Genomic DNA, 288,358 nt, shown 5'->3' with positions numbered 1-288,358 from the left:
AGGCTCATGTTTTCCACATGGGTCCTTCATTCTGTTATACGGACAAACAAACCAACACTTAATAAATAGAAATGCTGTAGTTTATCTCCACACAATAGCAAAGATTTTCTTACACAATTCTGTGACTTCTCTTCAGTTCATAGAAAAACAGTCCCTTTTCTACAGAGTGGAAAAATACCTTCTCTTCATCAAAGAGACAGCCCAAAGTCTGAAAATTAGAGGAATGTGCTCTCTGTGCCCTTTCATCCCTCCTACAAATGGGTAAACAGTGAGAAAAAAGAATGTTAACATTCTAGCTAGAAATATGTACTATTGGTCACATATGGGTTTTTTTTTTTTTCATCTTTTCTGATTGTTACCGACTACATCGATTTCATTTAAGTTGTGCTTTTATTCTTCTTTGGAATGGCAGTTCCGGGAATCATTAAATAGAATATTAACAAATGATGATGTCAGAGTTCTAGAAATAGAAATATCCATCTATTGTAATACTAGTCCAACCTAAAGGGAGGGAAGAAACAGAATAGTAAGAACAGGTAAGCGAGAAAAAATGAACTATAGTACAATAGCTCTGTATTTTTTAAATGCTACTAAAAAACACCTTAACAGTCCTAAGGGCAGCAAGTATGGGATTTTCTAAGTACATTTATTAAGTTTATAGAGGGTGTAGCCCCTGCACTTACCTTTTCAGACTCTGTTCCCGGACATCTCCAGTTGTACAGGTAATACTGCAAATTGCCATCTCCTATGCCAAATTTGAGTTTTTCCAAGAAGGTCTTATTTTCCATCAAATCTAGTGCATTGAATACATCAAATCCTTTCTGCCAATGTAAAAAGGATTTCAAATTTTACATATCAAAGGACTAGAGTGTTTTCTATATTATGTACATCAGTGTAACATTTTATTTCTCCACTAGCAGCTCGAATATACATTTATTTTTTTTTAAGATATTATTTATTTATTTGACAGAAAGAGAGAGCAGAGGGAGAGGGGGAAGCAGACTCCCTGCTGAGCAAAGAGCCTGACGTGGGGCAGACCCCAGGCCCCTGAGACTGTGATCTGAGCCGAAGGCAGAGGCTTAAGCCACTGAGCCTCCAGGGGCCCCTCGAATATACATTTAAAACAAGGTATAATATCTACACTCTATGTGTAGGTTAAGAACTCAGTTCAAACCTGTCTGAGGATATTTTTAGAAGGAACATTTGCCCAGATGGCTCTATCTCCAGAGCTGTTAGGGGCCTTTCAAAGTTCTGACTGAGTCTTTAAAGACTTTAAATGTGTCCTTGTCTGGGGCTGATGCTGGGAAATAAATGTAGTAAAATTTTAGTAGTAAAAATTGTATTTCCTGAAAACGTTAGGTAAAAATACTATCCAAATTTGGTAGAGATTTCTATTTCTCAGGGGTTTTACCTTAAATAATTTATTAATGGCCATTTTTGTGGGGAAGTAGTTGAAAAAGAGCAATAGGATCAAATAATCATAGGATAATGTTGATTTAGAGATGCAAGAGTACTATGTTAGAAAAATATTTTCAGTTTATCAAAGATGACACTTTTGACGTGTTATTCCCAATTTCTCATAAATAGTATTTTCTCATGTCCAGTAATTACACTGAAATAACTGTTAGCTAATTTCAACTTCTTTTTGGGAAAAAAAAAAAATGTTTATTTGTAGCAAGAATTTTAAAATTACCCTAACTACCACACTAAAGAAATAGAAAAATATTGCAAATATAGTACAGCACATTTTGAATTTAATTCCTTTCATTTCAAATTTCTTTTTAATACTGAACTCCTTAATTTTAAAAATAAAATTCCTCTAATTTTAAAATTCAGAGACTATTTAGTTGAATTCAAAAAAGGTTCCTGCTGCTGATTATGCACCACAACACTAACATGTATGTCCCTTCTATCAAGGTACCATGTATTTTCCCTATATTCCTTGTATTACGGGGTTTTATGCATTCTTCCATAAGGGTTAAGAGTTTCTAATTTGCACAAAATATCTTTTTGGCTAAGCTGCAACAGAACCAATGATGCAAACAGCCTCTGAAGTTTTAAAAGAAACTCTTATCAAAACTCTTCCTTTGTCAGATGGTCAACAGTAACACATACCTCAAATGAATTGTACCGGTGCAAAAGGAACTCTAGTAAGAGGTTTTATTTATTTTATTATTATTTTTTTAAGTTTATTTGAGAGAGAGAGAGAGAGAGAGAGAGCGAGCACAAGGGGGGGAACAGAGGGGGAAGGAGAAGCAGACTTCCCACTGCACAGGGAGCCCAATGCAGGGCTCAATCCCAAGATCTTGAGATCACGACCTGAACTGAAGACAGATGCCCAAGCAACAGAGCCACCCAGGCGCCCCTCTTGTAAGAGGTTTTATATACTCTGAGACACATATTTGGAGAAACACACAAGACACAAAGAGAGGGAGCCGCTTACCAATTTGGCTATAATGAGTGCGTCGCTCATGAGGTCCAGCAGGGGCGTCTCCGTGTGAATGTTGTAGAAGGAGTAGGCGGCCTTGAGGCTCTTGTGCGCAGGGTGGTGTGTGACTGTGGAGGGGAGTGTGTAGAAGCTCAGGAAGTCAGTTAGTTTACCACTGGAGTTCTGAAGGACAAAGGTGACGTCAGGTAAATACCTCCCCGAACACAATGCATCCACGCATTTAAGCTCACTTGCTGATTTTTGACACGTACCTTAACTTTGTTAGAACAAAAAGCAAAAACTCCCACTACGTCTCTCTCAGCAATTCTGTTTGAGGGCCCTGAGGGTGGGCCAGGTAGAGCCCGAGAAGAGCAGGGAGTTGTACCTTTCTCAGCCCAGTGCTAGCTGGCTGTTTGCAGAACGTTCCTAAAAGCACAATGGTCTGAAAGGAAAGTTTCCCCAAGCTTGACTCGTGAGTCTCCCTAGACCTAGGGAAGAGGGATGAAAGTGCATTCATTGTTTTTGCAGAAATAAAAGCTCCAGGAATCAGAAGGCTGCCTTTGCCAACTCAAAGATACTGTATTATACTAACATCTTCTTGGCACAAAGCAAGAATTGTGTCAGCATAAAGTGAAGTTGGATAGTCTGGAGGCTGTTTGGGGAAACTTGTGAAAGGCATCAGTACCGCAGCCAAACACGCACCTGTGAATCTGAAGCTACCAAAAATCAAAAGGGACGCAAATGATGGTCTTGGTTTCATCATCACTGGGATACCTTTCAATACAAGAAATGAGCCAGCACTGTTGGCGCCGCTTTAATGAGCTGCAGTGGCCTAGGCGGTTGGCACACAGCTCAAACTGTGCCTGAGTTACATAGCTGGAAAGCCTACACCACATGTATGGTCTTGCTGGTATTTCAGCAGGAAAGAAAATGCCATATGGGTGCATTATCTGGTTTTTGAATGCTTCTGATTTACGAAGCCCTTTTGCGAACACTAACCAATTAAAGACATTTTGCTGAAGTGATTCTCTATGGCTCTACATTAGCAGCTCAGTATTCGTGATGAATTACAGACCTAAACTTTCAGCTTCAGTAAGGATTTTCAACTCAAAAAATCGAAACTGAAAAACAAAACTCACTGGATGGGCTCAGAGGTAGAGTAGAGATGACAGAGGACAGAAATCATTGCCCTTGGAAGAATTCAGTAGAATTTACCCAGTCTGAACAAAAGAGAGAAAATAGACTGAAAAAAAAAAAAATGAATTAAGTTTCAGGGACCTGTGGGACAGTTAACAAAAGATGGGGCATTTCTATCACTGTTGTCCCAGAAGAGAAAGAGAAACGTGGGACAGCAGACGAAATAATGGGTGAAAGCTTCCCAGATTTGGCAAAACACACACAACAGAATCAAGAAGCTGAGTGAACCTTGACAGGAAAAACCCAAAGAAATCCACTCCAGGATGCATCCTAATTAAATTTCTGAGAACTACAGACAAAAGCCTTAAAAGTAGTCACAGAGAAAAGGCATTACCTACAGGAGAATACCAATTCAAATGACAGCAGATTTCTCATCTGAAACCACAGAGGCCAGAAGGCAGTGGAACACTTTTTTTTTTTTTTTTTAATTAGGCTGCATGCCCAGTGTGGAGCCCAGTGTGGGGCTTGAACTCAGGATCCAAACCCCAGGTGAGATCAAGAGCCAGACACTTAAACTGACTGAGGCACCCAGGCGACCCAGTGGCACATTTAAAAAAAACTTGTTTATTTATTTATTCATTTGAGAGAGAGAACACACGAGTGCACAGGAGTCAGAGGAGGAACAGAGGAGGAGGGAGAGAATCTCAAGCACACTGAGTATGGAGCCCCATGGGGGGGGGGCTCAATCTCACAACTCTGAGATCATGACCTGAATGGAACCTTAACCAACTGTGCCCCCCAGGCACCCCTCATGGGCACAACATTTTGAAGGGCTGAAAGAAAAGAACTATCAGCCATGTATTCTGCATCTGGTGAAATTATCCTTCAGGAATGAAGGAGAAATAAGGACACTCTCAGACAAATGAAAACTAAAAAACTTTGTTGCTAGCAGACATGCCTTTAAGACTGGCCAAAGGACATTCTCCAAACAGAAATGCAGTAGTAACAGAAGGAATCTCAGAGCATCGGGAGAAAGAACAACAGAGCAGAAATCTTGGTACGTGCTGTAAACTATGCTTCTCCTCGTGAGTTTTCTAAATCTACTTGGTGATTGAAACACAAGTTGTAACACCATCTGATACTCAAGATAGTATTTAAAAAGTCAAGAAGAGAAAGGGATCTGATGGAAGCAGATCACTTGATGTGGTAAAATGTTGATACCAGTCGACTGTGATAAGTCACACATTCCTATATGTAGGAATACTCAGAGCAACCATCATACAAACTACACAAACGCATTCAAAGGCACCATAACTGCATAAATATTCAAGTAACCTCCAGGAAGGCAAGGAGAGAGGAGCAAGAGGAATAAAAACCAGGGAAAACAAATAAGAAACAGGTAACAAGATGGCAGACTTAAGCTCTAGCCTATCAGTAATGATCAAATATCAATGGCCTAAATACACCAATCAAAGGAAAGACTGGAAGAGTTGATAAAGAAACACGGTTCAACTACATGCTGTTTATAAGAAGCTTTCAGTTCAATGACGTAGATAAGTTAAAGTAAAATGGCTGTAAGAGACATACCATGCACTACTTTCATCTTAAAGTAGCAGGAATGACCAAGTGCCTGCTGGTTAAGCATCTCCGACTCTTGGTTTTGGCTCAGGTTGTGATCTCAGGGTTGTGAGATCAAGCCCTGTGCTCGGCCCTGCACTCAGGGCTGAGTCTGCTTAAGTTCCTCTCTCCCTCTCCTCACTGTGCATGTTCTCTCTTTTTCACAAAAAAATAAATCTTTAAAACAGCAGGAGTGACTATATTTGTATCCAATAAAGTAGAGTCCACGGCAAAGAAAATTATTAGAGACAAAGAGGGGTATTACATGCTGGTAAGGTGGATCCCCTGAGAAGACATAAGGGTCCTAAGTGTATTAAGTACCAAACAGCACCCTCAAAATACAACAAAAAAACCTGATAGAGGTTGAAGGAGAAACAGGTAATAGTTGGGACTTTCATACCCTCTCATCAACTGACAGAGCTGCTAGAAAGAAAATCACCAAGGAGGTAGAAAATCTGAATAACAAAATAGGATCCAAATGACATACATGGAACACTCCACCTAAAAAGAGCAGAATATACATTGCACACGCATTCACCATTTGTGCCTAAAATAACCCTCAACACCTTAAAAGAGCTGAAATCATAGAGAGTGTCTTCTCCAATCATAATGGAATGAAACTAGAAATCAACAGGAAATCTCTGAGAAGTCAAAGTTGACCAACAGAATTCTAAATAATCCAAGGCTCAAAGAGGAAGTTTCAAAAGAAATTTTAAAAAATACAGGGGCAGCTGGGTGGCTTAGTCAGGTAAGTGTCTGCCTTCAGCTCAGGTCATGATCTCGGGGTCCTGGGATCGAGCCCCACATCTGTCTCCCTGCTCAGCAGGGAGTCTGCTTCTCCCTCTCCCTCTGCCTATCCCCCCTGCCCGTGTGCACTCTCTCTCTCTCAAATAAAATCTTTAAAAATGCATACATACATACATACATAGAACCAAATGAAAATGAAAATATGACATACCAAAGCATGTAGGATGAAGCCAGAGCAGTACTGGGAGGAACATTTAGAGAACTACGTGCTTAAACTGTAACAGGGAAGGGTCTCAATAATCTAAATCTTTCCCTCAAGGGACAAGAAAACGAAGATCAAAAGAAGCCCAAAGCAAGCAGAAGGAAGGAAATAATAAACATAAGATCAGAAATCAGTAACACTGAAAAGACAGAAAATCAATAAAACAAAAGCTTTGTTCTTTGGGGGAAAAATTCAATTAAAATTGATTTGATACAACACTAGCAAGACCAATAAACATAAAAAGAGAAAAGAAACAAATTGTCAATGTCAGGAATGAAATAAGCATTATGACTATACATCCTTTGGCCAGTAAAAGGACAAGAGAATAATTAAGCAACTTTACTCTTATAAATTTGACAATCTAGAAGAAATGGAGCAATACCTCAAAAACCACAGCCTATTAAAATGTAATCAAGATAAAACAGATCATTTGAACAGTCCTGTACCATTAAAGAACTGGAACTTTAACAAAAAAGAATTCTCTAAGGTCAGATGGTGTCAAGTGGAGAATTCTAGCAAACATTTAAGAAGTATTATCACCAATTCTATAGAATCTCTTCTAGAAAAAAGGGGAGGGAACATTTCCCAATTCACTTCTGAGGCTGGTATTATCTTGATACCAAAACCAGACGAAAGCAGTATTAAAAAAGAAGAAACTGCGGACCAGTATCTCTGATGAACTCAACCAACACTCAACAGAATACCAGCAATCCAAATCCAACAATGTATATATAAAAAATTATACACCACAACCAAGTGGGTTTTTTCTAGGAATGCCAAGAGTAGTCAAACATTTGAAAATCAACCAATGTAATATACTGTATCAACAGACCAAAGAAGAAAAATCACATGATTGTTATCAACTGAAGCAGAAAAAGCAATGAACAAATCCAACACCCATTCATGTTAAGAACTCACCAAGTTAGGAATAGGGGAAATTGGGGCGCCTGGGTGGCTCAGTGGGTTGAGTTTCTGCCTTCAGCTCAGGTCATGATCTCATGATCTCAGGGTCCTGGAATCGAGCCCTGCACTGGGCTCTCTGCTCAGTGGGGAGCCTGTTTCCCTGCCTCTCTCTCTCTGCCTACTTGTGATCTCTCTGTCAAATAAATAAATAAAAATCTTAAAAAAAAAAAAAGGAATAAGGGAAATTATGTCAAATTGGTAAGAAGCATCTACAAAAATCTTCCAGCTAATATCATACCTCATGGTAGAAGACTGAATGCTTTTCCACTAATATCAATTAACAAGGATGTCGACCTTTACCACTCTTATTCAACGAAGTATGGGAAGATCTAGCTCCTGCAATAAGGCAAGAAGAAGAAATAAAAGGCATGCTGATGGGAAGGAAAGAAATAAAACTGTCGCTATTTGCAGATGACATGACTGCCTATGTAGAAATCCCAAGAAATCTACACTTGAACTCCTGGACCTAACGAGTGATTTCAGCAAGGATGCAGGATACAAGATCAACACAGAAAAAGCAACTGCACTTCTATCCACTGACGGTGAACGTGCAGAAACCAAAATTAAAGACATAATACTATTTATAATTCCTCTAATGAAAATCAAGTATGTAAGGTATACACTTAAGAAAACATCTGTAAGATCTGGATGCTGAAAGTTATTAAATGCTGATAAAATTCAAAAGATCTAAATAGAGACATATCGTGTTCATGGACTGGAAAGCTCGTGAATTCTCCCCAAATTAAGCTATAGATTTAATGTCATTCTTATCAGAATCCCAGCAAGGTACTTTGTAGACAAAAACAAGCTTATTCTAAAATTTACATGGAAAGGTGAAAGAAAGAGATTAAAATAATCTTGACAAAAACAATGAAGGGGGAGGAATCACTCTACCTATCAAGACTTATATAGAACTATAGTAATAAAGACAGTGTGGTGTTGGTGGGGGACACCAGAGATCAATGGAACAGAAGAGAGAACCCAGAAGTAGAGCCCAATACAAATATTAGTATTCCACTAATGGAATTCCACATATTTCCACTAATACGGAAAAACCTTTAGAAACCAAGATTACACTTAAAAAGAAAAAGAGGCAAAGTATATGACCAGCATGCAAATGGCTAACAGATTTATGAGATGTTCAAATTCACTAGTTATAAGAACAGATGAATGAAAAACAAGGTATCAGTTGATACCCATCAGACTGGCCTACATTTAAAGTCTAGTAATAACCAAATGTGAGTGAGGATCTGTGGAAACGGGACCTCTCGATGCTACTAAGAGATACGTGGGTGAGCTGTAGGACCATGGAGCTAGACCTCTGAGTATGTACCCGAGGGCAGCAGTTCTCAAAATGCGGTCTGTGGGGCACCTGGGTGGCTTAGTGGGTTAAAGCCTCTGCCTTCGGCTCAGGTCATGATCCCAGGGTTCTGGGATCGAGTCCCGCATCGGGCTCTCTGCTCAGCGGGGAGCTTGCTTCCCCCTCTCTCTCTGCCTGACTCTCTGCCTACTTGTAATTTCTCTCTGTGTCAGATGGATAAATAAACTCTTTAAAAAAAAAAATTAGAAAAAATTTAAAAAAAAAGGACTGCCCTTTTAGTCGGCCACAGAAGTGCTTTGTGTGTGCTCCCTCCTGGGCCACCACCCAGGCTGGGAAAAGAAGGAGTTGTTAAGGGTGGACAGTTAATACAGTTAATAGTTCTTACTCAAGGACAAGCTTAAGTGAAAACTTTTCTTTTTTTTGTAACTTGAGGGTGTGGTGGTGACGAGTAACAAGCCCCCTAGCATGGTTTGGTGCTGCTCCATGTTCCGTGCTGAGGCCTGGATGGCGGTGCCGCCATCGCTCCTGCCTTCTTGGTGCCCATGTCCACACAGTGAGCAAGGCAGATGATTTCGTGGCGCTGTTAGGAAAATCATTTTGATTCCTCAGACTCCTGGAAGGGTCTTGGATACCCTCCAGGGGTTCACAGACCTCGTTTTTGTTTTGTTTTGTTTTGTTTTTAAAGGTTTTATTTATTTATTTGACAGACAGAGATCACAAGTAGGCAGAGAGGCAAGCAAATATTGACCTGGGCAAAAGGCAGAGGCTTAACCCACTAAGCCATCCAGGTAGGGCAGTCCTTTTATTTGTCTAGGAAAAGCTCTCATTTTCCAGGAGCTTATTGTCTCAAAGAGAAGCCCAGAGGCCACGGAGCTGTGAGCTGAATTACCACTTTTTTCATGGAACACCACTTTAAAGGAGGACTAGCAAATTATGGTCATTGCGACTTGGGGATTTGGCCCATCTTCAAAAATCAATGATGCGATCCTGTCATGTCAAGGAGAATACTGGTGGGATTTGTTGCCAATGATAAAATCTGGGCATTCAGGGTGCAACTTTAAGTCTGGAAAAACCTATATCCTCTAACGTAAATTATATTATATGCTTTTCTGGTGACAATGGTGGGGATATCAATGAATGAGACTTGATATTATATAACAAACTGTTAAAATTTGGAACATCTTTTTAACTCAGTGAACTCGTATTTTCCAAATGATCAGTATATGATGTTACAAATTCATACACTGGTAAAGGAATGATCAAAGGAGAAGACAGACCAAAGGATTTTAATCAGAGTATGGAAAGTTCATTAATATGCTTTCAGGTAGAGAATTTTCAAAACGATTTGAATAGGCTACTAAAATATTCATTCTTTTCTGTATCTTCAATACTTCATGTGAAGGATTTTTTTTTTCCCACATACCTCAGCCAAAATAATTTATCACAATAGATAGAATGCAGAAGTAGATACGTGAGCCCAGCTGTCTTCTAGTAAATCAGACATTAACAAGATTTGCAAAAATATAAAACATACCACTCTTAATTCCATTGCTTTGGAAAACAGTTATTCTTCATAAAAAATATGTTATTTAGGTAACATGTTTCTTATTGTTATTAAATAATATATATATTTTCAACTATTTATTCCTTTTTAAAACTAAGATATAACTGACATATAACATTATATTACTTTCAACTGTACAAGATAATGATTCAATATTTGTATATATCACAAAATGATGACCACAGTAAGTTTAGTTAAAATCCATTTAGTTAAAATCACCACATGTAGTTAACAATTTATTTTCTCGTGATAAGAATTTTTAAGGTCTGCTCTATTAGCAACTTTCAAATATGCGACACAGTCTTAACTGTAGTCACCATGCTATACATTACATGCCCATGACTTACTTATTTTATAACTGGAAACTTGTACCTTTTGACCCTTTTCAACCATTTCACCCACTCCTCACCTCTGGCAACCACCAATCTGTTTTCTGCATCTCTGAGTTTTGGATTTTTTTGGATTGTACATACACGTGAGATCATACAGTAACTGGCTTTCTCTATCTGATTTATAAAATAATAATATTAAAAATTTTTTGTTTCGGTTTCAATGTAGTAAGTATCTGTAAATATGATCCACAAAAATAAAAGCTCTTTGGGGTTCTCAATAATTCTTCAGAGACTGAAAGAGTCCTGAGATCAAAAACTCTGAGAACTGCTGTCCTGGAGAAACTAACCACAGGGGCATAAAGATTTATGCCTAAACTTTTGCACGACAAAGGAAACAGTCCACAAATCTCCTGACAGAATGGGAGAGGATATGGGTAAATGTCTTATCAGATAAAGGGCCAGTATCCAAATTCTATAAAGAACTTCTCAAACTCAACACCCAAAGAACAAATAATCCAGTCAGGAAATAGGCAGAAGACACGAACAGCCATTTCTCTAAAGACATAAAAATGGCCAACAGACACAGGAAAGTGCTCCACATCACTCGGTACCAGGAAATACAAATCAGAACTATAATGAGAGCACCTCCCACCAGTCAGAATCCCTAAAATTAATAGGTCAGGAAATGACAGTTGTTGGTGAGGATGCAGAGAAAGGGAAACCCTCTTACACTCTTGGTGGGAATGTAAGATGGTGCAGCCACTCTGGAAAAAGTATGGAGGTTCCTCAAAAAGTTGAAAATAGAGCTACCTTATGACCCAGGAATTGCACTACTGGGTATTCACCCCAAAGATACAGATGTAGTGATCCAAAGAGGCACGTGCACCTCAGTGTTTATAGCAGCAATGTCCATAATAGCCAAACTATGGTAAGAGCCCAGATGTCCATCAGTAGATGAATGGATAAAAAAGATGTGACACATACACACACAATGGAATATTATACAGCCATCAAGAAAACACAAAATCTTGCCATTTGCAACAACATGGATAGAACTAGAGGGTATTATGCTAAGCGAAATAAGTCAATCAGAAAAAGACAATTATCATATGATCTTACTCATATGTGGAATCTAAGAAACAAAACAGGACCGCAGTGGGGAGAGAGGAAAAAATGAAATGGGACGAAACCAGAGAAGGAGAGAAACCATAAGAGACTCTTAATCACAGGAAACAAACTGAGGGTTGCTAGGAGGGAGTGGGGTGGGGCAATGGGGTAACTAACTGGGTGATGGGCATTAAGGAGGGCACGTGATGTAATGAGCACTGGGTATTATATGCAACTGATGAATCAATGACTTCTATCTCTGAAACTAGTAATACACTATACGTTAATTAACTGAATTTAAATTAAAAAAAAAAAGATTGTGCTTAAAGGTGTGCACGCTAGCATTGTTCTAGAAATAAGAGCTTAAAAACAAAGACTGCTCAGCTGTTCTCCAGAAACGCCCTTTGAATTCACCCTGTTTCTACCATTTCTGCCCTATCTTGGCTGCCATCCTACATCTGGGCCAATGCCCGACAGTGTTGAAAAGACACTTCCGGTCAGTGCTCACACCTGAATGGTAAATGGACTGCTGTCGGGACCTCTACGTGGACTCCACACTCTTTCTCTCCTCCAGGTACATACCAGCTTAAATCTCAACTTCTGAACCCAATCCCACTTCAACTGAAAGAGCCTCTATGCGAAACATCATTTGAACAACAAAGTTCAAGCTTTTTTTTTTTTTTTCCTTCTGGGAAAAGGGTTAAAAAGCACTAGGTTAAATTCATCCAATCAAGAATCAGAAAATCTAGACTATTACTTTTCCTTCCTTCCCTTGAATAATGGTTAAGTGGCTGAGTTATGCCATCTCAACCGAAAACAGTTCAGTTCAAACCAGTTTTGCAAAACCCAAGGGTATTAAACTTTGGAAAGTATCTGCCTCAGAAAAGGCCATTCAAATCAACTTTTTCAAACTGAATAAAGCAATTACTCAAACAGGTACTGAGAGAAACATATCCTGATTTCCCATTAATCACTAGCAAAAATGTGCTCTTATCCAGGAACGGAAACTGTAAGAAGAAATTCTGGTTCTATCAGGAGGAACAGAAATCTGGTTTGGAAGCAGTGTGTCATGGAGAAAGAGGAGAGAGGGGGGCACTCTTTGGTCCTTCCAGAAAACAGACTCAGCTATGTGGTGTTTGCACACTTGTCTGTATTGTCTTATCACCTTATGTTTACCTCCACTACAAACGTGTCAATAATGTGCTCCTGCGGGAGGAACCAGTGAGCCACTTCCTCTTCATCCATCACCGGGGCGAGATGAAACTGCTTCAGGTAAGTGTTGGTCAAGTCTCGCACGGCCCGGATATCTCTGGGTTCCATCGGTCTCAGGCCTGAAGTCTTGGTAGCCTTGTTGCAGTGAAAACAAAACAAAGCCGGCAGCTGAACTATAAGGAGAACGAAGGCCACGTGCATCAGCACCAGCTGGGAGCTTGTCAGAACTGCACAATCCTGGCTCCCCCTCAGACCTGCCAAGTCCGAATCTGCAGTTCGCCCAGATTCCCTGGTGATCTGTCTACACATGGAAGCACCGAGTCAGGAGACGCATTAGACAACATGTTGTACCTTCTATCCGTGGGCCGGGTCTGGGGTTAGTGCTGCCCCATCAAAGCCAAGGGGACCCCAATCCAAGGGCCAAAGCCTAGCATGTTAACAACCAACCCACGGGTGCATGTGTTCTGGAAGCATGTGTCTTAAAACTGTCCTGACAGGCAGAGAATGCAGGTGAAGACAGCTCAGAAACTTATTTAATCAATGGACTGTAAAGAGGCTGTAAGCTATTTTGTTCCTGTGAGTAACAAAAATGAAGTAAAAGTAAATCATACTGGTCAGAAGGGGAAGGGCAACCATTTTAACAGCCAAGCGGCCAAGTACCCGCCCTGACTTCCCAGGTTATCTTTTGATTAAAAAAGGTGATTAGAACAGACATTCGAATTCATCATTCCGGAGCATCACGATTTCTATAGTGTTCTACTAGGAACAGAATTAACCTCATGGTTAGGCCAGGTCCCCATTTGGATTTGTTCCACTGTGTCCTCAGAAGCTCCAGACATCACTTAGCTCCCTAGAACTGCCCAGACACCAGGACACTTGAGCTGAGAAGTGAGAAAACCCACCACAAGTGCTTGTTTGTACAAAATACTAAAACCTCAGGGCGCCTGGGCAGCTCAGTCCGTGAAGCGTCTGCTTTCGGCTCAGGTCACGATCCCTGAGTCCTGGGATTGAGCCCCACATCAGGCTGGCTCAGCAAGGATTGATCTCTCTCTCTCAGAGAAATAAATAAAATCTTTTAAAAAAATACTAAGAACTCAGCAATCCCATTTCATCTTTCCAGTTAGCTTGTTTTTTTCCTAGAAACAGTGGATGCATTTTAAGTGGTAAGCAACCTGTATATAAATACTTCTACTCTACCTTTTCTAAGTTATTTTTAAATACTTTAAAATTAAATACAGCCTTTAAAAATAGATGATGACAGCTTCCGCACATCCCCAGACGCATAAGCATAGCAGAAGCCCAAGGTGGTATACAGGTTTCATCCTGTGTGCTGGCTCTGATCCACCTTAGTGGCTGTGCTGAGGTCTCTTGGGGTCCGTGACAAGGAATGCTGACCGATCACTGACCGGGGGACTGGGAGGGGTGCTGAGAGGTCTGTTCTTTGTATTTACAGACCCAAATGTCCTTACAATGCGTCATTCTGTTATGGCTCATGTAATCTCTAAAGATGTAATAATGCAGCCAAAATATCGTTTACTAAGTCCACATCGAGAGAAGGAAAGCCCTTAACATTTAATAGAGAACTTGTACTTTTAGCCTTTCTGTGGATCACAAAGCCAAAGCAAGAGAAATCTCCATGCCCCGGCTTCCATACAAGCCCTAACAAGCAAGAATGGTAATAACAGCCAAATGAATGAATGAATGAATGAATGAATGAGTGAGTTCCTATGTTTCGAACCACATTTACACAGTAAGGTACGGCGAAGACTGCATGCATGGAAAAAAGTCACTGTCAGCTCCGCAAAGATGACAAATCTTGGGCCTGGCACTTACGTGTGAGCCAGGCAAAAATTCTTTTTTTTTCGTTTCCCCGGGCCAATTTTAGTGTTTGTTAGCACTTCTATACTGGAGATTCATGGCAAGATGGAACCTATGTGATTTCCAAATACTGGAAAATGTAATAAACATACATTTCTAAATACTAATAGAAAAAAACAAACTACATATACAGAAATGATGTATTTAGAAAGTCATTTACAAAGATGATTTTCTGCTACAAGGATGACCTCAATAAAGTCTTAAGTAGCCCTGTTCAATAGTAAACTGCTTTTTCTTCTGTTACTGGTTCAGGAACAATGATATCAAGCAATTAGAGTCTTTAGTGAAAGCAACAGGACAGCGTGTCTGTGAGGCGGACATTCAGGAAGGAAGAACAAGCTCGCTGACATCTTTCTAGACCAAAACACACCTCTTCAGCAATATTCTCCTGAGTATTTATTCCGCAAAATCACTAAAATCAACATCTTTTGCCCAGCAGACACCCTTAAATATTTTTGTCTGAGACCCCTTTACTTTTTTAAGATTTTATTTATTTATTTGAGAGAGAGACAGAGAGCATTGAGAAGGGGTAGGGTCAGAGGGAGAAGCAGAGGGAGAAGGGGTAGGGTCAGAGGGAGAAGCAGAGGGAGAAGGGGTAGGGTCAGAGGGAGAAGCAGCTCCCTGCCAAGCAGGGAGCCTGAGGCGGGACTCATCCTGGGACTCCAGGATCATGACCTGAGCCAAAGGCAGTCGCTTAACCAACTGAGCCGCCCAGGCAGCCCCCCACCCGCCCCTTTACCCTCTTCAACACGGAGTAGGCCCAGCGAGTTCTGCATGTGTGGGTTATATCCACCTGCCCCTATCATGCTAGAAATTAAAACTGAGAAAACTTTAAACCAAAAAAGCGCACAAGCACACATTCCGTAATACCTCTGGTAGATGCCACAGTACATTTGTAGGGTAATTAAGTGAAAAATGCATTTTCTGTCTCACTGTTATTATAAAAATAGTGTTGATGTCACAGATCCCCACCCCCTGGATTGGGCTAAACTCATGGACGGCTCAGGGGTCCCAGGACCAACTCTGAGAACTGCTGTGTCAGGTCTCCAAAGGTCAGAATGACGGGTAGTTGGAAGTGGGAGACAGAAAACTCCATGAAACATTATGTTTGGGCGAACAGGGAGAGAGAAAGTATATGCACTGGGCAATTTATAAGCCCTTGAAGTGCTTTTTTACAGAAGCTTTTTTTTTTAAAAGGAGAACATCAGACTATATCAGCTATAGAGAAAAAAAAAAAAGCCAAAATCCCAGAAAACAGGAGAAGAATATTTACTTTTGCCAACTCACAATGGCCATGTCTCTCAGGACCTAAATGTGCTTCTTTTTAATATCGTGAAGTCACACACTCTCCAAAAAAAAAAATCTACAGAAGCATGAAATACATTTGAAAATATAAAATAAACCCTTCATTTACAGCTGTGGTCTTCAGAAAGAGGTGGGGAGAATGTTAAGCCTAAATTAAAAAAAAAAAAATGTTGGGGTGCCTGGGTGGCTCAGTGGGTTAAGCCTCTGCCTTCGGCTCAGGTCATTGTCTCAGGGGTCCTGGGATCGAGCCCCTCATTGGGCTCTCTGCTCAGCAGGGAGCCTGTTTCCTCCTCTCTCTGCCTGCTTCTCTGCCTACTTGTGATCTCTGTCTGTTAAATAAATAAATAAAATCTTTAAAAAAAAAATGCTAAGTTTTGGCATAACCCAAAAAAGAAAGGTGGTTTCCAGAGAATTCCAAAAAAACAAAAAGACATTTCAGGTGACTGGGAAAGCCTCGTATTTCACACGCAAACTCTATTATCTCAGGCAGACTCACTTTCCCAGGGTCCAACTAGCAGGCGTGACTTGTTGGGACTCTCTGTACATTGAAATATGTGTTAAATCTGCTTATCAGTGCATACGGGAAAAAAGGCTCAGAGGTCTATTAAAAAACAGAAGCCGCGTTGTTCTCTGTCAAACTATGTGGTGTAAATTGTCTCAGAGCCAAGATTCCAGAGCAGAGATGTAAGCAGTGATTATGGGGATTTGATTTAAAAAGCAGCAGCAGGACGCTAATCACTAAAAAAGCATCTACTGCAACTCACTGTAGGAAGAACTCCATGTGTCTTAGCATGTCTTTACTAGCATGTCCTTCTTGCCACACCACAGAAGGACACCAGGCAATTAATGTGACTCTGGCTGTTTGCCTGCTTTAAATTCCTTCAACTTTAAGACCACTGACCAAAAAAAAAAAAAAAAAAAAAAAAAAAAAAAATTCCAACTTTGTTTGAAAATGCTCAGAAGTGGGGCGCCTGGGTGGCTCAATTGGTTAAGGATCTGCTTTCGGCTCAGGTCATGATCCCAGGGTTCTGGGATCGAGTCCCATATCAGGCTCCCTGCTAAGTGGGAGAGTGGGAACCTGCTTATAATAAATAAATAATTTATTTATTATAAATAAATAAATAAATAAATAAATAAATAAAATCTTTGGAAGGAAGGAAGGAAATGCTCAGAAGTGGGGCACCTGGGGGGCTCACTCAGTTAAGTGTCTACCTTCAGCTCTGGTCATGATCCCAGGGTCCTAGGATAGAGCCCCATGTAGGACTCTCTGCTCAGCCTGGAGTCTGCTTCTCCATCTGCCTTTGCCCTCCCCTCCCTGTTCATACTCTCTCTCTCTCAAATAAATAAATAAAATCTCAAAAAAAAAAAAAAAGAAAGAAAGAAAATGCTCAACAGCAAACGAAAAACAAACCGATGCTCACAAGGTAAGGAAAGGCATTACTCTTGGGAAGACCTTAGCATTGCAGATAGCAGAGGCTGGCGGCGTGGGCGCTGGGTGGTTCTCTCCTAACTAGAAGATGACTGATTCTGTGCAGACCAATTTCACAGGTCTCTTCCGTGAAATGGGGAGAATGCCTTGCCCTCCTAGGACTGTCCTGAATAATAGCTGAGACTACGGATGTCCACTGTCTAGCACAACGGTGGCCATAATGATGTTAACTCTTTATATTCCTAAGTCCACAAACAAGACCTAAAGCAGGCACTAGTGGTAAGCAGAAAGAGTAACGGTGGATCAGAAGATGAGACTGATCCAGAGAGCAAAAGCTGTATGCAAGAAGGCTCTTCTTCCTTACTCTGAAGGATACAAAAATGTTCTTAAATCACACAACTGGGCCCCTGTGTGGGGAAGCTGTTGTCCAGTTTTGTTTTGTTTTTCTTTTAACGATCTTATTTTTAAGTAATCTCTACACCCATCACGGGGCTTGAACTCACAGCCCTGAGATCAAAAGTTTCAAGCTCTACTGATTGAGCCGGCCAGGCGCCCCTGCACTGTCCAGCTTCTAACTCAAAGGGCACACTCCCAGGTGGCTCAGTGGGAGCCTTCCGATTTCCTAATATCTGTACTCTTAACTCTTCTACCCTCTTTTCTGCATTATTTCACTCTTCATTTTTCTCTCCTTCCCCAGGACTTAAATGCAGGGAAGGAGACTGAAACATGCCAATGAGCACTATTTTGGACCCTGACAATCATGCTTTCTCGTGTTCACCTCCGCATGGCGAGACACCTGGTGGGACCAGGCCACGCTGCCCCTGGAGGTGTGCGAGAGGTGATGGCAGGAGCAAAGGGATCTAACAGGTGAAACCTGATGTCTGGGGCATGCATCCCAAGTCCCCCACTTATTAGTGACAGGCCTGTGCCTAAGTGTGAAACTGCATAAGCCCCAATCTCTTCATCTGCAAAATGCAGACAGGACACTCCAGCTTCGAAAGGCTCTTGTAGTAAGAATAACGTGAATACATACACACACATGAGAGTACTTTGTAAACTTCACTGTACTGGGTCGGGGCTGGGGGTGTGTGGGGGGGACTCCCAATGCCAGATCCGTGATTTATTACCAACTTGTTAATGCTGTTACCTGGTTGATTGATTTTTGTGTAAAAACATAAAGGATGAGGAACAAAAGTCAAGAAAACTCTCAGCAGCTCAGTCTGATCACCCCGAATAAACCAATGACGAGTATTAAAACTCCTCCTTTATCTCATTTTAGGCAGCCTACATGGAAGTGGGAGCTTTCCTTACACACAAGCTGGACGGCTTCAGGCTCAAGAAACTGAACCGGGGAGACCATAGGAGAACAGTGTTAGCCCCTAGTGAAAAAAGTCGGCACACCTGAAGTTTTTAATTTCCACTCCTGGATGGCAAAGTCTTTATAACTGCTGGCAAGGAGGCTGCTGAGAACAGAAAGGCCTGCAGGGGGCGTGTTTCACTGTAGCTGTGTCCTGTGCCTCTATATGACTCTCTCCCCCTTGGGTCACTCTGGTCAGAATAATCCTGGCCAGTCAGTATGCAATGTCACGTTGCTAGTGTGACTGTTCTGAATGTCTTCTATGTCCACATCTCCACACGCCTACCTTCCCTTCTGTCACTCCAGCATGAGGGGCTGGCTCCCCCTCCCCAGGTCCTGTGGACCCGCCTCTGTCATGTTGCCTGGATTTTTTATTTTCCTTTCTTCTGGTCTAGGTTTCCCCTCCCTCCTTGGCCTCAGAGGCAGTGGGTTCATTAGTCTGAGCCCCACCGTCTGCCAGGACAGTAAGACTGAAGGGAAGAAGAGGCCTTCTGCCAGGTTACAAAGCTCCAGAATGATGATCCTGATATCTCCCACATCTGGTTTCCTCACCTCCCCTTTTCTCCTCATGGAAATTCTGCCTAAGGTCAGAATCAGTTGTTTCCTGTCCGTCGTTAGAAAAAAAATACATCAGTTCACGTAGCTATTCACATGAACTCGGTAAACACACTACTGGCCGAAAGACAAAAAGAAGAGGAGTCCACTACACGGAGAAAGGCCACTGCAGGGAAGGAATCCCCGTGTTCGAGATGAACATGGTGACATTCCACGGGAATCCCTCAAATCAAGTTAAAGTAGTCACGAAACTACCTTCTAACCAACCCAAGAGAAGAACAGTTCTGGCAAAATCAAAACTTCGAACGGAAGATCCCATCTGTGGCAGACAAATTCTAAGATGGCCCCCCGGTGATGCCCCCTCCTGGTGCTTATACCCTTGTACTCCTCCTGAGTGTGGGTGGAAGCCAGGACTTGCTTCTAACCAGTGACATATAGAGCAACAGTGACTGGATGTCACTTGCAAGCACTGATTACATGAGGTTCTAACTTCTACCTTGCTAGCTGACTATCTCTGTAGACTCACTTCCTCACTGGGTCTGATGAAGCAAGCCGCCATGTTGTCACAGCTGCTACCCTATGGGGACTCTGATTTGGCGAAGAACTGACAGAGGCCTCAGGCCAACAGCCAGCAAGGAAAGCTCTCAGTCCAAATGCCAGCAAAAATTCAGGCCTGCTAACACCCCTGTGAGTTGGAGGTGAACCCACCCCCAGTCAAGTGTTCAGATGAGACCCAGCCCCAGGGGATACCTTGATGGCAACTTCATAAGAGACCCTGGGGCAGAGGCCCCAGGAAAGCTGGGCTTTGATTCCTGACCCACAGAACCTAGGAGATAATAAATGTGTGTTTTAAACTGCTAAATTTGTGGTAATCTATCACAACAGTGACAGATAACTAACATACCATCCAAGCCTTAAATGAAGGCAACACTGGTAAGCACATGTAACTTTTCCTCTATTAAGAGATAACTTAGCATGTTGGGAACTCGCTAGCTTAAGAAGATTTTTTTTTTTTTTGAGGGGGCACCTGGGTGGCTCATTTGGTTAAGCATTTACCTTCGACTTCGGTCACAATCTCAAGGGCCTGGGATGGAGTCCCAGGTCAGGCTCCCTGCTCAGTGGGGAGTCTGCTTTGCACTCTCTCTGTTCTCCCCTCCACTCATGCTTTCTCTCCCAATCTCTCTAATAAATAAATAAAATCTTAAAAAATATATATGTATATATATTTTATATATAATATGGTTATTTATAAAACATTTTTATTATATGTATTTTATTTTATTTATTTGTTAACATTTTATTTATTTTATTATTTTATTTATATTTATAGAATTTTATTTTATTTATATTATTTTATTATTTATTTATTGTTTTATTTTACATTATTTTATTTTATTTATATTATTTATAGAATATATATTTTATATATGTGTGTATATTTTAAAATTTTATTTGTTTATTCAAGAGAGGGTGTGGTGGGGGGCAGAGGGAGAATCTTTCAAGCAGACTCCCCAATGAGCACAAAGCAAACTCAGGGCTTGATTCCACCACCCTGAGATCACAACCTGAGCCGAAACCAAGAGTCAGACGCTTAACTAACTGAGCCATCCCAGGTGCCTCTAAAAAGACGATAATTTAGTGAGACATTATTTCCTTTCCTTGGTCTCTCCACTAAACCTTATTCCTTAGTTCCTTTTTGGTAAAACAGCATCAGAAGCCTCAAGTTTTCTTACTTCTTATGTAATAAATGTTATATATTCGAAATTTCAAAACTTACATGTCTTGAGTTCAATCCCATCCAACCACAAACTGAAGACTTAAAAAGCCTTAAAAAAAAAAAAAAGACAAAACAAAAAACTGGTGTTTTCAGCACGCCTCTTTTTCCTAGCCCAGAGTTCCAAAAAGCTACACATTCACATTCTCAAACACATGAGCTAGTTTTTTAAGACTCTTGCAAATAACTCTTTTTACAATAAAAGCTTCAGTTAAGGTCACAGCTTCCAAAAATTGCAGAACATTCTTACTTACATCTGGAAGTCTGTAGAGCTTCATTGTTCTCTGTAAAGTCATATTTCTACTCAAGTGAGAAAACTTCACTTCTACCAGTTTTCTGGGGTTTAGTGATCGATGCCAGTATCTGGAATACAATAAGGGTTTCAAAATCTGATTGGTTTCTAACCCTACCAGTTGCTTACTCTTTGTCTCAGCTCAGCTGTTGCAGAAGCATTTAACAAACACTCAAACACTCATGATGTCCCCAGCACAGCGCTGGATGCCGGCCCTCCTCTTGTATAATTATTTTATCAGCTGTTTTTTAAAATCTAAAATACGTCCCTGCTTTCCTAGTTATGTTCCTTTGTAGTCTGTGACCTTTCATCTCTTTCAGTAAAGAGCAATCATAAAATTGCAAAATAAAGTTTAAAAAAAATGCCTAGTCTGCAAGTATTTAATGACCAGTGCTGATTCTACAGAAAGCAGACCAAAAAGTTTAAAAACATGAAAACATCCTCCCTAAATTAGAAGCTGTCACTTTTATATAATCCACACCAAGGCAAACAACTTTTTAAGAAACGACCTTGAATTTCTTTAGCGATTCCAGTTTAGGTACTAGATGATTTGTATTAAAACAAACCTGCGAGAAGTCTTATATGTTCAGGTTATTTATGAATAATTTAATGGGAGATAGTCGTTACAGTTTTACCTTTTGTACTATGTTTAGCAAAAGTTTCATCTTATCTGAGTCAAAAATAGTCGAGAGATAAAGCCTCAAGGCTTTACCGACAGGTTAGTCCAGAGACTAATCTGATAAAACATTTTCTCCCTGGATTAACCTTTGAAAGTTTGATAAGAACAGATGAAGTCATAAAAACAGAGTTTAAGCCTTTTCTTATTCTCAGCAAACAAGTTTGTTTGGGCTTCTCAGCTGGTGTTTATCAAGCATTCACAACAGTTCCCTGACACATCCAGGGCACAGCTTGGTATAAACCTGAGTGCTTGGAAGGAAAGAAAATGCTAGCAGGCTGGATGTTTCAAGATCACAATGCCCCGGGTTTCCCCAAGGGAGAGGCAGCGCTGGTCTTTCCAACGGAAGGTACAAGGAAATACAGGACCAGCATCATTAGCCAGAAAATGTTAAAAAGTAGAGATCCTCCCCCCCTTTTATAATCACGAAGTTATATGGCAAACTGGAAAGAACACTGGTCATAGTGTTTCTTGGGTCTGGTTTCCCCTGTGCTACCCAACCAACTACATAATACCAGGTAAGACCCAATCCACAAATTACATGTGAGAATAAAAACTGGTAGCAACACAGCAGGGGGGCAAGGCTCGAGTTGCTGTTTACCTGCAGGTGGCCACCGGCTTAGGAAGAACCACTCCAGCTGTATAGACGGCCTGAAAAATCCCTTCCAGGTTCACTCTTCTGGTTATTTCTCGAATTAACACTGGGGCTACCCGTTTTGATCTCAATTTCTTATGAACACAAAGAAAGTTGATTTCTACCATCTTCTTCACACTAAGAGAAAGATGTCAAAAACTTGAGGGGATGTACGACAAAAACATTTTTTAAAAAATAAGACAACACCCATGACATTTAAAATAAGAAACTGAAAGATCCCCCCTCAACACAATATTTAAGAAAAATAGCCCATCATTTAGGCAATTCACAAGTTCAGATAAATACACTAGTCCCCAGATCCCTTGCTGAAATGATTATAACTCTAGGCCATGGAGACCCAAACCCCCTTGTCCTCAATAAATTTAAGACTTTTTGTTTTTAAGTTTTCACTTTGGAAAATAGGTAAGATGTGCCTCAAAGTTTCTACATCTGTTTTTTGGTTTTTGTTTTCTGTAATGTACACAATTAGGACACTAACTGGGTCACCCAGCTGCACAATCTGGTAAGATGTTGCTTTGGAGGATAACGCAATTCCTAGGATCCGGAGAGGTGCCCTGATCAGAAGAGAGCTGGTGTTTTTCCGAGCTCCAGTAAACCTTGCAGAGTTCAAAGCCCATTCCCTGCTCTGGTTCTAGATATGCAGGCATTCCATGTGGCACAGAGACTCCTTGACATCAAATGCTTTTTAGCAGCAAAGAAACTAACCCCATACACTGAAAGGTAAACAGCCCTACTATGCATTAGATCTCTGACTTTCTGGGCCAGAGACCCAGAGCAAAAATGCAACATTAGTTATCCTATGGATAAAAAGATTTCTTATAAAATCTCTCTCCTGGGGCGCGTGGGTGGCTCAGTGGGGTTAGCCTCTCTGCCTTTGGCTCAGGTCATGATCTCAGGGTCCTGGAATGGAGCCCTGCATCGGGCTCTCTGCTCAGCAGGGAGCCTGCTTCCCCCCCTCCTCTCTCTGCCTACTTGTGATCTCTCTCTCTCTCTGTCAAATAAATAAACAAAATCTTTAAAAAAAAAAAAAAAAAAAAACCTATTGTAACGGCAATTCGTGGAAAAGAAACCGACACGGACAAGCTTTAATAGGTACCTGTCATAAATCCGAATGTTTGCTGGAATGGCACTTATGAACCCTACTAGTTTTTTGTTCGAAGACACTCGGACCCCACAGTGCCACTGCAGAAGCCAGCCCGGGGGACGCAGGGCCCTGAAGTCAAAGCAGACGAGGAAAACTGGCACCGGTTAGTGTCCAGGAAACCAGGGAGAGACCGAGGCACGCCGCCCCGACTGCCCGCGCCCGGGGCGCCCCCTGGCGGCCGGCCTGACTCACCACAGCAGGAACTCGGGCGAGTAGTCAAACCGGAACACGCTCTCCTCATCTTCCACGTAATTCTCATTTAACAGTGTGTACAGCTCCTTGAGCTACAAGAGCAAGTGAGTGACCTGTCTATGGTGCTCGCAACCCCCGCCCCCCGAAGCAATGTGTGCGAGGGCAGCTGCTGCGCTCAAGAGCGTCACTCACCACGTCGGCGTTACCCAAGTCCAGCGTGTCCCACATAAAACCCTGCGGCAGGGAGTAGGGCTCCTGACGCACGTTGTCTTTGTCTGCTTCAATCGCCCCGTGAGAGGTTATGACTTCATCTGGGGAGTCGCAGAGGAGAAAAGAGACAGACAAAAAGAGAATATTCAATGACGAAGTATTCTGATGGTCCACATGGTCCGTCCCAGAAAACGAAATCATTTCTAGGGGACTTGGGTTTCATTTCATCAACGAAAATATGCTATTATTTCAGCTACTTCCTGAGTGAGACAGGGTAGCTAGGTAGTGGGGAAGGCTATCTCACCAATTAAACAAAAGGAGCAATCGTTTCTCATGCAATGACGAGGTGTGTATTATGACATGACTATGACTTCTCAGCCTCAACCCCCAGATGACAGATCTGCCGCAGTGGACAGCTTAGGTCCAATGACAGCCTGGAAACGCTCTCTTCCTACTCTGCATTTCAAAACCCTGGGGTGGGTTGGGGGTAGGGCTACAGTGACCTCTGACCCTTCCCAGCAACACCTACAACTAATTTTGGGACTGCTGACAGTGCAGCTGAAGTCATCCACATCTCCAGTGACCTCCACAAAGGTGCCCTTTTCCTCCCCCACAGCTTCCCACTGTGACTGGCATAGAACCCAGGCCCTTGTCTGTGGCTGATCCCACCTGGCCGCCCACCTGGCCTTGCTCTCCAGCTTCATCCATGCTGATCCCCCCAAGGCCAGCTCCAGCTTGTGGCGTCTGGGGTTTCCCTCTGCTCTCACAGCCCTTCCCCTGCTCTCCGTGCTTGAGTGTTTGCAGATATAAGCTTACACATCACTTTCACACAGCATCTTTCCCTGATTAAACCTTTTCCCTACCTGGAGGCTGCCCTGCCCTCCCTCCATCCCCACCTGGCCGCCATTTTTATCCTACTTTCCCATCACGGTTTCCCCGGCATGTTCCCCAGTGCCTGGCACTGAACAACAGACACTCAACACTGATCTGCTAACCAGTACTCAGCCATAAAAATGAAGGCGATCTTGCCATTCAATGTTGACCCTGAAGACATTATGTGAAGTGAATTAGGTCAGAGAGAGAAAGACAAATACTGTATGATTTCACTTATACATAGAATCTAAAAAAAAAAACCCCAAAATTCTGAATTCCTAGACACAGAGAACAGTCTAGTGGTTGGCAAAGGTGGGGGTGGGGGAGGGTGTGAAATGGGTGAAGGGGCTCAAAGGACACAAACTTCTAGTTATAAAGCAAGTAAGTCCTGAGGACATAATACAAGCATGGTGGTCACATTTAATAATACCATATTGCATATCTGAAAAGTTGCTAAGACAGTAGATCTTAAAAGTCCTTATTACAAGAAACAGAATCTATAAGTCGGTGTGGTGAGGGATGGTAACTAGACCTGCGTGGAGGGGTCATCTCACAATGTCTATAAACATGTTTGACACCTAAAACTAATGAAGTGCTCTATGTCACTGATACCTCAAAGAAGAAATACATAAACAACCAGGAAAAAAAACAAAACAAAAAGAAACAGTTATCTGCTAAATAAATGACCCTCAGGTACAGGTTTTGGCCTCACCTTTTTACAGGTGGAAGCCACAGGGGCTCTACCAGCTCCAAGGGGTCTTGCTTCTGATTCTTTCTAGCCCCTGACTTTGTCGGTCAATACTGCTGCACCAGCTCACCCCCCGTATAATACCTTAGGCTTCGTCAAGTCAGCCAGAGTGGCCAGATTCTCAGCTGCTCCCAGAGTCCCTTCAGGATGTCTGTCTAGAGCTTGGCTCCCCACCGGACACTGGGGACAACCTCAGGCCGTCTTGCCCCCCCCACCCCTCCCCCGCTAACCTTGCTGGTGCCTTAACTCAGGTGCAAATGGGCATCCAAGGAAGTGGGGGGAAACCTGCAGGGATTTAGGGGACAGGCCAAAATGTGGTGCACCCCAGCTATCTTCCCAAAGATGTATTCTGATGTTAGGAGGCAGCCTGCCTGTCCCCGGGGCCAGGAACTTGCCAAGGAGCATTCGGCTAAACCCAATATATCCAGATCAATAGACCCATATCCCTTTCGCTAATGGTCACTCAATTCAATGGCATTTAAAATCCTATAAATTCTTTCTAGAGAGCCTTCCTCCAGGACCAAACACATGTATTTCTAGAGCCTGAAGGAAAAGACAAGGGAGGAGAATCGCTCTCCTCGATCTTTCACACTCCCGAGCCCGTGCATTTTCCAGATGCGTGGAGCAGACATGGCTGGGAGAAGAGTGGGAACTTCAGAAAGGTTGCAAATCAGTATTTGAGGGCACAGACAAGGATTGTCCCTGGATTTATATGCGATAAAATGGATTACTTGTACATAACTGGACTATTAAGAGATCTGGATGACAATCATTTCTCTTTCACGGATTCTGGAACCTGAACACTCAAGAAAGAAGAACAGAGAAATAATTATAATCTATTTTCAAAGGAGGACAATAGAAAACAGCAGGTTTAGCTTTTAATGCCGTCATAAACATTTTTAGTGCATTTATATCGCCTTTTCTATTGTGAAAAGGGGAAAAGCTAAATGATGTTTATAGAAACTTAGGAGGCACAAGTCTGAGTAGAACATGAGGGCCCAGGCTCCGTGCCGAGGCGAGAGGCCAGCTGCCAAGATCCCCCACGCGCCTGCGGTGCCCCCAGAGTGCCCACGATGGCCCCGCAGCCCTTACTGCACTGTAGTGGTCTTGCCTGCTAGGATTTCACACCGGCGCTCAGGGAGCAGGATCCTAGCGTCAAGCAGCACGAAATTTTCCATTTCCATTTCTGTGTGTCTAGGAATTCAGAATTTTTTTTTCTTTTCTTTTTTTTTTTAGATTCTACATATAAGTGAAATCATACAGTATTTGTCTTTCTCTCTCTGACCTAATTCACTTCACATAATGCCTTCAGGGTCACCAATGAATGGCAAGATCTCCTTCTCTTTTATGGCTGAGTACTAGTTAGCAGATCAGTGTTGAGTGTCTGTTGTTCAGTGCCAGGCACTGGGGAACATGCCGGGGAAACCGTGATGGGAAAGTAGGATAAAAATGGCGGCCAGGTGGGAGAAGGGGTAGGGTCAGAGGGAGAAGCAGAGGGAGAAGGGGTAGGGTCAGAGGGAGAAGCAGAGGGAGAAGGGGTAGGGTCAGAGGGAGAAGCAGCTCCCTGCCAAGCAGGGAGCCTGAGGCGGGACTCATCCTGGGACTCCAGGATCATGACCTGAGCCAAAGGCAGTCGCTTAACCAACTGAGCCGCCCAGGCAGCCCCCCACCCGCCCCTTTACCCTCTTCAACACGGAGTAGGCCCAGCGAGTTCTGCATGTGTGGGTTATATCCACCTGCCCCTATCATGCTAGAAATTAAAACTGAGAAAACTTTAAACCAAAAAAGCGCACAAGCACACATTCCGTAATACCTCTGGTAGATGCCACAGTACATTTGTAGGGTAATTAAGTGAAAAATGCATTTTCTGTCTCACTGTTATTATAAAAATAGTGTTGATGTCACAGATCCCCACCCCCTGGATTGGGCTAAACTCATGGACGGCTCAGGGGTCCCAGGACCAACTCTGAGAACTGCTGTGTCAGGTCTCCAAAGGTCAGAATGACGGGTAGTTGGAAGTGGGAGACAGAAAACTCCATGAAACATTATGTTTGGGCGAACAGGGAGAGAGAAAGTATATGCACTGGGCAATTTATAAGCCCTTGAAGTGCTTTTTTACAGAAGCTTTTTTTTTAAAAGGAGAACATCAGACTATATCAGCTATAGAGAAAAAAAAAAAAGCCAAAATCCCAGAAAACAGGAGAAGAATATTTACTTTTGCCAACTCACAATGGCCATGTCTCTCAGGACCTAAATGTGCTTCTTTTTAATATCGTGAAGTCACACACTCTCCAAAAAAAAAAATCTACAGAAGCATGAAATACATTTGAAAATATAAAATAAACCCTTCATTTACAGCTGTGGTCTTCAGAAAGAGGTGGGGAGAATGTTAAGCCTAAATTAAAAAAAAAAAAATGTTGGGGTGCCTGGGTGGCTCAGTGGGTTAAGCCTCTGCCTTCGGCTCAGGTCATTGTCTCAGGGGTCCTGGGATCGAGCCCCTCATTGGGCTCTCTGCTCAGCAGGGAGCCTGTTTCCTCCTCTCTCTGCCTGCTTCTCTGCCTACTTGTGATCTCTGTCTGTTAAATAAATAAATAAAATCTTTAAAAAAAAAATGCTAAGTTTTGGCATAACCCAAAAAAGAAAGGTGGTTTCCAGAGAATTCCAAAAAAACAAAAAGACATTTCAGGTGACTGGGAAAGCCTCGTATTTCACACGCAAACTCTATTATCTCAGGCAGACTCACTTTCCCAGGGTCCAACTAGCAGGCGTGACTTGTTGGGACTCTCTGTACATTGAAATATGTGTTAAATCTGCTTATCAGTGCATACGGGAAAAAAGGCTCAGAGGTCTATTAAAAAACAGAAGCCGCGTTGTTCTCTGTCAAACTATGTGGTGTAAATTGTCTCAGAGCCAAGATTCCAGAGCAGAGATGTAAGCAGTGATTATGGGGATTTGATTTAAAAAGCAGCAGCAGGACGCTAATCACTAAAAAAGCATCTACTGCAACTCACTGTAGGAAGAACTCCATGTGTCTTAGCATGTCTTTACTAGCATGTCCTTCTTGCCACACCACAGAAGGACACCAGGCAATTAATGTGACTCTGGCTGTTTGCCTGCTTTAAATTCCTTCAACTTTAAGACCACTGACCAAAAAAAAAAAAAAAAAAAAAAAAAAAAAATTCCAACTTTGTTTGAAAATGCTCAGAAGTGGGGCGCCTGGGTGGCTCAATTGGTTAAGGATCTGCTTTCGGCTCAGGTCATGATCCCAGGGTTCTGGGATCGAGTCCCATATCAGGCTCCCTGCTAAGTGGGAGAGTGGGAACCTGCTTATAATAAATAAATAATTTATTTATTATAAATAAATAAATAAATAAATAAATAAATAAAATCTTTGGAAGGAAGGAAGGAAATGCTCAGAAGTGGGGCACCTGGGGGGCTCACTCAGTTAAGTGTCTACCTTCAGCTCTGGTCATGATCCCAGGGTCCTAGGATAGAGCCCCATGTAGGACTCTCTGCTCAGCCTGGAGTCTGCTTCTCCATCTGCCTTTGCCCTCCCCTCCCTGTTCATACTCTCTCTCTCTCAAATAAATAAATAAAATCTCAAAAAAAAAAAAAAAGAAAGAAAGAAAATGCTCAACAGCAAACGAAAAACAAACCGATGCTCACAAGGTAAGGAAAGGCATTACTCTTGGGAAGACCTTAGCATTGCAGATAGCAGAGGCTGGCGGCGTGGGCGCTGGGTGGTTCTCTCCTAACTAGAAGATGACTGATTCTGTGCAGACCAATTTCACAGGTCTCTTCCGTGAAATGGGGAGAATGCCTTGCCCTCCTAGGACTGTCCTGAATAATAGCTGAGACTACGGATGTCCACTGTCTAGCACAACGGTGGCCATAATGATGTTAACTCTTTATATTCCTAAGTCCACAAACAAGACCTAAAGCAGGCACTAGTGGTAAGCAGAAAGAGTAACGGTGGATCAGAAGATGAGACTGATCCAGAGAGCAAAAGCTGTATGCAAGAAGGCTCTTCTTCCTTACTCTGAAGGATACAAAAATGTTCTTAAATCACACAACTGGGCCCCTGTGTGGGGAAGCTGTTGTCCAGTTTTGTTTTGTTTTTCTTTTAACGATCTTATTTTTAAGTAATCTCTACACCCATCACGGGGCTTGAACTCACAGCCCTGAGATCAAAAGTTTCAAGCTCTACTGATTGAGCCGGCCAGGCGCCCCTGCACTGTCCAGCTTCTAACTCAAAGGGCACACTCCCAGGTGGCTCAGTGGGAGCCTTCCGATTTCCTAATATCTGTACTCTTAACTCTTCTACCCTCTTTTCTGCATTATTTCACTCTTCATTTTTCTCTCCTTCCCCAGGACTTAAATGCAGGGAAGGAGACTGAAACATGCCAATGAGCACTATTTTGGACCCTGACAATCATGCTTTCTCGTGTTCACCTCCGCATGGCGAGACACCTGGTGGGACCAGGCCACGCTGCCCCTGGAGGTGTGCGAGAGGTGATGGCAGGAGCAAAGGGATCTAACAGGTGAAACCTGATGTCTGGGGCATGCATCCCAAGTCCCCCACTTATTAGTGACAGGCCTGTGCCTAAGTGTGAAACTGCATAAGCCCCAATCTCTTCATCTGCAAAATGCAGACAGGACACTCCAGCTTCGAAAGGCTCTTGTAGTAAGAATAACGTGAATACATACACACACATGAGAGTACTTTGTAAACTTCACTGTACTGGGTCGGGGCTGGGGGTGTGTGGGGGGGACTCCCAATGCCAGATCCGTGATTTATTACCAACTTGTTAATGCTGTTACCTGGTTGATTGATTTTTGTGTAAAAACATAAAGGATGAGGAACAAAAGTCAAGAAAACTCTCAGCAGCTCAGTCTGATCACCCCGAATAAACCAATGACGAGTATTAAAACTCCTCCTTTATCTCATTTTAGGCAGCCTACATGGAAGTGGGAGCTTTCCTTACACACAAGCTGGACGGCTTCAGGCTCAAGAAACTGAACCGGGGAGACCATAGGAGAACAGTGTTAGCCCCTAGTGAAAAAAGTCGGCACACCTGAAGTTTTTAATTTCCACTCCTGGATGGCAAAGTCTTTATAACTGCTGGCAAGGAGGCTGCTGAGAACAGAAAGGCCTGCAGGGGGCGTGTTTCACTGTAGCTGTGTCCTGTGCCTCTATATGACTCTCTCCCCCTTGGGTCACTCTGGTCAGAATAATCCTGGCCAGTCAGTATGCAATGTCACGTTGCTAGTGTGACTGTTCTGAATGTCTTCTATGTCCACATCTCCACACGCCTACCTTCCCTTCTGTCACTCCAGCATGAGGGGCTGGCTCCCCCTCCCCAGGTCCTGTGGACCCGCCTCTGTCATGTTGCCTGGATTTTTTATTTTCCTTTCTTCTGGTCTAGGTTTCCCCTCCCTCCTTGGCCTCAGAGGCAGTGGGTTCATTAGTCTGAGCCCCACCGTCTGCCAGGACAGTAAGACTGAAGGGAAGAAGAGGCCTTCTGCCAGGTTACAAAGCTCCAGAATGATGATCCTGATATCTCCCACATCTGGTTTCCTCACCTCCCCTTTTCTCCTCATGGAAATTCTGCCTAAGGTCAGAATCAGTTGTTTCCTGTCCGTCGTTAGAAAAAAAATACATCAGTTCACGTAGCTATTCACATGAACTCGGTAAACACACTACTGGCCGAAAGACAAAAAGAAGAGGAGTCCACTACACGGAGAAAGGCCACTGCAGGGAAGGAATCCCCGTGTTCGAGATGAACATGGTGACATTCCACGGGAATCCCTCAAATCAAGTTAAAGTAGTCACGAAACTACCTTCTAACCAGCCCAAGAGAAGAACAGTTCTGGCAAAATCAAAACTTCGAACGGAAGATCCCATCTGTGGCAGACAAATTCTAAGATGGCCCCCCGGTGATGCCCCCTCCTGGTGCTTATACCCTTGTACTCCTCCTGAGTGTGGGTGGAAGCCAGGACTTGCTTCTAACCAGTGACATATAGAGCAACAGTGACTGGATGTCACTTGCAAGCACTGATTACGTGAGGTTCTAACTTCTACCTTGCTAGCTGACTATCTCTGTAGACTCACTTCCTCACTGGGTCTGATGAAGCAAGCCGCCATGTTGTCACAGCTGCTACCCTATGGGGACTCTGATTTGGCGAAGAACTGACAGAGGCCTCAGGCCAACAGCCAGCAAGGAATTAAAGCTCTCAGTCCAAATGCCAGCAAAAATTCAGGCCTGCTAACACCCCTGTGAGTTGGAGGTGAACCCACCCCCAGTCAAGTGTTCAGATGAGACCCAGCCCCAGGGGATACCTTGATGGCAACTTCATAAGAGACCCTGGGGCAGAGGCCCCAGGAAAGCTGGGCTTTGATTCCTGACCCACAGAACCTAGGAGATAATAAATGTGTGTTTTAAACTGCTAAATTTGTGGTAATCTATCACAACAGTGACAGATAACTAACATACCATCCAAGCCTTAAATGAAGGCAACACTGGTAAGCACATGTAACTTTTCCTCTATTAAGAGATAACTTAGCATGTTGGGAACTCGCTAGCTTAAGAAGATTTTTTTTTTTTTTTTTGAGGGGGCACCTGGGTGGCTCATTTGGTTAAGCATTTACCTTCGACTTCGGTCACAATCTCAAGGGCCTGGGATGGAGTCCCAGGTCAGGCTCCCTGCTCAGTGGGGAGTCTGCTTTGCACTCTCTCTGTTCTCCCCTCCACTCATGCTTTCTCTCCCAATCTCTCTAATAAATAAATAAAATCTTAAAAAATATATATGTATATATATTTTATATATAATATGGTTATTTATAAAACATTTTTATTATATGTATTTTATTTTATTTATTTGTTAACATTTTATTTATTTTATTATTTTATTTATATTTATAGAATTTTATTTTATTTATATTATTTTATTATTTATTTATTGTTTTATTTTACATTATTTTATTTTATTTATATTATTTATAGAATATATATTTTATATATGTGTGTATATTTTAAAATTTTATTTGTTTATTCAAGAGAGGGTGTGGTGGGGGGCAGAGGGAGAATCTTTCAAGCAGACTCCCCAATGAGCACAAAGCAAACTCAGGGCTTGATTCCACCACCCTGAGATCACAACCTGAGCCGAAACCAAGAGTCAGACGCTTAACTAAACTAACTGAGCCATCCCAGGTGCCTCTAAAAAGACGATAATTTAGTGAGACATTATTTCCTTTCCTTGGTCTCTCCACTAAACCTTATTCCTTAGTTCCTTTTTGGTAAAACAGCATCAGAAGCCTCAAGTTTTCTTACTTCTTATGTAATAAATGTTATATATTCGAAATTTCAAAACTTACATGTCTTGAGTTCAATCCCATCCAACCACAAACTGAAGACTTAAAAAGCCTTAAAAAAAAAAAAAAGACAAAACAAAAAACTGGTGTTTTCAGCACGCCTCTTTTTCCTAGCCCAGAGTTCCAAAAAGCTACACATTCACATTCTCAAACACATGAGCTAGTTTTTTAAGACTCTTGCAAATAACTCTTTTTACAATAAAAGCTTCAGTTAAGGTCACAGCTTCCAAAAATTGCAGAACATTCTTACTTACATCTGGAAGTCTGTAGAGCTTCATTGTTCTCTGTAAAGTCATATTTCTACTCAAGTGAGAAAACTTCACTTCTACCAGTTTTCTGGGGTTTAGTGATCGATGCCAGTATCTGGAATACAATAAGGGTTTCAAAATCTGATTGGTTTCTAACCCTACCAGTTGCTTACTCTTTGTCTCAGCTCAGCTGTTGCAGAAGCATTTAACAAACACTCAAACACTCATGATGTCCCCAGCACAGCGCTGGATGCCGGCCCTCCTCTTGTATAATTATTTTATCAGCTGTTTTTTAAAATCTAAAATACGTCCCTGCTTTCCTAGTTATGTTCCTTTGTAGTCTGTGACCTTTCATCTCTTTCAGTAAAGAGCAATCATAAAATTGCAAAATAAAGTTTAAAAAAAATGCCTAGTCTGCAAGTATTTAATGACCAGTGCTGATTCTACAGAAAGCAGACCAAAAAGTTTAAAAACATGAAAACATCCTCCCTAAATTAGAAGCTGTCACTTTTATATAATCCACACCAAGGCAAACAACTTTTTAAGAAACGACCTTGAATTTCTTTAGCGATTCCAGTTTAGGTACTAGATGATTTGTATTAAAACAAACCTGCGAGAAGTCTTATATGTTCAGGTTATTTATGAATAATTTAATGGGAGATAGTCGTTACAGTTTTACCTTTTGTACTATGTTTAGCAAAAGTTTCATCTTATCTGAGTCAAAAATAGTCGAGAGATAAAGCCTCAAGGCTTTACCGACAGGTTAGTCCAGAGACTAATCTGATAAAACATTTTCTCCCTGGATTAACCTTTGAAAGTTTGATAAGAACAGATGAAGTCATAAAAACAGAGTTTAAGCCTTTTCTTATTCTCAGCAAACAAGTTTGTTTGGGCTTCTCAGCTGGTGTTTATCAAGCATTCACAACAGTTCCCTGACACATCCAGGGCACAGCTTGGTATAAACCTGAGTGCTTGGAAGGAAAGAAAATGCTAGCAGGCTGGATGTTTCAAGATCACAATGCCCCGGGTTTCCCCAAGGGAGAGGCAGCGCTGGTCTTTCCAACGGAAGGTACAAGGAAATACAGGACCAGCATCATTAGCCAGAAAATGTTAAAAAGTAGAGATCCTCCCCCCCTTTTATAATCACGAAGTTATATGGCAAACTGGAAAGAACACTGGTCATAGTGTTTCTTGGGTCTGGTTTCCCCTGTGCTACCCAACCAACTACATAATACCAGGTAAGACCCAATCCACAAATTACATGTGAGAATAAAAACTGGTAGCAACACAGCAGGGGGGCAAGGCTCGAGTTGCTGTTTACCTGCAGGTGGCCACCGGCTTAGGAAGAACCACTCCAGCTGTATAGACGGCCTGAAAAATCCCTTCCAGGTTCACTCTTCTGGTTATTTCTCGAATTAACACTGGGGCTACCCGTTTTGATCTCAATTTCTTATGAACACAAAGAAAGTTGATTTCTACCATCTTCTTCACACTAAGAGAAAGATGTCAAAAACTTGAGGGGATGTACGACAAAAACATTTTTTAAAAAATAAGACAACACCCATGACATTTAAAATAAGAAACTGAAAGATCCCCCCTCAACACAATATTTAAGAAAAATAGCCCATCATTTAGGCAATTCACAAGTTCAGATAAATACACTAGTCCCCAGATCCCTTGCTGAAATGATTATAACTCTAGGCCATGGAGACCCAAACCCCCTTGTCCTCAATAAATTTAAGACTTTTTGTTTTTAAGTTTTCACTTTGGAAAATAGGTAAGATGTGCCTCAAAGTTTCTACATCTGTTTTTTGGTTTTTGTTTTCTGTAATGTACACAATTAGGACACTAACTGGGTCACCCAGCTGCACAATCTGGTAAGATGTTGCTTTGGAGGATAACGCAATTCCTAGGATCCGGAGAGGTGCCCTGATCAGAAGAGAGCTGGTGTTTTTCCGAGCTCCAGTAAACCTTGCAGAGTTCAAAGCCCATTCCCTGCTCTGGTTCTAGATATGCAGGCATTCCATGTGGCACAGAGACTCCTTGACATCAAATGCTTTTTAGCAGCAAAGAAACTAACCCCATACACTGAAAGGTAAACAGCCCTACTATGCATTAGATCTCTGACTTTCTGGGCCAGAGACCCAGAGCAAAAATGCAACATTAGTTATCCTATGGATAAAAAGATTTCTTATAAAATCTCTCTCCTGGGGCGCGTGGGTGGCTCAGTGGGGTTAGCCTCTCTGCCTTTGGCTCAGGTCATGATCTCAGGGTCCTGGAATGGAGCCCTGCATCGGGCTCTCTGCTCAGCAGGGAGCCTGCTTCCCCCCCTCCTCTCTCTGCCTACTTGTGATCTCTCTCTCTCTCTGTCAAATAAATAAACAAAATCTTTAAAAAAAAAAAAAAAAAAACCTATTGTAACGGCAATTCGTGGAAAAGAAACCGACACGGACAAGCTTTAATAGGTACCTGTCATAAATCCGAATGTTTGCTGGAATGGCACTTATGAACCCTACTAGTTTTTTGTTCGAAGACACTCGGACCCCACAGTGCCACTGCAGAAGCCAGCCCGGGGGACGCAGGGCCCTGAAGTCAAAGCAGACGAGGAAAACTGGCGCCGGTTAGTGTCCAGGAAACCAGGGAGAGACCGAGGCACGCCGCCCCGACTGCCCGCGCCCGGGGCGCCCCCTGGCGGCCGGCCTGACTCACCACAGCAGGAACTCGGGCGAGTAGTCAAACCGGAACACGCTCTCCTCATCTTCCACGTAATTCTCATTTAACAGTGTGTACAGCTCCTTGAGCTACAAGAGCAAGTGAGTGACCTGTCTATGGTGCTCGCAACCCCCGCCCCCCGAAGCAATGTGTGCGAGGGCAGCTGCTGCGCTCAAGAGCGTCACTCACCACGTCGGCGTTACCCAAGTCCAGCGTGTCCCACATAAAACCCTGCGGCAGGGAGTAGGGCTCCTGACGCACGTTGTCTTTGTCTGCTTCAATCGCCCCGTGAGAGGTTATGACTTCATCTGGGGAGTCGCAGAGGAGAAAAGAGACAGACAAAAAGAGAATATTCAATGACGAAGTATTCTGATGGTCCACATGGTCCGTCCCAGAAAACGAAATCATTTCTAGGGGACTTGGGTTTCATTTCATCAACGAAAATATGCTATTATTTCAGCTACTTCCTGAGTGAGACAGGGTAGCTAGGTAGTGGGGAAGGCTATCTCACCAATTAAACAAAAGGAGCAATCGTTTCTCATGCAATGACGAGGTGTGTATTATGACATGACTATGACTTCTCAGCCTCAACCCCCAGATGACAGATCTGCCGCAGTGGACAGCTTAGGTCCAATGACAGCCTGGAAACGCTCTCTTCCTACTCTGCATTTCAAAACCCTGGGGTGGGTTGGGGGTAGGGCTACAGTGACCTCTGACCCTTCCCAGCAACACCTACAACTAATTTTGGGACTGCTGACAGTGCAGCTGAAGTCATCCACATCTCCAGTGACCTCCACAAAGGTGCCCTTTTCCTCCCCCACAGCTTCCCACTGTGACTGGCATAGAACCCAGGCCCTTGTCTGTGGCTGATCCCACCTGGCCGCCCACCTGGCCTTGCTCTCCAGCTTCATCCATGCTGATCCCCCCAAGGCCAGCTCCAGCTTGTGGCGTCTGGGGTTTCCCTCTGCTCTCACAGCCCTTCCCCTGCTCTCCGTGCTTGAGTGTTTGCAGATATAAGCTTACACATCACTTTCACACAGCATCTTTCCCTGATTAAACCTTTTCCCTACCTGGAGGCTGCCCTGCCCTCCCTCCATCCCCACCTGGCCGCCATTTTTATCCTACTTTCCCATCACGGTTTCCCCGGCATGTTCCCCAGTGCCTGGCACTGAACAACAGACACTCAACACTGATCTGCTAACCAGTACTCAGCCATAAAAATGAAGGCGATCTTGCCATTCAATGTTGACCCTGAAGACATTATGTGAAGTGAATTAGGTCAGAGAGAGAAAGACAAATACTGTATGATTTCACTTATACATAGAATCTAAAAAAAAAACCCCAAAATTCTGAATTCCTAGACACAGAGAACAGTCTAGTGGTTGGCAAAGGTGGGGGTGGGGGAGGGTGTGAAATGGGTGAAGGGGCTCAAAGGACACAAACTTCTAGTTATAAAGCAAGTAAGTCCTGAGGACATAATACAAGCATGGTGGTCACATTTAATAATACCATATTGCATATCTGAAAAGTTGCTAAGACAGTAGATCTTAAAAGTCCTTATTACAAGAAACAGAATCTATAAGTCGGTGTGGTGAGGGATGGTAACTAGACCTGCGTGGAGGGGTCATCTCACAATGTCTATAAACATGTTTGACACCTAAAACTAATGAAGTGCTCTATGTCACTGATACCTCAAAGAAGAAATACATAAACAACCAGGAAAAAAAACAAAACAAAAAGAAACAGTTATCTGCTAAATAAATGACCCTCAGGTACAGGTTTTGGCCTCACCTTTTTACAGGTGGAAGCCACAGGGGCTCTACCAGCTCCAAGGGGTCTTGCTTCTGATTCTTTCTAGCCCCTGACTTTGTCGGTCAATACTGCTGCACCAGCTCACCCCCCGTATAATACCTTAGGCTTCGTCAAGTCAGCCAGAGTGGCCAGATTCTCAGCTGCTCCCAGAGTCCCTTCAGGATGTCTGTCTAGAGCTTGGCTCCCCACCGGACACTGGGGACAACCTCAGGCCGTCTTGCCCCCCCCACCCCTCCCCCGCTAACCTTGCTGGTGCCTTAACTCAGGTGCAAATGGGCATCCAAGGAAGTGGGGGGAAACCTGCAGGGATTTAGGGGACAGGCCAAAATGTGGTGCACCCCAGCTATCTTCCCAAAGATGTATTCTGATGTTAGGAGGCAGCCTGCCTGTCCCCGGGGCCAGGAACTTGCCAAGGAGCATTCGGCTAAACCCAATATATCCAGATCAATAGACCCATATCCCTTTCGCTAATGGTCACTCAATTCAATGGCATTTAAAATCCTATAAATTCTTTCTAGAGAGCCTTCCTCCAGGACCAAACACATGTATTTCTAGAGCCTGAAGGAAAAGACAAGGGAGGAGAATCGCTCTCCTCGATCTTTCACACTCCCGAGCCCGTGCATTTTCCAGATGCGTGGAGCAGACATGGCTGGGAGAAGAGTGGGAACTTCAGAAAGGTTGCAAATCAGTATTTGAGGGCACAGACAAGGATTGTCCCTGGATTTATATGCGATAAAATGGATTACTTGTACATAACTGGACTATTAAGAGATCTGGATGACAATCATTTCTCTTTCACGGATTCTGGAACCTGAACACTCAAGAAAGAAGAACAGAGAAATAATTATAATCTATTTTCAAAGGAGGACAATAGAAAACAGCAGGTTTAGCTTTTAATGCCGTCATAAACATTTTTAGTGCATTTATATCGCCTTTTCTATTGTGAAAAGGGGAAAAGCTAAATGATGTTTATAGAAACTTAGGAGGCACAAGTCTGAGTAGAACATGAGGGCCCAGGCTCCGTGCCGAGGCGAGAGGCCAGCTGCCAAGATCCCCCACGCGCCTGCGGTGCCCCCAGAGTGCCCACGATGGCCCCGCAGCCCTTACTGCACTGTAGTGGTCTTGCCTGCTAGGATTTCACACCGGCGCTCAGGGAGCAGGATCCTAGCGTCAAGCAGCACGAAATTTTCCATTTCCATTTCTGTGTGTCTAGGAATTCAGAATTTTTTTTTCTTTTCTTTTTTTTTTTAGATTCTACATATAAGTGAAATCATACAGTATTTGTCTTTCTCTCTCTGACCTAATTCACTTCACATAATGCCTTCAGGGTCACCAATGAATGGCAAGATCTCCTTCTCTTTTATGGCTGAGTACTAGTTAGCAGATCAGTGTTGAGTGTCTGTTGTTCAGTGCCAGGCACTGGGGAACATGCCGGGGAAACCGTGATGGGAAAGTAGGATAAAAATGGCGGCCAGGTGGGGATGGAGGGAGGGCAGGGCAGCCTCCAGGTAGGGAAAAGGTTTAATCAGGGAAAGATGCTGTGTGAAAGTGATGTGTAAGCTTGTATTTGCAAACACTCAAGCACATTTTCCATTTCAAGGCCAATATCCTATGTCTTTTAGAATAAGTGAGATGTGAGACTGCTAAAAATTTATGTATAGGAAAAACAATTCCATGAAGCTCAGGACCAAAAAAGGTACTGAGACTCCGTCTTTTATGCGTATTTTTAATAGACTAAGGTTTCAAGTGGGAGAAGTTGATTTTTTTTACAGAAAGAGGAATTAGATTCTAAAACTGTGTCTACTGAAAGCCAGTGTCACTACCCAATATTTCTATTTTAAGAAGAAAAACAGGACTTTTGTGTATATTGCTAATCTGTGGTAAAACACAAATTATGGAAGTCAATGTGGAAGTCAAGTTTCTTTTGTGGGTTTTTTGTTTGTTTGTTTGTTGTTAATCCAGCTGTTTTGGGGGGTGGGGGGAGAAGAAAGGCGGAAAAGCTTACTTAGTTTGGGCACCGGCTGTGTGTCCCAAAACTGGTATCTGTGTTTGGCAGCTTCATCGATGCTCCTGGCAGGGCCTTGGCATGCAGACAACAGCTCCATGGCTCTCTGGATATCCTGCAACTTCTGCATCGGGATGGTGGGATTCTAGAACAGCAAAGACACACAGACACAAAAATGAGGAAGCCGCCACCCGCTCCCAAACCTGGGCCAAACACACGTGCCATCTGCCCTGGAGACCACAACACCAAAAACCAACCCCCTTCCTCTAAGTCTGGTTGGGGACCGGGCTCAAGGAGGCTAACGTATTAAAATAGAAGCAAACACATTACGTTAAGGGTAACAATAACACAGGAGTTTTCACGGGGCTTTGGTAGTTTTGGGAAATCTGAAGTAAAGCCAACCACCCACCCCGGTTCAGGGTCTCCCCCATCTGCAGAGGGTCCTCACTCGCACTCATCTGGGTGGAGGAGCAGAAAGGAGGGACATGCACACAAGCCTTATGACCACAGCAGCCCGTCAGGCACACCCTCGGGTTCACAGCTGGGGTTGAGGCCCTCAGCAGCAATGTGGGGCCAAAGGAAATCACTGCTAGAATGGAAACGAGGCAGGCAAGGGAAATTTCAGTTCATTTAAAAAAAAAAAAAAAAAGGAAGGAAGGAAGGAAAAGAAAGAAATGAAAAGGGAAGGGAGGAGGGAGGGGAGGGAAGGGAGAAGGGAAGGGATAGGAAGATTAGGAAATGGAAGGGAAGGGAATAGAGAGGAAGAAGGAAGGGAAGGAAAGAGGGAAGGGAAGGGAAGAGGAAAGGAAAGGTGGAAGGGAAGGGAAAACGAAATGGAAGGGAAGAGAGAAAGGAAGAAAGGTAAACTGAGTGCTGAGCTGTGAAGTTAATCAAGAATGGAAATTTCTAAGTGTGCCTTCCACCAGGACCACACCCTGCCTTCTCGCAGCTCCCATGCTCCTCCAGAGACAAACCTCCCGACGAGAACAGTTTCTTCTGTGAGTTTAGATCTTTGGCAACCTCAGCCTCTTTTCCCCACGCCAAGTGTTGGAAACTAACCTTTTTTCAGGAAAACATATTCTCAGTCTGGAAAACTGACAATACCTTTCAAATCTCAAGTTCCTTCCTCGAAGCCAATATTTCTCTTATCTCTGAAGATTCCCCAGCTCTTTTTTTGGAAAGTCCCTAAGATAATGTAATCCCACATGGAAAGTGAGCCTACACTTTCCACTTAGGGCTGAACGGGAAAATCAACTTTTTTCAGTGTGTCAAATTATTAGTTTTAGAATTTGGATGTCACACAAAGAATGCCCTTCACTGCCATTCAGAGGTGGTTAACAAGAATTTCAGAGCCCTTTGCTATTCCTGTGTGCCAACACACCTGGGGCACCAAAGAAAGCTACCACGGATCCTTGCTGGTTTATTAATAGTAGCTCTGGACTTCTGGTCAACCTCGAATCTGCCATCTGTGGTCTGGAGCCAATCCTCTAACTTGAGAAGCTTTACCTATACCACACACTACAAATCAGGGTTTACTTAATATACACCTCCCTGTGTTTGCTTTATCATTGGGTTTGCTTGGGATTCTTGCTTGGGTCTCTTCTGAACCTCCAACATACAGTAACCGATTTCCAGCAAAATGAAATTTACATCCATCTGAACCCCTAACGAGGCAATCTATTAGAAGACCTACAGCTTAAACAGGAACTCTGAGCACAGCACATTTCAACTAAGAATGCTTGAGCATGTACCCATTTATCTTTAAAAAGGCAAATATGAACCCACAAAGCCTACACTAAATTTGTCATGGGGATTTTTCTTTCCTAATTCTGGAGTTAAATTCTTGATCACAAATATAACAAACTCTAGCTAGTTTGCAGCAAACATGAATCAGCATCTTTGTTCCAAAGGAGCCAATAATATCCCAACTCTGTGAAGACAGACCTCAGAGTGGTTTCAACCCTAATTAGCCTCGTCGGGTTGACTAGCAGTCTTTCCATAAAACGACCATTCATGACATATTTATATCTGAATGCTCACTATTTTAAGTGCTTTCTTAAAGTGGATACAAGTAAGCACAATTTTCAAATCCATGGTGACTAAGCAGCCAGGAAAATTCGGCTACGATACATTCTTAACCCTATTCGCTCACTTCCCACCACCTTAGCTTCCCACTACCATCTCTAAGTCAGGCGCATCTCTTTTCCTCCACGGAATATTATACTCCAACTGTACTCTGTACCCTTTCCTTTCTAAAATGTAATATCTTGGAAAAATGTCCAAGTCCTCCACCGCTAAGGAGCCTATCATCTTATTCTGGTTCTTGGGTGCAGACTGGAATATTTTCTACACACAATCCAAAGTACTTGATAGTGTTATTTAGAGCTAGCGTTTTGTGTAAGGGAAAGAAACTCCGGTTTCAAAAAATGCAATGGAGAAGGGCCCACATTAACACAATCCTGATTTATTCTCAATTGTAAAAGAAAACAACGTCTCCACCAGACAATGCTAGCCGCTCCTCCTGCCTTGGCTAGCTCTAGCTTCTTATAAGCGACCAGAAGTAATGGAAGGGCTCAAAGTGGCTGGGGGTACAGCGAGGGGAGCAAGCTGATGGTGATGGCAGAAGCAATACGGAAGGTCAGAACCGCATATATGCGATACCGCATTTACCCAAGGAAGCGACATCGAGAAATGGGAAAAATGTCTTGCGAGTTGATGGCATACCTTATACGAGTGACCTTGGGGAGGAGGGCCAGTGGATAAGAGTATTTATTACCTGAGAGACGAGCTGAAAAGCGAGGGGACAACACCCCATTTTCTTCTCACCCCACAAGGCAGTCAGGGAAAACTGGGCAAAGTAAGTATCCTCTCAGTGACTCCTGGTCCTTACGTGTGAAACAATTAACAACAAAAACTGCCTGCAAGACCCACTTGGCACGAGACAGTGTCAACTGTGTGCAAGAAAGAAAGAATTCCAACCCTGCACAAGTTGCATAACATTAGGTAACAGCTGCCATATCGACAATGCTTTAAGGTCATTTAACAGAAAGGCCCTAACTGTAACCTCCTCACAGCCCCGTGAGCTGGGGCCAGAAGGCATGACTCCCACCCGGTAGCGGCAGAAACTGGCTCATGGAGGGTGGCACCCACACAGCTCGTGAGCTACAGGGCCGAGACCGAGACCATGTTTCCCAGTGCGCCCCCGAGCCCCTCGGCCACACCACGACCCCCAGGACGATGGACGGGGCGCTGCAAACATCAGGATCATCCGTGTGCTTCACCACACTTCTAACACCAACCCCGTGCCCTGTGAGCTTCCTGCACGGAGAGGGCCCTGTGCACCCACAAGGCCTGTATTCCCAGCCAGGGTGACCAGGGTCGGCCCCAAGGTGGGGGCAGCTGCCATCCGCCCCACCAGAGCCTCGCAAGACCGGCCGGCCGCCTGCCCTGCCGGCTGGGTCTCAGGTGGGTGTTTCTCCGGCGGGAACTGTCAGGAGCTCCGCCCCACCCTCAGCAACGCGATGTAAGCATGGCCGCTCGAGCCTGCTGGTCGGATTCAAGGTCGTAAGACTTACCTGTGGCTGCTCCCGTGGGAATCTGCTGCCAGATCGTGGGGTGCTATTCAGGTAATTAGACAGATACCCAGAAAAATTAAAATGTGAATATCTTCTGAACTGAAAGTAACGAAATATTAAGCTTAACTTCAAAACAACAACACACACCTAAGCAGCTCACGCTGACACTGACTTCTATCACTATAGTCTAGGTTCTAATTTGCTCTGAGAAAAAGGAAAAATGCTGGTTGTATCCCCATACACACAAAAACACAGTCTGTACCTCTTATTTAGGTACCAACATCAGCAGCAGGAAGGCTGTAAAGCCCTCCGGGGACGAGCGCCACCCAGCACAAGGTCACGGCAAAACCCCAGGTACGCCTCCGGCTTGCACATGCAGGAGGAACCACAGAGGCTAAAATAAAACTGGGGTCTCACTTTGGAAGGCTGCTGGATTTTAATCTCCTGGGAATCAGAGGCCGAGTCTGACTTGGTGCCTCCGGAGTTCGGTTTCTCCTTCTTTCTCTTCTGTTTCTTCTTTTTCTTTTTGGCACCCAAATCTCCTCCAGGACTTCTGTTAGGAAAATCACAGAGGATAAAACAAGAACAAAAAAATCATTATAGAAAATTAATCATTGAGAAGAACACAAATTATACCCGGGAGGGAGAAAAAAGAAAACTAGGTTAGGAAGCCTCACATTGTGATTTATAAGGAACATATGTATCTGATCATTCAGGCGACCTAATACATGGCTCTTGTACATATTTCCTAAGTGAAAAGAGCTTAAAAATGTCTGTTATGTTAATAAGGTGACTTGTGGAAAGTGCCCAAGGGTGGGGGTTGGTGACCAGTGGTGCTAGCCCTGTGATCAGAGGGTTGTAACGTCCATTCCCAGCCCCCAACTGCCAGGGAGAAGAGGATGGCAACAGGATGGCCGGTGATTTAATCAGTCGTGCCTGTGCAATGAAGTCTCTACAAAAACCCTGGAAAACAGCGTTTCCCTTGTACAAACTCAGGGAAAGTGGGGCATGGAAGCTCGGTGCCCTTTTCCCACACCTGGCCCTATGCATCTCTTCCACTTGGCCATTCCCTAGTCCTATCCTTTTATGATAAACCAGTCATCTAGTAAAGAAAATGTTCCTATTACTTCCGTGAGCTGTTCCAGCAAATCAATCAAATCTGAGCAAGGGACCATGGGACCCTCTGATATAAAGCTGGTGGGTCACGAGGACAGGGGACAGCTTGGGTTTGCTTGCAACTGGCCTCTGAAGTGGGGGATGGTATGTAATGGGAGCAGTCCTGAGGGACCGAACCTTTGCCCCGGGCAGACTGAATCAGAACGTATCAGAACAGTGTTAAATGAAAATTCTGCCAGTGTCTTGTGAGAAGCCTGCCATCTACATGCACATGATGGGGTTAGATCCAGAAACTCAAGATGGGATGTAAAGTGGATAATGAAATTTAGACAGATGAGAAGTTAACAGGACAAAGAACTCAGAAGAATTATTAGTCTACGTGCAGTCACACTGCAGGTTCTCAGTAGCATTCGAGTAGGAAAACTATAGCTAGAATCCATATTTTATGATGAAAGTCAAGTAGCTTTCCAGCTGAACCACGGCTCTGCTAACCAACTTTTTAGGTAGCCTTTTAAGGGAGAGATACGTGTTGTAAAAAAAATTCCATTACAAACTTCTCTTGGGCACAACAAATCACAAAGCTCAACACAACAGAACCGAGGAAACCGCTTCTTTGCAGAAGGGGAAATTTTCCTTGGTAAATCATTTAACAAGAAGAATTAACAATTAAAAAACCCTATGTGGAAAAAAATGTTCACTGGTAAAACATTTGTCTGGAACTCTTTTGTCATCTTATGGCTGTCACCCCCTGAAAGAACAGAAGAGACCCCAGGAGATGTGCAATTTCCAGTTACTTGGGTCTACACTACCACAGTATTCCCAGAAGGGAAGTTGAAATTCAGAGACTGTTACTGCATTATTGCCTGGATGTAAGGAAAAGTGATGGAAACAAACCATTCCACTCTACTGCCCTCAATAAACTGTATCTGCTGTTGGCTACTTTCACTCTTGCCTAATTATCAAATATCTATGCATCACGCAAGACACAAATGTCACCGATATCTATGTATTAACAGCCCTGTAACACTGTCCCCCAGAGGCAACCCATGGTTTTTCTCGTACATATTCTTCCAAATTTCTCCTTCTTCTCTAAGCGCCCCTTCATTTTCACTGTGAATAAGTTTTAAATAAAAATTGAATTTTTTTTAAAGACTTTATTTATTTATTTGAGAGAGAGACAGTGAGAGAGAGCATGAGTGAAGAGAAGGTCATAGAGAGAAGCAGACTCCCCATGGAGCTGGGAGCCCGATGCGGGACTCGATCCCGGGACTCCAGGATAATGACCTGAGCCGAAGGCAGTCGGACGTCCAACCAACTGAGCCACCCAGGCGTCCTTAAAAATTGAATCTTAAACATACCATTTGCCAACTTGCTTTTTACCTCCTTCCACTTAACAATGTGTCTTAGATTCCTTCCCATGTCAGGATATAGTGAGCGACTTCATTTCTTTTTAGCAGCTAGAGAGCATTCCGTTGTGTAAACACATCATATTTAACCATCCCTACATTAAAAAATGCTGCTGTAGGGGCGCCTGGGTGGCTCAATGGGTTAAGCCTCTGCTTTCGGCTGGGGTCATGATCTCAGGGTCCTGGGATCGGGCCCCACATCGGGCTCTCTGCTCAGCAGGGAGCCTGCTTCCTCCTCCCTCTCTCTGCCTGCCTCTCTGACTACTTATGATCTCTGTCTGTCAAATAAATAAATAAAATCTTAAAAAAAAAAAATGCTGCTGTAGGGGCGCCTGGGTGGCTCTGCCAATTAAGCATCTGCCTTTGGCTTAGGTGACCATCTGGGGTCCTGGGATCAAGCCCCAGGGCAGCTCCCTGCTCAGCAGGGAGTCTGTTTCTCTCACCCACCCCACCCCCTGCTTGTACTCTTTCTCTCAAATAAATAAATAAAATCTTTTTTTTTTTAATGCTGTAAAAAAAAAAAAATTCTGGCATTTACATCTTTATGTATTCGTGCCAGTAATGTCCAAAGGTGGAAATACTAGGTCATGCACGTTTTTACTTTCAGTAGATAATTAAGATTGCTTTACTAAATACTGTACCAATACCCAGTCCACCAACCTGGTTCCACACATACGGAGCTTAGAAATCACCACTCCATCTTAACAGACTGAAAACCCAACAACTCCTCTTGGATTCATGGGAAAGGCAAGGACACAGGACTAAGACTGGCCCCAAGACCTGCCAGACACGTACGAACACAGGTCATTGCAGCTTCCTCCAGCAAAGCCTCAGGAATGCAAACCACCACAGCAGCTGTACTCAGGTAAGAAAACAGGAGGTGTGACTGCCCAGTGCTGGGGCCTGTGTGTGAACCAGGGGGACCCAGTCCCAGGGGTCTCCCAGACTTTTGTGAGTTTTCCCAGAACAAACAGCAGACAAAAGTCCCCTCGTGCTTCCGGCAGTGGGAGGGGAAGAGGGACCCTTCTGAAATGAGCCAGAGCACTCTGTTCTCAACAAGGCCTGCCCTAGAAGAAACTGGTCGACCAGAGCCTAACTGACATGGGGAAATACCCAAACCCAGTCCGCACAAGAGGGGAGGAGGAAACAGAGGAAACATGAGCAGGTTCAGAGCCCAGAGGCCCAGGCTCAGTAACGGCTGGGAGGGGCCGCAGTGCAGGACCGCAGAACCCCCACGCCCTCACCTCTCACCACCACACCACTGAAGCACCAGCAGCAGCTCCTCTTATCCGGTACCTCATGTCTGGTTATGTGGAAAAAATTATAAGGCGTACTGAGAGGCCAAAAACAAAGCTGGAAAAAAGACCAAGCACCAGAATCAGACAGGGCAGGGATGCTACAACTGTCAGAACAGGAATTCAAAACCGACAGATTAATATCCCAAGGCTTCAAAGGAACAAAACAGACAGCATGAAAGGGCAGACAATGTTAACAGAGAGATAGAAAACCTAAGAAAGAGCCAGAAAGAAATGAAAGAAATAAAAGACACTTTAAGAGAAATGCAGAGGTCCTTTGATGGGCTTATTAGCCGACTGGACACAGCTGAGGAAAGAATCTCTGAGCTTGAAGATACAGCAACGGAAACCACCAAAAGTGGGACATCTAGATGCTCAGTCAGTTATGCGTCTGTCTCTTGATTTCTGGTTCAGGTCATGATCTCAGCATTGTGGGATCAAACCCCACACGGGGCTCCCCCCACCCCACCCCTTGCACGCAAGCACACATTCTCTCAAAAATGAACAAAAACAAAACGCAACAACAACAAAAGAAATCTCCAAAAGTGAAAAGCTAAGAGAACAGTGATGAAACAGAACAGACTATCCAAAGGCCATGGGACAACTACACAAGGTATAGCACATGCGTGATGGGAATACCAGAAGGCATAGGAGGAACATAAAAAATATCTGAAATCATGACTGAGAATTTCCCCCAGTGAATGTCAGACACCACACCACAGATCCAGGAAGCTCAGAGAACACCAAGCAGGATGCACGCCAAGAAACACTATGCCTCAGCACAGGCATATCCTTTTCAAACTACAGAGTATCAAAGATTTAAAAAAAAAAAAAATCCTGAAAGAAGCCAGAGGCAAAATATGCTTTTCCTATAAAGGAACAAAGAACAGTAAGTCAATGGGAATGTCAATTTCCCAACTTCTCTGCCAATACTGAAATATCAACATTTTTTTCATCTTGGACAGTCTTTTTCTATTTTTTTCTTTCTTTTTTTTTTTTTTTTAAGATTTTATCTACTTGAGAGAGAGAACACGCACACAAGCAGGGAGAAGGGGCAGAAGCAAACTCCCTGCTGAGCAGGGAGCCCGATAATGCAGGGCTTGACCCCAGCACCCTGAGATCATGACCTGAGATGAAGGCAGACGCTTAACCACTGAGCCACCCAACTGCCCCTCCATCTCTGACAGACTTATAGGTAGAAAACCCTTACTGCAGATTTAATTTTTCTTTATTTAATCAGGAGCAAGGCTATACATATCTTTCCATATGTTCAATGACCATTTATATTTTTTCCATGAATTGCTCATTCATATCCTTTTTCTGTTACCCATCTCTTAAAAAAATTGACCTGTCGGTGGCCTTTATAAAAGCATGGATAGAACCTACCAGTTGTTAAGTATTTTTACTTTGGCTATTTTCATTTCATTTAATCCTTGCAATGGCTCTGTGAGATACTACTTTATGTCTATAGTACATTGCCTAGGCTGTTGTCTGTTACTCAGATTGCAAATACTTTATCTGGTTTATTTTTTATGGTATCTTTTCCTACACAGCCATTTACAATTTTGGTGGAGTCTAACATTTAAGAAATTTTCCCTTGTGGCTTTTGGACTTTTAAATCTTGCTTAGAAAGACCTTCCCTATTGCAAAACCACATCAACATCTTTTTATGTTTTTCCTCTACTAACTTTGTGACTTTTGGAGAATAATATTTAGCTTTCTGACTCCTTCGGAATGAAAGGTATACAGTGTGAAGTGCCCATGCCTCTACTTTTCAGAAACACAGTAAATAGAAGCAGTACCATCACTTGTTAATACTGGGGTCACACTGGAGCACCCAAAGACTGATAAGCAAATTTTGTAAGAGAGGCAGATCTGCCTGATTACTGGACACAATCACATAATGAGGTTCTCTTGTTGCTGGACACTGTTCCAGGCGCAAGCAGTATCAAAACACATCTGAAAATTCTTGGATACTTCTCTCAACAAGAGGTGAGGTCCATTCCCCTCCGCATGAATCTGGGCTGGCTTGTCCCCTGCTCTTTGTGCAGCAGAACTGACCTCATGGGATTCTGGAGGCTTGGTCACAAAAGGCCATGCCTTTTCCACCTGGCTCCCTCAGGATGCTCATTCTGGAGCCAGGAGCCACGGAAGAGGCCCGAGGGCCTGGAGACTGCCGGGCCAGCACCTAACATCCCCAGCAGGACCAGCTAGGGCCGAGGGAGGGAGCTCGGCTAGACCACCAGCCCCGTGGAGCCTGCAGCTACCCAAGAGGCCCGAAGGGAGAACCTGCCTTTCCAACTTCCTACCCACAAAATCTGCAAGTGTAACAAAGTGGCCGCTCTTTTATTTAGGTCACCAGCTCTGGCATGACCTATTACAGAGCAACAGACGGCGGATCAGAAATTGGGGGCCTGATAATGGAGGGCCACTCTAAGAAAACCCAAAAACACAAGGCAACTGCTCCAAGGCCAGGTGACAAGGCCGGGAGGAGACTCAAACAGACAGAGTTTCATGGTATGATTATTTCAGTGAGTGCGTTTATAAAGCTGTTGCCAGCAATAATGTGGAAACCAGAAAATGTACCTAATGAGCTGATGATGATCTAACTGAAAAGATCGCTGGGGAGAGGGCTGAAGCTGCTGGCTTCGTCTATAATGAGACAAGAGAGAGATCAACTCCAGAATAAGCTAGTTTCTGAGTAGAAATAAGAGAATAGATACACTCAGCCAGTAATTTGCAGGTTAAAGAATAAGTGTTTCTCATCCCAGAGTCTCCAGAAGGCAAAGATTTGCCTATGAAGAAATGGCCTCAGGTGGTGATCTCATGGGCGATGGGACTGAGCCCGCCTCGGGGTTCTAGCTCAGGGGGCGTCTGCTTGAGATTCGCTCTCCCTCTCCCCCTGTCCCACCCCCGCCTCACTCTCTTTCTCTCAAATAGTGAATAAATAAATCTTAAAAAGAAAAAAGAAATGGCCTAAGAACAGAAAGTCACAGCAAGGGTGGAGCGGTAAGCCCTTTGTTAGGATGTTAGGAAGATGGAAGGTGGGGCCTCTGGACCCTTCCAAACAGACAAAGGCCTCAGGTTCTGAAGGTGGGCCTCATCTATCCTCTGGAAACAGCAGAGCTTCTAAGAACCTTTGTCCCACAGCACCTTCACCAGGAGCCTGACAGAAAAGATTATCTGACAGAAGAGAGTTCAGGGTAACTTTTGTCGAACAGAGTGGATTATAAATGGACACGGAGGAAAGCCTGTGACATTTCTAAAAGCATCACACCAGCTTGAAAGGCAGCAGAACAAAGTGAACAGAGGCCTTTGGACCTGCAGCCTTTTATAGGGAGGAAACAGACAAAGAAGGTTACTCACTAGGGCACAAAGTTATCTTTTGGAAGGATGACTGGAACACCAGAACCAAGAGCCCCAAGGACAGAGTCCAGAGCCACAGATGATAGCTCCCAAGAAGAAGGACTGAGCACGAATCCAGGAGCTGACAACACGTTCCTGGTTGGATTTCAGAACTGCTATGGACCACTGACTGTGTTTTGCGCTCTACTTCCTCCCTCTAGGGCTCTCCTACATCTGTCCACCATTCCACAAGGGTGTGTGGAAAGCAGACAAGGTACATTTTCGGTTCATGGTGTTCAGCAGACCCCAAGAGCCCTCAGCCACACCTTGACTTTATTTACGTGAGATCCCAGACTTCAAGCCTGAACCTAATATCTAAGCCAAAACACAACAAGCCAGGGACTGAGTGAACTGAGGAAGACGATTATAGTTTTTGTGACTCTTGCTTGAAACATTGCTGGTTCTCCAGTGTTTGCTCTTCCAGATTTAAGGAATCAGTTTCTCCTAGGATATCTATGACTTACATAAACATGGTAAAATATTCCTTTGTGAACAAACTGAAGCATTTATTTTTTTCTTCCTTCCCAAACCCTCTAGAATTCAGAAACTCTCAGTGAGTTTTCTTTCTTTGGTGGCAATTATAATTACTTGCATAAGTTCAATAACAATGTGGTCTTAACAGGACACCACTGGAAACACAAGTTATGTTACCAAGGTTTTGACTGGAATGTCATTACTAGAGACACACATGGACTCAGATGAGACCAGAGAGCTTTAAAGAACTATTAAAGTTGACTTCATGGTGCCAATAGAGCCCCTTGGAAATGCTGGCCTGATACTTAGCTTATAGTTATAGCTTATAGTTTCCATCAACCTTACGAGAGTGAGTAAAGACTGTCACTTCCTGGCAGGTGCAGGAAACTTCAGGATATTCTGGGGACCTGAAGAGGAATTCACCCAAATCTACAGGCACTGCAGGCAAATCTGACAGCAAGTATTTGGCTTGGTTTCTGGCCTTAAGAGGCTATTAAGTTCAATCTGAAATACCTCATAAAAAGTTCCAGCAAAGCAGATTTATAAGAACTTAAAATGTCAATCAGTATTCTTGCTGTGCTTATGCAAATAATCAGGCCAAGTCTGTTAAAACCAGACTTATTTTATAAACAAATTAGTCTCTGTTTGGCTACTTCTGATGGAAATTAAGATGATTTTATTTTATTTTAAAGATTTTACTTATTTATTTGACAGAAACACAGCGAGAGAGGGAACACAAGCAGGGGGAGTAGGAGAGGGAGAAGAAGGCTCCCCGCTGAGCAGGGAGTCTGATGTGGGGCTTGATCCCAGGACCTTGGGATCATGACCTGAGCCAAAGGCAGAGGCTTAACGACTGAGCCATCCAGGTGCCCCAAGGGTGATTTTAGAGAGAAAAATTATATTTCAATAACACACCTTTGGAGAGGTTAAAGTCTACGTCTGATTGTCTTTAAATGTTTGTTTGCCTAAGCTAGACAACTTGAGGTAAACTTCAGAGAAATTGCCACAAGAGCTCGTGTATAGACATTCTTCTTACCTATTTCTCTGTGGGGATAACAGGACTCCATGCGCATGTGATTATTTTAATAGCTGGACAACAGGATGGACTCCGCAGCTGTGTAACTCAACTATCACCTTGACTGATTCTATGTGGGGGATGGCAAAACCGTTCCTCAAAAGCTGGAGCAGACCCTTGGGGCACCTGGGTGGCTCAGTGGGTTAAAGGTTAAAGTGGGTTAAAGCCTTTGGCTCGGGTCATGATCCCAGGGCCCTGGGATTGAGCCCCGCATCGGGCTCTCTGCTCAGCAGGGAGCCTGCTTCTCCCTCTCTCTCTGCCTGCCTCTCTGCCTACTTGTGATCTCTGTCAAATGACTAAATAAAATCTTTAAAAAAAAAAAAAAGGCCAGAGCAGACCCTACTCTATGGGTTAGCTATAGACTTGTGGAGAGAGGGACGGCCCAACGTTCCTCATGACTAAAATCGATGATGCAGTTGGGGATGCCCATATCTCCCAAGAGGAGCACCTCCCACCTGCCGGTGATTCCTTGTAAGTAGGACATTGTTAAAGCCAGATATCAGGCAAGGTGGTTTCCTGATAGTTTTATCCCTTAATCATATTTGTCCCAGGAGCTGCCTCTATCAATGTAGAATTATAAGAAGAGGATTTTACCTAAGCATACAGCGGCCATCTTTAATTAAACCTGGAACCCACTCACCCTCCTAAATGACGAAACCACATAAATTTGAGAAATAGTCCTTCAAAACTGGATGGCCCTTGATATTTTGAGAGCAACCCAAAGATGAACCTATGCTTTCATTAAAACAGATTGCTGTGTCTGTATTTCAAATTACTCAAAAAATGTAACTGAAGCCACAGAAGATTTAAACAAACACATCACTGCAATAAATGCTCTAGCTCTAGATGCTTTTAGCAGGATCTAAATTTGAGTCCTTCCAAATAGAAATATGCCCTGCTAAGCATTGCTATTACTTCTTGTTCTTTTAGGTTGCTGTTTGACTTTCTGTATTCGTCAAACAGAAGCCTGTGTTATTCACACATGCCTGCAGATGCCTTTGCTGTCTATTTCAGGAGGAACTAGAGAAATGAAGTTCTCCTACCCTGTCAAAGTCTTCCATTCCAAAAACCCTCCATCATCCCTGGTCAGCAGGAAGGAGCTACATAAGAAATGGCTGCAGGGGCACCTGGGTGGCTCAGTGGGTTAAAGCCTCTGCCTTCAGCTCAGGTCATGATCCCAGGGTCCTGGGATCGAGCCCCGCATCAGGCTCTCTGCTCAGCAGGGAGCCTGCTTCCTCCTCTCTCTCCGCCTACTTGTGATCTCTGTCAAATGCATAAATAAAATCTTTAAAAAAAAAAAAAATGGCTGCGGTCCCTTCTCCTTCCACAGAAATGGAATGGTGTTTTGACAGTGGGGATTTGTAAGCGGACTCCAATTACCTTCCTTTTTACCTCAGTCTTTACTTTCTAACTAATTAAGTTCTTCTTTCCAACTTACCTCTTAACCCAGGCAAAAGACCTTCCACGCAAAGCATCCCATGACAGGACCCAAAACTACTTCCTCAAGCAATAGGGAACCCCCAGACACCAGCAAGACCCGCAAGGCAATGATCAACCGGACCTTTACTGCCCCTCTCCTGTACCCACCAACCTCTGTCCACATTTTGCTTATATAAACCTGGGAGTATTTTCAGAACTTTGGAAACAGTCTTTTGAGACACTAGTCTGCTGACTTTCTGGTGCTGGCCTCACAGAAATAATTTCTCTTCCTGCTTCACCACCATTCATCTCTCTATCTTTGGATGTTGTCAGCGATGAGCGCCTGACCCTGGTCTGGTTGAGACCCCCGAAACCTGGTGCTTTTGCACCCCTGTGCCCTGGTCATAGCTCCCTTCCCCTGGATGTATGCACTTACAGTTTTGTGACTCACTTACAACCAGTCATTCACAACAAGTGTGTCAGCATGTGACTTCCATGTCTAGTGAGGAAAGCAAGCAGCTCCCACGCACTACTTGTGAAACGTTTTCTCCAGACGACCTTGAGACCTGCCCTGCTGGTGAGGCCGCAGGTAGGCGCACTGAGTGAGAAGCTGGGCTGCCACTAGTGGCCAACCACCTGAGTGAGCCACCTGGGGGGTTGGGTCTAGTGGAGCCCTGGGCTTACTGCAGTCCTGGCTGAGATCTGCAAGCGACCACCTGAGAGACCCCCAGAGAGAAGCTCCTCCAACTGGGCCGTTCCCAAATTCCTAATTCACAGGATCTGTGAGCCTAAATAAAACAGGTGCTGTTTTTTTACAGAGCAACAGTTACTGGAACATAAAGATTTAACAACAAACAAAGCAAAGTCTTGTTTTATGACGCATATATTTCTAATGAAATAGACAATACACAGATGGCAGGCCCATTTGTGGGTCTTAGAGACAGGGTCTCTAAGCGTGTAGCCTAGTGGCTTGCACAAAGAAAGCCAGTCAATAAGTAGTAGGTACTGTTATTATATAGTGAAGCATGTTGTTTCCCCCGCCAGGACACCCTTCCCTCCTTCACTGCCTGGCAAACTGCTTGTCACTCAAGAGTCAGGCCAAGAATCACTTTCTTGGAGAAAGCTTCTGGTTCCTCCCCCAATCTGAATCAGGGGCCGTTAAATCAAAGACTGCCCGGCCATCTGAGGTTCGTTCTCTTCAGCACACTCTAACCTGGTGTTCTTACCTGCTTTTCCCACTACAGTGTAAGGCCCTTAGGAACAGAATGACTCCCATTTCTCTGTAAAATGTACAAAATAATAGAAAAATATGAATCAGTCTCTGATCATCAGGAAGACCAAGCCATGATTAGAAGTTTGGAATTTTCGAGAGAGGGGAGGGGGGCTGGAAATGGAGTCAATGATGGCTCATGCCTACTCATAAAGGCTTCACTAAAATCCCAAATGTCCAGGGTTCAGAGAGCTTCCAGGTTGATGAGTATGTGGGGGTGCTGGGAGGGTGGCGCATGGGGTGGGGGGACAAGGAAGCTCTGTGCCTCCTCCCACATACCTTGCTCTATGCATCTCTTCCACCTGAATGTGTATCTGTATCCTTTATCCCATTTTTTTTTTTTTAGATTTTATTTATTTATTTGAAAGACGGAGATCACAGAGAAGCAGGCAGAGCGAGAGGAGGAAGCAGGCTCCCTGCTGAGCAGAGAGCCCGATTCGGGGCTCCATCCCAGGACCCTGGGATCATGACCTGAGCCGAAGGCAGAGGCTTTAACCCACTGAGCCACCCAGGTGCCCCCCTTTATCCCATTTTTAAATAATAAACTGGTAAACACCTATTTTCCTGAGTTTGGGGAATTCAAATTAATCAAAGCCGAGGAGGCAGTCATGGTAACCTCCCAATATACAGGCACTCGGATAGAAGCAGGGGTGATGACGGGTGCTCAGGACTGGCATTTGCAACAGGGGCAGGGCAGTCACGTGGGACTACCCCAGGAAGGCAGTCTGGGAAGTGAGTTATCGCGTAGGGCACCCAGCTGGTGTGGCAGAACTGCCTGGTATGGAAGCCCCCAGTCCCGGAATCCAAGTGCTGTGACAGGGCAGCAGCGTGAAGGTGAAGGAGAAACACAGTGGGAAAGCTTGATTTTTCCTACTCAAATGCGTAGTAAACGTTATTCATGCTCACTAGTATTTCGGAATCTCCTCTCCTGTGGGTGCTGGAAAGTATGAGGCATAAACATCCCCTGCCCCCTTGGAAGTGAGGCGTGGGCAGGCAGTTTGCTTAGCCAGTGGGAGATGAGGACACGTAACAGGTGTCGCTCCCAGGTGGAAACTTGAGAGCCATTACACCTTCCTCTTTGCTGACTATCCTCCCAGTCAACCCCTGCAGCCCTGAGGCAAGATGATGGCCATCAGGAGAGGATGGAGCCTCCCACCTAGCTGGGGCCCCGCATACCTCGAAGGAGTGGAGGCCCTTGTCTGCACCCACACAGTGTGTGTGGGAGACAGATCCTTGGTAACTTACACAACAGAACTGAGAGGCTTTTTGTTTGTGTTAAGCTCAGGATTACTTGAAGTCTACCTGATACAAAGCATTAGCCTCTCACCCAACCCCAAGGTCATAAAGGGACTCCTCTTTCTGTCGGTTAGTATGTACTAAAATCAGAAACTTCTCAATTCTAAAATGGACAAATCATGCCTCTGTAAAGTCAAAATATGTAAGGTAACTTCCATAGTGAGAAAAACTGTCGAAGAACAGTCCTTCAGACAGAGACTCATAGTTCCCTAGTCCTGGTCCTAAAACAGAAAGTAGTGTACATTTTTGGAGACACATGGAGACCCTGCCAAATGGTACCCCAGTGGTCTAAAAACAGTATGTGTTCCCACCCCAAAATGAGTGGTTTATTTTCATCAGATTTGAGCAGAATCAAACTGGACTATTGTGATATTTACATTTAAAATCGTCTGTGGCTAAAGACAACCATAAATATGCAACTAGCAACTGGGCTTAAACAAACACGAGAGCCACACAGCAGAGCTGGAAATACGCCATGGGCAAGTATGGTTTCATGAATTCTCTGATTTGGGAGGGCAAGTGTTTCAGGCTTTCCTCCCTCAACACTCCCATGGCTGGCACATTGTGAAACAGTGAGCTTGCTGAACTGTGGTGGCGTGATTTATGCCTGTGTGGTGTCAGTGTTGGGGGGGGGGCGGACAAAAGCTATTCACATTTGCACCCCCAAGGTCTGTAGTGCTTTAATGCCTGACACTAGCAAATTTTTATTTCAAATGCTTGTTGAATGAATGAGTGAATAATTCTCTTGAGATCTCTGGCTCTTGAGATGACTCCAGTCACCTATTGCCAGGTGGCAGAACACTTCTGAAAGCTACAATTCTCCCTATGTGCAGGGTAAACTTACTATGGCCTAGTATCACGTTTTTACTGTGCATCTACTATGTGCTCAATAGTGTGCTGGGAGCAGGGGTGAGTTGGGGGAGGGAAGTGGTGGTAACTAAAGTCATCAGGGACATGCCCTAGGCTTCATAACCCAGGAAAATACCCCTGTCCTGCCTCATTCTTTTACTGCCGCTGGTTATGTCTTTTCTAGAAACCACTGTGAGCCCAGGACCTTACAGCTCTTCCATCCAATACACCTAGTTTAAAATATCTCCAGGGGCACCTGGGTGGCTCAGTGGGTTAAAGCCTCTGCCTTCGGCTCAGGTCATGATCCCAGGGTCCTGGGATCAAGCCCCACATCGGACTCTCTGCTCAGCAGGGAGCCTGCTTCCTCCTTTCTCTCTGCCTGCCTCTCTGCCTACTTGTGGTCTCTGTCTGTCAAATAAATAAATAAAATCTTTACAAAAAAATAATAAATAAATAAAATAAAATATCTCCAAATTTCCAAGAAGCTTTCATCCAGAGGGATACAAACTGGTAATTTATGACTGGCATGGATGCCTACCCAAATGGATAGAAAGGAAGAATCAGGACCAACAAATAATCCAGATATTTTGGTTCTGTGTCTATCAATCACTTTTTTTCTAAAAAAGATAAACAAACTCATGGAAACTGAAGTTGATACAGAGACAAAAAGTAAATAAAAACACCAGATTATTTCACCAAAATTTCCTTAAATATGCCTACATCACGGATTCCATAACTTCTCAGACACTTACACAATGAAGTTTTCTGTTAATTTGTATTTGGGGGTCTGGTATTACACACCACAACTTCCTCCACTTCCCAATACCATCTTGTTAAAATTATACTATCTTATTTTGTTATGATGGAGAAACGGGAATCATTTTTGTTAACTCTAGTGCTCAAGGGTTTTTTTGTTGTTGTTGTTTTTCCCCCTTTGCTCTCATGGGCACTAAATTAGCCATCCCCTCCTCCAAACTCCCAGACATACCTGATAGTATTTCCACATTGAAAAGAAGCAGAAATCCCCCACCCCTAAATGAGGACGAACTACATTTCCATCTCCCAGAAGCCTCCAGTGTACCACTTGGTACATGAGATAATGGTAAATGAGAACACATGGTAAATGAGAACTGACAGGCGGACTTCACACTTGTGGGGATAAGAGTTATCACAAAAGGTAATAAAAGTGTTGGCAAGCATGTAGAGAAATCAGACCCCTCATACACTGCCAGCAGAAACACAAAATAGTGTAGGTGCTTTGGAAAACAGTTGGGCAGCTCCTCAAAATGCTAACCATTAAAGCTACCATGCCACTCAGCAATTCCACTCCGAGGTATATACCCAGGAGAAGCAAATACATAGATCCTATCTAGAAGCCTGCACACAGAGGTTCCCAGATGCCTCATTTTATAACAGCCAAAAAAGCAGAAGCCACCCAAACGCCCACCAACGGATACGCAAATAAAGAAGATGTGTCATATCCGTACCATGGTGTAGGACTCAGCAACAAAAGATGGGAGTCCTGACCCATGCTACAACATGGATGAACCCTGAAACCATCAGGCGAAATAAAAGAACCCAATCACTAAAGACCATATACTATAGGATTCCCTTTACACAAAATGTCCAGAGCAGGGAAATCTACGGAGACAGAAAATAGACTAGTGTTTGTCAGGTGCTGGGAGAATGAAGAGTACTGGGGGGTGACAGCTAAGGGACCCAGGGTTTCCTTTGGGGGTGATGAAATGTCCTAAAATTGATTGTGGGGATGTTTGTACAACTCTGTGAAAATACTACATGCCACAGAATCACACACGTTAAATGGGTGAATTGTAGGGTGTGTGAACTATAGGTCAAAAAAGCTGTTAGAACACTGGCAAGTCCAACTCCTGTCCCTGGAGGTGGTAGGATGATGTCAAGGCCTTTGCAGACCAAGAGCTGGTGACAGTGGCCTGCCTCCTGCAGATCAGGAGGAGTGTATGACACACAGAGATGTCACAGCCCCCGGGTAGTACAGTTGCTGCTGGGCCTCAGGATAATAAAGAAAAATCCCTGCTCTTGAAGACTCTTCTTGAAAATCCAATGAAGAATAACTGATTCAGACCCTTGGGACTCAAAAGTAAGTCCTGAACCACAGGTTAGCCATGGAACTCACGCAGCCCTCTTATAAAAATCTCTTGGTTCTTTAAGAACAGAAGTTGCACTTCCTACTTCCCCCCAGAATTCATACGAAAGATTCACAGCAGAAAGCCACTCAGTTTTCCTACCCCAGGAAGGACAGGTAATTCTGTCTGTGCCCACCTAGAATCTCTGGTGTATTCAAACCCCATTTATCTTAGAAGGTTAACCAATAAACTCCTTCTCAGCCATGGAAATGGCAAATATTTAATAGACATATTCCAAGATTCTATAGACAGGACTATACCCAAGCAAACATTCTGCAGATGCTCCAGGATAAACAAGTGGGGTAGAGATTGCTAGCTGACTACAAAATCCATCTTCCCTTTCTTTCTGGGCTCACAACCAGACTATGTTTTCCAACTTACTCACCATCAAATATGGCCATGTGACTAAGGTCTAGCCAGTGGATGGGAGTGGGAGTGAGGTCTGCCACTTCCTGCCAGCCCACAGACTCTCTTGAGTGTTCTCCCCACTCCTTCCCACGTGCTGACAGGATGCAGACGTAGGATGAGACAACAGAGAATGGGAGAGCCACATGATGGGAGAAGACTAGGCTCTGATAGAATGAAGGAAAAGTCTTCTTGCCACCCATCTGAACACCTTCACGTGGCTGTTATATGTGACATAAGAAGGAAATTTTCATTCCATTGAGCAAATTGCACATTAGAGCCTACCTGATATAGCAGTTTACCCTATCATAACTAATACATTAATATTAAGGACATCAAAATAATTCAATTTAGGGTATGTGAATCCCCAAAAAAACAATTTTAGATTTTACAGGATTCCACCAGAGATTACTTAGTTCCTCCCCACAAAAACTCTTAATGGTTTGATGTTTTAATTATTTTATAAATTTTTCCCCTTGATTTACTATTTCTGCATAGAAAATGATGGGATTATAGATAAGCTTTGTTATATTTTCACACATTTTCTAAAGTGTCTATAATAATTACAATGCCTAAAATGGTTAAGAACAAAGACTCCAGGGGCGCCTGGGTGGCTCAGTGGGTTAAGCCTCTGCCTTCCGCCCAAGTCAAGATCTCAGGGTCCTGGGATCGAGCCCCACATTGGGCTCTTTGCTCAGTGGGGAGCCTACTTCCCCCCACCCTCTCTGCCTGCCTCTCTGCCTATTTGTGATCTCGGTCAAATAAATAAATAAAATCTTAAAAAAAAAAAAAAAAAAAAAGAACAGAGACTCCAGAAGAAGGTTCAAGACAGCGGCATAAAAAGATACTGAGCTCACCTCCTCCCACAGACACAACACATCTACATCTATATACAGAAAGGGACCTAGAAACTGGATGAACAGAGCACCACAACAGGAATGCCACCAGGGTATATAGAAGAGGTAGAGATATGGTCTCACTGAGGGAAAAAAACCCCACCATACCCCAGCCATGGAATTCCAATCAGGAAGGGCCCTAGCTATAAGAAAATTTTCCCTAAGGAGCAAGAGATTTGAGCTCCAAACCAGGCAAGCCAACACTTAGATTCTGTGTAGGAGAGATGTGCCCCTAAAATACCTGACTTTGAAAACCAATGGGGAGTACATTCAAGAAAACTACAGAGTTGTAGGGAAAGGAAAGTCCCTCCTAAAGGGCTTGCACACAGACTCCCTAGACCTGGAAATGAGTGCAAAGCTCCAGATAGAAAAGTACATAGATTATAGGTAAAGGAGACCCATTTATTAATCTGGAGTGCCTCCCAGATAGGCAGGAGGCAGCTGGGCCTCTCTCCAAGGACTGAGACACTGGTGTCAGCAATTTCTGCACTTATTTGGCCGTGCTGATCCTGGCACTAGCAGGTGCCATTTTGGAATTGTTCCTCTAGACTGCTAAAGCCAGGAGGCATGTTCTGCTAAGAGTCCGGCACGGCCCTGTTCCTCCTTGAACCCCACAGCAGACAGGCTGATAACCCTGCCCACTAGCGCATCCACAGCAGTCTGGGCAGGGCCTCACAGCCCACCAGGCTGGGGACCAGCCTTGTCCAGCAGCAAGCCCCTGCCAGTGGAATCCCAGCCACAATATAGGGGTGATGCCCAGTGGACTTGAGAGAACACTGGGTGAACACAGTGAGAACTTCAGCAAAGAGACATAAAACAAAATAAAATAAAAAAAAAACAACAGTCAGAGCAGAAGACTACAGTTAACTGAAACGAAAAATACACTAGAGGGAATCAATAGCAGGTGAGAGGTTGCAGAACAGATCTGCAAACTGGAAGACAGGGTAGTGGAAATCACCCAAACTGAAAAGCAAGAAGAAAAAAGAATTTTGAAAAAGGAAGATAGTTTAAGGGACCTCTAGGACAACATCAGGCATACTAACATTTATATTACAGAGGTCCCAGAAGAGGGCGGAGGAAAGCAACAAAATACTTATATGAAAAATAACAGCTGAAAACTTCCCTAACCTGCAAACGGAAACAGACATTGAGGTCCAGGAAGCACAGAGCATTCCAAAAAAAGATAATCCCAAGGAGATCCACAATAAGACACATTATATTTAACATGTCAAAAATTAAAAAGAGAATCTTAAAAGCAACAGACACAAATTGACTAGTCACATGGAGTCCCATAAGACTGTTAACTCATTTTTTGACAAGCTTTGCAGGCCAGAGGGAGTGGCACAATATATTCAAAGTGCTGAAAGGAAAAAACTTAACAACCAAGAATACTCTACTCAGCAAGATTATCATTCAGAATTAAAGGGAAGATAAAGGATTTCCAGAGAAGGAAAAGCTAAAGGGGTTCATCACCGCAGCTTTGTAAGAAATATTAAAGGGGGGCACCTGGGTGGCTCAGTGGGTTAAAGCCTCTGCCTTCAGCTCAGGTCATGATCTCAGGGTCCTGGGATGGAGCACTGTGTCAGGCTCTCTGCTCAGCAGGGAGCCTACTTCCCTTCCTCTCTCTCTGCCTGCCTCTCTGCCTACTTGTGATCTCTGTCCATCAAATGAATAAACAAAATCTTAAAAAAAAAATTAAAGGGACTTCTTAAAGGAAAAAAGAAAAAGCCAAAACTAGAAATAGAAAAATATATGAAAGAAAAAAAATCTCACTGGTAAAGACATGCATATAGTGGTATACAGAACCCGGAAGGTAGTGGATCAATCACTTAAAAGGCTAGTCTGAAGATTAAAAGACAAAAGCAGTAAAATTAATTATATCTACAATGATTAGTTAAGAAATTCACAAAATTAAAAGATGCAAAATATGTTATCAAAAAGATAAAATAAGGGAGTTAAAATGTAGAATGCATCTAAACTTAAACACCAACTTAAAATAGACTGCTATACACATAGTTTGTTATATATGAACCTCACAGTAACCACAAACCAAAACCTATCTAATAAAAATGCGAAAAATAAAGAAAGGAATCCAACCACAAAAGAAAGATCACAAAGAAGAGAGCAAGAAAAGAAACAAACAAGAACTACAAAAACAACCAGAAAACAGTAAACAAAACAGCAATAGATACATACATACATACAAAACAGCAAGTAATTGATAATTACTTGAGATGTAAATGGACTAAATGCTACAGGAAAAAAGACACAGGGTGACAGAAGAGGTAAAAAAAAAAAAAAAAAAAAAAATAGACCCATCTGCATGCTCCCTACAAGAGACTCACTTACAGACTGAAAGTGAAGGGATGGGAAAAGATAGTCCATGCAAACAAAAATGAAAATAAAGCTGGACTAGCAACACTGATGTCAGACAAAATATACTTTAAATCAAAGTCTGCCACACAAGACAAAGAAGGCCATTACATAATGATAAAAGGATCAATCCAACAAAAAGATGTAATACTTGTAAATACCTATGCACCCAATATTGGAACACCTAAATACACAAAGCAAGTATTAACAGGCATAAAGGGAGAAACTGTCAGTAATACAATAATAGTAGGGAACTTTAACACCCCACTAAAATCACCCAGACAGAAAACTAAAAAGGACAGTGGCCTTAAACCACACGTTAGACCAGATGGACTTAATGGATATATACAGAACATTCCATCCAAAAACAGAATACACATTCTTCCAGGGGTGTAAAACCTCCAGCTTTGTTTTTGCTCAAGACTGCTTTGACTATCTGGAGTCTTTTGTGGTTCATACAAATTTTAGGACTATTTGTTCTAGTTCTGTGAAAAATACCACTGGAGGGTAAAAATGCCATTGGTATTTTGATAGGGATTGTGTTGAATCTGTAGATTGGGCAATATGGACATTTTAACAATATTAATTCTTCCAATCCATGAGCATGGTATATCTTTTTATTTATTTGTGTCCTCTTCCATCTTCTTCATTAATGTCTTACAGTTTTCAGAGTATAGATCTTTCACCTTCTTGGCTAAACTTACTCCTAGGTATCTTATTCTTTCTCTATGGAATATTACTCAGACATAAAAAAGAATGAAATTCGTGCCATTTGTGACAACATAGATAGACCTGGAGGGTATATGTTAAGTGAAATTAGTCAGACAAAGACAAGTACTGTATGCTTTATATGTGGAGCCTAAAAAACAAAACAAATGGGGTGCCTGGATGGCTCAGTGGGTTAAAGCCTTCGGCTCAGGTCATGATCCTGGGGTCCTGAGATTGAGCCCCGTGTCGGGCTCTCTGCTCAGCGGGGAGACTGCTTCTTCCTCTATCTGCCAGCTTCTCTGCCTACTTGTCATCTCTGTCAAATAAATTAATAAAATCTTTAAACAACAACAACAACAAAAACCAAACAAACAAAATACAGAGAATAAGCTCATGGTTACAGGGTGGGGGGATGGACAATCTTCCAGTTATAAATAAGGCACAATGATATAACGTACAGCACAGAGAACACAGCCAATTATATCATAACAACTTTGTATGGTAACAAATGGCAACTAGATTTATTGTGGTGACCATTTTTTGTTGTTGTTTTTTTAAGATATTTTATTTATTTATTTGTGAGAGACTAAGCAAGAGAGCATGAGCAAAAGCAGGGGCAATGGCAGAGAGAGGGAGAAGCAGCCACCCTCCTGAACAAGAAGCCCAATACAAGACTCAATCCCCGGACCCTGGGATCAAGACCTGAGAAGGCGGCAGATGCTTAACTGACTGAGTTACCCAGGCGTCCCACAGTGACCATTTTGTAATATATTTAAATACTGAATCATTATGTTGTATGTGAACTAATCTTCAATTTTAAAAAAAGGAATAAATAGGGCAACCTCAAAAGTACAATTACAAATAAAAAGCAGTAACTTGACTACATCAAAGTTAAATATTTTGTGGCAAACTAATTATAAATATTTTAAACTACAGAATGAGGCAAGATATTCATAAAACACATGATAAAATACTATTAATAGTCAGAATACACAAAAAACTCTTTCCTCTTTTGCACTGTATCTCCAATACAGGATAGGGAGATAACATTACACCCTGGCCAGGAATGCAGGCCTTAGCCAGGGTCTGGTTTTGACTTCTGGCTCCACTACTTCCTAGCTGTGGGACTTGGAATGTATTATTTTAACCTGTCTGTGCTTCAGTTTCCACAGCTGTAAAAGGATAGAGTTTTCAGTAGAAACTATTAGAAAAATTGCAAGGACAAAACCAGTTACTACACGTAAGAACTTAGTACAGTAGCTGGCACATAGAAATCATTCAATCCATGTTAGCTCTTAATGTGATTGCCCTGCCTCGCCTTTTCTCTTAACCTACTGGTAGCTAAAATTGTGTTATGTATTTATTTCTCTTCCTCTCGTCAGTGCCTCAGGTCCATAAAACAGCATTTCCCTTTGTATTCTTAGCATTTAAAACAGTGTCTGCTATACCAAAGGTCCTCAATAAATATCTGCTGGGTGAATGTGAAATCAATGAAACAAATCAATACGAAAAAGACAAAAGACTGACAGAAGAATGGGCGGCGAATGAGTGCCGCTCAAAAGCGTAATTTCTAACAGCTAAGAGAGTCTTAACAAGATGCTCTACCTCATGGCTGTACGGGATCTGAAAAGAAAACCGCCTCGGATTTTACTCTTTATCGGCTGATTTGTCAAACATCTGTAAGTCTGATGAAATCAGAAGAGTGGAAGGGAAAGAAACTCCCATATGCCTGACCGGGCGCTCGGGAGAACAATCTGGAAGGAGCCACCATCACCGCCCGCGTGGCAGCAAGGTGGCGCCCTGAACGCACTAGGTGCTGTGCCAACCAAGCACTTCACACAGGTCAGCCTTGGAAGGCAGGTGCTATAGGGACTGTTGTTCTCATTTTATCAAAGAGAAAACGGAAATACAGAGCGGGTCTGGCCCTGGCTGGGAGCTACCGGGTAAGGAGTGGCCGAGCCACGACTCGGCCGTGGCTACACAAGATGGCCTCTTGTCAGCGCCTCTCCACAGACCAGACGTCTTTTGAGATATATGTTGGCAATATTTGGCTCCTCTTGGGTCATCTGCCTATTCATGATCTCCGGACATGTTTCATCAGCCTAATTGTTTTTGAACGAGTGTGTTATGGTGGGGATGCCACATCCCTTTACTAGATGGAACGGCACTACAAGGGACAAACTCTGTGCCGAGGTTTTGATACAGTTTATGAACAACAGGAAAGGGGATGCAAAGATGCTTCACAGTGTCCTGCGGACAGGAGACAATTCACACTGGCAGCTACGGGAAGTCGGCCATGGCAGAGGCAGGTGCTCTGGGGGCGTGGGCCGCAGGCATCTCTCCTGGTGGGGGATCCGGGCACCCAGCGCTCATAAGGTGATCACGTGGCCGCCCAGTTCAATCACGGATTTGACCTACACTTCAGGTTCGCGAGGCAGTCTATTGTCAGTAGCTCAGTCAGTGCAATTCCAGCAATGACTTCTTCACCCGTTTTCTCCCCAAATGGAACCTACAGTCCAGAGCGGGAATCCACCCTTCCAGATGTCATCATCTAGCTCTGGGATGGCGCAACCTAAAGTAAAATTTCAGCCACCTCACCAGTTGGGTGGCTTCATCCTTTCCCAGCACATTCCTCACCTTAGGGTCTTAACGCAGGAAATCCAAGTCAGGGGTTCTCCAGATGATCTCTGACCAAGCATAAGTCATGGACAAGCCGTTAAAAAGCTCAGAGTTCAAAGATGCTCCCAAGTTTATGACCAGTGAAGGTCAGAGATCATTATAAAGGTCAGCCAAGGAGGCTAGCAGCTGCAGCGACTGAGATCATAATGCTAGGCTGAGGTCATGGTGGGACCAGCCAACAATTTCTGTATTTACACTGGTGTTAGCAGCAGAGGGTGGCTAGCTCTGGGCAGTAGCTTCTGCAAGCCCTAGATTCAACCCAGGCCTAGCTGGTCTAGAAGAACCTGGATGACTCCCTTTGCTAGGTTCTGATCAACCAATCCCCCTTTTTAAGATACTTGGTTGCTTGCAAGTTCTCAGTAGTTTCAACTCTTACCATAAAGTCAATGTGGGAAACTGTGTCCTACCTCTTCAGCCTTCTCTTTCCACAATCATTTCAGTATTATCAAACAATTTCAGAGTCTACTTCCCATTAAACCCAATTCTGATAGGAGTTAATGTTAATTACAATAAAATTTTATCAATATGCTTTGGCTAGAAACTAGCTTAGCATGAATTACAGTTTGTGAAATTAAGACTTGTCTTTGCAGATAGTCCACGATCAGAATAAAGGAGGAAATATTTAAAATGTAAATGAAAATTTTAAATGCATCCTTAAGTTCATTATATATAATTAAAAGACAAAGTACAAGTTGTTCAGATATTCAACGAACAAGTTTCTTAAAGGCTTACTTCTTTGCCTGGTAGGCAAAACTGTTTCTGAAGATGAAATGATGAATACAACAAGTAGAAAAAAAAATTTTTTAAAGGCTTGAGGGAGTTGGCAGAGTATACCCTTCAAGAGAGTCCAAATTAGAGAAAAATCGCCTATTTCCTATAGTTTTCTCTCACCCATGCCCACAATGTTTTTCTGACTGAAATACACTAGCTCCTACTTACACAACTTTTCTCATTTCTGGGCATTTGAGAGGCAAATAGTAGTTAACAAGTCAAAAATAAATCTTTTGTCTGGCTGAGATTCACTTCAATAATGGATTCTTATTGTTAGCGTCCACAAAGAATCAACATGCTTTTCAAATGATATTCCTATTTCTAAATTTCCTTACATAATCAAAGTTTCGTTCTCTACTTCCCCTTTTCTATATCCCAATGCTGATCATGCACCAAGTCAAATCTCCCATTACAGGAACATTCCATAAGTACGTGAAATCCTTTTGGTTACAGAGTGTGGCAAAATATTATGTTCTTCTCTTCAGAAAAATCCCAGGAAGAAGTGAGGGGCAACATCTGTATGGTGTGGGGGAAACACCACCATTATAGGAGTGATGAGGCTGCCACAGCAAAAGGTCATCAGTCATTACCTGGAATACCAAAAGTGAACTTGGGAGTTCTCAAACACAGAAGGATATGACCTCAAACACAGAAGGATAGAGGGTAGCTAAACAGTCCACTTTGGGATGGTAGAGGAAAGAAATAAGGAAATTTTAAAAAAACACAGAGACACCCCAGAGCTCAGAGAAATTAAACTGAGGGTGAGTGATGGAAGTTTCTTGATCCCTGGTTTAATACTAATTTCAATACACTGCACAGCCTCCCTAAAACTTACTAGCATAAAAAGATTCTAAAATATTTGTTATGAAATATTTTAGAGAAGTGATATACATGCAAGGATATTAATTTCAGCACTGTTTACTAGCACAGAATAGGGGACAGGTTATTAAAGAAAAAATGGTACAGCCAGTCAATGAAATAACATACAGTTTTTTTAAAAAATGAGGTTGGTCTGGGGGCATCTGGGTGGCTCAGTCACTTAAGCATCCGCCTTTGGCTCAGGTCATGATCCCAGGGCCCTAGGAAGGAGCACCGCATCGGGCTCCCAGCTCAGCAGGGAGTCTGCCTCCCCTCTGCCTGCCTCTGGTGCTCTTTCACTTTCTCTCTCAAATAAATAAATAAATAAAATCTTTAAAAAAAACAAAATGAGTTTGGTCTACGTGGCCTGATATACATACTGATTTCAGTACCAGCACAAGCACACGCAAGCGTGGCACTCATACGTGTGCACACCATGTCTTTCACTGCTGGAAGGACAGGCCACCACCTGGCAACAGAGGCTGCTCCTGAAGAGGGGTACTCCATGCCGGGAGAGTAAGTGTCACCTCTCACTGGATACCCCTTTGTGCCTTCTGAATTTTGTAACTGTATGCTCATTCTACCGACTCAAAATATTTTTTAATCTAAAAAACTAAGGTGGATACAGAGCCAAAGCTAAGATACAGAGGTTCTATTAGTTAGCATACAGGTCAGGCTGCCCCGGGGGTGGGGGTGTTAAGTCCCAAATAACAGAGCATCCGACATAGGAGCTCACTTTGCTCTCCTGAAACTCTGCTTGCCCCAAAGGTAAGTTCTAGAAGACGGGCCAGGCTCTGTACTTTGTTCACTGCCATCCCCAGGATGTCTGCTGGGTTCAGCCGGTCCAAGGCAATTTTTGTATCACATGCATATCCTGGCCAATGGAAGGGGGTAGGGAAACACAAGGTGGCAGGAAAGGACGGCGTTGTTTTGGATGATGGGGCCCACCGGCAGCCCCGGCACGAGAGCCCAACAGCAGACGGCATAGATGATGAGTCTCCACAGAGCCTTGGGATGGTCTCAGGGAGGGCTAGGATATTCATGGCACATCAAATGACAGGAATTTCCAGGACAACGGAAAGAGTATATTTGCTTTTTGTAAATACATATGAATAGGAAAATGTATATATGTACACATGAATTATATATATGAAATACATGTATATATGAATACACCAAGGCATTGCTTGATGATACATTCTGACATTCTACATTAAAAATGATGTGCTGGGGCACCTGGGTGGCTCAGTCGTCAAGCGTCTGCCTTCGGCTCAGGTCATGATCCCAGGGTCCTGGGATCAAGCCCCACATCGGGCTCCCTGCTCGGCAGGAAGCTGGCTTCTCCCTGTGCCACTCTCCTTGCTTGTGTTCCCTCTCCCACTCTATCTCTCTCTGTCAAATAAGTAAATAAAATCTTTAAAAAAAAAAAATAATAATGTGCTTTTGCAAAAAAATTTAAAAAAAAACTTCATTTGGAAAAACAAAAAAGAACTCTACTTTCATTGGTTCTTTCTTCAGTTTCTATAAAATGTTAATAAACACCCAAAGAATAGTAATGAACAAGTATCCCTACATTTCCCCCCCCCCAAAAAAAAACCCAAATGAAGAGACTATGGAAAATTATCATATTAACGGAATCACCATCTTTCTCAGGAACGTACTACATGAACTTGAACACTGAATGAACTCAGCCGTGAGAAGAAAGGAGCCCATATTTCCCTGGTGTGTGCGTGTGTGTGCGTGTGCGTGCTGAAGCCAGTAACAGAAAGGCAATGTGCTAACAAAAGAGAAACTGTAAAGTTCAAATCCCAACTTGGTTTGGGACCTCCCCCCACCAGGTGATCTCTGCAGTGGATTTTCTCCTGCCTCTTGGGGAGCTTGATGGGCCCTGACTTAGAGGAATTCAAAACACCCACAAAAGCACAACCCACTCCAGAGGCTGGGCTGTGGAGCTGAGGAACCAGAAGGCTCACGTGGATTCTCCTCCAGCAGCGCTATCCTCCTGAAATGCTCAACAGTGGATTCCTGAGCCCATTTTGCTTCCAAATGGCCAAAAGGCCATGAAGACTTGACTGACCGCAGTCCTGGGAGGTGGAGGGCACCAGGGGAAGGAGGCCGCACTGGGGCCGCTGTAGAACTTGGTCTAGATCGGGGACTAGACTGCCAATAAATAGGCATGGAAGAAAAAAGATTTTCTGCAAAATAGTGATGCTATCATTAAAATTAGTCCTTGAACAGACCTGAAGAAAAATTCAAGAGTTCTCTCTGTAATCAAGTTGCAGTATTTTTTTTAAACAAGGAAATGTATTCATTTCTTTTTAAATCCACTGATTTCCTGCACTCATTACAGTGGTGAATTCTGACTCTAGAGGTACTCAAGTTGGTCATCTCTGACTTAAAAGGAGAGGAGCTTGAAACACTATCAGACAAATCACTTTTTCCTGATTCATGGTTCCTGCAGTTTAGTGCAGGGCTGAGTGTTTACAGTCAGGTGGCAAGAGGCCCACGACCCTAAGTAAGTGTGAATCTGAGATGAGGCCTGGACAAGTTTGTAAAGCTTGGAAAAGCACGCATCTCCTCATCTGTGGTTGCAAAGGTTCAACAAGGAAAACGTACTAAGTAGGAAGAGCCTACCGAAAGTTCAGAAAATTAGCAATTACTTTACCACGCTGGAGTCTATACAGCATAGAAACGAAGTGCGAATCTATAGTCCAAGTCCTTTCAGTTAGAATTAGGGGGAAAAAAACATCCTTCACATAGCCCTCCTGAACATAGGGGTAAATTTTTTAAATCAGAAATTATGTCAGTGGAGATTCAGAGCCACTGGGACCACTGAACAAATCTTTGTTAAGCCACCACCATGTCCCATGCACCAGATATGGCAAAGACAGAGCCCGTGAGCACGGTCTCCGCGCTCAGTCTGCCTGGAAGCAGACAGGGAGACACATGTCCGTGTCCTGCAGATGTGTTTTGAGGTGCCGGCCTTGTCTACTAGCTCCTTCCCTGAAGAAGACCACAGCTCTCCCTGTGGCAATGAGGGTGATAGGGCCTTTCACAGGGCTCATCACCTTGGATGGAAGCCTTTCTGAAAAAAATGACACTGGAGCCTCTCACCTTGGAGGAGGGGTGGAGATGGGAAGATGCAGAGAACACCCTGGGAGAGAGAAAGAACTCCCAAGTAAATGTGGGAAGCTGTGGCCTATGGAGGGGCACGGACACTAACTAAATCCCTTTGCTGAGCAGTGATGTCTGACATTGACTTGGAAGTTGTCTTCTGCCCTTACGCGATAATCCAGCCTCTCCCCTCATTATTCACAAAACCCTCAGTTGGTGGTGTGCACAGCAGCCTGATATTAGTGGCTTTGGGGGGGCAGGGGATAACAAACAAACTGATCCAGTGTCAAAGGTCTGAGGAGAAAGAGTTAAGGAGTCAAAAGCCAAAAGCATTCCGAGCTGGTGATGGGGAAGCTGGAGGTAACAGAGGCAGCGGGGGACCGTGAAAGCCGGAAGCCTCGGTCCCCAAGAAATCTCCATCCCTCTGTCTCAGCTTGAGTACTCTGGTTAGGTATTAAAGAAAAGTATGATTGTAGAATGTAAAAGGATATGGAAACCCTCAGGCTATAGGAAGACCGGGAGAAAGTCCTAGAAACTTCTAGATTAAAAACAAGTCAAAACAAAAAAAGACTGAGGTTTCCTATATAACAAAGAGAAGCAGATTGGCAGAGAGACAGCATCTGTGCCACTAAATGCTAGATGATAACAAAGCATTTGTGAAGTTTGGAGAAAAATGATTATTATAGAATTACCCACATGCCCAGACTATGGTTTATGCACAAGGACAAAAGAAAGGCATCTTCTGATACACAAGAATTCAGAAAACATATCATCTGCATATGTTAATTTAAAATATTATGTGAGAAAGTCCTCAAAAAAGAAGGTATGGTTTACAAGGAATAGTGATAAGCAACAAAAACAGGGGAGTCTAATTAGTTTTCAACAATATGGTTATGAATATAATGTAACAGTTAAGAAGAAAGTATTAATGGGATACAAGGGCAAAAATAAAAGAAGCCACATGGAATTAAAATTTCAGACTATTCCAACAAAACCCAGGCCACGTAAAGGAAGAAGTTAAAACATCCTACACGTTTTGTTTTGTTCAATGGTAGAATATTTTGAATAATGGTTAATTTTTAACATTGACAGAAATACAGATAAAAACATGCTTGCTCAAAATTTAAAGATCATTCCCGGAGGGGGAGGGTGTAAAACTTCTAAACCGCTAGAGGGAAGAAATGAAAAATATTCCGCAAAGACAAGAGAACAATAAAGAAGTATTTTGAGAACCACAAAAGCTTCTAAAAGTCAAAAGCAGGATATGATCTGAGCTGTCCAATCTGATACACACTAACCAGAAAGCACTGGTTACATTTAAATTAATTATAATTAAATAAAATTTAAAATTCAGTTCCTTAGTGACCCTAACCACCTTTCATGTAGCTAGTGACCTCTGTCTACTGCAGAAAGTTCTAGCACAACACTAATAGTGAAAAATACAGGATAACAAATGAGTCCATGTGAAGTTTGATCTTATTAACGCTAAATATGCACTTTTTTATATATATTAAAATGTTAGTTGATTAAACTGTCAGTAGTGGTTTCTCTAGCAAATAACATGACCAAGGGCCTTCCACTGCTTACACACTTTATTGTCTGAATTTTTAATAAATTATATTTTACTCTTAAAACGAGTAAAAGTCAGAAATAGATCTTCAAATATGGTAACAAAAAAACTAATCAGCTAACCTTTTTCTTGAACTTGGTTACAGAATTTGGTTCCGATCCCTGAGTTAACTGAGCAACTGACTCTGACTCATACATATTTACTGTGGACACTTGTGTTAATAAACAATTTCAACACAACAAAGAGTGTGTCCTATACCTAGAAATTTTCCAGAGTTTAGCTACATCTCTGGAAAAAAGTCTGTCTGGGGCCCAAGGGTAGTATCACATTTCATATGCAAGTCTCAGCAGACATTTGATGATTTCAAACTGTATTTCTTGAACTGAGGGGGTTCCTTGGCCATAAGCTGTTAACATACCTTTCCATTTTGATTTACAGAGTTGATAACAGATCAAATTTCAGAAAGTACAGCTCTGAATAATCCTTGGGAAAAATTCCCACCGCCAGTCTCAACGATACATAGAAAAAGTCAGAAAGAACAATACGCTACATGGAGAATAACCTCAATTTTCCCCCCGTACTGGGTGCGGGAGAAGAGAGATGTTCTTTGTTGTAGGAATTCCAAAATTTTAATCCTTACCAAATACCAGATCTTTAATTTTTCTAAGGAAAGAAATGCTTAAAAATGTCTCAGAATAACCCTCAAATACTAAAACTATTTCATATCTACCCCAGGGGATAATTTGGTCATTTATCTGCCAACAACAGCATATTCATACATGCTTATTTTACTCCCTAAGTAAATATTCTTGGTAGCTGCCTCCTATTCCATCACAGTGAATATTGAGGAAAAAGCTCTTAGTGGGAAGGAGATGAAAAACATCAATCTGTCTAGGAAAATTTTTTTTTTTTTTTTTGGTAAAGCCAGAAAAGAGATGATTTGGTTTTGTGCCAACCTGAACACTAATTTTATTTGGAGCCAATCGCGTGACCCTGCTTCTAACACTGGACAGTAAGTATGCTCCATGTGGGGTGGTCGGCTGAATTCGAGGTAATTACCACTACCCACTGTTATTTTACAAACGAAGAAATGAGTTATAAAACAGGGGCTAGAATGAGAAGATAGTGAGCTGTGAAGATCCTTCAACAGTATGCCCCATTCTCAATGGTTACCCAAATCCCTTCCTAAGAAAGAAACAGAAGCCACCCGTGTATCAAACTGAGATAAGTATTAAAGATCCTTGAGTATTTATCTAACCTTGAACCCACTTGGGAAAGCTCCAGGGGAAGACACCCTATAGGTAACCACAGCCACCCCCACCAGGACAGAAATCTTCAGCAATCTGGACTATTTCAAATAATTCACACAGAAAGCCGGATTGAAGTTCATTTTTATCTACGTAGAAAGTCTTGCTAAAAATAATAGTTGAAAAGTGATTACCTTAGAACTCTAAATTTGCTTAAAAGTTTTCAAGTTCCCTCTAAGACCTCTACAAGGACCTGGTTACTTCCCCTAATTGTAAGTCACGCGTTAAAGGGAGTTATTTAAACAATCCTTCAAGGTAATGGTCTATTACTCTTCTCATTAAGCATAAAACATATGTCATTCACGGACTTGAAGCATTATCCACAAAAATGAATTAGTCCATAAGAAAAATTCTATGAAAATGAAAAAAAGCATATTATGTAATAATGTTTACATTTTGGTGCAAAATAATCTAATCTGGTATCTTCCTTTTATCTGAGGTTTTAGTTGCAACTTAGCATGTCTAAAATGAGTAGTAAATACATGACAGTTGACCCTTGAACAGGTGTTAGGGATTCTGACAGAACAGGGAATCCGAAATCTTTGTGTAACTTTTGACTTCCCCAAAGCTTAACTACTAACAGCATAGTGTTGACCAGAAGCCTTACCAATAACATAAACAGTTAATTAACACATACTGTGCATGTTACACATATTATATACTGTATTCTTATAATAAAGTAAGCTAGAGAAAGGAAAATGTTATTAAGAAAATCATAAGGAAAACACATTTATAGAACTGTGCTGCATTATCTGTGGAGAAAATAATCCCATATAATTGGACCCATGCAGTTCAAGCCAGTGTTGTTCAAGGGTCATCTGCATACTCAGTTGTGGGGGTAAATTAATTCCTTCAGGCCACAAGGGTACTATTTGGTAAATTACTGCTTTGTGCCCTTACCTATACCAAGTGGCCTCAAAGCAGTAATTCATCATTAAAATGTAAAGTGTTTACCTATGCATTCCTCCAAAGGCTCTTTATTCATCACTTAATTTAAACCAGTTAGAGAATGAAAAGGCCGAGGTCAGAAAAAAGGAGACTTTCAAATTTTAACATCTACAAACTGGAGACACGGGAGAAAAAAATCCGGGTTTCTACTGAGCCACATCATCATCAGTGCAGAAGCCAAAATAGAACACAATTATCCACAAACTTGGCACATACCATCTAAATTCAAATCCAAAAAAGCAGTCCAACAAGTGCAGCAACTCAAATTTTTACTGATCTCCTCCTATCTAACACACTACAAAGAAATCCATTCTAGTACTCTCTCCCCACTAGAAGTTTTTATATTATTTGCTCTTGGTTAAAACCCTCAGTCTAACGGTCATCTCTAAATGGTGAGTAACCATGCTAACATACAATATGTGAATGTGTAACACTGAAAACCTCTGTGGAAGACAAGAGATGCCTCTTGGTCTTCTGGAACTTCAAGCAGCCTATGCATGCCAAGGCTTCCTGGGCCAGGCCCCAGATCAATGGAAACACGGGTAAGTATTTCTCTGTAACATGAATATTCTGGATTGTGTAAGCAAGGAGGTACAAACCCAGCCTACAAAAGAATGAATAATAAACATAAATTACAGTGGAGAAGACAGAAGTCCAGAGTCTCGCCAGAAAGATAATGGGCAGTTATTTGGAAAGTTATTTGAGTTATCCATCACATTTCACCTGGGCCCATTCTAGCACTAATGCGACTGTCTCGAAAGCATATTTATATGTAGCTAGCTATCGCGGGCAAATTTCTCTCCCTGCATAGACAGAATTCAGGCTTAGATTTCTGTCGAATTTCGTTTCCTCTTTAAAAAAAAAAAAATCTAGACTTGAATTGTAACATTCGGTACTTACAGCTGCCACTGAAGTATTATTCACTGCAAAAATATAAAAAGCAACTTGCCAATGGGAGAAACATTTAGTCAGCTTTTCCTTTTCTTGATCTCTTTTAATATTTTATAACACATGAAAGCTCAGTAAAAGTTCCTTTCTTAAACAAATCTTCAAGCAGACGTTAAATAGAATGCAAATGCTTTACACTTTAAATCATCAATCATTTAAAGAATCCTCTCCATGAACTGAATAAATAAGCCATCTGTGACTAAGGGCTCCCTATCATGTTTTCAAGCTGACCCACTTCTTCACCAGTCACCATGGTTTGCAAAAATCTCACATCTAAGGGGCAGCAGCAATAAGTGCTCCGTGCCAGCGCATAGTTTGAATCCAACCGGGTAAAAGGGTAATGCAAACACCACCTTTAAGGACACCAGTCTTATTTAAAATGACCACCCCCCACCCCACTCTAAAAACAGAACTTCTATACCCTTAACCGGAAGCAATCTTTTCTCCAAAGGGAAAGCAAATCAAGTCTGCCCAGGGAGAAAAGGGAGCCAGTGAAAAGGGATAAGAAGAAACCTGATCAGGTGCTAAAACGCTTGGTGCACCTGGCTTTGGAGATCAAACACCCGCTTTGCAAGCAAGATCTGTTCAGATCCCCTAAGCCTGAGCCCAAATCAGCGGACCCGTCCTGCTTCAGAGAGCTCTGCAGGCACGCGGGGCAGTGACAAATCCGCGCGTCCCCAGGAGCGGCGGGCCCCGGGACCCCCGGCGACCCCAGCCCGGCTCCGCGCGGGGAGGGCCGGGGGCCGCCGCGGGCAAGCACAACTTTCCGCAGTTCCCCGCCAACAGCGCGCAAAAGACCCCGCGCCAATCTAAAACCACTCCCCCCATCAGCTCCTCTTTTTTCTGGAGGTGGTGGCGGCTGGGGGAGGGGTGGGAAGGTCTGGAAGGACTTAAGGAGAGGATGACAAGGAGCGGAGGAGGACGACTTCCCATAAACGGGGCCGCCACAAAGGGACAGGAACCGCGCCTCCCCATGGGTCCCTCCGAGTCGAAAGCCGGCCAGGACGGCGCGTCGCACCCGCGGGCGGAGGCGGGGACGAACAGGGGCCGGCCGGCTGCGCGGCAGGTGACATCGGCGTCGCCGGTCCCCCCACCGGGGCCCCGCGCCCCGCCGCCCACCCGGGGCCTCGCCTCCGCTGCGCCGCGCGGGAGCCGCGGGAGCCAGACCTCAGCAGGTCTGGGGGCCGCCCGCCCCTTCAGAGCTGCCCCGGCCCCGCCCGCGCCCCCGGACCCGGCGTCCGAGCGCAACCCGAGCGGCGCGCTGTCCCCGCGCCCCGAGCCTCCCGCGCCCCGAGCCTCCCGCGCCCCGCGCGCCTACCCTTTGGCGTGCTCAGTCTCCTCCTCATTGTCCCCGTCTATCCCGCACGTGTCCTGGTCGTCCAGCTCCAGGCTCTGCTGGCTGGCCGCAGACTCGCTGTCCTCCGCCATCGCGGCGGCGCGGGCTGGGGAGGCGGCGCTCGGGACCGCGGGCGTGGAGGACCCGCGCGGCGGCGGCGCGAGCAGCTCCCCCTAGTGCCGCCCGCCGTCTCCTCGGAGCCAGCAGCCCCGGCGCCGCGCCCGCCCGCCCCGCCCGGCCCGGCCTGGGCCCGCCCACCGCGGCTGGGGCGGGGGGGCGGGGAGGGGTGGGCGCGACTCGCCGCGCCTGAGGGTGGGGGGAAGGGAAGGGAGGGCGAGAGGCGGTGCGGGGTGGTCGCGAGTCGAGGGGCGGGCGCTGGCGCGGAGCCCTGCCACCCGAGCCTGCACCGTGCGTCGGCCCGGTGTTGGTCTCTGAATGAGGCCACAGACAATCTCCAAACCTTGGAGTCTTCATTTTGAAACACAGGGCCGGCGATTTTTACACCTCTACAGGTTAGGAAGCACTTTTAACCATTGCAGGGATCTTTTACTCGAGTAGGCGTGCCAAGGCCCATGATTTCTTAGAAGCCTCCCACACATTCACATACTCTCTAAAAATTCCATTGCTTGTGTTTATCTTTCCAACGCACTGTAAAACCAAAGTCAAAGTCAAAACAGAGTGCTTTCCACCTCCCCACCTCCCCACCTCCCCACCTCCCCACCTCCCCATTCCAACCAGACTGGCACCCGAAAACTCTTAAACAGAGAAAAAAATCTGAGCTGTCCTGTTTCCCGTGGACACAACAGATAGGCAGCTCCGAGCAGAACAATCATCTTAGGTGAATTGGGGTAATGTCCATGACGCTGGGGGATCGGACAGTGTCAGGTAGGACACTTTGGCTTCGCTCCGTGAAAGTCATAACCTACACCTTCAAGCCAAAGTAGATGGTCTTCTGGCTGAAACCCTCTGTGTCGACCCGTGAATGCAGGAGGGACAGGTCTCTCTGCTACACGGATTGCCAGATAAAAAGGCCTGTCAAGTTCAGCCTCTTCTTTGCTGTTGCGTTCTGTACACAGCAAACCCCTTCCTTTGCTTTCCTGTAACGGTTGGTGTTCAAAAGTCCTGCTGGACCACGGGAAGGTTTACAAAGTCTGCGGAAAGATAGTTACCAGAAACTGCTTAAGGAGCAAAACTGGATTTTAAAAAGCCACCTGAAATTTTTGGTGTGGGTTCGTTTTCTGCAGAAAGTATTAGGAGCATTTTGTGCCTCCCCTCCGCCCCCACCCCAACACCAAGGGGAGACTATGCCCTTAAAATGCAATGAGGTGGAGTATATAAAGACAAAAATTGCAAAGCGATTTCAAAGCCCATCAGCCTTTTATGGCTGACGGTGTCGAGCCTGCTAAGGTTCAGTAAGAAGTGCAAAATGGGGCCGAAACATGAAGGAAATACAATACTATCTTTCACAATTGCAACTATTTCGGAGGTAGAAAGTCCCTTGTGGCCTCTGGCTTCAAACTTTAGAATAAAGGCAAATATAGATCAGAGAGTTTCCTGCAGCTCTTGTCTATGAACATGAATACTCAGATAACTGTAACCTAGTTGGGTAACCAGCAGGATCATGGCCAGGAGCAAGTCTATCTGCTCAGTCACTCACCGATCAGAAGGGTTCTTGAAAAGATTTTAAAAATACAAAGCAAAGGAAACGTATTTGTTTGAATTTGCAAGAAGCTTTGACTAAAAACCCCGCAAAAAAAGAAAAAAAAAAAAGAAAAGACAAATAATCCTGGAGAAATAAAATGAGGGCATCAAAAATCAGTTAACACTGGAAAACAATGACAAACAGGGAACATCTGTTCCCCAGAATGGAAAGAAGTTGGCGCAGACGTCTGTTCAGTACAAGATTGAGGTTTTATATAATACAGTTCGTCATTGTTAATCAGTTGAAGGAGGGCAAGGTTTGCGGATGACCCTGGAGATTCCCAAATCCTATTGTCATGTACGGAAATTGACTATTTCTAACAATGTTTGCTTCTTTCCCTGATCTAATCCCAGAGTTTGGGGAATTGGAACCAAGCAGCATCTTCTAGAATCTCAGATCCAAGATTGATGTGGGAAAAGAGAGTACTGTCAAGTAGCCCCTACTGTGTTAAAGAGGCCCTAGAAAATTTTCTATCCTGCTAACTCATCTCCTATTATAGGTGTAAGACCATAATCGTATAATTGGTCTTATTTTATTTAAACTATTATAACTTTTTGGTTTTTAAAAATTGTGGTAAAATACACATAATAAATAGATCATCTTAGCCATGGCTAAGTGTATAGTTCCGTCATGTTAAGTATAATCATATCATTGTGCAACCAATCTCCAGAGCTCTTTCATCCTGCAAAACTGAAATGATATGCATTAAACAACTCCCCATTTCTGGGGCGCCAGGATGGCTCGGTGGGTGAAGCGTCCAACTCTTGATTTCAGGTCAAGTCATGCTCTCGGGGTCCTGAGATGGAACCTGAGAATCAAGCTCTGCGCTCAGTGGGGGATCTGCTTGAGATTCTCTCCCTCTCTCTCTGTTCCTCTCCTTCTGTTCACGCAAGTGCCTGGGCGCTTATGCACATAACCTCTCTCTGTCTCAAATGAATAAATCTTAAAAAAAGGAAAACAGAAAACTCCCCCACTACCCCCTCAGACAGCTAGTATTCTGCTTTCTGTCCCCATGAATTTGGCTACTCCAGATACCTCATACAAGTGGAATCATGCACTATTTGTCTTTTGGGGCATGGCTTCACTTAGCATAATGTCTTCAGGGTTCATCTGTGTTGTAGCATGGGTCAGAATTTCCTTTTTAAGGCTGAATAATATCCCGTTATAGGGATATAAACATTTTGTTTATCCATTTATCCTTCTATAGACACTTGGGTGGGTTCCACTTCTTCCTGTTGTGAAAAATGCTGCTATGAATGTGGATGAAAAATATCATTTTGAATCCATGCTTTCAGTTCTTTTGGATGTATACCCAAATGTAGAATTACTGAGTCATATGGTAATTCCATTTTTAATTTTTTTTTTAGGAACTGTCATAGTGTAATCCATTGCAACTGTGCCATTTTACATTCCTACCAACAGTGCACAAGGTTGGGATTTCTCTTCATCCTCACCAACACTTGCTATTTTCTGGGTTTTGATGCAAGCCATCTGATGGGTGTGAGGTGCTGTAACTTGATATAGCCAGAGATTTATATATAATCCTTGCTTCTGCCTATAAAGCACATTTTTTAAGACCAAAACAATAACAAAAAAATTTTAAAGTCACATCTAATACAAGGAAGGATAGACCACATGTAGCAATTGTTGTCCATTAGGTAACATGAGGTGATAACCATAGACGGTCCTTAATTACAGTGAAAAAATTCTTACATAAGTCAATTGTTGGAAGAATATTACACATTAGCTGTAAAGTAATACTTGTAGTACTTAACCTCAAGATCAATTTGAATATTGTCTCTTATTTTCATCTCTAAATACTATAATATGAAGAAAACGTCCAAGAAGATCACGTTATTTATAGTCAAAATCTAAGGGCAACTGGGTGGTTCAGTTGGTTAAGGATCCAACTCTTGATTTCAGCTCAGGTCATGGTCTCAGGGTTGGGCAATCAAGCTCTGATTTGGGTTCTGTACTTAGTATGGAGTCTGCTTAAGATTCTCTCTCTCTCCCTGTCACTTTGCCCCCCCCCCTTTCTTTCTCTAAAATTAAAACAATTAATTTTTATACTCAAAATCTAAAGGTTCATTTTGGAAGGGTAATACATGGAGGACCCAACCTACAGTTTTCCATTTCTTCAGAGGATAGTAAATTATTGATACAGCTGAAAAGAGATTTAATGAATGGGAAGATAGACCTGAGGAATAACACAGAAAGCTGTTCAGAGAAATAAAAAGATGAAAAATTTAAAGACGTTAAGAAACGTAGGTGATAGAATGAAAAAGGTTTAGGGTTCATCTGACAAAAGTTCCAGAAGGAAAGAATGAGTGTCAGAGGGAGAAAATGAGGAACACTATATTTGAGAAGGTAATGTAAGTGTATTTTCCATGATTAAAGAAAAACATGAACCATTGGATTTATGTATACCCAGTTACTGGCAAGATTTTTTTTTTTTTAATGTAGGCACATTGTGTTAGATTGGTTAAGAAAATGGACCTAAGAGGCGCCTGGGTGGCACAGCTGGTTAAGTGTCTGACTCTTGGTTTGGGATCAGGTCATGATCTCTGGGTCATGGAATGGAGCCCTGCCTTGGATTCCGTGCTTGGCAGGGAGGCTGCTTGGGTTTCTCTCTCCCTCTCCCCTGCCCCTCCCCCTGTGCATGCCCTCTCTCTCAAATAAATAAATAAATCTTCAAAAAAAAAAAAAAAGAAAAAGAAAAGAAAAGAAAAGAAAAGAAAAAAAGAAAGTGGACCTAATTCTTAAACTCTCCCTGTATCCATATTGTTTATAATCTGACTTTGCGTCTCTTTCCCCAAAAGTGCTTGAATTTAGGTTGGCTTTTTAACCTGTTTTGGCCATTCGAATGTGTTAAAAGTGATAGTGTTTCACATCTAAGACCAGCCTCAAAAGGCTTTGTGTGATTCCTCTCTCTCTCTCAATCTTTCCCCCAGAATCCTGCCTCTGCAACAAAGATGAGCCTCTTATCCTAGAAGGATAAAAGACTCTACCATTTAGGGTTCTTCCAGACAAGGCCATCCTAGGACCAGCCAACCTCCAGCTCACCCGCCCTCTGACTGGAGATACATTGATGATCACAACAAAAATCAGCGGAGCTCAGCGTAGACAAGCAGAGTCACCCAGCAGACCTGTAGATTTGTGAGAAATAATAAGTGAGATTGTCTCCAGATGCTAAATGTTGTGTGTTTTGTTATGGAGCAATTGGTAACTGATACAGAAATTGGAATGTAAACACGGGATGTTGCCACGCAAAATGTATGCTATTGGCTTTACAATCAGGCAGCAGGCAGAGATTGGAAAAGTGGTAATGAAACCATAAAAGGCTAAAAAATATGGTGTCCCATGTTATGTAGCATCCAAACATTTGGGTAAAATTCTTGTCCTTAGCAACTTATGAGATAGAAAATATATCTCATATACCTTAGACTCAAGAAAGATCATTTCGGGGCCCCTGGGTGGCTCAGTGGGTTAAAGCCTCTGCCTTCAGCTCAGGTCATGATCTCAGTGTCCTGGGATTGAGCCCGCATGGGACTCTCTGCTCAGCAGGGAACCTGCTTCCTCCTCCCTCTCTGCCTGCCTCTCTGCCTACCTGTGATCTCTGTCTGTCAAATAAATAAATAAAATTTAAAAAAAAAGGAAAGATCATTTCAAGGCAGAATATTCAAACTGTCAGTTGGTTACTCCTAACTGCATATGATGGGGCTCAGCAAGAAAGAGATGAGCCAAGGAACGAAGCGAGCATTTGCAAGCAGAATTGGAAAGAACATATACGGACAGGCACTTGCAATCTTTTTTTTAAAAAAGATTTTATTTGAGAGAGAGAGAGCACATAAGTAGGGGGGAAGGGTAGTGAGAGAGGGAGAAGCAGACACCCGCTGAGCAGGGATCCCGAATGTGGGACTCGATCCCAGGACCCTGGGATCATGACCTGAGTGGAAGGCAGATGCTTAACCGACTGAGCCACCCAGAAGCCCCCAGGACTTGAAATCTTAAGAACTGACTCATTCCTTCTAATCAGTTGTGGTTACTGTGTGTATATCCAGTTATATTTGAAAAAGACTCTTGTCAGTTCAGCAGTTTATACTTTCCACTCTACGTGCCCCAAGCCCTGCCCATCACGTCTGCGTTGTACTGTCTGTTCCCAATAGCTGGTCCGCTTCAGACTCCTGTTTGACTTCATCTTTTTTTTTTTTTTTTAAGTGACTCCATTACTAATTGTGTAGGAACCTATGAATGTGCTATACCTTTGGAAACTGCAATTGAGAAGCACTTCTGATGGGCAACTCTGAGTGTGAACATTGCACACTCCAGCAGCTTAGTGTTCTGTGGGGAGTTTTCATACTTGCTCAAGCCAGTAGCGTGGGACTACAGAGAATCCTGCATATGGGCTGCGTTATGGAATTTCACAGCTGGTGAGTGTTTCTTGCCCCTGGAGGACAAGGTGGGACCTGAGGGCAGTGAGAGTCCCAGAGGATGTGAGATGGGGCCATAGCCCAAGTTGCAAGGTGCCCAAACTCTCGAAACCACGCTGCTTGCCAAATTCCTTGAATGTACCCAAGCTTTTTTCCACCAGCACATCACTGGATTGTGCATGGCCAAAGTTCATTTTTCTTTTATTAATAAAGATGATACATTTTTGTGTTCATATTTTAGAAATCATATGTCAAAACAGACAATGCCTTTCTCAGGAAATGTATATGAGGTGACAACTGAGAGCACGAGTCGACGGTTGATTCTGGCCCAGAGCTGTCACTCTCTACCATGCTGCCTCTGGACTTGATATATATCGTGATAATCACACTTTATTATTGTCCCACGTCTGCATCTCCCCTGGACAATGGGCTTCTTGAGAATGAGCTTCATTGTCAGTGTCTTATAGGGGGCCTGGCAGATAGCAGGCACATAATGAAATTTTGCTGAGTTGAATTTAGCTTTAGCTTCCTTCCACCACTGTGGTCTTCCGCAGGAATCATGGGCACAATTTTCTGAGAGCTGTGTGCAAGGACTAGGGAGCAGAATGTTCCAGAGCTGGAGCATGGGCTTTGAGGCTCAGCACACTTGGTTTTATGTCCACTCGATAACAATGACGGACATACAACAGTGTCCAGTGCTATGTGCCGTCTGTGATATTCCCAGGCTTGCAAGCTAACAAGTGTGCTTGTTAGTGTTTTATTGCTACTGGAAGACACGAGCTTCCTAGTTCAGAGACAAAGGATTTTGTCTCAAGGCATGGTAAGAAGCAGGAGAGGAGTATATCTGTGTCAGTCCCCCTTGACCCTGAGTCCCACAGGGGCAATGCAAGCAAATGGCTACATTCTCAGGAGTAGACAGACTTCTCAGGTGACGAAGCTCGACCTTAGGGAACTGATTGTCTTTCTATCTTTTTTTTTTTTAATTAAAAAATTGTTAACTGTGGTAAAAATGTACATAACATAAAATTTGCCCCCAAACCTGTGACTGTATTCTTATTTGGAAAATGGGTCTTTGCAGATGAAATTAATTTATGGATCTCAAGATGAGATCACCCCAGATTACCCAGGTGGGCTCTAAGTCTGGTGACAGATCCTTCTGAGGGTGAAGCGGAGGGAGATTTGACAGAAGAGAGAGGACATGGGCATACAGGAGGGAAGACGGGGGCAGAGACTGGGATCATACCGTCCCACGCCAATGAATACCACAGCGCACTGGAAGCGGGAAGAGGCTGGGAAGGATTCTCCCCTAGAGTCTTCAGGAGTGTGGCTCCAATTGACGCACTGTGAGAGAATAAACTTATCCTGTTCTAAGCCACCGAAGTAAGTTTGTAGGCAATTGTTATGGCATCTCTAAGAAACAAATATGACATCACACTTAGCAGGTATGAGTTTCCCGGAGGAGAAGGGCTTTGGGGTGATTTTGGCCAGGGCAGGAGGCGCGACAGAGAGAGAGAGAGAGAGAGAGAGGAAGCAGAGTCCCCACTGAGTGTGGACTCCAAGGTGCAGCTCGGTCTCACCCCCATGAGACCATGACCTGAGCCAAAATCAAGAGTTGGATACTTAACCGACTGTGCCACCCAGGCACCCTGAGATGAGTTTTGAATAAAAGGAAGAATGCTTGAATCTTGGGTAGACAGCAGGAGCCTCTGATGACATGTTGAAAGGGAAAGAAGGAAACCACATGCCTTTTGCATAATTGGAAGGGAAAGGATCTGGGAAGTGATATAATTAGGATAATTTGATAAAGAGTCTTGAAATCAAATGTGAATAAATTGAATCTGCCGCAGAGGCATCCCCCGATTATGTTGTCAAAGATACAGGTGGGAGAAATGGCTTTAACCACGGTGTTGTAAACCTCTTGGAAGGAGCAGCATCTGGAGGTAAACAGCTGGTTACTCTGACTTATTTCAGATGAGAAGCAACCCCAGTCTGTCCTAGAGATTCTATAGCACACAGAAAAAAACCCATACTAAACATACACAAAATTTCAAACCACCATCAACAAAAATCCCCCAACACCTCAGCCACGAGCCAATTGTGGGAAGGAATGGAAGTTTATTCAGTGGTTCGGTACCCAAGGCAGAGGAACAATGGATAATCAGATGATCTAGGGGGAAATGTATTAGATGCTTAAATGCAGTTTCTGAGCTTTCTGGTAAATCCAAGGAGGCACAATTGCACTTTAAATTAATTCCTAGCATGCCCGCCTTTGCATTTTTTGATGTTTACTTTTACTTTGCGAGTCAAATTGCTTTTCTTTTTTTAAAACAACAAATAGCCAACAAAATTCAAGAGGATAATGTTCCAGGTTAGCGGTGCTGTATCTGGTTAACGAGTATTTCCGGAATATTTCTGCTGTCGGTGACAGGGAAGGTGAAGCCAATGGGGATTTGCTGCATGCCAGGGACAGAAGCAGCGCCTCTCTTACATGCGACAGTGATGGGAATTATTTCCCATTAATCTCTACAACAGCTTCGTGCTGTGGATATTATTCTCGTTTCCCATTTAGGAATCCGAGCCTCAAAGAGGTTATGTAACTTATCCAAAATAGTGTCTTAGCAAATTCTCCTCGCACTTACAGCCCTGTCGCAGTTGCCTGTTTCCTTGTGAGAGCAGACACTTGCCTACGCAATGTGCCACCCTCTACGTGTCATCGGCATCCACCAGCCCCTGTCCACAACGCGGTAAATGACAGATGCTCTGCTTGCTGCCTCTCTGGACGCCAGAGGTGGCGCTATGACCCCCTTTGTCAGGGAGACGTAAAGATGCCCCCTGGGCGCCCCTGGGGGATCTTAACATGTCCTGTATTCATTGACTGATTCGACTGTTGGCCAGACACCTGGCCGAGGGGAAAGATGTGAAGAGCCTGGTCCTCCGTGGGGTCAGCGAGCCTCTGAGGTCTAGGACCACCAGCCGAAGGCTTCTTGTAAGGGGAGAAAAATAATCTCTTAGTGTTCAGGTTCCTCGTATTTGGACATTCTGCGACTCGCAGCTGAGAGCATCCCAACCCATATAGGCAGGGCAGGCTCGCCCCCACACGCCGGGACGCTCACCACCTGTTTTGTGGGAGAGGGCCCCGCCCACCGGTCACGGCCAAGGCGACAACAGCCGCCTGCCTGCGGTAGGCAGGACCATCAAGGCACCCTCTATTAGAGCATCCTTCAAAAGGGGGTTTGAAAATCAAATTAGATTCTCTCTTTTGGGAATTTGAACTGGAGATTTAGGAAGATGGTTTTTCATTTAGCAGAGGGTGGAGAATTAAAAGGAAAAAAAAAGAAAAGAAAAGAAGGAAAAAAAAACCTGGAGGCTAAGAGCAATGCTGAGTCACATCAAGGTGGGGCAGTACAGTCCCGTGAATACCCATCCATGAATTCCTGGTGCCTCACAGTGGGTAGGGTAGCCAGAGGGGAGAGGCCATGGTGGGCCAGTTGTCCTTGCTGACTCACTGTTCTAGAGAATGAGCTTGAGGCCTCAGGCTTGCCTCAGCTAATGCTACTGCTTCATCATCCATTGTCCTCCATTTCATTTCTAGTTTCTGGGGAGAAACTAAAAATGGTGGGGGGGAGGCTAGGAGGGCTTATGCTGAGAGTACTGTTTACGTAGGTTAGCTCTGCTGTTCACTTCCTAAGCACTGACGAGCTTAGGAAAGCAGACCTTGGATTCTAGGAAAACCCCTGCGATCCACTTGGTGCTGAGGTCGTCGCCACCCCTAGTCAGGGACTCAGGGAACTCAGAGCAGCCTCGACCTTCCCCTCCAGCAAGAGGACCACGCTCTTTCCTCGCCACACCCTTAAGACTTCCTTTAACCTTGATTACTTCTGTAGAGCCCCCACCTCCAAATATAGCTGTATGGGACATTAAGGGTTCGGTATATGAATTTGGCGGTGGTGGGGGTGGGGGAGGACACACCTCAGTCCTGGGGGCTTTGAAAGTGGTAGCCATGCCCCATGCAGCTTTCCATTGCCCAGCAGAACACAGTGCTGACAAAGCACAGGGTCAGGAATTGCTAGTTCAGGGGAGTCATGCATGAGATGATAGGACTGGGATTTCAACTCAGGCCTTCTCTCTCAGCACCAGATCAAATTCCGGGCTTCATACCTGGACATCCATGGGACATTAAAGGAAAAATAAGACTTGGCTGGCCCTCTAAGAGCTTAATCTTGTCATGGTGGCAAGCCATACAACTGAAATAAATGATAGGGTGGGGCACCATGTCAGGGTGGGTGGGCTGGTTGGGAGGTACGGAAGGGCTTCAAAAGGGAAAGAAGACGAGTCATCCTAAGAGGCTGGTCTGCTTGGGGACTTTGGGGAGTAGAAGGCAGGCAAAGAAAGGGTTTTCCAGCCAGAAAATTTTGGCGTCTGAGACCCGAGATGGAGGTCCGAGAGTCAGCAGGATGGTCCAGGATGTAGTGAGTGAGGAGACCAGTTAGGTTTGAATAAAAGTGCAGGAAAGACCAGATGGCAGGTGAAATCTGGAGAGCTCTGGAAGGTCTGAAGGACAGGATGACATCTCAAAGTCTAAAGTAACCTCTCCACTTAGAACATCAGTTCAGACATTTTAACCAATCATTTGAAAGTTACTAGAAAGGGGCACCCAGCTGGCTTGGTCTATAAAGCATGTGACTCTTGATCTCAGGGTTGTGAGTTTGAGCCCCACATTAGGTATGGAGATTACCTGAAAACAGAATCTTTAAAAAAATAAAGGTTACTGGAAAATGTAACCCTTTCCTCAGCAAAAGAAATTATTTTATGACTATAACTAGTGGTGAATAGTTCAGGAAATATTTTTTTTTCTATATGGATTATTGATGTGGTGTGCAGGAGGTACCATTTTAAAGTTAGAAGCAGATCCAATATTCATGATAAAATTTTAAGTGAATTCTGGGGCGCCTGGGTGCCTCAGTCCGTTAAGCGTCTGCCTTCAGCTCAGGTCATGATCCCAGGGTCCTGGGATCGAGTCCCACATCAAGCTCCCTGCTTGGTGGAGAGCCTGCTTCTCCTTCTGGCTGCTGCTCCCCCATTTGTGTTCTCTCTCTCTCTGACAAATAAAATGAATAAAATCTTCAAAAAAATTTTTTAAGTGAATTCTTTATACAACTAAGTGTATCTTTTCATATTTTTTTCAACTAATATATCAGATTGTATAACACCTGCAAGGCATGCTTCATGCTTTAACTTGTACTTTGTTTTTCTAAAATTATTTATTGTCTGGTATAAGCAAACTCATGGAAATCTTTTGGAGATCAAGCCCAACTCCAGAATTTTCATATATTTATTTTTCAGAGTTTTTGGAAGAAAACTCTATTAAACAGTCTCTATTTTCCAAAACAGAATAGCACGCCAGGTTGCATGTTCAACTACATGTAACTCCATAGCAATTGAAAACCACACCGACTCTTGGGAAAATACTCAGATAGTGTGATAAAATGAACTGCTCTCTAAATGTTAAGTTATTCAAAGCTTGAAGGCCACAACACTCCCATCCTCCACTACCTACAATGTGTCACCATATCTGTCCTCAGACACCCCTTCTTGGGTCAGTCTACGCAGACAGTGATGTTTGAAAATGATCGTGGAGACATTTAGAGTCTTCGATACAAATTTAAGGAAGCTGGAAGCTTTGGAAATTGTGGCCATTTGAGAAAGCTCCTTCTTATATGGGTATGTGTATGTCTGTGACCCTTTTCAGTGGCATAACATTAAGAGAAGTCAGCTTTTTAATTTTACGTTGCTTTAAGATCATCCCTTTGGATGATGTCACACCACTTTCCATATTTCACGAATTGGTTGACATTTCATTCTTCTATTTATTCTTTCAATATTTGAATGCACACCATCCCCCCCCCCAATTTTGTGTGAGCCTATTTGGGGCTTAGGAGAATAACTAATGAGACCATGAGAGTCAAGTTACCTCCCCCTCAATGTTAAGTCTAACAGTCAATTTTGGATCGAATGTTCTACATCCCACTATTTTATTTACATAAAGCCCTTTCTGGCTTTAGCTCTTCTGCAAATCAGCTTCTAGCTGCCTTGCTGGCCTCTGCCCTTAACTTCCTCCATGGGTAATGTAAGAAGAAAAGATGACAGGTGTCATTCTACTTTGGAGATTTTTCAGGAACCAAACCTCTCCAGAGGGCAAAGAAGGGATAAGAGAAAGGAAAGGTCAAGTTGACTGTGGTGAAGCTCAGCCTTTTGTTTGGCTCTCCGGTGGTTCTCCAGCTGTGGCCTGTAGTGGCTCCGGCTTCTAGCAGAGGAGGAACAGGATGGGACGTCCAAGCCCGATGGAAGGGATGAAGCAGGGCATGTGTGGGTTTCAGGACAGTGGAATTTCTAGTTCCCTTTCAAACTTCTGGTTACGCCATGCTTCATTCTGGGATGAGTAAGCATAAGGATCCTGAACAGGTGACGGGAGATGGAAGCACCAGCTCCCGTGGGGCCCCTGCCCCCCACGTCCTGCCTGAGCCGTCGTGCTTCCTCACCTGGACCTGCCTTTGACTGGACACCTTCCATCTGGACTGCTAAGTCAGGTGCATTTAATTCCTGGCTCTGAACGCCTGGCTTCTTGGTTTATCCTTGCCGGGGGCCTTGTATCTGGCTTTGATCCTGGATTTTAACACCAGCCCCTGCATCCTCGTGCCTGCTCTTCTGGCCTAAACATATCCCTCACCCTGTTCTGCCTTCTCCACTTGGGTTTTGGACAGGGTGGGGCTGGGCAACGGGGCTACGTCCTCAGCTTGTTGAGCAACCAACCAGCTCTGGGGCAGGTCTCAGCAAACACAGTTCTGCTCTTAGCTGCCTGCCCGTCTCCTTGGGTCCTCCATGTGAGTCACCCCACGAATGGCTACGCTGGGTCATGGGCTATACCTATGAGGTCTCAAAGGAGCCCTTGGTGGGGACTTACTTAATTTTTATTTTGTTTTATTTTTTTTTTTACATTTTAATGATTTTAAGTAATCTCCACACACAGTGTGGGGTTCAAACTTGCAACCTTGACATTGAGAGACGCATGCTTCCCTGACTAAGCCAGCCGGGCACCCCACCTTGGTGGGGATTTAAAGGCCCAGCATTATCTGCAGAAGCCTGTGCAGAGGGCGAGGGTCAAGGAGGTGGTAGGATGACCACAGCTTGCCTGGTGGCATCAGCTGTGAAGGCCGTCTTTCTGCTTCTAGGTTGGCATCAAGCGTTGTAAACAATAGCTCTTCTTGCTTGTGCCCTTGCCCTTACATTTATGTGAAGAAGGGACAGCCCACCCCCCCCAACCCCCACCCCGAGCCTGCCTTGTCTCCTTCCCACCCTTGGCATCCTAGATTCCCATCTCTGGGTTCCATCAAAGACAGTATAGACAGGATGCCTCCTCCCCCCCCTACCCCCCTGCCAATCTCAAGAGCCCCAGAAGCTGTTTATTTCAGCTCAGATTTACAAATATTGCCCTTCCTCTGCCCGGGGTCCCCTCAGTCCATCTCCACCCCCATGTGACATGATAAGCAGGACAAAGTCTAACCTGTCCAGCACGCTAAGTCTTTTTGTGATTCACTGTAGCTGGGAATGTCAGGGCCTGACTGGCCTGCACCCCGTCATGCCTAAGGGGTGTTCAAAGATGGAGCTGGAGAACGTTTCAACCCCTCCTGGAAGTTGGTTACTTTAGAACACGCCTCCCTGCTCCCACTGCTGCTGAGGACAGGAAGGTCTACACCCGGGATTCTCTCAGTCAACCCCTCCCCTGGGAGGTCAGCCTAGAAGAGGTTCTGCCTGCTTGTGGACACAAACATTCCTGCCTCGATGTCCCCCCACACCCCGGACTCAGAGCAGTGTCCTACTCGCTGGTCTTGTCTCTTTCAATCTTCACAGTCATTTTATTTCAGGGATCTCCTAGACCTTTAGTGCTATGTGGTGTGTTTTGGTTTTTTTTTCTCCATAGCTAACAGAGCCCTCTGCCGGTTTCCCTAACTTGAAATACTGCAGAGAAGGGATTGAGATTCAAGTCTTCCCTCCCAAATAGCCTTAGCACCTTAAATAGACAGAACCATTCCCCGGGGAGACAATGTTGCTAAGAAAAAGATGCAGGTCCTACTAGACCTTTCTCCCAAGTCAGTGGATGCTGCTTGCCTTACACTGATGCAATTTAAATGGTTCTTCTAGGAATTAAAAAAACATCTAGGTGGGGATGCCTGGATCACTCAGTTGGTTAAGCATCTGCCTTCCCCTCAGGTCATGATCCCAGGGGTCCTAGGATCGAGTCCCACACCAGGCTCCCTGCTCAGCAAGGAATCTGCTTCTCCTTCTCCCACAGTCCCTGCTTGCACATGCTCTCTCTCTTTCTGTCTCAAAGAAATAAATAAACTCTTAAAAACAGACAAACATCTAGCCAGGTCTCTACCTTGACTCACTGCAGATAAGCAGGGCAGGTAAGTGGCAGGTTCTGCCTCTGGCCACGTGGGGCGGTAATGCCTTTCCTTCTGCCATTACCAGGCAAGGGCTGTCAGTCTCCTCCCTAGAGTCCACCAGCTCTGTATTCCTACATCTTATTTTCAATTCCTCTCTCTTTTACGAGCTACAGAGTCATCCTCACATCTGCCTCTGAGAATAAATCCTTTAGGCGGTGGGTAGAGAGATGTTCCGGATTAAGAGCTACCCTATGACCCAGCAATTGCACTACTGGTTATTTACCCAAAGGATACAAATATAGTGATCTGAAGGGGCACGTGCACCCCAATGTTTACAGCAGCAATGTCCACAATAGCCAAACTATGGAAAGAGCCTAGATGTCCATCAACAGATGAATGGATAAAGAAGATGTGTGATACACACACACACACACACACACACACACACACACACACACACACAGGCATATTACTCAGCCATCAAAAAAATGAAATCTTCTCATTTGTAATGACATGGATGGAACTAGAGGGTATTATGCTGAGTGAAATAAGTCAATCAGAGAAAGACAATTATCATATGATTACACTCATATGTGGAATTTAAGAATCAAAACGGAGGATCATAGGGGAAGAGAGTGAAAAATAAAAGAAGACAAAATCAGACAGGGAGACAAACCATAAAAGACTCTTAACTCTAGGGAACAAACTGAGGGTTGCTGGAGGGGAGGTGGGTGTGGGGATGGGGTAACTGGGTGCTGGGCATCAAGGAGGGCACGTGATATATTGGGCACTGGGTGTTATATGTAATTGATGAATCACTGAACTCTACTTCTGAAATTAATAGTACACTATATCTTAATTAATTGAATGTAAATAAAAATATTTTAAATAAGAAAAATAGAAATTCTCTTAGCATCACTATATGAAACAATAAGTTAATTCTACTGAAGTGAAAAAAATGCGATTGTTTAGAATACCAAAGAAACCATAATTATGGGAAAAAATAATCATCAGTAAAAACACTCCACCTGCTTCCTTAGCTGTTACAACTATACAGTGAAAAGAAATAAGACCAACTTTTAAGAGAGTTTTTTTGGGGGATCTTCCATTTTCCCATTCATATTAAGAGACATTATGACCTGGGTCAACCAAATAAAGAAAAAAATATATTGGGATCGGGAAGCCAAAGGCTGTGAATCACACAGAACTGTCTCTTTACCAGAACTAGAGCCAATTAAAAGAAAGATGAAAGGAAATGTTCCACATCATAGCACAAGGTTGCAGTTAGAGAAACTCTATTTAAGTGTAATAAGAATACAGTCAATGTCATGGGCTTGTAACCAAAGCCAGATAGCCTTTAGATCTGGAGCTGTCTTTGCTCTCTCTACTTTACCCATTCTTAGACTTTGGTTAACGACCCAGCTCTGTCTAGACTTCTTTCACCCCAGGAAAATTCAGAATAATGACTTAGGATGGGGAGGGACCATTTCTCTGTTTCTACTGCTCTGGTGCAACCCATCTGTGCAACTACAGTCACTATCTCTGTGTTTGGTGGAGAGAGTCATGCCTCCCTCGAACCCTGCTCACTTCCCCTGCAAGATTTTCTTCTGATGACTTGAAGAGTTTGGCTTTTTCAACCATATCAGACTCCAGATTTTGATACCCTCAGATGTCTTGAATCGCAGGCTCTGCTAAGATATGTGCTAATATCATATTTTAGCAAAATAATGTGTTCTTTCTCTAAAGCCTAAGCTCTTTCTTGTGGAATCTTCTGGAAAGCTGCAATAAGCAATCAATACACTCCAACATCTTGAATGTTTCTACCAAATCTCATGTTAAGATCGTGGTAGGCACATCTTCTGAATCCCAATTTATCATTCCCACTACATAAAATAGAGTTGTTTCACTATTTTCCACATCCTTCACTTAGTCAATTTCACATTTTAGGGTCTGTTACTTGTAATTCCCCTCTCGATGGAACCAAATTTTACACATCAGGATTCAGCAGAAAACACAATTTAAATGGACTTAAATAATGAAGTGAATTTATTAAATCGTTTCAAATGCCCAAAGGCATTGCAGGCTTCAGGTTTGGTTTGATCAGGGCTTCCATTCAATTTCTCTGTGATTCTTTTGGCTTGCTTTCCTGATTTCTATCAGTTGCATCCGCTGAGTTCCTCAGAGCAGAATGACTCTAGCAGTTTCAGCTTTCACTGTACAGAAAGAGAGTGTTTCTTTTTCCTCCAATGGGTGAACAAAAGCATCTTCAATTTCACATTAATAAGACCAACTTAGACCATGTGCTCATTCCTCAACCAGTCACGGGGCAAGGAGGATGTGTTTATGCTCACCATCTTGGCCAAATCAGGGCTCATGTCCATAGTAAATGCTACTGAAGTTGCACAGCTTCTGTGTGATGGCTACGTGATAGTGTCGGGGAGGAGTGGGAGTTCAAAGGCCACTAACCATGGGCACCACACTCTTTGGAGAACCTGTGAATTAATCAACTGCAGGAATAGTTGTGTTCTGGAAACATGTCTGCCAGTAGCTCACTCCCGTAGCCTATCAATTGGGTGGAATGGGAGGGCAATTTCTAGAGTGGGGTACTGGCAGGCAAAGCCAGGGGTGTCCACCACACCAAGAAAATAACCATAATTTTCCTAATAATAATTTTTCCTAAAATACACCTTAAAATGCCTTGGCTGCCAACTCTCTTAAGTACTTATTATTACTGCAGAAAAATACTTTCTGGGAAGAAAACATCTGTTAAATAGTGCAAAAAACTAAATCCTGGAATTTGGGAAATCCTAAATTGGTGAAAATGTCAGTCTGTTGCTTGACAGCTGATTATTTCTTTGGTTGCTCACACATCTTAATGACAACTATTTCCTTTCTATTGCGATGGATGTGGATCTCAGGCTACAAACTTGTAGAAGGAACATCCATTTCTTTATTTTTGAGACCTGAGTCTGAGACACCAGGCACCTGGATCAGTGGGAAGTTCCGTCTTGGGCATTACTGGACCATCTTGCCTCCCTCAAGATTGTACAAAGATGTCCACGGGTCTTACTGGTACCAGTGCACTTGCACATGTCTTTCCTTGTGGCTTCTGCCGGACAACTGTGATCCAGGTCTGTATGGCTCTCCTCTGTCCGGTGGCTTTACTGCCCCTGAGTCTTCTCAGGGTAGCGGCATCTTGGGCAAGACTGGCTGTTTGAGGCCCAGGGCCCAGCATCCTTCCACATCCCACCAGCCACCGCAGTCTCACTACGCATTTTCGGCCTCCTTCAGCCATTCTCTCTACTGTCGATCTTTGAGTTCCTGAAAATATAATTCTTCCTCCTTATAATTTCCAAAAGCACTCTAAACACAATCTCCTTAAATATTTATTTATTTATTTATTTTGGCAGGAGAAGGGGTGGGAGGAGAGGGAGAGAAAGGGAATCCTCAAGCAGACTCAGGGCTGAGGGCGGAGCCCAATGTGGGGGTCAATCCCACAACCCTGAGATCAGGACCTGAGCCAAAACCAACCGCCTGGGCCACGCAGGTGCCCCTTCACACAATCTTTTTAAATGAGCTGATGCTTTTACATGAGATGTGAAGCCAGGAACAGATTCTGCTACATGCTTAGAGGAGAGTGGAGGAGAAAATACAGGAGAAAACCAGGTTTAAGTTAAACTTGTTATATAATCAAACACAACTTAACCTGGTTTTCTCTCCTACTGCCCTTTGATGGGAGCAGGGGGATGTTTCCTCTGTCCATTTAAAACTGTCAAGTTGAGGGGTGCCTGGGTGGCCCAGTCAGTTAAGCATCTGCCTTGAGCTCAGGCCATGATCCCAGGGTCCTGGGATAGAGCTTAGGGTCAGGCTCCCTGCTCAGTGGGGAGCCTGCTTCTCCCTCTGCCATTCCCCTTGCTCAAGCTGTCTCTCTCTCTCTCTCAAATAAAGAAAATCTTAAAAGAAAAACAAAAAACCCTATCAAATTGGTGACATTTCTGGTCACTCTCGAGGAACAACAGTCTTACCACTGAGTGACAAAATGTGCCCAATTTTTTCATCAGAGTGCTCGGTCCTGTAAATAAGCAAGCATCTGTTAGCTCTGGCATTCAGTCTTGTCTTGTCTTCCCCAATGGGGCTGGCTGTAAGGCTGACACGTGGCCAGGGGGAGAGAGGAGTCTTGTGGGCAGCGCCCCTCCTTCTGTGACTCCAGTCTCTTTGCCCACGGAGGTCTCTGCCCCCTCCCTGGGGTCTGGCCCTGTGCCTGGAGTTCACAGCCCTGTTTTGTCTAAAGGAGTCTTCCCAATTGCTCTCACTCTGTCTCTCTGACCCTTTTGTAAGTGGGCTAAGTGTTGTGGAACCAGTTCCCAAACATTTCCTTTGTAAGTTCTGCCCGTGACGCTCGGCTACCCCAGCACTAACTTCTGGCGATGTCGTCTCTCTTACTGACCATTCAAGGCATTCTTTGCAAGAGGAACTCATTCTTCAAAGGGAAGCCTGAACTTGGTGGCGTAAGCGTGCCTGACCTCTCTGAAGTCTGCACTCTGCCACGTGTGGCTACGACACCATTTAGCAAAAGGGGTCCCTACTCTCTGCTGTGTGGTCACTTCCACATGGGAGCAGCTGATGTTTCACTTCAAAGAATTCCACAGGCCTCGTTTTCTCTGTCAGAATTCGTCTTTCAAAGATGCTGACAGAGTATCTGTGTGCCTCTGTTGGTTAAGCAAGCGTCTGCCTTTGGCTCAGGTCATAGCTCCAGGTTTCCTGGGTCCTGCGTGGAACCCATATGACTCTTTCCTTTCCTTTTCCTGGGTGAATTAGCCTAACTCAGCCATTCTTCAGGTGGGAGAGTTTCCCACATAGATGTCGAAGTCTTAAATCCCGTTTACGTGGACTGTTAATTTCTCAATTTATGTGTATTTGTTTCCTTGGCAAAATTGTAAGTGTGTAAGGAGGAGCAAGGGTGACAGCCCCATACTCCGCGGGGAAGTGGGAAGGAGCCTGCTCCCTCCAGATCACGGCAGTGGGACAGATGAAGTGGTTGGAGCCCCTTCCCTGGAAGCAAGCCTGGAGCTATGGGGCTTGGGGTCCTCAGAAGGCTCAGGAGTTCCACAACCTGAGCAAAAATGTGAATTTCCTTTTCATACCCGTTTTAAACACTCAAAGCATTTACACTGCGGCTGCTTACACTTGGAAGGAGTGAGTCAGGTAGAGGTGCCTCCCCGTTACTATCCGGGTGATCGGCATGCTTGGCTAGGAATGTGGACAACAGAAGTGCAGTGGCTTTATCAGCAGATCCACACGTTGGAACAACTGGTAATGACTTTCTCAAAGGGAAGAGATAACGGATAATCACACTGGTGAGTCATCTCCTAGACCACGTGCTGACATCATTCACCAAGGGTTTGTGAAATCCAGAATTCCTAGGGCAGGTCAGTGCTACAGGCCTCAGAGGACACAGGGAGAAAAAATATTGAGTCACACAAAGGCATTTTTCTAATTATCCCAAAGGTTATTCCCAAATGAAAAAAAGAAAAAAAAAAAAAAAGAACACTGTTACTATGGTATTCCAGAAAACCGAGAGATTCTGACTCACAGTAGATGCCATCATCTGACAGCTAATGTCCCCAAGGATAAAGTTAAAGAAATATTTTCATGAAAGGATTCCTACCATTTGCTTAATTAACACATCCATCACCTCCCATGTTTATCTCTTTGTGTATGAGAACATTTGGGTTCCACTCTGTTAGCAAATTTCAATTCTATAGCACAGTGCTGTCAACGACAGTCGCCCTGTGTTACAGAAGAGCCTCAGACCTTATTCATCTTTTAGCTGACAGCCTGTATCCCTTTACCACCCTCTCCCATGTCCCCCCATGCTCCCTCCCTAGCCCCTGGGGCTCCAACCCCATTTTTACTCTCTGTTTTTATTCGTTTGACTTTCCTAAAAATTAGATTCCACATATCAGTGATGCCAGGTGGCATTTGTCTCTGCCTGGGTCCTTCACTTAGCCTAATGCCCTCAAGGTCCATCTGTATGGCTGCAAATGGCAGGATTAAAAAAAATTTTTTTTTCAGTTCAAATAAATAATTGAGCTACCCTTCAAAAAATCAAGATGTTGGGGTAGTCAGTTCAGCTCTACATCTTCTGGTTACAACCATTTTGGCACAAAGAATAAACATGCAGAGAAATGTAGCTTGGGAGCTGGAGAGCCAAGTTCTGGTAAGTAAGATTGTAGCCGACCTCCCTCTACGCTTGGTTCCTGCTGCCTCCTCTCCTCCTTTCTTGGAAGACTCTCTCACTTGACTCTCTAAATTGAGTGTGAACCTCGCCTTCTCCTTGGACCTTACCAGGCTAGCCCTCCAGGCTCTCTGTATCATCTTAACCTTTACCTATTTTACCTTTGAATTTTGGTTGTCATTCTGGGCTTGTTGCAGCAGAAGGGGCATTTATTCCGAAGTTGACATGTGACATAGGAGCCTCAGTCAGGTAAGTTGGGGTGTATGTTTATTTTATGTGCTCTGAGCTTATAGAATGGGTGTGTGTTAAGACAACACGCAATCATGAAGTCAATGACAAGTGGATTTGTCCTTGTGCCTGCCTAGGTGGTGGAAGGTTTGATGGAGCACTTAAAAGAAAGACACAGAGTTAGTCAAGAAAAAAAAAAGGGGGGGGGGTAGAGAAGATTTTTTAAATGAATTAAGAACAATTATATCAACGCAAAAATGGGATTTAAAAGATAAGTCTATTTAAAAATCCATTCTTTGCCAGACAACTTCTGAATCTCAGCTCTGACAACAATCTTTGCTCTTACTCCCTCAAGATCAGAGATTGTGCCAACAGAATGATTTTGATTACCATTCACAAAAGTCATGATTCTTACATACCTTCGTATCTCTCATGGGAAGATTCTAGAACACAGAGGCGGGGAGAATTCAGAACACTGTAGTTCTCATTAAAAGAATGAAGAACATCTAAAATGCAACAAAATGAGAATTTGTTGTTTTGTCATGGCAACTTATAGTTCCCATCATGGTGACTTATGAGTCTAATGATTGGGTAGTGTGAGTTATCTAGGATTTTATAATGAGAATTTTCATATATGGTTGACCCTTGGGCAACATGGGTTTGAACTGCGTGAGTCCACTTATATGGACCCAGGACATTTTTTTTTTTTAATAAACCCAGGACTGTAAATGTATTTTCTCTTCATTATTATTTTTTCTATAGCTAACTTTATTGTAAGGATATAGCATATAACACATATAACATATAACATATGTGTTAGCCAACTGTTTATCTTACTGGTAAGGCTTTAGGTCAACGGTAGGCTATTAGTAGTTCAGTTGTACCGGAGTCAAAAACTAAATGCAGATTTTCCAGTGTCTGGAGGTCAGTGTCCCTAGCCTATGCTGTTCAAGTGTCAACTATACTTTCATAGAAGCCAGGTTAAAAAATTCCAGAAGTATATATTCCAGCTTATTGAGCTCTTCAAGCACAAGCATGTTTTCTAATATCTAAGTTGTAGTGTATTTGCCAAAGTGATGGTAGCAGTCAAGTCTTTACATTTACTGTGGTCATATAAGCAAGAGCTTACATAAGAGACGGCGCCCACTCCCCCAGTTCTCCTCCCCCCGTGGGAGAGTGCCAGCTGAGGGTCAAGAGAGGGGTCATCCCACTGCAGAGGGGGCCTGAACCACAGGCGCCTGCCATGCTGCTGGGACCAGGGGCGGGGCGCCGAGTCCTGGCTGCAACAGATTGTAGGGGCACTGAGCTGGCAGCAAGTCTTTTGTGGGAAGGCGGCTTTCCCCGAGGGACCCATGAGGCGAAACTTTGTAAATGCCTTTGGTTGGACCTGAAAAAAAAAAAAAAATCACACATAGGTTTTTAACCAGCAAGACTTGCGTTTCATTACGTCTGGCTAGTAGGATGTTTTATTTCCAGGCTCCGTTAGATACTTGCGACAGACAAATTTAAGCTAGCTGAAAACAAAGGGGAATTTATTGGAAGAGCAGTGGGATATTTTAAATAATGGAAGGAAGGGGACGGATAATAAGTTTAAAGGAATGGAAGTGATTCCAGTTGAACCTTGAAAGCAACTAGGACGGGAGTCCCCGACGTTGCCAAGGTTCTTCTCTCAGTCTATCCCTCCGGGTCAAGTTCCTGTGATCTGATTGTGGCCTGGCTGCCTTAGGCAACACGGGGTACTTCCTTGTGAAGTTAGTGGGGTGACTCAGATAGTTAGAGGAATAGGGCCATTAACAATTTCCAGGATTCATATGTGTAGCTCTACCACTAGCCGCACCTTTTGGAGTTCTAGTTTAAAAAAAGGTTCAAAAATTCTGATTGGCCCCTATCTGGATCAGTCACTCTGGATGAGGACCAATCACTATACTCCCATCCTAGAGGGAGGGCGTTGGGTTCCAGCCCGTCTATTGGGCATCATTTCCAGAGAAGAGTTTTTTTTTTTTTTTTTAAGATTTTATTTATTTATTTATTTATTTATTTATTTATTTATTTATTTGACAAACAGAGATCACAAGTAGGCAGAGAGGCAGGCAGAGAGAGAGAGAGGGAGGAAGCAGGCTCCCTGCAGAGCAGAGAGCCCGATAGAGGGCTCAATCCCAGGACCCTGGGATCATGACCTGAGCCAAAGGCAGAGGCTTTAACCCACTAAGCCACCCAGGCGCCCCTCCAGAGAAGAGTTATTAGGCATAGAAAATACCTGAGAGGCAGAGAAAACACACACGAGAAGAAATGTCCTTGGGTATTATGTGTAAGAATGTAAAGGAAAAAGGATATTGAGAAAACTTAGCAAACATCTTTCCACCTGCCAGTAACTTGTTTTATAAAGAGAGGAAACACCAAAAGTCACCACATGGTTTAGTAACATTGTTCTTTTGAAAAGACTTTATTTATTTATTTGAGAGAGAGAGAGCGAGAGCAAGCGGGGACAGAGGGAGAGGGAGAAGCAGATACCCTGCAGAGCAGCGAGCCCGATGTGGAGCCTGGGTCTCCGGGATCATGGCCTGAGCCGAAAGCAAATGCTTGGCTGACCGAGCCACCTAGGCGTCCCTAGTAACATCGTTTTTCTAATTTTTAAATAAACTCTCCTGTCAGCTAGTGTTTCTTTTCAGATCTTATAGACACTGCTTCTCTTCTCCTTTACATTCTCACCCACACTCATACACAGCACCCAGATCTCAGGATGCAAAATGAAAGATGGGGTTTCTGTTCTGAGAAGCCATTACGTTTCCTCTTTCCCTCCTGATGCTCACCTTCGGTGTGTGAAGATTCTAGCTGGATAGCCCATAGCTGATGTCGTGTGTGTGTCTCAGCAAGTACACGTGCCTTTTTCCACCATAAGGTTTTCCTGACGGTCCAAGTGTTATTCTACTGACCCAGTGGAAAAGTTAAGTTTAAACGGTATGTTGTATTCTTAAAATCCTTTAATGTGGTGAGAGCTATTGTCATTCCTTCTACTCTATTAAGAATACAGAATAGGGGCACCTGGGTGGCTCAGTTGTTAAGACTCAGCTCAGGTCATGATTCCAGGGTCCTGGGATCGAGCCCCGCATCGGGCTCCCTGCTCACTGGGGAGCCTGTTTCTCCCTCTCCCACTCCCCCTGCTTGTGTTCCCTCTCTCGCTGTGTCTCTCTCTGTCAAATGAATAAATAAAATCTTAAAAAAAAAAAAGAATACTCCATAGCTCTCATCACATTAAAGGAATAGCAGATGCTTACATAAAGCATCCCACTGCAGAGGTGTCTGGTTGGCCCAGCCGGCTAAGTGTCTGCTTTCCGCTCTAGTCATGATCTCAGGTTCTTGGGATCAGCCCTGGGTTGGGCTCTGCACTGGGCATGGAGCCTGATTAAGACTCTGTCTCTCCCTCTGCCTCTACCTCTCCCACTTGCTCGTGGGCACATTCTCTCTCTCTCAAAAACAAACAAAAAGTGTTTTATTGCCGTTCATGATGACACCCTCACCTACTTATTGGTTGATATTCTCTCATTCCAATACCAATTCAAAAGGAGCTAGCTTCAGTATTACAGAATTACAGACTCTTAAAAAACAACCATCTTTCACATGAGACTCTGCGAGTGTCTCCGGCCAAGAATCCTCTCCTCTCTGTGATGCTCCTCTGAAGATGGCCCTCTCCGGCTTTCTTTCACCCTCCACCCCAGAAAAAGGCCGACCCCCTCCCCTAGAACAGTGTATACTCAGCCTCTCTCACCCAAGAAAAGGAAAATCTACTTTTCTGGCCTCTTATAAGGAAAAAGGTAACTGATTTCTAATGCAATTTGAGCTATTCTCTAATTCCAAGTTTTTTTGTTTTTTTTTTTTTTTAATATATATTCATCATCCTCTGTCCCTTTTGTGTGTCTTCTGATATCAGACATGAAATTTTCCACCACAGGGCACTTGATCTTGCATCACCGACTTTCCTACCTTGCCTCACCTTGAAGGAGTGACTGTTATCACAGGACTCCAGAATTTCCCAGTTTGGGGAGTAGGGATCAAGTTATCTTTCTAAGGAGTACACAGGATCACTTAGGAGATCAATAACCACCACCATGCTCCTTGAAAGAAATTACAGTTGTTTTAATTCTGTATCAAACTGTTAGCATGCTGGGAAACGTAATGCTTAGCTTTCCATAAGAAAGTAACCCTTTTCCATAAGCATCACAGAATGTCAGAGAGCATAGGTCCATAAGGCAAGTGACTCTGCTTCTCTAGTTTCCTTGCCTGTGAAACGGATCTCACAGGCTATGGTGGTTAGGATTAAGTGAGCTGATCCACAGAAGGGGCCTTGGAACCTGCTGAAAACACAGGAAGGACTCAGTGTTAGTGCTGTTATTATCCCTGGAGTTAATCTCTGTGAGGCAGCTGGGTGCCATGGGGAGAATACCGGGCTTCTGGGCAAAGCCTCTGGGTTTCTGTTCAAATCCTGGGTCTTTCTTTACCCCTGTTTGGGCAACACACTTAATTTCAGTATCTTTGGATACAAAAGAGGATTAATATCACCTGCTCTAGCTATAGGACAGGGGAGTTAGTTGTGAGAGTCAAAAAAGATAATGCATTGTGAAAATAGTATATAAACACGAAGCCCTTATTATTACTCCTTGTCCTCTGTGATTTGGTTCCCATATACAATTCTGACACTGATTCTGATATGTGTGGGTTTTCCATTACCACCAAGAAATTCTCCAGCACCAGCTCGGGGTCCTACAGGTGAACTCAGTTTTGACACTACCTATCTGGAGACAGCGTCAGATCCCACAGGGGAAGGGCTCAGTCCCACATGACCGCCCCCACCCTCCCCAGGCCCCCACATCAGACGCCAATCATAGGTCCAGATTGTACCCTGGGCTGCCGATCCAAGGGCTGTAAATTAGAGGTTTCTGTGACGCCACCTGACGTTCCATGAATTTGCTAGAGTGGTTTATAGATCTCAGAGGAACATTTTACTTAACTAGATCACTGGTTCATATAAAAGGATATAACTCAGAAAAGCCAGATGGAAGAGATGTGGAGTGCCAGGAATGGAGGAGGGGAAGGGTGCAGAACTTTCATGCTCTCCAAGCGCATGGCTCTCCCCAAATCTCCATGTGTTCCCTTATCCAGAAGCTCTTTGAACCCCATCCCTTTGGGTTTTTATGGAGGCTTCATTACACAGGCAGGATTGATTAAATCATTGACTACCTGCGAACGATCCAATTTCCAGCCCCTCTCCCTTCGCCTGAGGTCAAGGGGGTAGGACTGAGATTTCCTATCCTGGAGTCACATGGCTGGTTTTCCTGGAAACCAGGCACATCCTTAGGCACTGCTTAAAGGTCACCTCAGGACACATTCAGGTGTGGCTGGGAGGATCTGTTATCAATAACAAGACACCTTTATCACTCTTATCACTAAAGAAATACCAAGGGGTGCCACCAGGAAGAAGGACAAAGACCAAATATTTATTTCTTGCTTTAAATCACAATATTACCCCTTTGTCATCTGTCTCCCAAAGGTCCTTTAATGATGAAGTGCCTCATTTAATTTGTGCTAGTTTGAGTTTGGGTTCTGTCATTTGCAACCACAAGATCAGGTCTGGGAGATACTTAGCATTTGATAAGTCTTTATAGATACATTTATTTTATCCTGACAGTAGAAACAAGGTTACCGAATCAGAGGCAGACGGACTGCTTACTTAAAAAAGATCTTTACCCTCTGCCCCATTTCACCGCAACGCAGTAGGGCACGTGTCACATTGCACATATAAAGGGGATGGGGGGGCACGTCGGTGGCTCAGTGAGTTGGGCATCCGGCTCTTGATTTTGGCTCGGGTCATGATCTTTGGATTATGGGATCGAGCCCGGCTTCTGACTCCGCACTCAGTGGGGAGTCTGCTTGGGATTCTCTCTCTCCCTCTGGTCCTCCCCTACTCTCTCTAAAAATAAATAAATAAATCTTTAAAGGGGGATCCATACTATTGGAGAGGAACGCCCAAATTATACATTTTGGTGCTTTATAGGATCTATTGCCTGAAACTAACTTCTTAACAGAAACAAACCCTCTCTGGGTGGAGAAGGGGAAGAAGGTCACTAAGTATTACAACACACGTAAATGAAGATAAATGAATAGCAAACAAATGGCTTAGGGGAGATCAACCTGTAAATCTCTCTGTTGTAATTCACTATCTGTCTTCCAAGGAATGATTCCACTCATCCTTATACCTAGGATGCCCCTAAATTTTGCTCAGAAAGCCAGTTGGCAACAGGAAATAGTCACATTGTTTCTGGTAGCAGGTGGGATTGATAGGACTTGGTGCCTGAATTTGGGTGGTGGGGTTGACCCTGAGGTTTCTGGCTAGGGGAGCTATACAGGGAAGCTCTCTACTGGGGTAGCAGAGACGGAGGAAACTAGAACAGGGCTGTTTTGAGGCACATCGGCAGGGAAGTTCACGGGGTATACATGATGACTCCATCACGGGACAAGCGGAGTCTGACATGCTTGAGGGTCATCTGGATGGAGATGCCCAACCAGTAGTTGGGCTAAATCTGAACAGCAGGTCTGGGCTGCAGATACAGTAGTGGGGATCCTTCACAGGCAGTGCTGTGAGATGGCCGTGGGTCTGATCACAAGGACAACGTGTAGTATGGGAACAGGATAGAGGACAAACCCAGGGTCAGTCAACATCTGGGGTTCAACAAGCAGTCAATGTGCACACTGCAGAGCAGGGCCCTGGCCACATATGTTGAGCACCTGCCACTCAGCGTGGGGGCTGTTATGGGACATGTCTGCCCACCCCAGCTGCAAATCTAGGGACTGACGGCTAATCTACCCTTGAAATGAAGGGGAAATCCATCATTCCCCGGTAACTAACAGAAGCTGCGTCAAACTGGGAAGTATCTTCAGAATTGCCAAAGCAGTGATTTACAAGCCTAGGTTGCCAGCATCAGCTGGGGGAAGTGTGTTTAAAGCAACACTAGTACCAGGTTTTACCTGAGGAAGTTCTGAGTCTGATGGGTCTGGGGTGGGGCCTGGCTATGTCAGTTTCTCCTGCTTGTAGGTGACAATAATTTGCCTCTGGATTCAAGTACCAGTGTTCTGAAGTTACAAGCATATGATTGTCCTACAACAGCCACTTCACTAAGGAACAGAAAGGCTGTTGTCATGTATTTCAAGGGAATTTATCTTTGTGGCTGGTAGCAAATAAATTATAGTCATTGGGCATCTATCTCAACCCTACTGCCTTGTAAGCAGTGTGCTCATATGTATTTCTAGAGCAATATATAAGGAGGTGGCATCTTCATTGAGGCCCCTGGTTAATATCAGACAACTGGTAAATCATTCTACTTGCACGAAAGGAGAGGTCGCTCAGCCAAACCTTGCAGAAAGTGGTCAGCATGGGACAGAAGAGACCTCTGTTTTGCCTACCATCTTCCTAAGCAGCTGAGAAGCGGCTGGTATAACAAAAAATGATCATTGTTACATGGTAGCAAGAGGATTAGGGAATCAGAAACTGTTAAGAGGAGTAATAACTTTTGGGGTGGTTGGGTGGCTCAGTCGGTAAAGCAGCCAACTCTTGATCGTAGCTCAGGTCTTGATCTCAGGGTCATGAGTTCAAGCCCCGCATTCCACTTAAAAAAAAAAAAAAAGGAGTAACACCTTCTGTCTTGCCACAATTTACAGTTTACAATGAAATTTAATATTTATTGTTGCTTTTGAAAATGACTTTATTTGTCAGAGAGAGAGCACACACAAGCAGGGGTAGCAGCAGGCAGAGGGAGAAGCAGGCTCCCTGCTGAGCAAGGGGCTCAATGTGGGACTTGATCCCAGGACTGTGGGATCATGACCTGAGCCAAAGGCAGACGCTTAACCAACTGTGCCACCCAGGCGTCCCTATTATCTCACTTGGATACAACCTACCCACAGAGGTAAGCAGAGCAGATGACACTGCCCCCCTCCTACAGCCATAGAAGTCAGTCTCCTATCTGGTCTCAGAGTCAGGTTTGATGCCCAGGTGCTTTGAGTCCAAGTCAGGGTTTTTCCCACAGCCCTAAAAAATTTTAATAATTGGCATGGCTTGCAATGCCTTCTACCCTGAGAATTAAATATATATTGTGCACAGAATGTGAACAGTGGATGGGGAGTGTGGAAGAGCTGGCCAGAAAGAGCAGGGGACCGAGAATTGGTGGAGGAGGTAGAGGCACATGGGGCCAGGGACCTGGAGATGGGTGCCCGTCCTGTGCTCTGGCCCGAGCGTTTGTGTCCCTGCGCAGATTCCTATGTTGGAACCCTTGTGTCCCAAGTGATGGCATCACAGTGGAGCCTTGCAAGGTGCTTAGGTAATGAGAGTAGAGCCCTCGTGAATCGGGTTAGTGACTTTGTAACAAGGGCCCCACAGAGCTCCCTGCCCCCTTTCACAACGTGAACACATGAGAAGGTGTGAGCTGTGAACCAGGAAAAGGGCCCTCATCTGACCCTGCTGGGCCCTGATCGCAGACTTCCAGCCTCCAAACTGTGAGAAATAAGTAATTGCTGTTTATAAGACCCCCAGTCTACGGAGTTTTGTGATAGCAACGCGGATGAACGGAGACACACCACATGGTCACTCACTGCGTGGAGCAGTCATCTCACCCCTCTGGGCTCCATTTCCTCCCCTGTGAGATTATCAAGGATTTTTCATGTTCCACAAGCCCCGGTGCTCTCATTCCTGATGATCCTGCTGAAGTGGAAAAGGTCTTAGAGGAATTATTAGGCAGCTAGCAGGTACCAAAACACTAACGTCAAACAAGTCTCCATCACTGTAAAGAATGGCAAAAACATTAACCACGGATTTTGGTATTTATATCCATAGCTTCGGAAACACAGTTTTCAGGGGTGGGGTGGGGGAAGGCTTGCGATTTCTGCTTCACCTGAAAAATTTAGCTGGATCTCGCCCACGTCTGTTATGTCCACGGCTCTGTCTTCTCCACTGCTCACTTCTCCTCTGATTTCATGAATCCTGAAAACCATCATGCCTACTTCAACAGGTTCTCCATGATGTCGAGGGTTGTCATAAGGGCCCCAAAACATAACTGCAATTGCTTTAACTATTCAAAACAGCCAACAAGAAATCACGGAAAAGGCACAAACTTCCAGTGAACAATTAAGTACATCCTGGCGATGTCATGGACAGCATGGAGAGGACAGCTAATACTGTACCATGTATCTGAGCCGCTAAGACAGTAGATCTGTAAAGTTCTCATCACAAGAAAAGATATTCTGTAACTATGTGTGGTGATAGCTATTAACTAGATTAATGTCATGATCACTTCACAATAGATACAAATACTGAGTCACGCTATGCACCTAATATAATGTTCTAGGTCAGTTATACCTCAAAAAAATAATAAAGACAAAAGAAATCACACAATTTTGAATTAGTTGAAAACTTACCACACATTTGTATTTACAGCTATACTCATTTTTAATCCCCTGGTCCTGGGTGGCTCAGTTAGTTAAGTGTCCAACTTTTGATTTCAGCTCAGGTCATGATCTCAGGGTCCTGAGATGGAGCCCTGTGTTGCGTCAGGCTCCATGCTCCTCATGGAGTCTGTCTGGGATAGAGCTCTCCCTTTCCCTCTACCCCCCCCCCCGCTCTCTCTCTCTCTCAAATAAATAAATCTTTAAAAAGAATAAAAGGGATAAACACAAGAAATCATATAAAGTTTATCAGTTTATTTTAAAGACTTTATTTATTTATTTGACAGAGAGAGAGAGATCATGACCTGAGCCAAAGGCAGAGGCTTTAACCCACTGAGCCACCCAGGCGCCCCTAAAGTTTATCAGTTTTGTGGTCTATTTCCTTTCTGGTTCTGGTGTATATTTTGGATGCTTTGCCTCACGGTTTTAGCATCTATCTAGGCTAGTTTATACTAAATAAGGTTTCAAAGGCACAGGGTCTCTGTTATTTAAATGGTGTTGTGTCTCTCCTGGGATGGTTTAGGGCACCCTCTTTCATAAATTCCTTCCAAGTCCTGCAGGGACCGACCCCTGGACAAAGAATGTGGTCTTTTTCCCAGCGAAGGCCACTCATCTTACGCTAAGTTAGACTAAAGCCTGGAAAGCAATTGCACCTAGTTTTTGTTTTGTTTTGTTTTGTTTTGTCCTAAGTAGGGATTTCCATGTGAGCTTTGAAAAAGCAAGAGACCAGGTGACGGAGTCAGAAAGACTTTGTTCATATGCTGCCACCTTCTAGCTAGTGGCATGCTGGGGTACAGAGAGGACTTGAAATGTCAAGAATTTTGCAAGCCAGTTGTTAGACAAAGACATTCTTTTTTTTTTTTTTTAAGATTTTATTTATTTGTCAGAGAGAGAGTGAGCACAAACGGGGGAGCAGCAGGCAAAGGGAGAAGCACCCTCCCTGCCAAGCAAAAATCCTGACATGGGACTTGATCCTAGAACCCCGGGATCATGACCTTAGCTGAACACAGACGCCTAACCCACTGACCCACCTAGGCATCCTCAGACAAAGCCATTCTTAAAAACTATACTCAATTTACAAATAATTTAATTAAAAAACATAAAACAACTTAATTAAAATGATATAAAAAACAAGGTTACTAATTACTTAAAGCGCATCATGTCCACTCCCTAATTAGTGGTAGTCATGTTCTGTGAAGTTACCCTGAACCCTGAATTTGTGAGTACAATGTTAGAACCGCTGTAATCAGGGGAAATTCAGAGTTGGGATTCCGAGAGTCCCTGGTCACATTTCATCCGCGATCAAAACATCATCTTGTTTGATGTATGTTTCTCTCTGGATACATCTTACGTAATACATATTGTTGATACATTAATGTTGAACTCACAGCCAACAGCCCTATGACTCACACATGAACAACACTTATCTAATACATGTCTTCTCAAACTTATCGCTCTGCATGTCTGTGAGTGACCTCAAGAGCACTTCAAGGCTTGATTTTGGGGTTACAAATAAGTTTTAGTTAAGTGGGCAGGTTTGCAAATATGGACTCCCCAAATGATGAAGATCAGCTGTACATGTGATTATGCTCTTGGGGTTATTTCCCTTTATTGTATCCTTTTGGTGGAAATATAATGCCGTGCTACTGTGCATTTCTTCCCAACTTTGTGCAATGACATCACTCTATTGTCTGAAATTGGCCACGTGGGAGCATTTACACCATGGAAACTGGCAAATGCTCCAAAAAGAGGCTTGACCTGCTGATTGTCTGAATTTAAGAACGAGACGGAGAAAATGTTAATAATGCAGATTAAAGGGGTGCCTGGGTGGCTCAGTGGGTTAAAGCCTCTGCCTTTGGCTCAGGTCATAATCTCAGGGTCCTGGGATCGAGCCCCACATCGGGCTCTCTGCTCAGCAGAGAGCCTGCTTCCCTTCCTCTCTCTCTGCCTGCCTCTCTGCCTACTTGTGATCTCTGTCAAATAAATAAATAAAATCTTTAAAAAAATAATGCAGATTAAACTTGTAATGTTACCATGTCTGGAACCATTATATTGAGAACAGCACAAAAATTGAGTAAATACTCTTCCAGTAGTCGAACACTTTTATCTGCTTCAACACAGAAGTCACTCAGTGACTGAAGTTCCAACATGTGTCTTCCTCAGTTCAGTTCCGTGTTAATCATTAATGTAAAAAAAAAAAAAAAAATCAAGAGATGTGCATGTCAGAACTACATCCTTTTGTCAGTTGCAACAGGCCGGCTACGATAAAAATCAATGAAAGCATTCTATGGAAATCAAGAGTCAAATGGAATTGACAATTATGTGTTTTATGATCTACAAGTCATGTCCTATACATCGTTTATCAGGAATATTTATGACTTTAAATGCATTCATTTCCAGAGAGCTGGTGGTTTATGCAACGTCCCACTGATTCTAGACGAGTGGCCTCAAATACTTAATCCCCAAGTCCCCATTTATTTGGAGCTAAAGCAAAGAATGAACATAACTCCCTCACAAGATTTTAAGAATTAAATGCATGATGGCTTCCGATATATGGTTTTTAGGGTAATGACTCAGCAACCGTCTGCCCCATCTCTTTGCTCACCTTGTCTGGAGGACAGAACCAGTGTGGGAGCCATCCCCATGCGCATACCCGCGCCGTGTTTCTGGAGCTGGCCTGGACAGCCAGCAGGTGTCTGTCTCATCTCTGTAACAGGCCGGTGAAACCTCACCACTAGATGGCAGAGCAAGATACCTTTGATGGCTTTCGTTCTTCCAACAACATAATTGATTTGTAATAATGAGACGTATTTTACCTTTAACAGGCTAGAAAGAAAATAAACGAACTGTTTGAAGTCCGCAGTCACAGTGCTCCATCTAGACAGCTCTAGTCTGGTGATCGGTGTTGGCACCCTGAGCAAACACATAATCCTCTGATCCTCTTTTTGAACAAAAGACAAGTTAAGCTTTATCTTTGGCAGAACTGATTTTCTTCCGGCAAACCCACTGCCTCGCCTTCCTGGGCACACGATGTCTCATGACCACAGTTGGCTGCTCCATACTTTTCATAACTGTGGCCAAACCAGCTATGTCCTACCGAATGAGGAGGGGTCAGAAAAACCCCTCTCCCTCCAAACATCCCACCAAATCTCCCATAATCAGTTCTCACAGGTAACACGTTACCTACTTTTCACAGGTAACTGCGTTGTAAATGATTCCTTTTCTGGAAACTGATGCTTTGATAAGCACTGGTACCAACCTTCGCCAGGGCTGGAAAGACCTCAGAGTCTCCCGGCATTTTCCCAATCATCGATGTCTGGCCCTCGGTATTCTTGGAGAAGCCACTTACTTTTTCTTTGGAAGGCAACTGACAAGTAGTCTTTATGAGTGAAGTCTGCAAATATTGGTGAGAATGTTCAACCCCAAACAGTCCCCACTTGTTAAACCACAGACTCCCATCCATTCAGATGACCCAGCACCGTCAGGGAATCTCAAATGTTTTCCCCCTAAAAAGTAAAATACATCAACCTTTGAGAATCAAAGTGATAAAAATCAACTTGGATTAGTTTTCTCTCCACACAGAATTCACACATAAAGATTTTGTAATGAAGCTGTTACTGTAAACAGAGCTTAGTTTAATGTGTTCTATGCTCTGATGTCTCCATGAATGATTCTAATAGTTCACCCATCTGGGATGGTTCTGGTCATTGTAATGAAATCTTTTGAAGCTATTCCAAGTGGATCAATATTGAACACAATAAAACACATCAGTGTTCTGGTAAAGTGTAGACATTTCTCCCTATCTGAAACACAACAAAATGTTACCTTGTGTTCTTGAATGAAACTAAACAAAAAAGGTAGATTTTAATTGCCATGTCCACTCTGGAGTCTCTGAATAGAAGTTCAACAACCAGAATTTCAGACTACTGGGGAATGAAGAGGAAATTCTTTTTTAAAAAAAGATTTTATTTATTTGAGAGAGAGAGAAAGAACAAGCAGGGGCAGAGGGAGAAGCAGGCTCCCCGCTGAGCAGGGAGCCCCTTGTTGGGCTCGATGCCGAGACACTGGGATCATGACCTGAGCCAAAGGCAAATGTTTCACCCAGGTGCCCAAGAGCCAATTCTTTTTTTTTTTTTTTGACAGAGATCACAAGTAGGCAGAGAGGCAGAGAGAGAGAGAGGAGGAAGCAGGCTCCCCACTGAGCAGAGAGCCCGATGTGGGGCTCGATCCCAGGACCCTGAGACCATGACCTGAGCCGAAGGCAGAGGTTTTAACCCACTGAGCCACCCAGGCGCCCCCCAAGAGCCAATTCTTAAGAGCAACTCCAAGACAACAAATAATGGCTCAGAATGAATGAAAAGGATGACAGGATAGTTTTTTTTTTTTCTTCAGCATTTATTTTGAATTTTCATTTTTGGATAACCAAGCAGCTCTGTAAGAAGAATGCACAGAAGAGTCATTCTGGCACTTTCGGATAGTACATACGATTTCTGTAAAAGTCACATTCACTTGCTCAGTCCATACTCCATGTCTGGGTGAGCAAGATCAGCCCATAGGATTCCCGAGTTGATACATAACCGTATATACAGACAGCCAATGAAACCATAATGGTGGCTAGTGGCCGAAGGGATAGAGGAGGGAAGGGGATCTCTAAAGTGTCCTCTAGTCTACCTTAGCTCAACAGAATCCACGTCACACATGGGAACTAGAGAGAACACTGCGTTGAAATGAGAATTTGGAGCACAAACGGGCACCTGGCAGCATGCAGCTTAAAGAAAAGGGCTATCATTTAATAACTTTATAAAATCCAGGCAGTTCAATTAAAGGAGTTAAGAAAGAAAAAAAAAAAAAGAAGAAGAAGAAGAAAGGTGAGGGACTGTTGTTGTCACTGTAAAAAAGGCACTTGGAGTTAATGGGACCAGAATTGAAGGGCTCTCAGCTGATAAAAACTTCAGTACGATTTCATTTAAAAGGCTTGGATGTTAAGAGGTGACACTCGGGAGTTCCCGGAAGGAGACACCGAGATAAACCACCGAGAAGCAGAACAGATGAAAACGAACGAAGGAAATCTTTACAACCAAATTGCGTTGCTTTTGTTTTTGTTTTTAAAGCAAACCCGAAACAAAACCGAACCAACGCAAAAAACCTAAGCAAAGTAAGAGCACGAAGCAGCAATGCATAGCTTTCCTTTGAGATAATGCATACCTCGAGACACTAAGTGCTAAGCTAATTTCTCATTAATAACTTCACAGGAGCATTATCGTGATAAAATGGATTCAAGCAATGTGAAAAGAGTTTCATCCGTTCCCAGAATCTGAGGGAGAACTGAGGTTATCAGCAGAACCTTAGCAACATCACTTGTGGTTCCTCCGTGTCCCAGACGCCGAGGGACACCCGGGCGCTACGTTCAGCCGTCTCCCTGGAGGCGAGGCATCCGTTAACACCATCCTTTATTCTGAGTCATACCTTTGATTCTCTTCTGACAATGACACAGTGAACCCTGATGCAGCGGAAGTCCACTCCCATGGGCGCCGCCATCCTACGTCTTCCACTGACAGGGAAACGCTTCCATAAGAAAGAATTTTTGGCAACTGTATTATATACTCCACGGTCGGGTGGCTCTGCGATCGCTCATTTAATGTTAAACGCCATCAGAGGTCTCTCCTCTCGTTTCTGCCAGGGGCTCTTCTTGTCTTCTCCTTGGTCCTCCTCATCTTCCTCTTCGTCGTCCTCCTGAGCAGATCTTCTCTGTTCGGGGCTGGCTAGCGGCTCCGGGGGCACGTCCGAAGTTCGTTTTGTCGTCTCCTCCTGCAGGCTGGGCAGCTGGCCGCCGCTTCTCCGGCCAGAGCCGTCCAGCAAGCACCGCAGGGCACTGTCCTCGGGGGTGCAGACGGTCGTGCCGCACTCGCTGCCGCTTTGGTCCATGTCGTCCAGGTACACGAGCTGCGTGTAGGAGGCGCTGTCCGTGGCCCTCGGCTCTTTCGGCGGATGCTCCTGGCCAGCCGGGTGGTTCTGCGCCAGAGACAAGGGGTCTCCTCTTCCCTTCCGGGCAGATTTTGGTTCATTCATATCCACGCCAGAATCCAAGCTGGCGTCATTACTTCCGTTCCTTCCAGCTCTTTGGAGATCAATGTAGGAATGCCTAACGTGCGCGTTGGACCTGCCGTCCAGGGAGACGAACCACGCCCGGGGGTGTGGGAGCGGCTTCCCACCCCCGAGTTCCATCAGCGCCTTTTCCGTCAGGAGCTGGACCTCACTGTTCATTTGAGCCAAGGCCGCATCGTTCAGGGATGCCGGGATGGAGAGCGACTCTGACATGGACGCACCTTGGGGGGTCCACTCCCGGGTGCCTGCGTCCTGCAAGTGCTGCTGGGAGATGGCCTGGCACGACAGGGGCTGCGCCGGGATCTGGGAGGAGGGGTGCGGGAAGATCCCTGCATGGGGACTGGTGAGCTCAGCCTGCAGTCTTTCGATCTCCAGCTGCTGGTCAGCTGGAACAACCAGCGGCTGGCCCACATAGGAATGGTCCCCCGGGAGTTTCATATAATGAGCCGGGATGACCAAGGCAGGTAAGACCTTTCTGTAAACGCTGTCATTGACCTGGTCCACGGAACTGCAGCAGATCAGCTGGCCTGGCCTCGGAAAGGACGTGGGTCTCTCCAGGTGGTCTACTGATCGCGACATCATACACTCAGTAGGCCTGCGGTCCAGCAGCTGCTCCTTTTCGGGAGATGAAGGCGCGGGGTACATATGTTCCTGAATGGTGAGCTTGCTTCCTGTGGGAATATGGTTACCAGAGGCCTGACCGTCTCTGTCTTGCTTTTCAAACAAAGGCTGGGAGAGCATGGCGTTGTAGCTCCTCCTATATTCGCTGTTGCCAGGGGACTCACAGCCTTCTCTTTCCAGAGATTTCCTGGACTTTAAGGGGAAAATCTCCACAGACTTGTGGTACTCTTTTCCCAACGTCCCACTTGGTGTCAGGTTATCAAAAGAGATTTGGCTTTTATCCTCTTCCTTGTGAGAGAGAAGCTCTTCCCGAGAGCTGAATTCCTGTGAGGTACTGTAGGAGAGCTTCAGCATGGGCGTGTGCATGTCCACTTCTCCGTTGGAAGACATCATTTCCAAATGGACCCCGCTCATCAGCTCCTTGGGCCCTGGGGCGTCTGGGCGGCCGTGGCTGGTGACAGAGAGGGGACCGGGGAATTCTGACTCCCGACGAGCGAAGAGCAAGTTGATGTGAGACATGGAAGTTGACTGATCCCTTTTGGAACTCTCCAGGGCTACAGGAAGTTGCAGTTTTCTATGGTGCTGACGAGGTTTCAAGCATTTCCGCCTGCGATCAAAGATAAAATCCAAACCAAAAGGTTAAACATTCTTGGAGCAGTAAAGTTCCACTCAAAATCCCAAGTCTCCATTTCCACAGGAAGAAACATAACAACTAATCACCCGCCAGAAGCCTTCTCATCCCACACCCTCGGCCTTATTTTGATTCAGAACAGCACACGATGCAGATTTCACCTGCAGGCTTTGAGATGTTCAACCAAGTTATTCATTCAAAAATGGTCCCCCAAGAGTCGACAACAAACATTCTCACAAATGGAATAGCCGAGACATCAAAATAAGAATTTTAGTTCTGCTTTGTCCTTGAGAATACCATCTCTTAATCAGTGTTCAGGAATATTCTGAACGAGTCATGACAACTGTCAAACTTAAAAAAAAAACAACCAAAACCCAAAACTCCCTTTCTGAGCAAACTTATAAACAGCATGCCCCCCATATCATGTTCATTTGTTCACAACTTTAAGGACAAATGTTCAGTTCTTAGATATTTTTTCATGAGAAAAAAAGGACCTTGATTCAGAAAAAAAAAAAAAAAGACCTCAATATTAATGCTCACCCAAGAAATTCCATATTAAAAAAAGAGATTGCCAAAAAGGTAAAACTTTACCTGCAATAATATAAAAGGAGACACAGCAAAACCAAAAGTATGAAAGCCATTCCTCCTAAAATGGCCAAAAGAAACACCGTGTGATACGTGGTAATGTCCTGTGTGACAACGGGACCTAGAAGGTCAGAAAAGGGCATTTTAGATTGGAGAACACCTTGAAAGGAGAAGAGGGACACACTAAACTGAGAGCGTCTCTTTTGCTTCCTCTTCCCAGGTGGGGCGTGGAGCAGGGCCCAGATGCAAACACCCTTTAGGTGATGGGCTTACAGATCACCAGAAATTCACCCAATGGAAAGGGACTACCTCGACTGTCCCTGGAACAGCTGTGTCCGGGGAGCAGTCTGAATACGTAAATACTAAATGCAGTGTCAAGGGTCCCTCCATAGCCCGGAAGACAGCCGCATTCGGTAGCACGCTCAGTATTCTAAAGACATGATCTTTCAGTAAAAGAAAAAGGATGCATGATAACATAATGAGTGGGACTCTTAAACTCAGAGAGATTCAGAAATCCCTGAATATCCAGGGATTTTGTACTGCAGGAGAAAAAAAAAAATCATAAGATTTTATTTGCACTTTCCCTGGACAATTATTACTGTGTGGAGGGCCCTTTGCCTAAATGAATCAGTTGAAATGTATGACATAAATCGGCTATGACTTAAAAAAAAAAATCCACAGATTATGGGTTGTCAAGTATTTCTAAAATGTCTTCCGTTTTAAAAAATAAAGTCTTCCTCTACACTGCCTTTTCTAAATGGCTAAGCTGACCTTGGCCACAGAGCTCTTTGGAACTTACAGACAAGGTAGCAGAGATTAAACTATTTTCTTCTTAATGTATGTTGTAAAGAATCCCAAGAGGGAGTTTAACTTACTCTTTAATTCAATAGTAGTAAGAATCCATCTTAATGGCACTGACAACAGATTGAAAGCAACAATGAAAACCTCCCCAAATTATAATATTGGGGACACACTGGTGTCCAGGCATCCCTGCAGTGAGCTAATAGATGGGAAGGAAGGAATGTAGTTTTTCATTATGTCTGAGTGGCACTGTTATGATCACTATGCACCATAAACACCCATTTACTTACTGATTCTTGATATTTTAAGGGTTAGATTTCTTCAAAAATCTTTGCAAGGAGACCACTTCAGAGTTAGATAAGCCCAAGGAGGTGTACTAGTTTTTGGAAATAGTGACATTACTTAAGTCCAAAAGGTACCACCATTCTCTCCAAAACATAATTCACTTCAATGGGGTGAGTGGTGTTCATATATACAAAAGTTGGAAAAATAACTGACAACTATACACTGCCTTAGTCGTTCAGAGAAATAATTTTTTACCCCGACACGACCCCCAGAGACATGGGCAATGCCTTGGTGGGAGCCACCAAGAAATCTGGGGTACATAAAAATCATTTCCAAATAACTCAAGCTCAATCCTTTAAGTACTTAAAATGTTATTATCTTAACTTCTGCCAATGGAAATCTCTAGAAAATTTACAGCCGTACTTCATTTCCTTCTTAACTAGACAATGAAAGAAAAAAAGCCCTAATTATTTTCTTGTTGGTTTTGGGCTCATGAAGGCACAGCATCTCTGTAATTTGTTTTTATAAGAGGGACAGCTGTGAGGTTACTAATGTATGTATTTCTACATTCAATGCCCCCAGGGGCTATGCTCTGTAAGCTTTTTATAGATTCTTATCTCTTCCTTTGCTGCTAGGAAGGGTTGGTGGACCTACGGCAAGAGGTTCTTTCTGCCCTCTTTACAGAGGATCTATTAGTCTGTGGCGTGATGGAAAAACTGAGAGCCACGGTTGTCGGAAATCTATCTCGAACCAAAGTTAACTGTAACGCATGGGCTTTGTGGCCTCTATTTGGGTACTTAAGGAGTTTCTTTTCTTTCCTTCCTTCCTCTTAGTCATATTCTAGATATTTCAAATTTGGAGAGCGGGGCATTTCTGTACTTGGCTCACAACCTCTACTGCTCCAAGAACATGGTCGCAAGGGAAATACAGACTCTGAAAGTGGATGTGAAATGTACATGTTCTTAGAATGGGAACAGAAAGTGCATGGGACCGATGTCTCAACACTCCCATCAAATCAGTTACTCTGGGAGTCTGAGTGTTCATTCCGGTGATCATTCCACTGCTGACATATTTTGGAGTCCTTCATGACAAGAGACAGCATTCAACCATAGCACATTTTGACCTACCTCAATTGCCTACTTTATTCACCAGACTTGGTGGTGCAGAACTCTTAGATATGTCTGAGAAAAATCAAAGGGACCCTCTGAGCCTCAAGATCTGCCACGTCTCACTAAGGAAGGGGTCTAAGTGATACAGATTCTAAAGGCATTTTGAGTATCAGAAGCCATCACTGGACAGAATTCTCCAAACGTGACTATTTTAAGAAACAATTCTAGAATATTCACTGGGATAACTTAGGGCATATAGGTAAAAAAAAATTTTTTTTTTAGTTACGCTTTAAAAAATATGAATCAATTCACATATGCTTAATGGAGATGAATATTGTTCTAGACACAAAGCAACTAGTTTGTTTTTAAGCCTTTAGGAAATGTCAAATCAAGCCTTTTGCCCCCAGAAGGCTCTGATGGGGACTGTTTGCCAGCGGCTCTGAGGAGTGCCCTGCCCCCACATTTCTCTTACTACAGGCCACAGCTGTCTCTGGAATTAGGGAGGAGGTCTGAACCGCCCCTGTGGGCTTTAGATTAGGAATTCCCTATGGCAGCTGTTTGAGTAAAACAGAGACAAGAGACAGGAGTATGTTCTGTGCATTATTCTTATCCTATCCTAGATGGGAAAGTCACAATCAGAACTCCTCCACTCCCACAAAATACCTTCATTTGGTCATTTGATTTTCAGATTTTCAACCATTTTTAAAAACTCATCTCTCCACCCAACGTGGGGCTCGAACTCACGATCTTGAGATCAAGAGTTACAGGCTCCACCGACTGAACCAGCCAGGCGCCCTTCTCAACCGTTTCTGAGTAGGATGTGATCTCCCTGCTGAAGTAATTTTCCAAAAGCATACTTAGCCTGGACCCTCAAAGAAATCACTGCCCACCATCGGGGGTGTTGGCTTCGTGTTACCTGGGTTGGGAGGAGACATGGCAGCCACCCAGTACCCCAGCTGAGGGGCGATGTACGTCCACGTCCTCTGGTTACCTTCCTGGTGCACGAGGCCTAGACCGCTCTTCAGCCACGTTCCTGTGGGATGCAGAAAAAACGTCAGCTGTATGCATGCTAAACACCTATTTCAGGCGTACACATATCACACCAGTCATGTTACAGTGTCATGTTGGTAGCCAACAGCGTCCAAAAGTCATCTAGGGATGGCACAAGCTTTTCGTGGATTCTTTTCAGCTTCTTTCAGGGAAAATGGAAACTTTAGTTTTTTCCTTGCCTTTCTGATTAAATATTACTTTCAACCACTTTCTCAAACATCCTTGCTTGCAAACACAGATAATTCTACCCGAAAACTTTGGAGTATAGTAGAATAAAGGTCGCAAGACAAGGGCTGGTGAAAGCGGAAAGAAAAGGTGGGGGGACGGCTAATGCAACATTGTTTACACTCTTCATTCTCAAGAAAATAAGCCAATTTCCTGTCCAAAATTACACACTGATGACATTGGAATTACTTATGAAAGTTTAAAAAAAGATACAGAGAATTCTTGGTCTCATTTTTGCAAATTCTAACCCAGTAAACCTGGTTTAGAGGTGTGTATTTTGATTTTATTTTTTAAGATTTATTTATTTATTTTGAGAGAGCGAGAAAGAGTGAGTATGTGTGTGGGGGTGGGGAGGAAGAGGGAGAAAATCCCAAACCGATTCCCCACCAAGTGTGGAGCCTGATGCAGGGCTTGATCTCACCACCCTGATACCATGACCTCAGCCAAAACCAAGAGATGGACATTTAACCAACTGAGTCACCTAGGCACCCCTTAGGTGAGTATTTTTAAAAGCTTCCACTTGATTTTGGTGCTGGAGAACACTGGATATGTCCACGTCAGTGCTTTCAGTTATTAATTAGTATTTAACACTAATGAGCACCTACTATGTACAGGCTGGTCACAGCAGATGTATTTTATAGGCACTGTCTATAATCTCACAGCAACACTATAGAATAGGACTTATTTTCCCTTTTGGACAAGGACACTGGAGATTGGGGAGGTATCCTGAGGGGTACAGAGCAGGAGCAGACTCACATCTGTCTTTCCATCCATTCGTCCTCAGGGCCAGTGCTATTTCTCATCTACCCTGCTGCATCTCCTATAAACCTTCCCAACATTGGTGACTTTTGCCCTTTTTCATTTTTCCAGACACAGACCCAGTGCCCAAGGTCACCTGTCTCACAGGCAGAGAACCTTGCTTTGAGGCCCATGGCTGCGGCTGGCAGCGGAAGGCAAGGGAGAGCGCTGGCCAGCCCTCCAGCCAGCTGACGGCCTCACTCAGCGGGTCTCCTGCCCTGCCTCAGTGCCCAGGGTGTTCCACGGTTGAGCCTGTTCCGGTAAAGTCCCACTACCTGTAACAGGCCAAGGGCAAAACCCGGTCCCCTCGAGGCCTGAACGCCAATGTGCACCAACCATTCTCCCCTCTGGTCTCCAAATCCTTGCCTTCCTCCCCCCCCCCCCCCCCCCCCCCCCACCACACACACACATCAGGAGGTGGCAACAGTGGATTGTTCTCCCGGAAGAAAGAAACAATACTTGGCGCTGGCTCTAGGGCCTGTCAGTTGCCATAGCAACATTCAAATGCAGTGGGTGGAAGGTGCCCCTGGCAAAGCCTCCAGTCTTGCTGCCTCCTCTGCTCAGACAGCGCTTAAACAAAGGAGGAAGGCCGGAGAGGCTCCTTAGCAAGCGTCCAGCACTGTTGGACCTTCCCATGCAACAGGTTAAGTCGCCGCTGGAGAGGATTTCCATTCACATCAGACAAGAATACAAACTGGGAGGTTTCTCAGCTGAGTCGGTGAACAAGGATGCCCAGTTCAGATTCACCTGCTGAAGAACACCAGCCGAGAGAGGACTGAGCTCCTCAGAGCATCGCTTAGTTCTCCGGAGTGTTAAAAAACAAGACCACAGGCCCACAAAGGTGCCACTTAGGTTAAGGCCCCAAGTCCATAAACCAAGACTTGGTACCTCACCTACTGCAGTTTCATCACCGCAGGTATGTAACCTTTAACCAGTCAACACAGAATTTCCCGGTGAATATTAGGGAGTTTCCTGATAGACCCCTTCCGCTCCTCTTAGGACGGCAACCTTGCCAATAAAGTCCTTCTGTCTTTTGTTTGCGCCCTCACTCAGCCTTTAAAAACCTTTCTCTTGTTTAGCTCAGTAGAGTTCCCCCCTCTACTTGCTAGATGGGATGCTGCCCAATTCACGAATCCTTTAATAAAGCCAATTAGATCCTAAAATTACTCCACTGAATGTTTTTTAACAAGTGCTCCTGAGGAAATGGAAACGCAGGACCTTTGACACCTGCAGCTTAGGGCCTTCTAGGCTTGGGAAGAAAGCTTCCCCGAAGGTAGGGAGCAGACTATTGGCCACCGTTTCCAGTTTTCCGCTTGGGGAGCCCATGCTGTTTGGTGCCCGACTTCCACGCCAGACCCCACTCCGCCTGGGGCTCCCACACAACACAGCCCTGCCAGGATCTCCACCTCGGCCAGGAGGCGGCCAGGAGGCAGCGTGCACTCTTTGGTTTGTTTTTCCGAGGCTGGATTCTTGAGTCAATGCTCTGCAAAGGGAGTGGATATCCGGTGAGGCTGAAGGGACCCAGACAGAGAGACCTGAAGCTCATGGATCCTAAATGCTGCTTATTCAAACCTAACCTGACAGCTAAGTTGCCTCTGCCTTCGACAACACGAGCACATCAACTAGAAAAACACTTCTAAAATTGCTTCCAGCTAAACTGGAGGCAAGCCTGGTGAATGGAGCCCCCAATTCCCCAGCTGATAAGTTTCCCAGTCCAGCCTGGACGGCCCTGGCTCGGCAGTGGTGGCGGTGGTGCCGGCAGGAGCCAGAGAGGCCAGCGACTGGAGACCACGCCACTGCTCTGTGCACCTGCTCTGGGAGCACAGGGAAGGCGGAGGGGGCTTCTGGAGGATGTAAGTTTTGAAAAACAGGCAGCACTGTCAGCTGGGGGTGGGGGTGGGGAGGACACCAAGAGGTAGAAGAGGAGGAGGTAGTGTGCAGGAAGGCACGGTAAGTGCTGGGAAGATCCCTGGGGATGGGATGCAGGCAGGGTGCGGCGGGAGGGACGGGCTGGAAAGGGCTTCCACTGCCACTAAAAATGGTATGGAGGGTCCTCAAAAAGTTAGAAATAGAACCACTCCATGGTTCAGTAACTACACTACTGGGTATTTGCCCCCCAAACAGGAAAACACTAATTCTAAGGGATCCATGCTCTCTGTCTACTGCAGCATTACTTACAATAGCTCAACCACGGAAATAGCCCCAGGGTTCAGCGATACGTTAGTGGATAAGGCAGATGTGGTATACATACAACAGAATATTACTCAGCCATGAAAGGAATGGAATCATGCCATTTACAACATGGGCGGAGCTAGAGGGTATGACGCTAAGTGAGAGAAGTCAGAGAAAGACAAATACTACATGATTTCAATACTACATGATTTCACTCATACATGGAATTTAAGAAAAACAAATGTGCAAAGGAAAAAAAAAAGACACAAACCAAGAAACAGACTCTTAATTATAGAGAAGACACTGCCAGTCACCAGAAGGGAGGTGGGCAGGGGGAGGGGTGAGACAGGTGAAGGGGACCAAGGCGGACTTATCACCATGACCACCAAGTGTTGTGTGGAAGTGCTGAATCCTGATACTGTGCACCCGAAACTAAGACAACACTATGTTAACTGGAATTAACATCAAAAACTTAATAAAAAAAAAAAAAAGAAAAAAAAAAAAAAAGGGAGGCCCTGGGCCCTGCAGGTGGAGGTTGGGCGAGCTCAGAGCTCTTTTCCCCACCTGCCCCTTTAGCGTCCCACCCCCTGACCCTCTGCTCCTCAAACGTCAGCTCACACGGTGTACACCTGACTTAAGTCTGTGGCTTTGCCGGCCACGGCTGCTCTAATTGCCCATGGTTTTTCTCTCTTCCAGAAACTTCCCCATCTTTCAAGACTCAAGTCACGTCATGGACTTATCTTGAGTGTCTCTAGGACTCAAGGACTGTCCCACGTCTCAGCACTCCTGGGGCGTGTGTCGATGCGTCACTTTTCCAAAATATACGTTGCTTCCGTTGCTAACCCCTGGCCCGCGTCTTGCCTCCTCTCTCTGACCGGAGGCTCCGTGAGTTGGGGCCCGGGTCCTAAATTCCTTTTGTCTTCTTCCCAGCACTAAGAAATATCCCCGGCATAGGAGCTCAGTAGTACCTGAGCATGAGAAGGCTCTACATGCAACCCCAAAACTATCAGAGGACCTTCTGTGAAAAGCTGGGTGTGGCTGTCAGGGCAGACATCCTTACAGAAGTGCGGCTCACATTCAAACTGAAGGGAACCAAGCAGCTGGGAAAGAAGCATTTATTTGGCCTGGGTTTTCAGGGAATGAAGGGAGACACTATCTCAGGATTCAGCAGTCATGCTGTTACTGGCAAATGCCATTTCCAAGCCGGCGTGTTTTGTGGGAGGAAATGAGCCACGGGGAATACGAGAATGAATGAACTGTGCGCTAGAACATATGCTTCTCATTAGAGAGATCCTGATGCCGCGGGATGAGGACGACCTCCCCACCTGAGGAGCCAGCACACGTTAAGAGATTCCTGGGCTCCCTGTGAGGGAACGGGTGCCGGGAAGCTTCGCTGGTGATCCTGGCCAGCAGAACAAACACGGCTCTGGAAAGGCTCTTCTGCTGAATAATGGCTACATGAGCACAGCCCCTGGGACCAGGGTGCCAAGGAGTGGAGGTCCCTCTCACCCAGGGTTCTCCTTCTCCTTGCTCTGAACTCGTCCTTCGGGCCTCTTTCCATCACTTCCCGAGGAGGGCCTGCTAGACTCTCTCAGGGTCCTCTTCACAGGTGGGTAGTCGAGGCAGCAGCTGGGACATGGAGAGTGTCAAGGGCCAGGCACCTCGGGAAGGTGTGCAGGCGGGCCCCTGCGCTTCCTCATGCCCCATCCCATTGGCCAGGCCAGGCTGCCACCTTCTTCAGGCACAGCTACTGCCCTGAGGAGCTGGCCAGCTGTTATGGGGGTCTGTCGGGAGTGGGCTGGTGGCTCCGTGTGGCTCTGACCCAGTCCTTGGCAGGTCTATTACTGGGGACTGAATGTGTATGCAGGGTGTATGAGTGACACCGAGGAAAGGAATTCTGCATTACCGAAATGTCTAGATCAGTAGCTTTCAAATAGTTTCCTAAAGCATTGGAACTCTCTTCCTCTAATGAAATCTTAAACAGAAATTCATACATAAAAAAGATGTAGGATGAGTTTCTCCAAAGGAAGGTGACAAGCACACCCCTCCTCCCTCAAGGCTGCCCACCACAGCGACGCCACAGCATCTCCTCAACATGGTTTGGAAACTCTTTTCTCTACAGCATGGGTTTTATTTGTCAAAATGTGAAATAGAAGTTTTAACAAAAATTCTAAAAGGTGTCATTTACTTCTGCCTTGTAAAATTGAATATAGTTTTGATTTTTCAGGATAACTCAGGGCCATGGTCACGATCAACCACAATGCTAGCTATTGATGACTTTACGTCCCTACTGAAGAACGGAAGTGTTTGCTCTTACATTTGCTATACCCTCCCATACGCTTGCTCCTTCCCTCTCTCCCCTGCTGCCTTCTCCCCTTCCTTCCTCTATGCTGCTACCAGTATTCCTGTTACCAGCTCTGGTCCTTCACCCCCACCCTCCACCCCCCACTGCAGTCGCCATCAGAACTAGATGACCCACCTTCTTAAAACTGTGTCTGAGTAATGTCCAGAGGCAGTGTGAGAGACTGGGGAACAACAGCAGTTATCCAGCAGTGGTGTTCTGAATCTAAGTTCAGTATTTCTTTCCTTCCACACTATACCCTCAGATCAGTTTTTGTCTGGATTATCATTTTCTAGAATTAAACCTTACCCAGTAGAGAGATGGAGAAATATTTTCAAGAATACACACTTTGCTGGAAAGTCATCCTAGTCTTTTGAAAATGAATTAGTTATGTATTCTGCTGGCAAGGTTCGTTGTGCATAAATCACCATGAGTTCTTAATTTGGAAGCTATGCTTAACCACAAAGATTATTACACCCAATAAGTGACAGGCAAGAGAAAGGCAAGATTTCCGCTCACCTGTAAGATCTGATGGGCTCTCTTAGCAATCACCAAGAGTGCTACCTTCTTGCTATGTGACCAAGCAGTCATGAAATCAGCCTTTATTTGCAAAATATAAAGCAAAGTGAGTTAAAAAATATAACCAATGGCTATCAAAATTCTAAAATATGAAAAAGGGCTCAAAACACATGTTGAACTCAAACATGCCCTGTAGGGTTCATATTTACCTTGCTTCTCTTGCCTGCCATATTTCCTTCTCCTGCAAGTCCCTTTTATAGGAACCATACTAACTCATCTCTGCATTTGGTAACAGGCAGAGAAAATCCTGATATTGGGAGCACTACTGATTTTGAAAAGGAAACTCTAAGTGACAACTGACACTTGAACTAATTGCAAGCCGAAGCTGACCCCTTGTACATTAGGCAATGCACAGGGACACAAGCCACTGCTCCTGCAGTGAGACATGTCACTGACACGGGGCTGACACAAGTCCAGCTGTCCGAAGGGCCAGCTGACTGCATGGACGGCTTCCCCAGCGTAAGACAATCCTGCAGGTGAGTTTCTAGCTCTGCCACTTTTTAGCTATGTGAACTGTGCGCCTGCGGCAGAGGGCGCAGCAGAGGGCCTGAAGGGCCCCGGGAACAATCCTGGAGCCGTTTCAAAATGCTCTTGTCAGGTAACAACACACGCATCCTCGGGTAGGTTCTGGTAGTTGGGTGTTCTCCCTCTTGCAGCTGACATATTCAAATTGATCTATTTCCTTTGAAAGAGACTGGGGTGAATGCCACTAGGTCTAGGGGCTGGGACTCATGAGGACATTCCACAGCCACTCAGAAAACCCACCTCCAAGTTCTATCGGTCAAAGGGTGAGTACTGAACAGCTATACTGTGAAACACGGCTGTTTCAACTCCTACACCTGCACTTTTCACTGCAAGATATCTGGGGACATTTATAGTGAGAGGTGGGACACATGCATGCGTAGGGCAGGAGTGAACCGGTGGTAGGAACCCACGACGGTCTCGCCTCTCAGCTGCTGGCCACAGCCAGTAACTGTCTCCTCTTTCCAGCTCTGTGACCCTTGCTCAGTAACTAGCACGGTGTGGGCACTGGCTCTTCTGAGAACTATCTTCTTTTTCTTCTTTCTTTATTTATTTGTGGAGAACAATTTCTTAAGAAGTAGGTCCCTCTCCGATCCTAGCAAGTGCTGCTGCAGCTGCTTTTCACGCTAGTCTTAAACACGGAGTCTCTCCCGATCCCGGAATATGCTGGATTTCAACAGGATCTAGACAGGACTTACTTTTCAGGGCTTTCATTTGCATTCTCGAGGGCTATAACCTCTTCTCTACTTTTCTACCAGCCGTGACTACAGAAGTATCAAGGTCAACGTCTAGTTTACTCTATGTTCTGTGCCAGGATCCCTTCCTAAAATCAGAATATACGACTCCATCAGCCCTAAGTCACACGTATCAGTATAGCAGAAGTGGCGACAATTTCTACTTTGATGATATTGTGGCACAGCCTTCTTGTTTCTCCCCAAATTTAAGTTCATGCCTTTGAGCAGCTATGCTTCCTTCTTTAGAATTTTTCTTCCATGAGATCTTTGAGGGGGAGGCATTTCTTGTTAATTACATAGCAAAGTATTTACATCGTGTCAATTATCCAACCATTCTTGTTGAAAGCAATCAAACTGAAGAGTAAAAAGTTTTGTACAGATGGTTGGAGTCTTAGGGCTTCAGGCAACCACATTTCAGAACTGATTTAAATAAGAATAAAATTAAGGACAACTCACTATAACCAACGACCTTCCGTTTAAGCATAAAATCAGAAATACGCTGAATTATTAGAAATTAAAACAAGAAATGAACCTGTATTCAGCTACACCATGTTCCCTGGGTATTTTTAGGGTAATTTTTGAGAAGTACCTTCTTAAAAATAACTTTAATCTAAGCAAGTGACTCTTCTTTTTTCCTTGAAGCTTTAGCTGAGCTATCAGAAGCCTTACTGAACCAAGGTTTAGAAAAGAGTAATGGTAAACCATTAAAGATTCTGGCAAAGTTATAGAAAGTGTATGCCTTAAATAGGTAGCTGAAAGCATTAGGATACATAATAGCATTAATAAAATTTAATGAGCAAATTTTGGATTTATAATAGGTATATATAAATTTCTAGAAAGTAGCTATTTCTTTCTTGATATTCTGTATCAGAGTACAGGCTAATTACACCCATATGGAGGGAAATTTTGTTCATTACCCACTAATGGGAGGCACAGCCACTACTCCCCAGCGTTAGAAAACTCACTCCCAATGAAGGAGAGCATAACAGAGAAGTTTACAAACATCTGTACAGATGCAGTAAGAAGCCTCAAACCAATGCTTGCTGAAGAGCCTGTTACAACAGAGAGCTTGTTAAAATGCAGGTTCTGACTCGGTGGATCTGAGGTTCTAACAGGCTCTCTAGTGTGGACCATACTTGGAAGCAGCAAAGCTCTAAATTATTGGCACTCTTGTGGGCGTGGCGATTCTTCCGGAGAACCGTGATGCCATTTCCCACAGTGCTGCCGTGGTGCACCAACTGGACAGCCAGTGCTCAATGCAACTTCAGAAATATTTTCTACAATATTTTAAAATATAACCCAGTCACTCGTCAGAGGACCAGCCAGGAGTTGGCAAATTCAAATGCCTACAGATGCGGTTGTGAAGGGGCAGTGATGCCTGCGGACCCAGCTATTGCCTCTGGATGGGGCCACATCGATCCCAACCTTAAGCCCTTTGCATTGACTGTTTTCTGCCCAGAATGTTCTGCCCCCAAGATATTCCCATTAGGCTCCTAGGTATCTATGGGACCTCGGCCCTAATGTCACTTCTCCAAAGGCTCTAACCAACGAATCATTCTCTCTGACATCACTCTACCTCACAGTCTTACGGTACTTAGGTTCTATGAAGCAAGCTGGCTCGCTGTCTGTAGCCTTCATTTAGAGAAAGCGTCACAATCACAGGGACCTTCCCAGCTTTGTTTTGTCATTGCCTTGACCCCAGAATAAGCAGGGCACAAAGAAGCTCTTCAACAAATATTTGCTGAACTCTTCAATTTTCAGAAAAGAGAAGCCCAGAGAAGAATTCCATGGGAAATCTTTCATTTTTAAATGTTGGCAGTAAATTAAAACACCGCAAACAAACGACTGCCCCCAAACCACCCACAGGGGCCAAATCGAACACCCCCGGGAATGGGCTGTTCTGCATTCCCAGATGTGGCGCGTCATTCTATTAAGCCGCATCAAGTCTTGGCATGGAAGTGGAATGCAGAAGAATCCCGTATACTAGGAAAGGAAGGATCTGGAGTCCGGAGGAAATCATGTTTTGCGTCTCTCCTGCACTCCCTGGGATGCTGTGCTTGTGCTGAATTTTGGCTTCTTTCTGATTAAGCAAGATGGTAGCTTCCCACCCCCAGGGCTGCTCTGAGAATAGTGAGGAGAAATGTTGGTTTATAGTAATATAAACTGCTTTGCTAATGGATAAGCTCAGCCAAGAATGAGTAGGGGAAGAAAAAAACCCAACCTTTCTCCAAATGATCCTATTTTTCTTCCCCGTCAATGTAGGCACATTTCGAACTGCCCATGTGAAATCCCTGGGCAGCCACGTACACCTGCGTCTATGAGTACGGAGCAAGCAAGGGTCCTTCTGCAGATCTTCTGCAGACCCCTCGAATGGAGTGCATCCTCTGTAGGCTGGGTTTGCTCTGTGTGTGTCTGGTTTACGCACACGTACGCGTATCAACACACATAATTTCAAAGGAGTGACTCCGGGTAAGGGGCCAAAAAAAATCAACATAGAACATCATCTCTGTTTGGTTATATGCCAGGTGCTTCATGGACCTTGTCTCTCTCCAGTCCTTCTACAACCTTGAAAGGTCGGTATTCTCTCTCTCATTTCCAAGGCTACCAACACTAGCCTCAGAGAAGGGAGTGATTTGCCCAAGGACAGGCTCACCCCTAACGTTTGCAGAACTCAAGACAAGAGTAGAAATGGATGTCCATTACAACATATCTAAGTATTTAAAAGTTACAAAGCAGGTGATTGTGTTGTTAAATCAAAGTGTCCTACCCTCTTGAATATAACTTTATAGAATCCGCAGTCTAGGACTGGATGTAGAATTCTTCAGTGCTTTTTAGTTATGTGCTGGAACAAATGGCATGAGGAGAGTTGGTCTGAGACCTCTACCCCTTCTCAACTCACCCTCTGCCTCTTGCATATGTGGATCCTTACTCCATGTCCAGGCTCATGACCCAGCCAGCGGACACTCCTTGGCCACCCTTCTGGGACATGTTTATGTGTAAATGGGTGGAGAGGTCTGCCCTTCGGGAGAAGGACCTGGGGTACGGCACCTGGAAACCAGCTTAGGACTGGGTGGGCAGGGAACCCTGGAGTCTAGGGTACCAGAAGGGTATTCTAGATTCTAGGTGACCATATCCTTTTAGGTCAGTGGATGCCTTATGCCATGGGGAGAGGACACAGCTGGATGAGGGTCAGAGTGAGGTCCTCTAATGTGGAGGGTTAGAGCAGCTACCCCTCTTGCTCAGGCTAAGGCTGGTACTGCCCAAGGGGCAGAAGCACTAAGAGGCAGAATTTTATTCCAAAAGATAAAATGGGGTGCTTGGGTAGCACAGTTGTTTAAGTAACTGATTTTTGGTGTTGGCTCAGGTCGTGATCTTAGGGTCATAGGGACTGAGCTCAGAGTTGGGCTCTGCGCTCAGTGCAATGTCTGGGTTTCTCTCTCTCTCTGTCCCTCCCACTTGTGCTATCTCTCTAATAAATAAGTAAATCTTATAAATAAAAGTTCAAAAGATAAAATGACCTATGTAAAGGTTTTCTCAGTAGTACATATATTTTCAAGATTAAATCAGATTAAATCTGGAGTGTTGATGAAGCTTTGCCTAAAATAGACATCAGGCCAGGACTATCTTTCCTTCCGATGATTTCCAGACCTGATTAACATACAAAATTAATTTAGAAGGGAAACAAAATTCTTATGCAATGTGTTCAAATTATTTAAAAAGTCATTATGTGTTAAAAATATCCCAATATAAAAGAGTGTAGTTCATACGAAAGTCTGAAACAGAAACAGGCTATAAAATTTCAAATTAAATTAAAATAAAAAACAGCAATGTAACGTAGTACCGGATGACTCTAGGGCACTTGTCACTTGTATAAACATGACCGAGACATAGGGCAAAGCTTCTTTTGTTTTTTTTTTTTAAAGATTTTATTTATGTATTTGACAGAGATCACAAGTAGGTGGAGAGGGAGGCAGAGAGAGAGAGGGGGAAGCAGGCTCCCCACTGAGCAGAGAGCCCGATGCGGGGCTCGATCCCAGGACCCCGGGATCATGATCTGAGCCGAAGGCAGAGGCTTTAACCCACTGAACCCACTTCACCCACAGGTGCCCCTGGGTGAAGCTTTTGAACTCAGTGTGCTATGACTCCATTCTCCTGCCACCTTTTTCTAGCTGAACTTGCCAAGAAATTCTCCTCTTTCCACAGACTTTGATCTTACACTTCCTTAATATGGTGGGGTCCCTGATGAATGGCAGCTACCGAGTTCAGTTCTCTGTGATTCTATACTATCCACTAGTCGGCTCCTAAGTGTATATACAGGCAATGACAGTATCCGATGGCTTTAAATTCAGTATCACATCCTGATGATGCAGAATATTCCTCATATTAAGTTTTACAAGATTAATATCAGAACCCAAACCTCAGATTTTAAAACCCTTGGCGAATAATTCCCATACACCAAATAATCTCTCTGGGCCAAAAGGTTCCAGTTTGAAAAACCTGGCATCTTACTCAGGAAAGTGAAGACCTTGGGATCTTCATCCCACCTGAGTCCTCCTCTCTGGGGTCCTCACCTGGGAGGTCAGGACAGTAACATGGGTTGCTGTAAAGATCAAGGGTACGGAGTTGTAAGAAGGAAGAGCAGGCCGGGGCTGAAGTTGGGACACCGGGCAGCCGGCCAGGCTAACACTTGTTTGGCACAGCAGAAGACTTACGTGCCTGCTTTGCTCAAATCAAAACCTATTCTGAACTCTAAGAGTTATCTGGAAATAGGGAAACAGCACTGACATTCAAAACATGGACCAGCTCATACAAATATGAAACAAAGATACGTACAGCCAGTCAGACTGGATACCTGGGGCCTCCCAGCCACACGCAGCCCTGGCTGAGAGTGGATATTCAATTTAAAGGCACTAGGACTTTCCTGTACCTGTTCTTTCTTATATCATGCTTCACCCCTACTGTAGAAGCTGAACATGAGCACCATAATAGCAGTGATGACTGTAATAACGATGGCTAACATGCCCAGAGCTCTATACCGAGTACAAGGCACTGTTCCCAACTTATGGCCCAGGGGTGTTAAGGCGCTTGCTCAACATCACACAACTACTAACCCATTGGTTACTAGGAGGAGCCGGTGTCCCGGCCCAAGCTTGGCTTCACGCTGCCCATACTCTACAGACTCCTGCTAAACATGGTGCAAATTCTATCCCAAATACCTTTCCCTGTAATTATCCATTTCAACGGAGAGAACTGAAAATAGAAGACATTTTAAATTTATTTTAAAATTATGGCAGCTTCCACCTTCCTATTTTTCACCCAGGCTGACGTCAGAACGAGCAATGGCGGACACAGTGCTTCAAACGCAGGCCGAGGGGCAGTGGCAACGCAAGGGGGCCTGGAGGCTTCCAGGTGACCGGGAGGCCAGCAAGAAGATACAAAGTTGCCACAGAAAATCCACAACGTGAATATTCTGTAAGTGGCAAGTAAGAGTTGATCGTAAGACACATTTCCTTCCAGGAGGAACACACCGATCTGTACACACTCCAAGGCCACGAAGCGGGCAACAGTCACTTGTAAAGCTTGCCAAAAATGGTTTCAGGGAATCTCAAGCACAGAAGTTCTAGTTCTGTGTAAAGTGACAACTGGGAAGATGAAGTCTGTAAGAATAAGGTCTCAGAACAAAAATGGCCCTGAACCACAACGACAAGGTAGCCCATGTGATGGCATTCATTATTCTCTGAAAAGTCTCATTTCAGGGCTGGGGGGGCAGTGGTGGCTATAAACACAAAAGGCTTAACAATTCCTAGGAATGGATTGATATCACAAGAATGGTTTTTTTAGTTGCTAGGCAACAACTGAAAAACAAAGGTCCATGTTCTGAGATCGCTGTGCCAACGTTCTCCCCAGCCGCAGCACATGGGCTCCTCAGCCTGAGCGTTCTCCCCTCAGACAACGGGGGCCGCGCCTCACAGTGATGATGCTCATGGTCTGTTGTGGCAAAAAGATGCCCATCTGTGTCTCGAAACCACACCAGTTTGTTGGCCACGTGGCAGGTGAGATTTCCGGTCAGCGAGAGTTCCGCCGAATTGCCACCATGTACCCAAATGACATCCTGTCCCTCCCTCCAGTGTTCCTTTCTGTCCTTTCCATCATTTCAGTCGGCTTTCTTTGCAGGTAAATTACCTTGGTTTCTCCGACATATCCAACAGAATCCGGAATTCACTTTTGCAGGCAATTTTAACATCTGGGGAAGTGGAGACTCCTTTCCTGAGAGTTATTTATTGGTTTCTAAGAAATAGCCTTCTCTGGGAGAAGATTTACTTCTTGCCATCTTTCTTAAGGATCTACTGACATCACACTTAAGATTAGGTAAGTCTGCTTCCTTCTTTGTAGTACTCTTTCCTACGGAGTCTGTTCTTTTTAATTTAATTTTATTTATTTATTTGTCAGAGAAATAGCACACAAGTGGGGGCGCGGCAGGCAGAGGGAGAAGCAGGCTTCCCGCTGAACAAGGAGCCTGATGTGGGACTCGATCCCAGAACCCTGGGATCATGACCTGAGCCGAAGGCAGAAACTTAACTGACTGAGCCACCCAGGTGTCCCCAGAGTCTGTTCTTTTTGAAAAATAAATGATGGCATGTATGGTTCTATTGAAAAATAAACGATGGCATGTATGGTTCTAAAATTAATATCATGAGAGTAAATATGCACTTAATTGCTAGAAACATGAACTCCTTTTGTTCTAACTTTTGCCCAGCCCGTATAATATAGTTTATCCTTGTAATTCAATCTCTACATCTCAGTATTCGGTATGTCACCTTTCCTCCCGACGTGGGGCTCAGGATAGAGAGAGAAGAAGATAAGGCAGTGATATTAGGTTCATTTTTTTTTGCCAGTTCCAAACATAATTTGGTGCTATAAGAACTCCCATCCCTACTTCCCCCCACCAAAAAATACAATGAAATGGAAAAAACATCCAGATCTACATTTTAAATCAAGCTCCACCTCGGAGGGCAGGCTGTCTAACTTACCTAAATGGACTAATTCAGAGAGCCCGGGATCGGCAGTCACGTTCACCGTCTGAAGCGGAGACCAAGCCCCTCCAGGCCAGCTCTGAGAGGGGATCCTGACTGCCTGCTACATATGCACCATACAGGCATGCTAAGAGGTGGTTCACTAACTGCCATTTCTATAGCAACCCACACACACTCTGCAGGCTGTGTTTTGGGAAGGCAGTTAAAACTGGATTCTACAATGTAGCTCCACTTAGAAGATGCTTTTATTTCTGTCATCTCGTTAGTATGAGAGTATTCAAATGCAGTAACCCAACTGATCATTAAATGGCAGAAACTCATCACATCCAGAAACCGAAAGGTTGATTTCTTGGCCAATGTCACTCGGTCACTTTCAATCTGAACCACTGACCTGGTTTGCATGCTCAGAAGTGACCCTTCCTCAGGGCATCAAGTCAGATCACAGTCTGACAACCGGGAACATCGGACAGCCATCTGCTGTCCCAGTTCTAGACGAGAGAGCAAATGCCTGTAAAAGCAAGGGGACAGAATGCTCCTGGACGGCCCAGAAAGCCTCAGCTACGATGCACTCAGCAGGACCAGTGAAACTTCATGTGCCAGACCCGAACAGGAAAACCACTTCCTCCAAAGGACACACTGCACCCCCGCACGTGACTGATGAGGACGTGTGCATGTCCACGACACCCTCCCCCTTCCCCACCCATGACACAGACACTGGCATTGTTCTAGTTTGCAAAAGAGCACCATTAGAAGATCGTAAGCTCAAGAAATCCGCTAACTACTCAAAAGAAAGACTTGTGCTCACTACACCAAGTCCCCTCCTTGCAGCATCAAGGCTTCAGTGCTGCATGTAAATACAGCAAAGGTCTGAATTCTAGTATATGCAAGCTGCACTTCTTAAAAAAAAGCTTTTTTTTTGGAAAGGGCATGTAACAATGAGCCAATTCAAACTGCTGCAACATACTAAACAAAATCCAACGTTACTTATGTTCTCAGAGTGCTGATCTATTAGGTCATCCTCCGATGAACATGTGGGTTGAAGGGTGGAGATGCTAATTTGTATAATGAAAAATTTCTCGCTTGTTCCAAAAGAAAGAAAAAAGACAACTGTAGCCACTAAAAGAAAGCAGAAGACAAGAGCGATATATGGCGGCATCAAATACGGAGTCCACTCTAACGGTGTCTGAAAGGGAGTCCCTCTAGGTCCCTCTCTTACACTTTGGTTATCTGGCAGTCACGGACTGTGGTATTCGAGTTAGTGTTAACATGTGGATTTATTTTTCAAATAAAAGTCCCATGGGAGTAAAAGCGATTTCATCTTTCTTTAGAGAGTTTGAAGTCTTACCCTATAACAAAGCTGTTATCACTCTGAGCATCAATCCTCACTCCTGGCACAATGCTGGAGGGCTACCCGGATGGCAGGAAGTATGGACTGTGGCTGCACCAGGCACCCCCACTTCGGGCCTGCAGACCATGAGCTAGAATCTACAATTTTTTTTTTTAAAAGATTTTATTTATTTGTCAGAGAGAGAGCGCACAAGCAGGGGGAACAGCAGGCAGAGGCAGCAGGGAGCCTGATGTAGGTCTCGATCCCAGGACCTTGAGATCATGACCTGAGCTGAAGACAGATGCTGAACCAACTGAGCCACCCAGGTGCCCCTAGAATCTACATTCTAATACTAGAACGGTAAGAGCTTCCCTGTTGCAGGCCTTTTAGATCAAGGATCACATTTTTCTGTATGAAGTCAGTACGTATTTTCAGTTTGTGGGGACATCCAGTCTCTGTCTCATCCACTCAGCTCCATGGGCGTAATGAGACAGCACTCATGCAGACCATCCACAAATGGGTATGGTTGTGTTCCAGCATCTTAGTCCCTTTAGGTTGCTATAAAAAAAAAATAACGTGGGGAACCCGGGTGGCTCAGTGGGTTAAAGCCTCTGCCTTCGGCTCAGGTCATGATCCTAGGGTCCTGGGATCGAGCCCTGCATTGTGCTCTCTGCTCAGTGGGGAACCTGCTCCCCCCCCGCCCCGCCTGCCTCTCTGCCTATTTGTGATCTCTGTCTGTCAAATAAATAAATAAAATATTTTAAAAAATAATGTATTTGGTGGCTGACGAATTACACATATTAATTGCTCACGGTTCTGGAGGCTGGGAAGCCCAAGATCAAGGCGCCGTCAGAATCAGTGTCTCATTAAATCCCACTTCCTAGTTCACAGATGGCATCTCCTTGCTGCGTCCTACATGGCAGACGGGGTGAGGGAGCTCCCTGGGGTCTCTTTCACAAGGGCACTAATCTCATTCCTGAGGGCCCCACCTTCATTACTCCCAAAGGCCACACCTCCAAACACATGGGGGTTACGGTTTCAATTGAGGAACTTTGGGAAGGAGGATACAAACAGTCAGTCCAAAATGTCCAATACAATTTTACTTAGGGATGCTCACTTTTGAATTTCATATAACTTTCACGTGCCATGAGATACTCTTCTTCTTTTGATTGTTTCTTCAGTCATTTAAAAATGCAAACACCATTCTTAGCTTTGCTGTAGTTTGCCGACCTCGATTTAGGTGAACAATTCTTAATGGAGTCACAGATTACTGTATCTGGCTGTTAAACAGTTTGGAACTACAATATTTTGATTTACCTTAAAAGCACGTAATTTAAAGTATTAAAATGGTTTGAAGTGATTATTGTGTGTGAATTAACCATAAACAGCTACTAATTAGTAAGTAGTATTTTATGCCCAAGATGGGTTCCTACTTTTTTCCTGATCTGATAATACTGTCTTGGAACTTTTTATTTAACTAAGATAACTTAATTTCTACTTGAATAATGCTATTACTGATTAAGTATAACAAAATAAGAACCTTAATAATAAAAAAAACAGTAAACAAAACAAAACAAAACAAAAACCCCAACTTATGAAATATGTAGGCTTCTACTGAGTTTAGGAGGTTAAAGAACATACGGTTTCTTTGAAATGTCCATCATTCTTAAAGTTTTCTGAAAGCATATTTTAATTCATTTGATTATTTCTTAATGCCTATGCAAATGTTGACTTCTCTGGGGCACATACAAGCTGTTATAACCAGGAGTTCGCAGTTAAATTTCTCGCAGTAGATGCTAGCTTAAAAAGACCATTTAAGTGAAAATATACATGTATACAATGAAGGTTCCTGACAGCAAAAGGCTTGATGCAGTGGGGATTATTTCCAGGGAAAAAGCAGAGAATCAGGTAACTTATATTTCAGAGACTTCCTAAAAATGTACATTTCTTTGTTTTCATGCACTTCTGTATTGTGTTAATTTCCCATTGCTTCTGTAATAAATGACCATGTGCTTAAGGGCTTAAAACAACCCAACTAGGGGTGCCTGAGTGGCTCAGTGGGTTAAAGCCTCTGCCTTCGGCTCAGGTCATGATCTCAGGGTCCTGGGATCGAGCCCCGCATCGGGCTCTCTGCTCAGCAGGGAGCCTGCTTCCCTTCCTCTCTCTCTGCCTGCCTCTCTGCCTACTTGTGATCTCTGTCTGTCAAATAAATAAATAAAATCTTTAAAAAAAAAAAAAACATAACCCAACTGTATTCTCTTGTAGTTCTGGAAGTGAAAGGTCTGAAGTCAGTTCCCCTGAGCCCAAGTCAAGGTGTCCACAAGCTTGGATCCTTCTGGAGGAAGGAGGCTCCCAGGGGAAAATCTGTTGCATTGCCTTTTTCAATATTCTCATTGCTGCCTGTGTTCCTTGGCCTGTGACCTCTTCCTCCATAGTCAAAGGACATCATTCGAGTTTCTGCTTCTAACACCCTGTCGCCATCTCCTCCGGTTCTGACTCCTCCTGTCTGCTTCACAAGGACTGCCATGATCACAGTACGTGCATCTCTCTGTTCATACGTATATGATTGTCTTCTCTATAGACAGTCCTCTTAAGTACAAATGTTATTTCATAATACATTCAACTGCCCTGATAACTAAGAAAATGCAAGGCCCTGCCCATATGTATTTCTAGTATCACTGTAATACATACAATTTAAGTGAGAAGGGCTACATGGCTGTTTAGGGGTTGGAGAAAGGGATTTGAAAAGAGGGATCCCGCCCACATAATGTGACAAGCTATGGGGACCCCGTAACGCAGCCGGGTAAGGGGAGGAGCACACAGTTTGGTGCTGTAGCAATGCAGGTGTGCAGAAGACAGTGGCTTGAAATGAGGCAGAGTGATAGGCAGGGGCTGGCTCTGAAGGCATCTGTGTGCCCGAGAAGCATGGATTGGTACACTATGAGTAGCTTGGGGACAATCTCACGTGGGAAAGTGGTCTGTGCTTTGGAAAAATAACCTACATAGCGATACAGAAGACCTAGTGGAGGGAAGAGAGATGGAAGGCGCTCCAACAGCTACAGGAATTGGGCAGAAAACAGGGCAAGAGTCTGAACCGAGGCAGAGGTAAAATGGAGAGGATGGAGAGAGGGAAAGCTTGAGAAATGCTGATCTGACAGCAACACAGGACCAGATGTGGCTGCAGGAATAAAGTGGGGACAACTCTCTGGTTTCTACTCTGATGGTCTGGTAGGCGATATCCTTAACCAAGAGAGGGAACACGAAGAGGTTTAGATGCTGGAGTGAGAGTTCACTAATAAGCCTTAATTTTAGGCATCTTGGACTTGACTTTCCCGTGGCACATTCATAAATGGATGTCCCCTGGAAGGTCAGAAACACAGAGCAGAAACCAGGACCTGGGTGCATGGGGAGCCATGGGAATGAGGGAAGAGGTGAGATGACCCAGCAACTGATATAAGGTAAAGTAGCAGTTGGGCAGAGGGCAGAGGCTAGCAGCCAGCAGACGAGGAGGACCCAGGGGGAAAGTGAGTCAGAGAGTCAACAGAGGAGGGCCCTTCATAAGGAAGGAAGCCCTTCAAATGTTGCAGAGACATCAAAGCGGATGAGGAGGTCACCTGCCTTCAGAGTCGTGCAGCTGCTTGGTGACCCTGTTTCCCAAGAGTTGGTAGCAGGAACAGGATCACAGTGGGCTGAGAAATGGAAGCAGCACATGGAGAACAATCCTTCAAGAGATCTGGGTTAAGAGGTTTAGAGGGCACAGTCTGTGAGAGCTTTCTACAGGATAGGGAGACTTCTGTTTACTTTATAAACTCTTACAATGTCCTTGCTCTGTGCTAGGTACTCTACTAAGCCTCTTACAACCATTAATTCATTTTCTCCTTGGAGTGGTTAACTTTTTGTGTCAACTTGACTAGGCCATGGTCCCTAGATATTTGGTCAAGCACATATCAATGTTGCTGTGAAGGGATTTTTAAAATGAGATTAACAATATTAAATCAGTAGGCTAAGTAAAGCAGATTACTCTTCATAATGTGGGTGGGCCTCATCTAGTCAGTTGAAGGCATTAAGAAAAAGACTGACCTCCCCCAAGGAAGAGAATTCTGCCAGCAGACTACCTTTGGGCTCAAACTGCAGCACTGGCTCCTCTCTGGGTCTCCAGTCTACCTGTTGACCCTGCAGATTATGGATTTGCCAGCTTCCACAAATGTATAAGCCAATTCCTTAAAATAAGTCTGTTTCCTCCTTTACTTCCCCACCTACCTACCATACACACACACACACACACACACACACACACTATTGGTTATTTCTCTGGAAAACTTTGTGTAGTACACTCACTTTAACAACATTAGGTATTGTTATTATCATCATTTCACAGTTGAGGAAACCGGCACAGAGAGGTTATGTAACTTGCTTGGGGCCACACAGCCAGTGGGTAACAGAGTCGGAGTTCTAATCCAGTGTGCCCCCAGACCACTTGCTCTTAACCACATGCTATGCTGCTGCTCCAGAGCACTGGCCTGGGCATGTTTGCGGCCAACTGGGAGGTCGAAGGGAGAAAAGCAGAATATACAAAGAAATAAGAGCCTTGACGAACACGTCTTATATGAATGAGAAAACAGGCATGGGGATTTGCTCAAGGTGGGACTTACAGCTTTACAAGAGCAGACCCAGGTTTTCAGGATACAAAATGCGAGATGTCTCCCTTCTCCTTCCTACTTTCTCCTGTGTGCTTCTGAGATTCTCCTAGTCAGGCCCCTCTCAATTTGTTGGCTTCTGGGAGGTGCTGGGCTCCTTACGTCCCAACTAAGTCATGGAGTACACATGTCGGTGGTAGCCTATCTCAGTGCAGTGTATGTTAATGAAATGGCACCGTCCATCCATCAACGTCAAGTTTAGTATGTCTTTAGTAAAATCAGTGAATACCACACAATTATGGCTCCTGTTAGTAATTATTTGGAAAGCAAAACAAAATAAAACAAACAAAATAAAACCAAACCCCACCAAACCCCAGACACCCAACAGGCATTTTCTTTTCAAATATAAATTCCCAGAACTATGATTTGACTACTCATGGAATTAGGTATCTTTGAAAATACATTGGACATCAAACATCTCCCAATAATCTTTATGCAAAGTCTAATGCTTTAAAATCCTGGACGAGGGCATCTGAAAACTGGTATTTTCAAGCTTGACTTTCAAGGGACGGAATACCCAAGGGGTGTAAGAATGAAGACGGTATGGAAATCCAAGCACACAGACATGTGAGCCCATATTGCTGTGATGAGCATCAACTATAAAACTTCCTACAGAACAGTCTGGAAAGATGTATTAAAAGCTTTAGAATTTCATACATTTTTAATCCAGCAGCATCACTTCCTCTAAAATTTTATCCTAAGGAAACAATCATGGCCACGCCTAAAGATTTAGCTACAAAGATATTTATCCCAGCCCTGGTAAGAACAGTAATGTTTTCTCTAGTTCTAGGGCACAGGGCCACCAAGTTACGACACACTGACATAATGAAATACTACGCAATCATTAATTCTGAGGTTGCAGACTCACAGCAGATGCTATGTAAAGATGTTTACGATATGCTACTGATTTTTAAAGGCAAGTTACAGAACAGTGTACAGCATGTAATCCCATTCCTGTTAAAAATATATTTTGTGGAAGGCAGTCTTTCTAATAGGGCCCCAGGGATCCCCACCTGCCGGCGTTCACACACACGTACGGTCCAGCCCACCCTGTACCCACGTTGGGCCCTGTGAACAACAGCATCAGGAAAGAAGTGACGGTGTGCCCCTTTGACATTAGGCTTTAAAAGACTGGGGTGACTTCCATTTTGTCCACTTGTCCTTCTGTGTTTTATTTTACTTTTTTTCCCTTGGGTCATTTGCTCCGGTGAATGCAAGCTGTCACGGTGTGAGCAGCCCCATGGAGGGACCCCCAGGGCAAGGAACGGAAGCTTCCAACCGACAAACCAAGGCTGGTGAGGAGCCAAGGCCTGCAACAGCCCTGCGGGACTGCAAGCGCGTCACCAGCCCCGGCCGGACCCCGAGATGAACCTAGCCCTGGCTGGCGGCCCAGCTGCAAGCTTGCTAGAGGCCCTGACCCAGAAACCACCCTCCCAGCTAGGCTGTGCCTGGACCCCTGACCCTCCAGAAACGTGAGCTAAGAGATGCTCAGTGTTGTTCGAAGCTGCTGAGTCTTGAGGCAATCTGTCATCCAGCAACAGAAACCTATCACGTACGTGCATGGTGGAACGACCGGGAAGATGTAATGCAAAATTCGATGAGTGGTTTTCCTCTAGGTAGGGGGATTATGGCTCATTTTAGTTTCTCTTTTGGGACATTGTTGGCAATGTTTTTCCTTTTTCATTAACTTAAAAACCACATGACCGAGAGAGATGATAGAACTTTCACAGGATAAAAGGTTAAAGATTAACGGAGCTGATTTCAGCTCTAATAACCTTTAAAGACTCAAGTAAGTTAGCTTACATGTAGCACAAAAACAAAAGCAAGAGAACCCTCCAGAGAGTGCACCTGCATGGCCCAGTGGCGTGAGCTTCACCAGCCAGAAACCGCACAGTGCATTCAGTACCTGTAAGGAAAGGAGACTTGGACAGGCTTCTTAAAAGAAAAATCCATCAGTCATGAAGTCACCTGCTAGCCAATCACGGAGTCTCGCTTACCCAGCTTCTGGTCAAACCGCCACGCCGCCACGTAGGCATTGTGCCTCAGACTGCTATGCGTGGCCAGGGGCACGGTGACATAAATGGGGCCATCCACCAGCACTGGCGTTCCATCGCCGCTGAGCAAGTGGACGCTGACGGCTGTGACTGGGGTCAGGTCGTACCTGGTGCCGTTTCCTGGAAGCAAGAGGGATTCTCCATCACATGCGCAGAAGGGACCTACGTGGGGCTCAGGCCGCCGTCTGCACCCACCATTCACAAAGTACGGTGCCTCCTACATGCCAGGGACTGTAGTAAGCACTTGGCATTTCTAAAATCCTCACCACGCCTTTGTAAGGCAGGCAAAATCCACATTTTATATGTAAAAGCAACAGGCTGACGGAGGGCAGTCGTCATAGGAGCTGGTCCCCAGGGGCGTGGGGGTCTGTCTGGGATCCAAGCTCAGGTTTGCCAACTCCAAATACACTGCAGTGCTTTGCTTTCAAAAAGGGGCCTCAAAAGGAAAAGACTCATCTATAAAGTGAGAGGACGGGATGTGCAGAAATCCCTGACATCAACTCCTAGACAAAGTCAGCCCCATGCACGTGTTAATTATTTGGCAGAGCCCCATTGTGAAACCAAATGTTTTACATTAGAGACTGCTTAAAAAAAAGGGGGTTCTTTTTTTTTTTTCCCCAAGGAATGCTTCTACTAAAAGTAAACTACTGAAAACTTGGACTTGAAATATTTATGAGTTATTTTAGTTGCCATTGTTATTTTGATCTGTTTAAAAGGAATTTAATACCCCAATTATTCTACATTAGAGGCCTTTTACCCGAGCCGATGCTTTAATGACTGCCTACTTTATAGATAAATCAGGGAATGCTTATGACAGTGATATTATATTTATATACTTAAGTAATCCATTTCAGGACAATTTTTCTCCAGTGAAATATAATATCACACAAAATGTTTTCTGTTATAATTTTAAATCTTGCGCACAATGACAAAAGCATGGTGATAAAAAAAAAAATGTAAGCTCCATCAGAACATAATCTATAGGATTTCTTTTTTTTTTTTTTTAAGATTTTATTTATTTATTTGACAGAGAGAAATCACAAGCAGGCAGAGAGTCAGGCAGAGAGAGAGGAGGAAGCAGGCTCCCTGCTGAGCAGAAAGCCCGATGCGGGGCTTGAACCCAGGACCTGGGATCATGACCTGAGCCGAAGGCAGCGGCCTAACCCACTGAGCCACCCAGGTGCCCCAATAGGATTTCTTATTAAGGTACTTAGATACTTACCAACCCATCAACTCCCTGAGCTAATGCAAACCTTCACTTAGGATTAGATATAAACACTTCAAGTGAATCTAAGTGAATTTTAGGGTTCAACACCAGTTATAGCTAAACCCTTCGTAGAGCAGCGTATATATGGGTCATGACAGTGTTACCTTTCACAATTTATGCCCATCTCTGTCCTTGAAGGAAAAGGCATGATGATGGGAATTTTATTAAAAGGTCCATCCTGGAATCAGGTTCAAGTTCTGAAATCTTGTAGTCTGGCCATTTCACTTTAGGGTAAAGAAAATCCAAACCCAGGATTTACCAGATTTCTGGTCAAAGCATCTTCTGGATGGAGACCTAAACGTGCCAACTGCCCCAAGAAGACACAGGAGTAAAAAGCCAGGTCTACCATGTACCTCTCTAGGTTCTGTTAGACTCTCTGGATGAGACAGAACTGAAAACCATGGGAAATTCAGGAACTCACTAGACTTGGTATAAACAACTTGGACATACGTTCTCAACTGGGGAGTGCTGCTGCCGCCAGCAAACCGATGCAGGAGGTCCGCAGAGGGAAGCAGCAGGTAGGTTAGAAAAACCTTCCAGACTCATCACCCAGCCTTGCCTCCCACTTAGTTCCACCTCCTCATGCCCACTCAGGAATTCTCCCTTCCTTCTTTCTTTTGCACACTCCTCATCCAGAAAGCCGGGTTTCCAGTACCCGATGCCCCCTCTAGCTGCACACGTGGCCTCAGGCAAGTTACTTTGCTCCTTAGGGATTTGTTTTTCTTATCTGCATCATCTGGACTAGATGCTTTCCTATGAGCCTATGGAAAGAAAACAGACTCAGCTATAAACATTCAGAAGTAAGTACAGCATTGCAGAAAAGGGCATCTTAGTTAAAGCAATATACATTAGGTTCATGTGATTTAAGGTTCTTTTAAAAGCTCTCCATTAGAAGACACCGTAGGCAGTGAGACCCGCTTTCTTGAGCCTTCTTTTCTCTTTCTCAGTGCCCTGCTAAATGTCCACTCCTACTCTATGCCTTCCCAAACACTCTCTCTTTACCCTCCCACTCTCTTTATTCTGGAAGGGCTCAATTGTTTCCCTTCCAGGCCTTATTCTAAGACTGCGACAAAGCACTGAGGTCTGTATATAATAAGGTCTTTCCTTTTTGTTCCCTCCTGATGTTACCAGGCTCCGGTCATGACCGAATAAAGATAGTAGTCAGGCAAAGCCAGCAGGGTGAGGGGCAGCACCACTGGACCAAGCTTAGGAGGCCTCCGACCCATCCCTTATAATGTGAGGGATTTGGTTCGGAGAGCATCTAGGGTTCTGTCTGGTTTTGACTTCTGTTACCAGCTTTGCTGGTGGTTAGTCATTTTACCGACTCCTCTCTGTCTTCCTGGAGTTACTAGCAGGAGTCATTCCTTGAAAACCCTTGGGAATGTCAGAGGGCAGTGGTGTGCCTTCTTAGCAACCAGAGTGGGGAGTGTGATGCCGGGAAAGTGTAGCATCTCTGACCCGTGTGGGGGATGAGGTTGCCCCGTGTGACACCAGGATACTGTGGAGCAGGTGGACGCAGGGGAACGAATGAGAAAGTGGGCCAAACCTCCATCTGGCTGAGTTGTTCTATTTACAACTCTGGAAATTCCCACTGACTGGACACAACCAAGAATACTCTGAGGAAACCAGCCTTCAGAGCCCTTTCCAGTCCCATTCGTGGCCTCCATTCACCATTCCCAGACTTCAGTTATGACCCACCATTTCATAGGTATGTGTGGGCCCGGCCACGAGCAAGTGTGGGGGGTGCGGGGAAGAGAGGCTCTGCATCACAAAACCAGAGACAGGCACCTAGCTGATGAGATGTCGGGGTGCTAAGCAAAGCCCACGCTCCTATTGCCCTCACGGGTATGAACCAACACGCCCAGGGGTGGCCGCCTTTCCTAGCAGCGCTCAAGGAGTGTCTGATTCCTCTTCCCACATCAGCTGTCAGTTATTTCAATGGAGAACAAGTTGCATGTAACCTTCTGAAGACCTTCCTTCTTTCCTCTGAAATAACAGAGTGATTTTAAAATAAAGCAAACCCCACTAAAATCAATAGTTCTATGTCTTTGTGTTCTTCTCCCTTCCTCATCATCTTGGGTTTCATAATTTATTCAAGAGCTCTTGGAAGAGGGGCACAGAAAAATTAATGAGCTCTGAGGAATGAGGCCGTCCCTCCAAGTTAGGGTTTTGTGATTGTGCACCATTTGTTGGGGACACTGGCAGGAGGTTGCATGATGGTCTCAAATTGTACTTTTTCGTGTTCCCTGAAATACGACTTTTCTTCTCGAGCCATACGCTTAAAGTAAAAGCCAACATTTCCTCCAATAATGTTTACTTAAAGTGACTGCCATGCAGTTTTATCTGATGGCCAATTATTGATCTTAATTGCATTTTCATCATGCATAAAACTGGAAGAACCATTTCTGAAAGCAGGTGCCAGCAACAGGCGAAAAGGGAGTTACCAATTACCAGGTCACTTTGATCAGTCACCAGAAATTCACCAGCATTCTACAAAATGGATCAGATGCTGCAGGTGTACAAGCTTTTTCAGAAGGACCCAAGATCCATTTATGGAAAGCACCGGACAAATCAAGGAAATTCAATAAAAGTGTTTCTGGGAAAATGCAGTCACCTCCTCACCTAGCGGGATTTCGCCCAGAACAGACTCCAGTTTTCACGTTTATGTTGTGACTAGTCCAAAGTGTCAAGAAAAGAAGAAGGGAGACAAGAAATGACTCAGGACCTCCGCATCCTCCACTTTCCAATCCTGAGGAGTAGGGACCCAGCGAGTGCCAAGGGCACCGTTGGCTAAGAGCCAGTCTTTTTTGCCGGTAAGGAATTATTACATACTTTCTGGCTGCTGGTTTTTAGTTTCTCTGATTTTTTAGCTCTGTGTCAGGCCAGTCTAGGGTGACACAGACCGAGCTGACTTAGAGGCCTGGATTCAAATCAACATCAAAGCCTGACCGCTGTTTGCCAAGTCAAGGTGGAGAGAACAGCACAGAGGATGGGAAGATGTGGGAAAATGCTCGGTGAGCACACGGGAGAGAGCCGAGGCTCCTGCTCCTAAATGCTCCTGATTCCTAGACATGACAGGGCCCATTGTCCTGCCTCGCTGTATCAGAGCCACTGCCCCTCTTCCCCTCCCCGCTGTGACCCGTGGGTGGGAGGGGCTGGGTATCCCTGTGGGGGCACCCACTCCAGGGACAAGTGGGACAAGGGGCAGAGAGCCTTATATTTTGGGGGAAAAAAAACCCCAACTTCAATTAAAAGCACTTCTCTGAATTACATTTAGTCTACCAAAGGGGAGCTCCGAAGGGACATGAGGCAGGATGGCTGAAGGAGAGCAACGTATTCACATGTATTTCTGCCGTGGTGTTGACAGGAACCCCTAACACCGTTTCCAATGCGCTCCAACTTCACAACTCTGGTTCTTCCAGTTAGTCCTAACTCCTCGAGCCACATGCAAAAATTCAGACACAGAAACCCCCGCTGAGAAGAGAACAGACTCCAATTACCTGTTCCATTTCCATCCAGTCCTCGCAAATAAGGAAAACTGTCCACCTCGGACGGGGAGCTGGCGGCCGTGAGGAAGGCCGTGAGGTCGCTGTAGCTGGTGTTCTCAGGCAGCCTCAGAGCTCTCCTCTGGAAGTGAACTCGGGGCTGTGGCCGGGCACCTGCAGAAATGAACTTCTGAGTTACCTCCCAGAGGAGCAATAAATCTCCGGCAACCAGGAAGCGCTTCTCGGTGCAGCAGCGCGCCCGCCTCCCCCGCCCCTCCCCCTGGTCCCCGCATCTCCGCCCCTCCCCCACTGGCGCAGGGCACAGAGATGTGACAACATGCTATTATGGGGCTAGAAATAATAGCCCATTGTCACGTTTGTTTTGACACAGGATGTTATTTAGGTTTTTAACAAAAAAGCTTTCCAAGTCCTATTTGTGAGTGAGCTTTTCACTGCCCAGCATTTGCCCGTGGAGGGGGCAACATTTTAGGAAAGGAAGTCCACACGGGTGAAAGGAACAGATGACGGGTTCATCTCTTTACGTAAACAAAGCGAGCGATACCCTCTGAGACTGTTACAAACACCTCCTCAATCTTCTGGTAAAATCTGCTTTACCTCCACAGACCAAGTGGAGGCAGAGCAAGGGAATTCCACGGGCAGCCCGGACAAGAATTGCAAACAAGAGCCCAACAGTAACCAATGCTTTTGCTTCTGCAGACGCTGCCATGTGGCATCTGGTCTCTGGGGGTGGGGGGCACCCTATTCATCGCCCATTATGTTGCCTCTTTGAGGAGGAGGCTCTTGAAAGGAGGTGGAAATGCTCCCATCGCTGCCCGCAGCTCCTGTGTGCAGAAGGACGGGCGGGGCCCCTGCAGACAGTTCCCCGCGGAGACATCGTCTATGGCGTGTGCTCCAGATGTTGTTTTGACTGCAGAACCCGAACCTGTTTTTCCCTTAATGCTATGGCGACAGTCACAAGACGTCAAGGTGCTAAGTCGTTTTGCGCAAAACCAGCAAAAACATCCTGAAGACACAAATTAATAGAAGTGGAAGTTGTGGTGGCACTTACACACTTCTGTGGATTAGAAGAGCCGTTCCTCAAAAGCAATGATCCGCCCCAGCGTGCTGGTCACATCCTGCCCGGGGGGCCTGCGGTTTCCCCTGCGGTCGGTTGGGGGCTCCCTGGCCCAGGTCTGGGGCTGTCTGAGCCCATGGTCTTTATGCCTACCTACCCGGGGCTTCCTTTTAACCCTGATCAGAAAGTCTCAAGTGGGGAATAAGCTTATCCAAAAGGGTTCTAGCAGAAGGGTGTTTCAGAGCTCAAAGATACCAAAGAGTCCACATTTCTCTCTTTTTTTTTTTCTTTTTTAAAAGATTTTATTTATTTATTTGACAGAGACTGCAAGAGAGGGGATACAAGCAGGGGGAATGGGAGAGGGAGAAGCAGGATCCCCACAGAGCAGGGAGTCGGATGCGGTGCTCAATCCCAAGACCCTGGGAACATGACCTGAGCTGAAGGCAGACACTTAACAACTGAGCCATCCAGGCGCCCCAAAGAGGCCACATTTCTCTTCCTACAAGCAAGGCCACAGAAGCCTGACAGATGTGAAGTCTGGGGTACCTGGAGTGAGTACCACTGAGGTAGCAGAGAATGAGATGCGCCCCAAACCACCTAAAAATCACCCGAGTTCTCAGATGACTGGTTCTCCACTCCGTGAAGCAGAGGCCCCACTTTCAGGCCCCTGGGAGCCAGATGCCTAAAAGTCATGACTCCTATCTACCTTCTGTCACCTCCACTGAAACTAACTAGACAGATACATACCCTGGTCTCAAAGCCCCATGGCATCTCTACCCCCAAAACAACCCACGGCCGAGCACTAGCCTCCAAGTGTGTCTCTGTTCACTCCCAGCTCTGCTCAGTCTGGTCTTTTCCTTTGATGTCACAGAAGACTGATGTCTTCCTCCTGTCCCCTCCCAGTTCTGCATAGAGTTTGGATACCTCGCACCCCCCAGGAGTCCCCATGCCCGAGGAGGAGTAGTCTGCTTCTCTGCTCTTCTCTCTGCTGCGCTTGGAGATAGAAAATAAAAGCCAGCCTTTTCTTTTTCACACCCTCACCCCCAACTACATAACATTTTCCGCTGCTCTTATTATGGCTGTCAGTTATAGTAACTTTCCGAGAACTTATTTCTCTTTCTCTACTGTTCTTCAATCTAAACAATGCTGCTGGTGCTCGCCTGGGTTACACACGTGGGGGAAACGAACTTGCTAAATAAGAAGAAAAGTCTACCGTGTGACAGGGCAGAGGGATTTGTCCTCATGAGCGCTGAGGCAGAACAAGGTGGGACACTTGCCCCATTCCAGGCCTCAGGAAAAGAGCGGCTGCTGACAGGTGAAGGGGGAATCACACTGACCCCCTCATGGGGACTGGCCTGGAACGTGAAGACCCCAGACCCAGCCGCTCTTCGGCTCTCAGGGGCCACTGGCTGCCCCTCCTTCTCTCCCTCCCTCCTCTCTCTAACAGACTTGCAGCCTTCTCTTGTTCTCTGGTTTATCATGCATTTTGGTGGGAGATGCAACTCTCTCTCCTCCCCACCCCTGCTCTTGCCTCCTCTTCCTTTTCTGTGCAGGAGGACTTGGTCACGAGCCAGACATCTGGGGTCTATCTGCTGTGGCTGGCGGGTGGGGGGCAAACAGAGGTGATGCCTGGGGCAGGTTAACTAGCCAGGGACGTGGCCTGTCCAGCTGATTGGACACAAGCTGTGACCAAAATGACACGGACCCCTGTCTGCTGAGGGATCAAACACACCCCCAGACACAGAGCAAAGGCAAGACCTCTCTCTGCCTGCTGAAATGACCAAAGAAGCATCTGAGAAGTTAGGGAAGGGTCGAAGCTACTCTAGGCCTCAGTGTAAATGGAACGAGAGTGTCTGTGTGTAGCTGGGCGGGGGGGGAGTTATGTCCTCACGCCTATCTTCCTCTATCAGCACGGCTGGATTTCCGCAGTTCCAGGATGAGGTGTGATTGGCTGGGGTTGGGAGGACCGAGGGGACAAGCCTGGCTAGGTCTTTTCTGGATGCCTCTCCCGCATTCCCCACAAAAGCAGGTTCTCAAATTTTCTGTTTTTCTCAGACTTGGGGTTCTATCCCCATCCCCAGATGCTCAGCCCCTCTGCTACCAAAACCACTGGGTACTCCAAAATCTCTTTCTTTCCTCTTTTCTTGTGCCTTCTGTCCCTGCTTTCCTCCAGGGTCAACCCAAGCCTCTACCCCAACTTCTGCTTCTGATGCTGCAAGACTTCTTGCCTTTGTCAATCATCTTTCTCCACTGGCTTTTCCTCCACAGCCAACAAACATACCCATTCCTTCCTCATCTAGGAAATTAACACCAAAACAGGACTTCAATGCTGCTGTCCCCTTAAGGGAATGCCTCCTCTCCTTCCGCCCAACCCCCAACCATCTGGCTTTTACCCACACCACACACCGCCCTCGGAAATGTCAATGGATGACTGTACAATCTGCAAGCCCATGACTATTTCTCGGCCATCCTCCTCACTGACCGCTTCACAATGGTCCACACTGTTCACCACCCCCACCCAGAAACCCCTCCTGCTTGGCGTTCACAGTCCCGCATGCTACTCGCTCAAGTCAGCCAGCTTTTTCCTCTGCAAGTATGTTTTTTCTCCTCCCACCTCCGGATGAAGCAGTTCCTATGGGGCTGCTTTCAGCTGCCTCCTCTGTTTCTGGGTTCTTACCTTATTGACTGCCCTCCACGGTGGCCTTCCTGTCTGCCCCATGCTCTTCCAAGCCCCATGTCTGCATTTCCTCTGCCTTCCGGACACCCCTACCTGGATGCCCCGCAGGGACTCCAACACCATCCCTACTTCCTCTCCCACTTCACCACACCCCCATTCTACTCAACACGTTTTGCTTCCAGACCACCGTCATTTTCCCCTTCGATTTTTCTGAGCATCCACTCACTGCCCAGACTGGCTAATTTCCTCTCATCATTTCCAGCAGCATCATCTCCTTTCCTGCCTCCACCCTACCTTACCCCTTGCCTTAACTGTGCTCTAGCCTTTCCCCTCTGCTGCTCTATCTACGGACACACGGACTTTCCTAAGGTCACTCTGGTCACATTCCTTCTCTGCTCAGAGACCTTCAATGGATGGCCACCACTCAGCAAACAATGATGGCGGGGACAATTATAGACCAGCACAGACCCAGACTACTACAGTTCCTGTTCCTGTAAGTGAGAGGTGTAGTTCAGACATAAGAATTTACAGTTTCTTTTTTAAAAGATTTTATTTATTGGAGAGAGAGAACAGGGAGAGGAGCAGAGGGAGAGGGACAAGCAGACTCTGTGCTCAGGGGGGGGGGTTCAATCTGACATCACGACCCAAGCTGAAACCAAGAGTCAGATGCTTGACCAACTGAGCCACCCTAGTGCCCCCACAAAGTTCTCATACACACACTATTTCACTTAATATTTACAACAATCTTGTGACGAAAGAACCCTCTCCTCTTTACGAGCGAGGAAGCAGAAGCCCAGAAAAGTTAAGTGAATTGTCCACAGTCATTCTCTTAGTAAGAGGCAAAAAGGAATTCTTTCAATCCTAACTTCGGTTTCCCTTCCTTGTACACCATGCCTACCTCTCACCCTCTGGCCAAGCAGGACTGCACGGCTCTGTGCTCCCACACACATGTTCGTGCCTTTCCCCCATAGTCTCTATCTGCACGTCCTACACGTCCTCCAAGATGTGTCTTAAATGCCACCTCTTCTATGGAGACGTCCTTGATCCCACCCCAACCTCTAAATGCTATTTATATCTTTCTCCAGCATGGATTAAAAAAAAAAAAAAAGATTTGTGTGAGAGAGAGCACGAATGGTGGGAAGGGACAGAGGGAGAGGGAGAAGTAGATTCCCTAGTGAGCAGTGGGCTGGACTGGAGGGGCTTGATCCCAGAAACCTGGGATCAGGACCTGAACTGAAGGCAGATGCTTACCCGACTGGGCCCCCCAGGTGCCCCTCCAGCACAGATTTTACTGTGCCCTGTATTAGGTTTATTTAGAAATGTATACATCTCCCTAAATCAGAGGCACCATGAGACGAGATCATGGATCAGGGGAATCACTCAGCTCTACGTTTAAATCTTTCTTCGGCCGTCTTCTATTTGAGTGACTTTGGGCTTCAGGTTCTTTATCTTTAAAACAGGTGTGGATCATGCCTGTCTCGTAATATGGCTGCTGTGATGCTAGATCAGAGCGTGCATGTACGATGCCTGGCAGTGCCTCCGCGTACAGAACAGGTACAGGATAAACACGAACTTCCCATCTCCTCTCCCCTTCTAGTTGGAAGCTCCTTGAAAGCAGGTGGGCTGTACAACATCTTGCACGGTGTCCTATACGTCGCTGGTGCTCAATAAGATTTACAGAACTACACGGAAAGATCAACCATACCCAGCAGCTCACGAAGTCCAAATGCCATGGGTCTCCGTTCTGACGAGGTCAGGAGTCCTCAGTCTTGGCCCTATTGACACTTCAGGCCCGGGAGCTGCTGGGAGAGGGGGATGGGGTGCCTGCACACTGAAACACAGCTGACAGCACCCTTGGCTTCCAGCTGCCAGATGCCAGCAGCAGCTCCGAAGTTGTGACAACCAAAAAAGTCACCAGACACCACCGCCCAACGTCCCTGGGGGACAAAACTGCCCCAGACTGGGAACGACTGCACCAGATACTCTGAGCATCCTGACAGTGATCCAGACAAGCACCCAGAGTCTCCTCTGCAAGGGGCACTGGATACGTGAAGAGGGAGAGGACAAAGGCTCCGCTGTCCCGGGGCTCAGGAGTACAGAAGGCTTCACGGGCATGGCTTAATTACCACAGTCTTTTAAGCGCCAAAAGAGGAGCTCTATGCAAAAAAGTACAGAGGAAACTTTGAGAGAGCTTTGTGGGTGGCATCCCTGACCGTGTCTGGAGGCAGAGTCGGGGTGGGTGGAAAGGAGCGCACACCTGGAAGCAGGGCCAGCGTGTTGAGACGGGGGAGGCTGGGGAGGGCGGGGGACCCCAGGAGCCAGGTGCAGGCTGTGTGGGCCCCGCAGGGGAGGCGGCCTACAGGGGTGTCGGCAGGGCTCCCGGGATGGGAGGAGAAGATCGCATTTGCGCTCACCCAGTTCTGATGGCTGGCAGAGGGGCTGGAGGTGGGCCAAGCGGCTGTCACGAAGGGGTTCATGTGAGAAGCGACAGAATGCTGGGTAAAGACAGTGGCCTTGGGATAGAAACTGAAGAGGTAGCTGGAGGCGGACAGGAGGGCAGAGAAGAAAGAGTGGGAAGAGGCCAGAGGGGCAAGGAGCTGACGAGTGGGAAGCGATCCTCCAGGAGGACACCTGGGTCTTCGCAGCTCAGCCCAGCCAAGCCCCCCACAGGGCGACCGGGACCCAGAAGGAGGCCCCCAGCGGCCACTCTTCTTCGGTTTGGGAGAGGACAGGAATGCGGTGGAACCTAAAGGAGGAAGGGGGGTTATGAAGGCCTTTTCCTGGAATGGCAGGCTGCCATTCAGGAAGCTGAGGGAGAGCAGGAGGAAAACCATAGGGCCTGAGGAGGAGATAAAGGGCAGAACAACCTTAGAGAGAAGGGGCTGGTGGTGGAGGAGGGACCACAGCAGACACATCACAAGGCCAGAGAGAAGCCATCCAAGCCATCTTTCTCCCTGGTGGCCTCTCCTCTCTGTGAAACGTGGTGAGGTCATTGCTAAGAGTAAGGTCACTCAGCGGAGAAGTGCAGGGTGTGGTGTGGATGAGGTGGGTAAGGGCTTATAGCGGAGCCCTGGGGACCAGAAGTCAGGGGGTGCTACCGGTGCCCCCCATCTCCGGAGCAGTCAGGCTCAAAGGCATCTTTGCGGTATCTTATTATTATTTATCTAAATTTTATTTAGTTAACATATAGTGTATTATTAGTTTCAGGAGTAGAATTCAGTGACTCATAAGTTGTGCAAACACCCAATGCTCGTCACATCACATGCCCTCCTTAAGGCCCGCTGTCACTCTGTTATGCTACCCCCCACCTACCTCCCCCCTCAGCAACCCTCAGTTTATTTCCTAGAGTCTCTTATGGTTTGCCTCCCTCTCTGTTTTTTTTTTATTTTATTTTCCCTTCCCTTCCCCTATGTTCCCCTGTTTTCTTTCTTAAATTCCACATATGAGTGAGATCATATGATATTTGTCTTTCTTGGACTGACTTTATCTAGCTTAACATAAGACCCTCTAGTTCCATCCACATCGTTGCTAATGGGAAGATTTCATTCTTTTTGATGGTTGAGTACTATTCCATGGTGTGTGTGTGTGTGTGTGTGTGTGTGTGTGTGTGTGTACACGATATGATACCCTCTTATATATGTTCTCAAATTCAGAGTCAACAAGACGACCCACTTCTGAGACCCATGAAGGTCTGCTGGATGCTCTAGGAGCCAGAGCTGCCGGCCAACTGCTCAGAATTTACATAAATACCAAACCTACAGAGGAGAAAACAAGTGAGCAGTCTTTTTATTTTTCTAGGAACACTGTCATTTTCCATGTGTTTATTAAGTCTACTTTACCTGGGTATAAACATTTCAAAACAAAAACACCTACTGAAGCATGAAGCATCCGACTAATGAGAACAATGGGCTCCTTCCCCTCTTCTGTTTTTATCTCCACCCAGCAGCCTTCCTTCTCTGAAAGCTTTGACTTCAGTGTCACACAAAACTGAGCAATGGGGCGACATCACCTAAGACCATACACATAATGTGAGAAGCTTCATTACTGAACTATCATCACACCACCTACCTTTTCTCAGGAGCGTGTGACACATTGTAACATCTGAGCAACATGCTAAAATTCAAAGACTTATGGTACTTACATTTCTGATCAAATATGAACTGATTTTTCTCCTCTGAATCCACCAAAAAAAAAAATTCACCTATACATGACCAATCTGAGAACAAAAATTTAATATAGCTTTTATAAATTCAGTTTTATATTAATTTTATAGAACAGAACGGCAAAGACCAAAAATTATCTACTTATGGTTTTCCTTTCAACGGGTAAGAAGACATGAAACACGCAGCATTATTATTGTCATGTCTCAACTCTACTGAGACAAGGAAAAACACAAGTAGCAATTATTACACTCACGAGCAAGGATCAGTGAAAAAATTAACAAAATTTCTGGGGCACCTGGGTGGCTCAGTCGATTAAGTGCTTGACTCTTATTCTCAGCTCAGGTCTTGATCTCAGGGTTGTGAGTTCAAGCCTGGCACTGGGCTCCACAGGGGATGTGGAACCTACTTTAAAAAAATAAAAAAATTAGCAAAAATTTCTGTAATTTTAAAAAGCTGGAATGCAAATGAGATCTTAGGAAGGGAGTGAGGGTTCTGTTTTTGTTATGTTCAAACAGGAGGGAGTGAGATTGAACACATTAACTCTAACAAAACCTAACTGAATGATTTATGCTCCTATAATAAGACTGTGCCTCCTGCTCCATAGAGAAAAAGCTCTTCAAGTACTCTTACCATGATGCATGTGCCTGGGTGTGAGCTGCATTTTTCTTAGAAACCACAAGGAAATAATTGACCAGGGCATGGGCAATCTCTATAGAAAGTGCAAAAAGCACTTGTTATTTATACTTTAAACATTTTTTATTTAGGGGCACCTGGGCGGCTCAGTCGGTTGTGTCTGCCCTCGGCTCGGGTCATGATTGGGGTCCTGGGATCGAGCCCCACGTTGGGCTCTCTGCTCGGCAGGGAGTCTGCTTCTCCTCCCTCTGTGCTTGTTCTCTCGAGCTCTCTCTCAAATGAGTAAATAAAATCTTCAAAAAAAATTTTTTGGGAAGTTTTTATCTATCTGTCAGAGAGAGAGAGACAGAGTGCACAAGCAGGGGGAGCAGCAGGCAGAGGGAGAAGCAGGCTCCCTGCAGAGCAAGGAGCCTGATGCCAGACTCAGTCCCAGGACCCCGGGATCATAACCTGAGCCTAAGGCAGACGCTTAACCAACTGAGCCACCCAGGTGCCCCTAAAAAATTTTTTTAAATTTATTCAGTCATTCGATGAATTGCTCATTGATTACCTATCATAAGGCAGATACACGGCCAGGCCCTGGGAAGGTTTTAAGGTGAACAGGATGTACTTTTTACCTTCAGATTTTGAAAATGTTAGGTGGAGAAATAAAGTGTACTACCAAATATGGGAAAGGGAGTTATCAGAAAAAGATAGGAACCCAGAGCTGGAGGGTTGTTTTAATCCACTCTTCTGTTACTGATAAGGACGTGCTGGGGCAGGCAGGGAGATAGGGATGGGTCAGAACACAAGGATGGGAGCCAGAGGGCACGGAAGCTGCAGGAGCACCATGTTCTGGGCTCCCAGCAGCTCAGGGCAACACAGCAGGAGTCTGTAGATTTCACTCCAACACGGTGTCATCAACAGGACTCCGCTAATCCCCAGTCAGCTTCTCTCTGTCCTGCTTCCTTTTCTTACTCATACTTTTCTCTTCTAACCGGGGCTTCTAGGTGTTCTGGCAAGATCACAGACACTCTACACCTCACAACCACTCTACTGAGATTCTCGCCTCTTCTGGGTTCTTAGCTCAATCCCAGTAAAAGGAAGAGAAAGAACTGATGGCTCCAGATTTTCTCTCCCAGCTCCTGGCTGTACCGTGGACTGGTTACCCCTGAGCCACTGGGCACAGGATATAAGCCCCTTGGCCACTGAGGTTGAAAGGCAAGGCACCTGCATGAGTCACATCTCCAGGGAAGACGGGAGATAAGAGTTCCCGGAGGATGTGGCCTTTGCTGGTTTTGATGTCCAAGGAGGGTTTGGAGACAGATTGGAAGGTGGGGTGGGATACCCCAGATGGAAAACAGAAAAGGAACTTCAGTTAGGCTAGAATACTTTCTCCTTCAATACCTGAAGGAGAAGAACCCGGAGAAGGGAGGCTGAGGCCAGATCATCAGGGGGGTGTGTGCTGTGTAAGGAGATTGGATTTTATTCTAGGGCAAAGGCGGGGGTCACTGGGGGAGTGAAAGAACAGGAGATCTGCTCCCAGAAGATTCCTCTGGCTGTTTAGTGCAAGGTGTATTGGAAAGGAGATACAAGAGCTGGGAAGTCTGGTTAATCTCACGCCCAGCTCCAATCCTAACTCAAAGACTAGAGGCCAAGTACACCCATTGTGGGCTACTGCATGGTCCGCAAGGAGACTGACCAGGGCCTGAATCACTGCATAGCCCGTGGCAATGCAAGTGGGCAACACGTGGGCAGCAGAAACAAGGCAAGTGTGTGCAAGCACAGGAACATCACAGAAATCACTCAAGGTATCAGGTCCGGGGCACTGGAACGCTGAGTCATGGAGCACAAGAAGGGGAGATGAAGGTCAAAAGCAACTGGTACATGGGGAGAAGGTGCCTGCTTACCCAGGGCACATGACGCGATTTTGAGATCATTCAAGAAGCCCCTCAGAGTCACCAGAGGAGACAATGAGGTCTCGGGGCTGGTGGGTGACAGGGAGGGGCGGAGCAGGCAGTGACAAGGAGGTCTGGCAGCCACAGCGGGATAAAGTGGGGCCAGAGCAATGGGCCTTGTGGGCTGCAGTGTGAGCCCTTATCACAAACACCTTGCTAAGGTTAGTGCCACCCCCAGGGAGAGGGGGACTGAGAAGGGGTCACACATGTGGGAGTGGAAGTCAAAGGCACCTGGGAAGGAGGAGAGGAGAGTCTGCGATGGGAACTGGGACCAGGAAGTATGCGTGGAGGGGGCCGGGCTGCAGGAAGCCTGCCCTCGGGAAACCACACGTACCAATACCGCACTCTCCGCCCCTTCTTACCGATCCTCACCTTCCAGGTAACCGCACACCAACTGAAGCTCAGGGCCGGGGGGCTGTCCAGCCCTGAGTGTAAGCATTTGGGATTTTATTCCAAGTACAACGGGAAAACCGCTGAAGAGCGGAAGTAAGTGGGACTTGATTGTTGTTTAACTGTGTGAGGACTAGAGTATGGGCTGGTGAGGGTGGGAACGAGAGAGCCAATTCAAAACCTACTGTGGCTCTCCTGGGGGGGGGGGGGGGCCTTGGATCGGTATGGTGGCAACCCAGATGGAGAAGCAGCTCTCCCAGGGAGCCAAGTGTGAGGACAGAAGGGTCAGGGATAGTTCCAGGCTTTGGCTCGGCCCCTGAGGTACCCGCTCCTGAGATGGAGAGAACATAGCCAGACTTCGTGATGCCAGAGATGCCTATTAGACACCCAAGTGGAGATGGCAAGAAGCAGCCAGCAGGGGGCCTTCCTCACGGGGAGTCCGGGAGGGAGGTGAGAGACTGCGAATTCTGTGTCCAGGGAGCTTAAAACATGGGCCCATGAGATCTTCTGGAGAGAGACCTGGAAAGAAGAAATATTGGCCCAGGACAGTCACTCAAGTGTCCAGAGAAGTGACCAAGAGGAGAAAGAAAATCAAGGCATGATGTTATGTAAGTGAAGAGAGGAAAGTCTCAGGAAAGAGTTACCAGTCATCTCTGTTGGATGCTGTGGAGATGTCCAGGGAGATGTGGAGAGAGACGTCCTTGGGTTTGGCCGCAGGGGCTTGTAAGAGACTCGGAGAAAGCAGTCTGTATGGAGTGCTAAGGAAGGAGAGCAGCTTGCAGGGCGGGCACAGGGAAAGACAGGCAAGGAGGCAGGAAACAAAGGCGTGCAGACATCCTTCCAAAAGGACAGCAGAAACACAGGGCAGTGGCTAGAGCCAGGATGGTTGTGGAAGCAATTCGCAGACATGCACAACCATCATATTTGTCCATTCCAGCATGGGGGGAAATGGTGGGGTGGAGCAAAGGGGAAACACTTAAACCCATGTGGAAGAGAAGAATGGGAGGCAGAGCACAAACAGGAGGACAGGCGTGTGCTGGGACAGGGACACTCCCTTCAACGCAACAAGGAGCAGTGGGCAGGTCCGTGGATTTGCCAGTGGGCCAGTAAGGTTCTCAGCTTCTCTGTGAAGTGCTAGAGACATCCCGAGCTGAGAGCAAGGATGTGAGTGTGGCTGTACACACAGGAAGTCAGGAGCTCAAGAAGAGGGTGTCGAAGTCATCTTGGAGACTCAGAAAACAAACAACTGGGAAGTGGTCCCCGTCTTGCAGCGCGGATGTCCATCCAGAGTCTGTGGTCATGACCAGCTGTACAACCAGTCGCTGCTGCTCTGAGGTTCCATCCAGCCACGTGTGGCTGGGCTGGGGTGGCCAGATGTGCCTCAGGTCACCGAGGGTCAGAAGCTACTGAGTCAGACAAACATGGCAGAAGGAGAGGGGACCAACACTGCTGGCGGGGGGCAGGGGCGGTACATCTGCAAGGGGACAATTCCAACGAAGGGCCCTGCATGTAGGCTGGGGAGGGAGGCAACCCTGTTGGCGAGGACTCGGTGGCTCATAGCTCTGGAGCCCTCAGTGGTGTGTGAGCTGTTGTCACAGGGTGAGAGGAGGGAACGTGGCGGCTGAGCTTGGAGGCGGTGCATTTGCTGGAATGATGAGGCCTAAGACATGTTGCAGAAGAGGGTGAAGGAGGAGGGTAGAGAAGCACCTGGGAGCGGAACAGCAGCTGGGGTATCGGGTGGGCATCACCCACATGTACGCCAACATTCCCAAGACGCAATTACAGGAACTTTGTGAACCTGCGAACTGGGAGCTAACAGCATGAGCCCAGGAGGAAAGCAGACCAAGGCCCCGGTGGTGAGTGGTCCAGCCAGCCTCCGAGGAGCCGCAGGGAGGGAAGGAGGAAAGAGACAAGTCATGTGAGCTCAGCCCCCACCTGAGAAGGCTGCAGGGAAGGCTGTGTGAATTCAGGGACATTTCAGACCAGGAAGGGGGGGGCGGTGCTCAGAGAAGAGGCGGAAAGTTGCTGCTACAGCCATACTGGTGCCCAGAGGACACCGGGGGGGGGCGGGGGAAGGCAGGGGTGGGGGGGGGGGGGCTCTACTAGGGCTCTACTAGCCAATGTCCCTTTCTGCTCTGTATCCTGCAGCCTGGCTCCTCTCCATTTATGGAGGCCTACGGGCACGTCCACACTGCAGAAGCCCAGCTGCCCAGCTACTTGAGACTTTCCTACCACAGGGTATGCTGGTGGACCAACATCTTAGGGAAAGAATGGGCCATTCAGAGAAAGCAGAAGAAAACTGGAACAAAGAATGACAACAGCTGGTTAAGAGAGGAGATGAGGACTAACTCTGAGGAAAAGGTGAGGGAACGGCCAATGAAGAGGAAAACTTAGCACGCTGCTTGACATGGGGGAGGTGGTCAATTTTTTACTTTTTATTTATTTTTAAGAGATTTATTCAGTTTATTTATTTGAGAGAGAGAGAGAGCGCGCGCACACATGTGCACGAGCGGGAGGAGGGGCAGAGAGAGAGGGAGAAGCAGACTCCCTGATGACTCCCTGTTGAGCAAGGAGCTCGGAATGGGGCTCAATCCCAGGACCCCTGAGCCAAAGGCAGACACCCAACCGACTGAGCCACCCAGGTGCCCCAAGGTCAGTTTTTTAAATTAAAAAATCAAAACATTCAAGGCTGTGAAAGAAAATAACGGGTCTTAAGGCATACCTAAAATGAAAATCTACAGCTGCTGTGACCTGTAGGTCGCACTTCCTGTTTTATTGCTCTGTGCCAGTCCGCCGCCATGTGGACACACGGCACAGCCCCGATCAGAATCAGTAGGGTTCCAGCCAGGCTGGGTCGGACTTGCTCTCAGGCTGCATGGACTCCTCTCCTCAGGAAATGCAAAGTAGATCTCAAATTCCAACGCCACCAAGGAGTCTGGTCCAGAGGATTCGTAGTTTTCATTTGCTATTTGAAGAGCTGCAGTCAGCTCTAAATTATTCTCTGAATAGCCTAACTTATGCCATGACATACATGGGTGGGTGCAGCCTGCCTGTATCAGATAGGCCATTCATTACAACGATCTGACTCTATCCTTTCCACTGGGTTAAATTCTGATAGAGACCAAAATTCCAAAAAAGATCATTTTGGTCCTTATCAGAATTTAGTCCAGTCAAAAATGAGAGCAAGACACTTTAGAGTCTTCTCTTTTAAATTTTTTTTTATTTTTTAATTAAAAAAAATTTGTTTTTTATTATTATTTGACACAGAGAGAGGGATCACAAGTAGGCAGGCAGGCCGGTGGTCGGGGGTGGGGAGGAAGCAGGCTCCCTGCTGAGCAGAGAGCCCGATGCGGGGCTCGATCCCAGGACCCTGAGATCATGACCTGAGCTGAAGGCAGAGGCTTTAACCCACTGAGCCACCTAGGTGCCCCTGAAGATTCTTCTCTTAGTGAGGAACATGAGAAAGAAGTATGATTGTTCCCTCATTTCAAGAAAACCATCGCCACACCCCCATGTTCACCGAGCCTTTATTTAGAAAAGCCAAGACGTGGAAACACCTAAGTGTCCATCAATGGATAAATGGATACAGAAAATGTGATCTACAATGGAATATTATTAAGCCACAAAAAATAAGGAAATCCTGCCATTTGTGACAATACAGTTGAACCTGGAGGACATTACATTAAGTGAAATAAGCCAGATAGAGAAAGACAGATACTGCAGGATCTCACTTATATGTAGAATCTAAAACAACCCGAACTCATAGAAACAGAACAGACTGGTGGTTGCCAGAGTTGGGGGGTGGGGGAAATGGGTGAAGCAGCTCCAAAAGCACAAACTTCCAGCTACAAGATAAATAAGTCCTGGGGATGTAATGTATAGCATGACGACTACAGTTAATTTTGTATATTTGAAAGATACTAAGAGAGTAGGTCTTGAAAGTTCTCATTACAAGAAGAAAAATTTGTAGCTATGTGGGGTGATGGATATTAACTAGACTTACTGTGATCATTTTGCAATATACACATATATCCAATCATTATGTTGTAGGCCTAAAAGGGATACAATGTTATATGGTAATTATAGTGGCTGCCTGTTCAGTTCCCCACAGCCACTAAGCAAAAATAGGAATGAACAAGTTCTCTTCATTTGCAAATGGCACATGAATGTAGTTAGGTAGAGAATGACTCTTATCAAATTTGTATTAAAATGAAGGAAATAAAAAAATTAATCTGATGGAACATTATTAAAAGCCTGGAAAGATTGCTCTCTGGCCTGTGATTTAGATGAAAGAAACTGATCTCGGCACAAATACGTTTGATGTAAGTGTTATTCCCAATTCTAACCCACCATTTCTAACCCACGTTTGACGTGTTATTACCAATTCTAACCCACCAATTCTAAACCACATATTAAGGGAGATCCCTTAAGCTTCTATACAAGTGTCTCTGCAAGAGAAGTTAGAAGGTGTCACATTTACACAATCACTGCATGTCAGATAAGTTAAGAAAATGAGAGACAAGAGAGAGAAAAAGACCACACTTGAAAGCCTATGAATCTTCTCTCTCTTTTTTTTTTTTTTTTAAGGTGGGGGTTGGATTTTGTTTTATTGTGTTTAAAAGCACATACCATTAAATTTACCATCTTAACCATTTTTAAATGCACAGTATAGTAGCTTTAAGTACATTTTTGTGCAACACATCTCTAGATCCTTCTGGTTGTACAAGACTGAAACTCGACCCCCTCGAATACTTACGAACCTTTGCTCATGAGGCTCAGGTGGGGTCCTGGGCTCTGAACCCACGAGGTGAAAATCCTCGACTTTGGAGAAGACAGAGATACAATATGGACAGAGTAGTGGGGTCCCTTCTTTTCTCCCACATACTTAAAGGCTGGCACTAAAGAAACAAGATCACAGCCAGCAGATAGTTTAACCAAAAATTCAAGTATGTTTGTGTACTCACATGGACAACACACATTGTGTCCAGCTCTGGGTAAATTCATTGCCATCACCATCTGACCAGAAGCTGTCTTTCGTAAGCTCTTACAAGTTGGCCCAAAAGTTACTGTCACTTCTCTTTCTTTCAATATTCAACATACCTTGGAATCCTGACACTATCTGGACAACATCTTCATACACCATTAGAGTGGCGGATCGTTCTGGAAGCAGGCCCAGGCTCAGTGAAGAAAATACTGCAGAAACAAAAACGGACATGAGGGAATTCTGAAATTTAAATCAAAACGCCCACTCTAATATTGGGGGTACACCGCATTCTTTGTATTGTCTGATTTCAAATCAACAATACTGATTTTTAGTATTGTTATGTAATAAGATATTTATTATTTGGTGTCTGTCCCTGGTTCCTGACACAGAGTTCCTAATTCCCTTATAATTTTCCGGGTGGTAGGAGGATCTTTTGTTCTAACAAGGCAACCCTGGGTTGGGGGCGGTTTCTGGATGGAGGCTGGTCACCGGAAAGCTGTAATTGGAACCTTGTAACTTTCAGCCCCACCCCTTCTACCTCCAGGGATGAGAGAGGGGTTAGAGATTAAATTCAGAATCAGTCATGCCTGCATGACGAAACCTCCATGAAAATTCCAGAAGTACAGGATTTGGGGAGTTTCCAGGTTGGTGAATGTGCCAGAAGGGTTGGACACCTCAACTCCACAGGGACAGAAGCTGCCGCGTTCAAGACCCTTCCAGACCTCATCTGTGCATCTCCTCCTCTGACTGTTCATCTGTATCCTTTCTGATCTCCCTTAGAGTAAGTTGGCAAATGTAAATAAACGTGTCCCTGAGTTCTGTGAGCCAGCATAGCAAATTACTGAACCTGAGAAGGGGTCATAGGCACCCCTGATTTGGAACCAGTTGCCAGGAGAAGAGGCGACATGCTGGGAGTTGTGTTTGAGTGGGGGGCAGTTTCGTGGTACTGAGCCTTTCACCTGGGGTTCTGCACTAACTCTGGGTACTGTAAGAATTGAACTGAACTGTAGGACACCCAGTTGGTGTCCAGAGAGTCGGAGAATTGGTTGGATTGAGAAAAAGTCCCATTCATTTGGTGTTAGGAGTGTTGTGAATGGAGGGAAAAGAAACATTTTTCGTTTAAGTCTGATTAGGATGACTTTCAAGAAGCTACGAGAATGCTACAATCTCTCATAGAACAACTGCCTTCGCTACAACAGTTGACTAGTTTTTATTTGCTACAAGTTTTTAGCAGAGTATCTGAGTCTCTTTACATTAGGAATATGCTACACATTATATGAATGTAAAATATATAAAGCAAGATATTGTTAAAAAAAGACTTTAAAAAAATATGTGCTGAGGTTAACAAATGACACGTGATAGAAGAACATGCCCCCTTATTCTGGAAACTAATAAGATGATAGCACTTGTGCTCTTTTTAAAATTCTGGCTTAAGTACCTACACTTTTAGCTAAAAAATTCACAAAGCCCATGTGTTTTCTGGGTAGAACGTGAAGCCAGGAGAAAACAAATAAATGTATTATGGAACAATAATACTCATTAAGGTCACTGAACCCTTAGTAACATATCAGACATGATTCTAAGTGCTTTAAATTTGTTAATTTATTTAAATCTCAAAACAGCTCTAGGGTGGCACCTGGGTGGCTCAGTCGGCTAAGCCTCCAGCACTTGGTTTGGGCTCAGGTCATGATCTCAGGATCGTGGGATCAAGCTCCCTATTGGGCTCCGTGCTAAGCAGGGAGTCTGCTTGAGATTCTTCCTCTCCCCGTCTCTTCTGCCACACCCGCACCCCCTCACGCTCTCTCAAATAAACAACTCTTTTAAAAAACCCCAACTCTGTGAAATCCGTATTATTAACTTGTCCATTTGACAGGTAAGGAAACAGGCTTATAGGTAAGGAATTAACTTGTCCAGGATCCCACAGCTGGTAAATACTGGAGCTAGGACTTAACTCTGAAGTCTGTTCTCAAATGCTATAGTACACTGACTCAATTTCAAAAACTCACTGGGCTTTTTCCAGTCCAAGTTTAAAGATGAGGAAAGCAAGGTCTAGAGAGGTAAAGTGACTTCCTGGGAAAATATAAGGGACCAGAAACATCAACTGGTGAGAGTATCTATCTGTTAATTAGCACTACTGGCTCCTAATAGTGCCAGGAGGAGACCAGTGAGCTGACCTTGGACATGACCTCTCTTTTCATATCCACTCTACAGTCTTATTGAGCTGCTTATATACACAGCCCAGTGCTCGATGTGTGGAACAGATCAATGCTGGAGGCAATCTGGGCCTGCGAGGTTCTACTTCAAAAGGGGTCTGGGGCATACAGCAAGTGGAAGGTGGTCATTGCAGGAACAACCCAAGAATGCATCTCGGTGCTGTGAAAATAATCTGGTGATTTCTCAAAATATATCACACACAGAGTTACCACCTGAGCCAGCAATTCCACTTCTAGGTAGACACCCAAGAGAACTGAGAATGTATGTTCACACTGTAACTTATAAGTCAATGTTCATGGCAGCACGATTCGTAATCGCCAAAAAGTGAAACAACCCAACAGCTACCAACCAATGAGCAGAAACAAAATGAGGTCGATCCATACAAGGGAACATCGTTCATCCATAAAAAGGAAAAAACATACTGATTCTACACCACAGATACATCATGAAAATGCTACTTGAAGTGAAAGATGCCAGACACAGAAGGCTCCGTATTGTAGAACTCCATTCACCTGCAATGTTCAGACTAGGTCAACCACAGAGACAGAGAGGAGACTGGCGGTTGCCAGGGCCTGGGGGCCATGGTGGGTACAGAAAATATTCTGGGATTGGTCAGTGGTGATGGCTGTATCATCTTGTGAACTGCACACTTCAAAATGGTGAATTTAATGGTATATGAATTATAATTTTAAATACAAAAACAACAAAAAAAGAATAAAAAAAGAAAAGAATTCACCTTAGGAGTTCAAAGTTGGGAGAAAAGTCCACTTCAGGTTGGGGGAGGGTAGATCAGGGAATGCCTGTGAGCTAGGACTAAAGCAGGGAGACCGGACCTTGGATAAATCCTTCATAACCACTTCAAAGGGACACTTAACCTCTTTTCACAATGACCCCTTCTCCCAAAGGCACTGGGTCCCTAACGCCCTGGAAGAAAGGGTCGTTGTCAGGATGCTGTCTTCAGGATTGCCCTGTCCCATGGGAGAGCTCATACACATCCTAGGCACTTCCTGGGCCCTGAAAAGCTCTGTGCCGACTGCTCTGGGGGCTCTGAGCTGTGACATCACCTGTGATCAGTCTCTCGAGATGTGTGTGACCACAGCAGGGGGTTCTGTTAACACTTCTAACCGAAACCCTTGGTACTTCCGCTCTAACAAATGTTCTCAAGCCTTATTTCCTGGAGAGAAAAATGACCTCTCGTGATGAGTGGGCTGAGGCAGCAGAGGCACCACCAGGGCTGGGAGGGAAGGAACCGAATGCCTCCAGGGGTTGGGGGTGGGCAGAGAGACCCTAGGACCCCACCACAGGGGAGCTGCTGACTGACCTCTGGAGGTTCTTGTCCTACCCGCTAGATGTTTGTTTTTTTGGTAAGTAGAGAGAAAGGAAGGTCTAACCCTCCTTGCGAGAGTCAGGAAGACTTCACAGAGCAGCAAACAGCCAGGCTGGGCACGGAAGACCTAAGAGGAACTCTCCAAGAGAGCATCAGGCAAAGGTTATCAGTGCGGACAAACACAGGGTGGGTCAGATTCGTCAAGATAATAACAAATTGCCCAGCTGTATAGACTACAAGGTACAGGTACGTAAGGAAGTAGCAGTTAGGGGAGGAGGGTCTAAACTTTATCCTGGGGACACCGAAGGCCTTTTAGGCAGACTTGTAATATGTATATATTATAGACATATAATATGTATATATAATGTGCGTGTGCATGTGTGTATATATATATATATATATATATATATATATACACACATATATATATATATATTTTTTTTAAAGACATGAATGCTCACTGAATAGAGAAGGTGGTTAGAAGGGGCAGATGGACCAGGTTGGAGGTTGCTGCAACAGGCTTGGTAGAGTCATAACTATGGAGAAGGGAATAATTAAGAGGTGGACTTACAGTCTTGTGTTGACGGACTGCGTTTTCTAGAACGAAATCTGTTTTAGCTGTTCACCAGGGTAAGGGCTACTCTCCTTATGCTGGGCTTTCCCCCCTCCAATCTAGACCTCCCTCCTTGCAAGGGCAAAACCAACACGCTCTCCAGGAAGGACTGTCAAGAATGAAAACAGCAATCCGTTCCAAAATCTCTGAAGAATGCACAGGCCAAAGAAACCGTGTGTGCAAGTGTAGCGAAGAAAGCATTTTGTAGTTTCAAATTTTCACCACGTTTTGGGAGAGGCTCCCAACTTTTCTTTATTCCTTGTCCAGGTGTCTGCAGTACCAACACTATTACCTTGACCTCCAAAAGCAAGCCTGGAAACAAGCTTACTCTGCCTTTCACAATAGGCAAGTAGGAGGTTTGGTCACCTTTTCTGTCAGATTCTAGTCAAGAGTATCTTTATTATGTTAACGAGGCAAGCATAGAAACATAACCAAAGACCTCGGTGGATCCTTGAAAATTACTCAGTCTAATTAATTTAGTTTTAGAAATGAGAAATGTGGTCTTGGAGAGCCGGGAGGGGCCCCCGTGTGTGGGGGATGGCAGGAGGCGGGCAGGGTGAGAACCCAGGGGTCTTCATGTCTAGCCCCAAGCCCTTCCAACGAAACCACATCATTTCCATTTTTTTGACTCATTTAAGAAAACGGGTATTATGGAAATGGTTGCTTTTCTTCAAATGCTCATGTTAACGAAGTTGAAACAAATGTAATTCTAGTACACTGAACCCCCATTATTCGTGGATTCAGGGTTTGCGAATGCGGCTCCCTGCTAACCTGCATCTGTGACCCCACAGTCAATCCTCATGATGCATTATACGTGCAAAGTGCAGAGCGGTCAACAATTTGAGGCTCAGGGGCACGCGCTTCCAGTGGAGGTCAGACAAGGGGAAGCTCTGCCTTTCCCTTTCGGCTCACATACTGTAAGCATCCTCTGGCGATCTATTTCGTGCCAAGTTTTTCACATTCCTGTGCTTCCTTTGGTGATTTCACTGTTTAAAATCGCCCCAAGGCCCAGGGCCGCCATCCCTAACTGCAGGACGGCTGGGAGGTGCTTATGGGAAAAATATATGTCAGATAAGCTTTGTTCAAGGAGTTATGAAGCTGTTGGCCATGAGTCCCATGTCCATGAACCAGCAGTATGTAGTAAATCATGTGTCTTTTTTTTTTAAAAGCTTTTTAAAAATTTATTTATTTGAGAGAGAGAGAGAGCACAAACAGGGGGAGGAGCAGAGGGAGAGGGAGAAGCAGAACACCCACCAAGCAGGGAGCCCAATTCAGGCTCAATCCCAGATCTCCCAGGACCCCAACCGAGATCATGACCCGAGCTGAAGGCAGACACTTAAACAACTGAGCCACCCAGGTGCCCCTAAATCATGTGTCTTTAAACACCCCCAAACACACATAAACCAAGGTGATGCATTGTTTGGCTGATGAAAATGTTATAACAGGAAGCCCGTAGGATCCTAACCTGCATCTCCCCTAAAATCCATGGCTCAGTATTGACTACCCCCGGGGTCCATGGTGACTTTATAGAACACACTGATACTGTGTGCAGCAGCTCCCCCAGCAAAGGTGGAGTCGAGGTGTCTGGCTACAATTTGAAATTCCCTGGGTTGTTTCCAGTGATTTTTCAGTGTGAAAAATGGAAGCGGTCAAATATTTTCTTCATATATAACCTAATAAAGATCATCTTCCTGTTCTGTGGGCCTTCTCAGAGTTCTGTCCCAGGTCTGCCCCCCCAATGCTTTGGTGGGTTCATGGTTTTGAACTCAACAATGCCTTGGTTCATGGTTCTTATCTCAACAAAGCTAATGACCCCCAAACCACGTTTCTACCTCCAAACCCCTTGAGCCCTCAAATCTTTTCAAACTATAGGCTAAACACATCTGTGTCCCAGAGGCAGCTCAAAACCAGGGTCCTCTCCACTAAACTCCTCATCAGTGATGACCCCCAACGCTCATTCCTGCCCCACCATCTCCCCCACCTCCACTAGCACCTGCATTCACCTCTGTCTAAGCTTCAAGCCTGGGGAGAGGATGCACAGGGGAGTGGGGAAGAAGAAAGGGGCTTCTTTTAACCCACTGCATCAACTGAGTCAACCTGAGGGAACCATGGAGTGGTGGGTCTCCTAATCCCATTGTCCATCTGTTCCAGCCGCTCTATCACCGGCTAGAAACCCGAGATTCAACTTACATTTCTTCTGTTTTGTCCTTGTTCTTTACTCTCTCTCACTTGATCCCGGAGGCATTCTGCATTTTGTCTAAATATTTGCCAGGTTTGTCCCCTTTTCTCTAAGATTTTTCTAGAAGATCTCCTCAGTAGTACCTATATCAAATCCACTTTCTATAGCTCCCAAAGCAGGGTCCCCAACATCAGTAAATGCTTTCATTCGTGAGTGAAGTGTGGGGGGGGTGGGGGGGAGGGGTTACTTGTTAAATTGCAGACTTCAGGTTCATTGTCCCCGGATCGAATGGATGAGTCCTGGAATCTGTATTTATTTTTACAAGCACCTTTTTTTTGGGGGGGGGGGGAAGATTTATTTATTTGAGAGAGAGAGAGAATGCAACCACGAGGGGTGGGGGGTACGGGGCGTAGGAAAAGAGCAAGAAGCTTCAGCAGACTTCCACAGTTAGCACAAAGCCTGATGTGGGGCTTGATCCCAGGACCCCGAGATCAGGACCTGAGCTGAAACCAAGAGTCAGATGCTGAACCGACTGCGCTACCCAGGTGGCCCTTACAAGCACCTTCTAATGCTAATGTCTATTCATCCTCCAGACTCAGCTCCCCTCCCACCCACTCCAGGAAGCCTCTATTCCCTCACCTAGGCTGAACTTTCCTCCTCTAGCATCCCCCACACATATGCATGCGTGAACAGACCCATTAGGCAGGAATGGCTTTGGAGCTAACCACACAACTCCCAGGAGACAAGCTCTGTCTCTTGATCTCTATTCTCAATGGCCAGGGCAGTGCCTAGCCCATAACAGGTACTTAATAAATGTAAACTGAACTAAAGAGAATTTTGTGAATGAGGGTAGATGCCAGGTCTTTACAGGCAGAGACAGCCACACTTGGCTTCCATGTGTCCCCAGAGGCAGCGGGGGCTCTGACGGGCTGTGTTCAGCGGCGCGGTGGCACAGAGATGAACACCGACGTTGGTATTTTGCCAGCCACTGTGCTATTTTATTGAGCCCCTACTGTGTTTTAGGCGCTGTAAGGTTGTTTATGTACGTTCCCTGCTTTTTAGTCAGAACAACTCCGTCAGGTGATATTAGCTCCGTCCTGTAGGGATCTGCAAGGAAGCTCGAGGCGCTCAAGCAGAGACTGGGTGCCAGAACCAGGTCAGCCGGTTTCCAAACTCCACCCTGGCAGCATCTCCCTCCAGCCCTCAGCCCCTCCTTGTCCCTAATCCTGGTGCCAACAGACAATGTGGTCCAGGTGCTAGTGGCAGCCTGAGGTGAGGGGACAGAAAGGGGGGGCCATGTCAACTCCCCACCTACCCCATCCTAGGCTGAATCTGTGTCAGGCACCATCTTGTCCCTGTGGGAGACGAGCATTGTGAGGTGGTGAGTGGTAACTTCACACTGTGATTCATAATAAGAAATATGTATCTGGTCTTGGTCCTGTTTTTGGACCATACCTCCTAAACCCATGGAATTTCCTAAGTGATAAGAGCCATAAAGGTGGCTTGTGTTATTTATAACATGTCCCTTTCAAGGCAGCTTTAGCTAATGAGGAGGCTTCTGGAAAGCCTCTAGATAACCTAAGGGTGGGGGCTGGTTGGCCAGAGAACCAACCAAGTTGAAAATTCCAGCCCCACTCCCTTGACCGTGGGGAGGGAAGAAGGGCTGGAGATGCCATCAGTCACCAATGGCCAATGAGTTCATCAGTCCTGATTATCATGAAGCCTCCATAGAAACCCAACAGGATGAGGTTAGAGAGCTTTTAGGTAGGTGTACACACGGAGATGCTGGGAGGGTGGTTTGCCCAGGAAAGGCATGGAGATGCTGTGCCCCTTCCTACAGCTCTTGCCTGCGTGATCTCCTCCATCTGGCTGTCCCTTTATTTTTTTATTTTTCAAGATTTTATTTATTTATTTGACAGACTGAGATTGCATCTAGGCAGAGAGGCAGGCAGAGAGAAAGGAGGAAGCAGAGAGCCTGATGCAGGGCTCGATCCCAGGACCAAGATCATGACCTGAGCCAAAGGCAGAGGCTTAACCCACTGAGTCACCCAGGCACCCCTGGCTGTCCCTTTAACAGCCTTTGTAATAAACCAGTGATCTAGTCAGTAAACTGTGTTCAAAACAAAAAATAGAAAAACCCCACAGGCCCAGAATGGTGTCCCTTAGGCCAAATTACGAAACTGGAACTTAATACGTCCCCTAGCCTAACTGTGTTTTCAACCTCCCCCAAAAATTCAGTCAACTGGGTCAGTCAGGAATTTTTTTGATTGGCATCAGGGAGGTAATTGGTCACATGGGCCCTCCCTCTCCGTTCCCCCTCAAAAGAAGATGAGGTGACCCACCTAGTAAGGTCCCCTGCCCTTCCCCCCTAAGGAAATATGACCTTGACTGAAAGCATCCTTTTTTTTCTTTTGCTAATAACTCCTCACCTTCTTCCTATAAAAACCTTCCCTTTGGGCGCCTGGGTGGCTCAGTTGGTTGAGTGACTGCCTTCAGCTCAGGTCACGGTCCCGGAGTCCCGGGATCGAGTCCCGCATCGGGATCCCGGCTCCAAGGGGAGTCTGCTTCTCCCTCTGACCTTCTCGCCTCTCATGCTCTCTCTCACTGTCTCTGTCTCAAATAAATAAATGAAATCTTTAAAAACAAAACCAAAAACCTTCCCTTTTGTGCAACTCCTTAAAGCTCCCCTCTACTGGAGAGATGGGTGCTGCCTGATTCATGAATCACTTAAATAAAGCCAAACAGACTTTCAAATTTACCCGGCCGACTTCGGTGTTTTACCAGCTGTTTCCCTGAGTTCTGTGAGCCACTCTGGCCAATGAGTTGAACCCAAGGAGGGGTTTGGAGAACCTCTGATTTACAGCCGGTGGTCAGAAGCCCAGGGAACAATGTGGACTTGTGACAGGTGTCTGACGTGGGGGCGGGGGGGAGAGGTGTCATAGACTGAGCCCTTCACCTGTGGGATTCAATGCTGTCTCCAGACAGATAGTATCAGAACCGAGTTAAACTGTAGGACCCACAGCAGGTGACGGAGCACTTAAGAACTGCTTGCTGTATGGAAAATACCCCACATGTTGGGTGATCAGAAGCACCGGAAGTGAGGAAGAGTACGGCGGAAACACATAGGAGTGGGTTTTCCCTTAGCAGGTGAGAAGGGGGAAGAGAAAAACTATGTCCCCATCACCCCCTGCCTCTCTGGCCAATGTTCTCTCAGGCCCCGTGAAGCAGAATGACAGAGGTCCGCTCCAGAGCCCTGCCCTAATGCCATCCTGCCAGTTAGAATCAACAAGGTACAAAAGAGGACGCTGGGGAAATGGGCAGAAACTCTGATTTTTGATTCTGTTGTATGTGTAAACTGAGGGAGAGCCCCTGCCTACTTCATACAGGAACCCCCTTTCCTTCTCATAAGAAGCCCCCAAAGGTAGGGGCACCTGGGGGGCTCAGTCGGTTAAGTGTCTGCCTTCTGCTCAGGTCATGATCCTGGGGTCCTGGGATCGAGCCCCACACGGGGTTCCCTGCTCAGCGGGGAATCTGCTTCTCCCTTTCCTTCTGCCCCCCCCCCAACTTGTGCGCATGCATGCACTCTCTCTCTCTCTGACAAATAAATACAATCTTAAAAAAAAAAGCCCCCCAAAGTAAAGCAGAGGCTAAACCCCTATTTTCCTGATCATCTGCCTTCCACCTTAAAAATTGCTTCTGTGTCTGATTCTAGCACTAGGCGGGACCATGAGCTCTGCTTTAGGGAGAGGTTCCAACAGCCTTACCGGGTAACCGGATGGGCTTCCAGGGCGCAGAGTTTGGCACATAGGCGTGCTTCGTGGCGGTGACGATCAGCTGACTGCCAAGCTTATACTGGAACTTAACGAAGGCCGCGCCATCTGTCCCCGACGTGCCGGAGGCGATGGACACCTGGTTGGTGAAAATCTCGATAAGCGCATCTGGGATGGGCTGGTGGGTGCTGGCGTCACTGATGTGGACCTTCAGGGTCACCTCTGGAGGGAGGAGAAAGCAACAAAGAAGAACCACTATTACCCAGCCCACCTTGACAACAATTCTGCTGTAGCTGGTGGGACTGGGTAGGGGGTGTGTGAAGCAAACCTAGAGCCACATCCAAAATGGGAATCGCTGGAACCAGGGAACATTTTCTTGTTAGGGATTCCTTTTTACTTTACATGATCCCTGCCCCCCCCCAACCCTGCCCATCACAAACGGCCTTCCTCTTTGCTCCTCTGTGCTCACTCCAACAAATAACGGAGAGAATTCTATCCCTTTAAGACACTGTGAGCAAACAAAATATTCTTTTATCCTTTCATTTGCTGCTGGCACACAGGGTCCAAACCGGAGGGGGGGGGAGGTGGTGGCTACCAACGGACCCCCTGCAGGCTGTCAGAGTTGCACCCAGAGTCTTCAACAGTCCTGCCGAGTGTGGACAAGAGCTACCCAGGATCGCTGTGCTGGTAATCGGGAGGACTAGACTGAAAAGTGGTCCAAAATGTCTTTAAAGGAGGACCTGAAGAGTGGGAAGAGAGAAGCTTACAGGAAGGGAAAAAAAAAAAAGAAAAGATTTGAAAAGATAAATGAAGTTGAGGCAGTAATACTGGCAAACCCAGATCATGAATGCAGGATATAGGTCCAAATTCATGTTAAAAATCTAAAATGGAATGGGTAATTTTCGTTTGTTCATGCGAGAGATGTTTACTGAGCTGCTCCTCTGTGCCTAGAACTGTAATCATGTGAACCACAGCAGTGAAGACAAGTGAGGAGACGGCATGCGCTGTGCTGGGAGAGGTCTGGTGCAGGCATGAAGGCGGCACTGAAGCAACGGCATGCGCAAAGGCTCAGAGGCAAGGGAACAGCCATGCTTCTTGGAGAAACACAGACAGGTTCTGACGGATGACAGGCAGCCTAAGGGGCATGAGGACCCATGTGGGAAAGGCTGCAGAGGCGAGCAGGGGCCAGACCACTCAGGGCTTTAGAAGGAACCTAAAAGGATCCTTCTGGATCCCAAGAGCAATGGGAAGTCACAAAGAATTTAAACAAGGGGGTGGCAATTAAATTTGTTATAGAAACCTCTGACCATGGGGGAAGGACGGACTGGGGAAGAGGCAAGACTGGACATAGAGCGTCCACTAAGAGGCCTCCCAGTAACCCAGGAAGGGATGAAGTGGACCAGACTCCAGCATCACGGCAGATGTCAGCTAAAAGATGCCAGCCAGGCGCTCCAGAAGGGAAGTGTCTGAAGGGAGCGGCTGGTGCCCAGTGACATACATAAGTCCACTAGGACACTCCTGGACACTCCTTGCCATACACTTTGAGCTGCTTCAGATCGGAAGCCCTACTGATGCCTTGGGATAGAGAGGTGGGGGCAAGGACAAGCAAAGACCCTGCAGGTGACCAGGGAGGCTCCTGTCTACAGAACCACGGGGCTCTGGCCCGGGGGAGGGCTGGACATCACACGGAGGGGGAAGGAGGCAGGTGCCGCAGAACTGATCCCATGGGCATGAACCCCAGAGCCCTCCTACTGCAGTTCCCACTAGGTCTGAATCTGAGCTCCACCCAGTTCTAGCCAAGGAGCCCAGGGCAAGGTACTTCTCACCAGGTCTGTTTGCTCCTCTATAAAGTGGAGGTGACAACAACACATAGTTCCACACACGGGTGGAAACACTGAGTGCAGTGCCTCACAGAGCAAGCATAAACACAGCGGTCACCGTTATGCTATTCTGATCACTGTGCTTGAAAGTACTCAGTCCTGGCGTCCGGGGATGCTGGACGGGGCACAGAGAAGGGTGCGCTGGAGGGGAGAAAGGCATAAAACAAAGTGCAGGGACGAGGCATCCATCTTTAGGGAATAACAACTTTACATCCAAGGCCCTTCCTCAGCTGGGGCAACCACAGTGAGAAGAAGGCCTTTTGGATCAAGGACTGTCGCCTTGGTTAACCAGCCAACTGCCTAACGTAACCTGAATCCTGCACATCTCAGCCAGCCAACCACCCATTTTTTCCCCCCACTGAGCGACGTGATCTATTTCTTCACCAGACAAACCATGAAGAACAGCTAAAGAACCCTAGACCTACATATTAGAGATTTGCACCAAACAAATCTCTCAAAACCTCATAGAGAAAAATAATGCTAAGGAAGCTGAACTTGGCTACTTGATTCAGGGAGAAAATGAACATCCACAGAGGGACAAAATCAACATCATGAAAAGCGAGGATGTGGCCTTACAAAAATGCACTGAGTTAATCCGCTCCAATCTTCTTGGTTACCTCAATGCAGATTTGCAGGATGTACACTGCCTACGTGTTTTCTTATTTAACCCAAGTCTTGGTGTCCCCAGGTGGCACCCGAAATTATAACATAAATTAACTCTGCGTTTGTTAATACGCGCACAGCAGAAATCCCCTAGAACAGGGCAAGTGGAAAGGTAGTTTTGTAGGACTGCAGAGATAATTTATGTAATTTTATGGTAATGAAACATTTACCAACAATTGGGATTATAAGGTTCCTGCTCTCTCTTCACTGTTTGCGGCTTCACAAGAGCAGCAAAGATCTGGAAAAAGCCAAAGCATTTTTGAATCAACGGTGAAAGGTGTTTTACTATAATTCACGTCCTAGATTCTTACTACTGGAATTTCATCTAACACCAGAAGCCTACTTTACGTTCTGCAATTACATACTTTGAAAGAGATCGTTTAGCTACTTTGTTTGGTATGACAGGATGGGAGAAAATGTCAGTACGGTTAGATGATTATTACAGACTACTGGGGTATCATTTTTCTAGAGTAACATCTAGAATTAGGTTATCCATTCAACAGCAAACAAAACTGTTCCCACCAAGTGACTAATCTTAGGACTAGGGGAGGCACTATTTACTGAAACTACTCTCATTTTTGCAGAGTAAAGGAAGACCCTATACAGGGTTCCAACCTAATTATGCATGAAGACGCATTCTGTATGGCTGTCCATCAGTGACAGCCGATGGACTCTGCTGAGCTAGGGCACCATTCTTTTACTTCTTACCCTGAACGTCCATCACCAAGCTCTTACTGACTGTAACTGCAGAATGTATGTCACAAGGCAGGCCTTTCCTTCCCACCCTTGTTAATGTTGCCCTATTTCAGAGCCCACCATCGCCTACCATGACGGCAGCCCAGCCTCTTTACAGAAACCACCACTGTCTTCACACCTGCCCGAGATCCCACCGAAGCCAGAGGAAGCTAGCTGGCATCCTGATGTGACCACTTCCTGTCCCCCTCCCAACCCTTTAATGCCTCCCACCAAACACAGCCAGATGACAAATGAGGGCAGCGGCTCATTTTTGAACGGTCCGTGAGCTAAGAATGGTTTCTACTCTTTAAATGGTTGAAAAAAAAAAAAAAAAAATCAAAAGTATAGTTCATGTCCTATGAGAATTATCTGGAGTTTCAATGTGTGGCCATAAATAAAGTTTTATTAGAACACAGCCACAGTCGTTTGCATATTGTCTAAGGCTGTTTTTGCATTTCAGTGGTGGAGTTCTGAAGCTTTGATCTCAGGGCTTGTAAAGCCTGAACTATTTACTTTTGGCTCTTAAAATAAAATCTGCTAGCCCCTGACCTACAGGATACACTTCAAGGCACCTGAGGCCCTCCACAATCAGGATCCCTTCCATCCGCACGTTACTGCCCACAGGCCTGCAGACGCCACCCCGTGCATTCCTTACTCCTCCTTTCTGCTGTGGCTTCTGATCTTTGTAGGAAAGGCCTTTCTACAACATGACTTTCATGTTCCTTATTTCTATTCATCTTCTGAAAGGCCATCTTCAGGTTTGAGAAACTGCTCCTAACTCAGCAACCCCCCACCCAAACTGGGCTAGAGGCCCCTCGTCTCCATCCCCCAAAACTGTACACACGGCTGCTGCTTCTCTGTTTCCACTTCAGTGTTTGCTACAGGCCCACTACACGGGGAGACAAGAGGATCAAACCCCCAATGCTGAGGAAATTTTGGCTTTAGATAGTAAGTAAATACCATGTGTAATTATGAACTGAGGACACCATCAGAAGAGGGAACCTACCCCCAACCCTCTGGAGGAGGTGTCGTATAAGCTCAGGCCTGAAGGACACACAGGAACCAACCAGGCACAGGGGCAAATGTCCTGAGGTGAGAATGACTTAGTTGTTGGAACTGAGTAATCACCAGTGTGGAGGGAAATGCTGGAGGGCAACCAACTATCCTAACATTGCACTGTCCAAGATGGGGGCCACCTGCCACAGGTGGGCATCTAAATTTCAGTTTAAATTAATCAAAATAAGATTAAATCAGAAATGGAGCTCCTGGATCAATCACACTATGCACATTTCAAGTACTCCACGGCCCCCTGCGGCTAGGGGCTCCCACAGTGACCAGCAGAGATAGAGCATTTCCAGCAACACAGAAAATTCTATTGGATAGCACTGATCATGTACTACAAACTCTCATCTCAGGATCCGAGCAAAGAAATGCAGGTACCTGAACAGTTCAATGAAGAAAATACATCTGAGCACGCCTCTGAAGTAGCTGCTTAGCAGCCCTAATGGGTCTGACATGCACTTGAAGTCCTTACAGTGACTTGAAAGGTTCTGTGTTCTCTGTTCCAGCCCCTCCCCCAAGTATCTGCCAGCCCCCATTTCCTACACCTTCCCCCATTCAAGGAATAAGGCAGAGGCCAGGGTTCTGGGAACGTGCTTTGTACCAAACGTTTGCATGCCACACTTTTCCTCAATACCCTTCTGTGTATCTCTCTCCTCCCTGTCTGCTTAAATGTCACCTTCTGGGGCACCCGGGTGGCTTAGTCAATTGAGCATCCGACTCTTGGTTTCGGCTCGGGTCACGATCTCAGGGTCATGGGATCCAGCCCCAGGATAGGTTCCATGCTCAGCGGGGAATCTGCTTAAGATTCTCTCTCTCCCTCTCCCTCTGCCCCTCCCGCCACTCAATTCCTCTCCCTCTAAAAAAAAAAAAAAAAAAAAAAACAGTCACCTCTTCAGTGACTTTACTGACCACCAGTTCTTTTTCCTAACTTTTTAAAAATAAAAAAAAATTATCACTTTAAAAATTTTATATCAATTAATTAACATAGATTGTATCATTAGTTTCAGAGGTAGAGTTCAATGATTCATCTGTCTTATGTAACTTTTATTATGGAAATTTTAGAACATCTATACAAACAGGAAGAATAGTATGAGGAAACCCTCTGCACCAATCGAGTTTCAAATACCAACTTTCTACCATTCTCCTTTCACCTATTCTCCCCGACTCAACTTTTCTTCCCTCCCCCCTTCCCTCCTTGCTTTTTTGCTGGAATATTCTGAGGCAGATCCCAATTATATTAGTTCACATTATTTCCCCATAAATACTTCAGTTTACAACAGATAAAGACTTGGGGCGCCTCGGTGGCTCAGTTGGTAAAGCATCTAACTCTTGATTTTGGCTCTGTGATGATCTTAGGGTCATGGGATTGAGTCCCACGTTGGGCTCCACACTGGACGTGGAGCCTGCTTAAGATTCTCTCTCTCCCTCCGCCCCCTCTAAAAAAACCCCAAAACAATAAAGACTTAAAAAATAACCAAAATGTCATTATCATACCCAATTTATGGAACAAACTCTTTACATTATTTCATATTCAGCAAAAATTCAGTTTTTCTCTGCTTGTCTAAAGCAATTTTTTTCTCTTCACGGTTCTGACCATCCTACCCAAAATGCCAATCCCAATGCCACTGTGTGCTTCTGATACTATCCTGCTCTGCTTCTACTTCTTCTTCTATATACAACCCTCATCAGTTCTAAAATGTTTATAACTTACATGTTTATTAACTGTCTGACTCCTCTAGAATGTGAACTTTGAGACAGCTATTTTGTCTGTTTCTTTTTTCTTCTTCATTCATGTATTCCAAGCACAGAGAATAATGTTTGGTATAGAGGAGGCACTCAATTAGTCTGCTGAATGAATCCCTAAAACTAATGGGCATTTCTAGATATCATCAGGTACATGGCCTAAATAGCCCGGGTGGTTTTTTGTTGTTCCATTTATTTCCTATTCATGGTTGTTTTCAATAGACACTACTGAAATTCATTTGAAAAACATTAATTCAGATAGCTAATGAACTGTAATAACGAGAAAATGTTTACAGTACACTTAGCATGACATTAGGTACTATGGGGGAGCAAAAAAGAAGAAAAAAGATATGAGTCCTGTTTTTACAAAGTTTAGGGTGTTTCAGGGCAGTGGGGGAGGTAAAACCAACCGACCAACTCATATGACAGAGAGCAAAAAGGGTGGAACTGGGTAACACAGAGTAAAAAATATAGCAAAGAAAAAAAAATAGCAAAGAAGAGATTAATGAAGTCTGGAGTTTATAAACAAAAACAAAGAAAAAAGACCTCAAAGGTCTGTAGAGGAAGAGGTGATGTGGGGGTGACAGGAGAAGACTTACAAAGGGGGGTGCCTGTGAGCATCCCGTTAACTGGAACAGGCAAGTCCTGCATGAATGCTGGTCCCGATGCTTATGGTTTATGGAGTTCAGTGTGGGATGCTTCCAGAAGAGCTGAGAATTGAAGGGAGGCTGGAAGGATAGTGTGGGAAGATGACCAGCATCTCCTGAACAGTCTTCCCCTCTCAACTGTGCTCCCACATCATACATTTGGCCTCAGGGACATGCCAGAAACTTCGGTTTCTCATCCTCCCTGGTAGCCGAGGAGGAGGAATGGACTTGGACTCTGCGAATCTGCTATCCTCTCTCTGGGTTCTGCGTTAGAATACAGCAGCATAAAAAAGCAGGTGCTTTTTCTGACCGAAGGAGAATGCAACTGGTTTGGGGCGGGCAGTGCAAGCCGCCCTGTCTCAGTGCAGGAGGGAGACAGGACGTCCCTGGCTCAGTCTGGCCCTATGGCTTGGGCACTGTTCTGATTACGAGCCTTATCCTCCAAGAACTTCTGTGAGCTCCCTGAAAGCCAGACCGATGTCTTGTCTGGTTAAACTAGCCAGGGTGGGTCATGGTGTCTGTACTCCTCACTTCTGGACTGTCCAAGCATGACACCATGTGGCTGAGGACTGTTTTCTTGGAGCTGCATCCGCCAGGGTCTCCTCCACACTCTGGCTTAACTTCTCAGCATGTGTGATCATTAATTTTATGCATCTACTTCACTGGGCCATGGGGTACCCAGATACTTGGTCATCATTATTCTGGGTGCTTCTATATGGGTGTTTCTGGGATGAGATTAACATTTACATTAGACTGAGTAAAACAGATTGCGTTCCTTGACGTGGTGGGCCTTACCCAATCAGTTGAAGGGCTGAATAGAACAAAAAGGCTGACCCTCCCCCCATGTTCTTCTGGCCTGACAGCCTGTGAACTGGGACATTCGCTTTTCCTGCTTTCTGAAGGTGAAATACCAGCTCTGCCTGGGCCTCAGGTCTCAGGCTTTGGACCAAGACTATACCATCGGCTCTTCTGGTTCTCCAGCCTGCTGAATCACGCTATAGATCTTGGAGTTTGTCTGCCTCCACAATCACATGAGTCATTTCTGTATAATAGCTCTCGTTCTACATAAACATACATCTTATTGATTCTGTCTCTCTGGAGAGCCCTAACATAATACCCATCCTGTGTTCTCATTCTGTTTGCTTGAAGTGGGTGGACCTCCCTCCCCGGAATGTGGGCTCAGGTCTCTTTTCGTTACACACTCTCACTCAGCGAATTATTTCGGGATCACAAATTCAGCCACTGCCTCTAGAGCATTCCCCTCAAATTTTCACCAGCCAGTGAAAGCAGCGAGAAGGAAGCAACAGCTCCTCAGGAATTCTCCCTCCACCATGATTCAGGGCTCCTTTGCTCTTGGCAAACACAGAGTTTGGCTCTGCGGGCACAAGCTAGTCCATTTGAAGTAGTACAAAGAACATCTGCTTTGTGGGTAGAAAACGAAACATTATCTTTTAGTCATTTCCTTTCTTCTGCCACAGATTTAGAACGAAAGGCAACAAGGCTGTTTCCGATTGTTGGCTTCAGAGAAGCCACCAGTTCGGCAGCAAGTTGAGAGCAAACATAGTGGTAGGGGCAAGAGGCTGGGCAGATGGCGTACACTGTGCTGGCTCAGAAGGAAGCCCGGTCAGGGTCACACACTGCCCGCCAACACTGGGGGGCCTTGTTTCTCTCTCTCCCGTGTCTTCTTCAAAGACTTTATGCCTTGAGTTACTTTCCTGCAAGTGACAGAACACGTTAGTTCATAATCTCTCATCCAAACTCCAGGTCCAACATCTCAAGTCTCTGTCACAGGATCCCATGTCCTCTGTCCTACTCCAGATGGGAAGTCCTCTGTGGTTTTTGCTGGGGACAGAGCTGGGAGATGAGGCTCACCTGCTCCCTGAACAGCCTGCGCCTCTCACCTTCCACCTGCCTGGGCTCTCACCAACTCTGGCTCCATCTGGGAAGGGAAAGTGAAGTTCGGGGGCGCCATCTTTTTTCGTTCCATTTTGGTTTTGTTTCTATGAAGTTTTTGGCTCCCTGTGGCTGTGTTTCATTCCCTTTTATATCCCCTCAAATTAGTCTTTATTCTGGGATTTTTAATTTTTCCTTTCCTTTTGGTTTTTAGAGCTGTTGGTTTCCACAGCAACCCACCCGGTTGGAAATGTAGCATTTGCCAGGCTGGCCAGAGGGGCCCCGCTAAGGGGAGGTCCTTCTCCGGCAGCAGACCAAGCAGAGGCGTCTATCCCAAGTTGCCTGGAGCCCCTGTGGCTGCCTCACCCCGGGCCAAGCAGTGGAGAAGGAACGGTCTCTTGAGCCGCCAGCACTATGATCAGTTAGACTTCATGGAAAAATCAAAGGAGTTACGATGGCTTTTCATGTCTTACATAAAACGATAAAAAAGGACCCCATCATTGAAAAACATTTTCCAGACAGGAACTTATTTTTAAAACGCTACCAGACCTCTGCTCTAGGACACTTTGCCCCATGTTACTTGGTGGTGACATTTTTACAGTATTGGGGGACTCACGGAATTTCCCTGTCTTTATGCAGCAATTACAGGCACATCCGAGTGTGAAGAGGAAACTTGCTATCTGCTGTATGTCTTTTATAAAAATGAAAGGTTTGTTTTACTTTGTAATCTGGCAAAATTAGAATGTACTTTGTACTAGAGTTTTCTTGTATTTTCTCCAGTTTCACCTAGTACATATGCACCTTATCATTCGATTTTATTTGCTCTCAAAATTTAATGTCTTTCAACCAAATTATATATATATTTTAGAGATTTATATATATCACATATTGTATAAAATGAGATACATAACCTATATTAACTTATACTACATTAGTTATATATAATTATATGTTTATATTTTATTTATATCATCTTATATATTGTGTTATATGTTATATATACGTTATACATATATAGTACACACATATATATGTAATAGATGTTATATGTTATATCCCATAGTATATATAACATCTAATACATATAATATGTAGGACAAGAAAAATCTGCTTCAATTGTATATCCCAGGATTCCTAGATGTCCAATTTCAGCTGCATTTTAAGCATTTGGCAAGCCTTGTGTGTACTTAATTATAAAAGTAATATTCCTTATTCTTCTGCAAAGACCAGCACTTCTGTTCTGTCCCCAGAGAAGAAAGGACAATGCGGGCATACTTCAGAGGGACCCATCTGCTGGGCACTGGTCCCTCCCTCCTGGTCCACCTGACTGTCCTGTCAGGAGCCATGCTGTACTGGAGACACTGATTGAATCAGGAGCCGCCCTGAGTCCTCTCTATTAATCTGTTAATCTGTGGTCACAATATCTGATACAGAATTCCTCCCCCATTTTAGGAGGTTTTCCTTGCAAGTGTGTCCCTTAATTATCAGTGGAGGATTGTGATCTCTGTATTTTCACTTGAATTTCTATTCACTTGAAAAAGCATGGAAGAGGTACGTTTGCTGCTGCAGCCCAGCCAGGAAAGTTAGGATCCCATTTTGTGCCTTTTTGTGTTTTACAATCTCTGGCAACTGACTTGTGCTCTGAACATCATGAAAAGTCTGCTACAAGGTCAACTCGACAGTTACAGCTTCCGTCTGGTATAATAAGGAGAGATCTGGGCTGTTTCCATGAGCGGCTTCCGCTGGCTGCCCACCTCTGCAGGGGACGTGCTCTGTCTGCACACAACATATGCTCTTACCACTCCCTGCCCCTGACCCCTACATCTGCCTGTCCCTCTATGGAACAGACGTTACTTATGTTACAGATGTTACGTATCTTACTTCCGTCCTGGCAGGGCTGCCAGGATCTCTCTGGGCCATAAATCAATGGATTTCCCCCTCATAAGAAATATGCATGAGGGTCAAACCGATGATCATTCCATTAACAATTTTCTACCCAACATCACCAACTTGCGAAGAATGTTGAAATACACAATAAACATTCACGTAAACAGCAGTTAATGAAGCCATGATATATAGAAAGAATACATGATGTATCTGTGTATAACACTGATTTTCTATTTTTTTTTGTTTTTTGTTTTTAAAGATTTTATTTATTTATTTGACAGAGAGAGAGTGAGAGAATGAGAGGCGAGAAGGTCAGAAGGAGAAGCAGACTCCCCATGAAGCTGGGAGCCCGATGTGGAACTTGATCCTGGGACTCCGGGATCATGACCTGAGCCGAGGCAGTTGCTTAACCAACTGAGCCACCCAGGCAGCCCCGATTTTCTTTCTTTCTTTCTTTTTTTTTTTAAACAACAGGATGGCTCCTTCCCCCAACCTGAAACAGTCTATAATGGAAGTAGAAAATGTAATAACACTTGAATACCAGCAACTTACTGAAGTGGACTGGATAAGCATCCTGTTAGGTCTCTCCATTTACCACTAAGTTAAATGGCAAAAGTCATTCTGTTATTGCACGCAGTACAAAATGAAGTTTCTGGGGCTGGTTTCACGTGTGTGTTACATTATAAAAGCAACTAAAAAGGGACCACATTCTCGTGACTTGTCAACGGGTTATTTGGGTAAACATCCCAGGATAATTTGGAAACTAATGCTGGATTGACCTGATTCAACCAAACACCTTACATACCTAACCAAGTATTCTCAAGCACAATCATTTCAGACTGTTCCTATGATCCCACCTAAAAGAGTTATCTGACAATAAACTAAACATACACAATCCCAAACCTCTTACATGGTAACAGGAATTGCTCAGACGTAGCTTTAAAGTACTACGCGAAGGTACGATTAGTTATCTTGGGGAAAACGTCTCCAAAAAAATTCAAACCAGCATAGAATGAAAGATGCTCCAACTGTTCAGAAGACATAAGAACTGAAACAGTTCCTGAACACTGAGATAGTGCTAAAAATAGCTTTTAACAAAGCTGTGGCTCCAACTCTACTGACCTTCCATAGAAATCAATGCATATGTAAAAACCTAACAATATTCTCCTTTTAGTCAGATACGGGAAAGTACGCGATGATTCTGACATTTACATCCTATGTAAATATGGCCAATGCCTGTATGAGCTCACAGAGCATCCTTCCGAGGTGAACAAGAGAATTATGACAATGTAACATTCTGGGGACAAGAGGACTCACAAATGTTTGTAAGGAAATCACTGGAACCAACCACTTTAAAATGCTTCTGTTCTGTTGGCGTTTTTAGAATTTTCACAAAGGCACAAAAACCGCTCAGGAGAGTCTGGAAGAATCTGGGAACTGTGAGTTAATGGGCGATATTAAGCATGTCTATAAAATTAACATACACACCTTAGCCAAGCTTTAAAGATCTGCTGGAAGATGCTAGTGGCTGGTTGCCAAGGAAACCTGGTGGAGGAAAACCTCTGTGTGTGTGTATGCATATGTGTATTTCCAGATCTCCAGATCTCCTTATATCTATGGATATACATTTTTCATAGTTTTTGTCTAGGACTAGGTTGAGAGCAAAATGACATGACATTTATTTTGAATAAAGAAGTCTATAGATGTTTACGATTAAGAAAGGTTTTGTTTTTTGTTTTTTTTCACAAGTCATTTCTCTAGGAAGAGAACAGTTCAGAAGTGCTAAGTAGGAGCTAGTGGTGAAGAAACGGACTCATTAATTACTTTTAGAATTGAAAAAAAGGGCAAAAAATGCAAGCTGAAGAGCCCTGCTGGAAGGCTGTGAATAGCCCAAGTGTGTGAGGCTCCCCGGCACTTGAACTTCTATGAAAGAAAGATAAAGGTCCCAGAAGCAGCTGCCTTAGTCAATGCAATGATTAAATTACCCATATGTGTTTATCTTTCCAAGGGAATGGAGACAGTTAACAAGCTCAGTGAACTTATTATTAAAACGTTCTTTTCTGTTTCAGAAAGAAGCTTAAATATCTCAGGGCAATTTAAGGTCCTTGATGGGAACGTCCAGGACTGATGCCGAACGCTACTGAAGGCATGTCTCACAGCCACAGCGTGCACGGCTGGCTTCAGGCTCCTTCCTCAGGAGCTGTGTGGTCCCAGTCAAGCCCACAGCCTCCTTGAGCCTCCACGTCTTCATCCATAAAACAGGGATACCGATTGCCTTGAAGACCTCGGAGGATTTGCGGGAGAACTGGCAATGGTGTTCCGAAGGTGTCTGCTAGCACGAGCTTGTTCCTTGCCTCCTGGCTTGCATTCCCCTAACTTCATTTGGTGAAACAAAACCTCTAGGCTTCCCCTCCCTCCACCTCCAAAAGTCTCTCAATGAAAGAGAAATAAAAAAAGGAAGACACTGTGCTTTTCAGAGCACAGGGCTGAGGACTCCGACGACCTGGATTTGAGTCTCATCGCCCCACTGACTCCTTAATGCTCTTAATTAGTTTTCTCCTCTGTAAAAAAGGAGGTAACACTGCGCGCCCCACAATCACCTCATAGAGCTGAACTGACACAGTAAAGTGCTTAGTATGTAATATAGCACACAATGAGGGTTTAATAACGGCCATTTCTGTAATTGTTTCCCAACATCTGACTCATATATGAGGATCACCAAGGACTTTTAGACAGTTCACAAAAGCCTTCCTGAAAAGGTTCATGGAAGATTCTTCCTCCTCTTTCACATCCAGCCCCCGACAAGTCCCGAGGGCACAAGGGACTGCCACTGCTAGGAGAGAGCTCTACACGGGTCTCTTGTATTTCTGCACATCTTGTAAGGCACAGACTACTCTTTGTTCTGGACTATCGCCTCACGGATGTGTAGTGAGTGGCCATGCAAGATAGAGGTGTCTTCCTCTAAGCGAGGGACAGGCATGCCCTTTGGGTTCCCTAAGCTTCTGTAATGTATCCCACTGCATGTGCGGGTATCATCCAGCCCTATGGGAAACGGGGTTCAGGAAACTGGGGCAAGAACATTGATACTCTGGCTGTTGCAACTGCTGTGAAGGATAAACAGTCCTTCGTCTCTGACCCACAAGTGTCGTGTCTTCGACCCGCATCTGTCAAGCCATGGGAAGCAGCCTTCTTAGCTTACAGGCAGGGCAGAATGTGGACCCTTCACAGTCTGGACAACCTGTAAAGAGCCCAGGGAAGTCCCTGGTTTATGGAGGCACTGAGGCAGGAAAGGAGTAGGTGAGGGTCCTGGGAGAAGGACCAGGAGAGTCAGAGGAAAAAACAAGAGATAAGACAGTCCCAAGTTTGGGGGAATGCTTTTTGGCCTATGAAGGTTCTTTTTTTTTTTTTTTTTTTTTTTTAAAGATTTTATTTATTTATTTGACAGAGTGAGATCACAAGTAGGCAGAGAGGCAGGCAGAGAGAGAGAGGAGGAAGCAGGCTCCCTGCCAAGCAGAGAACCTGATGCGGGGCTCGATCCCAGGACCCTGAGATCATGACCTGAGCCGAAGGCAGAGGCTTAAACCACTGAGCCACCCAGGCACCCTGAAGGTTTTTATTTTTATTTTTTTACCAGTGGAGCTCCGAATCCTTTTTTTTTTTTTGAAGATTTATTTATTTAAAGAGAGAGAGAGTGCACATGCATGCACATGAGCAAGGGGAGGAGAGGGAGAGAGAGAATCTCAAGCAGACTCCCCTGTTAAGCAAGGAGCCCAGGACGCCGAGATCATGACCTGAGCTGAAACCAAGAGTTGGACAGACACTTAACTGACTGAGCCACCCAGGAGCCCCTCGAATTCTAAAATAACCCTCTATCAGGGATGATCCAGGCTGACCTTTTCTCTTGGCAGATTCTAACCTCTCCTACTCCTCCTATCACACTGTCCCCCTACCAGCCACTCTGCTCCACTGGTTTAACACAATCATTCCACTCCAGTATGTTCCACATGGCCCCAGCCTCTCCCACAGGAAAACAGGGAGAAGCTGCAGAGTCTGTGGGTTTTCCACTCCAAGTGTTAGTGTGTGTTCTGTTTGTTTTAAAGCACTGATCATTTTTGTTCCCTTTTAAAGTGTAAGAGTTGAAAAGTCACACTTAGGTCATCACGAGCAATAATGACAAATAGAATTAAAATTCTATGCTAATTAGCTGCTATCCATTTAACATTTGAAAGTGTACATTTGTTTAGTGAAATACTCTGTCTGGCTTTTCACACATTTGAATAAATTCTGTATTAATGACACAGCACTGTAAACTGTGCTGACTTCCACATGTTACAGACCTTAAAACATTCTGATTAATACCAATATTTACAAAATCCAATTTACATGGGTTGTCTAAGATATTTAAAACTTCACACGACCAACCTAAATTTTCAGCTCCATCTGGGGGGGGGGGAAACCTGACTCTTCTGAACAGCAAAGTACTGGTCCTTGGGATTTTTTTCCATAGTGAGCACCAACATACAATATTTTCCACACAGTTTAAGTTAATAGAATGGTTCTTAATTTGAGCCAAATGGATTAACATTTCACTTTCTAGCCTTTATAGTTCATATATTGGCATCAATGTCAATAGAAGGATTTAGAAAAACCCTCTGTTTGGGATTTGAAGAGTAGGAACTCCACACTCCTCCTCACTGCCAACTCGATTAATAATTCTGCAACATAAAATGGAGATTTATTTTTCCAAGCTTCAGAACAGAAAGTCTGCCATATTCTGTCTTATACTAGGAAGCCAATGCTATTATTAGCTCTTCTTCACAAAGGCAATATTAAATGTCACCTGTCACATGGGTCACACACATATACTCACTGAAAAATCACTTGGCTCAGATCAAGAATTCAAAGTTACTGGAGTGTCAGGGCCAATGATTACAACCCAAAGCCAGCCTGTTGGCCCGAGGAGTTAGGAATACGACTGTAGGCAGAAAGTCCCCGTATGAAAGAGGTTATAATGAAGCTTCAGGGTGGCCAGCAGCTGACCGGCCTTCCCTGCCCATTAGCCAGGGAGAGAATTCTAGTTAGTGCACCTTCCCCCCGGGAATCTGAACCAAAAGAACCTGGGAATTGGGGGAGTACTGGGAGGTGTCAGAGGCTTCATCCCCACAAAGATCAAACAGAAAGCTCTTGACTGCGCTCTAACTTTTAATCCTTCACTTTACAGACGAGGACTGAGGTTCTCATTCAAGGTCACATGTCTACCTTATAACTGAGATGGGAGTGCAAGGATGAGTAGGTGTTTCAGGCTTTGACATCTTAACTAAGGTCTGGCTGGTCCTGCAGGGACAACCTGTCCCAGGGCTAGTTAGAGAGCTCGCCTTCATATGCAGACTAACCCATCCAGAGTCCACACCCTCAACCTCCTCCGTCATGGGGTTCTCACACTGTAGGCCATTATCCACCTGCCCTACTGACCCCAGGGCCAGATATCAGGCAACCAGGGACAGTCCCTCTACCCCACATGCTGCTGAAAGTATTCAAACTAGCCTCTTCTGGCCCTGCCTCACTCATTCCCTCCCTAGAAAACCATGAGAAGGCTCTTGCCCACATTTACCCTCACTCCCGACCAACCTGCTGCCTCCCCACAGGAACCCTGACAATGTCATGCTGTGTCCCTTCCTCTTGGGAACTGGGAGGATAACAGATTATCTTTGCAATGGCAATCATCTCCTGATCTCACCATACCTGAAGAATAATATATAATCTATGCTTGTTTGTTTAAAAGATTTATTTTTCTGAGAGAGAGAGAGAGAGAACAGGAGAAGGGGCAGAATGAAAGAATCTTCAAGTCGACTCCCCACTGAGCGTGAAGCCCAACTCCGAGGCTTGATCTCATGACCCATGAGATCATGACCTGAGCTGAAACCAAGAGTCAGATGCTCAACCAACTGAGCCATCCTAGCACTCCTACAATCTATGTTTTACAATAGTAGATGACACAAGGATTTTCTGGCTGAATATAAGTCATGAGCAGAGTTCTAGTTACACTTGCCTTGAGCAGGAACTTGGTAAAAGTCTCAGCTGCACCAGTAAGCAGCACGTTGTCAAGGACAGTGCCCACTTCAGCAGCGAGGGGAGGCGCTGACCTGTCAGGGAGGCAAGGGAGAGAACTCTATATTGGGCCCCATGAAGCTCCAGGTTCCCTCTGACAGCTGTGAGCTCACTCAGGGCGAAGAGGGAGAAACTACAGACTTAAAACAGCAGAGGTTCGTGGAAGAGTTCAGTTGAAGAGTGGCTCTTAAAACAAGATGCAAAATGGACTGCCACAAAGGGGGACTGGAGGTGGAAAGGAGAATGAGGAGACTCCATGGAAGGCCAGTCCCCGAGATACAGAGAGGGGCTTGCTGGTGCACATGGGAGAGTGCAGGATGGTGGGGACAGAAACAGGAAGGAGGGTGAACTTGAGTGTGAACTGAACCCCTGTCAACACAGGAGAGGAGAGGCCTGGGCAGAGGCTCCCAGGGGAAAAGGTGCCAAAGTATCACTAAGGATAGTGGAAAAAGTACGGAAGTATCACTAAGCTCTGACAGTGTGGACACAAACCCGCAAAAGAACCTGCAGGCAGAGCAAGGTCCCGGGGAAGGAGACAGGGGCATCACGGGTATCGCTTTAGAGCTCAAGGTGACTGCACAGTTCTTGCCGGGGCTGGTTCCCATCTTCACACATCTGTGCAAATCATTGGATTCAAAACGATTTTAAGTTACGGATTTCAGTTCAGGTATTTCAGGGAGGCTACGATAGACCGAGTGTTTCTGGTTCTCCTTTAAGAAAGTCACACGAAAATACTGAAAACATGCAGAGGAAGAAAATGTTTAAGTCACCCTGTCATTGAGATCAGTAAATTCAGAGTAATTTATTTAGCTCTTTTAGAACGAAGTGTTCTTTTGAAGTTGGCGGCCAAGACCATCCAACTTTGCGTGAAGGCTCTCAAGGGTGACTCCACAATGGAAATGAGGGCAGTGGCAGAAGCTGCATCCCAAACACCGCCGTGTGTACACACAGAACTGGCAATTGCTTCTGGATTCCATTCTTTTCAATTAGGTCATAGCCACTTTCTCATCGGATCTAAATTCAGCAAACATCCATCATGGCCAATACTTCTGCCAAGTCAAGCTTCCCAGAACAAGGCTTTTCATCACGCCACAGTCGTTTTGTTGGAGTGAACTTCGGGATCTTTTCAGGACTTTGGGTTGTGACATGTTCTGGGTACAGACTTGTACTTGAATCTAGGGCGCCGGGGAGATGGTCCCTATTGAGTGTTCTTACTTCCCGCTTCCATGTGCTGACCCAGCAGCCTAAGGAGGACACCACCCACATATCCTCAACAGGGCAAACACTTTGACTTATTTTTCAGGAAGTTGTGAATCAACATAAATCCAAACACCTCCCACTCACTGGCTTGGTGCACTTGGATGCCATGTGCATGGGCCATGAGGGCTGAACCCACCACCTTCGCAGAGCACATACCAGGTTCTAAAAAGCCCGAGCCAAGAGGGCATACACAGGTTTACAGAGTTAGGAGTTTGTCTTAAAGTAGACGGTGATCGGAGGAAGAACTCCACCCCCACAAAAACATCCACCACCACAAAAACATGAATTTATTCTTCTAATACTGTGATGCCTCCTTTCCAAAACCAACCAGTATTTAGAGCTTATTTAGAGAGAGAGAAAGACTGAGAGAGAGAGAAAAGTGAGAGAGAGAAAGCAGGAGCAGGGGTGGCAGAGGGAGGGAGAGAGAATCTCAAGCAGGGTCCAAGCTCAGCACAGAGCCTGAGGCAGGGCTCGATCTCAGGACTCTGAGATCATGACCTGAGCTGAACTCAAGAGTCAGATGCTTAACCGACTGAGTCACCCAGTTGTCCCTAGGACTTACTTAGGAGCATGGGGTGGGGGGTGGGGGGCAATGGGAGGAAAAGAAAACTTTTAATTATTAGAAATGATTGAACGTTTGTGTCTTTCTCATGCTGCGCATATTCAGGCATTAATCTTTCAGAGCCGCTGGTTGTTATGCAAACAACTCAAACGGCAAACATCATCCCCCATGTCCCAGTATACAGTCGGGGTACACAGGATTTACTCAGGAAGGGCGTGTACTATAATCAGACAGAAAGGGAAACTGTTACCTCATTTTGAGAGTTCATAAATGCGAGGGCCAGGTTCCTAAAGAGACAGTGTTGTAAATAGGCAAACACCCGCTAACATTTAGTTTCTGAAAGGACAAAGTGAGTTTTTAAAGATATGGAACAGCTCAGACATGTTATCTTGACATAGCTGCTATTGATCATTATTTCCATAAAGAACTCCTCCAGCAACTTAAAAAAAAAATGTAATCTTAATACAAACAACTATTCCTTGTTGCAAACCTGGTCCTACTTGCTTTAAACTTGAGCTATTCCATCTTCTTGCTCACCTCTTATTATGATGTAATTTGCAAATAATAAATTAATGAATGTAGATAACTTAAACATGAATGTAATACAAATTAGGGGCAAAAATGAGAAAACCAAGTTCATCTCATTTTTCGAAGGCACCTATTGACTGAAATAACTCATACTCAAGTAAGCTGAACTTGTGCTCACAACCCACAATTTAAAAGCCACCTGGAGCAAACCACTGTATTCAGTCTTGTCTTCCAACGGCCCAAATTAAAATGAGATACTCGAGAGCATGTAATTTAAATCCACAAAGAAAACAAAATATTTGGAGGTGAAGAATCTAGCTTCTAAAGACTTGCTGTAGGACTTGAACGAAATCTACATTTTCTACGCCTTTATTAATTAAAAACACAGGAAAACATTGCTAATGTTTTGTTTGTTTGTTTGTTTTTTGCTAATGTTTTAATGTAAAAAAAAATGATCCATGATCAGTAAATTATTTTTGCTTAATGACACAGTAAATCTCCAGTTGGGAAGAAAGAACATTGAAGGTATGCTTAATTTCTAAACTCTGATCTTTAATTTTGGTAGGTGTCTGGGATTTGTTCTTAAGCAAAGAACAAATTACAATTTGTAATTGTCTTAAGACAGAAGTTGTCTTTTGGGTCTGACAAAGAAAGATAGGTGAGCTTCACTAGCCAATTGTACTTGATGTTAAGTTTCCTTTGGACCTGGAACCACCAAACGTATAAAAGAGAATGATCAGTTCCAAATTTCCCATGGAATGGGAGCAGGTGTGGGTTGAAGGAAAGAGTTTGGTGAGGGAGAAATTTGATGGGAAAGAGTAATACAAAATTGAGTTAAAAAAGTAAAAACCTTGTAGGGGCACCTGGGTGGCTCAGTCAGTTAAGCACCTGACTTTTGGTTTCGGCTCAGGTCATGATCTCAGGGTGCTGAGACTGAGTCCCACAAAGGGCTCCCCACTCAGCAGGGAGTCTGCTTGAGATTCTCTCTCCCCCTCTGCCCCTCCTCCTGCTTTCACTATCAAATAACCAATTAATTAATTAATTTTTAAAAAACCCTTGTATAGGTATAGGATATTAGTCTACAAATAACTATCACATAGATTCCATTATCTGATCTTAGTAGTAATACCATCATATAGAATAGGTCATGTTCATGATTTACAGTAAAGGGAAGTATGACCTAAAATGTTCAGAAATACCCTCACAATGGCAGCTGAGAGGCACACAAGGCCTGGTCGTCAGGCAGCAGTGCTGTGACCCACTCCAAGGAGCTCTGCAGAGAACCAGTAGTCCCTCCCTGCCCCAGCCACAGCCCTCTGCTAAAAACTCTCCCCAAATGGCCTGTCTCCAAAACAAAGCTTTCTTCTTGTGTTAGATGAGTAGAGTTTAAGCATCATACCTTGGGAGATTACTCCCTCCCCACCCCTGTGCCTGGAAAGCAGGACGGACCTTTACCACTGGGACAAGGGTGGGGAGATGAGTCCCAAAGGAGCAGCAGAGGTGGGCAGCACTGAGCCCAGGAGAGCCAAGGGATGCAGGGAGGGAGGACTGGAGGGAGGGCTGCCTGACATATACCTGTTGGAAACCTCATCTCTACATTTCATGCAGACAGCCCATTTGCTAGTCCCCCTCCCCTCAAAATACACGTTTACAACGATTGCTTTCCTTTCCAAAGATGGGCCACTTTGTCTAAGCATTTGTTTGAAAAGTCTAAGCAAGCTTTTGCATTTTTATAAGCACAATATGAGATATGCGCAAACTTTCTCCAGCACAGGTATAACCTCAATGTATCATTTCAAAATTTTCCATTTGCATTGAACATGCTGATTGTCTGGAATGGAGGCAGAAGGTAGAAAGAAAACTGAAGCCATATCCCCTTCTCATTATTTTTGACCCCTGTGCTGCATAAGCAAGTAAACGCATATAAAGGCTCCGGTCTGCATTAAGCGACCTTTGCCTTCAGTATGCAAATGTTTGCTTCCTCCGTTAAACAGATGTGATTTCCTTCCGGCCATTGAGAATGAGTAGTAAATATGGCTTAATCTCCATTCATCCTGGGACTCCCCTTAAGTAAGTTCTAAAACACTTTTGTGAAGGGTGGGGTGGATGTGCAGACTGAAATCCAGGCTTGCACCTGCTAAGTCTGGTGCACTTTCTGTCACACCAAACAAAGCTGCCTGTGATTCAAGCCCCAGACACTGCCTTTCAGATCTGATCAGACCAGGTCACCAAAAAAAAAAAAAAAAAAACCACAAAAAGAAAAAAAAAAGGAACAGAGAGAGAGAAAGTGGGAGAGAGCGCCCTGCTTATCAAAGTGCAGAGAACCTGCTCCAAGTTCCCCAGGGGCAGACCAAATGCAGGTGATGCTCTCACTGACCTGTCACTCTCACCCAGAAGCTCTACCTGCCACCTTGCCACTGAGCTACGAAATTGGTCCCCTCGCATGTGGGGAGGTTTGTAATGTTTTTTGTTCTTAAGACTCTTCTGAATGACAACGCTCTGTGGAGGCGAAGCATGCATGGAGTCTGGTCGGGCTGGAGCCCACAGCGGGAAGCTGGGGAGAGCCCCAGGTCAGGAGCTCCCCCTGCCCCGAGGCCCCACTGGCCCTATGCACTTGCGTGCAGGCCGCTCAGGCAGAGAGGTCCACAGAAGGGCCCTCTGTTAACTGCAGAGTTACTTTTTTAAAACACCTGGCACCGAGCGTAACTCAATTACCATCTGAGTTCAGCTCACCTTTATTCCCGAGGGAGAGGGGCCTGATCAAGCAGCAGGGCACGGGGTACATGCTGGCCCCAGCCCTGATGCTCCCGCATGCCAGCGGCTGAGCTCGGGTCTGGGCAACTGGCCCCAGAGAATCCTGGGGTCTCACAGCACAGGATGAGAATGTGTCTCTTCTTCCGTGAACACGAGTTTGGGGTTCCTACTTTGAAGAGCAGAAGGATCTCCCCACTTGCTGTGCGGCAGAACCTTCTCTCCATCCTGGATCCTCACATTCAGAAAAAGGCCATCTGGAGACCCCAGGAGCATCAGGAGGGTGAACTGCAGCATCGGTGATGGAATTGCCTCTAGAGTGTCCCTGCCCATTCCATGACTGCACAGCCCTGGACATGAGAACACTCTTCCTTGTCCTGACCTCACATTTTCCTTTCCATAACTTCTCTCTCCTCACTATCCTAACGAGCTCCGCAGGCGATCAAAGATTAACACTTAGCCTCCCTCCCAAAGACCCCGCCTGGCAAGAATTTGGAGATGCCGACATCCAAACCACAGACTGCCCCCAAATCATTTAGATACACTCTCACGGATCTTGATTATAAAGAAAGGCACTGACAGTTGTTAAAACACAGGACACCTGGGCACTTGTGGATGTAACTTTTGTGTTTCTGTATGTTCCCAAGTCTGTTAAAGTATAAAGCACGTGCAAACTAAAAGATAAATTAAGGTGCATAAATAACCATTCCGAAAGTAAAGAAAACATAGCCCTCCCAGGTGAAGGACTCCATTCACTATTCACACTGTCATCCTTAATTTGGAAGGAAATAAAATTGTTACTTATTATGGAAGCCACTTCAGGATTTGTAGGAGCGTGTGATGAGAGAAAGGCAAGCCTCCACGTTCCTCAAAGAGGGCGGTTCATTTCCTGCCAGAACATAGAGGAACTTCATTTAGTCCACACTCTGAGCAAGCAGAATCGTTCCGGTCCCATATTCTTGGTCCACAGAACTGAACGCAACCCACATGCAGGGATCCGGCCCCTCTTCCCATTATCTTGCCTGAAGTCTTCAGTCTTACTGGCAGATATTTCCTGTTGACAATGTGCTTCCCTGATCAGACCCAGAGAAGCCAACTTTCCGTGCCAAAACCTATGATCTGGAGGGGTGGTACGCCAAGAGTCTGATCATACAGTATATGGTAGGGCAAACCGCCACCCTATGATTGGAAAGGATTTCAAAACAGGAGGCCACATACAATGGTATAAAAACATAGGCCTGAATGCCTGCCATCGTTTCCACTCAGATCTTGACATTATTGAAACACACACACGCAAGAAGAGAATCCATTCGGCATGTTTCAGAATTCTTTAATTTAGCTGATTACCCAAATATTCATTTTTAAAAACACAGTAGACCTGGTACTTGCAGATGTTAACTTTTGTAGTTTTGTCTATTTGCAGCCTTTTTAAGGCTGGCAGTGTGGGGAAAACCATAATTCATCAAGGCTATGAATCATGCTCACTGTATAAAGAAGACGGTTATTGGGCCTGTCTTGCCAACGACCCAACACCACAGGCTAAACGTGGCAGGGAGTTCTCTGTGATTTCTGGGGAAGGAGTTCAAGGAACCCTGGCACTCCTCATCCCTGGGGAAGATCAAGGCATTTCATCCCACCGCTACGGACAGGGAGCACGGCCCCCAGTAGCCTGCTTTCCCATGTGCCTGGGGGAAGGTGAGGGAGCACCTGGCTGGGGTCCCAGGGAAGACGGGACAGAAGCAGACTGCCACGTTGCCCGGCCATCCAAGCCCGCATGGCTGCAGCAGTGGGAGACAGGCTGAGCCAGCTCCATCGGGGCCCACGTCCCTCTTCTCTTCTTCCAGAGATGGGGGTTGTTCATATGGGTTGGCTGGCCCTGCCTTTCCTCACCTCATAATGGTAACTTCTCAGACTTTAGTTCAGCATGAGAGAAAGAGACCACCCTCAGGTCTTTCGCTTTTAAAAATCAACTTCTTTGAGGTGTCCTTTAGATGTAAAAAGTTCACCCATCGTAAGAGGGCAGGTGAGTAAGTGTTGACCCAAGTGCAGCCCCGCATAACCACCACCACCATTGCGCGTATGGATCGAGAACATTTCCACTACCTGCCGAAGTTCCCTTGTCCTACAGCCTGTTCCGATCACTGGATCCATCTAATAAAGGAAAGCAGGCAATGCCTGGGTGCCTCCATCAGTTAAGCCTCCAACTCCTAGTTTCAGCTCAGGTCATGATCTCAGGGTCCTGAGATCAAGCCCTGCACCAGGCTCATTAGTGCTCAGGGTGGAGTCTGCTTGTTCCTCTCCCTCTGCACCTCTCCCTGCCCTCCACACTCTCTCTCCAATAAATAAAATTTAAAAGGAAGGAAGGGGGCACCTGGGGGGCTCAGTTGGTTGAGTGGCTGCCTTCAGCCCAGGTCATGATCCCAGGGTCCTGGGATTGAGCCCTACATCGGGCTCCCTGCTCAGCGGGAAGCCTGCTTCTTCCTCTCCCACTCCCCCTGCTTGTGTTCCCTTCTCTCGCTATGTCTCTGTGTCCAATAAATAAATAAAATCTTGAAAAATGAATAAATAAATAAAAGGAAGGAAGGCAGGCAGGCAGGCAGCCAGAATGGTTGCTACTTTAGCTACAAACTGTGTGCGAGTTATCTAATCTCTCTTTGTCTTGCTTTCTCCATCTGCAAAATGGGGACAGTAAGAGTATTTAAAACAGTGTACTCTGTTTGTGAATTATACGGTGTGGCAAGAGTAGAGCACGGAGATCCTTGCCTGGCACGCGGCTAGTCTTCCATACATGTGGCTGGTTTTCTGCCATCATCATCCTAACGAATGGCTGAGCTTCCTTCTCTGGGACCGAATTTCTCTGCCGCAGAGGGTGCCTGGGACAGAGCCCTGGAAAAATCACACTTTGGTGCCACATTATCCCGTTATTCTAATAAGACTCAGTACATCTGTAAATACAGATTTATTCACAAAGGTCTCAGCAAACACTCCACTCAACGGAAAGCGTTTACTTATGTTTTAACTAATCAGGATTCCTGAGACCTTGATCATACAGGCAACCCATTCCTATTTCCCTGAGACTAACTTGGTGTCCTTCTCAGTCCCAATCTCAGGCCTTATGGAGGTCTGACGTCCTTTTTATTGGGGACAGTTAGGGCTGGAGGGGGCTGAGGTTTAGTGTAAGGCAGCAAATTAATATAGAAAAGATATAAAGAAGCATAAAGAAAAAAATGCACACATATAACTCCATCTCCCAGAGGCTACTAAATCTGACATTTTGGCATACTTCCTCTCAGGTTTTTATTTTGGTTTGGATTTTTGGCCATATTTCCTTCCATAGCAAGAAAGTTATAGTAAGTGAATATTTTTACATTTTTGACTTAAATTTAGCATATATTTTCCCTTGTCCCTAAAAACTTATGTTAAAGATTACATATCATTTCATTAAATGAGTATGTCGTATAATTTTCTCACATTCTGGAGTTGTAGGTTGCTTCCAGTTTTTCACGACTATAAATAATGCTCTGAGAACTCTTGTGCATAACGCACCTGTTCTGAATAACAACATTCCTTGGCTTATCAAGAAGCTGTATGTTCTGTTTAGACAATCTGGGCTGCATCTGGAACACAGGTATCATCCCAGAGGGTGGCTTCCTTCCTCACTGTCCATGTGCCAGAAGGACACAGTTTGGTCCTTCCAAACTGTAAAGTTCCTTCATGTTAAGCCAAGGGCTTCTTGTGGCCCTGTTCTAACAATGAGAGCATCTTTCTCAGTGACCCACTGCCTTTGGCTCTTTTAATTCTAAGAGGCCATCCCAGCTTTTAGGACCACTCTTCTAGATGCTGACTTAGTGACTAAGGCAGGAGGGACAACTCCACCCAAAGGGGGCCTTTTTACCTCTTCAGACACCATCACTTTCTTTTGCAATCCTCAACAAGGACGAAGGTTTAAGCAGAATCTCAGAAACAGCTACATCTGTCTGATACCACTTTTTACCTGACTGGCAACAATGGCAAATTTTGATGCTATGCTGTGTTGGCATAACTGTGTCAAAATGGGCACTCAACATTCATTCCTGGTGGAAACATGAATTAGCATAACCCCTCCGAGGGCAGTTTGGTAATACCCATCAATTCACAAGTGCATCTATGTTTTGACAAGCGATTCCACTTTTAAGGATTTATTCCATAGACAGACTCGTATTCTCTGACGCAATGGAAAAGAAAAGACGCGCTGCCCATCTGGGTCCTAATGCAGGTCTGGGTGACACAAGGAGGAAACGTCCAACCAACATCTGAAATCCTTGGGGTCTAGCTGGAGTGTTGTCTACACAGATACTTTCTGGCAGAGCCGATGAAGAATTAGAAGGTGTCGACAGTTATGTAAGGCTGAAAAGCAGTTCCTGAAGGTTCAAGGAAGAGGGAGAGAGGACAGTGATGCCAGACAAAGTGAAGTGTGTGGAGAAAGAAAGGCATGTGTAAAGTGGGAGGCCTGACAGGCAGTGTCAGGAAGGCCTGAAGAGAGGCCGTGGGGACTGTCTGGAGACAGAGAACAAAGGGAAACCGCACGGCCAGAGAGGTGGGGTAGTGGTCCGCAATAGGGATCCCAATGCCTTTGATGAGGTCTGGATTTACCCTGCAAGCCCCTGGTCACTAAAGTGAAACATGAAAACCATTTACATATGTTTCAATCTAAAGAAAAAAAAAAAAAAAAAAAAAAACAAAAAAACAAAAACCTTGATTGTATTAATAGTTAATACAGATACATAGGACATAATTTATAAATATTTACAGATATTACATATATTCAGGGCACAGGCTCCATTTTATTGCTAGAGTTATACAATCAAAGAAGTACAGAGACAGATGATGTCAGTAACGGACACTGGAACCTTCTCGGCAGGAAGTGACATGACCACATTGGTTGGTAGGCAGGGTGCCAGGGGCTCCGCCTCCTGAATGCCCAGAGCAAATGAATCTGGAAGGGGAAAGGGATCAGAAGGAGCTGAGGTCCAGCTCAGTCCTCCTGGGAGGAGAGCAGCTACTCTAAGATCAGAGACCAGATCCCACGGCCACACGGAGAAGGGTCATGAAACTGCTGCCTATCTATATGGGTAGTAGGACAAAACAGAAATAAGGCAATTAACTCCAGTGTCTTGAAGAGACGTCTGTTCACCTGCTTCCAGTATAGTCCGTGGCACCAAGATGCTCCCCTTTAGACCCTAGAGGGTGGGGATCTCTGGCCAAATCCCCTAGTGAGTGCTAAAACTGGTTCCTTTCAGGGGCTTCAGGATATCAACTGGTCAGTTCTGTTTAGGAGTTTTGAGGCACGTACAATTTTATTTTTCCTGTGGAACAGTGTGCTTAATTTTATTTCCTTCAGATCCTTAAAGGGGGCTTAATATTTTAATCCTCTTCCCATCCCCTTATGACTTTCCAGAAGGCTCTCAGGGGTTCAAGAGGGGTAAAAGGCTTCAGAGGAGACAAAAGGGAAAGCAGCACAGAAAGAACCACAGAGTCATCAGTGGGACATCCACTCCTACCCCCACTCTGGCATCAAGGAGACCATCAAGGTGTTCAGAGAACACCCAGGGAGGCTGATACGTGGTAACATGTCTGGAGGGATATAGCAAGACTCAGGAGGACAGTGAAGAGACTTCCGGAAGCGGAGCACACGTGCCCATTTCTAGAGTTAAGCCTGTGGATGGCACGTACATGGAGCTGAGTCCCAGAATGTTCACCATAAAAGAACAATACACATTCCCCCCATTAAAAACTAAGACATGGTCAGGGACTCTGGACACGTATGAGGAAGACTCTTTCTTAAAAAGTAGAGTGGGAGTAGGGAAACCAACAAACACAAAAACAATCCCTTAAACCAAGAACTCAAGGAAGGCACAGGACAACAATTTTTAATAACATTCTTCACCATCTGTAGACTTTTTGTTAAATAAATGAAAACAGCAGGTGGAAATACCTCGCTTTTGACATTAAACCATTTTAGGCCACACAGCAGTTATGCCCATAAGAAATCATCATTTGCTAGTCCCACCTAAGTGGTTAGAATAATATGGTACAGGGGACGTACTGAAAACGGTCAGGGGAAGGTCTGACGAGTTCAGGCAACTCAGCCAACTTCTAATTTGTCAAAATCCAATGGTTTCTAGATAAAGGATGTGAAAAGAGAGTTTAATGGTGGTGCTATGGGAGCAGATTTTTGTGTTGATCGTGGCATTCAAGGTCACATCACTGTCGGAATCACACTGATTTTATATTTAATCCTTTTGTGGCCACCATACGAAAGGATTTCCTTACATTCTCGAGTTTGCTACATGGGAAAGGTAATGCAGATAACACATACTCTTCCAAATATTCAAAATACTATACTAAATGTTTTCAATAAACGATAAGGGAGCTCATACAATTTTCCCGTAAGACAGTTTCTGCTTAGGAAAATGAGGGTGATCTGGAACTCCGGCAGAACCCCGGCTGTGATTTAATGAAAATGAACACATACCTCTGTCCACGCATCTTAAGAAACGAGCTCTTCTTTTCAGGTGGGCTGTCTGTCCTCTTACTCACGGCCCTAAAAGGACCCTTCTCAGAACCACTTCTTGCCAACACTGAACCATGAGGAAGCCACAGTTTCAGCCTCCAGTCTTTAGAAGCCATACTACTGGGACATACTTTAGAAGCCATACTAGTCTTTAGAAGCCATACTACTAGGTTTGTTTTGCTTTTTTTCCCCACTGAAACTGTAACCCAGTTGCACAGTCAATAGTTGTATAATTCTGTACAACTTTCATTTTAAGTCTTTCTTTCGGAAAAGATTAAACCACAAAGGAAAACCCAAACACAAACATGCCGCATTTTTTTCTAAGTTGAAAATTTTGATATATTCAAATACTGGCACTCCCGGTCAGAAACCGAAACCCTTTAATGAAAAGTGAGAGAGAGAGAGAGAAAAAAAACCCAAAACCCGGTGCTTCAAAATCGTAACTGTTTCCACCTCAAGTCAAAAAGAAACACCATGTTGACTGTATTTTGTATCATTACAAGCTCATAAAACTACAAGTCAGCCACACTATAGTATGAAATGTTTAGAATAGAAAATGACTAGGTAGTTGTTTCCAGCTCCATAGTTGTGCAAGGAATATATACAGCCCTGATTTTTATCTTACAGTATTTATCATATCATTGGGAAACAAATAATAGATATTGTTGTTGACCATAAGCCAAGACAGCTATCTAAGATTATGAGCCACAGCGCAAAATTCTGCAGAATATAAAACTCCAGTGGTTGTAACTCCTTTCACATGAATGCTATTTCTCTTTATGCTCCAGTGGTAACCTCAGGCCCGATACAAGCATGGGTTGTTAGATCTTTTAAAAACCTTTGCAGAGATTAGAACGCTGCAGAAAAATACCACTGGGGGTTAAAAAGAGCTTTCTGAAATTGTTCTAAATGGACAAATAATGCTTTGCTTTCTTTGACAGCTGTTCAATAACTGAATACATCTGGAGAGAGAGTCAGCTGCTAAGAGATTTCTATTTGGTTCGCTACCAGGTTTTCTTTTCCAGAATGCTTTCCAACACTCAGACCAGTTTTATTTCTCTTCAGTGCATTTAAAAAAGATCATTCTTATTTTAATTTCTTCCATCACGTTCCACCCACGTTAGAGAACATGAACTGTGGGTTTAAATGAGATGGCGTCAACCTTAAGGCTATTCCATGCATCTGAACTTTTGCTGGGCACAGGTAGAGATGTGGCTGATTATCTTTAAGTCACATCCAAGAGGATACAGCACTCCTTCAAATGCACTGATCCTTGGCTGACACAACTAGTTGCAAATACCCAAACTGTTTAATAGTAATTATTAATGTTTCAAAGAAAAGCATGAGGATGCCTAGCTCTTTCAGGAGTCGCCAAGTCAGCTGTCCACTAAGCAGACTCCCAGAGTGGGGGCTTGTTCTGGGAAATTTGTCTCAAGTGTCTGGGTCTGGTTTTTAGCCCTGGTGGAGAAACCAGGGTGACAGAGACTGATGTATGAAAACAAACCCCCAAAGTCTTAATTTGCAATGAAAAATACACTTCTCTATAAGATGGCAATACCCTCATTGGATAACTGATACCTTCCCTCCTCCCCTGATGACTAGGCCAATCCAAGAAACCAATTTATAGTAAAAAAATTTTATTTGGTGGGCCACAGAGAATTGCAAAAATGAGACTGAACTGTGGGATTCAAAGGTGTAACAGCATCAGGCTAAAATAACCCAACGCATACACCTCCACAGCCAAAGCAGTCTTGTGAGAGGGACAGTATCTTCCACCCTATGTGTTGAGATTTTACTTAAAATAAGTGGGGAGTGATAGAGATGGGAGAAAAGAACATGGTATTAGGAATCCAATGTGATACAGCACCCCGTCTAGTTTAAAAAAAAAAATCCTTAAACACAATGCAAATACTTTAAAACCAATAGCCCTCTACTTGCCAGGAAAAGCTTCTACTTTCAGTAGAAATATAGAAATGTATCTTGGTGAAAAAAATTCACATAAAGCGTAAACCATTTCAAAGTGGGGCATCAAAAATGGGAGGGCTTTTTTTTTCCCCAAAAACTGCTACCATGTGACTTTTAGTGAGGATTCTTGACACTCTGAACTAGGTGGCAAGTGAAACGAATGACTTCGAGATAAGTCCAAATCCTAATCTCCAACCCAAATGTGCAAGCTTTGAGACGGAAACTGGTAGGCATCACACCAGTCTGATTCTATGAACAGGCGACGGAACGCCTCGGCAAGAACTTGTCACCCACCCAACTGAGACACCACACTCCCTACTCTTCTCCATCTTCCCTCTGGGAAGATGACGTTATTTACGTAGAGAAGGAGTCCATGCAAGCAGATACGGGAGACCATTACAGAGCAACCCAGATCCTCCCCAAGTCCTCCAAGGACACATTCTTTAAGAGCTCTTCCCTCGTTGGAGGGAACATTCTCTCTATATTGTAATCATATATATTTTCTTCCGAGAGCGTAACACATTGCTGATATTCCGCATTTTAATCCTATCTCCCGGCAGTCCCCGTCTCTCTCGGCATGGAAGCACTTCTGGTGGTGGGAGCCCCGGGCAAGCTGGGGCCTCATGCACGCCCCATCCATCGCACACGCCCTGCTGAGATGCACGGTTCACTGTCAGGGGCGGTTTTATTCACGTTACACACATCTACCCAAGGAATGGTGGAGAGGTCTCCTAACCGCAATCTTAAAATCTACTTCACCACCACTGATGGTCTTTTCAAGCCTTAGATGCAAGGCTGAGGGAAAAGAGCCCACAAAAAAAGCACAAAAAAGCCAAACCAGCCCATCAATCTCCTTGCTGTCAGGATAGGAAGCTCGATTTAGTCATGGACTTAATAACACATCGCAGGCTGAGCAACGCAGACTAACGAGAGGCCTTTACACTTGTAGGCCCTCTCTGAGGCAGAGCATCTGTGCCAAGGCCTCCCACCCAGCACTAGCTCTCTCAGTCCAAGGACTCGGAACAAAATGGAAGAGCGATGAAAGGGCTAAGAATAGAGAAACATTCACTCACAACACATACTTTGGTCTAATGACCAGTAACCAACAGGAGGAACTGAAGTAACGTGCTCTCCTCTCCTCCTTCCCTAATGGCTGGTATAGTCCCATGTCGCCTTCCTTGCAAAATCTATACGCAGAAAGCACTGTCTGCAATGTCCAGGTTCATTTATTTTTTTAAAGATTTAATTTATTTATTGTGAGAGACAGAGAGACAGGGCAGTGGGGAAAGATGGGGACACGCTCTAGAACACAAGCTGGGGGAGGGGCAGAGGGAAAGGAACAAGCAGGTCCTTTGCTGGGCAGGGAGTCCCATGCGGGGCTCTATCCCAGGATCCCCGGGATCATGACCCAAGCTGAAGGCAGACACTTAACTAACTGACTAAGCCCCCCAGGCGCCCCTTCCAGTTTCATTTTAACTGGAGAGAGAACTTTAAAAGTTGACCCTTGAAAAGCAATTGGACGCAGAATCCTTTCAGCATTTAATGACTGCCCCCTTCCAGTCCTAGGGTTGTTAGGACATCTAGCCCTTTCTTCAGTGGCCGGCCTTCACCGAATCTTCCCAAAACTTTAATTTAGCGTCACAAAGGGATGAATCTCTGTACTTACAGGATTTATGGAATATTGAATTCAGGTCGGCTTATGACAAACAAGATGTGGTGATGTCAGTTTGTGAACAAAGCCTCCACAGGAGCCCTCGGCACCCAGGGCAGCGCCGTGCGGCAGTCTTGGGCACCTGCAGGCCGAGCACCAGCTAGCCACGGCCACCAACCCCAAGCTCTGTACGTGGGCACCAGTGAAACTGCAAGCTTGTACTACTCATCACCCCTCGCTCTACCATGAGGTAAGTGGACAGACTGCTTCGTAAGATAAAATACCCCTTTCAAGGGATCTTACCAGATCACCTTGCTGCTCCAGACCACTTCCACAGGGACAGCAGTTAACTGGTCTTGCACATCTACACTGCTTCCTGTGGCCCACAGACCTGGCCAGCCTCATCCCCGTCCCTCCATCTCCTCTTTGGATTCCCTGACTATCCCTGGTATGGCTGTGTCTTCGCTCTAGCCCTCCTCCTGGCCTTTCTTCTCAGCTCTGTCCACCCAAACCCCACCACCTGTTCAGGCCTGGCCCACTTCCATCTTCTCTGCTCCCTTTCCAGACCCTTCTGCCCCTGACAGCGTGTGTGTCAGACACTTCTGTGTCAAGTTTCTACCCAGTCTCCTCCCGTTAGTTGTGGATCATTAGACAGATGTGTTACGTGCTGTGCCTCTAACTTTCCTCAAGTCTTTCCTCCATGTTCTGCTGGAACTCGGGGTTTCCAAAAGCTTGCTGTGTTCTGTGGTGCAGAACTGAGCTTTAAGACTGGCTTACCCCCAGAACACATACCCCACTTCTTCTCGTCTCCAAATTACATGCTCATCTTGCCTCCTGGCAGGGCTGGGCTCCCACCTCCAGTGGGATCACGGGGGTGGATGCAGCGTATGAACACTGGAGGTGAAGGCTGTTTTCACTCTGACCCAGGGGAAGATGAGTCATCACCAGCGCAGAGACATCTCCCTGACAACCCCATGCCTCTATCTTCTCGTATTCAGTTTCAAATAATTATGACTGCAGACTCCTGCTTGTAAACTCCATTTCTGTCTTCAACCTCATCCAGATGAAGCTTATCTACATCAAATCCCCCTTGTAAATACTCTGAGGACGCCCAGGATTAGGAAATGTATGACGAACTATTCAGTAAAAGAATCATTTTCCACTCTCGCTAATTACCCTCTGCTTTATCTGTTTGGGAAGTTTGGATTCTTCTATTTTATGTTCTATTAATAACTCGGACAAGTCAACTGGACTCAACATATCCTCTCCCTGCCTCCCCCATAACCCGCTAATTTCATGCACAGTTGGGTTTGTTGAAGCAGGCTCAGTGAGTAATTAAAAATAAGTCCCAAACGGCTGCCTCTGGTGGGAGTGACAGCTTCCTACTATTCTGGGGTTTTTTGGTCAGGAGGACACGGCCACACGCGGTGGTTTTTCACCATTAACATGTGGCAACAGTGTATTTGAAATGATTAACCACCTCTCTCTTCCCTCAAGTACCCATCAAAAATCAATATAAGCTCTCAATTTCAGATAAGACAGTCCCTCAAAACTAAAAATTAACTAAGATCAAATCACTAGGAAGTGGTATAGTACAGTGGCCCAAAACTCTGGAACCAGAATACTTGAGTTCAAACTCCAGCTGTGCCCCTTGCTAGCTGAGTTCCCTGGGGACCACAGAAGTCACAGGGTGTTAGGGGAAGAGCCAGTCATGGCACACACGAGGCTCAGAACAGTGCCTTCCAGGTGCTTAGTGCTCACCGGCTCTTAGCTCCAGTTGTTATTTCAATGAGGACAGCAAAGATGACCGAATTGGCCATCCTCTCTGTCGCAGGAAGGAAACTAGCCTCAGAGGAGTCTGGACAGGGACAGGCCTATGTACCCACTGCTTCAATCCACCAGTACTTTGGTATCCTTTAAGAAAAAAAAATTATTAAAAACTAATTTTAAGGGGCGCCTGGGTGGCTCAGTGGGTTAAAGCCTCTGCCTTCGGCTCAGGTCATGATCCCAGGGTCCTGGGATCGAGCCCCGCATCGGGCTCTCTGCTCAGTGGGGAGCCTGCTTCCTCCTTTCTCTCTGCCTTCCTCTCTGCCTGCTTGTGATTTCTGTCTGTCAAATAAATAATAAATAATCTTTTAAAAAAATTAATTTTAAATTATTGGTTTTTCATCGGAAACTGGGCTCTTCTGAACGGGAGGAGGCAGGTACCCTGAAGTTAAACCATCTAAACACAGGATACCCCTAAGAACTGCTGGAGCGGACTTGGCTCTTTCCGCACCCCAGCCCTCTCCAGGAACAGGCTTCGTCTAAGCTGGGGGCTGCTAGTGTGGCGGCAGGACAGGAGTCTGGCTACTTCTGCCTGGTTGAGGTCATATCCCTCCTTCATCGGTTTCCTTGACTTCCTCACTGATTTCTGCTCCAATCCCTACCTAGCCCCGGGGATTTGGCAAGCCAGCGTTCAAACGGCTCAGACCCTGGCAAGCATCTCCACCCTGGGTTCCAGCATCTAGCAAAGCAGGTATCCCCAGGGCACCAGCAGACTTGGCTTCAGACTATCAGGGAGGAGATCAGAAACTACAGGTCGGTCACTGATCTGCTCCCTGGGGAAGATGCATCATCTCAGAAAATCTTAACAACCGTGTAAGGAGGGCACATTTCACAGAGAGTCTGTGGCTCAGAGGTTCAGTCACTCACCCTCTGTCACAACACAAGTGAGGAGCCCTGGCCAAACCCCTGCGGCAGGGAGTGCCCGTGACCGGGAGGCTCTGCTAGAGGCACAGGAGACAAGAGGCCTGTAAGCGCCGCGACTTGGGAAGGAAGACTGAGAATCTGGATGCGGAGGACAGAGCAATGTGAAAACCAAGTGCCATGCACTGTTTTTAACAGAGACTCATTTGTGAGTTTAAGATGGGTTACTAACGGAACTAAGAGTTCACCAACAGGAATCCTGACCAACCACCCAGAATGAGCAGGAAAGGCCTGCAGGGAGGCCTCGGTTGACTGGGAGTCCCCATTATCCGGTGGAGATTCCATCTGGCTCCAGCGGTGATATCCATGATCTGGGTTACGGCAGCTGGCACAGCCCATTCCCCTTGACCCCCCTGCTCTCTGTCCTGGGCACAGGACCTGAGCAGACCCGGCAGGAACGCTTGACAGAGCTTCATCTGCAGATGCTGAGAACCGTGGTACCTATGGTACTATGACCCCCCAGAAGCCACTTTTAGGATTACAAGGGGAGACTCTCAGAATAAGGCTAACACCATGGAAAGCTAAGCAGATGGAGAAAAGAAACGAGGCCATTCAGTGGCCCTGCTAAGCCAGATCAGTATCTGTCGGCCCAAGCACTGTGCCTCTTCACTTTTCAGTTTCATAAACCAAACTTTATGAAACGCCCAGCCTTTTGAGTTGCATTGTTTCTTTCTACTTGCAACCTAGAGAGCCCTGGGTGCAGGAGGCATTTAAGAAAACCATTTTCTTTATTGCATGGAACAGCTCTGCAAATGGATGAACACTGTCTACAGGCATAATTTGCTTGGTAAATATTTCCACCGCATAGACGACTGATACAAACAATACGCTTCAGCCTATTCTAGACTGAGTTATTTTACTCTAGAGTCTCTGGTATTTTTACAGTGACCCAAGGCCGTTTCTTTGGGAGCCATGGAATGGGCAAATGGAAATGAAAGACAAAAGGTAGAAAAGCTTCTGTGTAATAGTGCAGGGGAGAGAGCTGACAGATAATCAGATTCCACAGATGAGCACAGAAACTTCTTTCTGTCGTTATTAATAAGATCACCCTAATAATAAGACAAAAGCAGTACACCAGTCAAAAGTTTTTCAATTAATTCCTTCTGGCACAAATGTAAATGCCACCCACAGGCAGTCTTTTATTAACCTTCTCCACCATCACCCATCGGGAAGCGCTCATCAGGAAGAAGTCTCCGTAGCATGCTTCCTCACGCATGACCTCACAGGAACGTCACAACTGTCCTCGGGGCCCCAGGGGCGTGATCAGCTCTGCTCTGCAAATGAAGGAACTGAGGTCTGTGGAAGTTGAGCTCTTGCCTCAAGTTCATAGGAATAAAAAGTTGGAGGAGCCAGGAGATGGAAGATGTAGGTTTTCTAACTCAGATCCAAAGGACCCTCCTACCGTAATTATAGCCCTGTCTCTCCCAGTTTTAGAAGTATCTTCTGCTGATCGAAGAGATTGGACAGACACCAAAGGAAACTTCTTCATACATTGTGTATGAGAAAAAGATTAGGAAACAAACAATCTACAAATGGAACGGCCAACATCTACATATTAAAATTAGCTCTAGAAACACATTCCTTAAGCTACCTCTTAGCCACCTCAGGCAAGGCTTGGATTGGAAATTGCTTGGACCACCCCACACTCAAACCTCAAATACATGCTCCTATATGCTGATAACAGCACTGATTTGATATTTTTTTTAAAAACACAATGAAGGTTTAAGAACTCAAGTATAATTATCTAGAAAAGCTAAAAACTTGTACTAGCATTTGAAGGCATTTGTATTTTAAGCTCAAGTTTTTAGAGACACAACCAAGCATTGATCTGGTGTCTTCCTTTCTAGGACGTGAGAAACAATATTTAGTTTACTTGGGATTTCCTCAGTTTCAGTGATGCCCAATGGTTCCCTTTTATTCTTTTAAGCCAGAGAGTTTTTATCCTTCTCAAGGCTGGCTGGATTCCAGGAGAATTGGGGTTACATTCTCCCACAGAAGGACAGATTCTGATATGGGGGCTGCTTGCACAGCACAGTTTTTATATGATGCATACGTAAATGGTTTCCCAATCTTATTGCAGGGAAGTGATGATTCAAACATAAAGTCTTCACACACACACCAACCTGAAATAACTAGCGCCATTAACAAACTCATAAATGTAGCCTTTTTAACACAAATCAAGTCCCAGGGACTCACAGCCCAGGCTTGCAGAAGGTCCTAAGCATTCCAGTTGCTCCTCTGCTCCCTTATCCTCTGTGATTTGACTCATCTGTCCCCTTCTCCTGGTCCTCTTAACAAGTCTCTTCAAAGTTCTTCTGAGGAACAAGTGAGTTGGGAGCAATGCAATTCAGCTAATTTGTCTGTGTCTGGGTCTGGGTCCGGGTCTGGGTCTAGGTGGGGAGAACAGGTTGGAATTACTTTGCAAACTTACAGTGTTTATGGTAAGAAAAAGGGACCGGAATCTATTAAGGGATGCTCCAAGCAAGATGATCAATGCCCCTCACACCCCACCCCTGCTCCACATCCCCAGTGCAGAGCGGCGCACAGAGCTCAAGCACATGGAACAGCTTTCACTGCACCGTCACCTACACCATGAGATGAACTGCCCGTCACCAACCAACACTGCTTCCCGCGGCCCCAGCCGCTCTCCTTACAGCTCCTAACCCTGGCTCCTGGGGGATATCTGTCCATTCTTCGCATCACATTCCTTCTGCAGCTCCCCACTCCTGGGGTCTAGGGTTGGGGGCCACTCTTGTGTTTAAAACTCTCTCCCCCCACCCCAAAGAAAAATAAAAATAAAAAATAAAACTCTCTCCCTTGCCCACCCCATCTGCCCCATAGAGCTTCTCAGCCTCCTGGTCACTGTCTTCCTGCCCGTCCATCTCAACACTCAAGGTCTCATCATCAGCCTTCCTACCAGAATCACTAGCCTGGTTTGCCTATCTGCCTCCTGAATATCCATGGCCCCTTCTCCCAGGGAATTCCTCCTCCCAGATCTACAGATCCTGATTTTTCTGTGTTCCTGATCCTAAACACAGCAATACAAATGCACTCACCCAGATGTTACAGTTCTGTTATTCTGGCTTCAATAAGACATAAGACTTAGGTTTCTCTTTATAGACCCTTTTGAGGAGTGGTTTAATGGTAAGAAGGTTTTTCTACAGCCCCTCCCCCCCCTTTTTTAAAGATTTTATTTATTTATTTGACAGAGATCACAAGTAGGCAGAGAGGCAGGCAGAGAGAGAGGGAGGAGGAAGCAGGCTCCCCACCAAGCAGAGAGCCCGATGCGGGGCTCAATCCCAGGACCCTGAGATCATGACCTGAGCCGAAGGCAGAGGCTTAACCCACTGAGCCACCCAGGCACCCTGCCCCTCCCCCTCTTTTAATGAGACAAGAGCTCTAGAAAAATGGAAAATATCCTCTGATTTTAGAATTTGGTTCTGCAATCAAAGAGGAGTCAGGATCATCTCCCTGTATGCCACTTATTGGCTGGCAAATGCTCCCAGCATCAACACTGCTCTAAGAATCCGGAGATCAGGGATGGCATCTCTTAGACCTTAAATAACTGATTTACAAAAACTTCAGTGAACGAAACATTTGGTGGTGAGCTAATACAGCTATTAACCTTTTGTTTATAATCTGCTGGAACAGTTCACTAAGATTAACAAAATGCAACAATGCCTTTATAGACTGTTCAACACACACACACACACACACACACACACACACACGAAAATTATTCAGCCATGAAAAAGAATGAAATCTTGCCATACATGGATGGATTTCAAGGGCATTATGCTAAATGAAGTAAGTCAGACAGAGAATGACAAATACCATATGATCTCTTGTATGTGAAATCTAAACGAACAAACAAACAAAACCCAAACAAAAACAAGCTCATATATACTGAGATTGGTAGTGGCTAGAGGCAGCAGAGGTGAGATAGAGAAATGGGTGAAGGGGTTCAAAAGGTAAAAAGAAAAAAAAAATTTAAAGAATATAAGAATAAACTTATATGAAAAAATGCTGCTGCAAGAAATCTATTTGCTTAATGGAGAGGTTTTTTGTTGCTAAAAAGTAAATAAAAAATCACCGTCCTAAAGTAGTCATCAGGATGTTCAAACAGAAGATAAACAAAACATGGGCCAAAGCAGATTATTAAATTTTAACAGCAATTAAACATTTATAAGATGTGTACTTCTATATGGCAATAATGTTGAGATTTGAAAAATAAAATGCTAAACTTGTTTGATTCATAGTCTGAATGTGAACAACTCTATCTTTGTTTCCATCAGGTTGGAGTAAAAGTATGTATATAGAGATATATTGCTTTTTTCCCCTCTAATATAGATTAAAAAGTCAAGGAGAAAGTAGGAATAAATTCCTAAAATTGATAATAAAGGTTAGGTTCATTTTTATCTTCCACTAGACTCAAGTTTCTGACTTGTTTAAGCTTTTGTTATTTACTTTGACTCATAATACAGAGAAATTCTTTTAATCTTTGCAATTGCTCTTAGTTTCTTACTCAAAAATTGGGAACTTAATATAGCATCCAGTGTCAGAGGTCCTTCTGTGTGACCACTGTGAAATCCTTAATTTATACCTGAGTCAACAATGCAGAATTCTGAGAGGAGGGAGCAATAATGAAAAGGATGTTATTCAGAGCATGGTACTCTCAAAAACAGAGCTGGCAGAGAGGGAAGCCTACGGCCACAAGCCAGGATTCAAGGACACCATCTGGAGGGCATCTGTCACCCCAGGTTTACGGGGGTCATTGCTATTTTCTCAATGTCTCTCCTGAGGCAAGGCTGGAGTGAGGAAGACCCAGTCAGAGAGACAGACATATACATGTCCACATGAAAATAAAGAAGTAAAAGGAGAACCAAATAGGGCAGTTTTATTAGTAAAATGTATTTGCCTTCCAAATGCAAGAGGGCAAAGCTTCTTTTTTTTTTTTTTTTTAAGATTTATTTATTTATTTGAGAGAGAGAGAGAGAGCATGCAAGCAGGGAAAGGGGCAGAGGGAGAGAGAAAGAGAAAGAGAGAGAGACAATCTCAGTCTCCCCACTGAGCACAGAGCCTGATGCAGGGATCGATCTCATGACCTTGACATCACGACCTGAGTCGAAACCAAGAGTCCAGTGCTTGACTGACTGAGCCACCCAGGCACCCCAAGGGCAGAGCTTCTGACCCAGGACTTGAAGATCATCAGTCACCAGCACTGGTGGGGGGTTGGAGGAGGTGGCTGTGAAGTTTGCAAGAGTGCAAAGCCACTTGCAGAAACATTTTCTGAGGACTGAAAAAACTTGTGTTTTGTAATCAACGTGGGCCTATGATGTGGTGGTGTCTAGGCAGAATTGGGGAAATCCTGTACAGTCCTGCCATTATCTTCAGCTCAGTAGAAATAAGGTTTTACGTACTGAAATGAGATTGAACGTACACTGTGAGAACACTCAAACAACCATCATGTTTTCCCTGCACAATGATACTGTGTATGCAATGGTTATGGGGGGGGGGACTACAAACCACTTTGACAGGAAACAATAGGCTCTTAATTCAAGGATTTAGGGATCACTGTTCAGTGCTAAATGTTCTAAAGATGGTGGAGATTGACTGAACCACATCTACTTTCCCTGTCTGAAGAGATCGTGATGTCTTCCCCAAGAACAAGTTCAAACTGACTGCTCTAAGGGTCTGTGCCCAACACCCACAGGCAAGGTGGGAAATTAATGCTGAAAATAAAACCTCCCCCTGACTTTTCTTGAAGAAGATAACATTTTTAAAAAGATTTTACTTATTTGAGAGAAAGAGAGCATGACATGGGGGGAGAGGAAAAGGGAGAGAGAGAAACCAACTTCATGCTGAGTGTGGAACCCGATGCGGGGCTCGATCCCAGGACCCTGGGATCATGAACCGAGCCAAAGGCAAACGCTTAATGGACTGAGCCACCCAGGTGCCCCATGAAAATAACATCTAGGTACCCTAAGAGCTGATCGGCGCTGAGCAGTCTGAGGACTGGCGCTCTAGATGGGTGGCCAAGTTGCTCTGCACAGATCTGAGTCTGGTGCCAGGACCACAGCTGGATTTCAAGGTGTTGAAGTTCAGAGACAACCGACCAGCACAGGGCTTGGCAAGACTCCTTGCAGCTTTTGCTTCTCCAGCGTCATGCTATGTGGGTGTGCTATGGACACGTTTGTGTCGCCCTCCAAGTCTTACATTAAAGCCCTAACCTCCAACGTGACTGTACTTTGAGATGGGGATTTTAAAAAGGTGATTAAGGTTAAATGAGGTCTTAAGGGTGGGATCCTAGTCCAACAGGATGGTTTTATGAGAAAAGGAAGGCAGGCAGCTACCAACACATGCTTTAGAAACAGCTCCATTTATGATCAGATTTGCTATCTTCGAGAAAGGTTTGAAGAAATACCCTGGAGAAAAGGCACCCATTCATGGTTACATAAGAGAGTTTGGGGGCTGGAGCTGTGTTCGAGTCCTAGCTCTGCCGCTTGGAGTCACGCAATCCCAGGAAAGGGGTTCAACTGGGGAACTCTTCCTTTTTGCACATGTAGAGCTGGGATAAGACATCAGCTTCAGTTAAGGATGCTTTACACAGCAAGCAGTGGAAATCCCAGCTAGCAGTGGCTTAAATGAATAGGGGTTTATGTTTCTCAAAGAACAGGAAATCTGGGGCACCTGGGTGGCTCAGTGGGTTAAAGCCTCTGCCTTCGGCTCAGGTCATGATCTCAGGGTCCTGGGATCAAGCCCCGAATCGGGCTCTCTGCTCAGCGGGGAGCCTGCTTCCTCCTCTCTCTCTGTCTACTTGTGGTCTCTGTCTGTCAAATAAATAAATAAAAATCTTTAAAAAAAAAAAAAAAAAGAACAGGAAATCTGAAGGCAGCAGCTGCTGGCCCAGCTTAGCTGCCCGGTGGTGTTGCCAAAAACTCAGGTTCTTTCCAGGGGTCCACTGAACAACCCTCAGCAGGCTGGCGTTTTGTCACTTCCCAGTCCAAAGTGTCATCCCTGGAGCACGGGTCATCACAAGTGTCCAGCAGAAAGAAAGGGAAGGGGTGACAGGGCTTCCTTTCCCCACATACCTGCTACTTATCAGGAAGCAGAAGTGGACTGGGACATGCTGTCACACCCTAGAACTGAGGATGAGCCCACCTACTGACACCTGAGCAAACTGGGGGTCTGTTAGTAAAAAGGGGGGCAGTGCAGACTTCCATTAGTATTTAAAGAGAAAAGTTACATGCAACATGCTTAGCATGGTACATGTTAACTACTAATCAATGATCAATAAAAAATCAATTTATTTATAAGCTAATTACATTTTCATCTTTTACTAGAACCCAAAGTTATCTGATAGACTGTATCCCATCTCAGTGAGATTACACGATGAAGTCTCTTTACAAAAAAAAATTTAGGTCCACGGGTCACGAAGTCACAACAGAAATCAGTGGAGGATGAATTCTTAAGGAAGAAATGGCAGCAAATGAGCTTTTAACTGTAGCTTCATACTAGAACCTGAAACTTTCCCAGTACAAACTATGGTTCATATCACCGGATCCTTTTGGTGGCTTCAACTGAATAGAGTATCTTTAGCGTTGATGCACTAAAGGCCTTTGGAAAAGGGGGAGGAAAAACCCTCTTTCAAGAATGTTAGGGCTCACTTATCATGGTTTTATTTTTTTTTTTAAAGATTTTATTTATTTATTTGACAGAGAGAGATCACAAGTAGACAGAGAGGCAGGCAGAGAGAGAGAGAGAGGGAAGCAGGCTCCCTGCTGAGCAGAGAGCCCGATGCGGGACTCGATCCCAAGACCCTGAGATCACGACCTGAGCCGAAGGCAGCGGCTTAACCCACTGAGCCACCCAGGCGCCCCCTTATCATGGTTTTAAATAAACATCGACTTAAAAGACAACACACTTTTTGCAGCAGGACTACTATATCAAGAGCCCAATTAAACATCTTCCCTGAAACGCTCACTCTGGAATTAATGCTGAGGTCTGACGCATGAGTGTGAAAGCTTTGAAGCCACGGAAACTAAGAGCTCGCCCGGATCTCGGGTGTGCAAACAAGAGATTCTGCGCAGGGGAAATGCAAACAGTTCCGGGGTCCGAAACCCGGTATCTCTCCCCACACCAGCCGAATTTCATCTTGTTCCGATTCAGGCCTGGAAGAGCTGAGGAGGAAAGTCACCACTTTGCAAGATCTTTCCCAACAGGTGTAAGAAGAACTAATACTTACGCTGTACCATCGGACTACAGAATGAATGCTAACTAATAAAGGAAAGAACGATTAGGAAACCCATTAATGATGCTTCTGCTCTCTTCTCAGGGCGCACAGTCTGTTTTGATGTCTTCGGCCTTTATTATAGCTGTTAATGCCCGTAAGTAAATAAATCCACAACAGAGACCTAAGACGGTATATATATCTTACCTGACATCAAAGTGGAAGAAACTGATGGCATCTGTGAGGACCACATTCCACGAACATTAAGGGTCCCTAAATTCAATCATGGCATATACTTTCTCCCATAAAATGTGCATTTTTAGCTAATAATCATCACCCTCTATGACTGCTTCACTTCCATCTCCAGCACCAACAGTTACCTTCTTCCATGGGGATTATTTTTATTTTTTAAGACACTTCTGATTTTTGGAGAGTTTTAGACTCTCAATACAGAATATTGCAATACAATTTGCAATACAGAAATATTGCAAAGACGGTTCAGCTAGTTCACACGTACCTCTTACCCCATTTCCCCGATTATTAACATCTTGAATTAGAATGGTACTTTTGTTACAATAAATGAACCAGAGCCCGTACTTTATCCAGATCCCTCAGCTTCCCCTAGTGTCCTTCTCCTGATCCAGGCTTGCACCCAGACAGCCTATGACATTTAGTGGTCGGTCTCCTCAGGCTCCTCTTGGCCGTGACTTCCCTAATTCTTGATGACCTGGACAGTTTTGAGGCTACCGGTAGGTATTCTGCAAAATGTCCCTCAATCTGGGTTTATCAGATGTTTTTCTCCTGGTTAGACTGGGGTTAGGGTTGGGGAGGAAGACCCAGGAAGTAGAATGCCATTCTCACCACTTCGGGGCAAGGGGACTTCCGGTTAACATGGCTTATTGCTACCGACAATGACCTTTATCAGCTGCCTGTTTGTCAAGTTTCTCCACTGTAGAATTTCGCCCCTTTTCCCACACTACTATCCTTGAAAGTAAGTTCACTATGCACAACACACACTCGAGAGGCTGGAGGTTTTGCTGCCTGCCCTTGACGGCAGAGTGTGGACGTCAGTTACCTGGGATTCTTCCGCAGAGCGGATTTGTCTCTTCTCCACTCACTCGCTCACTCCCTCACTCGTTTGTTCAAATCGGTATGGACTCCGCTACTCGGAGTTCATTTTTAGGACGAGGCAGGAAGGGGTCCTGTTATTTGTGCAAGTGCAAAGGCCAGGGAGGACAGAGACGGCTGACGGGCACATAGGCAAGCTGCTGGCCTCCCTCAGAGCGACAGGACACCCCTCACACACCAGACTCAGGGCCCACGATAGCGAACTTCCTGCCACAAGAACATCACAAACTCCTACATGTTGCAGAAAGTTGGGCTCAGTCTGCAAATGCCCGAGATCATCATGCCAGACACCCTGCTGCCCGTGTCAGTGTGCACCCGCGCCTTTGTCCTCGAACCCCACATTCAGGCAAGTGGCAAATCCCACATGCGATGCTCATGAACACTCTGAGTCAGTGTCCAGAGAACAGCGAGGACCTAGAGCTCACTCTACGGCCTCTCGCACAGACTTGTGTGTGTGGTGATGCATGCAGTGACCAGGAGAGTCACCTGAGGATAAACCTTTCTGCAGGCCTTGACCGTTAGCATAACCGGGTAGTGAGAACGGAGCAGGGAGGGGCACCTGTATGCGAAACATGAAGGCGGCTGTACAAAGTGCTAAGTGACCCTACAGAGAAGTCATTCCGGGAGATGACAGCTGATAAGATGGGGCCAGAGCATGAGATGGGGAAGGGGTGGGGATTTGTCTAACTTGGAACCACTTACCAGCATTTTCAGTGTAAGTGAAGTCCCTCGAAAGCAGAGGCCAGTGCTTTTACATTTGCAGTCTTGCGTATGCCTGGAGGGGACAAACTCCTCGGTGGCAGGACACCTGGATGCGGTAGTGGAATCAGATTTCTAGGTGCCCCAAACCCGAAGTTTACAATATGGGCTAAGGCAGAATTCATCTTACAAGAGGTTCTAATTGAGATAAGCAGCATGGACTAGAAAAATTTTAAACTATAATATTTTCTAGTACAACCTAGAAAAAGTCCCACATATTCCATTTTTGGTATCAAAACACCTCTGCTTAGTTCACAAAAAGTCTCTCTTAAGAACTGCTGGTTTGCACACCTGATTTGTGTAAGACGTTATTTTTCAGCTGACTGAAGCCATTCTCCAACATACTACAAAACCCAAGTTAGCAGGGGCGCCTGGATGGCTCAGTGGGTTAAAACCTCTGCCTTTGGCTCAGGTCATGACCTCAGGATCCTGGGATCGAGGCCTGCATTGGGGGCTCTGCTCAGTGGGGAGCCTGCTTCCCCACCCCCTGCGTGCTTCTCTACCTGCTTGTGATCTCTGTCAAATAAATAAATAAAATCTTAAAAAAAAAAAAAAACCCAAGTTAACAAAAAGTAAAGAGGCTTCAAAAGATACATTTTAAAAATTTTAAGCTGCAGTTAATAGCCACCATCCTATTTGTAACTCTACCGTGCATTAATACGATCTGTGTTAAATACATGGAATTACCTGTGAGCTAGATGTGGAAGACTCTGCTCATAGTAAAAAAAAAAAAAAAAAAAAAAAAAATCAATCTGTCTTCAAAGCAATAGGAAGAAAGAATCAAAGGGGAAAAAGTGATCCCACAGCCACATGGGAGGAAGACAAAATGTGTGCAAGCTGTCAGCTACTCCACGGAGCCGGAGACGGCCTGGGGCCACCTGTACTTCCGGGGATGCCCCTGAGATCCTCAGGCCCAGCACAGAGGCCAAGGGAGCCTTTTGCAAAGGCAAAGAGCCAGACCCCACTGCTCCAAACAGAGAGAGGCCCACGTTAACAATAACAACAACGATGACAACAACAACAGTAATAAAAACAACGGCCAGCTTCTATCCCCGTCGGACTTTAGAGTCTGCTGTGGTCAAAACGCTGCCCGGACCAAACCCCTGATGTCAGCATCAGAACCACAGGGGTTATTTTCTGGGTTTCTAGGCCCACCCCCAGAGATCCCAATCCCAATTTAATGAGCACCCCAGGACTCACATGGAGGACACGTCCTCGAGGACACACTGACGTTGGGTATAAGCCACAAGCGATCCGCTGACCAAACCAGCCCACTTCTTCCTGGGAGCTGCCCCTCAAGACTTGTGGCAATAGGCTAAATTTGTTAGTATAATTAGGAGGCACCCTGATTGGAGAAGGGTGTAATCGATAGCCTGTCTCCTCCATTTGTCGTGTGACCTTCAGCGAGGACCCCTGCCACAAGCCTGTATCGGTCAGCGCTGGAATGCAATTTACTCGGCTTCACATTCATCACCTTAACCACCCCAGGTTAATGCCCCTCCAATTACAGCAGCAAACTGCATGGACGTTGATGACAAGTGGAAAATAAACGTGAATACAGCTCCCATAAAATTTTAACTCCAATCTGAGACACTCCAGTGTGCCAAGTCTGACCCTCTGCAGTCCCATTTACACGTGATTTTTAAAATGTAGTTGGTACACGCATGGGTTTCTGATCATTTGGGCCACGTGGAAGTCTCGCCTTAGAGTCATGCCCAGAATTGAAACCCGCCCTGTGTTTACCCCGTAAGTGAAGGTTGTGTCACTTATCTCCACGCTGGTCCTCAGAATATTTCCAGACAACACACAATGCTGAAACTCAGCAAGGCTCAACTCTGGCTGAAGACAGAATCAAAGAGAGAGCTTTCAGAAAAATTCCCCATAGTCAGGCCGCACCAGACCTCGGACTCAAATCTCTGGGGTGAGTCCTGGTAATGTTCCTGGTTAATTACAGCTTCCACCCAGGGTGGAGCCCCCCCCCACCCCGCGTGCTTTTGTTGCTTCTAAGATTGTGAGCATCTTGAAGGTGGACACAGGTTCTCCCACTCTGCCGTTCAAATGAATATTTAATAATCGCTTAACTGAATATACTTATATTTCAGACAACTTCCGCTCCTGGAACAGGCAAGCCACCTCAAGGATGGAAGACTGGGTTGACATTTGTGATCTCACCTTTCCACCCAAACAACATTTTAAGGCCTGGTGCCATGCCTCCAGGTTGAAGGAGGTGTCATGAAGGAGGAAGCCTTCTTCCCACTGTTCTTCCTGCTTAATTAGGGTTGAGGAGTGTTCCAGAAGTGACACTGAGATTTAAGTTGGCAAAGTCTACAGCCTCACCAAATACTGAGACACTCCTCTGAAAATCACCATGACTGAAACGAGAGCTAAAAATGGTTAATCCTAACAATTGCCTTCTGCCCACGATAAGGGTTGCCAGATTTAGTGAAAAAAATGCAGGATTGTCCAGTTACACTTGAATTTCAGATGAGCAACAAATAATTTTTAGTGTAATTATGTCCCATGCAATATTTGGGCATTATTTATACTAAAAAGTTATTGTTTGTCTGAAATGCCTCTTAACTGAGTGTTCTATATTTTATCTGGCAGCTCCATTGGTAATGGCCCCAAAACAAATGGTCTGGCTTTCTTGCTTTGTGTCACTTTGTTTTGGGAGAAAGGGATGATGGTATTATAAGATACAAACATTTGAAAACCCTGTGTTTGCTCCCCACCAAAATGCTTTGGTAGTCACAGGCATAGGGGCTATCTAGAGTAAGATATAAGCTGAATGTCCCTCTCTCTCAGTGACTTTTCAAAAAACAGAGTTCTTCAGCTCTTAACAAAGGACACAGCAGAAGAGAAACTTTTGTTGTTGGCTGCAGCTGAGCAAATTTATCAAACAAAGGCAGCATTCAGCTCACCCTCCGCACCACACTCACACACAAAAGTTCAACAAACTACATATAGAAACCAGAAACAGTGATGAAATTTTATCTGGCTAATCTTGTAATTATGAAGTTCTATTTCCTAGTTTTGCTCCTGAGCAAGATGGAGGAAAGACACAGCGGAAAGAGGGGAGAAGAAAATGAGCGTAACCGGATTTGCTCTTTCAGCAAATACAGACCGAGGACCAGATGAGGAGAGGCAGTTGTGGCCTCAAGGAGAGACAGGCGGATGACTGGCGTGTACGCACAGCGGCTCCACGCGGGATGGCAAGAGTCTTCTGATGTGCCCTCAGCACCTAGAACAGTGCCCAGAATACTGAAGCATTCCATAAATATTTGTTGAATAAATAGCAACGGTTTGCACACAGACCTGGGGAGGAAGGGGAAACCAGAGACAGCTCCTGAAGGGGAGGACGCTTGATGCTCCAAAAGAGGGAAGATGCGTCAGTCAGGCCAAAGCACTCCGCTGAGCATGCCGGACTCCCCTGAATGGAGACACCCCACAACTAGAACCCAGGTGGTGTGTGGGTGGGGGGAGAGCCCGGGGGTACATCTGATGACAGCTGGAAACTGAGGCCCCACTGTAAAACGGATGCTCTGAGGGGTTCAGGGATGAAACCCTAGTCGCAGCTTTTTCTTAAGGGGAAGCGGAGTAAAGGAGGGACCCGAAGAGGACTAAGTAAGAGCAGCTCTAGCAGGAGAGAAGCCAGGAGGCGATCCTGCCATGGGAGTGGGGACGGCACGTCACAGAGATGTTAGTACCCGTGTCGGAGGAGAGCGGACTGAGCTTGGGCTTCGGCAAAAGGCATTACTATTGAGTGGTGGGGACGGGGATGGACAACAGAGGGTTACGGGGTAAGTCTAGGGTGAGCAAGTGGAGAGACTGAGTGCAGACGGCCCCTTCCTGGCAGTGCAGTGAAAGAATAAAGAGCCGAAGGGGCTCTGGAGCCTGCAGTGGGGGCAGCGGGGGCCTTCCCAGGTCTGCCCTTACAGTGGGAGAGGCCTCCAGATCTGCAGAAGATATACAGAGGGGGCCACGGCTGGGGCATGCTGACCACCCACTCCAGAATGAAAGCTGGAATGCCATGTGCCTGGGCTACAGGTGCCTCTTCTCTACCTCTCCCTCCTACCCCCTTCCCTGAACCTGATTCCCTGCAGTACAAACACACTGGGCGCGGCTGGGTCTCAGGCTTGCTCCTGAGCACGCTGGCTCTTACTTGGCAAGTGGTGCTATTTCTGGAGGCAAGGAAATGAACAGTTCAAGAGGAAGGGGGCTCAGGCACTCGACTCTACCTCACTCATTCAAAAACACAAAACAGAAATAAAAACCCCGTGATCTGGAAAGACAAGTGCTCACACAGACCATCATTTTACCGGCCTCCCCCAAGGCCTTCTGGGACTCTGCAGGCAGCCAAGAATCTCCAGGGAGATAAATTACAAAAAGGCCACTTAGGAATTCCATTGCCTCAGCAGACCCTGCACTGCCTTCCACAGCAGGACGGGCCAGCCAAGGCAGCCTGGGTGGGTGCATGGCCTATTGCCACCAGGGAGCCCGGCAAAAGCCACGTCTTTCGAAGACAGCGACTCACACAGGTCTAAGTCATGGGCTACGCCTTAAAAAAAAAAAAAAAAAAAATGGGGAAAAAAATCAAGGCCTCTATATCCAAGTAACAAGAGTCAACTATTATTTATTTAAACAAGCCGAAACAGCAGGCAATAAATGACGTCTTCAAGATGCCATCTGCCCAAAACTAAAAATTATACTAACATAAAACCGATAAAAATGGACAGGCTCTATTTACAGTTTTTAACAGCCGCACTCCACTTAAAAAGAAAGTATGAAAAGTACAATATCAAGTACAAACTAGAACCAGGACAGTATCCGTATTTCTGTTGCTTCCCTGAAATAGTTTCTATTGGGTCAAAAACGCAAGCAGCATGACTAGAGGTAGCCCACCTCTAACTGGTGACAGGCTGATTAAAGATCCCCAAACCAAAAGTCACTAAGAGCTATATAGGGTTTTTATCGTGTACATAGAAAGAACATAATAAATGAATATTTTAATTATATGAATGAAGCAACCAAGCGGGAATTCTCACCCCGAAAAAGATGTGCAATCGCTTGCAAGTCATTTGGGTTCCACCACAACACTTAAATATATTAAATTACCTATCTCTCTTGAAGCTAGGTTTTGAATAAGGTGAGAATAAATCTTCTAGGTAGCTTTCTTAAACATGAGGTTAAAAATCTAAGGAAGAGGGGCGCCTGGGTGGCTCAGTGGGCTAAGCCTCTGCCTTCGGCTCAGGTCATGATCCCAGGGTCCTGGGATGGAGCCCCGCGTCGGGCTCTCTACTCGGCGGGGAGCCTGCTTCCCTCCACCCCCTTTCTGCCTGCCTCTCTGCCTACTTGTGTTCTCTCTCTCTCTGTCAAATAAATAAATAAAATATATTTAAAAAAAAAATCTAAGGAAGAAGTAGCCAGATTTAATGGGGTCTGCCTCTGTCTTTAAATATTAGGAAAGGGTGTGCATTGAACACTCAGTAGCTCAGGTGTGGTCCAGCGGCCAGCAGCACGGTAAGAGTTCAAGCATCTGAGGGGTCCCCCCAGACCCACTGACCCAGAATCAGCATTTAACAAGATCAGCAAGTGACTCATATCCACTTCGAAGTCTGGGAAGCAGTGGTTAGAAGATTGGCTGGCTTTCCGTATTTTCACCCCAGACCCACCGGGAATGTGGAGATCAAGCAAGAAACCTCAGAAAGTTATCAAGTATGACTTTCATTATATTATATTTCATTTTATAATATTGTTCAGTTTTATTTAAACTTTGCTCTAAGTAACAGAGCTATTTTCCTTTTCTTTGTCCATTAGCCTTAATTTTTAAAAGCAGTTTGGAACTTCATGCTACCATCCAGAGCAATGTCAACTTTAAATTATGTACAGTAATATTGTAGGAGGAATGGAAACTATTTCTCAAGTTCAATTTTAGATATGATTATGTAATTTTTCCTTTTCTCTCTTCTTTTTTTCCTGTGACAATTACAATTGGCTTATAAGCAAACCAGCATTACACAGCAAGCCAGGATGTCACTTAGAGTGTTACCTAGAAAAATGCTATGCGATTAGGGAGGCAGGGCTGGTGCAGTATAGAGCACAGAACAAGCCCATATGCACATGGTCCAGGCCAAACACAGGTGCTCTACAACAGGTCTAAGTACACATTTCCACCTGAAACGGCAGCGCCACAAACTGAAGAATTAACCACATCCACTAACCTGTAAACTGGAAGAGTGGGGATCACTCATCTATTTTATACTACCTGACAAATACCAGGACAGGTTTAATAAGGATCCATGAGTGAGTGAGTGAGTAAATGAGTAGCACTCAAACCGTAGCTTCTCCCTACCACACTCTGCCCCTTCCCTTTCAATTCTTGCAAAAGCAAGAGAATTCAGCGAACCTCCCGGCCATTCCTGATTGCCAAGCAGCCTCTGCCCACACTTGAGTTGCCTCTGCCACGGTGTCCATGAGGACCACTGGAGGGCTCATCGTTGGGCACTAGATCACTCTCCCACCCCATCGCTAAATAATTAGCAGCAGCTTCCTTATTTTGCACACTCTTCGCACATGGAAAGATAAACAGTGCACAGTCAATAACCCTACGGAAACTAAGTAAGATCAGGGTGAAGCGGCGATTTTCAATAACCTTCAAAGTCTTCTGCTGCTAAAGTTGACTTTGAAAAGGTTGAACTTTCTGCACCCCTTCAGCTGCTGTGGTGTGGATACTTCCCATTAACTCCACTGACAGCAGGCCAAGAGTGAAAAAAGAAAGTGACAGAGATCAGTAACAGAGATCAAGACAACTAACTGTGTCCTCAATAAATCCCATGAGATTAGCAGAGGCTAGGGTTGAGGCAAGTAATGCTGGCAAAACCAGACCCTTTGATGCTGGAATAACTGGTTGAAGATTAACCAACCAATTGGGATCAAGGGGAAAAGGGATGTGTAATCATCGGGGCGAGGAAGACAGATGAGACGGGGCAACTGGTTCCCAGACTTAGAATAACACCCGCGACTCATTAGGCCCTGCAGTAAGTATGAGACCTGAGTTTATTAGCAAGCTCAGTCACTCCACTGATTATTGGGAGGCAGGGAGCTCTTTTTCAAATGCTTTATAAATGACAAAAAAGCTACAATTCACATGGATGGTAGTGTGCCCTCGGGAGTGTCTTCTACTCCTCCACCTGATTCTTGGCCTTAAAACACCAGCTCACAAGCCACTTCCCTGGGAAGCCTCCGTGACTGCCCAGTTAGTTATTCCCTCCTCTGCACCCCTAGATGCTTTGCTCCTACCTAGAGTGCTTTTTGTTTATCTGTGTTTCTCCCATGGGAGCTTGAGTTCCTGAAAAGCAGGTGCTGGCTCTTAATTATCTTTGGATCCCTAGAGCACGGAGCTGTAAGAAGTGACTGATAATGTCTGTTTTCATTATAAACACGGGAGCTATGCTTGGTGGGTTAGCATGACTGCTGCTCAGGAAGGGGGTGCATCAGACTGGAGAATACCAAGAAAGACATTCTGAGAGATGAGGGCACGTTATGTGGGATTACCATCTTCATGCGGTACCAACACGTGACTTCAAGCCACAATCCCCTCTCCCCCACGTGTAACAAGGAATATTCTCTTTCCTGAATACCTCTCAGCATTATGAGGAAGGAGTAAAACAGACAGTAGACCTGAAAGCACTTGAAAATGTATAATTTAAGAGATTATTATTATCAACATTTCCGTGGTGAAAGGTAAGGAAAGTAGAGACTCTTTGTTATGCATATGACTGGCTGGCCGGAGGGTGGATGGATGGATGGATGGATGGAGGGTGGATGGGTGGATGGATGCATGGGTAGATGGATGGATGGATGGGTGGAGGGATGAATGAAAGGATGGCTGGAGGGCAGATAGGTGGCTGGATAGGTGGATGGATGGATAAAGAATGGCTCATCAGCCATGAAGCAGCAAAAAGGAAAAGAAGGTTAAGAAGTATCCAGCTTGAAATCTTGCCAGGCCATTGTCTTATGTAAATGTCTCCATAAGGATTCTGAATTTAGAAATGGGAAAATATGAGCAGGGAATAGCCCCATCTAATTAACAAAATGTTAACTAATTAATGAACCTAAAAAATATCCTGGTCTGAAAGCTAGTAACTCCTTTCTCTTGTTTACTTAGCATTTATGTAGTACTTTAACATGTATTGATCCAGAATGCCTAAGTTTAATATTTAATGCAACATTTAATAGATTTCCATCAAGACACTGAAAGAAACATCATTATAGGCAATGATTTTATTTTTTTTTAAACAATAGCTTCTAAAGAGATTTTTTTTTTTAATATTTATTTATTTGACAGACAGAGATCACAAGTAGGCAGAGAGGCAGGCAGAGAGAGAGGGGGAAGCAGGCTCCCCACTGAGCAGAGATTCGGGGCTCGATCCCAGGACCCTGGGATCATGACCTGAGCCGAAGGCAGAGGCTTTAACCCACTGAGCCACCCAGGTGCCCCAATGATTTTATTTTTAAATTTGAAAAGGCAAATGAGGTTCAAGATGTTTAAAAAAAAAAAAAAAACTATTTCAAACAGTAGCGGAGAAAGTGCACAATAGGAATCTTTTATCAATTTGATCTCTAACTAAAAACCTAAGTTACAGCAAAGAATCAAAATATAAAGTGTGCCTGAAAAGCCATTTTAACAGTCTGTGCTACCAAGAGGTGAGTGAGCTAAATAAAAGGGCTGCTCTCTAAGTTTAATTTCACTAGGCGGTCTTTAAGTTCATAGTAAAGGAAAAACGTGCCCACAAAACCGTGCACTGAGCATATACCTTGTGCGCCAAGTGAAATAGTTTAGGAAGGAGAGACTTAATTTTGCGGCAGCCATACTCGTCACATTTGGACAAGCTGTGGACTGAGGGGGCTCTCTGCACATGGAGCCTGGAGAGCAAAGCTACATTTTAAAAGGGCTCCCTGTGCTCCAGCAGATGGGCTGTAAACTTGACCAGACTGCAGGCACCACGTCCTCCACCCTCACCAGTTGAATGCATTAACTTTTCTATTCCTTTCCCATATGCTTTATCGCACATTCAAAAACATGGACAGCAGATGGTAGGTAACAAAGAGATCAATCAACCGAGCAAAAATGGGAAAACCTTGCTCTAACGGGAACATCTAAAAGCCACTTACCTCCAACCTCCCATTAAGATGGGGCTATTTTAATAATCAAATGACATTAAACAGAAGTAACTTCCTTAATGCCATCCCGAAGAAGTACACTCTGCCCTTCTGTATTAGGATATCTGCCATAAGAGACTTGCGTTTTTCTAATGCTATTCTGTTTTCCTAACTTGGAATAACCACAGATTTCCTTAATATCAGAAACATAGACACGATAATAGAAGGGTCAGAAGTTGCCAGAGAATGATTTTCTATCACATTAAACAGGAATAATCATAGGGCTCTGAGGTTCCACATTCAGGAATCAGAGGGAACAAACAAATCTCATGAGTACAGAAGCAAGAAAATGTTCTAAGTTTGGGGGAAAAAAACCCAACCTTCTCCTTTCATGAAATCTCTATTTTAATTTAAACAGAAGGCCTATTAATGCCACTAATTCTGTCTGGGTAGAAATCCAAAGACAAAGGGCTTGGGGAAAGTACCTGCACTAACAAGGCAACAGTACACACAGCAGGAAAACTGTGCACAGGTGTCACTGTTCTTTGCATGGATACAGTTTCTAAAAGGCAGGCAGCTCGGAAACAGAATAAAAATTAGGAGAGGCCACATGGGGGAAGAAATTGAACTGAAAACTAGAGGACCTGACTTAAACACCCACTTCCTCCCTAATCCCAGACATGGATCTCTGGGCACAGCCTGATCCCACAAAATCTGCACGTGAGCAGGCATGTGCATTTGAAACATCTAATGTGTATCTTATAGGTTAATGGCACAAGCAAGGGAAATAAGGAAACAACCATAGCTTGTCTCAATTTCCAAAAGATACACCAATTGTTAGGAGAGTTTTTTAAATGTCAAGGAATTCCATTTTTTTCCAGTAGATCTCTTGGTATGCTCAACTCTGATTCAAAGTTTCTGACTTCCATGAATCGATGTTTAGAACTTTACTATCTTAACTTTTTTAACAAAAGGCTACTAGAATACTTTGAGGGATTGATGGAATACACTATTGACTCAAAAGGGTTAATGAACAGTCCCCAGTAATTTCTAGAAGCTGCCTGGTCATTAACAGTTCCTGGCACTTGTTTGAGTATATCAATTCTTACACCTTGCAACTAGCATGTAACCCTTAGGTTTCCTTTAAAGAGAACAAACATCCAGTCGCCTAGGTGGCTCAGTTAGTGAAGCATCTGTCCAACTCTTGATTTTGGCTCAGGTCATGATCTCCGTGCTCAGTGTGGAGTCAGCTTGTCTCTCTCCCTCTGCTCCTCCCTTGGTGCACACTCTCTCTCTCTCTCTTTCCCTCTCCAATCAATCAATCAATCAATCAATTCTTAAATAAAAAATAAAGAGAACAAGCTTTGAAACTTGACACCTCTAGTCCCATGTATCCATGTAACCTACATAACCTCAGCAGTATGCAAATATTAGACTCTGGAAGGGTTACTTTTTCTTTATTCCTTCTCTACCCTCTCACACACACACACACACACACACACACTCCACATGCATGGATCACGGCTCATCTGGCAGGTGATGGGATCAACTCATGATCAGATGGGATGTTCGGTGAGGGGATGATCCGGTCATGTGATAGACCTGAATAAATTATCAAAGAAAAATAAAAGTCTGCGTAAAAACATTGTTGAACATAAACATAATGGTGAAACCTCAATTTTGATTTCTTTAAGATTTATTTTATTTTATTTTATTTGACAGACGGAGATCACAAATAGGCAGAGAGGCAGGCAGAGAGAGAGGAAGGGAAGCAGGCTCCCCGTGGGGCAGAGAGCCTGATGCGGGGCTCAATCCCAGGACCCTGAGGAATCATGATCTGAGCCGAAGGCAGAGGCTTTAACCCACTGAGCCACCCAGGCACCCCCCTCAATTTTGATTTCTAAAAGTGCTTGAACAGTCTTCAAAACTGAAAGCCCATTACAGCTGGAAAATGAAATGTATGCACTGGGTTGTTCGTCTATCACTCTATCTATCTACTACGTACAAATCTGCCCACCAAAATGGCTAAAATTAAGGAACTAACACCACCGAATGATGGTGGGAATGTGGAACAACAGAAATTTTTTGTGGGAGTATAGAAAAATACAACCAATTTGGAAAAAAGTCTAGCAGTTTCTTGTGAAACTAGAAACATTCACCTACCTATAACCCAATTCTCTTTTTTTCGCAAGAGCAGTGAAAACACGCCCAAAGAGCAACTGTATAAAATTGTTCAGAGCAACTATATTTACAACAGCCAAAACCCAGAAATAACTTGTGTGTCCGTCAACAGGAGAATGGATAAACTAAGATATTCACCCAGTGGAATACTATTTAGCAATCTATTGCTACGAGCATCACAATGGATCTAAAAAACAAGTTACAGCAAACAAAGAAGCCAGTGTACACACTGTATGATTCCACTTACGTGAAGGTCTACAAGAGGCAAGAAAGAATCTATGGTGGAAAAAATCTGAACAGTGGTTGCCCCTAAGTGATAGAGGCAGACATTTATCAGCAGGGACATGAAGGACCTTTCTGAAATGATGGTAAGATTCTGTATCATGATGGGATTTGGATTTGCATAGGTATATTCATATGTCAACACTTAAGGCTGGTCTATTTCCTTGTAGGTAAACTTTCCTTCAAAAAAAATCAAATATTGAATACTAATTAATGATAGGCATGCTGCTGTATTTGGAGGAAAGGGCAGTGATATTTGAAACATACTTTCTAATGCATCAAAGCAGAAGACAGATAAATGGATGGACTGATAGATAATAAAGCAAGTATAGTGGCGCCTGGGTGGCTCAGTGGGTTAAGCTGCTGCCTTCGGCTCCGGTCATGATCTCAGAGTCCTGGGATCGAGCCCCGCATCGGGCTCTCTGCTCAGCAGGGAGCCTGCTTCCTCCTCTCTCTCTGCCTGCCTCTCTGCCTGCTTGAGATCTCTCTGTCAAATAAATAAATAAAATCTTTAAAAAAAAAAAAAAAAGGAGGTATAATAAAATGGTGATTATAGAATCTAAGTGGTGAGTATTGGTATTCACTGTAAAATTCTTTCCATTCTTTTGCATGGCTAAACATTTTCATGAAATAAACTGGAAAAAAATCTGTTATAGTCCCATAATAGCATCATTTAAAAATTTATTTTCTGGATCATTGTATAAGCAAAGAAGAATGTAGACAGTTCTGGTTTTTTTTTTTTTTTAAGAGTGAAAAAAGATTAAACTTCTGCAAGTAAATTCAAATACCAAATAAATACTGGTATTTCACGCTTACTTCAGAACAAATAAAGCCCTCACTTGGTGCCCTAAGGAGAACAAGGCCATCTCATTACGCTCTACGGATCCAAACATACCTGGAGAACCGTCTTACAAATAACCACATCCTTCCCCTCCGCCAACTCTCCAAATTGTTGGGTCCTAACAAGTTTCTCTTGTTATGTAAACTGTCTGCCAAATACTAATGGGCTCTGAACACAAGCCAGAAGATTCCCCCAAGCCCAGCTGGGTGTAACCCCAAATCCCACCCTGCTCGACAGGACCTCCCCCAAGAGCTCAGGAGTTACTTGTGGGAGCTACTTATCGCTTCTGCGCATCTGGACCCCACACAACACGAGGCGCAGAGCTTGGCCCTCAGGAGCTGCTCAGTGAATAACTGTTCAAGGTTGCTTTCCATCATTCAAAAGCAAAGCAGGGACCACACAAGGGCGCAGATTTGTCTTTCTTCATAAAAACAGCCCATTAAGAGGCCCTTATTTACACTGGTAAAAGGCCATAGGATCAAAATTGTGGGATGTTATGATGTAATCCGCCAACTCTTACAACAGCAGCACTGTCCGAGGACGCAGGGCGGGTTGCCTTGTGTCACACAGGGGACTCTGCCACTTACTGTGGGATTTAAGGCAAATGGTTTAACTTCTTTGCTTCTCATTATCTCACTTTTCTATGAAATGAGACTGATATTTACACCTCACAGGAGTGACATGAAGATTAAGGACGATAATCCATCAGGGTACAAAACAGCAACATGTCTGAGAGGTAATGAGCACCCCATGCATGTTAGCTCGTCGTTATTCGTACTTTTCATGTCTCTGTGAATGAAGCAGAGAGTGCCTGCCACGATCACAATGATTTAACATTAAACATATTACAGATACCATTAATATTTACCATTCAGTGAATTCACTAAATCACAGTGATCGAACTGAATTGCAGTTTCAAGTTCTCAGGGTCGAACTACAAAAACTTGGGGCTGCTTGAAACAGAGCATTTGGTATCCCATAAGCTGTCCTAGGATCTCCTTGCATACGAGACTGTGTTGGACTTGCAAGGTCTCAGGGCAGCAAAGGTTGGAGGAGTTACCTTCCAGAGTCCTCCCTGGAACTTGCCAAAGGAAGACGTTCTGCCGTCTGCCTTCCCATTCTCACTGACCTCTACAGCAGGTTCCCTATCCTCTCTGCCCAAGGACCCCCTGTCCACATTATGGCTGTGGCAGGCAGAAGGAACCCCTGGAAGAGGTCTACCCCCTCACCCCTGGAACCACCGAATATGTCACGTTAAATGACAAAAGTACTGCAGGGGTGATTAAGGTTATAGACTTTACGATAGGGAAATTTTCCTGGATTATCTGAAGGGTTCAACGTAATCACACAGGCCATCTTAAAATCAAAGAAGTCTCTCTGGCTGGGGCCGGAGAGATGCAGCAGGAGAAGTCCGAGAACGGTGAGATGTGAAAAAGGGGTGAGATGTGAAAAGGCCTCCAGGTGCTGCTGCTGGCTTAGCCATGGAAGGGCCAAGATGACAGAATGCAGGTGGCCTTAAGGAACAAAGAAAGGCTCCAGGCTGATAGCCAGTAAAGAAAGAGGAACCTCGGCCTGATATCTATCTGCAAGGGACTAGATTCTGAAACTGTAATTTAAATCAGTTTGGAAGCAAATTATTTCCCAGAGCCTCCAAAAAGGACACACACCACCCCCATACCCAGGTACTACCAGAGTAAGAAGGAGGCGCGAACACCTCACCCACTGACGCTGTGCTGTTGATTATCGTTTTAAAGTCAAAAGGTCTTGGGGCACCAGGGCACCATGTTAAACATTACCTTCAGCTCAGGTCATGAACTCGGGGTCCTGGGATCAAGCCCCACCGGGCTCCCTGCTCACTGGGGAGGCTGCTTCTCCCTCTGCTTCTCCCTGCTCCCACTTGAGTGTGATCTCTCTCTCTCTCAAATAAATCAATAAAATCTTTAAAAATAACAGAATAAAATAATTTACAAAAATCAGAAGTCTTACTAATGTGACTCACCTTAGGGACTGAGCACAGCTTGAACCAAAGTGTTCAGTGACTTTAGTTCAGCCTTGTCAGAATTACATTAAAAATTACATTAAAGGGGTGCCTGGGTGGCTCAGTCAGTTGAGTGTCCAACTCTTGATCAGGTCATGATCGCAGGGTCATGAGATTGAGCCCCACATTCGGCTCCATGGTCATTGAGAAGCCTGGTTGGGATTCCTCTCCCTCCCTCTCCCTCTGCACCTCCCTGCTTGTGTGCTCGCTCTCTATAAATAAAATACAGTAAAAATCTTGAAAAAAAATTTATATTAGAAATCTTTCCCTCAATACAAATTCAGTAATCTTTCCATTCAAATTCTGAGCTCAAAAAAGTAAGTCAAAGCAAATGAAATACTCACCTGACTTGGAAATGATTAACTTCCCTTATTAAACTCACATTTCTTTGTCCCTATGCGGTACAGCTTAAAACAAAACAAATAAAATGATGACACTAATCTTTTATAAACTCAACACTCACTTCAAAGTTATCCTTCCCCAAGCCAGGTTTTCCTGTGCCACTTGATACCTCCCACAAATCCAAAAGATCTTGCCAGTTTCCACATTTGAGTATGTGTTTATATGTTTTACATAAAATTAAGGGCTCAAAATAGTGGAACATATCAGATCTTTATTTATTTATTTATTTATTTTAAAGATTATTTATTTATTTATTTGACAGAGAGAGAGAGAGAGAGATCACAAGCAGGCAGAGAGACAGGCAGAGAGAGATGAGGAAGCAGGCTCCCTGCTGAGCAGAGAGCCTGATGCGGGGCTCGATCCCAGGATGTGAGATCATGACCTGAGCCAAAGGCAGAGGCTTTAACCCACTGAGCCACCCAGGCGCCCCTCAGATCTATATTTAATCACCTTATCTTCTCATTCAATTTAAGTAATATGAGTTTTACCTAATTGTTTTGTAATTATTATTCAGAGCTTTACCTGACATTGGAAATCACTACAGTACCAGTATTTCCAATCAAAGCTGTCACAGTTTAACTATTTGATCACCAAGAGGACATCTCTTAACCACATTTATAACTAAGAGGTGCCCTGAGTGATGTCCTCATGCTTATGCTCTCTAAAATTAAACTTCCTGTGTCCCACTGTGGATAAATCCTTAAAGTACTGGAAATACACATCACAACTTATAGGTGGACTTTTAGTCAGACAAGTGTTACTAGGTTTCATCTTACTCAAGAGACTCTTACCAATTACATAAAAAAGTCCCTTAGAGATACCTTCTTAATTTATTTTTCCAGTTTCCTTCTAACTGGATTGTAAAACATCAGAGGGTAAGGATTTAATCAAGCTTACCCCAAAATCAGGTGTTCCCCTCCACACAACCCTTTTTGTCTAGGAGGGTCTTCCTACAGTATGTGCTCTGTATTTAGGGTTGTAAGAGCGTCAACAGGAGCACAGCCAGAGGTGGAGGGAAGGGAAGGTGAGGATATACCGTGGTCCCCCCGGGGTGACGAATGGAATGTTCCAGCTAGAGAAGATGATTTAAGCTGGTGGAGCATGGGTGCAAAGGTTGGAACGGGTACATGAGGAAAGGCAGGAAAGCTGTCAAGGCCAGACTAATTTAGACTTCATACTTTGGGCAACTGGAAAGTATTAAATGTTGTTCTGCAGAACAAAATGGCATTTGAAGAGGGACCCGTGGACAGAACTTAGGCTGAAAGAACAGATTAAAACAGGAAGAGAAAAAGACAGGATGCTTTCAACAAGTACCATACGAGAGCGAGGGATACGTGATCATGAAAGTGAGGAGAAATGAGTGAATCACTATTTAGGAGCTCTAATGGGAAGACAAGGTCTTCTTCGGCCTTAGAGTAACTGAGTGAGTCTCTCCTTTTCTCCATTCTGTACTTACCTTTTGACCAAAGCCCTGAACTCAAGAAGACCAAGCTTCTCTCTGTTCTCAAGTTCAGTTCCTGGGGAGAAGACTTAAGCCGGGACACTTCATTCTCCTTCTCCTTCTCCCAGCCCCTGGGGTTTGAATCCCACACCTCTGCACTCAACCACTAGAGACCCCATCAGCTGCTCTTCTAGGACCTGTTCAAATGGCTCACATGTCATGTAGCTCCCCTCTCTGGGCTACACTGAGCTTAACTCTTCGCTCCCAGGAAGACAGAAACTGCAGGAGATCAAGTGGTTTTGCTCTTCCTGTGATGCCCAACAGGTGCTCTGTCCAGGTGTTTCACCCAGTTCTCCGTCTGCCTGCCTTGGGGCCTGGGGCCCAGAGTGGGTGGGGTTCATCAGCCTCCAGAGGCACAGGTATCAGAGACGGTGTGCTGAGCCCCTGAGACAACACCTGGGAGGCCATTCCAAGTTGGGGGCAGCACCCTTTTATTATGTAAAGGCACTGGGGCGGCCTACAGTGACATTCAAGGACAAGGTTCTTTTACCTTGTTTAGTCACCAAGAGGTAAGTTTCGACAAAAACTAGACCAAAGTTTAAAAGCAACCAAGATTTCTGGAGCACCTGGGTGACTTAACTGGTTAAATGTCTGACTCTTTTTAATATTTTTTTAAACATTTATTTATTTGAGAGAGAGACCGTGTGTGTATTCACACAAGTGCAAGTAGAGGGAGGGGCAGAGGGGGAAGGAGAGGAAGAGGGAAAGAATCCTAAGTACACTTTTTGGACTCATGACCTGAGCTGAAACCAAGAGTCAGATGCTCAACCGACTGAGCCACCCAGGTGTCCCTAAGCAACTGACTATTGATTTTGGGTCAGTCATGATCTCAGGGTCATGAGATTGAGCCCCATGTCAGGCGCCGCACTGAGTGTGGAGCCTCCTTGAGACTCTCTCTCCCTCACCCTCTGCCCCTCCCCTGCTCACTCACATGCATAGCCTCTTTTTTTCCTCAAAAGAAAAGAAAAAAAAAGAAAAAGAAAAGAAAGAAAGAGAGCAAGAAAGATTTTTTGAAGTGGCTTTTGGCAGGGGTTTGGGAGGTTCCGTATTCTCCCTGCAGGTATGGCTAATTCCAACTCTAGAAGAAACACAGAAGATCTGATGCGCTCTGCTTATGAATAAATCACAGCCTACTGAGTTCATCTGGGAGAGAACGTTGTTTGGTGATAGTGGGGGAGGTCCTTGACACACTTGCTAAGGATCCTCAGCATGGCTCCAATCTGACAGGATTTTGTTCAAAAGATGCAAAAACTCCATGCACTTCTCCAAATGTTATCTTTGGTAGCTTTGGTTCCCCAAAATGGTCCACCGTCGCTGTACCATTACCCTGACTGCTTGGGTGCCCATTTCTTTTTACACTCCTTAGGGGTCAGTATCTGTATCCGTTTCCTATTGCTACTATAACAAATACCACCACTCAGTGGTTTAAGACTGGGCTACAGTGAAGATGTCAGCAACATAACATTCCTTCTGGAGGCTCTGGGGGAGAAGCCATTTCCTTGCCTTTCCCAGCTTCCAAAGGCTGCCTGCATTCCTTGGTACATGGCCCTTTCTCAACCCCACAGCAAGCAGTGAAGTATCTTCGTTGTCTCTCTCACACTGGCCCTCTCCTTCCATGGTCATATCTCCATCTTGGACTCTGATCTTCCCACCTCACTCTTGTAAGATTCCTTGTGATTACACTGGGTCTACCTGGGATAATCTAGAATAATCATCCCATCTGAAGATCCTTCCTTAGCTCTGCAAAGTCCCTCTTGCCATTTAACTAATACATTCACGGGTTCCAGGGTTCAGGACACAGACATCTCCAGGGACCATTCTTCTACCTTCCACAGGGTCTGTGTGGTAAGAAAGTGCCATAAGCTCAGGTCACCTTAATTCTCTGGGCCTGAGTTTCCCTGTCTCCAGAACAAGGAGGATAAACTTGACCTCAAAGTTCCTTCTATGTTACACAAATGTATCTATTTTGATCTAAAGACATCTACGTAAGTGTGCCATATAAATACACCCGTAACACTACCAACCATGTGAACTAGAAAGTGGAGAAAGGATCTAAGGAGATACCCTGGTTTTGAGTCTAGTTAGTAGAGGACTTCTGGTGTGCTGGGTTGGAGGAGGTTGAAAGATGAGCTGGAGGCAGAGCACTGAAAGGGAAAGGTTTAGTATTGTGTTGGAGAAAAAGGAACAGAGCTAAGACATCATGTCAAGGCAAGAGAGAAAAAAATGGGGTCATCCACATAAAAAGATTTCATTACTGGAATCTGTGTGGATTAGTAAGTTCTGTAAAGGGTAAGTGAAAGAAATAAAAAGGAGCAAATGTTTGCACACTGATTTGAATCCGAGAGGAAGAGGAGCTGGTGAATCAATCATTTAAAATAGAGGCTTGACCAGAGGAAGGTAGAATCACCTTAAATATGTTGACTCAACTGTTTGCTCTTAGGGAACTTTTTTTTTTTTAATTTTAATTTTAATTTATTTATTTGACAGAGATCACAAGTAGGCAGAGAGGCAGGCAGAGAGAGAGGGGGAAGCAGGCTCCCTGACGAGCAGAGAGCTGGATGTGGGGCTCAATCCCAAGACCCTGAGATCACGACCTGAGCCAGGGCAGAGGCTTTAATCCACTGAGCCACCCAGGTGTCCCGCTCTTAGGGAACTTTTTATGAAGCCTTTCTAGAGTTATGAATTGCCTCAAATTTTGCCTATTTACAAGTGTGATTTTATAAAAACAATTCTTTTCTTAACATAGGGCATACTATTGGGTCACACTGTAGAATTTCTTTAAAAATAATTATTTCATACAATTAACTGGTCTATTTAGAGTGCTGAAACTTAATTTTAAAAATGCATTTCTGAATGCCAGACTGGCTCAGCTGGGGGAGCATGTGACTCTTGAGCTCAGAGTTGTGGGCTCAAGCCCCAAGTTTGGTGTAGGAATCACTAAGAAAAGTAAAGAAACTTAAAAAAAATTTTTTTTTAAATACATTCAGTTCCATGTTTAGTGGAACTGAATAGCTTGGCCAGGACTAAAGTCTTTAAAAGTCCTTAAATTATATTCAGTTAAATCAAACGAAAATGACTTAGTTACAATTATTTCTTTGTTACTCGATAAAACTATAAAAGCATCATGAAGTATATGATAATTTCCATTAGACATGTTTCACAAAAAGTATAGGAGATAGGTGTTATCACATGACAAATTCTTCCATCTAGATTTCTGAAAATTTTTTAAACAAGTTTTCCTTCAGTATTATTATACATGTCTGTGTTATGTCCAACTTATTTCCTTGTGCTTTTTTTAGCATGTAGTATTTGCTAGAATTACTAAATTAGTATTTCTCAACAATAAAAATGTACAGCTAGATCTACAGAGATAATCAGTAATTTCTTTAGAAAGAAGAGTTGAGTAAAGCTTAAAAAGTACTTTCATTTGCAAGCTATTAGTTTAGAAATCTATACAACAGCTTCCTTTCCTTGCCTAGAATTTTAAGCAAATAAGCTGTAAATTACAAAACGTTTTAGGAAAAGTACAAATACGATACAAAAATAATTCATAAAGTCATTTCAAAGTCTTGGCCAGAAACTACCTAGATACTGCTGTGGCTTTTGCAGAGTTCCCACACCAGGTACACAATAAAGCCCGGTGACCTCAGCCAGTCCAAGTGCTACAGTTTCCCAGGATGTGAGTTTTATTTAGATGTTATGTTCTTAACATAGTGTCAGCATAAGTCATGCTTGTCGGGTGATCCTCTTGATACATACATCGCTACATGGTCTTTCAACTGATCATGGTGTTCTAATAACTGAAATTTGAATTTGGCAAAGAATAGACCTCTCAAAGAGAAGAAAGAAAACCAACCATTCAGCTCAAATGTTATGACAGATTGTAGCTTTTTGGAGATGAACATAAAGTTAGCACATCATTGCAAAATACCTTACTATTAGATAATGAGCAGCAAACTAAAGATCATACAATTTAAGTCTGAGCATGAAGTCCTTAACCTAGCTCTGACCTTTCTTTTGGCACGTAGCAACAGTGTTGGGCTTCAAAACTACGTCCCTATGGAGCACATCTGCACAGCCTACTGCCGCTTCCAGGAGAGCCCCTCTATGAAGCCAGCTTAATGCACAGTTGTCCGAGAGGTGAAGAAAGTAAAATTTAGTTGGTACTTCTGAATAACAGTTGCTTTTCTCCTCAGAAAAAAAAGTAGATATGATAAATGCTTTAGAGAAACTTAGAGGGAAACACTTCATAAAAGCCCGTTATCATGTTCCAGAGCTAATTCAAATCCATGATCAGCAAAGCAAAACTTCACTTGGACAACTGTTGCCTATGAAATCCCTTTGCTGGGTCAAAGCAGCTACAGGAAGAAGAATCTGAAGTCAAACCTTAAATTTTATCTTGAATATATAAAGGGCAAAGTAATGCTAAGAAATGTTGCAGATGTTCATTTCCTTAAATGAAGTGACAAAGACTTATTTAATAAAGACGGTGTCATTTAGTTTCAGGGATCTAACTGTAATACTACAGTATACAGTATCTATCTGTGGGTTCCAGGTTTCTAAGTAATTTTTTCTAAGCCATTTCTAAACTCTGTTGGTGTGAGCTTGGTATGAGCACAAGGCATGTTCAAAGCATGATTCAAGGAACCATTTCTACAACAGAAGCAAAACTTACTAATCAGGTTTTAGGGAGAGTAAGAGTAAAGATTGAAGTTTTCCTCTAAACAGTGCACTATGTTGCACTATAATGTGTGCAGTAGCTATCTTCAATCCTTGACTCATTCAGCACTACCTGAACACCAACTACATACAAAACAGATTCCAACTTGCTGGGGAACTGCAGAGTGAAATCAAATGTAGCATTTTCCTTCCCCCTGTATGGGATCTAGGAGAAAAGAGGTGAATTAAAAACAATGTTACAAGTTGAGTGTCAAGATGGTTTGAGGAAAACAGTTGGGGGAAGGTGATCTTCCTCCCCCAACCTCAAAGGAGCAACTGTCCACTCTCTTAAAAATGGTCCTAGCTCAGGGCTGCATGACACAGTTGATTAAGTGACTGACTCTTGATTTCAGCTCAGGTAGTGATCTCTGGGTCATGAGATCGAGCTCCTTGTGGGGACTGTGACAGCCCCACCTGGGCCTCAGTGGGGAATCTGCTTAAGATTCTCCTCTCCCTCTGCCCCTTCCCCCAGCTCTGCACAGTCTTTCTCTTTAAAATAAATAAATCTTAAAAAAAAAAAAAGGTCCTGGCCCAAAACCTAGATAACTGAGAGTGAGACTGTGACTTCTGGTGGAGCTCCTGGGCTCAATACTTTAAGAAGCAATCCTACCCAGTCAAGGCAGTAATCCTGGGGGAAAAACATTCCAAAACACTTGGTCTTACACTCAAACCGTACCATATACTAAGGCACTCCAAACCATGGTATAAATATCCCACTGGCTGACCATTTCTCACCCACTTCAAAGAATATTCCATTTCTGACAGTTTAGTTATGCAATCTGATTTTTAGCAGTAAGACTTCTGTAAAGTTTGGTCTTCAACTGTTTTAAACATAGGTTTTGCTCATGACTTTTTTTTTTTTTTTCATTTGAGGCCATGCCTTCCACTATTTTATAAGGGCATGAACTTAATGTTTCTATATATTCTGATTTCAAGTGCAAAACACTCACCCCGTTCTTTGGAATTAATGGCCTCATTGAAACACAAATATCATATTCATTAAAATAGCTGATTCCAAGAGCAGTAGGGTATTAATGAAAGAGACTACAATTCTACACCGATGATCTAATGTTCTAAACATTCATTTCCTACTGAAGAGACATATGGGTCTTTTTGTACCTTGCCAATGTCCCCCTTTCCACAATATACATTACTATATTTATACACAGTTCATAACAGTCCTATTATATCACAGCTATAAAAAAAAAAAAAAAAACCAATGATGAAAGAGATGCCAGCAAATGATCCAGCAAGGGACGAATAGGCAAACCTTTAATTCAACATGTAGGTAACAAACTAAACCCAGCCGTGGGTAGACAGGACCTTCTTTGCCTGTCACAACATCATGAGTGGAAGTCCACCCAGGGTTCTCTGCTCCCGGGGAATATTTGAATATTTGCTACAAGGAAAGGAGGTTAGCATGAAGAAAAGGGGGTAAGTCAGGGTCTGTGCAAGAGGATGGTGTCCGCTTGGATGAGGTGCTCCTGGTTCATTCCATCCACACGGTAGACCTTACAAGCCTCACACCTTTCTGCCAGGAAAATAACACGGGCAAGGAGTCCGCGGGTGGGGGTCTACAGAGCTGTAGGGACACTCTCTCGGGAGCCCAGAGAGGCCACAGGAAGGCCCAGCAGCGGTGTCCGGGGTGACTGCGGCTGCTCATCTGCCCCGGCCTCACTCACCCTTTTGAAAAGACAGGCAACACAGAAGCACTCAATTTTGTCCCCACACACGCGTGCAAAGGAAGCTTCGGGGTCCCCCCCTCCAAATAAATTCTTATTTTAAAAACAAAAGACAGGCTTGTGGCCATTACTCCCAGGTCTGGAAAGCAGATTTGCAGAGGCCAAAGATTAGACAAAAGGCATGCGCTGGCGACATACAAACCTAGAAATGATTTTTTTTTTTTTTAAGTGATTAAGGCCTCCCAGTTATAATTTTGTCTCCCCTTTTGGGGATGATTCCTGGGGCGCTGAGCAAATCCCCTAAGGCCTGGAAAAGACGTCGGACAGGGAGGGGGAGAAGACCCCGAAACTTTCCCAAACTGCGGCAGGCTGGTGTCGGGCAGCGGCCACAGACCTCGGGTCCCAGGGCGCGGAGGGCACTCCAGAGGCGGCGGCCACCTCCTCCACCGCCACAACAAAAGGGCCGAATTCAGCCTTCGCACTCGGGTGTCCAGGACCCAAGCCCCAAGAGTGGATCGGACGGCGGCGACCCCGGGGCAGCCCCTCTCGCCGGGGCGAAGGAGAAGATGGAGCCTCGTGTCCGTGTCACGGCATAAAGGAAAGGACCCTCGGAGGCACGTAGACGAGCCCCCAGAAGCAGCAACAGCTGGTGCCACCCGCGCGCCCCTCGGGCCTCGACCTCGGACCCCGCCGGAGCCTCTGCCCGGGGCACCTCGGCGTCCACCGGCGGCGCCGCCCCCTCGGGAGCGAGGCGCGGGGGCTGCAGGCCCGGCGGCTGAGGCTGCGGCTGGGGCTCCGGCAGCTCGCCGACACAATGCGGCCCGAGAGCCTCCCCGCCCGCCGCCGCCACTGCGGCAGGCCCGTGGCCGACACAAAAGCCCACCGGCCGCCGGCCCTCGCGCCTCCCCGGCCCCGCCACCGCGCACCGACCTTGGGCTCCGGCGCCGGGCTCCCGCAGCGTCTTGGTCTCCGCCTTCCAGACGTTGCAGCCCAGCAGGCAGAAGAGGAGCGCCGCGGACCTGCTCATCTCCGCGCCGCAGGGCCCCGGGCGGCTCGGGCTCGCCGACCACCGGGACGGAGCGGCGCGTCAGGGGCGGCCGGGCGCCGCGCCTCCCTCCATGTCGCCTGGCTCCGCGCGCGCCGGGCCCGCCGCCCGATTGGCCGCGCCCCCGCCCGGCGCGGCGCCGGGCTCCGCAGCCCACGGCCGCTCCCTCCTCCGCGCACCCCGGTGGGTTTCCCCGAAGAGCTGCGGCGGCGGCACCGCCAACTCTTTAACCCCTTCGTGCCTCCCGCCCCGCCCGCGGGCGGCGCCCAGGCCCCGCCGTGGTGCCACCTGGCGGCCGCGGCGCCGCGCGGGGAGGGGGCCGCGCGCCCACGAGCCCCGCTCCAGCCCGCGCAGCGACGCCCCCTCACCTCCGCCCGCGCGCCCTCGAGCCTCCCCAAGGACCGCGAGCGCGACCTTTGGCTCCAAGACAGTCTCAGCACCTACCCCCCACCCCCACCCCTCCGTCATCCCCCGCTATTTTGTAGAAAATAAAACACCTGCTTTTCTGGGCTGAGGCCTTCGCACCTGTTAACTCAGGGTCCTCAAGACGCCATTTATGTCTCAGGGCGTGGCCTGCCTCAGTTTCCTTGGTATAAAGCAACCTGCAGCTACTCAGGTCTGCCTATGTTCCCCAAGGTTGACCTGACACCCAGTGTTAAAGGTCAGCGGAAACTGAATCCCTACGCCTGTATAAAATGTAGTAGGCCCTCTGTGCCTAGGTGCTGACAGATGAAGGGCTCTACGTAGAATGGTGCTTGGCTATTTCTAGAAGGTTAGGGTAGGGAAGAAATTACTTTTACATATATTGAGGACCTAGGTACCCCCCCTTTTTAAAAAACTTTTGTCTTCACAATATATGATTCAAGAGATGGGTGGTGTTATCCCCATTTACAGATGAGAAAAAAGAGGCTAAGGAGGGTTAAGAATTTGTCCAAAGCACATAGCTGGTCAGTGGCAGAGCCAAGGCTAAAGAAAATAATCAGTCTGGTCCTAAGGTTAAAGCTCTTCACAAAATCCTTGCTTAGGTACATCCATCCCACCCTGCCTCAGTTTCCCTTCTTCAAATGGCTCCTGTCTATGTCTTCCTCCATACAACCTTCTTGTTCCCCTGATTCTGTCCACCCCATCTCCCAACCAGCACTGCAGTGACCTTTGGACCTCTGTGCAGCACTCAGGCTCTTAGGAGATCCACACCAATCTGTCTGCCCGGTGCTGCCTCTGGAACACCAGGCCAGAGGAGGGTTATTTCTGTAATTTTATTAATTGGGTGTTAAGGAAGGGAAGGCAGTGTACCAAAAAGAGAATGAAGGATGGCACTTGCCCAGTTGGCTTATGATAGACAAATCATAGTGAGACACAATAAAAACCAGGAGGTGGAGGAGACCATATGGGTTTTATTGTCACCCTCAGGACCAATGCTACAATTAGTGCAAATTGTGCACCTGCACAGGGTGGCAGGTAGTCAGAAGGCGGAAAGAAAAGCCACAATTAAGGACTGCCTGATCCCTCCTCCTTCTGACTCCCAGAGTCAAAGCCTTAGGGCTGTTCCAGGGTCCACCTCAGAGCCAGAGCAGAGAAGCGAATGGAATGACAGTGCAGCTCAGCCCTCAACCCCAGCTGAGTCACCAGCCTGCAGGAGCACAGAGTCCAAGTAACTAGATTGCCGGGTAGAGCATGACTCCATGGAGGAGGGCAGTCCTAAACTTTTCAAGTCACTTCCTGGGTAGTGGGCTGCTTTCTAAAAAATGTAGCATTAAGCCCCATTCTAGAGTTGAAACTTCCCACTTCAAATATCTTGAGGATGTGCCTCGGTCAGGGATGTCGGGGATGTTGGCTCTGAGAAAGAGAACCAGCCTGAGCTAAAAACAAACAAGCTAAGCACATTAACCAGGCTGATTATTGGATCACCTGGGACTCCTAAAAATTGTGAGAGCTGAAGTCTCATAAAGGAATGAAGGAAACTATTATGGGGGGGGGATTCCTTATATATGCCACTCTCACTTACAACAACTTCCTTGGGTAGTATTAGGATTCTCAAATTATAGATGAACAAACAAGTTCAGTGACAATTCGCTCTAAGCATCCAGGTCTGGTGACAGTGAACTCAAATTCCCTGTAAGACTGTTACCTCCAAGAATGAATTTCATGCAAATAATTCAAGTTACCTCTTGCTGTGTCCAAATTAAAACCTGTTCTAATATCAGTAATGTCTGAATTTAATGATATCCAGTAACTAATATGGTGCCAGTGTTGATCTCCTGGTTTATAATGTACTGTAGTTACATAAAATGTTACAATTGGTTGGGGGGGGGGCGCTTGGTGCAGGGTGTAACTGGACCTGTCTGTAGTATTTTTATATTTTCTTGTGAGTAATAATTATTCCAAAATTATAAGTTAAAACACCTGTACTATATGATTTTTTTTTCTAAGCTTTATTATTTCCTCAAAACACTGGGGTTTGTTATCCTAGTGTAGAACAGAATTTTTAAGAGTGGGAGGAGTCTTAGTAAACACTAAATGGTTAGTCAAGTCAAGTTGGGTCGCATTCATGACTGTGGCTGCTCAGGTATGATGGATGATATTATTGTGTAAGATTTCTGTAGATGACATAGCACTTTAGGAGATGTTTATGTACCTTTAGAGCAAAACGGAGGCTTGAATAAATAGTTTCAGAAATACCACCACCGATCCACTTTGGGAAACACAAAGAAGTTATTTTGCACAGTGTACCCTGTAAGCCTGTTTCAAACCCCCATTACTTGGACGTTTTCAGTTACTTAGGTGGGAGGCTAAGAGCACAAATTCTGCTAAATCACATAAATAACCATACTTACATATCATCTTCCCAGAATTATGTAAGAGTTAATAATCACACTTTTTTGCTACTGGACTAAAAGAATATGGTTTACCTTTCCTCATTTTCTAATAATCAGATTCCAACTCAGTAACTGTGGAAAAAAAAAAATCAGTGCTTGAGAGGGAGTGTTTGCAGAACAATGGGAATTAGAAGTGTTCTTTTCCTTCTAGAACTTTTCCGGTTGCTCTTATTAAAATCTCACATTGTTTGACTAAAGATGAATTACGACTGTACTTATTTGAAATTGCTTAGAAGTGGCCTGACTGCAGCATTTGATTTCAATTTTTCCAGTCCTCTGCCAAAAAGCAGTGATGCTATATACAGAACTTTTCCTGTCTGAATTTTCCAGAGACCTTGATTTCAGAGGCTCTGTGTCAAGGTTTCCTAGCCCAAGATTATTTATTCGATTGAAATCTTTCCTGATGTTGGTGCCCATGCCGTGGAATTTTAATTGTCTGAGTTTGCTTCAAGAGGCATTGTCCTACCTTCTCCCTTTTCTCCTCCTACCCATTCCCCCCACCCCACCCCCAACATCCACCCCCAGTAAGAAGCTGCTTGTGAACAACACTGATTATGAGGTTTGCACAGATCAGGAAGTGTGTCATGGACATTCCTACTTCTGCTTGCTGATGCTTTTATTAAAGTTAGATAAAATGTAGCCATAGGTAGAACTTGCAAGCTCTCAGCATGTTTTTCAGGAGCTGTTTGCCATCTATCTGAAAAAGGAAAATGTAGAAAAATGACGGAAAGTAAACAGAAAACTTCAAAAAAAAAAAAACATAAAAATCAGCTTAAACTCTCAACTTTTCTGTTTGGGAAATCCTGAGTGAAAACCAATGGTTTTCTTAAAAAAGGGAAGAGGAGGGGAAAAAATTTTAAGTTATTCCTCCATAGTCTTTCAAAGGTCTGGTTTTGTGTCCAAATATGAGTCCTTGGTTTCAAAATGGATTCTGTGTCTCAAGCGTCTATTTTAAGTCAGTGGCATTTCTCACTCGGTGTTCTAAATTCTGATTGTTAACCCCTCTGCCCAGTAATGTGTATGAACGCAGGGCAAATAGTTCCACTGTAAATATGCCTGAACCCTATTTAAACTTTTTGCTAAAGGAATATTTATTCCTGAGTGTTAGGGGGTAGACAGAGAGAGGTTCTCTATGTGGGGAGCTGTAGTTCTCAGTGTGATGGTCTAATTTTACATGTTGACTTGCCGGGGCCAAAGGATAGGCAGATTGTGTGAGCTAGACTAATGCCATCTTGGACAAACGAGCACCGAAGCCCCACCCCCAAATTCTTTCATTTTGTTTAAGCAAACCCTTAGGACATAACATCCTTGAACTGCCCTGGAGATATGACAGTGACACACACTTATTAAACGTTCTTCTCTTAGGTGAGCCCTCATTAGGTACTCCCAGTCTCTTGGGCTACAAACACAGGTCCTAAAGGCATGTGGGGTTAGGGCACCTGGGTGGCTCATGTTAAGCATCTGTCTTAGGCTCAGAGTCCTGGGATGGAGCCCCATGTCCTCCCTGCTCAGCGGGGAGTCTGCTTCTCCCTCTTCCTCTGCCCCTCCTGCTCCTGCTTGCTCTCTCACTCTCAAATAAATAAATAAAATCTTAAAAAAATAATGGGGGGAAGGTGGGGTTGCTGAGCTCTACTCCTCTGTGGCTACCCAAGACAGGCTTCTATCTGTAAGTCCCCTTAATTAAGCCATTTCTTGTCAAGCTGGACTTGTCTTTCTCTTTGGTTTTGTGGCTCCTTCATCTGGAGGTCTTTTCTGTGTTGTTCCTATTCAGGGAACACTGATAAACGTTATTTCTGGGTGTGTCTGTGCAGGTGTTTCCCACTGAACCGCTGAACTAAGTAAAGCAGCCGGCCCTCCCCAGGGCAGGTGGACATCACTGAATCCTTGGAGGGCTGGCATAGAACAAACAAGTAGAGGAAGGGTGAATTTGCTCTTTCTGAGCTGGGACGTCCACCTTCTGTCCTCAGACAGAGCACTCTGGGTTCCTGGGGCTTTGGGTTCGGACTGGAACTACAGCACCAGCTTTCTGGGATTCCCGACTTCTCAGCCTCCATAACTGTGTGAGCCCGTCCCTCATAATACATGTCTCTGTATCTACACGTCTCTTGTTGCTCCTATTTCTTGGAGAACCCTGACTAATACACTTGTGAACAATGGGTCTTCTGCTGATTTGGAAATAAAGAGGTAATATATTTAAAGCTTGAATAACCATGGTCTGAAAGAGCTTTTCCTTTTCCTGAGCATGGGTTACAGGCTTCATCAGTAAGGGCTTGGTGGGAATTTCACAGGAAGAGAAATCTCTGTGTCACAAATAAGAAAGGGGGACTTTATAGCAGGGTGAGAGGCCAGTCTAAGGTCACCCAGAGAGGCAGGAAGACCAGGCTACTTTTGCAGAAGTGAGGAAGGTCTGACAGAAGTTATCTCTTGGCCTGGCATTGAAGGTTTGGTTGGACAGAACCTCTCAGAGGAGGAAAGGTGCTCCATGGACTCTTATGTGTAGAAATAATTGTGTTTGATGTTCTTTCGAAGCACCAGCTTTGTCATGTTACCTCCTCAAAGATCATCTGACCACACTATCCAAAGTATCCCTCTTCCCTCAAGTTTGTGCCCATCACTAGCTCACATGATCTTTATCTTAATGTAGCTATTCTGCTTACCGGCGGTTACCTCCTCAGATGAAAATCTAAGCTCCATGAGAACAAGGCTTTTGTTGAGCTCGCCGCCATATTCCTGGCACCTAGGAAAAAATGTTTGGCACAATGTAGGTGCTCAATAATGACCGACCAAAGTGAAAAAGCATGTCTTACCTTGAAGAGATAATTCCTTCTGATTAGTCTAAATAGAACTCTGCACATTGGGTTGATTCAAGAATTAGCAAGTATTTATTGAATCCTTGCCATGAGCCCAAAGTTTAAGAAGATAACTCAAAACCCTCTCCAGTCTTACTCTCTTCCACTTTTCTGAATTTCCTTTCTGACTACTCTTTAGAGATCCCACTTCAGATCCCAGATCCCGAGCTGAACTAGAGCTTTCTCTTGTGGGATATTTGCCCACTGAGTGCACACCGCGGTGGTGAGGTTATAATCCCACCTCTGCTGTGATCCTTCCACAGCCCTTCCTGCTCTCTAGCGGGTCAGGTTTGGTCCATCCATTATCTCCTTGGTGGAGTTATTATAATTACATGTAACCATGTGTTGGAAACAACTGTTTTATACATATAAGTTAGACCATGTATAAAAAAGATGCATAGCTAGATTCCAAAGCAAGTTGGCCCAAAGTTCATGCAGTCTTTCTGTAACCCTCAAACTCTAACATCTGGCACAGCTATCTCAAATGTTTGTGTAAACTTCTGACCTCTGAAAGCACACTATTCTTGAGTTGTGACAACAGCATTTAGGGTAAAAGTTTATGCGTGCAATAATTCTCCAGGATCTTCTCCTCAAGAGAAGGCATCCTCAGTCATTTAAAATAAACTCAAAACAGCATACCTCAAAATCTGTAATATCTTTTCCACAGGGATATCTTTTCTTCCCAACATACAAGTTCTTGGAGAGAACCTCCTTGTCTACATCTTAATGGCTCCTTAAAGATCCCAACAATGACTTTCAACAATGCCATTGACTTACCTACTGGCTGGTATATGTAGATTTGACTGGTGGGAAATAATTCATAGGAATGTGAGTTGTTACATGAAATACTAGATTTTGTGCACATATGATTCAAAAATTATTCTTTCACCTATTTTTAAGGAAAGATGTTATATAACAGTGACATTTTTGTCTAAATGACGGTATTTTTGTTTCAAAAACGTATTTTTTGAGCCACCACTTTGCAAGACTTAGGCATGTGTTCCCCCCATCCCATATGCTCAACCCCAAGAATCTACCCTTACCTTGGGTGAGGATGTTAGCGGATCTATGAATAGTGATCCCGGGTATATTCCCCTGAGAAGGATGGTGTGTCACAGCAAGGGATGATGGAAAACAGGAACCTAGAGAAATTTAATCAGGGGGCAGGAAAGGAATGGAAACAAGCCACACAGAAGAGCCCAGATCTTCACTCTGCACACACTGACATTTGACTCTCAGGAACTCCGGAGGAAAAGCAACCAATAGTAGTATAAAAGGTAAGATTCCTAAGCTTACAAAGCATCAAACAAACAGAGCAAAAAATCTCACAACCTAGAGGCTTTCCCTTCAACCGCTCTGAAATTGATGTGTCACCAGAAGTATGATTCGTTGGCTGCGAGCCTTATTTGGAAGCATTTCAGTCTTTCCAGACTAATAAACCCTCTCTCTGTGCAGGCAGGTGGCATAGTGGTGAAATGCCTGAGCACAGACTCCAGGCTGACTGGGCTTGGACCCCCTTGGTATGGCCCTGGGTGAGTTAGCTCATATTACTTGCCTTAATTTGCTCCTTTGTAAAATGGGATGAAAATATCTGCAGCACTCTTGGGGTGTGGATCCAATGAGAGAAAGGATGGAGCCTGGCTTTGCATTAGCAGCTGTCTGTGTTGTGCCATTTACTCCACTGCAGATGTAGGCTTATTCTGAAGATCACAGGGTTCTTGGCCAGAGGTGGGTGGCTGGCTTCACCTCACCCCCACTCTGTAAGGTGTTGTTGGGGTCTCCCTTGGGTGCTACAGGCTTTGACTCTCAGATGAAATGGAGACAGTTTTAATCGCTCTTCCTTCCATGACAGTCACTCATGTGCCTCAGCATCTTGGTCACACTCCCTTCTGCTGGACTGTGGACTCAGCAAGACTCCTGGATGCCAGGAACGAAGGAAGCTGATGCCTCCTTGAGGAAGGCAGAAATTGGAAGTCCCTAGGCCTCTCATGTGGTCTTATTTTACACTCGGGAGAGCGCCAGGTAGGGATAAGTGGGTTTGGGCAGTAGCAAGGGGGCTGAGCACCATAGCCGAGAAAGTCAGACGGGAGATAGACATTTGCCCCACTGTCTGGAGTCTCTAATGAAATTTCTTACCAGTTCACAGTTTTAAAAATAACTAAGTTGTCAAAATGTGAGGATTATTTCCCTCTTAACAAGGCCATAAAGAGTGAAATGTGATCTGGAATTGGTTCTTCCATAAATTTCATTATACCATGTGTTTTGCCAATTTACACTAGACTACAAGGGAGAGAAGAAAGCATTTCATTTTCTCAGTGTCCTTGAAACTATATGAAGGTCAAATAGGTGCTTGTGGTGGATAGAATCTTGAATGTGACTCTTAGAGCATATTTAACCAGGAACTTCGGAGTCATTTCTATCAATCTTCATCCCCAAACACTCACACTCACACACCAAATAAAATTATGGTCCAGCTTTTTCAAAACCTTTCATACATGTAAAAGACTTTAAAGCCTAGGAGAGGTGGTGATCTACTTCCCACTCAGCGTTAAATTGGATGGAAATGATTCAAAGGAGATGTAAGTTGTCAGGAGAATGCCAGATTTTGGTGCATGTATGATTTGGTGTACAAGTACCAGAAATAACACTTGCAGGTAAGAAGTCATACATGAGTTACAGACATGCAAAATTAGGTGTACCCACCCCGGAGAGTGGGTGGGAGATGTCTAACTGGGTGAGTTGAATTTCAAATCTGTCTCAGAAGTTCTAGAATAAAGCTGCATGTGCTAGAGCAAACGATTAGACTTCTACTCCACCGAGGCAGCGGTGGGTATGATCTGGGCATAGTGTACTTTCATTGTTTTGCCTGTGCGGGGCATCCAGCCTCCCTTCATTTGGTAACAGAACCAATACTTCCCTACAGAACCTACCCTTCCTCTCCTTTCACTCCAGGAGATTCAGGGTGGACATGTCATTCAGGCTTGGCCAGTCAGCATGGAACCCCCCATCCTTAGTCATCATTCAAAGGTGGGAGTGTGGTCCTGTCATTCTAGGTCAGACCCAATTCCAGAACTTTAAACATATTTGAAACGAGGGAGAGAGAGAGGTGGGTGGGCTTTTCCAATTGAAATTAATGAGAGGAAAGGATAAAAGCCCCCGACCTCTGGCAGCCATTTTGCCATCATGAGGTAAGAATCTAAGAATGGAGCCAAAAGAGCAAAGCAGAACTAAGAGATAGAGACAGTGAGATGAGTCGCGTGTCCAACCCGTATTTGAAGCTAGCTAGCTTCCCTGGGACTTTCATTTGTTAAGTGAATAAAGTGTTCTTTTTCCTTTAGTCATCTTGAATTGGACTTTCTGTACCTGCAACCAAAAGAATCTGGGCGCTGTAGATGGAAATCAGAGCTATAGGGTGCCCACAGTTTGCTGGTTCCAAACATCCATGTAAATGAAGAGCATTTACCTAACCTCCCAACGCCCACTGACATGGTCATTACCACAGTGAAGAAAAACTCCCCGGAAGACTAGACTCTTCCAGTAAGGTACTTTAGGGCATTTCCTACGTGGCTAAGCATATGAGAGACATAAAACAGCAAAACCAGAAACTCTGGATGTGCTGGTCAACCACTTCCTTAAATCTTACTTCATGCCCAGTGAAGAAAGCCCTGCATGCTAATCCTGCGCATATTATTAGATCCTAAATTCTTGTTGTTTTGAAACTTAACCTGCTTACTCTCAGTTTCTCTTTTTGTTTGTCACACCTGGCATACGCATCCCAGACACAGCTGGTGACAGATCTGCCTTTTCACTTCCATGGGGGGAACTGAAATGTCTTTGATGCCCAGGTGCTCACCAGCTACCATGACCCATGAGTGTCTTCTGGGTAACTGAAAGGTCGTAGCAATCTTTTTGGAGGGTAAGTCACAGAAGCCAGACCTAACTTAGTAAATAGAGGTCAGCCGTGGCTGAAAACGAAGTTTTCAAATATAAATGTTATCCTGGCCAATAAAAATAGAAATCACCACAAAGGAGCTAATTAAACATAATAAACAGCTCAGGAGGAATGGGAAGCAGCTATTTTTCCTGTCTCCAAAGCTTCTATTACAGGGGAAGGAAGAGCTAATCAGGAACATGAGAAGAATGGGAGACTCATAGCGAGGACTGAGTGTTTGGCATCAGAGTAAAACAGAGTCAAAAATGTAATCCTCATTGGGGTTTCAGCCCATGCATGGGGGGAGGGGCAGGGGATTAAAAACTGTGCAGATCAGTTATGCACAGTTTAATCACGTAAAATAGTGAAGTCTATGGCTAACCGGGATTTGCAGGTGGGTGCAGCAGGTAATATATGCCAGAGAGCTTAGAAGACAAAAAAGAAGTGGAGAAGGAGGTCATGGGGAGGGAGTAGGGGATGAGCAGAGAGGGAAAAGGAGAAGGTGGAGGGAGAATCAGGAAGAAAGTTCTTCCTCCTCTTGAATTAGAGTCGAAGACGACTCATTAAGAAACCGAAAGAAAACGGATGCCAGTCCAAAGACTTCAACAGATTGCAATAACTTAAAAAGACTCAGTATAAAATGGAAGACGCTTTCGGCATGACTTTACAAAGACCCAGGTCCCTTCTCCCCAGTACAGACTCTCACAAAGTTCATGATGGATGAGATAAGCATGAAACCAGGAGGGAACCACACTTTCCATGGCTCTCCAGAATTCCACGCATCAGGACATTTGAAATGTGGCCTTTTGCTCCATGCAAGGAGGCTGGGATTTGAAAATGGATGCTTTTCTGCTTTCCTGGAGCACAGGCCTTGTGCCTCTCCCCCACAACCTGAAGATAGCTGCTCACATCTGCTTGGTTCCTCCCCCACTGAGCACACCATCTGTCCCGGGGAAAGACAAGGGAGGCCTCGTGGCTGAGTAGCTGCTGCACACAGAGCCCCACGCCACACTCTGGGGCCCAGCTTAGGATGAGTCAACCCTGTGTCCCGTCGGTCAATGTGAAAAGTAGGGTTAAGTCAGGATGAGGGATAAAAACAAAACGATTCCTATAATTTTAACTTGTCCCTAAAGGAACCATCTGTGTTGAGGTCCTGAGAGCTGAAAGGGGAACGGTTATGAGGAGAAAGGGGCTAGAGGAAAATCTGCAGAGGAAAAAGGACAGAATGAGCTTTTAACTGAATCTTTAATTATGGTATTTAATACACTTTACTACACGGGACATTTATTTATTGCTGTGCCAAATATGCAGAAAGATGCAGGTCAGCTGGAGAGGATCTATGGGAGCTGGGACCATTTAAAAGGAAAAAGAACATCCAGTTTGCTGCGGCTGGACAGCAAGCAGCTAAATTTAGGCGCAGGAATAAAGATGAAGATACATATTGAGTCATGTTAACATAATGAAAACAATGTAGGAGAATGTTTAAGCAAGTTTTCAAGATTGCAGTAATTCAAATAACCCAGTAAATAAAATTAGCACGAGAAAAGTGTACGTTTAAATCTCCCTTAACCAAATCAAAATAGTAGCCAAAACCAACTAATTAGTACATTGGGATTTTTTTTTTTTCTTGGAAGTAATTACAACGGTGAGGATTTTCTACAACAAGAATTTCTCCCTTCTGGGGAGAACTGGAGACAGAGCCCCTGACTGTTTGCATGACTTTTGCCAAGTTACTTCCTCTTTCAGACTCCATTTTCTCATTTCCAAAAAAAAAAAAAAAAAGGGATGGTAACTCCAACTATTTTATAGGACTGTTGAAGTGCTGAAATGTGATTGTGTATGAAAACAAAGCAAATTTGTAACCTGAAAGCTCTAAACAAATGTGGTTATTGACCATCAACTCCTTCATGTTTTGAGTTTCCTTGGTTCTACTGGGTCATGACTTTTAGAGTGAATACAGGTGGTCATTTAGATGACCCTAAACACTGGCCACTGAGGGATTAGCAACACCAGCACCCTGAAGTAGACACCGGGAAAACCCTGGGACACCAAGCAAATCAACATGAGTTGTCTTTAGGTGGCTGTCACGTGGAGACCACCGTGTCTGACCACCACTAAGAATATGTCTAAAGTGAGGTTCAAGCAAACATTGAAGGCCAATGTGGGTGAGCCAAAGGGACATTATCTAAAGCTGAGTGGCAATGGTGAGCACAGGAGAGGGGAGGGGCACCCCCATTCTCCTAGCTGCTCAGGCCAAACACCCATGAGCTGCAGGGAAGGGGTTGGGAGGGTTTTGTTTCATGGATACAGAGTTTCAGTTGTGCAAGACAAAAAGAGTTCTGTGGGTGGATGGTGGTAATGGTACCACAACAATGTGGCTGTACTTTATGTCAAGTGTCGAGGATGGTAAATTTTATGTGATGTGTGTTCTGCCACAGTTTTAAAAGTATGAATCCCCCCTCCCCCAGAATCACATTTTTAAAGATTTTATTTATTTATTTATTTATTTGAGAGAGAGAGAGAGAGATAGCGACAGAGAGCATGAGTTGGGAGGAGAGGATGAAGCACTCTACTGAGCAGCCCACTCAGGGCTCCATTCCAGGACTCTGAGATCATGACCTGAGCTGAAGGCAGATGCTTAACTGACTGAGCCACCCAGGTGCCCCTCAGAATTACCTTTGATTCCTATATTCATTTATTCGGAAGACGAGATAACCTGAAGAGAGATTTTGAGAAGACAGGAGGGGAGGTCCTGAAGTCAAAGGATCAGCCGGGGACCCAGAAGCGGAGATGTTTCCGAGTACTGGATTTTTCCTCCTTCCCCACGCCCCCAAGTGAGGACACAGCTTCTGTGACCGGATCCTCTATAGCAAGGTCACCCACTCAAACCTCTGATCCAGGGCTAGTAGCCTTGGGTTAGCTCTGGGTGAGGGGTAGGAAATGGAGAAGACATTTAGAAATCTAAAAAAAGAAATCTAGATAAAGGACAGCCTAGCAGTAGTTTCCACAACAGAATGATGTGACTTGCAGGGGTTTTCCACCCATCTGTGGGTGACAGGGAGACTTCCTATGAATTTATAAAGACTCTGGAGGCTCATTTGTTGGATATCTTGCCCCTGATGGTTTCATTCTTAAACAGAAACAAAAATAAGCAAGTGAGTACTCTGGGAGCGTGATGAAGGCCCTTGTCCAGAAATAATTTCCCAACTCCTGTGTCAATGGGGGCAATGTATAATACGAGACTGTCATCCTGGCTGTTCCAGACCTAAAAATGAAAACAAAATAAACCAAAGGTAACAGCAGGCCGGGAAGCCAGTAGGAAAACTTTCCTACACTTTGTCATTTGAAATCGGCTTTTAGGGAGGAGCTACAGGCTTTTCTGTAATGCCCGTTTCTAGGTCTACTGCAGGGGCCTCAGGCACTGGTAGGGGAAGACACCTTGGCCTTTCCTTATGATCTACAAGAAAGCAGGACGTAAAGGGATGGAGTCCTTCAGATACATTCAGATGCTGATCCCACGAGACACACAGTCACAAGCCGTGAGGCCAGAAATGCCGTGATTCGTAAGTGCTTAATCACTTCAAAGAGAGGGTAAATGGGAATAGCATTTCAAAGACATTAAAAAGTTGGTGTGTGTGTGTGTTTTAATTATTCACTCTTGGTCTACTAGTTCCGCGTAGAGGTTCTGCCTGCGAAAATAGTCAGGTCCGAGAGGTTTTTACAAGGATTGCTTATAATGACAAAGGATTACCCATCACTTAGTATCATATTGATTTTAAAAAATTATGATATCTTCTAAATGGAATACTATGAAGGCATTAATACGATTGTGGAAATCTATTTATTGAACAGATAGCTTGGCAACGTGTCTCATTGCTGCAGAGGAAGTTCCTAGACTTTAGCTCTTCCTCTCTCAGGACTATTTTCTTCAAACAATAACAAGACAAGTCCAGGATGTCCAGCACAGCAATGTTTACAAACACTAATTGAGGTTGGTTAACTACATTAGGCGGTGACATATCATGCAGGTATTAAAATTATGCTCTCCATTGATCTTTGCCACATAGAAAGCTAATTGCAATATGAAGTGGAAAAAACATTTCCAAAATAGTAATTATTGTGTAATTTCATCTTACTAGAAGCAAAAATATCTAAAAAAAAAAAAGCTTGTGTGCCCGCACACACATATACACACCCACCCACATGCAGCCCTAAATGTGCAATAGTAGTTATTTCCGGGTGGGATAGTTAACAATCTTTTATCTATGTTTATTTTTATAATGGGAATGTATTTTTTTTTTTTGCAGAAAGAAAATGCAACAATACTATTTCCATGAATTAAAAAAAAAGAGCACACAATGGAGATATTTAAGAAGTCTTTCTAAGGCAGTTATTTCTCAACCTTTTTTTTTCATTACCACCCTCTTTAGACAATTTTTACCAATCACCACTGCCATGAAATTTTAATACCACAATATATTGTATATCTGTTTATGTACTTTACATACATCTGCTTTATATATAAAAAGTATATGATTTTTGACCTTCAAGAACAAATCCCACTCCCCTGTTGAAAATTATGTTCTGGGACGCATGTGTGGCTCAGTGGGTTGAAGCCTCTGCCTTTAGCTCGGGTCATGATCCCAGGTCCTGGGATTGAGCCCCGCTTCGGCTCAATCCCAGGTCCTGGGATTGAACCCCGCTTCGGGCTCTCTGCTCAGCGGGGAGCCTGCTTCCTCCTCTCTCTCTCTGCCTGCTTCTCCACCTGCTTGTGATCTCTGTCTGTCAAATAAATAAATAAAATCTTAAAAAAAAATTATGTCCTTTTCTTTTCTTTTTTTTTTTTTTAAATTTATTTATTTGAGAGAGAAAGAGAAAGAGTGTGTGTGGCTGAGCAGGGGGAGGGCAGAGAGAGAAGGAGACGAGAGGCCGACTCCCTGCTGAGCAGATGCGACCAATGTGGGATGTGGGGCTCTATCTCACAAGCCCGAAATCATGACCTGCATGGAAACCAAGAGTTAGATGTCTAACCAATTGCACCACCCAGGTACCCCGGAAATTATGTTCTAAAGGAGAATAGGAGTTAATGGGGGGAAATGTGCTTAATTACCCTAAACTTACTTTTCTCCTTCACTTCTTTTAATCCTTTGTATAAACTCACCAGCCAGCAACTCAAAGCAATCTGCTATCCAAATTCTCTTCACTGACCGACTTTTCTGAGAGGCGGAGGGGTACGATCTAGCCTGGTGGACCCGTACATTCCACTCAGACAACAGTCCCTGTCCTTAACAGGTGTTAGGGAAGAGCAGGCCAAAGCTGAAGCTCTATCCACAGACAGAGACTTTCTTTTTCCTCAGAGAAGCCTCAGCTCTCTTCTTAGAGCCTTTTGGTGGAGCAAATCACATACACTTAAATTATCAAACATAATCTTCCTTACTTAAAGTCAGCTGATTATGGACTTGAATTCACAAAATACCTCCACAGCGACATCTAGATTAGTGTTCGAATAAATGGGCTCATAGCATAGCCAAGCAAACACATAAGACTGACCATTACAGCCTATCCTTCATCAGTCACCTTGGCACCCGTGCTCATCTCCTTAATCCTGACTTAATCTCCAAATAAAGACAATAATAGGGTCATACATGTTCACACCTCTGCTTTGATACCCTCAAACTTAAATACTGTGATATATAAAGTAAACTGTTATTCATACCTCTTATGTTAGATGATAAAGGGAAGAAAACAGAGTATTTGGTAATTCATATGCAAACACATTCATATCAAAAAAGGGAAGAAATGCAATAATTACTGTCACTGTTTCTGTGTCCAGTCATGTGGTCACAGCAAGCACCTTACTGGGTCATGATTGGTGGAGTGACCTAAACATTCATTCCTAAAAGCTCTGGACCATTAACAGTCCTCCCCAAATTGGGTTGTTGTAATTTTCTGTCTTTTTTTGCATTTAAAAACAATTTTCAAAATTTTTATTGGAGTATAGTTGACGGATAATATTAAATTACTTTTGGGATGCTGGGGTGGCTCAGTTGGCTAAGCATTTGTCTTTAGCTCAGGTTGTGATCCTGGGGTCCTGGGATTGAGCCCCACGTTGGGCTCCCTGCTCAGTGGGCAGTCTGCTTCTCCTTCTGCCCCTCCCCCCACCCTTGTGTGTGCACATTCTCTCAAATAAATAAGTAAAATCTTAAAAAAAAATAAATTACTTCCAGACATGCAAGAGTGGTTCAATAATTATATACATAATTAAATGCTCACCACTGTACTGTACTTTTCATCCCTGTGATTTATTTCTTAACTGTAAATTTGTACCTCTTAATCCCCTTCACCCATTTTGCCCATCCTTCTATCCCCTTCCCCTTAGGCAAACTCCAGTTTGTTCCCTATGTATATGAGTGTTTCTTTCTTCTTGTTTGTTCATTTGTTGTGTTTTTAGATTCCACTTTAAGTGGAACCATATGGTTATTGGCCTTTCTCTGCCTGGCTTATATTTCCCTTAGCATAATACCCTCTAGGTCCATCTCTGTTGTCACAAATGGCAATATTTCATTCTTTTTTATGACTGAGCAATATTCCTGTGTGTGTGTGTGTACGTGTATGTGTACCATATATACATCCATATATATATATATATATATATATATATATATATATATATGTATAAATACACACGTACACACACACACAAACCACATATTTTTATCCATTCATCTATTGATGGACTGTTAAGTTGCTTCCCTATCTTGGCTATTGTAAATAATGCTGCAATAAACATAGAGATGCATATCTTTCTGAATTAACATTTTTGTTTTCAGGTAAGTACCTAGAGGTAGAATAAAGGGATTGTATGGTACCATTTCTAATTTTTAAAAATTTAATTTTTTTGGTGAATTTATTTTTTCATTACATTTTTATTTTTAATTCCAGGATAGTTAACATAGTGTTATATTAGTTTCAGGTGTGCCATATAGGGATTCAACAATTCCATACACCTGCCAGTGCTCATTAAATCCCCATCACCTGTTTTATCCATCCCCCCCACCCACCTCCTCTCTCGTCAACTACAGTTTGTTCTCTATAGTTAAGAGCATGTTTCTTGATTTGTCTTTCTCTTTTTTTCCTTTGCTCTTTTGTTTTGTTTCTTTAATTCCACATATGAGTGAGATCATGTGGTATTTGTCTTTCCCTGATTTCGTTTCGCTTAGCATTGTACTTTCTAGCTCCATCCGTGTTGTTATCAATGGCAAGATTTTGTTCTTTTTGTGGCTGAATAATATTCTGTTGTATATATACCATATCTTCTTTATCCATTCACCTATTGATGGGCACTTGGGCTGCTTACATAATTTGGCTACTATAATACTACTATAAACACAGGGATACACGTATCTCTTTGGATTAGTGTTTTTGCATTTGGGGGGTAAATACCCAGTAAAGCAATTACTGAATTATAGTGTAGTTTTATTTTTTTAACTTTTTGAGAAACTTCATACTGTTTTCCACAAAGGCTCCACTAATTTGCATTCTCACCAATAGTGCACAAGGTTTCCTTTTTTCCCACATCCTCGCCAACACTTATTGTTTCTTGTGTTTTTTATTTTAGTCATTCTGACAGGTGTGAGGTGATATCTCATTGTTTTGATTTGCATTTCCTTGATGATGTTGAGCATCTTTTCATGCATCTATTGGTGATCTGGATGTCTTCCTTGGAGAAATATCTGTTCTTGTCTTCTGCCCATTTTAAATTGAATTATTTTGTTTTTTGGATGTTAAGTTTTATAATTTCTTTATATATTTTGAATACTCACCTTTGATTGGATATGTCATTTTCAAATATCTTCTCTCATTCAGTAGATTGCCTTTTAGTTTTATTGATTATTTCTGTCACTGTGCAGGTTTTATTTTGAAGTAATCCCAACCGTTTATTTTTGTTTTTATTTCCCTTGCCTTACCAGATGTATCTGGAAAAATTTTGGTAAGGCCAATGTCAGAGAAATTACTACCTATATTCTCTTCTAGGATTTTTATGGTTTCAAGTCTCACATTTACTTTTTTAACCTATTTTGAATTTAGTGTGTGTGTGCTAGTGGTATAAGAAAGGGGTCAAGATTTCATTCTTTTGCATGTAGCTGTCCAGTTTTCCCAGCACCATTTGTTGAAGAGACTGTCTTTTTCATATTGCGCATTCTTATCTCCTTTGTTGAAGATTAATGACCACATAATCATGGGTTTATTTCTGGGCTTTCTATTCTGTTCCATTGACCTACATGTCTGTTTCTGTGCCAGCACCATACTGTTTGGGTACAACAGCTTTGTAGTAAAACTTAAAGTCGGAATTGTATAACTCCATTTTTTTCCCCCTTTTCCAGATTTCTTTGGCTGTGTGGGGTCTTTTGTGTTTCCAAACAAATTTTAGGATTGTTTGTTCCAATTCTGTAAAAAATGCTGATGGTATTTTGATAGGAACTGCATTAAATGTGTAGATTGCTTTGGGTAGTATAGACATTTTAACAATGGATTTAGTTTGCTAGTATTTTGTTGAGGATTCTGACATCTATGTTCATTAAAGGCATTGGATTTCTGCTTTGTTTTTGTGGAGTGTCTCTACCTGGTTTTGGAACTAGGGTAATGCTTGCCTCATAGAATGAATTGGAAGGTTTCTTTCCTCCTCTATATTTTGCAATGGTTTGAGAAGAATAGGTGTTAACTCTTCTTTAAATGTTTGGCAGAATTTTCCTGTGCAGCCATCTGGTCTTGGACTTTTGTTTGTTGGGAGTTTTTTGATTACTGATTCAATTTCTTTGCTGGTTTTTAGTATGTTTAAATTTTTAATTTTTTCTTGCTTCAGTTTTGGTGATTTATATGTTTCTAGGGATTTATCCATTTCTTCTAGGGTGTCCAACTTATTGGCATATAATTTTTCATAATATTCTCACACAATTGTATTTCTGTTTGTTGGTTTTTCTCTTCATTCATTTGTGATTGTGTTTATTTCAGTTCTTTTTCTTTCTTCATGAATCTGGCTAGAGGATTATCAATTTTGTTGATTTTTTTAAAAGGACCCAGCTCCTGGTTTCATTGATCTCTTTTATTGTCTTTGTTTTGTTTGTATATAATTTATTTCTGCTCTGATCTTTATTATTTCCTTTCTTCTGCTGGTTTTGGGTTTTGTTTGTTGTTCTTTTTCTAGCCCATATAGTTGTAAGTTTAAGATGTTTATTTGAGATTTTTCTTGCTTCTTGAGGTAGTCTTGTATTGCTACAAACTTCCGTGTTAGAAATGCTTTTGCTGTATACTAGAGGTTTTGGAACATTGTGTTTTCATTTTCACTTGTTTCCATGTAATTTTCTTTTCTTTCTTTCTTTCTTTTTTTTTTTTGTTTCTTGGTTGATCCCTCATTGTTTAGTAGGATGTTATTTAACCACCATGTATCTGTGATCTTTCTGGATTTTTCTTGTAGTTTGTTTCTAGTTTTATAGCATTGTGGTCAGGAAAGATGCATGGTATGACTTGGAATCTTTTTAATTTATTAAGACTTGATTTGTGGCCAGTATGTGATGTTGTCTAGAGAATGTTCCATGTGTACTTGAAAAGAATGTATATTCTGCTGCTTTAGGATGGTGTGTTCTCTATCTTTTAAATCCATCTCGTCCAGTGTGTCATTCAAAGTCATGTTTCCAGGGTGCTTGGGTGGCTGTCTGTTGAGTGTCTGCCTTTGGTTCAGGTCATGATCGCAGGGTCCTGAGATGGAGCACTGCATTAGGCTCTCTGTTCCATGGGGGGCCTGCTTCTCCCTCTTCCTGCCACTTCCCCTGCTTGTACTCTCTCTGTCTCTCTGTGTCAACCAAATAAATAAAATCTTAAAACCAAACCAAACTCACTGTTTCCTTGTTGCTTTTCTGTTTGGATGATCTGTCCATTGACGTGAGTGGGGTGTTAAGGTTCCCTATGATTACTGTATTATTATCAATTAGTTCCTTTCTGTTTGTTATTAACTGCTTTTCTATTTGGGTGCTCCCATGTTGAGTGTATAAATATCTACAATTGCTATATATTCTTATTGGATTGTCCTCTTTAACATTGATAAATGTTTTAAAGTCTATTTTGTCTGACATAAGTATTGCTACCCTGGCTTTCTTTTGATATCCACTTGCATGATAAATGTTTCTTTATCTCCTTACTTTAAATCTGCCAGTATCTATAGGTCTGAAATGAGTCTCTTGTAGGCAGCATTTAGACGGGTCTCATTTTTTTTAATCTACTCTGTAACCCTACGTATTTGGATTGGAGTGTTTAGTCCATTTACAATCAAAGTAATTATTGACAGATAGGTATTTATTGCCATTTTGTTACTTGTTTTGTGGTTGTTTCAGTAGATTTTTCTCTGGTTCTTTATTCTCTTGCTTTCTTTTACGGTTTGCTGGTTATCTTTAGTGACATACTTGGATTCCTTTCTCTTCGTTCTTTGCTTACTTATTACTGGTTTTTAACTTGTGGTTACCATTGGGTTTGCATATTATAGCTCCTGCATATAGCAGTCTATATTAATCTGATGGTCACTTAAATTTGAACCAGTTCTTTGCTCCTCTCCTGCCACATTTTAGGTATATGGTGTCATATTTTACATCTTTTTATTTTGTGACTCTGTTGAGTGATTTTTACAGATACTTATTTTTCATGTTCTCATTCATGGTCTTTCCTTTCCACTCGAAGTGTCACCTTTAATATTTCTTGTAGGGCTGGTTTAGTGGTCAATGAACTCCTTTAGTTTTTGTTTGTCTGAGAAACTTTGTCTCTCCTTCTATTGTGAATGATAGCCTTGCTGGATAGCGTATTTTTGGTCACAAATTTTTCCCTCTCAGCACTTTGAATGTATCATGTCGCTCCCTTCTGGCCTGCAAAGTTTCTGCTGAAAAATCCATTGATAGCCTTATGGGGTTTCTCTTCTATGTAATTATTTTCTTTTGCTGGTTTTAAAGTTTTTCTTTCTTTCTTTTTTATTTTTTTGCCATTTTAATTACTATATGTCTTGGTGAGGACATTCTTTTGTTAATTTTTGGGGGGTATCTCTGTGCCTCCTGGTTCTGGATATGTTCCCTTCTGTAGATTAGGTTAAGTGTTCAGTTATTATTTCCTCAAATTGATTTTCTGCTCTCTTTTCTCTCTCTTATTCCTCTGGGATTCCTGTAATGCAAATGTTATTATGCTTGATGGATTTACTGAGTTCCCCAAGACTGTTCTTAATTTGCATAATTTTTTCCCTCTCCTTTGGTCAGCTTGGTTAGTTTTCATTCCTCTGTCTTGCCGGTCATTAATTTGTTCCTCTGCTTCATCTAGCCTGTTATTTATTCCATCAAGTATATTTTTAATTTGCTTTATTGCATTCTTCATCTCTGTTTCTTTTTTGAAAAAATCTCTTTGTTATGGGTCTCACTGATGTCCTCCACTCTTCTCTCAAGTCCAGGGAGTATATTTATGATCATTAAATTCTCCATCAGACATATTACGTATATCTGTTTCGCTTAGGTCTCTTGCTGTGGCTTGGTCCTGTTCTTTCATTTAGGATGTATTTCTCTGTCTCCTCATTTTGTCTAACTTTCTGTTCTGTTTCTGTGTGTTAGGGAAGTCAGCTACGTCTCCTGCTCTTGAAGGTCATGGCCTTATGAAGAGGTCCTGAAATGCCTTGTTGTGCTGTGTCCCATCCCCAGGGTCTGGTGCTTCAGGGAGTGGCTCCTGGGTGTGTTTGGTGTGCCCTGTTGTTCTCTTGCTGTTTTCCCCTCAGTCCACTTGTCTGTGGTGGGTCTCTGCTGTGGGCAATGTTTGATGCCTGGTAGGGGTGGGGAGAATTTTAACAAAATACATGCTGGTCTGTTTGCTAAATAAGACCTGGGGTCACTGAAGCTGGGATTGGATGACAGAGGATGGAAGCCCTGCAAAAGGTGCAGGCTGGAAAACTCAATGTCAACAAGTTTTGTGCTGATCTTCTTGGCAAGTGGCCCCACAGTGCTGAGACTAAGGCAAGCAGGACTGGGGAGGATAGATCCGCTGATGTGCTGGGAGGGTGAGGCTTGGTGTAAGCAAGGTAGGCAGTGCTAGTTCCCACAGGGGGTCTGTGTGTTCCTGCAAGGGGAGGAAAATGGCACTGGCCACCTCCTTTGTTCTTGCAGGGGTGTCTCTGAGATTCCTGTCTCTCTGGGATGTGCTCTGTGATGAGCAAATCTCTCTCCCTCCTGTATGCCCCAGGCATCCTCCTAACTGCTGGTTCTGTGCTGTATCTGCTCAGGTTATTAGGCATGCTGCCTCTTTAAGGGTGGAGACTCAACTTCCTAATACCCTTGGGACTATCCCAGAGCAGAGCCTACTGATCTCTGGAATTCTAGCTTTAAGTCCTGCTGGTTATTAGAACTCACTAAATTCAACCCCTCTTACTTTCAAGGCCAAATGTTATAGGAGTTTGTCTTCCCTATGTAGGGTCCCTAGTGTCATCATTTGTCTCTCACTTTCACTGTACTCCTGGATCCCTGCTGTCCACAGACCACCACAATCTGTTTAGGTCTCAAATCGTGTCTTTGCCTTTCCTATCTTCTTTAGTGTGGCCTCTTCTCTACCTTTGGGTCTAGAGTTCATTCTACCAGCCACTGAGTCATTTTCTAGGTTATTTACACTGAAATGAGTGTCATCCAGTTTATCTGCTGGGGGAGGTAAGCTTAAGGTCCTCTACTCCTCCATCTTCCCTCCTTTTTGTAATTTTCTTTTTTCATCATCTTTATATTATCTGCACCCCCCCAGCTTTATGAAGATATAACTGACACATAACATTGTATGTTTTAAGGTGCATAACATGTTGACTCAATACTCAATATACTGCAATATGGTTACCACCTTAGCATTAGCTAACACATTTTTTTTTACCTTTCTTTTTCACAAAAAGTCAGACATCAGACATAGGAAGACAAATACTGTTATAATTTTCAGTTGAATTTTGTCACTCAACATGGTGGTACAAAGAGACACCCTAAGGGACCTCCTCTTCCTAAACATATGCTTCCTTGCCTGCATTGCATAGCATTAACTCAATTCTCCTTGGCAATCAGGATCAGTCACTCCAGCCAGACAATAACCTGCTTCTTCATCTGTTGATTTAGACGCATAAGGAACCCAAAGGTACCTGGTGGTAGTCTCAACTTCTACTTAGGTGGAATCATTGCTATGTCATCTGGTGGAAGAACAGGACCCTGACATATAGGAGGAGAACATCTGTGCTTGAATCCTCATCTTTCTCTGGATGCTCTGAGTTTGGAAAAGTGGCCTACTCCTCTCTATTCTGGTGATTCTCCATGGAAACTCTACCAGAGAAACTAGTTGTATATGGGAGTCTGAAGGACATTCCATTCAACGAAGTGGAAAGGGATTTATTGTCCGGAGTGGCCCCAGCATCTCTGAAGCTCAGTGATTGGTTTGGGCACAGGCCAAATGGAGAAGCTGCCTTAAAGGATCTGGGCTCTCTGACATGATGGGGATGATGAGACATGGACATTAGAGAGGCCAGGTGGACACACACAGCCATTAGGAGCCAGGTGAACATGATGATCTCAATGAGCAGGAAGATGAGAGTAGCAGCCAGGATTGCTCTGGTCCATTCTTGTTCTGCAGGGGAAGACCAAGAGCCAGTCTTCTGTGTCTTCCATGGTGGTCCAAGCCTGTGACCAGTCTTGAGTTCTGAGCATTTCACCCATGATTTCAGAATTCAGGGCCTGCTTGCCACCAGTTTTGTTTGTCTCCAATATTAAAAACAAAGGCATACTTAATTTTTGCCTTCATCACCCTCTTCCTTTAATAATACTATTAGTAATAATAAGCATAACACCTGCTTTACTTTGATTAAGAGATAAAATGTAATAATTTTGAGAACTAAACAAGTCAGTAATGACCAGGAAAGTTGGGTTGAATTACATTTTTTTTTAAACTCATAATACATAAACACATTTAAAAGACTGACATTTGTTCTCCTTTCCACATCTCCCAGGGAGAAATGATCACAACCAGAACTTTGAGAAATTTTCTATGCATCTGGGGGAGGAGGGAAAATATGGGGAAAGATGGGGGAAGGGACTGAATTATCACAAAGGAGTTTCTTTTGGCCCAGCCTGGGAAAGCCACAAGAATTCACCAGAAGACTGTCTTCCTGAGGGACTAACTCACTGTTCTCCTCCCTCATGCTCTGCCTTTTCCTCATTCATAGTACAAACACTGTTCATATGGTCTCTGCCATTTACAGTTGCTAGCTAGTTCTCTTAATAGGGTTGAAGAACCCTCTGGACTCTGAAATTCAGATTATACACATGAGAAGGTCAGGGATCAATACATGAGCTTTACTGTTGTGCTTGGACCCCTGGTCACATGGGCTTCTTTCTGATACTTCCCTAAGTTGATCACACTCATGGGATCCTGGGCAGAGAGTGGGATGATGTGGCTGCCCACAGGGGTGGGTGTACTCAGCAGTACCTTCTGACTGGACAAGGCAGGAATAATTGGTGGGGAAGTGCAGCTCATAGAGCAGAGCTGCCCAAGAAAAAGCCAAGGAGACGTGCCTTTCCCGAGGGTGCACTTTCACAGAGTCCATTCTCAGGAAGTGAACGTGAACAATACCTCAGGCTCCCCCCGCTTCACCAGGCAGAGTGAAGAGCCAGTGAGAAGTGAACAGCAAGCAGCAACTTTCTCCCCACTTCCCTGGGAAGTTGAGGGGGAGGGGAGCTTGAAAAAAATGTCTATTTTATGGACCAGGAGGAATTTTAGAAAAGGAAGAAAATGACTCCTTCCGTGGTATATAGTTTTATCTACTCATTCATTCAACATTTATCAAAGTTTTACTATGTGCCAACCATTGGGCTCAGTGCAAGAGGTCCACGCATCGGTAAACAGAGAACATAGCACACCTATTCACCATTCGGCAGTGTGCTACATCACCTCACCCCACCATTAACGCCCAATTCTCTGCAACCCCAAAGCCTAAGCCTGGGGGGGGGGGTCTTTCAAAAGGTTGGCAGAAACAGCTATCTGAAAACAGGCACATTCTCCTGTTACAAAGACATAAAAAGTTCAGGTAACGTGATGCCCCCAGTTTTATTTTTGTTTTTCAACATTTCCTTAGCGATTCGGGGTCTCTTCTGATTCCATACAAATTTTTGGATTATTTGCTCCAGCTCTTTGAAGAATACTGGTGGAATTTTGATTGGAATGGCATTAAAAGTATAGATTGCTCTAGGCAGTATAGACATTTTAACAATGTTTATTCTTCCAATCCAAGAGCATGGAATGGTCTTCCATCTTTTTGTGTCTTCTTCAATTTCTTTCATGAGTGTTCTGTAGTTCCTCGAGTACAGATCCTTTACCTCTTTGGTTAGGTTTATTCCCAGGTATCTTATGGTTCTTGGTGCTAGAGTAAATGGAATCGATTCTCTAATTTCCCTTTCTGTATTTTCATTGTTAGTGTATAAGAAAGCCACTGATTTCTGTACATTGACTTTGTATCCTGCCACGTTACTGAATTGCTGTATGAGTTCTAGTAGTTTGGGGGTGGAGTTTTTTGGGTTTTCCATATAAAGAATCATGTCATCTGCGAAGAGAGAGAGTTTGACTTCTTCTTTGCCAATTTGGATACCTTTTATTTCTCTTTGTTGTCTGATTGCTGTTGCTAGGACTTCTAATACTATGTTGAACTACAAAGCTGTGATCACCAAGACAGCATGGTACTGGCATAAAAACAGACACACAGACCAGTGGAAATGAGTAGAGAGCCCAGATATGGACCCTCAACTCTATGGTCAGTTAATCTTCGACAAAACAGGAAAAAATATACAGTGGAAAAAAGACAGTCTCTTCAATAAATGGTGCTGGGAAAACTGGGCAGCTATATGTAGAAGAATGAAACTCGACCATTCTCTTACACCGTACACAAAGATAAACTCAAAATGGATAAAAGACCTCAATGTGAGACAGGAATCCATCAGAATCCTAGAGGAGAACATAGGCAGTAACCTCTTCGATATCAGCCACAGCAACTTCTTTCAAGATATGTCTCCAAAGGCAAAGGAAACAAAAGCCAAAATAAACTTTTGGGACTTCATCAAAATCAAAAGCTTCTGCACAGCAAAGGAAACAGTCAAGAAAACAAAGAGGCAACCCACAGAATGGGAGAAGATATTTGCAAATGACAGTACAGACAAAAGATTGATATTCAGGATCTATAAAGAACTCCTCAAACTCAACACACACAAAACAGATAATCATATCAAAAAATGGGCCGAAGATATGAACAGACACTTCTCCAATGAAGACATACAAATGGCTATCAGACACATGAAAAAATGTTCATCATCACTAGCCATCAGGGAGATTCAAATTAAAACCACATTGAGATATCACCTTACACCAGTTACAATGGCCAAAATTAGCAAGACAGGAAACAACATGTGTTGGAGGGGATGTGGAGAAAGGGGAACCCTCTTACACTGTTGGTGGGAATGCAAGTTGGTGCAGCCTCTTTGGAGAACAGTGTGTAGATTCCTCAAGAAATTAAAAATAGAACTTCCCTATGACCCTGCAATTGCACTACTGGGTATTTACCCCAAAGATACAGATGTAGTGAAAAGAAGGGCCATCTGTACCCCAATGTTTATAGCAGCAATGGTTGCCAACTGTGCCAAACTGTTGCCAACCACAGTTGCCAAACTGTGGAAAGAACCAAGATGCCCAACTGTGGAAAGAACCAAGATGCCCTTCAACAGACGAATGGATAAGGAAGATGTGGTCCATATACACTATGGAGTATTATGCCTCCATCAGAAAGGATGAATACCCAACTTTTGTAGCAACATGGACGGGACTGGAAGAGATTATTCTGAGTGAAATAAGTCAAGCAGAGAGAGTCAATTATCATATGGTTTCACTTATTTGTGGAGCATAACAAATAGCATGGAGGACATGGGGAGTTAGGAGAAGGCAGTTGGGGGAAATTGGAAGGGGAGGTGAACAATGAGAGACTATGGACTCTGAAAAACAATCTGAAGGGTTTGAAGAGGTGGGGGGAACCAGGTGGTGGGTATTAGAGAGGGCACCGACTACATGGAGCACTGGGTGTGGTACAAAAACAATGAATACTGTTATGCTGAAAATGAATTTTAAAAAATGATTAAAAAAAAGAAAAAAAAAGAAATAAAAAGTTCACTAATTTGTATAAGAAACAGAGAGACTGATTTTGCAACTTTAGTGCCCTGGGAATGTTCATTTCCAGAAGGAATCCATCCATTCAGAATGAAGGCGAAGGAGACCTACTAATAAGGAGGGAAGTTGAAGTTAATGGGATAGGTGGGAGAAAAAGAAGTAAATCCAGTTAAAAACCTCCTACTAATTAAAAACAGCAGTCTGGACTCTGCCTGGAAGTGACTTCCACTGTCTCCAAACTTTATAAAATCATCTAGTTATCTATATATTTAGTTATTTACATGTATATGCATACACACACACACACACACAATGCACATATAGTGATGATCCTAGGACCAAGAAAAGGTTAATTTATTTAGAGTGATTTTGGTTCCTAAGGGAGAATATGATGGTTTAAGCAGTTTTCTAGGAAAACTACTGGAGAAATAGAAACGACTTTCAGTTTTGCTAATATAAGCTCACCTAAAGGATTTTCTTTCTGACTGGGCTGAAAAATTAACTGTTACTGTCCATGGTCTACCATGAGGTTGGTCTTCTAAAGTTCCCATTATCTTACAGGAAATAAGTAAGGTTAAAAAAAAAACAAAAACAAAACAACAGAGGGAGCACCGTGTTGGTGCTCCACACTGGGCATGGAGCCTGCTTAAAAAAATTTTAAAAAGAGAAAAAAAAGAGTAAAAAAAACCCCAAACAAACCAAACCAGAGAAATAGTAGGGGAAAAAATAGTTGCGTTTTTATAATTTTGGGAGAGTGAGAGTGATAGGCTGAGGGAAAAGGCTTTCCTTAGATATGGCAAAACTCCAAAATCATAAAGGAAAATTTTAGTAAACTTTATTACATAAATATTAATATTTCTGTGTGACTAAAATTCCAGAAAGAACTGATTCCTATGCCCTTACCAGCACCGAGTTCTGAATATTTCAACTATGCAAAAAAACTTAGAAAAGAATAAAAGCAAACAAACCAAACAAAAAACAAAAAAAAAAGCAAACAAACAAAACAAACAAATTTTTTGTTTGTTTATATTTACACTTCAGTAAAATTTCTGAAGTGACAGCATCAATGGGGAAATAAAATTTTACATCTTGGAGAGGTTTGATTGATGTATGCTTAAAAAGTGTTTCCACAGCTAACCTTTTTCCACATCCTGAAGGCGATTTGGGAGAAAAAAAATAAATACAAGCAGGCTGTGCTAGACCAATGATGAGCATCTACATCAGGAACCAAGGATTAATCAATCCCGTTCTGTGCACCTCAAGTCACAAATTTTTTCATTTACATTATCTCTGAATTTTCTAAATTTTCTGAATTCTAAATTTCTAAATTCTCTTTTGTAGCCAGGCAAAACCCTATGATATTGCTTAAAAAAAAAAAAAAATCCTGTGGAGCACCTGGATGGCTCAGTAGGTTAAGTGTCCAACTCTTTATCTCAGCTCAGGTCTTGATCTCGGGGTCATGAGTTTGAACCCTGCGTTGGGCTCCATGCCTAGCATGGAGACTACTTAAAAAAAAAAAATCCCGTGATATATAGGAATGTTTATTGGCTACATATCTAAAATTTGGCATTTGAAATTCTGCCTTTTGTTTCACAGTTCATAAAAGTTTTGTTGCAGCCTGGAGCCTTGGGACCCCACCTGTAATGTATTTATAGAACAGGTCACTGGACCAGATCCTTCTGGCTCTCTCATTCCACTTGACTGAGTTAAAGCCCCCAACATATATCCATAAAGATATACCCAAGCTTATCATTGCCACTGCCTCATGTGGGACCCCGAAGTTCCTGTCAGGGCTTTTGGCAGAACAGATGCGACTGAATCTCAAATCACTGTCTTCGATCTGCTTATAATACTGAACAGAGGATACATCTACTCCTTAGGAGTGAAGGAAAAAGTAAAAAAATAAAAACTCACTAGCATTAGATGACAAAATCATAACCATGTAGTAAGAACTACAATTTCTTTCCCAACCAAATTTGCAGGAAAAAGATAAAGGACATAGGAAGAAGGAATGCTGTCTGTTTTCCTTGGCTCCTTTTGTTTTAGCAGAGGTCAATCAGTCTCTCTCTCTCAGAGGGCTAAACGTTTAAAACAAAAGACATATTAATGATATAACCTGATTTTTAAATCTTTTTTTTTTTTTTAAGATTTTATTTATTTATTTGACAGATCGCAAGTAGGCAGAGAAGCAGGCACAGAGAGAGGAGGAAGCAGGCTCCCTGCTGAGCAGAGAGCCCGATGCGGGGCTCGATCCCAGGACCCTGGGATCATGACCTGAGCTGAAGGCAGAGGCTTTAACCCACTGAGCCACCCAGGTGCCCCATGATATGACCTGATTTTTAAAACACTGAGTGTAAATAGATCTGTGCGTGGATGGAAGAGAATCATGGAGCCCTCTGGAGACAGCAACTTGTTTGCAGAATGACAATTGCCAGTAGCAATTCTTCTAGAAATCAAGGAGTTAAGAAAATCCATCCCAGCTTGGGATTTAGCTGCTTCAGGTTTTTTTTTTTTTTTTCCAGGAGATCTAGCATGGTTAACTCAGGCCAGATGAGGTCAGCCATGGTTCAGGCCATATTGGAAGACCTAATCCATCCAGGCGAGTTAAACTGCTTGTAAAATAGAGTCTCAAATTGTGATCTCTTGGGTGTTAAAATGGGTTGAAGGTCCAACCCTCCACTTGCTTCTGCTGGTGCCTTTTTTAAGAAGGAAACTCCTGGCTTGTGGTTTCCCAGACTGCAAATAGAGTGAATTTATGTCCTAGACCTTTGTGCAGGGCTTCCTGTGGACACAATGATCAGGGCAGCTCCCCCGCTCCTCATACTCAGTCATGTTTCCTGTCTATTGCCCGCACCAAGACAATGCCTTTTCTCATAGATGCTTTCTCCGAGGCTACAGCACTGCATAATCTTTGAGCAAGGACAGGGGAAGGTTGTGATCTGACTTCCTATCCTGCATGAGCTTCTGATGTCGATAATCCTCTTCTGTGCTCTGAGTCATCTCTTGTCAGTAGGCGCCATAACATAACAGGTGGCTTCAGCAACCACATACCCTAAATGGACTTGTGTTTCTGCTTTGTTCTTGGTCTTAGAACTTACCTCACTATCTCTTAAGTTCACTTATGCATGTAGAAGAGTGATTTTAAAATATTTGACCTAAGGGCACCTGGGTGGGTCAGTCGGTTGAGCATCTGCCTTTGGCTTAGGTCCTAGAACCCTGGGATCGTGACCTGCTTTGGACTCTCTGCTCAGTGGGGACCCTGCTTCTCCCTTTTCCTGCCATTCCCCCTGCTTGTGGTCTCTCTCACCTTCTCACTCTCTGTCAAATAAGTAAATAAAAAATCTTAATAAAATAAAATACTTGAGTTAGCATTTTTAGTGTGAAGGTTTCAGGCCATCCTGTCCACACCATATTTCCAGAAGCTGAAATTCTACTCCTTGGATATATTCTTTTAAAATTCTGATGGTTGCATCATTCTGGATACCATGGACTTCCCAACATGCTGACCTAGAAACTGAGACTATATACAAGGAGGGCAGTCGGATCAGGAAAGGTCAAGTACAGGGAAATTTCTTTTTTTTTTTTTTTTAAGATTCTAAGAATAAGTGTTAATAGCATTTTTTTAAAAGATTTTATTTATTTATTTGATACAGAGAGAGAGAGATCACAAGTAGGCAGAGCAGCAGGCAGAGACAGAGGAGAAGCAGGCTCCCTGCTGAGCAGAGAGCCCGACGCAGGGCTCGATCCCAGCACCCTGAGATCATGACCCGAGCCGAAGGCAGAGGCTTTAACCCACTGAGCCACCCAGGTGCCCTGTGTTAAAAGCATTTTATCCCCAAAATGCCTTAACTCAAGTCTGAATAGACTAATCCATTATTTTTCATTTAACAAATATTTATGGAGGCTTGATTACATGACTTGCTCCATTCTAGATCCTGGGGATATACAGTGAACAAGCCTTCATGGACCCTGCTTTCTAGCAAAAGAACACAACATTTTCAGGCTATATCGAATTGCTGAGCAATTATTAAACGATGTCCTGCCTCTCTGGCCTCCTTAGCTAGAATAAAAGATTTTTAAAATTTGGGATCATGGTTTATACTCCTGATGCCCGAGTTGCCTGCACCATGGTGATAAGTCAGTATCGATAAAATCAGGCTATTGCGGGGCGGGGGCCATGTGGGTGGCTCAGTTGGTTAAGTGCCTGACTCCTGATTTCGGTTCAGGTCACAATCTCAGGGTCCTGAGATTGAGCCCCATGTTGGGGTCTGTGCTTAGTGGGGACACTGCTTGAGATTCTCTCCATCTCCCTCTGCCCCTCCCCCCACACTGTGCATGCCCAGTCTCTCCTCCTAAAATAAATAAAACTTTAAAAAGTCAGACTGATGGAATTACATATATTATTTCATTTTTATCTCATAACATTTCAATGAAGGGTGATTGTCAGTATCCTCTTTCTTTAGATTTTGTAACGAGACAAAGCCAAGCAAGAAATCAGTATCAGAAGATAGGCCAGTCTCTTGTCTTTTAGGATACTATTATTTTTTTATAGGATTAACCACATTGAGCTTGAGATGTCAAGAAGCCACTGGGACTATAGGGCACTTAAGGATGGTGATTAAGAGCATGGGCTTTAACTATGGAAAATAGTATGGAGGTTCCTCAAAAAATTAAAAATAAAACTACTTATGATCCAGCAATTCTACTTCTGGGTATGTATCTAAAGGAAAACAGAATATTAGAGAGAGCTCTATACCCGTACATTATTGTAATATTATTCAAAATAGCCAAGATATAGAAACAACCTACATGTCTGTCAAGGGATGGATAAAAAAAATGTGGGTATACACACACACACACACACACACACACACACACACACACACACATACGCATAATGCTATATATAGATTATATATGTAATACTATATATAGTATTTACTGTATTACTATACAAATTACTATATATGTGTGTGTGTGTGTGTGTGTATACACACACATATACACATAATTGCATATTACAAAGCCATGAGAAAAAGGAAACTCTGCCATTTGCAACAACATGGATGGACTTTGAAGGCATTATACTAAATGAAATAAGTCAGACAGAAAAAGATAAATAGTGTGTGATATCACTTATATGAGGAATATTTAAAAGGCTGAGTTCAAGAACAGAGTAGAATGGTGGTTACCAGGGGCTTGGGGTGGAGGAAATGGAGAGATGTTTGAGGGTACTTACTTGCAAGTAGCAGACAAGTCCTGGAAAGCTAATGCACAGCATAGTGATTATAGTTAATAATACTGTATCATAAACTTCAAAGTTGCTAGGAGACTAGATCTTAATTGTTCCAACTACGAAAAAGAAATGATAATTATGTGATGTCATAGAAGTGTCAGTGAACACGACAGTGGTAATCATATTGCAATATGTAAATGTATAAAATCAACACAGTGTACACCTTAGACTCACACAATGGTATATGTAAGTCTATCTCAATTAAAAAAAGGAAACAGAGCATGGGCTTTGGAGTCAGGCAGACCTGGGTTCAAGTTACTTAATTCCTGAACATCAATTTGCTCTTGTGTAAACTGGATTAGTGAAATCATCTTCTTAGGGAACTGGGAAGATATCACACCCATTGCCAAATTGCTAATAACTTTTAAAAAGGATTTGTTGGGGCAATTGGGTGCCTCAGGTCATGATCCCAGGATCCTGGGATGGAGCCCTGCATCAGGCTCTCTGCTTCTCCCTCTCCTTCTGCCCCTCCCACTTCTCTCTCTCTCTCTCAAATAAATGAATAAAATCTTTAACAAAAATAAAGAGGATTTATTATTATCTTTCCTAAGTTGATGGAAATGGAGGGGTAAATGACGAAAATGAGAGGTATTGAGTGTAGGGTGGCATCTATAGTAAGATTATCGTTATTTTGATTATAAGTCCTTTTTTTATTATTGCTTATCTTTGCCATTTGCTTTGCACTGAGAATTTAAGACTGCTTCTTCTGAACTGGTTTGTGCTTTCTCCTAACACTTGAACTAATGGAGTTTGGACCCTATGTTTTTGCAAATACTTTGTTGACTAATAATACTATTATATTGGCCCTTTGCAGTTTTGTTCATCCCAGAATATCTGTTTTATAAAGATTTCAAATATGTGCCAGGTGGATATAAGATGTGCATGCTTAGTTTATTTTGTTTACTTATTGTTATCCCATCCCGTTTTGGGTTGTATTTTTCAGTGTTCCTCTGTCACAATTTCCTTAACCAGATTTTCTGCCAGAGTACATACTGATAATTTCTAATAAGAGAGAATTCAAAGAATTACTCATTCACTCATTTGTTCATTTAAAAAGGAGTTAGTGAACTGTCCCTATGCTAGACTGACAGTATGCAGACGAGTAAGACAGCTTCCTTTTCCTCAAGGTGCTTGGAGTCAAGCAAAGAAAAGGAGTAAAGGGGTATGCAAAAGAAGGTTCCCAATTCGATCAAATAAAAAGTATAAGAAAATTGTCATTATTCATTTCTGTCCTTTTAAAAATCATATCTTAGCTTATAAACAATATTTGGTTTAATGTACTTTAATTGAAAGAAATTTTGAAGGCCTAGTAGTGTGAGTGCTTGAGGATGAATAAGACAAGGTCCTGGTCCTTAATGAGTCCAGCAGGCTGGCGACGTTTTACATTTCCCTGTATACCCACTCAGACCTCCACCCCATTGTTAATTGACAGGGTTCTTATGTAAATGAAATTTAAGAAATTTAGGATGGTACACACAGGATCATTTAATCCTCCAGGTTTTATTTAGTCTTTTCCAGGTGTGTAAACTTCCTCTTTCTATTATCTGAAAATTATTTCTATGGTGGTTTAAAACTTTTAATTGAACTGCCAGGGCCCGGGATTACTGGTCTCTTGTCCAGGTTTCTAAGTGGAAGCACCCCTGTGCTATCCTCTCTAAAACAGAATATTGAGCAGTTGCTGGCTTCTTGTCTTGGTGAATAATCATGGAGATAAGATGCATTTTTCTGAAGTAGAAAGTACTGTTTACACTTCCTACTGGACTTGGCCCATAGTTTCAGTAGCTGTTCAAATTCTTGCTGATTCCTCTTGAATGGATGCTTTTGTTTTGATGACACTCCTATGTAAACCATCTTTATTTACTTTGGAGAGTCTATTATAAGCAAAATTACTTGTTAATATTAGAATAATTTCTTATTCCAGTTGGAAAGGAACTAACTGCTGATCCTCTTCCTTTTTGGCATCGATGTATTAAGAAAGAGTACAGGGCCTGCCACAGAATTGCAGACTTTATCTTTGGAAAACTGTAAAACATTAAATGTTTCCATCGACTCATGGGAATTCAGTATGTTCCTCAAAACAGTGTTTTTGTTTCAGGGAATTTCCTGTTATTTCCTACATTAAAGCATGGATTTTTCTCTTAAAACAATAATCTACTCAAGTTTTTTTCATTGAGTAATTTAACTAGAAAATGTGGCATTGACTTAGTTGTGTTGCTGGATGATTCAATATTTACATTAAGTTCTTTCTATATGAAATCAAAATAACTATTTTGATTTACTCACACAAGTGGTAATTTGTGAATTTTTTAAAAAAAGCAAATTAGAAAACACAAAACAAAAAAACACAAGATGGTTGTTTTGGCAGTTTATGCTGCCATCCCCCAAACCTTGTTTCTTGAAATTTTCACTCACCAAACAAGACTGAATTTTCCCAAATGGTATGTGGAGAGGGTTCTGTATCCAATTCTGATGTAGAGGTCCCTTCCTCAAACAATTTTCAGGCACCAACTGGATGTCCTGCAATTCAACTGAATTAAGACACTGTCTAGTGTCTTAATAGCATCAGACCCCACAGGTTAAGGGCTCGGTCCTAGAAGATGGCCCCTCACTCCCTTCAGATGTCAGTCCCAAGTCCAGGTGGTTACCTGTGCTTCTGACCATCTGGCTATAGATTGGAAATTCCAACAACCCCCTCCTTGGGTTCAATTAATTTGCTAGAGTGGCTCACAGAAGTCAGAGAAATATCTTATTTACTAGATCACTGGTTTATTATAAAAGGATATGACTCAGGAACAGCCAAATAGAAGAGCTGGATAGGGCGAGTATATGGGAAGGAGTGCAGAGCTGCTATGCTCTCTGCAGGTACATCACTTTGCTGCAATCTCCACATGTTCACCAATCTGGAGAATTCCCAGACACTCTTCTTTGGGGATTGTATGGCGGCTTCACTACATAGCCATGACTGATTACACCATTGGCCACTGGTGATTGATTCAATCTCCAGCCCCTCTCCCCTCCTGGAAATTAAAGGTTGTGACAGAGAAGTCCTAGCCACTATTCATAGTTGGTTTCCCTGGCAACCAGCCCCCAACCTTAGGGGCTTTCCAAAAATCATTACATTAACATAAACTCCAGTGTGGTTGAAAGGGGGCTTGTTATAAAGGATATAACATTTATTTATAAATAACAAAAGAGACATTAAAGATATTAATTTATACATGTTAGGCATTCTCTATCCTTTCCTGGATTTGAGGAGAAAAGATTAAAGGATTGCTTGCATTCACTAACAGGTTTTTATTATGATCATGGAAAGACAGGTGTAGAGGACTGGAAGAAGTCTACAGAAGTTTAATTTTAGATACATAAGAAAATATACAGAGATTCAGTGAGGATAAAATATCTTAGAAGAAGGGGTACATGGCTGGTTCAGTCAGTGGAGCATGTAGCTTTCAATCTTGGGGTCATGAGTTTGAACCCCATATTGTGTGTAGAAATTGCTTAAATAAATAAACTTTAAAAAAATCTTAGAAGAAACATGTGTGCTTACCTCTTTTGGAATTTATACACAATCTAAGGCATACTACTAAGAAATTCACATAACTTTGGATTGGAAATTAGGCCAAGAAGAAAAAAAAACCACAAACCCAAAAAACGCCAAAACCCTAGTGTCCCTATAATTTACTTTAAGAAAATGTTTATCTCAGGCAGTCTGTTCTCTGGAGTTGGAGGGAATTTTAACTTGATCCCTTAGGAGGTAAAGTATGAGAGGAATTATTAACTCTCCTTTCATGTGAGGGAGTAGGGAGTAAGTGGCTTATCTAATTGATGATACTGGAAGTAGGAACTTACCTCCTTCTTTTTCTCTGCTTATTTGCCCATAAAGTAAGTTTATTGGTTTCTGGTTCAGTTCTCAATGAGGTAAGCACACGTGATCTATTTTCTAGATTACAAGATCATTTCCCTCTTTCCTTACTATTATGTTCCAATAAGTGGTAGACAGTAATTCAGAGGAGAGATGCTTTGTTTCCAAATGAAAAGTTTCCCTTAGGAAAGTTGCCCTGAGGTGTAGACTTCAGGTGGAATATTAGAAATCTGCTTATAATCTGAGATTAGTTTTTTTTTCAACTGCAGATTTACCAGGAATAAATTTAACATTTTAATCTCTATATCTCTAATTACTGTACACATTCTGAATTTTTTTCATAAACTCACAGATGGAAAAAAAGTTCAATTAATGATCACCCTTAAAGTCAGAATAATTTAAAAGAAAACAAAACAAATTTCTATGTTCCTGTTGAAAAAAGACATCAGGCTCAAGAGGCATTATGATCCCCAACCAGGGTAAATATAAAGGAAACCACATATAGGCATAACATAGTAAAACTGCTGAATTAAACAAAGCCAAAAGGAAATTCCAAAAAGCAGCTGGAGGATGATAAAATATAATACCCTCAAAGAAGCAAAAAGACTGACAGCTGACTTCAAAGCACAAACAATGAAGCCATAATGCAATGGAATGACATCTTAGTGGTGAAAGAACTGAAAACCTAGAACATGAAATTCACTAAACATATCCTTCTCAAATTGTTAGGAAAAAGATACTTTCATAGAAAATTACCAGCAGAACTTCACTAAAATAAAAAGACTAATAAAATGTAGACTAATCTTTGGCAAGATGGATCAAGAAAAACAAAAATGGGAGAGACAGAGAGAAGGAGAAGGTAAAAATCAATATCAGAAATATTAAGAGAACATCATTATGCATCCTGTAAATAATAAAAAGATGCTAAGAGAACATTATAAACAACTTTACACCAATAAATTTCAACAAATAAAACAAAACAAATGCCTTGAGAAACACTGCTTACCCAAACTGACAGAATAAGCAATAGAAAAATTAAATAGTATTATATATGTTAAGTGGTTGGAATTTCCCAATAGGGGTGCCTAGGTGGCTCAGTCAGTTGGGCATCTGCCTTCAGCTCTGGTCATGATCTCAGAGTCCTGGGATTGAGCCCCACATCATGCCCCCTGCTCAGCGGGGAGTCTGCTTCTCCCTCTCCCTCTATCCCCACCCTCGCTCATATGCGCAATTTCCCTTTCACTCCAATAAATAAAATCTTTAAAAAAACTCCCAACAAAGAAAAATCCAACCCATATGATTCTCTAGTGATTTATTCTAAACATTTAAGGAAGAGATAATACTAATGTTACACAAATTCTGCTAGAGAAGAGAAAAAGAGGGAATGATTTTTGCCTTTTCAAAAAATGAGGCTAGTATAACTTTGATCCAAAATATGATAAGGACATTAGAAGAGAAGACATTATAGACTAATCCCTTTCATAAACATGGACACAAGAATATCCAAATTGAAACTAACTATAGAAAGAAGAATAATAAATCCTGACCAAGTGAGATTTATTCTTGGATGCAAAATTGGCATAAAATTAAAAAAATCCAACTATGCAATTCACTGAAATAACAGAATTAAATAGAAAAACGACATAATTCCATTCTCATGGATCGGAAGAAAAAACATTGTTAAAACGTCTATGTTCCCCCATAAATCTATACTTTCAACGCCATTCTGTTCAAAATACCAATGGCATTTTTCAAAGTGCTGGAACAAACAATCCTAAAATTTGTATGGAACAGAAAAGACCCCGAATCATGAAGGAAATGTTGAAAAAGAAAAACAAAGCTGGGAGCATCACGTTGCCTGATTTCAAGCTTTAGTACAAAGCTGTGATCATCAAGACAGCCTGGTACTGCACCAAAACAGACACACAGACCAATGGAACAGGGTAGAGAGCTCAGATATGGACCCTGAACTCTATGGTCAAATAAACTTTGACAAAGCAGGAAAAAATATCCAGTGGAAAAAAGACAGTCTCTTCAATAAATGGTGCTGGGAAAATTGGACAGCTATATACAGAAGAATGAAACTCGACCATTCTCTTACACCATACACAAAGATAAACTCAAAATGAATGAAAGACCTCAATGTGAGACAGAATCCACCAAAATCCTAAAGAAGAACATATGCAGTCAGAAGCATAAATGAACTTTTGGGACTTCTTCAAGATCAGAAGCTTCTGCACAGCAAAGGAAACAGTTAACAAAACAAAGAGGCAACCCACAGAATGGGAGAAGATATTTGCAAATAACACTACAGACAAAGGGCTGATATCCAAGATCTATAAAGAACTTCTTAACCTCAACACCCAAGAAACAAATAATCAAGTCAAAAATGGGCAGAAGACATGAGCAGATACTTCTCCAAAGAAGACATACAAATGGCTAACAGACACATGAAAAAGCCTTCATCATCATTAGCCATCAGGGAAATTCAAACCAAAACCATATTGAGATACCAATTTATGCCAGTTGGAATGGCAAAAATTAACAAATCAAGAAACCATAAATGTTGGAAAGGATGTGAAGAAAAGGGAACTGTCTTATACTGCTGGTGGGAATGCAAGTTGGTGCAGCCACTTTGGAAAACGGTGTGGAGATTCCTTAAAAAATTAAAAATAGAGCTTCCCTATGTCCCGGCAACTGAACTGCTGGGTATTTACCCCAAAGATAGAGATGTAGTAAAAAGAAGGGCCATATATACCCCAATGTTCACAGCAGCAATGTCCGCAATCACCAAACTGTGGAAGGAGCCAAGATGCCCTTCAACAGATGAATGGATAAAGAAGATGTGGTCCATATATATAATGTAATATTACTCAGCCATCAGAAATGATGAATACCCAACCTGTACATCAACATGGATGGGACTGGAGGAGATTATGCTGAATGAAATAAGTCAAGCAGAGAAAGTCAATTATCATATGGTTTCACCTACTTGTGGAAAAGAAGGAATAGCATATGGAGGACATTAGAAGAAGGAAGGGAAAAATGAAGGGAGGAAATCGGATGGGGAGATGAACCCTGTGAGACTGTGGACTCTGAGAAACAAACTGAGGGTTTTAGAGGGGAGGGAGTTGGAGGGGTGGGTTGGTCTGGTGATGGGTATTAAGGAGCGTGGAGCACTGGTATTATATGTAAACAATGAATCTTGGAACACTGCATCAAAAACTAATGACGTACTGTATGGTGACTAACATAATAAGAAATAAAAAAAAAACCCACAACATTATTATCTTAATATGTACAGAAAAAGCATTTGATAACATTTATAATTAGAAAACTCTTAGTAAAACAAGAGTAGACTTCCTTAATCTGGTAAAGGGTATTTACGAAATCCTATAGCTAACATTGTGCTCAACAGTGAAATAGTGAAGGCTTTCCCCCTGTGGTGACCTGTCCATTAACACTATTTCTATAGACACTGTACTCAAGGTCATAGCCAATGTGACAAGGTATATATAAAGTATAAAGAAGGAATACAAGTATAAAGATTATAAAGGAAGATGTAAATTGCCATTATTCACATATTATGTGATAATGTGAATAGAAAAATCAAAGTATCTATAAACAAAACATTGTTCTTATGGGACTTTAACAAGGTTGTTGGATATAAATTCAAAATATAAATATCAATTGCATTTCTATTGCTAGTGATTAACAATTAGAAGATGATATTTAAAATAGAATTTATAATAACATGAAGAATGCAAACTATATCAGAACCCCAAAAGATGTGCAAGAGGTTTGCACTGAAAACTACAAGGTATTGCTGAGAGAAATTAAAGAGGGCTGAAATAAATAGAGAAATATGCCATGTTCCTGGTCTGAACAGTCAATATTGTCAATTCATCCCAAACTACTCTGTAGATACATTGCAGCCCAATCAAACCCTCATCAGTGTTTGTTTGGTTTTGGATAAAATTAACAAGCTAATTCTAACATTTATATGGAAATGCAAAGAACCTAAAATCACTAAGCCAGTCTTTAAAAAGAAGAACATATATGAACACTCATACCACCAGAAACCAAACTCTCACCAGGTTATAGTACTGAGACAGAGGGCTGCCTTGGATAAGGAGAGCCAAGCAGATGAGGGCAGAAACAGACCTCAACGTATAGTCATCTCATTTGTGAATGAATCTTCACTGAAACTCAGTAAAAAAAGGACAGTCCTTTGTAAGAATGATACTCAATCAAGTAGATATTAGTATAGCAAAAAATAAAGTATTACCCCTATTTCTTACTATAACCCAAAGTCAATTCCATTAGGATTGTATACCTAAATATGATGTTAAAAAAAAAAGCTTTAAGACAGTAACACAGGATAATATCTTCATAATCTTTGAATAAAGAAATATATACTTAAAGAAGAAATTGGACTACACTAAAATCAAGAACTTTCATTCACCAGAAGAAACCATTTGGAGGCCAAAAAGACAACCTGAGAGTAGCTCAAGATACAACATATGTAATGAATGAGTGGCTTATTTACCAAATATATTAAGAACTACTACAAATCAATAAGAGAAATACACACATATACACAGAACCCAAAAGACAAATGGGCTTGAGCAGGCACCTCAAAAAAAAGTATATTCAAACAGTCAAAAAAATGTGTTTCCTCTCATTAAGCCCGTGAAGTAAAAGTAAACTCAAAATGTAGTGCCACTGTATGTATACCAAAGTGGTCAAAATTTAAAAGACAAATGGTCTGAAATGTTAGTGAGGAAGTGGAATAATTATCTATCTCATGTTTCCTATGCAGCTGGTGGGGTTGTAAATTCCAACACTTTGGGAAACTGTCAGTGTCTTCTAAAGTGGAACATGGCTGGGGCGCCTGGGTGGCTCAGTTGGTTAAGCATCTGCCTTCGGCTCGGTCATGATCCCAGAGTCCTGGGATTAAGCCCTGCATTGGGCTCCCTGATCAGTGGGGAGTCTGCTTCTGCCTCTCCCTCTGTGTGCTCACTCTCTCTCTTTTTCAAATAAGTAAATAAATCTTAAAAAAAAAAAAAAAAAAGTAGACCATGGTCATTGTCTATGAGTAGGTGACCATGTCCTGCTTTCTCTGAATAGTTTTGGCTTATGCATATTTTCTCAGAATGCTTTTAGTCTTAAACTTAACTAAAAATGCATTTGTCTTAAACTTTTCTACTTTTAAACAAAAATTTGTCATTAACACAGTTGCACTAAAATAAGGCAGGAAAGGGGGGCGGGTGACTTAGTTGGTTAAGTGACTGCATTCGGCTCTGGTCTGGATCTCAGGGTCCTGGGATGGAGCCCTGCATCATGCTCCCTGCTCAGTGGGGAGTCTGCTTCTCCCTTTCGTTCCCCCTGCTTGTGCTCTCTCGGTTGTGCGTGTTGTCTCGCAAATAAATGAATAAAACCTTAAAAGAAAAATAAGGGAGGAAAGGTTTGGTGGACTTCTGCTTTATTCTTCCAGCGTTTGCCAGGATCACGTCCAGTAATGTGGGACATTCATGCAGTAAATAGAGCAAATTCATATTATAACATATTGTTCAATCTTAAAGGTAAGATTTTCCCCAATGATTTCTGCTGCCACCTAACTAAAATTTCCTTTTGATGGAGAGCATGTAGAGTGTTCATGGATTTAAAAACACATATTCTGGAACACAAAAGTCTATGGCGAGCTAGCTATCTTTTTCCAGTTTTGGAATTGTGGTGAAAAGAAATTCTTGACACTGCTGCCCCTGCTGGCCATTTGGTATAATACCAACCAACTGCACCTTGGCCACTATGCACTGGCCTGCTAGAGGCATGAAGCCAGTAAGTGGTCAACTGGCATGGTTCGTGAGAAAGTTGAGGAACCACAGGTGACATGTATTTGAAATATGTGCAGAAACTAAGGCTGAGCTGTCCTGCTAAAGAGTATGAATTGAGACTAATCCAAATGCTCTTAGCATAGTAGTTTTGTTATACATTACATGGTGTAAATCTACAATAGTTCATTTATTTATGTCATTATTTGGCAATGTTTTTCTTTTTCATAATAAATTGTCTTGGAAGCAATGAGCTGAAATGAGTGGAGGTGCATATATAATAAAAAATCAAGTAGTTTAATTTTCTTAAGGAAGGTGATAATAAATATATTATTTTTACATAATACTTGTTGGTACTAACTATTATTCACCATGGGGCAAAGTGTTATCACTAACTGCCTGCAAAGGAGAAGACACAAGTGCACTGAAGAAATGTCCACAAATACATTAAGGTATAGCACTTTAGGAAGGCTGTAAGCAGCTGTAAAAGGTGGGCTTACATATCTCTCCATGAAGCATGCCTTTTCATTAAGATCAAATGATCATTGAAAATTAAGTTTGCTCATTTCTAAATTTTAAATTCTCTTGTGCAAACACAAAACCTGAAGTGATGGCTGTCAGTGTGTTCACGCCATTAGCAGAACAAGAACTTTTCAAACAGCTAAGTTATTATGGTTTTGTAGCAGTGTCATTGATGCTTGAAATAGAAAATCACTTTAATCATGGCTGAATTTTTGTCTGTAATTCATGGAATGAAAATAAAGCTTTTAATATTCATTCCTTCATAGGGAAAATGTATGACACGAGGGTGAACATCACTACAAATTCACTCAAAACATTCAACACAAAGATAACATCTTGATGGTGATGATACAAACACAAACTTTGGTAGAGCAGTGCATTGAGGTAAAAACAATACTCTTTTAAAATTCAGAAACCTGTGGAGGAGAAATGTAGTTGAAATTGGTTGTGGTACACACACAATTCATTACTATGTCAGAAAATGTGTTACTCTTTTGTGCATCAAAGGACACTATCAAAAGAGTGAAAAGACAACCCACAGAATGGGAGAAAATATTTGCAAATTATATGCCTGATGAGAGATTAATATCCAGAATATATAAAGAATTCTTAGGGGCGCCTGGGTGGCTCAGTGGGTTAAAGCCTCTGCCTTCGGCTCAGGTCATGATTCCAGGATCCTGGGATCGAGCCCCGCATCGGGCTCTCTGCTCGGCAGAGAGCCTGCTTCCTCCTCTCTCTCTCTCTCTCTCTCTCTCTCTCTCTCTCTCTCTGCTTCTCTGCCTATTTGTGATCTCTGTCTGTCAAAATAAATCAATAAAATCTTTAAAAAAAAAATTCTTACAATTTGGGCTCTTGGGTGGCTCAGTTGGTTAAACATTGGCCTTTCACTCAGGTCATGATGATCCCATAGTCCTGGAATCCAGCCCAGAATAAGGCTCCCTGCTCAGTGGGAGTTGGCTTCTCCCTCTCTCTCTGCCCCTCCCCACTGTTTGTGCACGCTCTATCTCTTGAATAAAGAAATAAAATCTTTAAAAAAAGAATTCTTACAATTTAACAACAAAGACATAAATAACCCAAATAATGGGCCAGATGGAACTTTTATATTTGTTTCTCTAAAGAAGATATAGAAATGGCCACTAAGCATAGAAAAAGATAACACCACTAGTCATTAGAAAAATGAAAATCAAACCCACAATTAGAAATATTTCATACCCATCAGATGGGAAGGGGAGGAGGAGGAGAAGATAACAAGTATTGGTGAGGATGTGAAGAAATTGGAATCCTGTAAAATGGTACAGTTGCTATGCTATGATCCCCCCAAAATTAAGTACAGAATTACCATATGATCTAACAATTCCCCTCCTAGGTATGTACCGAAAAGAACTGAAGGCAAAGACTCAGATACTTGTAAATCAATGTGCACCAGCAGCATTACTCCTAATAGTCAAAAGGTGGAAACAGCACAAATGTTCATCAGTGGATGAATGGATGAACAAACGGTGACGTCTGTGTATCTATTATCGATGTCTCTCTCTCTATAGATCTACCTATCTATCTAATGGAGTATTACACAGCTTTAAAAGGGAATGAAATTCTGATACATGCTACAACATTGATGAGCTTCAAAAAACATTAGCATTAAATTCATAAACCAAACACAAAAAGGCAAGTCTTGCATGATTCTACTTATATGAGGTACCTATAGCAGGCAAAGTCACACAGACAGAAAGAATGGTGGTTACCAGGCACAGGGGGGAGAGGAATTAGAGAGTTATCGTTTACTGGGTGCAGAATTTCTGTTTGAGATAATGAAAAAGTTCTGCAAATAGTGCTCATGTTTGCACAACATTATGGAGGTACTTAATGCAACTGATTTTTTTTTTTTTTTTTTTGAGAGAGAGAGAGAGAAAAAGAGAGAACTTGCTCACACAAGCGGGATGAGGGGCAGAGGGAGAAAATCTTAAGCAGGTGAGCTTGATGCAGAGCTTGATCTCATGACCCTGAGATCATGACCTGAGCTAAAATCAAGAGTCAGCCCCTCAACTGACTGAGCTACCCAGGTGCCCTAATACTTAAAAATGATTAAAACCTGATTAATAACTGGGGAATGTCCATGGCTCAGTTAGTTGAGTGTGGGCCCTTTGATTGGCTCAGGTCATGATCTCAGAGTCCAGGGATGGAGCCCCAAGTTGGACTCTGCACTGACAACTCAGTCTGCTTGGGATTCTCTCTCCCTCTCCGTGTCCCTGTCCCCACTTGTGTTCTTTCTTTCTCTAAAATAAATAAATAAGATTTTTAAAAAAGGATTTTATTCATTTATTTGAGAGAGAGAGCATGAGTGGGGCGAGGAGCAGAGGGAGAAGCAGACTCCCCTCTGAGCAGGGAGCCCGAAGTGGGGCTTGATTCTGGGACTCCAGGATCATGACCTGAGCCGAAGGCAGTTGCCTACCTGACTAAGCCACCCAGACACCGCTAAATAAAATCTTTAAAAAAGTACTTAAGTATTTGAATATTACTTCATTAATATGCCTAATGCCCTACAAGAGTATTGGAGAATGATCCTCTCTATTTTGGTTGAATTTTTCCAGAACCTATTGAAAATCTTAATCAAAATGTTAAAAAATTAAATACCAAAAAATGCAGTTTTTGAAACTTTCACCAATTTGAATTACTGAACACCAAGCTTGTAATCAATAAGGTATGAAAATTTATCCCTATTAAAGCGACTGGGAGTGGGGAGGGGGATTGAACCAATTAAATGATGAGAACTCAAATATTATACCGGATTTACTTTTAAAGCAGTTTTTTTTTTTTTTAAGATTTTATTTATTTATTTGACAGACAGAGATCACAAGTAGGCAGAGAGGCAGGCAGAGATAGGGGAGGAAGCAGGCTCCCTGCTGAGCAGAGAGCCCCATGCAGGGCTCGATCCCAGGACCCTGAGATCATGACCTGAGCCAAAGGCAGAGGCTTAACCTGCTGAGCCACCCAGGCACCCCCAGATTTACTTTTAGAATAGTACTTCAGATCATGATGACATGTTTGTTAGAGTTCTTACTTTTAAGTTGATATTTTTATATTCTAACCAGAAATGAATGGCATTGAGAAGGCCTCTAATTTTGCTGCAAATATATGTGGCAAATGTCTGAAACATTTTTAAACAGACAACTCAGTTTATAAGTTTTGCTTGTAAGAATATTTGCTGAATAAAATCATTCAGAATAGAGACAAAAAGACAGCATCTGTGGAAAATATTGGGCGTAAATATTTACACAGTTCAATATGACAAGAACTAGAATTGAGATTATCCCTCATTTTGCAGACTTTGCTCTGATCTTACAAGGTACTTTGGAAGGTGCAGACAGATCATTTGCATTATAGATATATTCAATGGTGAAGAGCTCATGGAAGATATCTAACATCCTAGTTATTTTAGCATTAAATGCAACTCTGACAAAATTTGGTAGGCAGTTTTGCCAACTGTATCAATAAGACCATATTAAAATACGTGTTCTGTAGTGCCTGGCTGGCTCAGTTAGAAGAGCATTGACTCTTAATCTTGGTGTTGTAAATTTGAGCCCCTGTATTGGGTGTAGAAATTACTTAAAAAGAAAATCTTAAAAAGTTAAAGGGGCACCTGGGTGGCTCAGTCATTAAGTGTCTGCCTTCCGCTCAGGTCATGATTCCAGGGTCCTGGGATGGAGCCCTACATTGGGCTACCTGCTCAGCGGGAAGCCTGCTTCTCTCTCTCCCACTCCCCTGCTTATGTTCCCCTCTTGCTGTGTCTCTGTCAAATAAACAAATAAAATCTTCAAAAAAATAGAAAAATTGTACAAAAAGTACTAGAAGTGGCTAAAATGAATTTATATATGTGAGTATGTACCAAGCATAGTTATTCTATTTAAAAATATATGTGCAGATTATCGATTTTTTTAGGATTTTACTTTCATGTACATGGTTATATTACTTTGATATTTTAGAAGGGATTTTATTTTTGAAAATCAGTTTTGAATCAAAATCTTTTTGTAGGTCTACTAATTTATTAAATCAATTTGTTGGTCAAGAAATAAATATTAATATTTTAAATATCACCTTTCCTTTCAAAAGTGTCCCAGTTTGGATGACCAAAACATATGGTCACTCTATCTATGACCCAGAAATTCTACTCCCAGGCATGGTCCCATACGAAGTGTGTCCATATGAGCAACAGAAGACACGGGAAAGGATGCTCATAGATTATAATGACCCCAAACTGGAAATAAGCAAATAACGAAAAACTGAATGGGTAAATACATCATGGTCTCACCAATGGCCGCACAGTAGGATCACCACGTTTCCAAGGATTTTTTCCTCTGTCTCTTTACTGATGACACCTGCTATTGGAGGGTCACTGATGAGCTCAGTAACTCAAAGGCTCAGGACAGTCTTGCAAGGGATGACTTAAACTGTCCTCACCAAATGACTCCTACTCCCTTTCCCATCTGTGGCCAGGACTCCTCCCCCACACACTTGCTAGGGACAAAATCATCATCATTGTCAGCAGCAGCTCTGTTTCTGGCCTGGGCAGAGACAAGATAGGGCTGCAGGGGACGGACCACCTCCATCTTCACCGACAGCTTTGCCACGTGGTACTGCTGCTCCCCCAGCCTTCACAGTCCGAGCGCGAGTTTTCTTTAGAATTCTCGCATGCACGCTGAAAAACTTCTTCATGAGGACTCACCATCGTGAGGTAAGGACTCACCATCCTTTTCAGACATGGAGGATTTACTGTTTGGATAGGTGATGTGACCTGCCATTTGGGGACCCACTCGGGCATCGTCCGGACTGTTACGGACATCGGGGTTCTTTGACTCTGGGTAGAAACAGACACGAGGCCGCACGAAGGTGGTGCGGATGGTGTTTATAGCCAGCTGGTGCCCGGGTAGGACGGGGACAGCCCTAGTAAGAGGGACACCAGGGTGCACTCTAATAGGGCATCGCGAAGTTTTGAAGCAGCTGAGGTGGGAGCGTGGTGACGTCGAAGCACGCAGGGGCGGGGACGGCTCGGGAGGGCGCGCAGGCGCAGTGGACAGAACATGCCGCTTCAGGCGTCCTGTGCTTTACTTGGCTTGTCACCTCTCCACTCCCGGGCGTTGAGTGTTGGTGTTATCGTGAAGGGGAAGGTCAGTGGAAGGTCAGGGATGGAGTCCCGGTGGCTCGACTGGTCTAGTCTGGTTTTGGCGGGAGCAAACCGGTTGTAAGGAGTAC

General features: G+C 44.2%; 2 protein-coding genes across 2 annotated transcripts; both read right to left on the bottom strand.

The window, feature by feature from the left end:
- Nucleotides 1-62: 62 nt before the first annotated feature.
- On the bottom strand, nt 63-77,291 carry LOC111155544 (N-myristoyltransferase 2). Its single transcript, XM_022515753.1, has 12 exons — nt 77,168-77,291; nt 43,920-44,055; nt 39,928-40,072; nt 36,300-36,418; nt 36,108-36,199; nt 35,868-35,984; nt 34,720-34,890; nt 33,405-33,513; nt 12,655-12,825; nt 2,444-2,611; nt 684-821; nt 63-501 (listed from the first exon to the last, which is right to left on the bottom strand). The coding sequence occupies exons 1-12, from the start codon at nt 77,275-77,277 to the stop codon at nt 481-483; spliced, it is 1,497 nt and encodes a 498-aa protein (XP_022371461.1). The 5' UTR covers nt 77,278-77,291; the 3' UTR covers nt 63-480.
- Nucleotides 77,292-112,086: 34,795 nt separating this feature from the next.
- On the bottom strand, nt 112,087-240,767 carry LOC111155592 (family with sequence similarity 171 member A1). Its single transcript, XM_022515843.1, has 8 exons — nt 240,589-240,767; nt 172,092-172,319; nt 162,111-162,203; nt 146,151-146,309; nt 141,327-141,503; nt 118,767-118,883; nt 115,662-115,776; nt 112,087-115,046 (listed from the first exon to the last, which is right to left on the bottom strand). Exons 1-8 carry the CDS (start codon nt 240,683-240,685, stop codon nt 113,345-113,347), a joined length of 2,688 nt encoding a protein of 895 aa, XP_022371551.1. The 5' UTR covers nt 240,686-240,767; the 3' UTR covers nt 112,087-113,344.
- Between the last annotated feature and the right edge of the window lie 47,591 nt (nt 240,768-288,358).

This window comes from Enhydra lutris, unplaced genomic scaffold (assembly GCF_002288905.1).
Source record: "Enhydra lutris kenyoni isolate GAN:26980312 unplaced genomic scaffold, ASM228890v2 scaffoldscaffold42, whole genome shotgun sequence".
NCBI lineage: Eukaryota > Metazoa > Chordata > Mammalia > Carnivora > Mustelidae > Enhydra > Enhydra lutris.
Note: the sequence above shows the minus strand (reverse complement) of the source record. Positions and strands in the feature narration are given on the sequence as shown.

Bases quoted from the DNA above. Each gene is read 5' to 3' on its own strand.
- LOC111155544 (XM_022515753.1), bottom strand. From the start codon at position 77,277: ATGGCGGAGGACAGCGAGTCTGCGGCCAGCCAGCAGAGCCTGGAGCTG. The intron at 33,514-34,719 runs GTAAACAGCAAC...ATTGTATTCCAG, and splicing joins AAGCCGGTGGCCACCTGCAG to ATACTGGCATCGATCACTAA. The intron at 2,612-12,654 runs GTAAACATAAGG...TTTGTCCTTCAG, and splicing joins TTGACACGTTTGTAGTGGAG to AACTCCAGTGGTAAACTAAC.
- LOC111155592 (XM_022515843.1), bottom strand. From the start codon at position 240,685: ATGAGCAGGTCCGCGGCGCTCCTCTTCTGCCTGCTGGGCTGCAACGTC. The intron at 162,204-172,091 runs GTAAGGCTGTTG...TTGTTTCTGCAG, and splicing joins GAAGCCCATCCGGTTACCCG to TATTTTCTTCACTGAGCCTG. The intron at 146,310-162,110 runs GTATGTTGAATA...TCATTTCTGCAG, and splicing joins GATAGTGTCAGGATTCCAAG to GTGCCCGGCCACAGCCCCGA.